Raw genomic sequence first — 243,793 nt, 5'->3', positions numbered from 1 at the left:
GGCATCCCCGCCCGCGGGGCTGAAGGCGCGCGAGGGCGGGGCGGCTGCAGCCTGCTCGAGACGCGCGTCGCACAGCTGCGGGACAGGTTCCGAGCGCTCTGCGCGTTTTCGGACACTTTGGCAAGCTTGGAAGCCGAGACTGAGCGGAAACTGAGACTCGCTCGGGGTTGAGCGTGCTGCAGACAAGAGAAGCAGCGGAACTGGTGCTCTTCTCCGCCTTGGTCTGCAAAAGTGAAATGGAAAACAGCCGACTACCGCAGCCTCCTCCCTCTTCTCCGGCGCCGCAGCCCGGGCTGGGGGTGGGGGGAGTTCCTCTGGGCTGACTGGAGGGGAAGCAGGCGGCCTCAGCCGCACCTCCTCCGCCTTCCTCACCACCCCAGTCCCCCGGGTTCCACGCCGCATTTCTTTGTTTTGAAAGCACCTCCTCCGCCCAGAGGCTTTTCCCCCGGCGGGGCGGCTCTGGCGGGGTGGGGGTGGGGCCTCGACTCAGGGTCCCGCCCCCCACTTACCGGGACCCCTCTCCAGTGCTCACCTCCCATCTACTCTTCCCTCCCCGCAGCGACCCACGAGGCGCGTCCTCACTTGCGGGACATCAAAGGGAAGCAGGGAATTGGAGGGGGAAGTTGAGCAGGCAGGGGGCGCAGAGACCCATGCACCCTAAGCCATGCCGGGCGGCCCGCCCCCTCCCCCGGGAACCCCGCCTGAACCCCGCCCCCCCGCGTCACAGCAGACTGACATTCTCACAACCCATCGGGCACCCAACCCCACCGCCCCCGCTACCCCCGTGTCCGCGGAGTGCTCTATTTATGTTTCAGCCCAGCGATTTGCATAGGCCCCGCCCTTGGCCCTAGGTCCCCCTATCGGTGCCCCGCCTCGGCCGCGACGTCACGGCGAAGGCCCCACCTCTTGTGCCCGTACAAGGAGCGGCGGGCCCTAGATGGCAGCGTGGCGTCGCGGCGGCGTGTGCGTGTCGCGCTTCCTTGTGCCGTTTATAGGGTCCCGGCACTTCCGCTGTCGGGTTAGAAGCGGCGCGGTCATGGCGGAGCGCGGACAGCAGCCTCCTCCCGCGAAACGGCTCTGCTGCCGGCCGGGCGGCGGCGGCGGCGGCGGTGGGGCCAGCAGCGGCGGCGGAGGAGCGGGTGGCGGTTATAGCTCTGCCTGTCGGCCGGGCCCGCGGGCGGGCGGCGCGGCGGCAGCGGCGTGCGGAGGCGGCGCAGCGCTGGGGCTGCTGCCGCCGGGCAAGACCCAGAGCCCCGAGTCGCTGCTGGACATCGCGGCGCGCAAGGTGGCTGAGAAGTGGCCGTTCCAGCGCGTGGAGGAGCGCTTCGAGCGCATCCCGGAGCCGGTGCAGCGCCGCATCGTCTACTGGTCCTTCCCCCGCAGCGAGCGGGAGATCTGCATGTACTCGTCCTTCAACACCGGCGGCGGCGCCGCGGGCGGCCCCGGCGACGACAGCGGCGGCCCCGGCGGCGCGGGCGGCGGCGCGGGCGGCGCGGGCGGCGGCGGCTCCTCGTCCTCGCCGGCCGCCACCTCGGCCGCCGCCGCCGCTGCCGCCGCCGCCGCTGCCGCCGCCTCCGGGGCCGGGGCCCCGTCGGTGGGGGCCGCCGGGCCGGCGGACGGCGGCGACGAGACACGGCTGCCCTTCCGCCGGGGCATCGCGCTGCTGGAGAGCGGCTGCGTAGACAACGTCCTGCAAGTCGGTGAGTCACGGGGCAGTCGCGGGGTCGTCTGTCTATCCGTCAGTCCCTCGGGTGGGGGGAGCCCGCCCCCTCCCCTCTGGGCAGCCCCTCAGCGCAGCGCGCGCCCGCACCCCGCCCGATGCCCTCACTGGCCGGGACAGTCGTCCTGAGCGAAGCGCTCATTTCCTCTCCGCCCCTCCCCGCCCCCTGTCTCCCCGGACGGGCCAGCGCGAGTGGGAAATGAATCAGCAGGACGCGCCCCTCCGCGGGGTCCGCCGGGTGGGTGTCGGGTGCCCCCGGCCCGCTCCATTCCCCGCCCTTCTCCCGGGGAGTACGTCCTGGAGAGCTGCAGACCCGTTTTGGGGGGTGAATGTGGACAAAGGCGCGGGCGGCCGGCCGGGCTCCGGCGGAGGGTGTCTGTGGTGGGGCCGTGCGGGGCGGGGGAGGGGGCGCGGGCCGCACAGACAATGCCGGCCGGGGCCGAGCCGGCGGCCGGGCCGCGTTCTGCGCTCTGCCTCGTCTCTCCCCTTGTCTGTCACTCGCCGGTCTTTCTCCTCTGCACTCCCCCTCCCCGCCCCCTCCATTTGAGGGGAGGGAAATACATTTTAATGCCACTCGGCGGCCGCTCCTCTCAGGGCTTCGACGGGCTGGCGGCCGCGGCGTTCCGGGGGGCGGGGGAGTCGCTGCGGCGTCTGGGCTGGCCCGGGCGAGCTCCGCCGGCCGCCCAGGGATTTAAATGTCCTTCTCTCCGCGCCTCTCCGTCTCGGGGTGCGCGGGCGTCAGGCTGGACCCCTTTCCTGAGGGACCTCTCCTCCCGAGGACGCCCGCGAATCAAAGGGGGCGAGCCGGGCCCGTGGCAGCTGGCTCTTACCCCTTACTGGGGGACTGCGGCGTACTCGGGGCTCCCGCCGGCGGAGTTGGGTTTGCACCGGGGAGTGGGCCGGGGATCGGGCTCCGTGCGAGCTGCGACAGGCTGGGCGCTCGCGGCCGGTGGCGGCCGGAGCGCGAGGCGGAGGGGCTTCGCGTCAGCTCCCGCGTCCCTCCCGGCGCGACCGCCTGGCAGTCGGGCACGACCCCGCACTTTGTTCTTGTTTTCAGGTTTATTTGTGCCCCTTTCAGTTTTCTGTCACCCTCCGAAAAGGAGAAACCAAACAAAAGAGTCTCTTTATTTCTTTTCAGGGCTTGTAAAGTAGAAGATATTTGACAAAGGCGAGAGAAGGACTTAAAGCTGCACAGCCCTTCTTTCTCTGACAGACCATGAGAGTTTTCTCAAATACGGAGTTTTAAAAGCTTTCTCTGTGCTCCCCGCACCCCCCACCCTCCAATGTGTCTTTCTGGTCAGATTTTTTTTTTTCCTCCAGCTGTAGTGCTGGGGATGTTTGAGCTAGACGGAAAAGAACAATGCTGTAGTGAAACTCCCCTTTCCTCGTATTTTTCTCCTGATTGCAAAACGGGCGTATTTTTCTACCCCCCTCTTATAGTGCTGTCTATTTAAATTGTGGTGGTGAACGCGGTTCCTAATGAATGGGGAGAGATTTGGCAGCATCACTGTCTCTTGATTTTTAATTTAATCTTCTCTTTCCGTAGTCAGTTCCTTTTATCCTTCTCTTTGGGAGTCGGGTAGGGGTCTGGGTGGGGCCCCAAGAGAGAATTAAGATTTGTTTTAATCCTGTCTGGTTAATTTGAATTCTAATGCAATCTGGGAACGTGATTTTTCTGCATGGTCATTTATTTCTAAAGGCCGTCCCCAGTGTTGCCTTTTCTAGGTTAGACACCCTTTCCTTATGTCTGGAAGGGGGTTTAACTTCTGAGGCTATCCATCTATCCTTTAAAAAAAAAATCTAATTAACATTCTTTCAAGTTATACTCCTCTTCCCCTTGTTTCCTGCCTGGTTGAAATGGATTGAAGCACATCCATGGTATCTCAGTATAACAAACTAGTTTGTGAGTTTTTATGGCTTGGCTGGCAATGCTGAGTTTTTTTTTTCCCCCTTCTGTGCTTGACTCTGCTTGCAAGCAATGAGGAATGACGGGAGAGCGCACAGGGAGGGTTTCTTGGCTGATTGCATTTAAGCCAGGAATTCACTGTGAAAATAAAGCCAAGGGACGATAAATAAAAGATGCAATCTTCTCTAGGAGACAGACACACAGCGTGGGCCTTGCCTGCTTTCATTGGTGAAGAGGCCTGGGTGAGTTGTAAAAGAAAATAGTAACTTTCTGAATAGTCCCCAGAGGGGAAGGAGGCCACTGAATGGAGTTGGCAGTGGTGGATGTGAAGCAGGATGATGCTTCTCATATAGCTTGAAGAGTTGACCACCCCTTTGGAAACACTTACATGCGTGCTAAACAAGTGCTGTACAAATGGTGGAAAAAATTCTTTTTTCCCCTCTGTGTTCTGCCAATTTCCTTAATTTCCAAGTTGTATTACTTGTTGTGCCAGTCGGTGTAGAGATGGAAGGCTGTTAAATGCCTGGCAGCTGGCACTGTGAGATAGAAAACTTATGACCAGGATTTTTTTTTTTCCCCTTGATGAAGAACAGAGAGTGGCTAGATTAACCATCTAATTTAGCTCTAAGTGGTGGTTTGAATTGGAACTAACATGAAGCTTATTTTATAATTTTGTGATTTGAGGTAGAAGTCTTTTTTGCTTTATAACCTGAAATGGAAAAGAACAAAATATGTGTTGATAGCATCATAAGCAGTTTTCTGGTATTGCAAAATTACAAGTTTGTTTGTACAGGAAGTATTCATTGACTTTTGTAGAGATGACTAAATTATAACTACAATACAGACAGTCTTGTTGCTGGACTTTATTTTGCACTTACAATGTTGAAGATTACTTAAGAATTGAGGGGCAGAGAATTGGGACTTCCCGGTATTTAAACATACTTTCTTGGTTATTTTTCAACCCCTAGATTTTAAGAAGAAGTTTAAAGGAAAAAAATTAAATATTTGAGTAGTAGTTGTAAGTGGTATTTAATCGGTGCAGAGCTGTTCATCAGTTGATTATGGGAAGTTTTAGAGAAAGCATTGTTGGCTTGTTATTGTTAACTAACGATATATTGGAAGGGAGCTAATGCTGAAGGTGCTTGAATGTAAATATAATTGACAGTACTTGCGTAATGATTTATAGGTCACATACGAATTTTCCACAAAAATTTCTGCCTGAAAAGTGAGTAAGTGTTAGTCGCTCAGTCGTGCCCGACTCTTTGCAACTCCATGGACTGCAGCCTACCAGGCTCGTCTGCCATGAGATTTTCCAGGCAAGGGTACTGGAGTGGGTTGCCATTTGCTTCTCCAGGGGATCTTCCTAACCCAGGGATTGAACCCAAGTCTCCTGCATTGCGGGCAGATTCTTTATCGACTGAGCTACAAGGGAAGCGTGGAAAAGAGCGTCCCTAATGGGGTCTGAAACTTGAAATGTAAAGGAAAAGACAGATACAAGTTACTTGATTTAAAAAAATCTCTAAGTTTCTGTAGGATTGAAAACATGAGGGACCAAGTTAAGCAACTAACTGGTGTAGTTGTTTGCAACATGTTTGACCAAAGGCTAGCAGATAATTCCTGAAATTTGGGGAAAAAGATGAAGAACTTGGTAGGAAAAATAGACATTTCACAAAGAAATGCAAATTATTAATAAATGTATTCATCTTCAATTCAAGAGACAAAAATGGAAAGCTGTTTTCATCTACCACACTGACTCACGGGTAGATATTACCCAGAATTGAGTGAGGAGTTGGGAGAATGGGATGCTGCCTCCCCGGATGCTGGGTGCAGTCTTTTTGTGTCATTTCTAGGAATTTATTCTATAGATTTATTGATATCAGCGCGCAGAGATGTTCAGTTCGGTGGGTGATGCTCCTTGCAGTATGGTTTGTAACTGAAAAGCTGAACTCAATCTAAATTTCTATCAGAGGGGAACTGATTAAGAAGTACTCACTGGAATACTATGCAACCATGAAAAAACAAAGTAAATTTTTATATGCTGACATGTAAGGGTGACCACCATATTTCTTTTGAAAGCAGATCAACTGTTCATATAGTATGCTGCAGTATCTGTTGAAAGCAAAGACAGGCTCGCATATTGGTGTTATAAAGATGTCTGGAAAGGCTACACAAGCAACCATTGAATAGTGATTATCTTTGGAGAAGGGGGCACAGTTTTGGGAAGAATTTTACTTTTCATTGTATTAACTTATGATTGGATTTTTCTTAAAATTAGAAGAATATATTTTTGTAATAAATCTTAGAAAATTTATCCTTGTGTTTTTAATGAATGCATATTTTTTGTTTGGGAGTATGTGTTTGTGTGTGTGTCTCCTTTCTGAAGACCTTGTGTATACTTAGTTTTCTTTTTTTGTTTTGAAACACCATTTCCTTATTTGTGACTGAACAATCATTTAAAAGCAAGGAATGTCTAAACAAAACTAGAAACTAGTCTTTTGTAGAAGGAAGGAGCTGAGTTTTAAAAGGAGTTTTTTTTTTTTTTTTTTGGTGGTTACTTTTGGGAGAAAAGTTATGTTAACACTGGTAAGCATTCTCATGGTCTTTTCAGATTTGTTATTTAAATTTCATGATTTAGGGAGTAGCAAGGCAGTAAAAGGGGATCAGTATTAGATACTAGATTTAGGATGGTTAAAATTTTAATCAGCTGACTTACTTGAGGCTAATTAGTTGGCCTTTGAGTATTTTGATTTTCTTTACAGACCAGAGATTATTGTATAAAGATGCGATTTTGAATGCACTTTTAGAGATAGGTGTTTTGTTTATTGATGATGGTATAGCTTATTGAATGTATTCCCAAGTTTAAAGTAATGATATAGAACAAATTTGAATCAGAGCCATGAATCAGAGCCTATACTTGTTAAGTCTTTTGGTTAATGAAGAATTACACAAAAGAAGAAATTTTGAAACTAATGCATATATGTATTTTTCTTTTATTGTCTTCCTCTCTGAGTTGTTTCATTTGCTTATAATTGATTTTTCGAAAGTATTTGAGCATCTCATGTGCTCAGCATTGGTCTGAGGGAGTTTCAGTTTTCAATTTTAAGTGAAGAAACTTTACATTTTTGTAATACTTAGTTCTCTGATGGTTAGTACTGGTCCAATGAAGAAATCTGAAGTGTTCATTCGGGAGACAGAGTACTTTTCATAGCCAGAAAATTTCAACAGTACTGGAAGGTGGGAACTGCAGATTTGAGTTAAGTAAATACTTCTACTCTTGCTGCAGTCTTTAATTTCTTGCCATCTCCCCTCTCCCCATTCTGAGTACACCCTGGAATTGAGGAATAGACCATCTCTCTTATTTTATTTCAACTGTGCATTGAGTTTCATCCTTTCTTCAGATGCGAAACTTGGAATACCTTTCCTTTTAAAAACATCAGGATTTTTTGAGCAGTCGAAGTCAGTATTGTCTTTAAGTATGTCCTGGCCAGTTGTTAAGATGTTTATCCGTTTTCCTTTATCATGGGCTTCTTTTCACAATGGGTAGTCAATAACTATCAATTCAAACTTTAAATGTTTCATCTGGAAAAATAAGAAGCTAGCATGTCTTCTCTACTCAAAATCATATTAAGAGTTTACTTAAGAATGCATGATTTCAACTAGTAATATCTTTAGTGAACAGGATGGCAGTGAGGGAATGATGCTTTTTTTAAAGAAAGTTGTCCCTTTTAGAAATTATACGAATGGGTCTGTACTAATTCCAAATGCTGATGTGTTTTATATTTTTGTGTTAGAAAATCAGTTTTCTTCAGTGATGGAAAGTGAATTTGGTACCTTTATTTTAAGAAACTTACCTATGTGTATGATAAAACAAACCCATGTTGTGTTAGAAATTTTTATAGGGGCAATCATTAAACTTGATCTGCTGTTGACCTTCAACTGTTATATATTTAAGAGAACAAATATCCTACAAAAGAAGTCAGATTATAGGTAAGTATAAACTTCTATGAACAAAGCAGATTATAGGAAACTATTTTTTAAATGGTAGTAAATTAAATAGAGCCCATAAAACCATTTTTAGTCACCTTTCAAATTACTATCACATAGTTTGAAGAATGGTGATTTTTCCCAACAAAAACCTAATTTAATTTTCTCGGTTTATTAATTTTTGATATATAAATATTTGAACATTACTGTAAACTAGAAAACATGAGCCGTTTCTTCCTTTAAGTGAGTGGAAAGACTCATCTCCTGCCGAGAAATCAGTATCGAATGATAATTTGGAGAAATATGTTACATAGTTTAGTCCCATAAGAAGAGGCTCTTGTTTCTCAATCCTAGTCAGAGTCTCAAAAATAAAGTGTATTAGTTAGATTTGTTTGGAAAGATCGAGTATCTTTACACTTTCTGCTTTCAGTGCCGGGTGTTCTGCTGAGAATATGCTTTGTACATAGTTTTCAGTTCTTTAAAAATAGGATGCTTCCTTAATTTTTTTGATCTAGAAAAGGTGGCCAAAACAAGCTTTGGAGAGAATGCAGTGCAAAATCTGCTTTTCATTTTGAACTTAAATGTTGACTTTCAGCTGATAGTAAGTGAACTCTGTTGCTAAGGGTATGCTAACTGAATTTTGCTAGGTATGCTAACTAGTTTTCTGTCAGCATATGTTACAAGTATTTATTTTGTTATTGTTCAGCTAAGTCGTGTCTGACTCTTTGCAATAAATAAATATATTTATGTGTTTATAGCTAATTTGATGTTCCCAAGTGAGCGAAAAGACAAATGAAAGTAGGTGTCATTTGAGTATCGTTACCCTAAGCATATTTCAGTGATCCCTGCGTACAGCTGCATTCTTCTGTTTCTTCTTAAATATACGAACAGGTGAGATGTTGTTTTTATACAAAACTGTTGTGCGATAGTTATTATATGCCTGTAGAGCTCTGGAGGGGAGAAGGAAATGGCAGCCCACTGCAGTGTTCTTGCCTGGAGAATCCCAGGGACGGGGGAGCCTGGTGGGCTGCCGTCTATGGGGTTGCACAGAGTCGAACACGACTGAAGTGACTTAGCAGCAGCAGCAGCAGCAGCAGAGCTTTGGAGATTTGTAAAGATCAGTTCCAGCCTCTTCTGCTTTGCTGATGAGAAAACCACGGCACAGACACGTTGAGTAATTTGTCCTGATAGGTATAGTAAATTGCAAAGTTAAACGTGGAGTCTCTGTTTTTCTACTCACAGATTGCCTCAATTTGCTGGGAACATTTGGTAAATTTCAGAAAATCTCCAAAATCAGGACAAGCATATCTTGAATGTAAATTGTCTTAGATGTTAGATTATTTGGTTAACATTTCATCTAGTGTTATAAAAGTATTTTTTTTCTAGATAGCATTTTAGTTTCAGACCAGATTCTGATGGCTTCAATTAAGCAGTGATTCTAGCGTTCTAGTGCATGCTAGTGTAAAACATTTGTAGACACCTGGACATTGTAGAGATGTTCTGTGATGAGATTAAAGTTCAGAAAAAGTTGGTTGTTATGATTGCTGACTGTATGAAACTCTATTACAGTTGGTGTGAATCTACATCATTGTATGCATACCTCCTTGTAATACAGAATTTACTGAGAGTTGAAAATACACAGAATAATAGAAGTCAGTACCTTGTAGGAAATTTGTTTGCTCTGAATTTAATATGCTTATGAAAACAGACTTTGTGTTTGGCCTGTTTTTGTGCATTTTTCAGTGTCTCTGTCAGTGGCACCCCGCCCTCAGCATCAGTAAACAGCACTGTATCCATCACCCGTAGATGCACTTCTTTCATGTAATTGATGTGGCCTCAAAACTTTATCAACATCTCTTTTAAAGACCTTGTGTGATTTGGGGCTTTTCTTTATTTAACTGCACATAGTTTATGTTGAGCCTCTGAATATTCCTGTAACATTTACTAATAGTAATAATAATAATAATAATAATAATAGCAGTCACTTTCAGCACACTTAACCATGTGCCAGTTACTGCTCCAAGTACATTATATTTCTTAACAGCCCTGTGGAGTTAGGTGCTTTTATTATCCTCATTTTACAGATGAGAAAACTGAAGCACAGGAAAAAAGTGCACGTGACTTTTGCCCAAGGTCACACAGGCTGGTAAATTATGGAGCCAGACACAGCCTCTCTGGCTGGTACTCTTACTCTCTGAGTAATTTCACTCATGGTGTGTCATCATTAACTATTCTAGAAAGTTCATCTTTATGTTTATAATAATCTCTCGCTACTTTCTAGAGTGATTTTTCACAGTAGCCAGAATTTTAAATTGATTTTTAACATGTATTTTTAAAATGTGATTTTAAGATTTGAAAAACTGCATTTTAAAAAGGCCTTTTGTGAGTTAATTTCAGCTTTGGAAGATGGTTGTGTGGGGTGGTTTTGACTATCACTCACCAGACACTTCTCTAACTTTTGAAAAAGGAATATCTTCCATGTTAGATCTAATTGCAATATATATGCCACACATATATGTATCTTTTATAACTTTTTGAATGTTACGACTAAAACTTATACTGTTTCTTGTGCTAATAAAAAGATTTAATTTTCTTTGAAAATTGAAAGGATGTTAATTGGAAGGATGCAGGATAACCTGTCAGTACATTTAAACTCTTACTAACTGAAAAAGCTGATCAGATAAATTGGAAGCTCCTTTAGTGAATTAATGTCCTTAAAATTCAAGTGACTCACTACCTGGTCCTACCGTATTTAACAATCTGTCTGTTAAAGCATTTTTCATTGTTAATTGATGTCAAATCTCTAATGTTAGAAGGTATTATACAGAAACTGTGCGTAAGAAGATAGTACGTTGAATGAATCCACAGAAGCAAGATATAAGTTCTTTTAATTACATTAATACAATTTAGAATGCTATATGTGCCACCTTATAGCTGTTAAATATTTGCTGACTGTGATTAGCATTTTTATAAATGAAGTATAGGTATTTTATTATATCAGTGTAAAGGGCAAAGCCTCTTCTAGTGTCGATATTGATTGGTAAAGGCTAGCAGAAGTTGAAGGCAGTGCTGTAGACTGGTTATGTTGAGCCTTTGTTCCTGCTACAGCTTCTTATTAACTTATTTCTACAAAGAAGATGGTCATGGTTTTTCTAAATAAAATAAATACCTAAAATGCAAATATCATAAGTTTGTAGTCAGATGTATGTGAGAGGACTTTTTTTTTTTTTAAATAAGTTTACCTTATTTCTTTATGGCTTTATTTTTTAATTTAAATTTTTTATTTCTTGGACCATGCAGCGAGATTGAACCTAGGCCCTCAGCAGTGAAATTGCTGAGTCCCAACCACCAGACTTCGAGAGAAGTCCTAGACTTTGTTTTTTTTTTTAAAGCATTCTTCAAGCTTCCTTTAACATTTAGGATTTTGAACTGTGGATACCATATTCTCATTCTTTCTTCCTTCTTTCCCATGATTATCACCTGTGTAGTTTTTGTCTTATCTTTTCTCTGGACCATGGTAAAAAGCTGAGGACTGAAATGACCAATGGCTGCTTTGTGATGATGAGGTGAGACTTGAGGGTAGAAGATGGGGGAACCTCTGCACTCAGCCTGCCTCAGAGTTCCAGTTTCTTTCTTTGTTTCCCTCCTTACCTGTTGCCCATCCTCGTTCTCTTCATTTGCTGGGCATGGGAAATGGAGTCGGGGAGTGAGGAATAGGAGAGCGTGGTAGGGCAAAAGACAAGAAATCCAAAGAGGTGGGACATACCAACCAAGAGAGTGTATTCCATTCCTTCCTTTGCCAGCCGTTGTCCTCTCCCCTTCAACCTCCCTTGATTTAGGGAAATAAAAGTTGAGGTCACAAAGACCTATGTGTTCCAGCTGCTTGGCTGCTATTTTTAGCTTGACCCTACATCAGGCTGGCACTGGGCCATGGTGGCATAGGGCCAGCAGATTGTGGGACTGCTTAACAAACCTCAGAAACTTAGCTTTTCAGTTATCAAACTGAACCAATTTTTGTATCTGTCCTGTGCTATGATATTCTACTTACCTCTACTTTTTTGAAATGGGACATGCTTGTTTTTTAAGATTGATTTTGGATAGTAGTTGATAATACTATGATAATTACTTTAGATAGGAGAAAGATTTAAGAATTGCCTTATCAGGTCAGACTTCTGTCTTGTCCAATAATTATGGTTTTGTGGTGTCACCAAGAGGTATGAAATTTGCCTAATTTAAAATGCCTTGGGCATCTTTAAATTTGCCATTCCTGTTGAAGTTGTGGAGTCTCAATTGGTTTATATAATTATAGATGTCATCAGACACTTAAAAAAAAAACCACGTGCACTGTTTTTTTCTACAGTTGTCAGTGTTCTCTGCTGACACAGTTGTGTGTGTTTAGGTTTGGTTAATGCTGTAAGAACATGTGTAGCAAATAAAAAAGCTTACTATTTATTCTAGTAGGAAGTGTAGGTGGGTTTTGATTGAAATACCAGTATCTGGGTCTAGATTCTATATACCCTAGAGCCAGTATCATGTGGATTATATTTGCAAAGTGAGTCTTAACTTTTGTATGTTAATGTGGATTTAAAATTTATTTGATTATCAGTTGTACTCAAAATGAAAAATACGTTGTATTTGTTCTTGTATAATTTTGGAAAGAAGTGCAAAGAATACCACAGTGTGAACCTGTATCTTTGGAGGGGACTTGGGTAGGAAGAAGAGTATATTCTTTCCCTAGTGGTACATAGAAAACCTGAGGTTATGTTAGGGCTGATTTTCAGTGTACTGTGGACTGCACTGAATATGAGTACAAATAGGGTGATGATTACTCACTCATTCAGTGACTCCTGGTATAATGTACTTAGATTTGTTGGATGGCAGGATAACATTTAGTGCATTGATCTGATGCCCTTCTTAAGGTAACAAAATAATTGACCAAAATAGCTAGAAATAGAATCAAATGGATATTTTCTTCGCTTTGTCTTTAAGGTACTTTATTGGATGAATTTTGCTGAATTCACTGTTTTGAAATAAAGCTTAAGGCGAGAGATTTAGTAGAAGATGACTTGCTACTTTGAGTGAAAAAAAATTTCATTAGGGGATATAATCAGAATGTCTTGGGGATACAGTACCGAGTACATTAAACTGTATCATAGTGTAGTAGTTATGCCGCATGATGTCTTTCTACAGTAAGAGGTTATGGTAGGTGTATTTTCCAAAAGTGGATTGGCGATAGACCCATTGATCCATCTGTGTATGTGTCTAAAGATAGGGGTGTGTGTGCGTGCTTATATATATGCACACATTTATATGTACATATTTATAATTTAATACAATGCTTAGAACACTGTAATCTACTGAATGGTTGTAGGTAAGTGATTATCTTATAGATCCTTAATGTAATTTAGATTTTATTTAGGTGAGTCATGTAAATGATGTCAGCTCCAGTTTAACTAACAAGCTTGATTAAAACCAAAGCCCAGATGGTAGTTTGACTAGTGCCGTTTAAAGTCTTACAAGCAGAGTGCGTAAATGATGTTCTTTATTGGAACTTGTCAGAGCAGTTTCTTTGCAGTTTTTGTGGATCTCTCTTAGCAATTTATTAAAAAGGCATTTTGTCTAAGCTGTTTGATTAAACAGCAGGAAATTCCAAAGTATTGGATAGTATTGCATTTTTGCTTTCAATGAGAGCTATTGCAGTGGGGAAAAATTTTTTTTGAAACTTTAACAATTTGTGGAAAATTTTTATTTTAAAATTGACTTTAAAAACTCTATTTCAGCAGTAATTTAAGTTTCATCCACATCTCATGCTCATCTATTTTCCTTAGTTTGTTTTCAAAGTTTATGATTTTAGATGTGTTAGAAGGAAATTGGTGATATAAGACCCAGTGACTGAATTTATTCAAAATTCAGTGTGATGTATTAGGTCTGAATTTGCATTATGGGGGCTCTGTCAGTAAAGAATCCACCTGCAATGCAGGAGACCTCCTGTAGTGCAGGAGACCCCGGTTTGATGCCTGACTTGGAAAGATCCCCTGGAGAAGGAGATGGCGGCAGATTTCAGTATTTTTGCCTTGGAAATCCCATGGACAGAGGAGCCCAAAGGGCTACAGTACATGGAGTCACAAAGAGTCAGATACAACTAAGCAACCAAAGACCACCACAGCATAGCTTAGCAGTGGTTTTGTCTTTTGATTTTGATAAGTCTTGAGACATCAGAGTTTTTGTACTCTTGTATGAATTTTATTTTTTGAATAAAAGAATATGGTTTGTATTTTTAAAAATTCTTTGTGTAAATGTTGTGTGTGCATGCCTGTTTGTGTGCGTGGGTGCGTGTTGGGGTTTTGGGAAGGAGTGGTGATAAAGATGATTTATGTGGCGATGGGTTAAGGCCAGAGAGGCACGAAAAATTCAAGAAGCCATGTTCAAATACAGAGGGTCCCTTTCCTCCCCTGGTTTCTGGAATAAGCACTGGTCTGCTTATGTAATGTTATAAAAAATGTATTTTTTACTTAATTCTCCCCCCTCCCTCCCATATTCTTCCTGTTAAAAACTTTATTCAGAATGTAATATGTGCAGTGTATAATGGCTGTCTTATGGTGGTTTTATGGATGGATTGGCTAAAAGGTTATTTTTTAAAATTTACTCCTTGAGTTGAGGTTCTTCTCTTTACAGTTGTGGAGTACCTCGTTTTCTCTTTATTTTTGATTTGCCTTTTATCATTTAGAATTGAGCTTTGAATCCGGCTCTTTCAAGAAGTCTTATTTATTAGTAAACCTAGAAAATTCTGTGACTTAACTTTCAAGATTCTATGTCTTGACTTTAATAAGCCTTACCCAGGAAATCCAGAACTGTTGTACTATTTTAAAAAAAGGTGCAATAGTAAATCAAAGGGGTTATTTTGGAGACTGACACTGGCTTGTCTGATTCATGATCTTTTCCAAACTTGAGAATACAGCTGTGGGACTCAGCTCTAATGTAAAAGTTGGGAAAAATGAGGGATAGTTTCTTATGAGAAATTACTGTGTGTAGAATTATAGATCTCTAAGCATCTTTTATAGAGGGGGGTACTAGTTAGGTTTTTAAAAGAACATGAAGTGCTAACAAATGTAAAAGTACTCTGCCATATATTGTTACAGGAGCATTTTGAGTTTGCTATTGTTTAATATATATTTCTAGTCATGTTTTTTGGGGTGAGAATTATAGAGTATTTAAATACAAAGTCCCCTTTGAAAGATAAATCTGCTTGAGTGGAAAAAACACTGGCAAATTTTAAATCAGGACAGCCAACTATTAATAGTGCCAGTGCTGTGTGTATAGTAGACATTGAAATGTCCCTTGAATGAGTGGTAAGCTTAGATTATATGCCAGTATTTTGTGTGTACCTGTATGAAATTCTCTTAAAGAAATATTTCCAAGCTCCAGTTTTTGTTTGACTTTCTGAATCAGAGTTATTAGTCTTTTAGGAGGTATTTTGAATAGAAATAGGACCATAAGATAGGAAAGTTGGTTTTAAAAACTTGATGTATTATCATCAGTACATTTCTACAAAGACCATGTAAGGTTTCTTTCTTCCTTTTCTAATTTGAGGGGATTTTTTTCTCCCAGCTTGTTAACTTAACAGCATCAGCCAAAAACCTATTCTGAAAGCAGCTTATTTATTAGATGATTCCAGCTTCCAAACAGAAGATGATTTGGGCATTCCTGTGTAGAGCAGTACTTTTGGGTTACCAAAGAAAATAACTTAGAATGATTAAGAGATTGCTTTTTCCTTTTATTTGATGTCTCACTTTTTAAAGAAGTTGGCAAAAGTAAATTTAACTGGTTTCTTAAAACTTTTTTCAGATGACTTGTAAAGCACATACAACTTCAAAACATCCCACAAGATCTTACACATTGTAAAACGACATTCACTAATTAGTAGGAGTGTTTATTAAACTAGTCTACAAAATGCTGATGACTTTCTCTTGACATAGAATTTCCTTAAGATTCAATATTGCATAAGATGGGACACACCAGGCAGTTTTCAGAGCAGTAAGGGTGAATTCCCAGTGCTTGGCTTGTGAAAGGGGGATCTAGATAGTGAGAGACCACATGTTCCCATTTGCCCAGTCATTCTTGTGCCTCTTTTGCTAGCATAATCAGGAACAGTGACCTCTTTTACACATTTTCCGGTTCAGCTGATAACATACATGATTACCCTAGCCATATAGGATGAACTGGTTGGATCTCCTTGCAGTCCAAGGGACTCTCAAGAGTCTTCTCCAATACCACAGTTCAAAAGCATCAATTCTTCGGCGCTCAGCCGTCTTTATAGTCCAGCTCTCACATCCATACATGACCAAAGGAAAAACCATAGCCTTGACTAGACGGACCTTTGTTGGCAAAGTAATATCTCTGCTTTTTAATATGCTGTCTAGGTTGGTCATAACTTTCCTTCCAAGGTCTTTTAATTTCATGGCTGCATTCACCATCTGTAGTGATTTTGGAGCCCAGAAAAATAAAGTCTGACACTGTTCCCACTGTTTCTCCATCTATTTGCCATTAAGTGATGGGACCGGATGCCATGATCTTCGTTTTCTGAATGTAGAGCTTTAAGCCAACTTTTTCACTCTCCACTTTCACTTTCATCAAGAGGCTCTTCAGTTCTTCTTCACTTTCTGCCATAAGGGTGGTGGCATTCACCAAAAAGAAGCAGTTAACGAAGAGACTTTCCATCTCCATGGGTTTGATACATATTCTCCCCTCCCCTGCTTTTAGTAACTTAAAGATACGTAAATTTTCTTATTTGATGTTGTAGGGCTCTAGCATATGTTTGTATTAATGGTATAATTCTATTTTGCACATTTTCTTACTTGTGTTTGATGTTTGCAGGTACTACTCATTTTAGGTACTTGCAGTTAGCTACTGCTGTATCATTTGCTGTGAGCTGGAGAAGATGCCTGACCCATCAGAAGACTAGAATCATCTTTGCTGGGTCTTGTCTTACTATCTATATAACCTTAAGCAGATCACATACTGGCTCTGAATTCCCTTGAGCCCTTATAAAATGAAAATAACTGTACCTCTGTCACCTCTGTCATGAGACTGTTAAGAGACCTACGTGGAAATATATGAAAGTACTTGAATTCTGAGTATTTACACAGAAGGGAAATATATTATTTTTGTGCTCAGTTTCCCCCTGATTTTCTCTATTTATTGTTATTTTCCTCAAGTTTTCTGTATTTTTCCCCAAATCTGCAATCATCATATCTTGATTTTGTAATCAGAGAAAGGAAATATTTTTTTAAAACTTTTGTTACCATTGAAACACCAAAATTCACTATCCACAGATTAATGTCTTAATATTTTATTATATTTTCGTTTTGCCTGATCTAGTACAACTAAGCAGAACATATGTTATTCAACAAAGTATGCCTTGGCTTTAATGTCTTAATGCCTCTCTTGTTTTTGACCCCAATGATTGATGAATTTTGTCTTCACTGAAACAGTAGGATTACTCTCCCGAAAGTGTAGAGGGGCATGAGTAAGATCTGTTCAGTTCTATTCCTGAGGATAATGGACAGTTTATGGATTAACCTCATCACTTGTGATTTAGTTTTTAGGCTTCCCTGAATATTTGCAATGGATAAGCAGAGGATGGAAGATAAAGGACACTCAGGTTCAGACGCATTTCTGAGTTTCTCATCATAGGACTGTACATATAAGATCTACATTCCCATGTTTTGGAGACGTGAATCAGTGAAAAGAGTTGATTAATATCCTGATTTAAAGATTTACAAGTAAAGTGTTGAGAAAAATAGTTTCAAGTGAAATTTTAAGAGATTACTGTGAACTAAAATTTTGGTTGTGTATTTTTTCCAATTCTTTTTTTTTTTTTGGGTGATCTCAAAAATTGTTGCCCTTGAGGCTGTGCTGATGTGCCCTGGAAGACCTACCTACTCCACACTTTTTTCTAACTACCCAGTGAAAGACCTGTTAATGGCCTTTGTGTACTTTGAATATGTACCACAGAGCTTTTCTTTTTCTTGTATACGCTCTTACGTGTGTACACGCATGAGTAAGAGTAAACGCTATGCATTTGTTAAGAGTGTCAGACCAGCTTGTAAACTTTGGGCAGGCAGGGATCAGCTCCTCCGATGCGTGTTGCCCCAGGATGATGCCGCCTGTCCTGTCCCTGTGCAGGACCTCAGTGGCTTCCCTTTGTTCAGAGGACCAAAGGCATACCATACTCGCGTGGTCCAGCCTGGACCCTCAGCTGCCTTTTGCACACTGTTCTCACTTACCCTTCACTTCCTTTTCCTGTGTGCTTTTTTCTGTTTGAAATGTTGTTCTTTGCCTGATTCACACCTTAATTGCCAGCTTGGCTTAGAGAAAGCTCCTGGCAAAGAGTTCTCTTCTTTGTAACCCTAATCATGGTTTTCTGTGTGAGTTTTTTGATTGTCTTCCCCGTTAGATTGTATGTGTGTATGTCTATATATGTGTAATTTTGTATTCACAGTCCAGGTAAAAACTTGTGCACATAATTGACTCAGAAAATGTTTGTTGAATAAATGGATGAAGGCAGTGGTGTTATACTTGAGAAAGAAGTAAAACCAGTGCTTTTACTCAGTGGCTCTCTGCACTGCCTGTCTCACATCTATCCCAGAAAGAATGTGGCAGTTTGTGATTTTTATTTATTTATCTACTTTTGGCTGTGCTCGGTCTTCGTTGCTATGTGGGCTTTTCTCTAGTTGTGGCAAGTGGGGGCTACTCTGTCGTTGCAGTGCACAGGCTTCATTGTGCTGGCTTCTCTTGTTGTCTGCATGGGCTCTAGGCACTCAGGCTTCAGAAGTTGTGACTCCCAGGCTCTAGATCAGATCAGATCAGTCGCTCAGTCATGTCCGACTCTTTGCAACCCCATGAATCGCAGCACGCCAGGCCTCCCTGTCCATCACCAACTCCCGGAGTTCACCCAGACTCACATCCATCGAGTCAGTGATGCCATCCAGCCATCTCATCCTCTGTTGTCCCCTTCTCCTCCTGCCCCCAATCCCTCCCAGCATCAGAGTCTTTTCCAATGAGTCAACTTTTCGCATGAGGTGGCCAAAGTACTGGAGTTTCAGCTTTAGCACCATTCCTTCCAAAGAAATCCCAGGGCTGATCTCCTTCAGAATGGACTGGTTGGATCTCCTTGCAGTCCAAGGGACTCTCAAGAGTCTTCTCCAACACCACAGTTCAAAAGCATCAATTCTTCGGCACTCAGCCTTCTTCACAGTCCAACTCTCACATCCATACATGACCACAGGAAAAACCATAGCCTTGACTAGACGGACCTTTGTTGGCAGAGAAATGTCTCTGCTTTTGAATATGCTATCTAGGTTGGTCATAACTTTTCTTCCAAGGAGTAAGGGTCTTTTAACTTCATGGCTGCAGTCACCATCTGTAGTGATTTTGGAGCCCAGAAAAATAAAGTCTGACACTGTTTCCACTGTTTCCCCATCTATTTGCCATGAAGTGGTGGGACCGGATGCCATGATCTTCGTTTTCTGAATGTTGAGCTTTAAGCCAACTCTTTCACTTTCCTCTTTCACTTTCATCAAGAGGCTTTTGAGTTCCTCTTCACTTTCTGCCATAAGGGAGGTGTCATCTGCATATCTGAGGTTATTGATACTTCTCCCGGCAATCTTGATTCCAGCTTGTGTTTCTTCCAGTCCAGCGTTTCTCATGATGTACTCTGCATATAAGTTAAATAAACAGGGTGACAGTACACAGCCTTGACGAACTCCTTTTCCTATTTGGAACCAGTCTGTTGTTCCATGTCCAGTTCTAACTGTTGCTTCCTGATCTGCATACAGATTTCTCAAGAGGCAGACCAGGTGTTCTGGTATTTGCATGTCTTTCAGAATTTTCCACAGTTGATTGTGATCCACACAGTCAAAGGCTTTGGCATAGTCAATAAAGCAGAAACACATGTTTTTCTGGAACTCTCTTGCTTTATCTACGATCCAGCGGATGTTGGCAATTTGATCTCTGGTTCCTCTGCCTTTTCTAAAACCAGCTTGAACATCAGGAAGTTCACGGTTCACATATTGCTGAAGCCTGGCTTGGAGAATTTTGAGCATTACTTTACTAGCGTATGAGATGAGTGCAATTGTGCGGTAGTTTGAGCATTCTTTGGCATTGCCTTTCTTTGGGATTGGAATGAAAACGGACCTTTTCCAGTCCTGTGGCCACTGCTGAGTTTTCCAAATTTGCTGGCATATTGAGTGCAGCACTTTCACAGCATCATCTTTCAGGATTTGAAATAGTTCAACTGGAATTCCATCTCCTCCACTAGCTTTTTTCGTAGTGATGCTTTCTAAGGCCCACTTGATTTCACTTTCCAGGATGTCTAGCTCTAGGTCAGTGATCACACCATTGTGATTATCTGGGTCGTAAGGATCTTTTTTGTACAGTTCTTCTGTGTATTCTTGCCATCTCTTCTTAATATCTTCTGCTTCTGTTAGGTCCATACCATTTCTGTCCTTTATCGAGCTCATCTTGCATGAAATGTTCCTTTGGTATCTCTGATTTTCTTGAAGAGATCCCTAGTCTTTCCCATTCTGTTGTTTTCCTCTATTTCTTTGCATTGATCACTGAAGAAGACTTTCTTATCTCTTCTTGCTATTCTTTGGAACTCTGCATTCAGATGTTTATATCTTTCCTTTTCTCCTTTGCTTTTCGCTTCTCTTCTTTTCACAGCTATTTGTAAGGCCTTCCCAGACAGCCATTTTGCTTTTTTGCATTTCTTTTCTATTGGAATGGTCTTGATCCCTGTCTCCTGTACAATGTCATGAACCTCATTCCATAGCTCATCAGGCACTCTATCTATCAGATCTAGGCCCTTAAATCTATTTCTCACTTCCACTGTATAATCATAAGGGATTAGATTTAGGTCATACCTGAATGGTCTAGTGGTTTTCCCTACTTTCTTCAATTTAAGTCTGAATTTGGCAATAAGGAGTTCATGGTCTGAGCCACAGTCAGCTCCTGGTCTTGTTTTTGCTGACTGTATAGAGCTTCTCCATCTTTGGCTGCAAAGAATATAATCAATCTGATTTATGTGTTGACCATCTGGTGATGTCCATGTATAGAGTCTTCTCTTGTGTTGTTGGAAGAGGGTGTTTGTTATGACCAGTGCATTTTCTTGGCAAAACTCTATTAGTCTTTGCCCTGCACAGGCTAAATAGTTGTGACTCATGGATTTGGTTGCACTGTGGCATGTGGGATCTTCCCAGACCAGGGATCGAACATTGGCAGATTCTTTACCACTGAGCCACCAGGAAAGCCCAATATGTCAGTTTGAAAATGTTGCTCATGGCCTTTTTGGGAGGCAGTGGCACCCCACTCCAGTACTCTTGCCTGGAAAATCCCATGGACAGAGGAGTCTGGTTAGGCTGCAGTCTGTGGGGTCGCTAAGAGTCGGACACAACTGAGCGACTTCACTTTCACTTTTCACTTTCATCCATTGGAGAAGGAAATGGCAACCCACTCCAGTGTTCTTGCCGGGAGAATCCCAGGGATGGGGGAGCCTGGTGGGCTGCCGTCTATGGGGTCGCACAGAGTCGGACATGACTTAGCAGCAGCAGGCTACCTAAAGGTACTTTTTCATTGGTTCTCCTGTTAGAGGAACTTCCTTAGACGAGTTTGAGAAACTCCCTTATCAAGGTCAGTTGTATTGGTATGTGGGTGTATATGACAAGGATTGAGAAATTCAGCTTGTTAGGTGTTACCTGGTAAAAAAACAAATTAGCCAAGTGTTTTGAGAGGATGGTAGGACGTGCAGTTAGAGCAGGAGACTCACCCACGTGTGTAGGTTAGTTCTCGTCTTCAGTCTTTTTCGCAGTTCTCTTGCACAATCAGCCATGTTCCATCGTGGTAGGCAGAGCACAGCCTTGAACTAAGCTCCCATTTAGGGTTGCCATGGGCTACACGACAGGTCTGCATGCAACATCTTTTTCTGTTTGTTACTCTATGCATTCTTGCCTACTCTTGAGCTTTTCTCTCACTTTTTTTTTTTTTTTTGGGGTGATGTTAATCTTTGACTCACATGTTAGTTGAACTCAAAAGGTGCAGACTAGAATGATACATGTAAGAAGTACCAAGTATCTGCCACATGAAGTTATTTCTATTCCATTAAAGTGATGTTGGACAGAACTTGAACTTTTTATCTTGTTTAGGGTTGAGTTGGGAATCATTTCTAATTTGAAACTTCTGTTCATTTGCTCTTTTATGTAGCTGAAGCCCTTACTGTCTTCCACTTTTGGACCCCCAGTTCTGTGCTTCATAAGCATGATCTCCAGCCCTCAGAATGACTTTGGTACGTTCTGTGGTGAAGAAACTGAGACTTGAGATGCTAAGTCAGTGGTCCAGGAGCACCCAGTGGGTCTCTGCTAGATGTCTTCTCTTGTGGGATTTTTTTCAGTGTCCCACCTTCTTTCTAAGCTTTGCTAGGGGCAGCTTCTCTGCCTGCAGGTGCATAATGGAAACCATCCAGAGACCTCCTTGGCGTGTAACACCACTCAAAATCCGACTTTTAAAAAGTGTTCCATGATTTCAGGGATGTGCTGTTTTATTTTTTCCTCCTGGATAGTAGTAATGTATGTCTGATCCATAGTATCTTCTTGCTTCTTGGAGCTGTTACTATACTGAGTTAAATATAAATATGACTTTCTTCTTTGCTGAGATTTAAAAAAAATTTCAGTCACAGTATTTTGTGACATTAATAGTTTGGCCTGAAAGAGGTACCGTTTTCTTTTTCATCAGTTCATTGATTTTAGTGGGAGACTTGGGAGCTATGGATATAGGCGATACTTCAAAGAGAACATTAGTATAATAGAAGCTGTGTGAGGCTGCTGAGGTGCACACAGCTCTTACTGGTGGGCAGTTTCGGGTGCTGGTGGGTTATTGTTAGTAACCCTGTTGATGGAGAGATGCAGTGGTTTGCTGAAGTACTGGGGACATTGTCTTCTTACTACTAAATTACAGCCTTAATACCTGTGTAACTCTTAGGGCAGATCTTAAATTTTTCTTTCCTTTGGTTTTTAGGAAGCACCTCTGTTTGCAGGTGAGGAAAGACTAGATATGTCTTTCCAGGCAACATCCAGGGTCTTTCCCTTCTCCTGTTCCCTCCTGCGTGTAACCATGAGGCTATATAAAGGAACATTTCTGGAGGCTATTTAATCCACTTGCCTGAGATGCCAAGACCTTTATTTTTTCAGTTGAGAGTAGGCAGTTGTAAGGGTATGCAACCTGACTGGCTAATAGAAGATTAGTGATAAAGTCAGGACACTACCCTTCCTTATAAGACATGGATTATTAGGTTTGCCTTCTTCTGATCTCATTCCTGCTGACCCCATACCCTCTCCTTGAGTTAGTGAATTGCATGTGGGTTCAACTCTCATTGTATAGCTGGATGTGTCTGTAGCAATTGTAGCTTACTGTGTAGACCGGTCACAAGTTAAAAGTTTGACAAATCTTAATTTGTCATAGTTTTAGCACTTAAAGTTACTTAATGTATGTGTTTTGATGATCTGATTTATGAATTTATCATATTAAAAGGGGCTTCCCTGGTGGCTCAGACAGTAAAGAATCTGCCTGTAGTGCGGGAGACCTGGGTTCGATCCCTGGTTTGGGAAGAGCCCCTGAAGAAGGGAATGGCTGCCTCATCCAGTATTCTTGCCTGGAGAATTCCATGGACAGAGGAGCCTGGCAGGCTACAGTCCACAGGGTCACAAAAGGTAGAACATGGCTGAGCAACTAACACTAACTAAAATGCTATATAATTGCTGAAATATTGAGTAGCCCTGCTTTTTATGACCAAGTTATAGGATGAGTAATTACTCTCCACAGTGAATAGTTCAAAATGAAATAACTGTGTGCCTGAAGTGTGATGTGACACCAGTTGTATTTAAGCCCCAAAGGTATGTAATTATCTCAGTCTCTTGCACATACCCACAAGTATATTTATGCTTATGGCAAGAGTTTTATTTTTATGTTCAAGAGAAAACACTTTCTGATAAGTGAAGGAAGAGTCCATTATTTTTGAGGGGCTCAGATATTGTTTTACATTAGAGGCACCATTTCAGTTTCCCTGTATTTCTTTAGGATATTATTTAAAGTCGTACATCACTGGATTCTAGAGTAAACTGGTATCAAACTGTAAATTTCAGATATTAAGGATAGTTTAGGGACTTTTCTCAAAGAAGCATGTTTATGATTTATAGTCTGCCTTTGTACTCAGAGACTTGTTATATACGCCGTTCTTAGACTGTTGTTTTGACCATCAGTTGTTTTAATTAAAGGCAGTAAATGTTATACTGTGGCTTCCTATTGAAAATAAAAACTCTTTTGTAGTTTACTTAAAATTTTTAACTTTGTACACAGGTTGTCTGTCTGGTCTCATTCTGTATAGATCATGAAGATTAAAGGTAATATCTCCAGCTCATTTATTCTTTCTATTTTTAATTCAGTATCAAAATAATGTTTTAATACATTAAAAATGTGACTGATATTTTTTTTTTATCACAAGTCTAATGTGAATAAAGACTTGCGAACAAAGTGATGAGGTTATAACAGTTTCTACTTTCAGAGGACCAGATACTTCAGTTTGGTGATTTGGTTGTTAGTTATGGTTAAAACTGCCTGTTCACAGTCCCAGGAGATGAGAATTCCTTAGCTCTGGGACTGGTAGAGGCCCATAGTGGCTGCTTGGGCTTCCCTTGGGCCAGAGAAAGGCGAGTGGAGATGCTGCTGGCTCGGGGACTCCAGGTAAAACAGCAGTGATGGTAGCTTACCTGTTTACAGTGTGAGTCTCTTGAGAGGCTTTTTTTTTTAATACAGTATTAAGTGGCAGGAGCGAAATGTTAACATAGTTTTGTAACTGTCTGAAATCAGTACAAACGTTTATAAAGAGTTTAAAGCTTTAAATTCTTAAAAATATAATTCAAAAGTAATTTGTGAAAACACTATAGTAGAATACTACTACTATGCTAAGTATCAATGTGTCCAAAAAAGAGACTCGGGAGTTTCTGTTCGTCTGTATCTGTGCTGTCTGACGTGGTAGCGTTTGAAATGTGGCTCCCCTGAATTGCCGTGTGCGGGAAGTGTAACACCTGCAACAGAATTTGAAGACTTTGTGCAGTAAAAAGAATGTAAAATATATCATTAATAATTTGTTGAAATGATAATACTTTGGGCATTTTGGATTACATGGAGTGTATTAAAACCAATTTCATTTGTTTCTTTGAACTGTTTTTAATGTGGTTACTAGAAAATTTAAAATTACATATGTGGCTCACATTTTTCAATTAGTGCTGGTCTGTAGACCCTTTGGTCTCATAATTGTGTGTGTGCACACAGTTCTGTTGTTCAGTCTTAAATTTCTAAGGTAGAAAAACTATCTGTCAACTGTTTTCTAGGTTTGAGATTTCATTGGCTAAGTTATTGCCAATAATCTGATTCTAAGTCAGTGTTATCTTTATAGAAAACTTCAATGGCTTGTTTCTGATATTTGAAATTGAGATTTTTATTTCTTGGTAAGGTAAAAAGTAAGTGCTAAAATTACATTAACTTTTAAAAACCATTCCTTAGAAACCTGTTGGCCTCTGTAATAATGTAAGGAAACTGTCTTAAAGGTTTGTTTTTTTGATATGAAGGCAGGAGGTTGTGATTTCCTTGAATTTCAGTGTCTTTTGGATTTTATTGTCCAATAAAAAAGGCAGTGATGGTTACACATATCTGTGAATATAATAAAAACCATTGAATTGTATACTTTAAATGGCTGAATTGTATGGTATGTGAATTATATCTCAATAAAGGTGTTAAAAAAACTAAAATAGCTAAAAAACAAAAGACAGACCAATGCAAGATGGCCAGTTCTTTGTGTTTTGTCTGCTGTAGAAGTTTCCAAAGCGTGGTCCCTAGTTCAATAGTGTCAGCATCACCTGGGAATTTCTTCAAAATGCACATTCTTGGGCTCCACTTCAGACACACTGACTAGGAAACTGAGGTGGGGCCTACCATCTGTGCTTTAGTAAGCTCTTCAGGTGATTCTGATGTTAGTACATGCAGAACCGCTGGCTTGATACACAGGTTAAGAGTTCACCCAGGAAAAAGAAAACCACTCTTTAAGTTTTACTAGGAATTCACTGTGATGACCTAGAGGGGTGTAGGATGAGGGATGTGGGAGGGAGGTTCAAAAGGGAGGGAATATAGATACACATATAGCTGATACAGGCTTCCGAGGTGGCTCAGTGGTAAAGAATCTGCCTGTCAGTGCAGGAGATCCAGGAGATGTGGGTTTGATCCTTGCTTCAAGAAGATCCCCTTGAGGAGGAAATGGCAACCCATTCCACTATTCTTGTCTGAAAATTTCCATGGACAGAGGAGCCTGGCCAGCTACAGTCCATGGTCTCAAAGAGTCGGATGCGACTGAATACGCATAAAAATAAATGGGAATTCAGGTGAAGGGCTTGGTTGTGCAGGTGATGGAGGAGCTGAGACAGCAGGATAGGATGGTGTAGCAGCCTAGAGATTAACAGCAAGGTTGAGAGAACAGTGTCTCTAATGGTAGGGCTGTGGGTGATCAGGAGCCAGAGTTCCTCTGAGGAGGTTGGAATCTCCTGGTAAGGAACTAGAGCCATGAAAGAAATAGCAGCCACTGCTGGAAACACTTCCTAAAGTAGAGAAGAAGGGAGAGAAATATCCTGGCTCCATGGTGCCTCTTGCCCATTCTCCACCATGGTTTCCCAAAGGCTGAACCCAGAGAAAAGCCAGCTGAAGTGGGAGCCTGAGAAATAATGTCTGGAGTGATCAAGTCTCTTGAGGTGAAGAGCTCTCATAGATGTGTGGAGATAGGCCCATGATTGACACATCTAGTATTTACACTTTAAAACAAAATAATGCTTTGATATAATTTTAAAAATGTACAGGCATTTTAATACCAAAAAATAATCTCAGGATAGGGGATAATCTTAATGGAATGAATTTAGCTTTATAAAAACTAAACTGTCTTTTTATAGTTTCAGCGTTGGCCAGGCAAATCTTTTCTTGGACCAGGGACTCACTTTTCATGAGTTTGGGAAGTGCTACCTTAAACATTTAAAAGACTTCTTGTTTGCTCTGGGATCAGTTTTTTTTAATTAATTAATTAATTTTAATTGGAGGCTAATTACTTTACAATATTGTAGTGGTTTTTGCCATACATTGACATGAATCAGCCATGTATTCCCCATCTTGAACCCCCCTCCCACCTCCCTCCTCATCCCATCCCTCAGGGTCATCCCAGTGTACCAGCCCTGAGCACCCTGTCTCATGCATTGAACCTGGACTGGCGATCTGTTTCACATATGGTAATAAACATGTTTCAATGCTGTTCTCTCAAATCATCCCACCCTTGCCTTCTCCCACAGAGTCCAAAACACTGTTCTATACATCTGTGTCTCTTTTGCTGTCTCTCATATAGGGTCACTGTTACCATCTTTCTAAATTCCATATATATGCATTAGTATACTGTATTCGTGTTTTTCTTGCTGGCTTACTTCACTCTATATAATAGGCTCCAGTTTCATCCACCTCATTAGAACTGATTCAAATGTATTCTTTTTAATGGCTGAGTAATGCTCCATTGTGTATATGTACCACAGCTTTCTTATCCATTCATCTGCTGATGGACATCTAGGTTGCTTCCATGTTCTGGCTATTATGAACAGTGCTGTGATGAACATTGGGGTACACGTGTCTCTTTCAATTCTAGTTTCCTCAGTGTGTATGCCCAGCAGTGGGATTTCTGGGTTGTATGGCAGTTCTATTTCCAATTTTTAAAGGAATCTCCACACTGTTTTTCTAGAACACTTTAGAACACTTCCCGGGATCAGTTTTTTTTTTTTTTTTTTTAATTTTATTTTATTTTTAAACTTTACAAAATTGTATTAGTTTTGCCAAATATCCGGGATCAGTTTTAACCGTCTCACTTCCTAGTGGAGGAGTTACCGAGCTGTCCTTGATTGTTAGTGCCCCCTTGTGGCAAGTGTGAAATTCCTCAATTTCTCTGCCAGCTTTTCCAGGAACACTTTCTATGTTCTTCTTTTCATATTTTTCCCTTTCATTTGTTGCCTAAAGCTTAGTTCTACCTTTTTACATCTCCTCTTTGCCTCCAGTGTTTAAGTCTCCCGCTCCTTAGTTTTCCAGTGTTCTTTCTTTTTCCTTTCTTCCTTGTTGTTTTGGTTGTGATTAAACTGTGGCTGCTAAGAGAAGGGTAGTTAGTGATAGGTCTCTAACAAGGAAATTCACGTTGTAGATTTTTTTATTATAGTTAAAAATAGTCTCTTGAACCTTTTGAGCTTTTGAAAGAATCCTGAAGATCCCCTCAGATTGTCTACAGAAAGTCATGCGTTTCCTCATCCTTTTGAATTAATTTTTTCCCAGACACTAGCATTTAACTGCTGTCATTTGAAACAGTGTTGTTTTGTAGTATTTATAACAAATGGAAGCTATGAAGCTAACCATAGTTTTCCCCCTTGAGGGGGACTGTGTTCTGAATTCCAATTGACTGTCTTAGAATTCAATGATGTGTTTAATGGTCCAAAATAAAATCTAATATTTATGAAATCAAATGGGTCTGGAATATGTATTTTCTTATATTTGAAAGATATGTGCTATCATTCACTGATTTCTTTATATTCACATTCCAAAAATTAAGAAAAAAGTTGTAAATAAGTGAGAAAGTGGTATAGTTTTCATTTCACTTGTAAGATTTTATAATAGGGAATGCTGCCAGTGAACACTTGGAAATAGAGGAGTTCTGTTTCATGAAGTTTGATGGGAGACCGGAGTTACTGTTTTGTGTGCAAGGTGCTGAGCTGGATGCTACAGAACAGTGCTTCCAACTTCTTTCACCCCATACCACTCAGAGGAAAATACTCTGTACAGTACACCAGGGTGGGAGATTTCTAACAGTATAGAAGCTGCTCTAGAGGGTTGGTGGGTGAAGACCACTGGCCTGAAGGCTGGCCAGCCCTATCTGCTTGCCCCAAGAGCTGAGATATCAATATCTCACAGTTTTCACCTTTCATACTGGGAAACTCTGCTGTATGGAGAATATGCAAAGGTGTCATGAGTTTTAGTCTCCTGAGGAGCTCAATGCTTGCCGCTTATAACACAAGCATGTAGTATTGGGTGGGTGCAATGCTAGAGAAACTTAGGAGAGGTAATTCTGTTTGAGGTGGAAGGGCTTTAGCAAAGGTGTCCTACCTGGAGGAGTTATTTTGTGCCAGGGTATGGCGGGACCAACGGAGAAGGCAATGGCACCCCACTCCAGTACCCTTGCCTGGAAAATCCCATGGACGGAGGAGCCTGGTAGGCTGCAATCCATGGGGTTGCTAAGAGTCGGACACGACTGAGCGACTTCACTTTCACTTTCATGCATTGGAGAAGGAAATGGCAACCCACTCCAGTGTTCTTCCCTGGAGAATCCCAGGGAGGGGGGGAGCCTAGTGGGCTGCCGTCTATGGGGTTGCACAGAGTTGGACACGACTGAAGTGACTTAGCAGCAGCATGGCGGGACCAAAGAGCAGAGAGAGTTTGGAGGAATGCCTGGGATTTGTGATGTGGTTGGGGTGTGAGATTTGGGAATGTGAATAGGAAACAGTTAATTGAGAGCTACTGTTAAGTAAATAGGCAGGGGTTGACTTCAGGAGGGCCTGTGTGTGATTGAATGGGCTTGTGACCTTGGGCACGTGGTAGTGACAAGATCTGACACCTCCCCTCCTCCCTTTAGGAAAATCCTCCTGGTCCTGTGTAGAATGAACTGGAGCCTGCAAGCAGATAAATCCTTGGGGAGGGAAAGACATTGATCCAGGCACAATAAGGAGTAATAAAGGCTTGTACCTGGGGAATGGAGACTCAGAGGACTCCCTGAAGGGAGAACTGGCAGATTGTGTTTACTGACGTGAAGATGGGCGACTCTGATTCGGAGCTTGGTTGAAGAAAAGGCTTATTGGGACCATTTTCAGAAATCGTCTGTATGCAGGATAAGGAACTTGATTTCACATGTGCATTTAAAGATCCTTGCAGAGTAATAGTTGTTAACATTTATAAAATGCCTTCTAGGGGCCAGTTACTGATTCAAGCCTTTAATGTAAAACAAAAGAAAACAAAAATACCTCATTTTATTCTCACAATAACAGTAAGAATCTATAGATGTTATCAGTTAGTGTCCAATTAGGAAAATAAAAATCACTTGATGTTTTAGGATTTAATGCAGGTAATTAGTTACATGTTAATTGGAAGGGCTGTGTTGTAGGGGTGGGTATTGGAGCAAAAGGAAGAGTGTGTATGTGTGTATGTGCGCGTGGATGTTGTGTCAGTGAGTGTTGAAGGAGCAAAAAGGGGAGGGGATGGTACTCAGACAAAAGCTGCTGCAGAAAGTGCCTGCTTTGCAGATTTGCTGGAGATGCTCATTGGTTCTGTTGCTTTGGAGCCACCACAGAAGCTGCGGTTGTCTGCTGCACTGGAGTAGGGTTACCACTAGAAATAGGAAACAAAAGAACACCTTTTTCTTTCTCTCACCTTGCAGTCTTCTTTCATTGTTTCCCATGGGCAATACCCAGCGGGAATCTAGTTGGCAAGGGAGTTTAGAAGATGTGGTGTGTACAGACTTCTAGCCCTTTTTAATGAAGAGAGGAGGTGAGACGAACAGAAAAACCAGCCCAGTGGGTACTGTTTTCTCCTTACCATCCTTGGTGTGGAAACTGAGGAGAGGGTAAGTCATTCTCCTAAGGTCACACAGCTACAACTTGGCAGAATTGAGATGTGACTGTAGGTAGGCTGGTTTCAGAATCTGTGTTCTTAGCTGCTACTCTTTGATCTTCCCTTCACACATGGGCATTGTTTGTTTTTTCTCTTAATTGGTGAGCATTTCAAATGAGTAGGTGTTTCCATTGATTTTGCTTATCCTGCACTTATTTTCTTTTGGTATCTTTATTAGTTTTAGGTTTTTGTTTCCCCTTCTGGAGCTTCTCCTCGTGATCACCACTGATTTTATAGCCAAGTTCAGTTCATTTCAGTCGCTCAGTCGTGTCCAACTCTTTGCAACCCCATGAATCGCAGCACACCAGGCTCCCTGTCCATCACCGGCTCCTGGAGTTCACTCAGACTCACGTCCATCGAGTCATTGATGCCATCCAGCCATCTCATCCTCTGTCGTCCCCTTCTCCTCCTGCTTCCAATCCCTCCCAGCATCAGAGTCTTTTCCAATGAGTCAACTCTTTGCATGAGGTGGCCAAAGTACTGGAGTTTCAGCTCTAGCATCATTCCTCCCAAAGAAATCCCAGGGCTGATCTCCTTTAGAATGGACTGGCTGGATCTCCCTGCAGTCAGAGGGACTCTCAAGAGTCTTCTCCAACACCACACTTCAAAAGCATCAATTCTTCAGCGCTCAGCCTTCTTCACAGTCCAACTCTCGCATCCTTACATGACCACTGGAAAAACCATAGCCTTGACTAGACGGACCTTAGTTGACAAAGTGATGTCTCTGCTTTTGAATATGCTGTCTAGGTTGGTCATAACTTTTCTTCCAAGGAGTAAGCGTCTTTTAATTTCATGGCTGCAGTCACCATCTGCAGTGATTTAGGAGCCCCCCAAAATAAAGTTTGACACTGTTTCCACTATTTCCCCGTCTATTTCCCGTTCAGTGATGGGACCGGATGCCATGATCTTCGTTTTCTGAATGTTGAGCTTTAAGCCAACTTTTTCACTCTCCACTTTCATTTTCATCAAGAGGCTTTTGAGTTCCTCTTCACTTTCTGCCATAAGGGTGGTGTCATCTGCATATCTGAGGTTATTGATATTTCTCCCGGCAATCTTGATTCCAGCTTGTGTTTCTTCCAGCCCAGCGTTTCTCATGATGTACTCTGCATATAAGTTAAATAAGCAGGGTGACAATATACAGCCTTGACGTACTCCTTTTCCTATTTGGAACCAGTCTGTTGTTCCATGTCCAGTTCTAACTGTTGCTTCCTGACCTGCATACAAATTTCTCAAGAGGCAGATCAGGTGGTCTAGTATTCCCATGTCTTGAAGAATTTTCTACCGTTTATTGTGATCCACACAGTCAAAGGCTTTGGCATAGTCAATAAAGCAGAAACACATGTTTTTCTGGAATTCTCTTCCTTTTTTCTACGATCCAGCGGATGTTGGCAATTTGATCTCTGGTTCCTCTGCCTTTTCTAAAACCAGCTTGAACATCTGGAAGTTCCCAGTTCACATATTGCTGAAGCCTGGCTTGGAGAATTTTGAGCATTACTTTACTAGCGTGTGAAATGAGTGCAATTGTGCGGTAGTTTGAGCATTCTTTGGCATTGCCTTTCTTTGGGATTGGAATGAAAACAGACCTTTTCCAGTCCTGTGGCCACTGCTGAGTTTTCCAAATTTGCTGGCATATTGAGTGCAGCACTTTCACAGCATCATCTTTCAGGATTTATAGCCAAAGCCATGTGTTATTTCAGGTTTTATTTCTCCTTAACCTGTTTCTGGCTTTCGATCCTGATACCCATTTGTGTGGATTTCCAACTTTGACCTCTGTGGTGCTAACTTGTCTTGTTTTACCTCTCTAAGGCTCCTTGGTTTTCTTTTCTTTTTTCTCTTCCCTTTCCTTAAACCAGTGCCATCTCTTGGCTTGCGTATGATTTCAGTGTTTTATAAGAAGCTGCTTAATGTTAATGTCATATTTAAACCAGAACCAGTAGAGGCTTCAGGTACCCAATTCTGTGGCTTTTTTCTTTGTTGTGTTGTGAAGTCACAGAGGAGTCTGAGCATCATCCCAATTTGTCTGCTTTGAACACAGAGGAAAAGAAAATGGGGAGTGAGGGAGAGGGACTCATTTTGAGTACATACTGTGTGCCAGCACTGTGCTAAGTGATTTAAATGCGCTTGTTTCATTTCAATTCACCTGTGTTAGATGGGTTGTTGTTACTCTTATTTTACAAAAGAAGACTGACTCCTTGTGATGAACCAGTAATAGAACTGGAGTTGAAACCTTCATCTGGCTTGCTCTGATGTACTTTCCTCTGGACCACCTGGGACACACCCTGACTCTATCTGCTAAGCGAAGGAATTGGACAAGATAATTGATAAGGTCCATTTCAGTACTGTCCTTTTTTTTTTTAAACAATTTTATCTATTCCAGTTTGGCTGTGCTGGGTCTTCACTGCTGCACTTGGGCTTTCTCTAGTCATGGCAAGCAGGGACTACTGTGTTGTGATGCTTGAGCTGCTCTTGCGGAGCACAGGCTCTAGGCGCACCGGCTTCAGTAGTCACAGCATGCTGACGCAGTAGTTGTGGTGCATGGGCTTAGTTGCTCCGTGGTATGTGGAATCTTCCCAGACTAGACTGAGCTGGTGTCCCCTGCATTGCACGGTGGACTCTTAACCACTGGACCACCAGGGAAGCCCCAGTACCATCATCCTGATTCTGTCACAAACTGCTTGTCCTAGGCAGTAGTTGCTTCTAATAGTAAAAGGGGAAGTTGCCATCCTACTCTAGGAAATGTCCTGTTTTATTAAAACCAAGAATGCTAATGTGATTCATAAATGTTTTGAAGTAGGGCAAAGGCACTTCAAGTAGTCACAATGATAGATCTCTGTGTAAGTTTCTTTTTTTTTTTATTTTTTATCTTTTAATTTGGTAATTGTTTTTAATTTGATTTAAATACAGTGACTTTTTAATTTACATATTTTTTTTTTTGGAGCATAACATATTTTATTTTATTATTTTTTTTTTAATTTTAAATTTTATTTTATTTTTTTTTAATTTTTTTTTAATTTAATTTTATTTTTAAACTTTACATAACTGTATTAGTTTTGCCAAATATCAAAATGAATCCGCCACAGGTATACATGTGTTCCCCATCCTGAACCCTCCTCCCTCCTCCCTCCCCATTCCATCCCTCTGGTCGTCCCAGTGCACCAGCCCCAAGCATCCAGTATCGTACATCGAACCTGGACTGGCAACTCATTTCATACATGATATTTTACATGTTTCAATGCCATTCTCCCAAATCCTCCCACCCTCTCCCTCTCCCACAGAGTCCATAAGACTGTTCTATACATCAGTATCTCTTTTGCTGTCTCGTACACAGGGTTATTGTTACCATCTTTCTAAATTCCATATATATGCGTTAGTATACTGTATTGGTGTTTTTCTTTCTGGCTTACTTCACTCTGTATAATCGGCTCCAGTTTCATCCACCTCATTAGAACTGATTCAAAAGTATTCTTTTTAATGGCTGAACAATACTCCATTGTGTATATGTACCACAGCTTTCTTATCCATTCATCTGCTGATGGACATCTAGGTTGCTTCCATGTCCTGGCTATTATAAACAGTGCTGCGATGAACATTGGGGTACACGTGTCTCTTTCCCTTCTGGTTTCCTCAGTGTGTATGCCCAGCAGTGGGATTGCTGGATCATAAGGCAGGTCTATTTCCAGTTTTTTAAGGAATCTCCACACTGTTCTCCATAGTGGCTGTACTAGTTTGCATTCCCACCAACAGTGTAGGAGGGTTCCCTTTTCTCCACACCCTCTCCAGCATTTATTACTTGTAGACTTTTGGATCGCAGCCATTCTGACTGGTGTGAAATGGTACCTCATAGTGGTTTTGATTTGCATTTCTCTGATAATGAGTGATGTTGAGCATCTTTTCATGTGTTTGTTAGCCATCTGGATGTCTTCTTTGGAGAAATGTCTATTTAGTTCTTTGGCCCATTTTTTGATTGGGTCATTTATTTTTCTGGAGTTGAGCTGTAGGAGTTGCTTGTATATTCTCGAGATTAGTTGTTTGTCAGTTGCTTCATTTGCTATTATCTTCTCCCATTCTGAAGGCTGTCTTTTCACCTTGCTAATAGTTTCCTTTGATGTACAGAAGCTTTTAAGGTTAATTAGGTCCCATTTGTTTATTTTTGCTTTTATTTCCAATATTCTGGGAGGTGGGTTATAGAGGATCCTGCTGTGATGTATGTCAGAGAGTGTTTTGCCTATGTTCTCCTCCAGGAGTTTTATAGTTTCTGGTCTTACGTTGAGATCTTTAATCCATTTTGAGTTTATTTTTGTGTATGGTCTTAGAAAGTGCTCTAGTTTCATTCTTTTACAAGTGGTTGACCAGATTTCCCAGCACCACTTGTTAAAGAGATTGTCTTTAATCCATTGTATATTCTTGCCTCCTTTGTCAAAGATAAGGTGTCCATAGGTGCGTGGATTTATCTCTGGGCTTTCTGTTTTGTTCCATTGATCTATATTTCTGTCTTTGTGCCAGTACCATACTGTCTTGATAACTGTGGCTTTGTAGTAGAGCCTGAAGTCAGGTAGGTTGATTCCTCCAGTTCCATTCTTCTTTCTCAAGATCGCTTTGGCTATTCAAGGTTTTTTGTATTTCCATACAAATTGTGAAATTATTTGTTCTAGCTCTGTAAAGAATGCTGTTGGTAGCTTGATAGGGATTGCATTGAATCTATAGATTGCTTTGGGTAGTATACTCATTTTCACTATATTGATTCTTCCAATCCATGAACATGGTATATTTCTCCATCTGTTAGTGTCCTCTTTGATTTCTTTCACCAGTGTTTTATAGTTTTCTATATATAGGTCTTTAGATTCTTTAGGTAGATATATTCCTAAGTATTTTATTCTTTCCGTTGCAATGGTGAATGGAATTGTTTCCTTAATTTCTCTTTCTGTTTTCTCATTATTAGTGTATAGGAATGCAAGGGATTTCTGGGTGTTGATTTTATATCCTGCAACTTTACTATAGTCATTGATTAGTTCTAGTAATTTTCTGGTGGAGTCTTTAGGGTTTTCTATGTAGAGGATCATGTCACCTGCAAATAGTGCGAGTTTTACTTCTTCTTTTCCAATTTGGATTCCTTTTATTTCTTTTTCTGCTCTGATTGCTGTGGCCAAAACTTCCAAAACGGTGTTGAATAGTAATGGTGAAAGTGGGCACCCTTGTCTTGTTCCTGACTTGAGAGGAAATGCTTTCAATTTTTCACCATTGAGGATAATGTTTGCTGTGGGTTTGTCATATATAGCTTGTATTATGTTGAGGTATGTTCCTTCTATTCCTGCTTTCTGGAGAGTTTTTATCATAAATGGATGTTGAATTTTGTCAAAGGCTTTCTCTGCATCTATTGAGATAATCATATGGTTTTTATTTTTCAGTTTGTTAATGTGGTGTATTACATTGATTGATTTGTGGATATTGAAGAATCCTTGCATCCCTGGGATAAAGCCCACTTGGTCATGGTGTATGATCTTTTTAATGTGTTGTTGGATTCTGATTGCTAGAATTTTGTTAAGGATTTTTGCATCTATGTTCATCAGTGATATTGGCCTGTAGTTTTCTTTTTTTGTGGGATCTTTGTCAGGTTTTGGTATTAGGGTGATGGTGGCCTCATAGAATGAGTTTGGAAGTTTACCATCCTCTGCAATTTTCTGGAAGAGTTTGAGCAGGATAGGTGTTAGCTCTTCTCTAAATTTTTGGTAGAATTCAGCTGTGAAGCCGTCTGGACCTGGGCTTTTGTTTGCTGGAAGATTTTTGATTAAAGTTTCAATTTCCGTGCTTGTGATGGGTCTGTTAAGATTTTCTATTTCTTCCTGGTCGAGTTTTGGAAAGTTGTACTTTTCTAAGAATTTGTCCATTTCTTCCACGTTGTCCATTTTATTGGCATATAATTGTTGATAGTACTCTCTTATGATCCTTTGTATTTCTGTGTTGTCTGTTGTGATCTCTCCATTTTCATTTCTAATTTCAAGAGAGCCACGTACCTCCAAATGAGGCTGCTGCCCAGAACATTAGAGGTTGTGGCTGTTATTGACAGGGGCTCAGGATAATAGCTTTGGAACAATTCTAGTCTAAACAAAGGGTAACCCTGTTATTCCATTTTACTTCCTGCTGAGAGCATTTGCTTCCAGATTATTAAGAATCCCCTTTTTTCCTTGAAGGGAATTTAGTGTGAGATTTGCAAGAGGATAGTGCAAATATATTTTAAGGATAAGATTTATTGTAATGTGGTTTGACATCTTTAGAAAGCCAAGGGACAGCCCTAAAATGATTAACTATCATTTGATTTGTCCATGTGTTGTCTTCAGACATGCAAAGAGGTGATTTAAATGGTTCCCAACATCCTCTCTTGGTTTACAGTACCCACCATAGAATACTTGAGCAAGTGTTCCTAAGTATGTGTATATCAGCAACATAAAGGCATTGCCAAGCTCGGTAGCATCCGTTATCTTTCTTTACTTATAACCATCTTGCAACTTTTCCTCATTCATACCTTATTTTTGAAAAATTGGAAATTGAAAGGGAGATATCTCTTTTTTAACTTTTAGTTTTACTGGCTTTCTCTGCAGAAGAACCCTCAGCTTCTTGGTTTTCCTACTTCCTCTCTGGCCGTGCCTTCATTTGGTTTAGGTAATTTCTTCCTCTGTTGTGCCTCAGTGGTAAAGAATCCATCTGCCGATGCAGAAGACACAGGTTTGATCCCTGGGTTGGAAAGATCCTCTGGAGAAGGAAATGGCAATCCATTCTAATATTCTTGTCTGGAAAATATCATATATGGGGAACCTGGAGGGCTGCAGTCCACAGGGTTGCAAAGAGTCGGACACTGATGGACATGCAGGTACTCCCTCTGTCCAAGCTGTTAACTGTTGAAGCCCCAGGGTTTGAGGTTGGGCCCTTTTCTCCTGCCTCATGCCTTTTTGCTCAATAAGGTCAAGTTAACTCCAAACTTCCTAATCTTTGTTCCCATGTCTGATTACTGACCTGATTGCTTATTTAACTCATATGCCTACTTAGGTTTGGAAGGTATTTCAAGCTATTTTTTAGATCACACTACCCCCTCCCCAAAGTAAGATATTTACATCACAACCCAGTACACACAAACATTACTATAAAAGAAACTAAAGTTTTCAAAACAGTAGTTACCCTTAAAACATACCACGTTTGTGATGTTTTCAAAAGTATTCATTGTTTTAATTGAAAAATGTTGTATGTGACCCACGACATTGGTCTCTGCCCTGTTCAGTTCAGTTCAGTCGCTCAGTCGTGTCTCTTTGCAACCCCATGGACTGCAGCATGCCAGGCCTCCCTGTCCATCACCAACTCCCAGGGTTTACTCCAGCTCATGTCCAGGGAGTCAGTGATGCCATCCAACCATCTCATCCTCTGTCGTCCCCTTTCCCTCCCACCTTCAATCTTTCCTAGCATGTTAGTTGATTGCGAATCACTCTTTGAAAAACATGTTCTTGAGCCACAGTAGATATTTGAGATATTTCATGTTATGGGGAGCCTACCACATATTTGTAGACCATAAATATTTAGAGTGCAATAAATAATTATAAAATGAAAGCAGGCATGGACTGATTTCTTGCTTTTCTCTATATCAGGAAGCCAGCATTTCTTGGGCTGTTTCTGCTCTTATCTAGGTCAGTGATTAATCCAACCACTAGCTGGATGACCTTCTGAAGAAATTGCATTTTTGCCTTTTTTCTGAGTGAGGGCTGGATAAATCGAATTACTAATTACTTTAAAGAATCTTAAAAATGAAACCAGTTAGAATTCCCAAGTCCAAAACAAATGTCTGGCCCTTCCGCGCCTTCCCCTCCCCCCCGAAATGAGATTTTGGTAGTCCTAAACAAAACATGTATGTTCTGAGTGAATCCCTGGTTTTCAAAGAACTGAGGTAAGTCATTCTGGTTTCAGTTTGCTGCTTTTTCCTGAGGTTCAAAATGCTTCTTTATCCTGAGGTTTAAAATGAAAAGCTGTTGTTGTTTTTACTACCTGTCCAGTTAGTACATCTCTTAAGCCTGCTTGAGCAAAGTTGCTAAAATGAGGAAAAGTATTTTCTCCATTTTCAGCAGTGTCCTCCAGTCCCCACACCCACAGGGACACCGTGTATGGAGAAAGTGGCTGATTAGAGCTCTCTGAGGCTGACCAAGTGGCAGAGGCTCATTACGGATAATAGCACTGGTTGAAAAGGCTGTCCCGCATGAGTCACCGCGGAACCAAACCCAACTTTTGGTACTTCAGGATTGTTTTTTAATTTATTATTTAGAGTTGGTAAGGATGCTCTCAGTCATCTTCTGACATGTGGAAATTGTTGGATTAACAGAACTCCCATGTAATAAGATTTTATAGGTACTTAACCTTGCACGCAGACTTCTGCTATAAGCCCATAGAAGGCTGACTAATCCGTTCTCAGTCTCATCTCTGATCTCAAAGTATTCTCATATTTTAGACCCAACACATCATGTATTCTATTGAATCTTCAGGAAATAGTTTTGATGCTACAGAAATTTACATTTGGCACTGTAACTTAAATAATTAGTTGACATGTGGGGAGTGCGGTAGGCCCTAGGATGGACCTAAAAGTACTGTGCTAATAATATGAGCACTAGAGGTTTAAGTCATTCCCAAGGGAAGCTACAGTATGTTTAAAGGTTATTAACAAGATACCCACTTATTTATTAACATTTTGGTATTAACTTTAGAAATTAGTATTTTTAAATAGTCTGTATATAGCACATTTTCTCTTTCAGAATTACAGTAGCACATTGTTTAACTTACGGACTATCCCACAGCCCCCTCCAGATTTGAAGAGAACCGAATCTCAGAATTGCAGTTCATGGGGTTTTTTGTATTTCCTTTTTAAAAAATAATTAGAGTAACCTTTATGAGGGATCAGAAAATTATGACCCATCAGCCAAATCTGGCCTGCCACCAGGTTTTGTATAGCCCACAGTAAGAAAGGTTTGTACATTATTTTAATAGATGCTATAGAAATTTACATTTCTATTATGGGAAAAAAATCAAGGGAATTATGTTTTATGACACGTGAAAATGATATGAAATTCAGATTTCAGAGTCCAGAAATAAAATTTCATTGGAATACATCCATGCTCATTAGTTTACATATTGTCTGTGGCTGCTTTTGTGGTACAAAGGCAGAGTTGAGTAGCTGGGAGAGAGTTTATGGTCTGCAAAGCCTACAGCAGAAAAAGCCCTTAACAGAAAAAATTTGCTCACCCCTGGCTCATATGTTTTGTAGCCCTTTTGAGTGTAGCATATTTCATCAATTATATCAGTGAATTTGATTATTTTAAAAAGTTCCAATGCGGAATATCTTGTTCATAAACATTGGTGATAAAAACAGTTTGGAAGTTAAAAGCATGACTTTGTTCCTATTTATATGTAGTTCGTATACCAGCTTCTTGGTTAGGGAATGAATGACTAGCTGAATGTTTGGAAATGGTAGAAATGCAGCAGTGCTTTATATAGTTGCTGCCCTAAGAGTGGAATAGTTTAAACTTTGTTTCAGATTTGACAGCTTTTCTTTTGTTTTTGAGGCATCTCAAATAGCTTTTGTATGATCACCTTCATTTCACTCTGCCTCTTATCCTTTTATTTTAATCTAGTGGTGACTTGTCACACAGTAAATAGTGTGATTATATTCTAACACTTTAGTGGTTTTTGCTACTTGTTTGTCTGATAGGCTCATCACTGAACGTTGGAGTCACTTCTCTTTGCTGCCTTGCTGGAGAGCTGGAGTGCATGTATGGATAACATTGAGTTGGCAGCATGTGGAATAAAGTTGTTCTTACTGAATCACCACATTTCGCAGTACTTTAGGCGATTGTTAATAAACTGAGGACCTTTGCGTGCTGATACCTTAGTTCCTCCTCTGTCCAGTGTCTCTAACCCTAAACCCTATCTTGTTTTAGCTGTCACTTCTTAACCTCTACTAGCCCTTAGGTAGTGAGCCAGAAGAAAAAGGTTGTTTATGCTTCTATGGACTGTTTGAGCAATTTGGTGTATTAGCCTGCAGCCACTGTCCCTAACTTTGTTTATCTGATTTGACAGAGTAGTAGTAGTGCCTCATTCTAGTATGCTTCAGCAAGACCACATTTATCTATAGATCTGAAATGTGTGGTATCTTCAACACTCTCGAAAAGCCACAAAGAAGCTGAATAAGCATAAAGAACTCTGAGAAGCTAAACCCAGATGTTACAGAGTCCATTCAGTGGAGCTTTCCTCTTAACTAGAGAGACCCTGGCTCCTCCTCCACAATCTGGATATTGGTACTTAGAAATAATTTTGGAAAGTCTAGGGAGTTAGCTTTAAGAACTTACAGCATATTTGAAAGAAGTGTAGAAGAGGCGGAAAGAGAGGGGATGCCTCATACAGATACATCAGCAGCCAGGAATGCCAGCTTGAGAAAGTTAATAACGCTTGAGAAAATAAAACCTTAAGAAAAAGAGGTTTGGCAACTCAGTAAGAGCAGTTTGAAGCCATTTGATGTGGGACCAAAGCCCTAATAAACACCTCACTCTTCTTTGGAGGAACACTGTGTTATTGCTTGCTGACGTTTTTGAGTCCTCATTGTGAGCCAGTTTACTAGGCATTAAATTTTCTCCCTGTAACAGTTCCATGATGCAAAAATTATTATATCACGTCTTACATTCCTTTTGTGGCTGAGAAAAGTAACAGATTTTCTCCAGTTCCTCCAAGACTCATCAGTAAGCACAGGAGCTAGGCTTTGAACTCAGAATCAGATTTCAGAGTCTATGTCTTTTCCTTCTATCTCTAAGCCCTACAAGAGAACACAGAGGCACTGTGGTGATTAAACTCACTGGCTTCAGATCCCAAGCCTGTTACTATCTGATCTGTTAACTAATACTGAGTAGTTCCATTTCCACATTTATAAAATAGATTTTAAAGTTGTTTGTATTTTACATCATAGGGTTGTTGTCAGGATTCAGTGAGACTATGAAAATTGCCCAGTGCACAGCTCATGGTTAAGCACACGTTAGCTACTATATTATATGTAAAGTATGATGTTAATGATTCATAGTAGACACACCAGTAATTCTATATATTTAAGAAGATAGGTGTTTAATAAATTCTAGAAACATTTTACTCAAAATATTTGAGAAGTATTAATGCTTAAGTGCTCATGCTCATTTGTGTCTGACTCTGCCATTGCATGGACTGGAGCTCGCCAGGCTCTCCTGTCGATAAAATTTTCCAGGCAAGAATACTGAAGTGGTTTGCCATGTTCTCCTCTAGGGCGTCTTCTGGACCCAGGGATTGAACCAAAGTCTCCTGCTGTCTCCTGCATTCTCAAGTGGATTCTTTACCACTGAGCCGCCTGGGAAGCCCCACTAATGCTTAGTGGTCATCATTTAAAGTAAGATGATTGGTATTGTCGGGCTCCCCAGGTGGTGCTAGTGGTCAAGAATCCACCTACCAATGCAGGAGACTAAAGAGACTCCCTGGGTCAGGAAGATCCCCTGGAGTAGGAAATAGCATCCACTTTAGTATTATTGCCTGGAAAATCCATGGGCAGAGGAGCTTGGTGGATTACAGTCCATGAAGTGGCAAAGAGTTGGACATCACTGAGTGACTTAAGCACACACACGCATACTCTCACACATGCGTGTGCGCGCACACACAAACACACACACACACACACACACACACACACACACGATTGGCATTGTTATTTTAGATAACGCCGTGTCTTATTTGATGTGAACAGCAGAAAAGAAGGGGAAACAGAACCCTTGAGAAGTCTGCCTTTGATATTCCTTTATGGTGTTTGCCCCTGAACTTTCAAATAAATTCCTAAAAAATAAAAGTCTGGGCTTTGGCTCAGTGAGAAGCTTACCTTTTTAATTATCAGTTTGCCTTTTGGGTAAAGAACTGTGGGTTTTCTATAATGTGTGTCAGTAGATGAAACAACTGTTAACTGTTGGCTGGCTACCAAGAAAGGATGTATGTCTTGGATGTCATCATATAATTTCCCTTTGATCTCATTGCCTGCACAGAATGTAAGTTGGTCAGCTCTCTAATGGAGATCTGGCATGGGGAAGAGAGGCCTTTCGCCCAAAGTGTAGTTTCTGCTTTGCCATTTAACAGCTGTGTTAATTTGGCAAATCTTTTACTCTCTCTGAGCCTTATTTTCATCTCTTTGATGGTATAATTAATATCTGCTTTGCTTATTTAAAAGATTGGTTTGAATATGTGAAGGAATCACCTTGAGAGCTATAAAGGTCTAGTTATATTTTAGCCATCAGAAAATATTAAAGCCATCAGAAAACCATAAAGTACTATATACAAATGTTTGTTGGTGGTTTTAATGATGTAGTATTACTTCCTTTGGTTCTGGATATAGATTCCTGTATTGTTCTAAGACCTGAAGACCCAGTGGTTTTAGTAACTAATGTGGCAGCCCTGGTGAGTGAAATCTCTTATTCCCTATTATAATCTTATATAACAACCAAAAGGATCTTGGATCATAGGTAAGTGCAAGTCCAAGTTACTGTTGCAGAATGAAGCAATTTCTTCATTGAATTAAACTCAAATACATTCTTTTAACGTGTGCTAATAACTGAGCATTTTGTGTTAACACCATTTTAAATAATCACTAAAAAAAAAAAATTCTCAAGCTCTGTTGTAATAAATGTGTGCTTTAGTTGGCTAAAATTAAGTTTATCTGGCATCACACTTAGGTGATTGGGAAGTTTGGCAGAACTTTTTTGTTTTGGTCTTTTGGGCACCCAGTTCTTTTAGAAACATTTTAATATCTTATAAAGACACCTTTGGACTTGCACAGCCCTGTGTATGTCTGCTTACTTGAGTGGAGGTTTGTGATTTTCCTGACTTATGGGACATTAGTTTTTTCCCTTGTATACCTCCTCAAGCACAGATCTATATGCTTGTATAAGAACCAGCCACCTTGCTAAATAAGATGCAGTTCTTCTTTCAGAAACTATTACTCTAGTAAGGGAGACATTATTAAGGTTTAAAATATTATTAAGTATAAATTTTATTTAATAAAGTTATTTTTTAGATTATGCAAGAGTCAAATGGTATAAGTGTTTCTTCTTTTTCCATCAAAGATTTTGCTAAGCATTTAGGATGGCTAAATTTTACCAAAAGACTAGAAAATGGAGGCTCTAGCATAAATGAGGTAATAAAACACTCCAGCTTAAATTTAAAACTCAAATGGCTTTCCAGTTGTGTTTAAAATGAAATAATAATGAAATAACTTCTAAGGCCGGAAATAAGTTGACAGTTGCTTTTTTGGGGGGGAGGACTTTTACCCAGTGGAACCTGGATCATAGAGAAGAAATTACCTGAGATGTCCTTATTGTTGGACCATTATTTTTCACTTTTGGAAAAAAATGTCAACACTCAAGTTTTTGTTCTTATGTTTTAAATTTGCAGATGCTTTGTGAACCACCCAGTTTTCAAAGCTTTATTAAAATATTAGAAATACTTAAACCACATTATGAGAACATTTGTAAGTTAGTGGGAAAAGAACTCATTCTGTACCATCACGTTAACCAGCCATAGTCACATTTTTTTTTCTTTTTGTAATTTTTCTTTACATTCAAAAAGGGCTTTCCAAATCTGTACATTTTTATATCCAGCCCTTTTGGCTTGACATTGTATGCAAAATATTTTTCATGTCCTAAACATTTTATTATTTATAACGTACAGTGGATTTATCCTGTTTTACATGATTTTTCTGTTTTTGGACATGCAGGTTGTTTTCAGGTTTTCACTTTATAAGTAATTGTCTGATAAGGAACTTTGTGCATGTGCAGTGAGCACCCCCGTCTTCTCTGTCGTATTTTAATTTTCTCCGTTAACATAGAACTTCCAGAAGAGGAAACTGTGGGCCAGAGGGCATGTGGATGTTTTCATGGCTTGTTCACATATTGTCAAACCAAACTGCCTACCAGTTTCAGATACCCCTTGCCAGCTCTAGATATTACCATAGTTTTATATTTTTGCCAATTTATTGAGTTACCAAAAGTTTGCCATAAACAGATTACCTATTTTAATGTGAAAAACTTGGGTTACTCAAGAAATTACATATTTTCCCGTATGTTTGCTTGTGTGTTACATTTTCTATTTTATGGATTTTATTCCTGTCCTCCTCTTCACCTGTTGGGGAAGAGCAGACAAAGGAGCACAGTGGTGGAAAGCATGCCCTGGAGACAAGAGGGCCCAGTCCACACCTTACATCTGCCCGAGGAATGCAGAATGTGGGCAGCTGCTGGCACCTAGCTGAGACTTTAACGGCTGTTTTGGGACATTTGAAATTTTTTTTTTTTAATTTTTAGAAATTCAAACTTTGTTTTTTCATTCTGATTTGCAAATTTAATCGACTTACCTAACCTTTCCAGAAATCTAATACTCAATTTTTTCTTTTTTTCCTTCTAGTTTAAAAAATTCTTTTATCTCTTACCTCTGCCTGGATTTTATTTTATATTTTAAGCTTTTAAAAAAATGATGACTTTTCCAAGTCTGTGCTTATTATGAAGACAAAACACTTCTATTGTTCAGGAATGAAATTTCTCATGACTGGGATTTTTAAATTAACAGCATTTAATTGTAGTACAACTAAATGTCTAACCGTTTAGTGGCATATTGATGTTGCTAAATAGTATGTTCATGGCTTTACTTAAATTGCTTTTATTTTAGAGAGAACTAGGTCAGAATGTATTAGGTATATTGTCTAGTGTTTAACATGGTGATTTTTTCAGATTTTGGATATTATAAACAACTTTGTTTAGAAATAGCTGGTGAGATCTTTATCTTTGATTTTTTTTTTTTTTTTTAAAGGTGAGTTTTATATAGGAATCTGCACCTCACAATCACATGGCTTTGTGTGTCCAGGGAGCAATTAGGAGGGCAATCTGTTAAATCTTTGCCTCAAGGCAAAACCATTAGGTGTGCTGTGTATGAACCTCAGGGGTGTAAATAACCAAACCATTCATGTAATAGTCAGTTTCCTTTCATTTCAAGGCATCCGTAGAACCTTTAATCTATGGAAGAATCAGAGTAAGCTGACCTGTTGGATCCAGTTCTTAAAGAGATGGGAATTCCAGACCAACTTACCTGCCTCCTGAGAAACCTGTATGCACGTCAGGAAGCAACAGTAAGAACCGGACATGGAACAACAAACTGGTTCAAAATAGGAAAAGGAGTATGTCAAGGCTGTATATTGTCACCCTGCTTATTTAACTTATATGCAAAGTACATCACGCGAAATTCTGGGCCGGATGAAGCTGAAGCTGGAATCAAGATCGCTAATATGATCAGGTTATATCAATAACCTCAGATATGCAGATGACACCACCCTAATGGTAGAAAGGGAAGAGCCTCTTGATGAAAGTGAAAGAGGAAAGTAAAAAAGCTGTCTTAAAACTCAACATTCAAAAAGCGAAGATCATGGCATCCAGTCCTATCACTTCATGGCACATAGATGGGGAAACAATGTAAACAGTGACAGACTATTTTCTTGGGCTCCAAAATCACTGTGGACAGTGACTGCAGCCATAAAATTCAAAGATGCTTGCTCCTTGGAAGTAAAGCAATGACAAATCTAGGCAGCATATTAAAAAGCAGAGACATTACTTTGCCAACAAATGTCCGTATAGTCAAAGCTATGGTTTTTCCAGTAGTTCGGAAGACTGAGCACCAAAGAATTGATGCTTTCAAACTGTGGTGCTGGAGAGAAGACTCTTGAGAGTCCCTTGGACAGCATGGAAATCAAACCAGTCAATCCTAAAGGAAATCAATCCTGAATATTCATTGGAAGGACTGATGCTGAAGCTCCAATACTTTGGCCACCTGATATGAAGAGCTGACTCACTGGGAAAGACACTAATGCTGGGGAAGATTGGCTGCAGGAGGAGAGGGGGTGACAGAGGGTGAGATGGTTGAATGACATCACTGACTCAATGGACATGAGTTTGAGCAAACTCCGGGAGATAGTGTATGCCAGGGAAGCCTGGAGTACGCTATCCATGGGGTCCCAAAGAGTCTGACACCACTGAGCGACTGAACAACATTATTGAATCCACGGATTATTTGCCCTCTCCTGATTATTTTGAGAAAGTGTACTTCAGGATTTATAAAATACCATTGAACATTAGGCATATGAACTTTGAATTCCATTTTCCATTTTGATGTGAGCATCCTAATGTTCTGTTATGATTTAAATGTAAGCAGATCACTCTTCTGAAATAATTTATGCCTGCATGAGGGATTTTTTTTTTTTAAAGAGAGTTATTGTTAACTTTCTCGTTGCTGATTTATTAGAGATTATCTTGAAGAGCAAATAAATTCCATTTATGGATGGTTGAGTTTTCTCACTGCCGTAAGTCCATCCTCAGAAGGACTTCCCTGGCGGTCCAGTGATTCAGACTCTAAACTTCCAATTCAGAGGGCACAGATTCAATCTCTGGTCAGGGAACTAAGATCCCACATACTGGCAGTGCAGCAAAAAAAAAAAAAAGAAAAAGAAAATTCTCAGAAATGAGCAGTTTTCCAGTTTGTTTCCTGTATTATTTTGAAGTCATTATTGAAAGGAAGGAATTATTCGTTTTCCATACTGCTAGTGTGCACAAATACCATTTAAACGTGGAGAAATCTTTCACACTTAAAGAGAAATTTCTCCTTTGACACAGAGCTTTCCTATTCCATTCTTTTTCTCATATTCAAATTTCTTGAAAGAGTGGCCACACCCTATTTCTTCACTTCCCTCTTCAACCTCTGGCACTCTAGTCTCAGTCCCATCACTCCACTGAGGCTTTCAACTATTAAGGATACTAGTGTTAAATGCAGTGGGGCTCTTCTCATTCTTTATCTTATTTGACAGCTCAACTCAACAAAGACCATTTTTTCTAGTAACACAGTCTTGACTTTCATAAATCCAAGCTCTCCTGGTTTTTTTCTTACCTCTCTTGTAAGTTCAGTCTACTTTGTAGAGTCACTTTCCTCTACCTGTTTTTCTGGGCCATTTTTCTACACTTATTTGCTCTTAAAACTCCACATATTAGCTCTAAATCTTTACTTCATTAACTTCTGAGCTCTAAACTCCTGTTGCCTGTTAACTAGACGTCTTTACTGGCTTGTACGCTTATAACTTGTTCTTTTCCCTCTAAATCTGCCCTTCCTTTATGTCTGCTAGTTCTGTAAGTGGCACCAGCATCCTGTTTAAGCCAGGAAATCATCAGTGTCTTACCCTATTACCTCTTGGACATGTCTTAAATGAATCCTTTATTCTTCTCTGCTGCTACTACCCTAAGTCTAACCGTCATTGGTCTGGTTCACTGCAGTTAACTTTTTCTCTGTACTTTTGCCACATTACAATGAACCCAGCCTCTGTACTGTACATAGATGATTTTTAAAAATCAGTTACAATCTTGTTATTTTCCTGTTTTAAATCCCTTTAAGGCCAAAGCCTAAAATTTTTTCTCTTGTTGCTCATGATCTGGCCTTGCCTCCATCTTTAATCTCAAATCTTACTCCCCCTGCCCTTCAACAGAGAGAACATGTTTCTCTTTTGATACCTAAGATTTGTAGCATTAACATTACAGGATGTAGTAGACATGAATGTTTTTGTTTTAAAATACCGCTTATAAAAATAATTGTTCTTCATTGTTATATATTACTTATTAATATATATGTAGACCAATTTATGCATGTAGTATATGTTAAGGTGTTTGTCAATTGTAAATATTAATGTAAAATATTATTTATCTGTACTTTCTACTCCCATTCATCATTCCTTTTGCTTCCATCTGCATGATGATACAAGATATTGTACATGTGGTAACAATTCTATAGGAATGCTGGGGGTAGAATAGACATGATTTTTCAATTTAGAGTGCCCTTTGAATGGGAAATTAGGAAACAGTCCATAAAATAATCTATTATGATAGAAATGATGTGCTCAGAAAAAAGGTTGCTTCGATTCTGGTCTGGATCATCTGCAGAGGTCTTTTTCAGTTCTTTACTCCTGTGTCTTTAGCTTTCATTTTAAGAAAGCATATGGTGACTGTGGAATTATTTTTTACTTATATTTATGAATAAACTCAGTGAATATGCTATTTTAACAGTACTTATGGCATTCATACATTTTTCATACATCCCTTCTGGCTGTAGGAGGAAAGTTAATGCCAAATGCAACTATTAGCTCTCAGGAAGATCATCATCTTATGATTGGAGATGTACTAATATGAAATATGAGTGCTCTAGCTAAGTCATGAATCATATTCATAGTCAGTGAACATAGTTACCACGTATTAGGGTTATTTCTTAAAGATAAATAAACTCCCTGTTTATCTGTAAATTGGAAATGATCCCAATAAAAATACTGACAGGATTTTTTTCTTTTGGCTTGACAAACCAATGCTAAAATTAATATAGAAACATGCATACAATAATAGAAACATTCTGGAAAAGAAAATTAATGAGACTTGAGAACAGCCCTAAAAGATTAAAAGATATCTTTAAGCCACATTAATTAAAACTGTGATGAAGGCAAATGCATAGATCTACAGATCAATGAAATAAAATATGAAGCCTGGAAAGGGACCCCCAAAACACACAGGCCTTGATAAAATTGGCATTTCAAATCAGTGATGAAATTTATTCAGTAAATGGTGTTGGGATAACCTGGGAGCCATCTGGAAAGAAAAGTTGAATCTATAATTCATACTTCCACAAGACTGAATTATATGTGGATCTGATTTTAACTTTAAAAAGCAAAGTCACAAAAGAACTAAATAGGGAAGAAAAATTTTATAATTTAGAATGAAGACGGTTTTTCTAACTTTGACATAAAATTGTGAAGCAAAAAAAAGAAAAACATTTATAAATTAGACTTAAAAAAAGTAAAAGTTTCTGCATATCAGAAACTAACACAAGCAAAGTCAAGACAAGTTGAAAAACATTTAGAGCTCATCAAAGATTCTGGGCAAATTTCCTTCATGTGTAAAAAAATTTTACAAATCAGTAAGAAAAAGACCAACAATTCATTAAATCTAAATCCAAAGGTGCTGAGTTGCATATATAGTATTGTACACCAACTATACCGCAATAAAAAATTAAAGATACCCAGTTTGTAAGAGAAATACAAATTAAAATTGCACTTGTTGTTGTTGAGTCATTTAGTCGTGTCTGACTCTTTGCAACCCCGCGGACTGCAGCACACTAGGCTTCCCTATCCTTCACTGTCTCCTAGAATTTGCTCAGACTGATGTCCATTGATGATGCCATCTAACCATCTCATCTGTCACCCTCTTCTCCTCCTGCCCTCAATCTTGCCCAGCATCAGGGTCTTATTCCAATGAGTATGAAAAGGTAAAATTGCACTAGGTGCCATTAAAAAAAAAACTGCCACACTGATAAACTAAAAATTTAGCACGTTATTAGCCTGACTGTGAACATAAGTTCCTATTCTTACATTGCTGGTGGGAATATAAGTTGAGACAGTCTTTACGGAGGATAGTTTATCAGCATACACTAGAATTAAAAATGCACAGACCTCTCTGTCCCAAGAGTCCTCATCCAGGAATGTTTATTATGCTAAGTTGAAATACAGTAGTTTATTGAAGCATTGTTTATAGTAGCATAACTCTGGAAGTGACCTCAATGTTCACTGCAGAAGACTGGTTATATTTTGGTCCATTCACATAACAGAATACAGTGCAGTTTTAAAAAAGAATGAGGAAACTATATCAATAGGGAATAATATAGATACTGGTTAAATGGAAAAAAAAAAAGAAGATGTAGAGTAGTGTGTGTTATTTTGCCATTTGAGAATAAACATACAAGCATTTGTAAGTTGTTTGTATATGCATATAACATCTTTGGAAGGATTCACAAGAAAGTCATAATCTTAAACTGCCTTGAGAGAGGCTGGGGCAAGCATATTTTTTCAAATTTTTTTCATTTTTGAGTCAATGAAAATTAAAAATAGAGCGGTAAGTAAAGAACAGTTTGGAAGTTAACATTAAGTCTCTGTCTCAGTTTATCATTCAGAAATGCTTTTTATTCCTTACTGCAATTTCTTGGGCTAGACCCTGTGAGGGGAATTCCTTTTCTATCCTGGGAATGATCTTTTTGATTTGTGAAGTGTGTTTTATTGCCCCTCTTTTCTTTTAAATCTTTGTTGTCTAAACGACTGCACAAAAGTAGACTGTCATCTTAAAATTGTAGGGATTTACTTGTGGTCAAGCAGTCCATTGCCTTTTACAGTTTCATTTTTCCAGAGGGTCCTTTGACTAGTTCTGAGTTGATAACTGTATGGAGACAAAGAATTTGATACCACAAGAAACTAAACCCCCCCCTTTTTTTTTTCTAGTGCATATTGGAGAAATGGCTCTTTTAAGTTTATGCCTTCTGAGAGATATTTTTCACAAGGAATAAATTATATTTGGTTCTACCCTTTGTATTAATAGAATATCAACTGAAAACTGGAACAAAGCAGAATGAACCTTCCTATATATGATATCTTCTGAAGAAAATAAATACTCTCCTCTAAAAATTTTTCTACTGTGGTAATATTCTGCACATGAAAGTATGCTTATGTGCAGCTTGACATTATTAACATCTCCAAGTCCTAGGATAGGTGCTGTTACTGCTGCTGTTTAGTCTCTCATTCGTGTCCAACTCTTTGTGCCCCTGTAGACTGTGGCCCGCCAGGCTCCTCTGTCCATGGGATTTCCCAGGTAAGAACGCTGGAGTGGGTTGCCATTTCCTCCTCCAGGAGATCTTCCCGGCCCAGGGACTGAACCCACCTCTCCTGCATTGGCAGGTGGATTCTTTACCACTAAGGCACTTGGGAAGTCCCTAGGGTAGGTAGGAGATCACTTACTGCTATTCGCAAGGAACTAAAAGTGTGAGTACATTTTGAAAAAGGATTGTTAGCAATGCAAATGCCAAGCTACATCTGATAGACAGTAAACAAAATGTGTTTATGTGATATTTACGATGAGAAAATGGCTTTGCTGACTTTGAATAGCCTCAGACCTGTTTTGTTCTGTTTATCACTTCTCACACTTCTCACACGAGATTTTATATAGCTTTAAGTTATTTATTTAAATAATATTTGATATAACTTTATTCTCAGAATTTGGACCATCAGTAATAGTTAAGTATGCCTTTTAGTACTTTAATAGTGCTCCAGAGAATGTTCTTAACAGTTAGTGTCTGTAGAATATTTATTTTTCCCACTAGGAAATGGCAGCCCACTCCAATATTCTTGCCTGGAAAGTTTCATGGACAGAGGAATCTGGTGGGCTGCAGTCCCTGGAGTCTCAAAGAATTGGATGATCTTGGGCATGCACACAGATGCACACGCACACCCACGTATTTAAATTTAGGTTTTGAAAATACTAGTTCCATAGTATACATTCACAGTTCTTAGGACTTTGGAGCTTGACAAAACTGAGAGGATTGCGTGTATTGCACCAGGGACAGCATCCTCTCTGCAGACTCTGAGAGTCCTTTCGAGGTGTCAAGTCAGGCAGTGGAAAGAGCAGGGAATGTGAACCTGGTGGGGTTGTCTGGGGCCTGGCACACATTTGAGAAACGTTTGTTTATTGGAAAACACTGACTGGAACCCAGGGAGATTATATTGCTGGGCACTGACCATTGAGTTGTCTTTGGTGATGACTTTTGCTGTCTTTGGATTTTGTCTCAGTGATTACCAACCTCTAGTTTAGAATTAGTATTGCTATCATAAACTCCTTCATGTGTTTGTAAAAACTTATTGTTTCTAAATATATCCTGAACAGGATATATTTGTAGAATGGATCAGTCTAAGACTTACGTTTTGTTTTTAAAGAAGACCATTGACAGTTCTTTTTTTACATTGAAAATCATCTCTAATTTTTCTTTTGCAAATGATGATATTGCATTTACTGTTAAAGTAAGGGTATGTCTGTCCTGGACAGAGACTCAAAGTAACTAACATTGTGATGCATGTCATGCCTTTATCTTAAAGTACGAAGGAAAGCATGCACATGCCTTATTGTTGTTCAAAAGTGGTGAGCAGTTGTCTGTAGTTTATTTTGTTCTAGTGTGTGTGACATGTGGCCTCTTGGCTGTGGAAAACCTAAGTACAGTATATGGCCTCTTTAATCATTGGACTGATATATTTTCCCCTGTTGTTGAACTGGGACTCGAGTTAACTTTCTGAATGCCATGAGAAAGGCTTTTTTTCCTTCTTTAGTAATTGAGGTATTCCCGCGGTGTGGAGTGAACAGATCCCTCCATCATAGTGTATTATGTAGTTTACTGTGTGGATAAATGTAATGCAATCTATTCAAAACAAATGTAAAATATACTAGGGCTTTTCCTGTAGAAGTGGGATGTAGGTGTTGATATAATCGATGAAGTTGGTTGTAGTTAACTGTTACATTAGCAAAGGTCCACCTGCTAAACTTTTGGTTCTTTGTTGAGGGATGGGAAGTAGAGTAATATAGATATGCCTGTGAGAGCTGGAATGCAGGCCAAAAGCTGGTCTGTTCCAAATGTATGCTCCCAAGACTTAAGTGGCATCGTGTTCATCTGACAGACAAGCGTGGCTGGTGGTGCTTGGTCTTGCATGCTTTCTTATGGCACATTCTCTTCTCTACTCATAGCTGTCAGTCATTTGGTGATAAAAATAACCAGAATACACATCTTTTATATTTTAGAGCAGAAAGAGATAATCCTTTTCATTTCAACTTTTCTCTGATATTTTTGCAAAGAAATCATGAGTACCCTGCTGCCCTTGGCTTTGGCATTCTTTTCAACATTCCTAATCTCAAGAGGTGTATTTTTGTTTATGATTAGGTACTTGGTCTTTAGTTACATAGCAGTCAGTGACAGAATTAACTGGACTCCAAAGGAGTCAACAGTTCTCTCTATGACAGTTTTTTCCAGTTTCCGCAAAGTGCTACACTTGAAGCGGTGAAGTCATGATGCCTTCAATAGAGAAAGAAATTTGGTATTTGGGGTGAGTGGGGAAAGTAAGGGAGCTAATTTGCACTTGAAATACAAGGTGTCCAAACAGGAAATGTGAGCTAGACTTATTTTCAAATAGTATGTTTTACTTTCAAATAACATGCTTGGTATAATTTTCTTTAACTTTCAAGCACCTTTCCAGGTGAAGGTTCTCTAAATTCAAAGGAATAGATCCAGTTCTTAATCTAAAAGAAATATAGTGAATACAGTGTTTCCACAAAGTCTGGACACGTAGGGAAAATAGTGTGCTTACTGATTGAATGTATTGGAAAATGTAGCTTACATACCGTTTAATTTATTGAGATACACACACTGTATATTTTCTGTTTAGGATTTCTTATCCTTTGAGGTTTCAGGCATAGTATTAAAATAATTGTCCAGTAAACAGACACACTAGGCAACTGACAGTCGCCTCCCATCAGGGTCAAGATCTTCTGGGCAGTTTGAGCCTGTGCCTTAGCTTCAGGATGGTGGGAGAACAGTGAGAGGCCGAGGATGAGAGTAGAGGGCAGTGTGTGACGGGCTTTCTTTTCACTCTACCAGCTGGCTGTAGTCATAATTGAAAGCTTGATCTTGTTTTGAGACAATCAAGCCTGGAAAGGTTGATAACTCTAGCACATAGCAATGCTATTTTACCATTTCTTAATTTGATCTGGTATCTAATGATGTATAAGAACTTTTTCTCATTCATGCTAATGCATTTGTGGTTGGTTTAAGTAATACATCATCATATTTAGAAAAGCAAAAAAAAAAATTGCTGAAGTCAGTAATATTTCTGAGAAAAATGACTACTTCAGTGATAAACTTTTTTTTCTCATTTTAAGGATCAGATTTTCAGTGGTAAAATGTTGTTCTCCTTGCTAAACCAGAGAATATCTGATCTTTATTGATAAAAGTCTTCCACATTCTGATGATAATTTTTTAGAACCAGATTTGTAGTGAAAAGTGTATGTAGCTTTGTGAGTCTAGGCAGGGAGGAAAGAAAATTCAGATGGTGTGAAAGAATACCACCACCCTCACAAAACTTTATGAACAGTTGCTTTCATATAGTACAGTTGAACCTGAATTCCAAAGATTATAGGATTTAGAAAACGTTAAGATTGGTAGGCGACCAGTGTGGCTGTGGTGGATATGAATCTCAAGTATTGGTGGAATGACTTTGAATTTAGATGGGATGTTGGAAACTTTGTGTTCCAAGAGCTGCTTAAAATTTCCATCCATTGAGGCACATGCAAATAGCTTTGTTTTCATATTTTTAACACTTTAGCCTTCGACAAACCTTGTGGGGAACATCCTGTAGTCTTGGGGTTTGACTAGGTGGTCTATGTGGCCCCCTGCATCTCAAAGATGAGTGCAGTCTCTCACCCCAAGTGGTAGAATGCCATGGACATCGCACACACATTTACTGGTTAGTGGTGGTTGGCATGTTCTCTTCAAGAAGGCAGTTTCATATTTTGAGAAAAATTTTCATCAAATATGGTAAAAATAGAAAAATTTTAGTATTTAAAGGAGTTTGCCCAAGCCAGTTTATACGGCTGGGTTGTCAGGAAAATGCTTAGTTCTCTTTTGAGTTTTAAACCACCTTCATAGGTAGCAACAGCAGAGTCCTAACTATTCAGGGAAATGTGATGAATGGAAAAATAATAAAAGGCATTATGATTTGATATAACACTTGTTTTGTAGCTAGGCAGATCTGGGTTTGGATTCTGATTCTAACCCTTACCTTACCACCTTTATGACCTGGGCAAGTTACTTTACTTGTCTAGTCCTCGTTTGCATGATATATCTCTAGTATTTAGGCCAGTACATAGGTGCTTTATCAGGGTTAGTGCTCTTTTCCTGCTTCATTGTGTCATGATGAATGCACATATTCTGTATGGCACGTACTGTATCACATAACCAGGCCCAGTAGTGTACTTTGCTCTGCCATCAACAGTCCACCCAGATCGCAGTTCTTTCAGGAGCCTGCTCTTAGTCCCTGTACCCCAGGGGCAGAGGGCTATATATAACCCTGCTGGTAATGGTGACCATGCCCACTTCACTGGGGTTTTATGGAGCAGCCAACCTGGCTCTCTGTCTTTTGTATAGCACAATAGAGTGGTGGGCACAAGTCAAGGAGATTATGGTAACAGTGACACTGTGACCCAGCAGTTGAACGTTGCTAAAGATGGGGAATATTTCAGGCCTAGTTTGCATTTGGCTTTCATGTATTACATATTAATTGAGAACACGTTCTTGTGCTTTGAAGTTGTAAAAGCTCTCCTGCCTACATTCTAGATTGATGTCTATCTGCCTTGAGTTTGCCATTTGTTTTCAGGTACCACATCAGAGAAACACAGACCTCTGAGAGACCTTTGGTTTATTCCCAGTAGTGGACATTCTCTTCCTGCTTCTGAGTGATTTTGCCTTTGTCTTTGTGCCTTGGTAAGTTTTTTTTCTTTTCCCTCCCTCTGTTTAAACAAAGATTAATACTTCCTTTAGTTGAGCTGGGCTGTTTTACATGGATTGGTGATTATAAAGCTTTTTCTAAGCAGGTGTGGTGCAATGAATAGTCTTTTTAATTTCATTTTTTTGGATTTACATTTTTTATAACCTCTTCTGCAACAAATGGTGAAACTCCATGTCCACGTTCTTTCAGTCAATAGTTAGTAGTTTTGCCATACTTCCCAGCTGCTTATTGTGGGCACAGCTGACAAAACCAGGAGAGCCTTTCTAGTAAGGTGAGCTGAGCCAGCGTTTGAGTAAGACAAAGAACTTTGCTACAGAATGAGGGCTTTGACAAAGTGAACAAATGTAAAGGCAGCTGAAAACTTGAGTGTTGCTAATCAGGAATATATTCCATGATCCTGAAGTTTCCAAAACATGTGTGTACTTAAGAAAAGTAATCCAATGACTTGTGGGCTCATAGATTTTCCTGTTTCAGAATCCCTTTATGTGGATTTAAAAAATGTTTTTCATACCTATGAATATCTTACTCTCTCAAAGGACGTTACTAGTTCTCATTTTCTTGTATTTCTGTGTCACAAAAAACTTACGATTTACTTTTGAGGCTCTGTACCCATTTGCTCTTGCCAAATGCCCTATGTTCGACCCAATTATGGCAGATCCCTTTATCTCTAGTTGCTAAGTCTCTTTAAGGAAGCATTTGCTTTTATTATTTTATTTATGATACTGATAATGAGCACTCCATAGAGTTCAAAGGGGCTTGTTCTGATTATTAAGAATGTCTTTCTCTGCTGATAGTTGCTTGTGTCTGAAACAGCTTTCTACAGTAGATAGGCCATCTGCTTTTGGGAGAAATCTACACTTCCCTCCAAGTCAGCAAGTGGGTTAATATCAACAGTAATCACAGTGAGTCTGCTACCCCTCAAAATAGCATATTTACATAAATTCTCTGAAATTCAGGATTGTGTCCATTCCATATTCTCTTCCATTCCTTATGCTGGAGAAATTTAGGATTATTTTACTTCTCATCACTGCAGTATTCAAAGTAATGAAATATTTTAAATGTAGGAGATAAAGGAAAAGGGTAAAACAGCACTTGTGAGATTTCAAATGTAAAAAGTTATGTGTTGCAAAGTCCTTTTTTAGTTAGTTGGGTGCTTGTAACAGTCTGTACTCTGGGACTGTAATGTAGAAGTGCTTCATGTGTTGAGTACTCTACAGATGTATTTAAGGTTAGTTTGAATTAATGGCCTGTCAAAGTTATTCTTGGAAAAACAAAACAAAGCACCTTCCAAACCATCTCATCCTTTTCTTTTTCTTCTTGAAAAACCCCCTTTGCTGGGGGAGGTGGGGGTGAGTATAACTCCTTGAAAAACCACTCTGAGCTGAAAAGTTCCCCACATACTAACATTTTTTTTCAGCCGTAGAAAACATTTTGCATTTATGTAGTTTTTCAAATTGGGACGTACTTGGAATACTTCAGAAGTGACAGTCTTGTTCTGGGAGAGGTTCAGTTGAGGTGCTTATGGCAAACCTTCTGGATGATGGTGATAATGGCAGTAATAATAGTAGGACTCATTATTATTACAGGATGTGCTTCATATATTAATTTATTTAAATTAAAGATACATAAGGAAATGAGGTGCAGACATTAGGTAACTTGCCTACTGTCATATACCTGGTAAATAAAAGAGTTGGGATTTGAGCCCGCTCAGTAGCTTACAAATGTATGCCCTTCACCACTTCCCTGTGTAGTGACTGAGAGGCTTTAAATTTTAAGTTAGAATTGTGACGTAGGGTATTTTGCTATTAGTAAACTTTAAAATGGAATCCAATACTGTTCTACGTAGAAGTAGGAATAATTGTCGGAGATGGCAATGGCACCCCACTCCAGTACTCTTGACTGGAAAATCCCATGGATGGAGGAGCCTGGTGGGCCGCAGTCCATGGGGTCGCTAAGAGTCAGACAAGACTCAGCGACTTTACTTTCACTTTTCACTTTCTTGCATTGGAGAAGGAAATGGCGACCCACTCCAGTGTTCTTGCCTGGAGAATCCCAGGGACGGGGGAGCCTGGTGGGCTGCCGTCTATGGGGCGCACAGCGTCGAACACGACTGAAGTGACTTAGCAGCAGCAGCAGCAGGAATAATTGTGAATTGAAATTGGGAAATTCTGAATTTGGTTCTGCAGTCAGCAAAAAGACTGCTTTTAACTTATATTTTTGAATCATTCTAGATCAGTGTTTAGTCTTTGTCACTTGAAGATCTGTAAATGCATCTTCAAATACTGGGACACTTGTTCCAAACTCATGTCAGGAGAAGAAATGAGAGAAGAGACAATAGGCATCAAAGTCAGCATCTGTCAGTGAAACTTGGTCTGTTTTCCTGCCTTTGAGGCTTTCTCTGTGGTTGAAGAACTCTTCCCACCTCGTTGGGCTCCTGCCTTGAGGAAGGCCCTCCTCTCCTGAGATTTGTTGTCGTATCACACTTGGATACCGAAGTGCAAGTATGCTTCTCTGCAACTTGACAGAAGTTAGGGAAATGAAAAAGTGATTTAAAGACAGTGATTTAATGCAGTGATTTAAAGACAAAACATATTTGGAAACCACTTGTGGAGGGAAAAAAAACCTAGTCAAAGAGCCTCAGAACACAGTTCTGTGTGTCTGCTTTGTGTCTGTGTTGATCTTCTGTGCAACATGTCGGTGTTGTCATTCGAGGTTATAGGAAGCCACAGATGTATTTTGATGCGGACATGATGGACTGAGAATACTTTCTTAGCCATGTGCCATACTGGAGAAGGCAATGGCACCCAACTCCAGTACTCTTGCCTGGAAAATCCCATGGACGGAGGAGCCTGGTAGGCTACAGTCCATGGGGTCACCAGGAGTTGGACATGACTGAGCGACTTAATTTTCACTTTTCACTTTCATGCAATGGAGGAGGAAATGGCAACCCACTCCAGTATTCTTGCCTTGAGAATCCCAGGGATGGGGGAGCCTGGTGGGCTGCCATCCATGGGGTCGCACAGAGTCAGACATGACTGAAGCTTCTTAGCAGCAGCAACAGCATGTGCTGTACATGCGTTAGTCTTGATGTGCAAAAGGTGTTTGTAGTTTTTGATCTGGAAACAAAAAAAGCAAGTGTTTGGCCAATATGGGGAGCTTCTGTAATGAGAATGAGCCATTAATGACCTTTCCTGATGGCATCTGCAACATGAGGCAGAATTGAAGTTTTCTTTTTCTTCCGTCTTATTTGCTCCAGAGCTCCATTTCTTCTTCACCTTCATTTCCTATCTCCTTTCCTAGACTATGCTTGCCGGCCTGCCTGCCAACCTGTCTTTCCACATATGGTGTGTCCTGCCTTCCCTAAAGATTTCCAGTTCAGCTAGAGAGTATGACAGTTCAGAATTCTTTACCATATTTATTTTTTTTAAGTTTTTTTTTTTTTCTCTAGGGCTATATATTTAGACTAAGAAGTTTACTATAATTAAATATTTCTTTATCCTTATGCCTTTTATAAGGAGGAAAATTACTGGAATTCAGAAATACTGTGACCGGCATTGTGCCAAAGTTACAATTTTTTTAGCTCAGATATTTTCAGATACTTGTTCCTCCTCATTAAATCTGAGCTTATGACAAAGTAATATCTTTTGTGTTTTTCAAAATTTTTTCTAAGTATCAGTGTAAAATTGTATGCCCGGTGTTTCTTTTCCTCCGTTTATCTTTGCCTGGTGCTTTGGAGAGCCCACATGTGATGAAAGTTTTGTGAATGAGCATTGTCAGTTGGGACAACCTCAGAAACTGTATTTTCAAAACAACAACTTTTTTTATGCCATCCAGCAGGCTTTTCTAGGGCCACCTCCATTTTGCATATATTTTCCTTCAGAATATATGTTATTTTCCTCCATGGTTGACATGCCACTTTTTATTTTCATTTTCTTTTAATCCATGTATAATTGATTTATGCCACTGTTTTACCATAGAACTAAGAAGCTGTTTGAGATTGATTGGGTAATTGGAGCTATATGTAAGATATCCTTGGGAATAAGTATTCTAGCTTTCAAAATTGTGTTTTCTGTGAAGTGTTAGCCACTCATTCCTCTCTGATTCTTTGCGACCCCATGGACTGTAGCCCACCAAGCTCTGTCCATGGAATTCTCTAGGCAAGAATACTGGAGTGGGTTGCCATGCCCTCCTCCAGGGGATATTTCCAACCCAGGGATCAAACCCACGTCTCCTGCATTAACAGGCAGATGCTTTGCCATCTGAGCCACCAGGGAAGTGCTTGTATCTTCTAGTAAGTAGTATTGATGAATTTGCAATGATGAATCTATAGCCATTTGCTGATTTCTCTGCTGTAGCAGATAGATGGAGAGCATGGTGGCTGCATCCAGGCTAGCTGTATACATGTACTTACTTGCCTTTTCCTCCCTTTTCTTTTATCCTGTAAAACAGTATTTGAGATGTATGTGTACATGCTGGAGTATGTTTTTCAAAAATAACTTTTGTCTCATATACAAAGTCTGTGTTTCTGTAGAGAATATAGAAAATTGTGAAGAAGTAAGAATCACCATAACAGTTCAGTAATTGGCATGTATGTATGCCCATGTGCATATATATGCAAACATTCATACATGTACACTCTTGTGTAATGTGAGTCAAGTTATATCACACATGCTATTTGCCAGCCTTTTAAAAAATCCTTTGTTTTGGCATCTTTCCATATTAATGAATATGATCTTTTAAAGTGACTAAACTGTGTTAAGTATAGATCATATAGTTACTGTTTTAATAGGTATTTAGTTTTCAGTTTTTCGCTGTTGTGAACAGTGCTACAGTAAGCATACTGACTGGTGTGTTTATCTTGCAAAGTTATATTTTGGGAGCAGATTTCTTTAAGTGGAATTGCTAATATTTCATTTGAAATATAATTATACTTTGGCCATACAAGCGTGTAAAGTCACTTCAGTTGTGTCCAACTCTTTGGGGCCTTATGGACTGTAGCCCACCAGGCTCCTCTGTCTATGGGATTTTCCAGGCAAGAGTACTAGAGTGGGTTGCCATGCCCTCCTCCAGGGGATCTTCTCGACCCAGGGATCGAACCCACGTCACTTATGTCTCCTGCATTGAGCATCCAGAAATATAGGGCCAAATGCTCTATATTGTTGGGCTTTGGGGTTCCTGGTCTTCGTTCTTTTAATAGCTTTTTTGTCTGCTTTTGAACTGTGGTGTTGGAGAAGACTCTTGAGAGTCCCTTGGACAGCAAGGAGATCCAACCAGTCCATCCTAAAGGAAATCAGTCTTGAATATTCACTGGAAGGACTGATGCTGAAGCTGAAGCTCCAATACTTTGGCCACCTGATGTGAAGAACTGACTCATTTGAAAAGACCCTGATGCTGGGAAAGATTGAAGGTGGGAGGAGAAGGGAATAACAGAGGATGAGATGGTTGGATGGCATCACCGACTCAATGGACATAAGTTTGAGCAAGTTCCGGGAGTTGGCGATGGACAGGGAGGCCTGGCGTGCTGCAGTCCATGGGGTTGCAAAGAGTTGGACACGACTGAGCGACTGAACTAAACTGAACTTCTTTATTAAAAACTCTTTTCTCAAATGTGATGCTTTTAATCTATAGGGAGCTTGAAAACAAGATAAACAACCTTATATGATGTATAAAATAAAAGCAAGCAGAGTCAGTTACTATGGAGTGTTCCAGTTACAGAGAGAGGATAGAGAAGTTGTTGATAGGTAAAGAAATTTTTTTTTTTTTTTTTTTAGTTTGAGGCTGTTACTCTATGTCCACTTCCTGCTGGATTAATTTATTTCTGTGACAAAGCAGCAGTTTACTGCTGACTGTAGGAGACAAGGCTATATAAAGTGAGATAAAAGGCAAGCTTATATGATAAGATTCCCCTCCTTCAATTGGTGCAAGGGCCGGTGGAGTGACTGCCCCATCACTCGTGGCTGCCAGACACAACCCACTTGTAGCACTCTTCCTTGAGGGAAGTGTGTCCTTGCCTCTGGGCGTACTCCCTGGGCTGCCGCCTACTCATTGTCTTCTCCAGGGCTGGTGGTGAGGGAGTCAGCCAGGGCCTGACTGCTTGGACCCTGGAAGCCCCTGCATGGGATTAGTTCCTGTCTGAGCCTTGGACTGTTTAGCGATACTGGTCCTCCCTCCATTCTGTTTGTTTTGTGCCCAGCTCTGTTTAGTTGAGTCCTGGGAATGCAAAGCTGAGTCAGACTTCTTCCCTGTCTTCTTGGAGTTCACTGGGTGGAAGTAAGATGACCTCGAGGCAAGTAACTTGATTGACAACACACGAAGTACCCTCTGAGTAGTGTGTATGAGCAGAAGTTATCCGTTCTTCCTGGGTATTTGTGAAGGCTTCCAGAAAAAGGGGGGAACTTGGAACCAGTGGTGGGAAGTCAGAGGAAGTGGCCAGGCAAATACAGTTAGGAGAGGAGGGAGCAGTGGTTGGTCAGAGGAGGAAGGAATGGAAATACTTTCTAGGCAGTAGATAAAGCCCATGCAAAAGTGTGGAGGTAGAAAACAGTTATCTCCCTTTTGTGATTCAGAGTCCACACTGCTTCTGTGACTGACAGCAAGTGTTGGAAGAGTCTGGTGGTGGTGGTGATAGGAGAAGAGATGGTAGAAGCAGATCAGACTATGGAGCACCTTATATGCCCTGATGAAGAGTTGGACTTGATCTTCTAGTGATAGTCGGGTGCCATCACAAGGCTTTAATTAGCCTTGATTCATGGGCGCAGTCATGAGAAGCCAATGAGAAAGCCTGTAATGTTCATTTCATGTAGTCATAAAATCCCGTTTATGAGTTGGGGATGTGCTAAACGTTAGTACCAGAGGGAGTACATTTATAATGTGACTCATCCTTTCGTAAGGCCATCGTGGCCTATAAGGTGACCGGACAGACATCTCTAACGAAGGGGACACCATTTCAGAGAGGTGGTGTAACTGCTCAGTGCTGAGGAAACCATCCTGGCAATCTTACCTGCTGAGAGAATATAGGTATAGGGTAGACACCAAGGATGTCCTTGCTCAGTCCTGACTGACAACCTAGTGCAGGACAGGTGGACGGCTGGGCAGTGCAGAAAAATCCATTTGCTGTGTGTTGGTCCCCACCCCCCACTTCATACCTGCATACAGATATGGATCTGTCAACATGTCATCTTTGAATACTGAGTTAAGCAATATCAGAGTTAAGATGAAAATCATTGGTCTAATTGATTTAATGAGTATAGGGCTAGACACATGGTTATAACTCAGTAAAAATTAATTTTTTAAAACACCTTTAAAACAAAATGGATTTCAAAAATTGAAAAACACTTGGTTAAAAATATTCTTTTTTTTTTTTGTATCTGGAGAGATGAAGATTTAGAACTTCTAATTTATAAGTTAAGACATTTTATTCACTTGACCTTTTAAGCAAAGTTTTATAAGTAAGACACAATAGGCCATGGACTACATTAGTAATCTGATATTAAAGTGTTCTCAGAATTTATTTCTCTATAAATTATTCAATAAAGTAAAGAAAATGGCTTTACTTAATGGAGGGGGTCGCTCAGGGGCTGTCAACTTGAATATCTTTTAAGCTTTACATGTTTTTTTTCAGGGGTAGTTGTTGGTTTAGGCATTCTAAATCAGTGGATTGCTTGGAAAAGAAGAAACTCAGGAAAGTTTGTGTTTGCAAGTCTACTAAATACACTGAGATCAAAAGGTGTTGTCTAGTACTGGAAGGTAGCCATGATCTTGGGCAACGTGGACCAGAAGGCCAAACCCTCCTGCACCGGCTGCCACTTCTGTGTGCCTGGATGTCTTATTTGTCACTTTATCTTCTTTTGCAAAATTATCCTGATACCACTTAATAGTACTGACCTCATAGGTTTATTATGAGAACTGGATGTTTTTGTTCAAATGTGAATGAAGTTTTATTTAGCTTGCAAAAGGCTGCGCACATGTAAGAAGGCAGATTTTTTAGTCTGTTTTAGTGAACTAGCATTTGTTGTTGTTCAGTTGCTGAATTATTTCCAGCTCTTTGCGACCCCATGGATTGCAGCATGACAGGCTTCTCTGCCCTCCACTGTCTTTTGGAATTTGCTCAGATTCTTTAATTGCAGTCAGATTAGTTTAAAGAAGTTTAAAGAAAAGGTTTAGGCTTCCCTGGTGGCTTAGTGGTAAAGAATCCACCTGTAGTGCAGGAGACTCAAGAGCCGTGGGTTCGATCCCATGGTTGGGAGGACCCTGAGGAGGGCATGGCAACTCACTCCAGTATTCTTGCCTGGGAAATCCTATCGATAGAGGAGTCTGGTGGGCTACAGTTCATGGGGTTGTAAGGATCGAACACAACTCAGTGACTAAACCACCACCACTAGAAAAAAGGTTTAAGTGATTTCATTTAAATAAGGAAAAGGAAAAGATCTGCATTCACAAAAACTAACTAGACATTTAAAAATTTTAAGTTTGGGGTTAAAATTTTTTACTTGCTGATGAATAAAAATCAGAAAACAGGATTTTTTGTGTTTGTGTGTGGGGGTAGAGAGGGCTGGGCTTAAATAAATTATCCTACTAATGTCTTCCAAAGATTGCTTATTAAATTTTTGAACTAGAGATTGTTAACCTCCTAGACACACTATAAATATCCATAAATTTGTCCTTCAGAGGTTTAAAAAATTACTGTTTACTGGTTTGGGGACTTCTTCTCAGAGTGGTTAATCTTACTCATGATGGTCCCAATAGTAAGTAGTAAGAGGAGACCTGGAATTTAAACCCAGGTTTTTTGATTTATTACCTTATTGTCAATATCTGAGCTTGTGGTTCAAAATAAGTTATTCAGTTTTGGAGATTGGTTTAGACTTAATCTAAAAAACATTAAAGTGGTTTAGAATGTATTCTTTTCCAGTGAAATACTATCTTATTATGTGTAATATATATCTTAAAATATCCTACAAAAATGTGTTTATATGCAGCAGTAATCAAACTTTTCTTTAACTTAAACATATTTAGATGTATTGAATACACCACTGAAAAATTTGACCTTAATCAAATTCATCTTGAGTGTTATATAGGGGAATCAGTGAAAGCTCTGAGGGTGGCGATTGTGACTAAACCCACATTTCAGGAGAGAAATGGCAGTTTGTTTTGTTGGTCTACACGTGCTGTGAATCCTCAACCTTGCAGCAGGGCCCTCCAGGGACTGTGGCATGCGCAGACGCTCGGTGACAGCCACACTGCCACGAGGTGACTTCTAAAGGAGACAGAGTCCTTGCTCCCTGTTTAGCTCCTTGACTTCAAGTGTGGAGAATGGGGCTCTATGGTCTAAACCCACTTAGTCTACATTGAGAGGGAAAAGAGAAGGAATTTGATCTCCATGCTTAGCATTTCTAGAAAGCAGTAAAAAAAATCCAGCCATTCTTAATGTGACTACTTTACCTTCAGTTTACCTTCCAATAGAAGAAGTTCATTTTCATGTCTACACTTAGTCCCTCTTGCTGCAGTATAAGCCTCTGGTTACAAAATAGCACCTCTGCAATATTTCATGGAATGCATAGTGCCATCTGGTTCGTGTGATACTCTTGAGCAGACTTGGGCCCCACTCCCTTTGCATGGTTCTAGTTGCTCAGAGCCCAGAGAGTCACTCTCATGAGCAAGCAGGCAGGCAGCATTGTATTGGTTAAGACTGTGGGGACCTGAAGTTCTGAGTTTGAAACCTGGTTGTAAGGCTTAGTATCTCTTGACCTTGGGCAGTTAACTTAATCTCCTGGAGTCTTGTTTTCTTCATTTGTAATATGAGGATAATAATATTTACCTTATCAACATACTGTAATGTACTTAGCACAGCATCTGGCACTTGGTCAGTCTCAGTAGAGATGTGTTAAGAGTGTGATTTTTTTGTGAGTAAACTGAATATTGTGTGATTTTAATCTTGAGAATAATTTCTCTGAGTTAGTGAGCAAAACTGAGTTTGTAAACTGGTGTCATTAGCCTGCTTGTTTGTGAGAAAAGAAAGGATGACCTTAGGTTGTAAGGCTGAATGGCAGTTTGGGAGGCTGAAGGAGTGTGAATTGTTTGGCTTTCTAAAAAGACAGTCAACATCTATTATTTGCAAATATGTTTTGATTGAAAACACTGAGTTTGTGGATTAAATCCTTATATGTGACTGGATTGAGAAAATTAGTAATATTGGTATCCCAGTTTCTCTTATACACTGAAATTTACCCTTTTCTCTGCAAATTCAGATTCTATATCTCTCTTTTCAACTGAGGGAAAAAATAAGATCTTCTTTTTGCATTTTCTAGAATCTGTCATCCCTTTTTGAATTGGGTGAAAATTTGCGCAGTGAGGCCCCTCTTTGGGGAATCACCTGAATCTTGTTTCTGTGCCCTGAGAGCCGAATTCTTAGCGGGAAAACAGATACAGGATCGATCCGTACCAATAAAGAATTGGTGCTTTCCGAACTGTTTGAATAACTTTGAACTTTATAGAAAGAAGTGAAAAACAAGCAGAATCACTCATCCCAAACTAAATGGTTGGTTTTTCAAACCCCTCCTTCCCAAGTCTGTATGAACTCTTGAGAATGTTTTCTGTGAGTGAGAGTCAAAGTGGCCTGATACTTAAAGTGAGAAGATGGGACAGAATAAACAGCATGGGTCAGGGAGTCCAGAATACTGGCTCCTGGCCTTGCTATTTTATGATTGTGATACCCTGAGCAAGGTAGTTCCCTTGTCTGGCTTCAGTTTTTTCACCTGTATAATCAGGGGCTGCAGATCTCCAGGGTTATGGGTCAGAAGTAGCTTTGTGTATCCTTCCTTAAGAGAATTGATGGACATCCTTGAACCGTCCTTGGCAGCTTGTCATTCTATCTCTATTTGGCTATTTCATTCCCTGTCCTGGCTTCTGTCCTAGAGATGCAGCATTCTTGATTTTCAAGGCAGTTTTGAACAAGTTAATTAGGTAGCTTTTCATGTTGTTTGGATTCCTAGCCCTCCAGTAGTCCTAGCTCTATCTTGTCTCCATCTTCCACATGACAGATCTTCAGATGTTTTTGAGTTATGTTGGTTCTTTGCCAGGTTATGCTGCCAAAGCTGTTTCTACCATCCCTCTTTGATGTAGTTTCAGACCCTTTGTAATCATGCTAGCTTTCCTGGAATGTTTGTTTTTCATTGCCACTTTAAAATATAATCCTTAGAGTATTTCAAGTAGGATATGACCTGCATGCCCTTGTAGGTCAGTGGTAAAGAATCTGCCTGCCAGTTCAGGAGATGCAAGAGACGCAGATTCGATTCCTAGGTCAGGAAGATCCCCTGGAGAAGGAAATGGCAACCCACTCTTCTTGCCTGGGAAATCTCGTGGACAGACAAGCCTGGTGGACTATAATCCAGGGGGGTGCATCATTGGACATGACGGATCATGAACACAGGCAGCATGCTAAGGTTTAAAAATTGTGATTTCATTAGTTTCGCCCAAGTTGATGTGGGGTTTTTTTTGGTTTATTTTAGACAGGCATGTCCTGTTTTGAACATGTATGTAACTGTCATCCTTGATGTGTTGTTTTTCACATGAATTGTTCATAGTAAGGCCTTATATTATAGATGAGCAACTTTTGTTTTTATATCCAGGGTAGTATTTTATATTTATCTTTCTTCTTATGAGTTATTTTATATCTGTCTCTTGTTCTGGCCTGGTAGATCCTTCTGAATTTTCTATCTACCTTGGGTATTAGGGAGCCCCACAGATCGTTGTCTCCTTGTTCTCACTGATCCTGCCTCTGAGTCCATCCCAAGTCTGTTTGTTGATGAAAACGCTGACCAGGTAAAGTCAAATACAGTCTCTTAAGGCTTCCTGCTAGGGTTATTATACTCTCTACACTGGACTTGCGGGGAACTCTGACTGTGGTTCTGGCTCCAATACATAGTATATTTTTAAGTCATGGTTAGATGTAATTTGTCTTGGTTTGAAGGCTTGAATTTAAACAGCTTTCTCATTAATTTATCATCTATCTTAGAAATTATGTATTTTAAGTTTTAATTTTTTTATATATTTGGACTCCCAAGTGCTAGCTTTTTTTCAGTTGTGTTCGAGTTAGCTTTTATTTTAGTGATTTCTAATAATTGCTTCCCAGCCCCCATTCATTCTTTTCATTCAGTCTGTCCATGGTTTCCTGACCTCTGGAGTGCCCAGTACTGAATGCTGAACAAGGAAGGCTGGTATAACAACGGAAGGAGAAAATCTCATATGTTAGGGTTTCTGTTGCTCTTCTGGAGGTACCACTATAAGTACACACACCACAGTGTTTTGAAAGACTATAACATAAGACAGTTTAAATATATTCTGTGGGGAGATAAGGTTTAAAATGCAGTGACAAGGAGAAATATATTGAAATCTTGTTCTAGACATCTTGAATGTTACTGTATGTTGAAAGGAACTTTTGTAGGAAATAAAAGATGTTATAATAAGTTAAAAATGTAAATGAAATTTATCTGGCAAATAATTGGTAAAAACATTAGTTATGGGTATGTAATGGGATACTACTGTGTCAAAAATGCCATGTAAGTTCTCTCTTTTAATCTGTATGAAGAGAAGTATTGGAGTTTGACATGGAGATAGTTACATAGATTATTACAGATAGTTATACAAATACATAGATCTGCATTTTTTATTTTGTGACTTACACTTCATAATAGAATTTCCTTTGTTGAATCAATTTATTATGACCTTGTCTTAGTTTGATATATTACAAAAGAAAGTTTAGTGTATATGTTTCCAAAATAATACCACTGCCCAAATATTTCTATAAACCAGGCATTTTATGAATCAACAAGACCAGTCTCATCTCTCCTTGCCACCTTCTTTTTGTCTTTCTCCCTTTCTTTCTCCCCTAAGAGAGCACATATTTGTATATATATGATACACTTAGTTATGTATCCACACTGATACCCACTGTCCTTTTTCTAATCCCAGCTCCAGGGGTAAAAGGAGAGATTGGAAAAACTTCTCAAAGGTCTTATAAAGATGGGAGAAAATTTAAGTAATATCCTATTATTCTGTCACTTAAAAAATATTCTTTTATGGAACATGTACATCCCAAGTTATAGTAGTAATTAGTAGCTATTTCTGTGTTTGATATGCTCTTTAATATAAAGTATTAACAGTAATAGAACACATACTCTGTGAGGTAAAGGATCTTTGTAAAGTTAGAAGATGACTATATCAATTTTAAGTACTCTTGGGGAAATGGAGGAGTCACTGAGAATGATTTTGAAGATGTATATATAAATGCTTGAAATTTTAATATAATTATTAAAAGTAGAACTTTAAAAACTACAGTGGATTTGCCATTATATCACTTATTGGAATTTTGCCATGGTTGTATTTGGATCCCAATTTATATAACGCTTTTATCATTTGAAGTATAAACAAACTTGTAATATGAATTTTAGGAGCAGAATATAGATGAATCTCCAGTGATTGTTTTTTATTACAGGAAATACTATGTCCAGAAGCTCTCCAAATGAAGGTGTTTTTAATGATTAACTTTCTGCACAGAACAAGATACTGTGTGGTCTCTAGATTACAGTGTGCTCTAGGGGGTGCATGTGGAAATTGGAACTCTAATAGGATTCACTTTTATTAAACACATAATGTTTTGCACCTTAAAGGTTAAGTATCCAGTTGCATCTAACTTAGGAAATTCAAAGTTATGGTTTTCATAATAACTGTTATGTTGTCCCTATGGGCAGATTTAGAATTTGCATTGCTGGGTGTAATGTATAGTTTTGAGTCTTACATTTAATGAGTGGGAGAAATTAACTTCATTTGACAGTATTCCCTGATCTGTAACGATTTGGACACATACTGTGTGATAGGCCCTGGGATATAGAAATGAAGAAATCAAACAAAAAACCCCTGATCTTGTGTTGTATGCTTAGATAATTGGGGGGAATGCAGGAACTCTGTGATCCTTTGATAAAATTAAGGGGGTAATTGTGCATTGCACTAGGAGTAATGGCCTGCTTACAAATGATGTCACTTGCCAAGTTTGCACATCTGATTTAGAGGAAACAAAGTTTTTAGACTTAATTGAGGACACATGTCTTTGATATCTTTCTTGTGGTAACTCTTATCTAGTCCTTGAAAACTATCATGAAACCATCAGCAGGACTTTAAAAAACCTCCCATTGAGGTAATAAGTTAAGACTGTGTAATTATTCACAGGGGCATGGTTTTCATATTACCAAAAATCTAATAAAAGTTTAAAGGTTCAGACCTCTTTTGGGGCTGTTAAAGCTATGGTATTGTTTATAAAAATTAGAAACTGAAATAAGAAATGGCCTGGGGTTTCTAAACCATGTGCCATGTGGTCAATCTCGTTTTTCTTGATGTAGAGCAAGGAACCATTGTGAACAGGACCATTCTAATCCATATGCAGCTGGCAGCTTCCGTCTTTCACAGACTAACAAGTAAGACCACTGTGAGCCCTATAGCTCCTTTAGTTCTCGCATGGGTGCTTCATCACATGGACGCCAGGGAGGAGGAGCCAGGGAAAAGGAACACTTTGTCTTCAGACTTAGAAAGTATGCTTGGAAAAGAAAAGAGAATCTTTTGAATAAAATCAGAAGGGAAAACACGCATGCAAGCAAGATTCTGGAATCCCACAAAATAATGCATACTCAAACTCTTTGCATGGGAGTTGAAAACGTTTTTTGGCCAGTATAAGAGTTTTGTCATAAAAGGTTTAGTTTTAGTTTCCAATCTTGTGAGCTTCCTGGTATTTGAATAATATTTTTGACCATGAGAACAAATTATGTTGAAATTTAGCCACTAAAATATATTTTCCAGTATCTTTTCCTGGATACTGTTAGCTGTAGTCTTGTCTACTAAGAGATGAATTAAGTGACCTCATAAAGTCATAAAAATCCTGAGAGAGTTTTTTTAAAAATTATTTTTATACCGCAGGATCCCTACCTCCTCGTTTTCTCTATCAGTTTACATTTTTCCTTGTTCCCTGTGATTAAATTTTATTTATTTTGCAGTCCTGAGGCAAAGAATGGCATAAATAAGAGCAAGAGCAGGTGGAAAACCTCAAAGAGCTTCCTGCACTCTCCTGAAGCTGATATTGTGCCCATGACCTCTGTTTCACTGCATAAGGGAAAACTCCCACTCCTGTTTTGCTGTCTTTTGCTCATGTTTGTTGTGGTGCAGCAGACCTTATGGTAGACAAGGGCAAACGGGATTTAAAGAGGAAATTCCCATTTACACTTCTGTTTTAAGAGGAAGTCACCATTCCTGAAATTCTTGCTTTTGCTGTTATTTTCTATCTCTTCTTTTTTTCGAGGGAGACATGGGAGAGAGATACTATATCCAAGAGAGCGGAGGGATTCTCATCTCCTCTTTTATCTGCCTTCATAGCCCTACCCATCTTTTCCTTTTCCAAACTACTTCTTTACAAATCAGATCTAGGGAGTTTTCTTTTTTTTTTTCTTTCACAAAATAGATTCTGTTATCAGTTACTGTACTTCAGGAAGTTTGGGGCTTGAGTCCTAAGAATCTTTATGTTTTTTGAATTATACAGGTTCTTTTGATGCACAATTAGATTTTACTACTGTTGGATACATGTATACCTTAGATACTTTGGGAGTTCTGGGCCCTAAGTCATAGAAGTCAATACCAGTGGGGCTTACAACATGGCAGATAGGTTCACAGGTACCAGGGGTTCCTGGGCTGACAGCCAGTGCTTCAAGGAGTGAGAGTGTAGTTGAACTTAACCAAAACCATCCTGTTATGGAGTTTGGTTTTTATACTGCCATATTTAAAGTACATTGGGAGAGCTATCATGATGGCAGAGAAGTAGGATGTGGAGCACACCTCCTTCCACAATTATATAAAAAAATATCTCTAAATGAAACATTTCACATAGAATATACACTGAATACTGGCAGAAGAGCTCAGATTTCTGAAAGGACAAGGAAATCTCCATGTAATGGGCGGAAAAAAAGAAAAAAAGGGAAGAAAAGGAGGGAAAGAAATCAGGACTGGACCTGTGCCCCCAAGAAGAGAGCTGTAAAGGAGGAAAGGTTCTACACCTAGGAAGTCCCCTCATGGACAGAGAGATCAGCCTGGAGAGGGGGAGCTTTGGAGCCTTGAAGGAGAGCACAGCAACTGGTTTGTGGTGGGCAAAGTGGAGAATGACCTGTACAGATGATCAGGACCACCGCCTTGTGCTCCTCAGCTCCCCACCCTGGCACTCGTCCACTGGTGTGGACAGGGACTGGATGCTGAAGCTTGGGCTTTGGAGGTCAGACCCAGGGAGAGGACTGGGGTTGGCTGTGTGAGATTGAAGAGGTTAGAGTGTGACATCTTAGGGTGTACTTGGAAGACGCCTAGGCCCACCAGAGAGGCAAGGCACCACTGTTTGAGAGGAGGGTGCAAGGAGAGCAATAGCAGCAACATAGGAGCGTCTTTCCCTCTCTGTACTCTCAGGCAACAAAACAGCACCTGCACAAACTCCTGGGGCATGTGTGAGCTGCCACTGTCATCTTGGGCTTCAGAGGCAGGCATGGGCAGCAACCATCAAGAGACCCAGGAGCAGGCTTTACTCACTGCCCACACTGTCCCAGGAGTGCGTGGGCTATCACTGCTGCTGCATGACCCACGAGTGGGCATCAATCGCTGCTCCTACCATCTGAGGAGAGCACAGGGATGTCACATGAACAAGTGCTAGTTGGTGCCTGCATCATCCCGGGAGCATGCACAGGCCGTTGCAACTGTACACCATATATGAAGGGAATAATGGCCAGCTCATGCTGAGGAAAGAGACAGCAAGCATCCAAACTAAAAGCAGCCCCTTGACTCCAGACAAGATGGTGGAGCAGAAAGACTTGAGCTCACCTCTTCTCAGAAAAAAATCAAAGTCAAAACTAACTGTTGAACAACCATTGACAATAAAGAATGGAACCTACCAGAAAAGATATTTTACATTCAAAGACAAAAGAATACAAGATGATAAGAGAGGGGGTTTTATGTTATAAACAAATCCCATATCCACCAGGTAGGTGACCCACAAACTGGAAAATATAATTCAAAGGTCTCCCAATGGAGTGAGAGTTCTGAGCCTATGTTAGTCTCCCCAGCCTGAGGGGTGGAATTAGGGGAAGGAGCCCCCCAGAGCATTTGACTTTTAAGGCCAGTGGAGCTTGAGGGCGGGAGCTCTCCAGGAGCAGGGAAACAAGAGACTCTACTCTTGGAAGGTGCTCACAAGGTTTTGTGTGCACTAGGAACCTAGCAAAAGCAGCGACTCCCTAGGAGTCTGGACCAGACCTTCTGGCGGATCTTCAAGGGTCTCCTAGGGAGATGGGTTGGCTGTGCCTCACAGTGGGAGCAAAGCCACTGATAGGAGAGGCCCCAGGGAATATTGATTGGCACAAGTGCTTCTGGAGGTCACCATTTTGGCACAGAGACCTGGCTGAATCCAGCAGCCTTCAGGCTCCATTGTTGGGATGACACAGGCCAAAGAACCAGGAGGGTGCTGCCCCATCATCAGATAGGCTGCCTGAAGTCTTAATGAGCTCACAGCCACCTCTAAACACAGGTGTTGAGCTGACTTTGCCCACCAGGACAAGACCCAGCTCCACCCACTGGTGGGCAGGCACCAGTCCCTCCCACCAGAAAGCCTACATGAGCCCCTGGACGAACCTCAGCTGGACCAAGAGGAACTAACCCTTGTAATCTGTGGAAAGGAGACCACAAACACAGAAAGTTAGATAAAGTGAGATGGCAGAGAAATAGGGTCTAGATGAAGGAACAAGACAAAAGCCCAGAAGAGCAACTAAGTGGAGATAGGTAACCTACCTGAAAAATAATTCAGAGTAATGAGAGTAAGATAATCCAAGATTTTGGAAAAGTAATGGAGGCACAGACTGAGAAGATACAACAAATGTTTAACAAAGAAGTGAAGGATTTAAAGATCAAATGAACAGAGGTGAACCATACAGTAACAAGTGAAAAATACACTAGAAGGAATAAATAGAATAAATGAGGCTGAAGAACAAATAAGTGAGCTGGAAGACAGAGTGGTAGAAATCACTGCTGCAGAATAGAATAAAGAGAAAAGTTGAAAAGACATGAGGACAGTCACAGAGACCTCTGGGAGAGCATTAAATGCAGCAGCATTTGCATTATAGCTGGTCCCAGAAGAAGAAGAGAGAAAGCACCTGAGAAGATATTTGAAGAGATTATAGACGAAAATTTCCCTAATTTGGGAAAGGAGAAACTCACTCAAGTCCAGGGTATGCAGAGAGTCCCATACAGGATAAGCCCAAGGAGGAACATGCTGAGACACATGTTAATCGAACTGACAAAAAGTAAAGACAGAGTAAAGCAACAAGGGAAAAGCAACAAATAACACACAAGGGAATCCCCACAAGGCCATCAGCTGACTTTCCCATATAGTCAAAGCAGTGGTTTTTCCAGTAATCATGTACGGATGTGAGAGTTGGACCATAAAGGAGGCTGAGTGCTGAAGAATTTATGTTTTGAATTGTGATGCTGGAGAAGCTCTTGAGAGTCTCTTGGACAGCAAGGAGATCAAACCAGTCAGTCCTAAAGGACATCAACCCTGAATATTCATTGGAAGGACTGATGCTAAAGCTGAAGCTCCAATACTTTGGCCACCTGCTGCAAAGAGCCAACTCATTGGAAAAGACACTGATGGCTGGGCAAGATTGAAGGCAAAAGGAGAAGTGGACAACAGAGGGTGAGATGATTAGATAGCATCACTGACTCAATGGACATGAATTTGCGCAAACTCCAGGAGATAGTGAAGGAAAGGGGAGCCTGGTGTGTTATAGTCATGGGGTTGTAAAGAGTTGGACATGACTTAGCAACTGAACAACAGCAAATATATATGCATCCAACATAGAAGCACCCCAATATATCAGAAAAATCCCACCACCCATAAAGGAGAAATCGACAGTAACACAAAAATAGGACTTTTAACAACCCACTTACAGCAATGGACAGATCATCCAGACAAAGTCAATAAGGAAATACAAGCTTTAAATGACACATTAGACCAGATGGATCTAATTGATATTTATAGAGCATTCCATCCAAAAGAAGAGTACACATCCCTTTCAAGTGCACATGGAACGTTCTGCAGGATAGATCACGCACGTGCTGGGCCACAAAACAAGCCTTGGTAAATTTAAAAAAATTGAAATCATATCATGCATCTTTTCCCACCATAATGCCATGAGCTTAGAAATCAATTATAAGAAGAAAACTGTAAAAAAAAAAACCCCACAAACATATGATGGTTAAATAATATGTTACTAAATAACAAATGGATCACTGAAAAAGTTAAAGTTTAAAAAAATACCTGGACATAGATGACAGCAAAAGCATTAACAATCCAAAACCTATGAGATGCATAGGAGACATTAAAACTGACACCACAGAAATACAAAAGATAATGAGACTACTACAAGGAAATATACATGCAATAAAATGAACAAAGAAGGACTAAACAAATTTTTAGAAGGGTACAGCCTTCCAAGGATAAGCCAGGAAGAAATAGAAAATATGAACAGACCAGACACAAGTACTGAAATTGAATATATGATTAAAAGCTTCCAATAAACAAAAGTCCAGGACCAGATGTCTTCACAGGTGAATTCTATCAAATATTTAGAGAAAAGCAAACACCTGTTCTTCTGAAATTCTTTCAAAAAATTGCAGTGAAAGAAACACTCTAAAACTCATTCTATGAGGCCACCATAAACCCATACTAAAACTAATCAAAGATACCACAAAGATAACACATAGATGCCCGACTCTGTATAACTAAATCACTTTGCTGTATACCTGAAACTAGCACAACACTGTGACTCAACTATACGCCAAATATAAAATAAACATTAAAAAAATCCAAATGCCTTTGTATATCTTACAAGAAAAAAAATAGTTTTGTCCTTTTTTATATTCCATTTAATTTGAAGGTTGATGGAAAGCTGTACTTGAGGATGTAATGAGTAAGCTGACTCCCTGCCCCTCCCCCAACAAGATGAGACTAATTAAAAACATATACTTTGTACATATAAATGATATATCTAAGTAGATTTTTTATAAAAAGCATCCTTGGACAGCAAGGAGATCAAACCAGTCAGTCCTAAAGGACATCAACCCTGAATATTCATTGGAAGGACTGATGCTAAAGCTGAAGCTCCAATACTTTGGCCACCTGCTGCAAAAAGCATAATGGTTTTTCTTTTCTCATAATGGTTTTTCTCTCTCATAATGGTCTATCTTTTTAGTGGAATATAGTATTTCCTTAGTTTCTTTCATCTTCATATTAATATGAGAATTGTAAACATGTATTTTAATGATATTTATCTTTAACATTCTTCATCACCATTATCATCTTACTGGCATTCTCACTTGTTGGAAGGATATTCCAGGTACAGGAAAATATGAGCAGAGTCTGTAGATGTGTTTGAGGAACAGTAGACCCTGCTTGCTTGGGGCCAAAGGGTAGGCTCCTTGAAAGAAGTGAGTGGAAGAGTAGACTAGGGACATAGTGTCAGGAGCTTTAAAGTAATTTCTGTTTGGACTTTATTCTGTGTGTCATTTTTTATAGAGAAATGGGCTCAGAGTTTAAAATAGTAACTCCGTAAATAAAATTGTAGCACCACATCTTAGAAGGCTATATAAAATCTTTATTTGAGTTAGATTTCAGAACTTTAAAAACTATATATTATGTGCAGTATGTCTATACCACACGGGGAAAATACCTTTTAAAAACTTTTTCTTGATACACGGTTTGTGATCTTGTGACTCAGTGGCAGACCTGTCTTGAGAGAACTGGAACCTCTGACAACTGTAGAATAAATGATGGCCTCATTATATAGAGGACAGCCTGAGCTGCATTAGGATCATTGTCTCAGGACTGGGGGCTTCTCCCTGCTTTGGCAGATCTTTATTTTCCGCCTCCTCACTACCCCCTGCCTCCTGCCCTCTCTTCCTCCATTAACATACTGGTACTTTGAACCTTAGGTCTGCAGGTCTCTATCATCTGTCATCTTGCTGTCCCTTTAGAGAAGCACATGCCCAACATGTTGAGGTTCTTTTCAAAATAGTGGATTCTGCTGCATTTTCAGCAATTGATGATTATTGCATATTACTGTCTTTTCACATCTCCTTAAAGTTCAAACCATGTGTGTTCTTAATAATATGTTTACTAAGCAATAAGCAATTGTTTATCAATATGATTATATAAATATAAAATATAGAAATTTCATATATATGGTGTAATAATCATTAACAGATATGGAAAGAAGGGCACAAACCAAAGGACTAGTTCATCCTCATTTGTTACTCATTTTTCTTTAAAGATTGTTCTTCAAAGGGAACATTAAAACTCAAAGTTGGACTTCCCTGGCAGTTCAGTGGTTAAGACTCCGTGCTTCCACTGCAGGGGGCACGGGTTCAACCCCTGGTTGTGGAAGATCCTGCATGCTGTGCCACAAGGTCAAAATAAAGTGAAATAATAAAACAACTGCATGAATAGTTAAAAAAAAATCAAAATTGTCTACAGTGTCAGGATTTTGTTTAAATAATGTTTTCAACGTTTTAAATCTTTCTGGTTATTATTTGATGTCTTTATGAAGAGTAAAAGTACTTGCCATAATTAGTCAAGAGTGATGTTTTCTTTTTTTTTTTATCATGAGAAATACTTTACTGCTTTTCTTTGCTTCACATATAATGAGAAACATTTTATAGAGAATAAGTGAAAATCCAAAACAATGTCAGCCATACAATCACATCAAGAGGAATGGAGAGCAACATCAAGAGTAAAATAAAATAAGAACGAGAATTTTTTATCATCACAGTTATACAAAAACACAGTGGAAGAGATATATTAGCAACATCAGATAACATGTTTTTTTTTATTTTATTTTATTTTATTTTTAAACTTTACATAATTGTATTAGTTTTGCCAAATATCAAAATGAATCCGCCACAGGTATACATGTGTGCCCCACCCTGAACCCTCCTCCCTCCTCCCTCCCCATTCCATCCCTCTGGGTCATCCCAGTGCACCAGCCCCAAGCATCCAGTATCGTGCATCGAACCTGGACTGGCAACTCGTTTCATACATGATATTTTACATGTTTCAATGCCATTCTCCCAAATCTTCCCACTCTCTCCCTGTCCCACAGAGTCCATAAGACTGTTCTATACATCAGTGTCTCTTTTGCTGTCTCGTACACAGGGTTATTGTTACCATCTTTCTAAATTCCATTTATATGAGTTAGTATACTGTATTGGTGTTTTTCTTTCTGGCTTACTTCACTCTGTATAATAGGCTCCAGTTTCATCCACCTCATTAGAACTGATTCAAATGTATTCTTTTTAATGGCTGAGTAATACTCCATTGTGTATATGTACCACTGCTTTCTTATCCATTCAGCTGCTGATGGACATCTAGGTTGCTTCCATGTCCTGGCTATTATAAACAGTGCTGCGATGAACATTGGGGTACACGTGTCTCTTTCCCTTCTGGTTTCCTCAGTGTGTATGCCCAGCAGTGGGATTGCTGGATCATAAGGCAGTTCTATTTCCAGTTTTTTAAGGAATCTCCACACTGTTCTCCATAGTGGCTGTACTAGTTTGCATTCCCACCAACAGTGTAAGAGGGTTCCCTTTTCTCCACACCCTCTCCAGCATTTATTACTTGTAGACTTTTGGATCGCAGCCATTCTGACTGGTGTGAAATGGTACCTCATAGTGGTTTTGATTTGCATTTCTCTGATAATGTGTGATGTTGAGCATCTTTTCATGTGTTTGTTAGCCATCTGGATGTCTTCTTTGGAGAAATGTCTATTTAGTTCTTTGGCCCATTTTTTGATTGGGTCATTTCTTTTTCTGGAGTTGAGCTATAGGAGTTGCTTGTATATTCTCGAGATTAGTTTGTCAGTTGCTTCATTTGCTGTTATCTTCTCCCATTCTGAAGGCTGTCTTTTCACCTTGCTAATAGTTTCCTTTGATGTGCAGAAGCTTTTAAGGTTAATTAGATCCCACTTGTTTATTTTTGCTTTTATTTCCAATATTCTGGGAGGTGGGTCATAGAGGATCCTGCTGTGATGTATGTCAGAGAGTGTTTTGCCTATGTTCTCCTCTAGGAGTTTTATAGTTTCTGGTCTTACGTTGAGATCTTTCATCCATTTTGAGTTTATTTTTGTGTATGGTGTTAGAAAGTGTTCTAGTTTCATTCTTTTACAAGTGGTTGACCAGATTTCCCAGCACCACTTGTTAAAGAGATTGTCTTTAATCCATTGTATATTCTTGCCTCCTTTGTCAAAGATAAGGTGTCCATAGGTGCGTGGATTTATCTCTGGGCTTTCTATTTTGTTCCATTGGTCTATATTTCTGTCTTTGTGCCAGTACCATACTGTCTTGATGACTGTGGCTTTGTAGTAGAGCCTGAAGTCAGGTAGGTTGATTCCTCCAGTTCCATTCTTCTTTCTCAAGATCGCTTTGGCTATTCGAGGTTTTTTGTATTTCCATACAAATTGTGAAATTATTTGTTCTAGCTCTGTGAAGAATACCATTGGTAGCTTGATAGGGATTGCATTGAATCTATAAATTGCTTTGGGTAGTATACTCATTTTCACTCTATTGATTCTTCCAATCCATGAACATGGTATATTTCTCCATCTGTTAGTGTCCTCTTTGATTTCTTTCACCAGTGTTTTATAGTTTTCTATATATAGGTCTTTAGTTTCTTTAGGTAGATATATTCCTAAGTATTTTATTCTTTCTGTTGCAATGGTGCATGGAATTGTTTCCTTAATTTCTCTTTGTATAGGAATGCAAGGGATTTCTGGGTGTTGATTTTATGTCCTGCAACTTTACTATAGTCATTGATTAGTTCTGGTAATTTTCTGGTGGAGTCTTTAGGGTTTTCTATGTAGAGGATCATGTCACCTGCAAATAGTGCGAGTTTTACTTCTTCTTTTCCAATTTGGATTCCTTTTATTTCTTTTTCTGCTCTGATTGCTGTGGCCCAAACTTCCAAAACGGTGTTGAATAGTAATGGTGAAAGTGGGCACCCTTGTCTTGTTCCTGACTTGAGAGGAAATGCTTTCAATTTTTCACCATTGAGGATAATGTTTGCTGTGGGTTTGTCATATATAGCTTGTATTATGTTGAGGTATGTTCCTTCTATTCCTGCTTTCTGGAGAGTTTTTATCATAAATGGATGTTGAATTTTGTCAAAGGCTTTCTCTGCATCTATTGAGATAATCATATGGTTTTGTTTCTGAACAGTGATGTTTCTGAATGGATATTTATTTTCAAAATGTCAGTTACTTGAAATAACATTAGATAGAATTTCAGTATAAGTCTTTACATGTAACATAATAATGTTATGCTTTAATTTACCCCAGAATCCCAGAAAAGGATTTAGTTTGGTTTAAAAATAAATAAAACTCAAATCTGAAATCTATTTATTGAAACTGGATCTTGTTGTCTATACAAAACATACCTTACTTTTTTAGATTTAAAAATGATTACTGATGATAAAGACAGCATAAAAATACTGTGAACCTAACTGACATAAAGTAATTTAGTAAATTTAATATATAAGGGTCAGTCAGTTCAGCCACTCAGTCATGTCCGACTCTTTGGGACCCCATGGACTGTAGCAGTCCAGGCTTCCCTGTCCATCACCAACTCCCGGAGCTTACTTAGACTCATGTCCATTGAGTCGGTGATGCCATCCAGCCATCTGTCATCCCCCTCTCCTCCTGCCTTCAGTCTTTCCCAGCATCAGGGTCTTTTCCAGTGAGTCAGTTCTTCACATCAGGTGGCCAAAGTATTTGAATTTCAACTTGAGCATCAGTCCTTCCAATGAATATTCAGGACTGATTTCCTTTAGGATAGACTGGTTGGATCTCCTTGCAGTCCAAGGGAAGGTGATAGCACCCCACTCCAGTACTCTTGCCTGGAAAATCCCATGGATGGAGGAGCCTGGTAGGTTGCAGTCCATGGGATCATAAAGAGTCAGACACGACTAAGCGACTTCACTTTCACTTTTCACTTTCATGCATTGGAGAAGGAAATGGCAACCCACTGCAGTGTTCTTGCCTGGAGAATCCCAGGGACAGGGGAGCCTGGTAGGCTGCTGTCTATGGGGTCACACAGAGTCGGACATGACTGAAGTGACTTAGCAGCAGCAGCAGCGCAACACCACAGCTCAAAAGCATAAAGGTAACATTTCAAAACAGTGAGGAAAGATAGATATTCAGTGGATAATGTTGGGACTAGTGGATATTCATCTAGGAAAAAACAAAGTACAAACTCCAAATATTGTAATGTAAAACAAAACATACAGTATTAGAAACCATAGGATAATTCTTTTATAAACTACATGGGGGGATGACAGTCTATATCTGATACAATAACCAGGAGCCATGAAAGAATAGATTTATAGCCATTCCGCTACATAAAATCCCTAAATTCCTGTATGACAAACCACCAAATTCACCTAGCTGGAAAAAACATTTTTGCAACTCATCACAGACAAATGGCTAATTTCTTTAATATATAAAAGTTCCTTCAAACTCATCATAGACACAAGACTGTTTTTCTAAACATATACATGTATTTCTAATAGTAGAAAAATTGTAAATTGTCTAAATGCTTATATACAGGGTACTGGTATTGATAAATACTGTAAATTGTGGTGGAATTCCTTGCAGTTCTAAAAAAGAAGCAACGGAGAAAGCTGTTGGGTTTACCATTTAGTTAAAAAGGGAAAAAATTAGAATATATTTGTATTTCCTTATATGTAACTAAACTACTCCTGTGTAAAAATACCAGGGTAATAAATGACATTTGTTTTTATGAGACCTGGATGGCAGAGGGTCACAAGGTTGGAGGGAGAGTTTTGTCACTGCAAATACCAGTTTGTTCATTTTGTTTGGATTCTTGAAAGTATCATCTCTTGAAAAAATAAATTCTAAAAAAAAAAAAAAAAAAAAATTCTAAGAGACAAATTATGAAGGAAGGATCTTGAAAAAAATTGAACATTTAAATATATTATTTTAACAAAATGTTTTTGTTTCCTTGCTTGAAAAATAACATTGCTCTAAGCGGTGAAAAGTGAACTGTTCAGAGAGTGTATGTTTAATTAAATTGCCTCTTCAGCAATATAAAAAATCAGTCAGTTGTTATTTGAGACAGAATACATTAAAATCCAGTGGGAGAGCAAGTTTCCGAGTTCGCTTTGAATTTCGACCTGGAGAAGAAGGGGTTAAAGGTGTGAAGCAGGTAAAGGAAGGGTTAAAGGCATTATGCAAGCTGTTAAGTAAAAAGGAAGTGCATTACAAAATGCTGAGCTCAGGAGTCTGGCTGCCAGCCAAGCCTTTGCTTTCTTCACTACAGCTGAGGGCTTTCGAAGCTTCCCACCAGTGGGTTTGTCTGAACTGTTTAGGAATGCGGCCGCGGTCGCCAGCTGACGTCAGCGCCGCCGGTTCAGCCGCGGGCCAGAGCCGGGACTGACAGCCCAGGGGCGGGGCTTGCACGTGACTGACAGCGCAGGGGGCGGGGCGGCGTGTGTGTGACTGACACAGCCGAGGCCGCATGAAAGTGTGCGGTTCCTTAATGAATATTATTAAATTCTGGTGACAGATTTTTCCTTGTAAGGTAAAAGAGTTTCCTTTTCCCATCGTCAGGGTTCTGTATTGCTTCAGTTTAAATAGTAAGTATAAGCATGAAATTAAATATTTATAACATATATCAGACTGTCAAATTTCATGGGCCTTTGCTTTTGTTTCGGAAAGAAACAGTAAAAAATATGGTGGTTTTTAGTAGAGAAGGGGCCAGAGAGATGATTTTTGCTGAATATGAGGTTCTTGATTTGTCATAACGTAGTTTATTTCAGATTTGGTAAGAGAAATACATTGTAAAAACTCTCAAGTAGAATTCTGTAAAACAGAAAATCAAAAAGAAATATTATGTGGAAAACTGCCAGTTGTATTGAATACAACTCTCTTAAAATCACCTATGGGCATGATAGGTTTGAGTTATTGCTGCTGATTCTTCAGCCCTTAAAGAAAAATGTGGGCTCCCCCATCCCCGGGGACATCTTACAAGGATTTAAAGTTGCCTTCCCTCCCTAATCTCTTGTTTTCATATGGTTTCTTTTATTTTTTAAAATTTGTGTTTTTCTTAACTATTTATTAATTAGAACATTTTGCTTAGTCATATCCAAGAGTTTTGTTAATCTTCTGGTTCTTAGTTGATGTGAGTCATAGTCAGAAATGCAAGCTTATTAGCTTTTTGTGTGTGTAGGGGGGAATCTGTGGGGCATGAGGGGTGTGGGTGGTGAACATGGAGTGCAATGCAAGTTTATAAACAAGGGTCTAAAAAAAGCTGTTAAGCTTTTTGGAAAACTTTTTTATTTGGCCAGGCCAATAAAGGAAGACTATTTGGTGTGGCTACTGAAGTTATCTGTTATAGTTAATTGACTGGATTTGAGTAGCTGTTTCAGGGACCTCAAATTTATAAGAATATGCTATTATGACTTTCGATAGAAGAGGTTTTAGTCTTTCATGAAAGGAAGCCTTCTGCTTATTTTTCCATCTTCTTAAAAAATTGTTTCTGCCTGGTCTTGATCATTTCTTTAGACATTGGTAGCACTCACCTTGTGGAGTCGGTCACTGAAATTACACCTATGTGTAGCAGCTCAGCTAAGGTGAAGTCAACCTACAGGAAGAAACAAAGCAACAAAAAATCAGGGCGTTCTTTGGCAAAAGATGACAGATTCAGCCCTAAATTGTCAACCCTATAGAATTTAAGCGTGTTCCGAGTTTATAAATACTAAGGGAATGGCAGCCCACTCCAGTATTCTTGTCTGGAGAATCCTATGGACAGAGGAGCCTGGCAGGCTACAGTCATGGGGTCACAAAGAGTCAGACATGACTGAGAGACTAACACAAAACATCATAATTGATATATTTTCTTTTTAAAGCATTAGGCTAGACTTTAAGAACTTGAATTTTCTACTTAGATAACTGGTAATAATAATAATAATAATAACCAGCAGAATAGTAATAAAAGTATAAAGAACTATGAGTTATTCTGTTATATTGGATCCAGATATTAAGGTTATTTCATTTAACATATGAAATATCCAACAGAAATATTTAGTATATTAAACATTGAATTAGGAAAGAGGTTATGAATTCCTGCTTAGTCAGCAATTATATGACTGTCCACTCACTTTTGACCTCACTGTATCTTGGTTTCTCCAGGGAGAAATGCTTTTAATTAGTTCTCCCACAAAACATGAAAATATTCTGAGTAATGATCCAGTGTGATTGGGCTCCCTAGGGGAGTAATGCAGGCGAAGAAAACACCACCTGGTGTACTCACTGGTCTTTTCACCTACCTGCTTGTGTAGAGCAACCCAGCACCACCGATGTGAAGTCCTCGTGGGCTCTCCGTTGTGCTTTGGGAGTAAAGCTATAAGTGATTTGAGTATGGATTTAAAATTAGAGTTTCCTTTCCTTGTTTTTGCAAAAATAGTTGTCTTTTCTTGTAAGATAAAACCTCTTCAAATACAGAATAAATGCTTAGGTCTTGTTATTTGAGTCTATATGTAGACTATGTAGAAGGAAAGTATGACTTAATGAATCATCTGCTTTTTAAACTCTTTTAATCTCAACTGAGGTGAGAACATTTTAGCTTATAAAGAATGGGAACATGGCAAAATTTTTGCCCAGCAATCTTGATGTTAGTGAAGAAGGAGCTTCTTAATTGGAAGTGTTTACCCAAAACAACGTTTTTGCTGCCCAAATACTATGATATATTTCAGGAAGCTTCAACCTTGTCTTTAATAAGAACTCTTTAAAATTACTTTTGTCTAGTTAATCTATGTTTTAAAAAGTATTATCTACAAATACACTTGAATTTGTAATCATTATGTTATTCAAGTAAAATACATTATAGCAGGGAATATCAGAAAACTGAGAGTAACTAATATAACCCACACCGAGTTGATTTAATTCCAGCTCACATGAAAAAAAAAAAAAAAGGATGTTTATTAGCCTTGTAGCTTACCCTTAGTCAACATTTAATTTCTAGTAGATGGTTTGAAAATTTGGGCAAAACATGTAGATACTTTATTACCATTTCCAGTGAACTGGAATTGAGACTGGGGATTGAGTCTCAAATGGATTGAGACTGAGGCTCCTCCACTTGAAACCTCATGATTAAAAGGAGAAGACCTCACAGGAGGTAGTTGAGCTACCTCAGTATGCAGGAATAGAGCTACTGGGCAGTCAGAATTTCAACTGCCGTTCATTAGATCTAGCATCTTTATTTGGAATGGAGCTGGGGAAAAGCAGCATCCTTGATTTGATCCTGTGAGTGCTGATGGCTCAGGCAGAATATAATGGTTTCAGTATGTTTCAGTATTTAACTTATATGCAGAGTACATCATGCAAAATGCTGGGCTGGATGAAGCACAAGCTGGAATCAAGATTGCTGGGAGAAATATCAATAACCTCAGATATGCAGATGATACCACCCTTATGGCAGAAAGTGAGGAACTAAAGAGCCTTTTGATGAAAGTGAAAGAGGAGAGTGAAAAAGCTGGCCTAAAGCCCAGCATTCAGAAAACTAAGATCATGGCATCCGGTCTCATTACTTCATGGCAAATAGATGGGGAAAAAATGGAAACAGTGAGAGACTAATTTTTTGGGCTCCAAAATCACTGCAGATGGTGACTGCAGACATGAAATTAAAAGATGCTTGCTTCTTGGAAGAAAAACTATGACAAACCTAGGCAGCATGTTAAAAAAGCAGAGACATTACCAGCAAAGGTCCGTCTAGTCAAAGCCATGGTTTTTCCAGCAGTCACGTATGGATGTGAGACTTGGACTATAAGGAAAGCTGAGTGCTGAAGAATTGATGCTTTTGAACTGGGTGTTGGAGAAGATGCTAGAAGAATCCCTTGGACTGCAGGTAGATCCAGCCTGTCCATTATAAAGGAAGTCAGTCCTGAATATTCACTGGAAGGACTGATGCTGAAGCTAAAACTCAATACTTTGGCCACCTGATGGGAAGAACCAACTCACTGGAAAAGGCCCTGATGCTGAGAAAGATTGAAGGCAGGAGGAGAAGGGGATGACAGAGGATGAGATGGTTGGATGGCATCACTGACGCGATGGACATGAGTTTGAGTAGGCTCGGGGCATTGATGATGGAGAGGGAAGCCTGGCGTGCTGCAGTCCATGGGATCACAAAGAGGCAGACACAACTGAGTGACTGAACTGATGTTTCAGAGCTTGAATTTAGAATTTTCCCCTCCTGTTTCCTTGCCTGTCAGGAATTAGTAATGTGAAGGCATTTATTGTTTATGTTATTTGGAGTAGTTGGCAGCGCATTTGTCTCTTAAGCTGTGGTTAGTGTTTTAACTATTTGCATATTCCTTTTATGGGCTACTTCTTGGCTTCTTTTGAGATAGAATTGAAGAGAGTAAGTTCAGCAGTGAAAACAGATTGTCAAAACCAGAAAAGAGGCACATTGTGCTCAGTTTTCAGAACTCTTCTGTTAGTCTCTGTTTTGGTTTCTAAGAGCATTGCTGAAGAATCTGTTTTCTTAGGAGTGTCCATCTTGAATATTAAATTTAAAATGGTTTATTGTGAATTTCTTCTTACTGACGCTGGCTTCTCATATGACTTCTCATTGAAGGGGTTTGACATTAAAATTTATTTTCTGTTCCCGTTCATTTATTCTTTTCTCAGATATCCTTTGAACACATACTGTGTCCCAAACTTTATTTCAGGTACTGGGTACATATTGCTGGAAAAAACAGTTCTCTCACAGTCTAATGGAAATTAGCATCAGCTTGCAGTCTAATGGAAATTGGAGATAATCAAGTGCGGCTGAAGGAAGTTCCTGAGGGCAGAAGGACCTGAATATATATAAAGGGAATTGATGAAGGGAATTGAAAGGAGCCCTGCATGAGTGATGAACCTGGAGGAACATGAGAGGAGAGTGATGCCTGATGGAGTAGGAGAAATGGGCAAGATCCTGTAAGGTGTTTCTAGAACTGGCTTTTATTCTGAGTGTAGTGGCGGGCCACCCACCAGTTGCTGTGTGGAGAATAGGTTGGTAAGGGCAAGAGTGGAAGCACAGTTTCCAGGAACGTGCATAGTTTCTGCAGCTCTGGTAGTATTATCTTGGACTAGTGGGGGTGGAGAAGGCAATGGCACCCTACTCCAGTACTCTTGGCCTGGAAAATCCCATGGGCGGAGGAGCCTGGTAGGCTGCAGTTCATGGGGTCGCAAAGAGTCGGATACGACTGAGTGACTTCCCTTTCACTTTTCACTTTCATGCATTGGAGAAGGACATGGCAACCCACTCCAGTGTTCTTGCCTGGAGAATCCCAGGGACGGGGAGCCTGGTGGGCTGCCGTCTATGGGGTCGCACAGAGTCGGACACGACTGAAGCAACTTAGCAGTGGGGGCAGTGGAGGTGGAGAGCAGGGGACACTTGAGCAGCATTTAATGATGGGATTGGATGGGGTGGGTGAGGAGAGGGAAAGAATCAAATTTGGATGAACTGTTCAAATAGAGAGGTCAGATAGGCAGAGTGGTTGAAATCCTTTTTTTCTTTGTGCTATAGAATTAGTTATGCTTTTCAAATGTGAAGATATGGGATTTTGACTTCTACTTGTAGGATGTCTGATTAAGTCATACTGCATATTTGTTTCCTCTGTGGAAAAGGAAATGCCCTGTGTTAGTTACAAAATGCAACAGAGCCCTAAACTGAAGGACTCAGCATGAAGGAACTCTGCTGTGCTTATTAAATATGATTGGGAGGTAAATCAAGTGTTTCAGAGGAGTGAACACTCAGTATCTCTTGTGATTAATTGGTCTTAAAGTATTTCTTTGCTTATTTTTATATTATTTTTCACTAAGGGATTTTGGGTGATTCAAAGGAAATGACATAGCACAACAGAATAATAAAATGGAAATAGAAAATAGAAAGTGTAGAGATTTGCCATCTGACTAGTTTAAGAAAATTAAAAATAGTGTACAGGTTTGTTTCTGGAATAGTGTTAAAAATTAGGACATTGTTCCAGTCTTAGTACATTTATGTATTAGATGGAAGGTTGTAAAGTGGATGATTTATGAATCTTCACTTTATAGATGAGAAAACTGGGTTGTCGGCAGGTCATTTCTTACTTAAGGGATATAGAACTGCTAACAAATTCCAAAGCTGGGACTTGAACCCAGGTTTGACTGGCTCCAAAGCCCATGCTCTCTTTTTAATGAATGGCACAGGAATACTTAAGATAGAAATACTTACTGATTCCCAGGTAAGGGTATGTTTGTGTGTTGGGTTGGATATGAGGTGAGAACTAGAATTGGCAACATAAACGTTCTGGGCCCCATTTCTCTACAACTCACAAAGGTCACAGCTAGAAGACAGCTTCACTACTCACCTAAAAGCCATCTTTCAGTATATGTTGCTGGATGAGCTCAAGTCAATTAAGCTTATATGCAGGTGTGTGTATATGTATATATATATGTCTGTATACATATGTGTGTGTGTGTGTGTGTGTGTGAAGAAAGCAGTATATTCTGCTTTCTACCTCAGAAGGAGTAGTTATCTCTTTAGAACTTTTGTTTCTTTTCCTTTTTTTCTTTTTCTTTCTTCCTTTCTTTCTCTTTTCTTTCCTTGTTTTGATTTGTTTTGAACAACTGGGAACTTTAAGGACAAAAACCTTCATAAAAAATTTACCAATGACAGGTAATAGAAGCTTAAGTTATTCAAGATAAGCTTATCGGGGCTTGGAATACCAGCAGTCTGATTTTGCTGTAAAACCAAAAGCACAGATCATAATCTATGTCTAACCTTCTTACATGTGGGCTGGGTAGAGAAGAATGCAGATCCTAGGAATCGTTGGGGACAAAAAGGGCAGGTAGAAGTGAGCTGTCTGCACGTGAGCTTGCAGAACAAAAAGCCTTCCTGTGTTGCTCAGTGAGTCCAAATGCTGAGGAGGAAGCGGACAGGCTTGATTCTCACAGCCTTGCTGTCCTACCTGTTGATGTCTCATGGAGTCCTTCTTAAGATGAGCCAATCCTGGCTGCCCTTGAAATTTCCCTGCTAGTGAAACCTCTCTTCATGTAGCCTCATCATCTCTCCCACCCCACTCCCTCAGCCCCCAGCCCAGAAATTCTGAGACTTCTTGAAAATTTTAATAAGAATTTTAGTTATTTTGGAGCCTCAACCTCTGATTATCATGCCACTTTTCATCTTCCTCCTGGCTGATGATATGTCAGAGCTTGTATACCTCTGATTCCTCTCACAGGTGTGATAGCATCCTGTTTCTTGATTCTCTCAGAAGTGCTGAATGACCAGCAGGTAGGCCTTTTAGCTAGGTGGTTATGACCTCATGCCAGTGAGACTGAATCCCTGTACTTCCGTCTCTGTGCGGGTGATTTAGTTTATCTTTACGACCTCCTTTGGCCTCACATAGCCCTTGAGCACTAGCCTGCTACCTTGCCTGCTTCCACTCTTAGATCACAAGACAGAATGAATTGAAATGATGAATTGTGAAAAATAAATTACAGAGACTAGAAAAACACAAAGCCCAATGAAGGAAGCGAATATATGTGAAGAGAATGAATGACAAGGATGGGCAGGAGGAGCCAAAGAGATAGTGCTTACCTTTGTTAGCATGAGCCTGTGGATTAAGTGAAATTATGTTGGAACACAGTTGTAGAAATGAACAGGACTCAGTTCACAAGGAGTTCACTGCTTATCTCTGCTAGAGAGTCCTGTCTTAGTACAAATTGTCTACATTGAACAGGTTTAGAAGATTATTAAACTAAGATTACTCAATTGTGCCAAATAAATGCCACCTAAGATTACTGAAGTTCAGTTTCAAAAGTGAACTTTTGGGGCATAAATAAATCCAATTCCCAATGAAGCCTTCACATAGTTAGAAAAGCAATTTGTTCTTTTCTTATGAATATCTTTTCCAGGTACTGCTAGAGGAGACAGGTTCAGAACTGTAGAACATGAGCTGGAAAGACTCTCTGAGAGAATTGTGACTTCAGTTTGAGTGAGTACAGTTGGAGAGAAATAAGTGAAAATCAAAAACTAATCCAAAAGGTCCATGTTAGCATGTGCTTTTTCCTAATGCTCCAGGTTGTTAATAGTAGAACTAATTAGATCTTTACTTCTTGAGTGTACTTTTTTATTTGCACAGTTAGGAATGGTTTGTGTTTTGAAATACTAGAAATGAATCTTTTTCTATAAGTAAAGAATTGGTATACTCAGAATTTTGGAAATGGATGAATTATTGATCTGTGAATTTTTGAAGTAGATTGTACATATCACAGTAATAATAGGCTCTAAGAAAGACCTTGAACCGAACTGAAGACCATTGAGGATACTGCAGAATGGTGGAGTTTTACAGCTGAAAATTACTTTAGTGGTTGATCTAATTATCCCATCAGTTTACAAGTGAGGCAACTGTGGCAGTAAGAAATGAAGTGGTTTGTGTAGGGCTGAACATCTACTGATCAAAAAGTCAGAACCAAGACCCTAGGCGCTTGACTTGCGGTTCAGTTCTGTTATCAGCCCAGCAAGGTAGAGCTAAAAGAAAAAGAAATGACAGTTGCTGTTGTTCATGGGACTTATAAAACCTATCTAGGAGAAGGCAATGGCAACCCACTCTAGTACTCTTGCCTGGAAAAATCCCATGGGCGGAGGAGTCTGGTAGGCTGCAGTCCATGGGGTCGCTAGGAGTCGGACACGACTGAGCAACTTCACTTTCACTTTTCACTTTTATGCACTGGGGAAGGAAATGGCAACCCACTCCAGTGTTCTTTCCTGGAGAATCCCAGGGACGGGGTAGACTGATGGGCTGCCGTCTATGGGGTTGCACAGAGTCGGACACTATTGAAGCGACTTAGCAGCAGCAGGGGTTTTGAAAGTCTTGATAATTTTAACACAAAGAAGGATTTGATGATGCCAAATAAGTCTATCACTTTTATTTAAATGAAATCTTCTAGTGCCTAGCTAAGTGGTGTGGATGTGATACTTTACTGTAAGGACAGAGGCAAGGATATGGCCTTTGAGATGTTCCTTTGAGTTCTTCGGTAAGTGAATGAAGTGTTATAATTAGAGAAATAATGTACTCAGATGCCTTGCTTTTCATATCCATCTTCTCCTATTTATAATTTATTTGGATTCGTTTTCATGTACAGTCATGACTCTTTTTTTCCCAGGAAAGCCATTGTGACATATAGAATAATGTTAAGTTCTTTGCCGTGCATAGTTTATACTGTTGGTAGGCCTGGACTTACATTAGTCATTCATTAGATTTGACTGACCAGAGAGTTTACACAGATTGAAAGATTATTCTACGGTTATCTTTTGGTTGTATTACTTTTGGTGGTATTGGATCCATTCTAGTTCCCATAAACTAGTGCTGTCCTCTGGGCTCACAATTTAGTTGATACTCTTTTCCATTTGTGCTTAAGGCTACAACATTAAACAGTAAGCTCAGTTGCCAGGATCAAACTGTGCTCCCCTTTAAGGTTGCCATTAGCCACACATAGCTTTTAAATTAATTACATTAAAAGTTCAGTTTCTCAGTTATGCATTTCAAGTGCTCTTTAACTGCATGTAGCTAGTGGCTACTGTATTAAACAGCTCACATGTAGAACATTTCCGTTATTGTAGAAGGTTCAGCACTGGTCTAGGGTATCATTCTGCATCCACTTATACAAGCCTGTCTGAAAGCCCCTCTGATGTATAGCCGCTGCTGTTGGGTTGGGTTCATTACAGAAGAGAACATGGAACAGACAGTGAGTTAATCTAGGCTAGAGTTAGGTGTGCAGCTGAGGTAGTCATGGTTTCATTAATAGGAAGATTCTAGAAATTGCAGTCGGAGGATATGAGTTGAGACCCAAGCAGACCCTTCTGCTTACTGGCTGTAGAGTTGCAGGCTACTCATTTGATGTCTTTGAACTTCACTTTCTTCATTTGTGAAATGAAGATCGTATCTCACAAGACTGTTGTGAGTGTCAAATGAATTGGAAAGTACTGTGTAATTGTGAAGTCTATATAAATATTTTTATGGTCTGTAGGAACTACATGTAGTGGTAGTGTTAATTTACAATAGTAATCTTTCTGTTATCCTTGCTCAGAAGGAATCACACAGAACTGACTGAGAGAGAACTGGTCCATACAAGGAAGCCAGCATGTGTTCTAGAGATCTCCAGATTATCTAATGACAATATAGGATTAAGTTATAAAACAATGCTAAAGACATACAAAATTATACTGGTATCTCAGCTTCTTACAGTCTGTATATCTAAAAGTTCCTACAGTGTTATAGACATTTTGTTTATTTCTGGACCAGTAAGTGACTTACGTAACATCAGATTGAAAGAAAGATCACTTATAAATAAGTTATTAAATATTCTTTAAAAGGCAGCTTCTTCTACTTTATGAAAATACAATTTTTTTTTTCCTGGTATTACAAAGAGTTGTGGCATTAGGCACTATCCATGTTGTTAATAGTGGGTCAAATAAGTTACAGTGAAAAAGAGGCTGCTGGGGGAGTGGGGTGGGTAGTATGGGGAGATGTGTATTAGAGCAGAATAACTTGGCCTCTGATGATTGAAAAGCAGCTACAGAGATTGCAGTTGTACTAATTTCTTACCTTAGTGAATAGAAACGAAGTACTTGAGGCAACCTATTGTTAGTGAAGAATACATGTAAAATCTTCAGCAAGAGATACTGCTTCAAATCAGATGGTACCACACAGATGGTACGTTTCACTTTGTTTATTCCAACCCTACATTCCTCTGTCAGTAGGATGGTTATCTATGCATTCGGCACTGCGCAAATTGTACAAGCCAATGAGCCTTCTGCCCAGAATCATCAAATGAAAGCAAGAATGTTAGAAACCAGAAACATTTCATATGTTTAAAAGTTCAGCTTTTTGTTTTTATAAAAAATTTTCCCTCTGTGTAATACTGAATTTTGACACTGGCTGACAGCATTTTACCCCTCAAAAGCTGCCTCCTCTGTGGACTTGTACGCCTTCCCTCTCTGCCATCCTCTGCCCTCCACAAAGGAGCTGCCGTTCTCTGTGTTTTCTTAGCGCTATGCTTGTGTTTCCACGAGTTCTAGCTGTTTCTGCCTCTGTTACTTCCGGTGATGGCAAGTTTTTGAAGCAGGCAGAGTGCCTATGAATTGCTATCTCAAGACTATAGTTTTCAAATGAAGACAAGAACTGTCATGAAGAAGAGGAGTTAAAATTTGCAGTGCAGGTTCTGAGGGCAGATGTAGGACTGGGGGTGGAAGTTAGGAGATGAAGTTTAATATTAGGAGTATCTTTTTCCATCTTTCTAAAAATAAAAGGAACTGCTTAAGTGTTTGAGCTGAGGCTAGATAACTACTTATCCGAGATGATGTTACAGGGATTAAGATATAAGGCAGAGGGCTTGATTAGGTCATTTTGGTAGTTACTGAGAGAATTATGATTATATTCATTGGGAACTTCAGGGAGAAAATAAAGATGTGGAGACTCTCTCCTGCGCTGGAACTGGACTTAGACCCAGGCCTCCCCGAGAGAGAATAGATGCTGATAAGGATTCTTGGCTCTTTCCCCAGGCTCTTCAAGATCCACTTTTAATACATTGCCTCTAATCTTGAGTTTCATCCTAGCCACTTTCCAGCATCCTGGTACCCTCAAAGAGCAAGCTTTACTTTTAGATTTGTCCTAGCCCCGATGCCAGTAGCCCATCCATGCTACAGAATCACCCTGATTGGGGAGAAGTGGATTAAGAGTATATATTCTGGTGTTCATTTGCCTGGGATTGAATCTTGACTGTTCTGAGCAACTTTTCAGCAAGTTAATTAAATTCTCATTGGTGCCTCAGTTTCCTCATCTGTAAGTATGAGGGGATGTCTGGGAAGAGTACCATATTTTATCAAAACTAAAACCATTGATCATAAGATGCACCATTGCTTTACCACTGAGAAAGAAGAATATAGTGTCCATTTAACAGTATACATTGTATCATTGATATATCCTAGTTACATAGAGGTTCAGCCTTCCTCTTAGGATTGTTGTGAGGAGTAGGTTGATATTTGTAAAGCACTTTTTCTTACAGTATCTGGTAAATAAGCATTCCGAGTGTTAGCTCTTGTTTAATGTTAAACCTGTCCTAGTTTAGAGAAGTTAATTTAGTCATCTAGTCAGCGTTTATGGAGCACCATGCTTGGATAACACTGCCGTCCCTTCTCTGAGAGACCTCATGTTCTAGTTGTGGAGAAACTCAGGGAAAGAGAGACATCCTCATACAATGCAGGAGTAGGGACACAAATTTGGGGGAGCAAAGTAAGATTGACTTTGGTTGGGAGAGTCAGGAAAGGGTTTCCAGAGGCAGTGGCATTTGAGCTTAATCAGGAAGTGTGAGGAAGGGCTCACTGAAAAGACAAGGCCATCAGAGAAGGACTTGCAGGCAGAGGGAACAGCAGGTGCAAAGGCACAGGGCTTCTGACAATCAGCAGGACTGGAATGTTGAGGGTGTGTGTGTGTGTGAGGGTGTGATGGCAACAGATGGTAAATCTGAAGAGGTAAGCTTCCCCAGATTTTGAAGAGTTTTGTATGTTGAGCTTGGTAGGGTGTTCTGTCCAGTAGGAAATGGGTAGATAACCGGGGGTTTTTAACAGGGAGATGATGTGAGCAGAATAGCGCTTCTTTCTTTCTAGTTTGTTTATATATTTAGGCCTTATAGATTTGTTTTTTACATTTAGCTGTGGAAATGTGGAGGCTGCTGGTAAAACCTTTTTTGACACAGGTACCCCTTCTCTTTGACACAGTGAGGCCCTTCAGGCCATTGTGTAATTTGTAAAGTTGTTAGATGATAACATGAAGTCTTGGTTTCACAGTGCTATTTAAATATTAATACAAACACTGCATTTACCAAATTAAATGGCAGAATACTGGAGTGATGCATATAAACTTTTCATATTAAAATTTTCTTAAAATTTTCTGTTTCAAACTTAGAGAAAAATTGTGCAAATAATGATAATCAAAGAATATCTGTAAACTTTTGCCTCTATTCATTTGTTAACAGTTTAGCCAGCTTGCTATATCATTTTAGTGCTTTCTCTCCCTCTCTCCTTTCATCCCTTTCCCTCCTTCCCTTCCATTCTATCTCTGTCTCTCCCACTGCCTGCCTCCTCTCCCTCTAACACACAGTATTTTTTTTCTGAACCATATGAGAGTGGATTTCATGGGGATATTCTCTGGGAAAACACACACACACACACACACACACAGTAGAGACAGTATAGCCTTAATGTTGATAAGAACTTTAATTTACTGTCTATATTCCAGTTTTGTAAATTGATTCAATAATATTCTTTACAGGATTTTTTCCCCCTTAGTAATGGGATTCATCTAGGTCAGGTGTTGTATTTAATTCTCTTGTCTCTCTCAGTTCAGTTCAGTCACTCAGTCGTGTCCGACTGTTTGCGACCCCATGAATCGCAGCACACCAGGCCTCCCTGTCCATCACCAACTCCCGGAGTTCACTCAAACTCATGTCCATCAAGTCGGTGATGCCATCCAGCCATCTCATCCTCTGTCGTCCCCTTCTCTTCCTGCCCCCAATCCCTCCCAGCATCAGAGTCTTTTCCAATGAGTCAACTCTTCGCATGAGGTGGCCAAAGTACTGGAGTTTCAGCTTTAGCATCATTCCTTCCAAAGAACACCCAGGACTAATCTCCTTTAGAATGGACTGGTTGGAGCCTCCTTTAATTTGTAATGTTTACAATGATTTTATCTTTTGTGATAATTGTCAGTTTTAGAGACTACAGACCCCCACTTTTCTTATGGAACATACCTTATTCTAGTGTTTTTCCTATGTTTTCTCCTGATTATATTCAGGTTATAGTCCCTGCCAGAATACTACACAAGTAATGGGTCCTAGACATGTCACATCTGAAGTTACCTATCTGCCCCTCATTGGTAATTTTAATTTTGACCATGACTTGGTCAAAGTGTTCTCCAGTTACTTCGCTATATTTATTAGTAATTTTCCTCCTGAAACTAGTACGCAATCTATGGGGAGGCACTTTAAGGCCATGAAAATATTCTAGTAGACTTGGCATCTATTGATGATACATGCTTGAATTAATCTTTACTTGGAAGTGTTACAAAATATTTTTACTGTTTTTTAAAGTCTGATGTTTGCATTCTAATGTATATATATTTTTTCTAATAATAAACAGCTTTTTATAAAATTATTAAATTGTTAAAATATTTGAATGACTCTTTCTGACTTGGTTCATAAAATTGACTTTTTATTGTTCATACCACCTAGCTAAGGCTCAGATGGTAAGGAATCTGCCTGCAACGCAGGAGACCCAGGTTTGATCCCTGGGTTGGGAAGATCCCTGAAAAAGGGAATGGCAACCCACTCCAGTATTCTTGCCTGGAGAATCCCATAGACTGGGGAGGCTGGTGAGCTATGTAGTTCATGGGGTTGCAAAGAGCCAGACACGACTAGGTGACTAACACACACACCACCTAGCCATGTTGAGAGTTCCTTTTCCAACTACTGAAGATGGCTTCCTTATTAGTTCCTTTGTATATTGACAGTGCTCTTGGAAGGCTAAATGGGAGCCTGTTAGATTTTAGTGATATCAGTGGAGAGGATGCCGCAGGAAGTCTTTACATCTTCAATGGGCAGTATCTACGGGAGCCTTAAAATTAAAGCTTCTAATTTCTGGCAAGGAACTTAAAAAAGACATTTTTTCTGAGTTAAGTATTAAAAATGTCACACCTTTTTTTTTTTGCAAAAAAGTCCTACTGTGAACTAAAGCTCTTGGCCTGGTTTGATTCTCCTAACTGAAATTAGAACTTTAGTCATCTTTCTGAGTTTTTAAAGACATTAGGCTATTTTATTTTTCAAAATTTCAGAGATACCAGAAATATTAACGTTTGAAGGGATGGAGAACGTTGTTCAATTTCATTAGATATCTTCATACTGTTGTAACCTCTGTTGCTCTGGCTTGTAGGTTTTCTGATTTTTTAAAAAATCTGTCTTTCTGATCTGCTCTTAGTGATGGTCTTCACCTATTTATTTTCTGGGTAGCTTTGTGCTTTTCAAAGACTGTGGCCTGTGCTTCTCATTTAGCTGACTGTGTTACTCTTGGTCATGAGGAGAAGAGGCAAAATTGTGAATGACTTAATAACAGGCCCCTTGCTATCATGATAAAACTAATTCTCAAATTTAAAGAAAAAGCTACTTTCGTTTCTTGAGTTTGTTACATCTTTATCATTCATGTTTTGAGACAACTGAGAAACAGTTAAAAACAGCCCCTGTTTGTAAGTGAGAGGGATAGTCAAGTGTTGCTGCAGTTTGAAGTTCAGATCCTGAGACCTTTAAGAATGCCTGCTTCACATGAAGCTCTGTTCATGCAAGGGGGTAGGGTTTGTTACAGAGAGATTAATGATGTACTTTTTGTCTTGATCAAATGGCATAGTTGTCTTGCTCTTTTAATTGAAAGTTATTTCAACATTTTAGGTTTCAAAAGCTAAAAATCAACAGTTCAACTAATCAGCTAATTTTAATTGGAAATGTGTCATTTCCAATTACATGATTAATTAATAGTATACATCAGAGATCTATAAAGATGTGGAGAGACTATAGATCTCTTCAAGAAAATTGGAGGTATCAAGGGAACATTTCATTCAAGGATGGGCATGATAAAGGACAGAAATGGTAAGGACCAAACAAAAGCAGGAGAGATTAAGAAGAGGTGGCAAAAATACACAGAAGAACTGTACAAAAAAGGTCTTAATGACCCAGATAACCATGATGGTGTGGTTACTCACCTAAAGCCAGACATCCTGGAGTGTAAAGTTAAATGGACCTTAGGAAGCTTTACTATGAACAAAGCTAGTAGAGGTGATGGAATTCCAGCCGAGCTGTTTCATATCCTAAAAGATGATGCTGTTAAAGGGCGGCACTCAGTGTGCCAGCAAATTTGGAAAATTTAGCAGTGGCCATAAAGACTCAACAAGGTCAGTTTTCATTCTGATCCCAAAGAAGGTCAGTGCCAAGGAATGTTCAAACTGCTGTACAATTGTGCTCATTTCACATGCCAGCAAGGTAATCCTCAAAATCCTTCAAGCTGGGTTCCAACAGTATGTTAACCAAAAACTTAGAGATGTACCGGCTGAATTTAGAAAAGGCAGAGGAACCAGAGATCAGATTGCCATTGATCATTAGATCATAGAGATCTATGGGAATTCCAGAAAAACACCTACTGCTACTTCATTGACTACGCTAAATCCTTTACTGTGTAGACCACAAGACACTGGAAAATTCTTAAAGAGATGGGACTACCAGACCACCTTACCTGTCTCTTGAGAAACCTGTATGCTGGTCAGGAAACAGCATTTAGAACCAGACATGGACCCAATGGACTGGTTCAGAATTGGGAAAGTAGTACGTCAAGGCTGTATATTGTCACCCTGCTTATTTAACTTATATGCAGACTACATCATGTCAAATGCCATGCTGGACAAATCACAAGCTGGAATCTTGATGGAGAAATATCAGCAACCTCAGATATGCAGATGATACCACTCTAATGGCAGAAAGTGAAGAGGAACTAAAAGAGCCTCTTGATGAGGGTAAGAGAGTGAAAAAGATGGCTTAAAATGCAACATTCAAAAAACTTAGATCATGGCATCCAGCTCCATCACTTCACGGCAAATAGATGGGAAAAAAGTGGAAACAGTGACAGATTTATTTTCTTGGGCTCCCAAACTACTATGCATAGTGACTGCAGCCATGAAATTAAAAGACGCTTGCTCCTTGGAAGAAAAGCTATGACAAACCTAGACAGCGTATTGAAGAGCAGATGACATCCCTTTGCCAAGAAAGGTCCGTATAGTCAAAGCTATGGTTTTTCCAGTGGTCCTTTACGGATGTGAGAGTTGGAACATAAAGAAGGCTGAGCGTCAAAGCATTGATGTTTTCGAATTGTGATGCTGGAGAAGATTCTTGAGAGTCCTTGGACTGCAAGAAGATCAAACTAGTCAATACTAAAGGAAATCAACCCTAAGTATTCATTGAAGGACTAATGCTGAAGCTGAAGCTTCAATACTTTGGCCACCTGATGCAAAGAGCCAGCTCACTGGAAAAGGCCCTGATGCTGGGAAAGATTGAGGGCAAAAGGAGAAAGGGGGTGGCAGAGGATGAGATGATTATTTAGATAGATTCACTGACTCAGTGGACATGAGTGAGCAAGCTCCAGGAGAGGTGAAGGACAGGGAAGCTTGGCGTGCTGCAGTTCATGGGGTTGCAAAGAGTCTAACAGGACAGAGTAACTAAGCAACAACAACATTATTAAATGCATATTAATTTTAAATGTTATATTTCTCATAATATTATGGAAGCTGGTTTGTGGTATTCCCAGTATACATCTGTAGAAAACAAGCTGTAATGAAAATGAATCACTTGTAAGGCTGTACAGGTTTCAGGCTTCATGTCCCTCAGTTTTTCCACTGAATCTGGTAAATTTTCTGATCTTGAATGAATATTTACATAGTTGAAGATTGTAGTTAGTAGTGATAAGCTTGTATTTCAAATGTATAGTAACAGAGACTTGCTTTGGGAAAATAATATAGGAACCTAGGAAAAGAGATGTTATGCTTGAACCAAGATAGTAAATAAATTGGGAGTTTAGTCTGTATGACCCTTTGACCCAGTAGCTCAAATGATAAGGGATCTGCCTGCAGTGCAGTGGACCTGGGTTTGATCCCTGGGTTGGGAAGATCCTCTGGAGAAGGAAATGGCAATCCATTCCAGTGTTCTTGCCTGGAGAATCCCATGGACAGAGAAGCCAACAGGTTATAGTCCATGGGGTCTCAGAGTCGAACACGACTGAGCTGCTAACACATTTTAGTCTGTATGGGCTTCCCTGGTGGCTCACATGATAAAGAATCCGCCTGCAGTGCGGAGGACCAGGTTTGATCCCTCGTTCGGGACAATCCCCTGGAGAAGGGAATGGCTACCCACTCCAGTATTCTTGCCTGAAGAATTCCATGGACAGAGGAGCCTGGCAGACTTAGAGTTCATGAGGTCAGAGAGTCAGGCACGACTAAGCAACTTTCCCTTGCATTTAGTCTATATAGTCATTGCTAGTATTTGGACAGAAGGTTATGGATGAGAGGGAAGAACCTTATGGTTTTCCAAAAAGCCATCTTATGATAATTAGTGATTTTTCTTTCTTATTATTTGAAAGTTTGACTGTTTTAACTACCTTCTTCATTCTGTTAAAGAATGAAGCTTAATTAAGACATAGTCTGCATGTGTTGACGTGGACATAATTATCTGTTTTTTTAAGGAAAGTTTTGTGTTTCCTGTTTCTGTTTTTGTTATTGCTTTTTAGTCTTTTAGGGGGAGTAGGCTAAGACTGTAGTGGTTTTTTTTCTCCTTTCTGTTTTTCTGAACTACATTAGCCATTCACATAACAGAAGATAATAGCCATTTTTAAAATTCATGTCTTCAAATGTTAATTTGATGCTTTGAGGCATAAATGACCTTTCTAGCCAGCCCAGACTTGTCAAACAAAGGAATGATAGGAACAAGCTGCTGTTTGTTCTAATACAACAGGCTGTTTTTCACAGAGAATTTCAAAACAATTTTGCTTCCCTCTTCTCTGAAACATTAAACGTCAGCCTGTGCTAGGTTTGAATTTAGGAAGAATTGTGTACACACAAGTGGTTAAGCGAAATCACAACCACCTGTGCAAAATAAACTGTCGGCTTCAAGCTTGTCGAGTTGTCAGGAGTGTGTAGTGCACTCCTGGCTCTTCAGGCCCATATCGGGGCTCAGAGCTGATCCCGTGAGTTCATAGAGTGTTGGAGGAAAGAGAAAGAGGAAGACCAAGAAGTAGATGAGCTGGGTGAGGTGTTGTGCAGAGCTTCATATTACTTTTGTTGCAGATTAGTTGAAACTAGTGAAGTGAACTGAGGCAGTGTTTTGGAATGATTGCTGGTCTTGGCATCAGAGGATTTGGGTTTTCTCACAGCTTTACCACTTCACAGCTGGCTTACTAGCCTTGGGCCCTGCCCAGGAGGGGCCCTCCCTGCTATGTCCATGAGTTTGTCAGATGGGAATAGTATTGCTTGTCCTACTCCATTTCCAGCTCTATATGAGGATGTTTGAGAGACACCAATGAATGATGGATGTACGAGTGTAAAAACCCTATTGTGTGTGTCTCAGTAATGATGATGTCAACATTGCCAGTTTGTTCTAGATACTGTCCTCTGACACCAGCTCTTCTTTTCCTGGATATGATGTAAAGAAGTAGATGAAAGTTTTAAGTTTGGGTTGGGTTCTTATGTTCTAAAATAAATGACCAGGAATTGGGAAGCCAGGAACATAGAAAAAGTCCACCTATAAATACTACAAGTCACTCCTTCTGTAACCTTACCCTCAAATAATTTAATGTCCACTTCTTTCCCTTGAGAGTTTAATATTTCATGTAAAAGAGCAGAATATGTGCTTTGTTTTGGGGAATTGTTAGTTTATTTTTTCTTCTTAGCTATCATGAAAAAGGAAGAAAGAAGGAAGCAATTCATTTTTGTCAAAGCAAGATAGTGACTCATTAACCCAAATAAGCTTAAAATAGTCACTGTTATGTCCTGAAAATTTGTTTGTCTTAAGTATTATTTAAAGAGATTGCTAGTACTATAACAACAAAAGACTTATATAGAGTACATTTGGCTTATTGCCTTTTTTCTTCCTCTAAGCAAAGCAGAGGAGATTTCTATATTAATTTATATTGGGAATTAGGTTTGTTTCTTAGGGGGAAAAGGATCATTTGGAAGTTTGATAGTTCTAATTAGGAAAGGCTTTCTGTTTATAGGAAAGCATGCAGTGTGGCATATATTAATAGTTACATTTTAATAGAAAGGGGAACATTAGGATGTGTGTAGGAGCTAAGATGTTATCTTGGATATAAAGTAATAGCTTAGTCTCTTGACCAGGGTAATATGATTGGTTTGTAATCATAGGTTTTAATGGGAGAGGTTGAAGGAGGATGTGAAAAAAAAAAGAGAAGAGTTTGTAAAATTAAAATTCTTATAAATTTCACAGGATGCTTTAAGTTCTTACCACAGTTCTGAAACAAATATGTCAGGTTTCATAATTTATGATGACCAGTTATATTTTTTTAAAAATGATTAAAATAATTTTAACTTGCATTTATTAAATGGTATAGTCCCTTGATAAAATTCTGTTTTTAGGGCCTTGGGATTTGGTTGGAATAATTTTGTGAAAAGATTGTTGTATTGGAAACCAAGGGATACCTATGTTGCAGACAGAGCCCAACTTGTTTAACCTTGGGTGCTTCACTTGAGTTCCATGGACGTTTTTTCATATGATAAATGATTGGAAATATAAATAATTTAGTGTTTTAAATGCCTTTTACATTTTTACTGTTTATATCCGTGGGGAATGTTATTAAAACCAGTAATGAAGTTTAAGTATATATATTCAAAATACTGTATTTGTTGTTTTCCTTGAAGAGTTTTCATTTAGCCAAATGGATTGATTTAAAGTTTTTGACCACAGCTGCTACAGAAATGTGTGCATAGCTACTGTTTTGGTAAACACAGACTAGTAACCAGATGGTAGTAATACTTTAAAAAGTTGGACTATATGGGCTGGGAACCATCCAAGTGGAATTTTAAGTGTTTTGCCTAGGTACATTGGATTTAGTGCACACTAAATGAGTTTGAGTATGTTTTATTACTGAAGTGGCTAGAAAGAACAAATAGAGTATTATGTGGAATACAAATAATGCTTATTAAGCTTGCAGTCGATTCCTTCTGATAGATGTTCCAAATTGCTGTCAGACGATATTTACTTACTCATAAACAGATGTGCTTTTGCTTTAACAGGATAACTATTGCAAACTTAGTTATGCAAATTTTAAACAACTGTTAAGGATTACATTTTAAAATCATTGTTGATTAAATAAACTGATTTATTATATTTTGTAAGGTTGTTGGTTTGGTGGTTATTTTCAGTGACAAAGAACTTAATTGTGTGTTTTGAAATGCTGATTAAAGATGGGATATCATCAGTTAAAATTTTTTTTCTGGTCTGCAGTTCGGCATGTGTATATAAGATGAGCAGTTGATTATTATATTAAAAAATTTTAGTCACTTTATCAATAAATAAGGTGTTAGTGCCAATTTGAACATCAGCTGACCTGTGTTTTACATAAACAAGTAGTAGTAGCAGTCTTATTTTATCTTAAAATATATAGGTTGGTAGTATTGGAGAATATTTCCTCCAGTTTTAGTTTTTTTCTCCTACATGTATGTATGGTATTGTTACGGTTACTTAAGAACTTTGCTAGGTAGGTGTTATACTATTTATTGAATATATAAAGTTTCTGTAATTTCAGATTCTGATATTAGACTGTGAGCTAACTAGTTCACAGAAGTCCTGGTAAATGCCAACTTTATTTTGGTCTTGTGATAGGTTCTGTTGACTTCAGTGGGTTTGTATTTGATAGTTCCCACTATTTCTAGCATTTATGTGTGCTTGTATTCACAACAAATATTTGCTGAATCATCATCTTTAGGTATTAGGCATTGTGCTTTAGGCATTGTGCTAGAACAGATAGGTAACACTAGTTCTCTGGAGCATGCTTGAGAGCTGGTAAAAGACAGTGTGTGGGGTGGCTAGTCACATACACACACCGGCAAATTTGTTTTCTTGGAGCATTGGAATCTAAACTTATGCATCTGAGAGAAAAATAGATAATCCTTTAAAGTTGATTAACACTTTTTAGGTTTCATGATTTGGACTTGTGAGTAAAGGCCAAATTATAACGCCTGTCATTTACTGTGGGCACCTCACACGGCCACTGTATCTACATCACACTCTCAAGCTTATATCTAGCATCCAACTACATATAAAAGTGAAATCCACTAGTCACCTTTGGTTACTAAAAGGAGTATTCACCAACAAATGTGAATGATTTATAAAGCTAGAAAATCTTTATTAGTCTGAGCAAGTCATTAATCACAGCGGTACTAATGGTGTAAAGCAATCCAGATTATCGTGCCAGTGTGATACTTGTAGTTCTGCTAACACATGCATTAGTTCGTTATTGTGCATCTAGCAACACTTAGGTTTGATTAGTATGATACTGTCATTCACTGTGGTTCTTAAATATTAAACATTCTAAGCTTCCTGCTGAGTATGAAGGTTAATGAACAAAAGCAATTGTAATTTATGGTATGAGAAATGTATAGCTTCAAGTTTTCCCCCACCCCAACCCCATTCAGAGGTTTAGTCAGTAACATGCATCACCACAATTTACAAAGTTGTGTCTTTAACACAGAATTAATCGCTGATGAGAGAGAGACATGCTAGAAATACGACTTTCAACTAAGTGTACAGATAGTCCCGAAGAACAGTTCTAATATTCTAGGTTTACCAATAGCTGTTAATAATTTAACACTCCCTCACCCCACCTCACAGCCTGCATATAAAACTGCATCAAGGAGTCAGCACCTAGGAGATGAAGTAAATTATTGGTAATTGCCAGCCTTATCATATTTGGTTACCTTACTCTGATTCATTTTCTTTTTTTTTTTGACAAGAAACTTGTCATATTTTGTTACCTTACTCTGATTCATGATTTTGTTTTGTTTTGTTTTTTGTCATCAGTATTCTGTATGCTGTTCATCTGCACCCTGTGTTATAGACAACAGTAGGGAAGAGACCTAATAAAAAGTCCCACATTTTTCAGAGAATAATTTAGAATAATGCTATTGAAGAGTATCTAATATCAGAACAAACAGGCAATGAATAGCATATAATTCTACACATTATTCAGAGACATTAAATATACATATTAGTAAGGTAGCGGATGCTTTAGTTCTGAAATTGACATGTAAAGTGGTAGTCTGTCTCTGCAGGGCTCCGCTCCAGCCAGCGCTCCTTCACATGTAATGAATAGCTAATTTCAGTCCTATGGTCCATAGGAGACTTGACTGGGGAACTGGGAGGAGAAAAGCATTGCAGCTCTGAGAACAGCAGGATGTGCTGAGATGTGCTTTTTAATGGAGAAACATTTTAGAACTCTTGGGGGTAAATTCATAAAGAGGGTTGTGCATGTGTTTTTGTGTTTAAATTAAGGAATTATTAATATAGTTAGGCAACCAGGAGTCTGGCAGCTGTACTGCAAAAGAGGAAAACCAGAATCTGGCTACGAACTAAGCTCAAAAGTAGCTTGTACTTTTGATAAAACTATCTGTGTCCAGTGGAGCCATTTATTAGAAAATAGGCATTTAAGAACTTATTTTAACTCATTGAAATATGGAGCTGACTTTTAAAGCTAGTCTTTGCATGCATACAGAAAAAGGGAAGTGACTTATTCCTCTGCTTCATGGAGACTTCTTTGTCATTTGAGACTTTCTTGTGTTCATAATTCTTCCATCCATCTATCCTGTCAGTATTTGTTGAGCATCTGCTGTGCACCATGATGTTCTGGGAGCCCCAAAATGAATAAAATCAGTCTTTACCCTCAAACGGTTTATAGTCTGGTGGAAAGACAGACTTATAAATGCTGTAACTAAAATAAGAATAAGGATTTTATATGTGGAGGCTAGAGTTCTGAAGCTAAAAGTCTGCTTTTTTTAAACTGTGAAGTATAAAATACATATTGAACAGTGTATAAAGCATATGCCTACAGTTGAACAGAGTGTTAAGGAATTCTGCTTTATGTATTCTTTGTGCTTGCTTCTTTTATTCAACATTATGTAATTCCTCTGTGTGATTGTAGCGTTCTCATTGCTGTGTACTAAACTGTTTTGTATCTGTACCATACTTTGTTTAGTCTTTCTATTGTTGGTGGACATTTGGATTGCTTCCAGTTTGGGGGTATTATTAACAATAATATTAAGAGTGTTCTTGATTATGCATCTTGGTACATATGCTCATGTACTTCTTTAGTTTATATTTGCCTAACAGTAAACAACAGACTGGTTCCAAATAGGTCAAGGCTGTATATTGTCACCCTGCTTATTTAACTTATATGTAGAGTACATCATGAGAAATGCTGGGCTGGAGGAAGCCCAAGCTGGAATCAAGATTGCCAGGAGAAATATCAATAACCTCAGATATGCGGATGACACCATCCTTATGGCAGAAAATGAAGAAGAACTAAAAAGCCTCTTGGTGAAAGTGAAAGAGGAGAGTGAAAAAGTTGGCTTAAAGCTCAACTTTCAGAAAACTAAGATCATGGCATCTGGTTCCATCACTTCATGGCAAATACATGGGGAAACAGTGGCTGACTTTATTTTTTTGGGCTCCAAAATCACTGCAGATGGTGATTGCAGCCATGAAATTAAAAGACGCTTACTCCTTGGAAGGAACGTTAATGACCAACCTAGACAGCATATTCAAAAGCAGAGACATTACTTTGCTAACAAAGGTCCGTCTAGTCAAGGCTATGGTTTTTCTAGTGGTCATGTATGGATATGAGAGTTGGACTCTAAAGAAAGCTGAGCACAGAAGAATTGATGCTTTTGAACTGTGGTGCTGGAGAAGACTCTTGAGAGTCCCCTGGACTGCAAGGAGATCCAACCAGTCCATCCTAAAGGAGACCAGTCCTGGGTGTTCATTGGAGGGACTTATATTGAAGCTGAAACTCCAATACTTTGACCACCTGATGCGAAGAGCTGACTCATTTGAAAAGACCCTGATGCTGGGAAAGATTGAGATCAGGAAGAGAAGGGGACGACAGAGGATGAGATGGTTGGATGACATCACCGACACAATGGACATAGGTTTAGGTGAACTCTGGGAGTTGGTGATGGACAGGGAGGCCTGGCATGCTGCGGTTCATGGGGTCGCAAAGAGTTGGACACGACTGAGTGACTGAACTGAACAGTGAAATTGTTGGGTCATAGAGTATATGTAGCTTCAACTTTGTTAGATAAGGCTAAGCTATTATTTCTAAATGATTTGCTCCAATGTATAAAGACTTGAAGGATTTTTGGCATTGTTGATTTTTAAAAAGTCAAATATTACAGGATTTGGTTTTCTCATGGGAATGTGGTGAGGATAGTTATATGTAGCTAACATGTAGTTCAGAAGACCTTTCAGTCTAACCTGAATTGCAGGAATATGCTTGAAATGCCAAATCATGACTTAGTATTTACTCTGGTAACTGGACAAGTCTTGAATGAATTGGGGAACATGGGGAAGATCTTAGAGACTATAAAGCATGCCACTGTTTTGATTAATGCTAGAAAGAAAAGGGGTGGTGGAAGCTAGATATATATTAAAGGTAAGAGAAGTTTAGTGACTTTAAAATTTGAGCTCACATTTTGAAGTGTAATTCTATTTTAATCTCTTCTCTTGGGAAGGAAGAAAGATGACTGATTTGGTAGGGTAATTTTTGAAAAATTGGCAATTCTTTGGCATGAGACCCAGATCTCTTTTCAGATTTTGTGTGAAATAGGAAAATGGCAGTTTTTTAGGTGCCGTTGGTTGTGGGGGCAAGGGATGTGGGTAGGGAGAAAGCAGTAACTTTTGACCTAGCAGGAGAGCAGATAACCGGGAGTAGTGGATATTTCACATAATCAATCTCTTTTATCTTTCCAGACAGGAGAAAGAATGTCATGAATATTAGAACAATTAGCAAAGCATTGCTTTAGAGATAGGGGACATACAGGTTACTTTTTCTTAGCCTCCAAATCCATAAGAAATAGGAAGGCTTTTTTAAAACTGCTTTTTAAAATATCTTTTCCCCATAGGCTTCTCTGAGAACTGAATTTACAGAGTGCTTGGAGCTTGCTTTTGCCATCTAGTGCAGCAAAACATGTTGGAGCATGAGTGATTGGGATGTTCAGACCCAAAGCTACATTGAGTGAATGGGAAATTTTCTGTTGTATTCAGTTCAGTGACTCTTTAAGGCATGCCAGCCATGTGCCTGGTCCTGGTAGGTACTGAGGACACAAAGATGAATAAAGCAGCTTACAGTCCACAAAGACAGACGGGCATATAAACAATCCAGCATAGCGTTACATGTGATAAGGGGCTCTAATAACAATCTGCAGAAAGTGCTTTAGTGCACAGAAGCGATGACAGACACTTGTGTGCGTGTACGATGAGCGGTAAGGTTCTAGGTAGTGGTGGCCTTTCACTGCGGGGATGAATGGATTTGAAATAGGTCATACAGGTGACTGGGATTTCTAGAGAGAGAAGAGGCATGTTTCACAGAGGAAATCAGGTGAGCTAAAGGCTTTATGTCATTAATTTAGATTATGGATACTCTACATGAGATTATATTATATGGATACTCTACATGAGATTATATTATATGTAAAATTTAAAATTTTGTGGCAGTTTAGTCTGTGATCCCAAATTTGAAATTGTTTGCTTTTCCTGTTTAGTTTTTTTGATCACTAAAATTGACATACTCCTAATATTTTTTTCCTTTCAGTCAGACTTTAGTAATTAGGCAGAGTTACCTTGAAAACACTTCCTGGATGTAAGATAGTTTCATGAGTAGACTAATCAGTTCATCTTTCATCGTCCAGAGCTACTTATTAAATGCTTAAATGCAAGTCTATAAAACACTGACGAAAGAAATCAAAGAGGACACTAACAGATGGAGAAATATACCATGTTCATGGATTGGAAGAATCAATAGAGTGAAAATGAGTATACTACCCAAAGCAATTTATAGATTCAATGCAATCCCTATCAAGCTACCAACGGTATTCTTCACAGAGCTAGAACAAATAATTTCACAATTTGTATGGAAATACAAAAAACCTCGAATAGCCAAAGCGATCTTGAGAAAGAAGAATGGAACTAGAGGAATCAACCTACCTGACTTCAGGCTCTACTACAAAGCCACAGTCATCAAGACAGTATGGTACTGGCACAAAGACAGAAATATAGACCAATGGAACAAAATAGAAAGCCCAGAGATAAATCCACGCACCTATGGACACCTTATCTTTGACAAAGGAGGCAAGAATATACAATGGATTAAAGACAATCTCTTTAACAAGTGGTGCTGGGAAATCTGGTCAACCACTTGTAAAAGAATGAAACTAGAACACTTTCCAACACCATACACAAAAATAAACTCAAAATGGATCAAAGATCTAAACGTAAGACCAGAAACTATAAAACTCCTAGAGGAGAACATAGGCAAAACACTCTCTGACATACATCACAGCAGGATCCTCTATGACCCACCTCCCAGAATATTGGAAATAAAAGCAAAAATAAACAAGTGGGACCTAATTAACCTTAAAAGCTTCTGCACATCAAAGGAAACTATTAGCAAGGTGAAAAGACAGCCTTCAGAATGGGAGAAGATAATAGCAAATGAAGCAACTGACAAACAACTAATCTCGAGAATATACAAGCAACTCCTACAGCTCAACTCCAGAAAAATAAATGACCCAATCAAAAAATGGGCCAAAGAACTAAATAGACATTTCTCCAAAGAAGACATCCAGATGGCTAACAAACACATGAAAAGATGCTCAACATCACTCATTATCAGAGAAATGCAAATCAAAACCACTATGAGGTACCATTTCACACCAGTCAGAATGGCTGCAATCCAAAAGTCTACAAGTAATAAATGCTGGAGAGGGTGTAGAGAAAGGGGAACCCTCTTACACTGTTGGTGGGAATGCAAACTAGTACAGCCACTATGGAGAACAGTGTGGAGATTCCTTAAAAAACTGGAAATAGACCTGCCTTATGATCCAGCAATCCCACTGCTGGGCATACACACTGAGGAAACCAGAAGGGAAAGAGACACGTGTACCCCAGTGTTCATCGCAGCACTGTTTATAATAGCCAGGACATGGAAGCAACCTAGATGTCCATCAGCAGCTGAATGGATAAGAAAGCAGTGGTACATATACACAATGGAGTATTACTCAGCCATTAAAAAGAATACATTTGAATCAGTTCTAATGAGGTGGATGAAACTGGAGCCTATTATATAGAGTGAAGTAAGCCAGAAAGAAAAACACCAATACAGTATACTAACGCATATATATGGAATTTAGAAAGATGGTAACAATAACCCCGTGTACGAGACAGCAAAAGAGACACTGATGTATAGAACAGTCTTATGGACTCTGTGGGAGAGGGAGAGGGTGGGAAGATTTGGGAGAATGGCATTGAAACATGTAAAATATCATGTATGAAACGAGTTGCCAGTCCAGGTTCGATGCACGATACTGGATGCTTGGGGCTGGTGCACTGGGATGACCCAGAGGGATGGAATGGGGAGGGAGGAGGGAGGAGGGTTCAGGGTGGGGCACACATGTATACCTGTGGTGGATTCATTTTGATATTTGGCAAAACTAATACAATTATGTAAAGTTTAAAAATAAAATTAAAAAAAAATAAAATAAAAATAAATAACCAAAAATAAATAAATAAAAATAAATAAATAAATGCAAGTCATCTGTGTTCAGGAATATATAAGAAAAGCTAGTATAGGTGCGCTCAGTCGCTGAGTCATGTCCAACTTTTTGTGACCCTATGGACTGTAGCCCACCAGGCTCCTGTGTCCCTGGGATTTTCTAGGCAAGAATGCTGGAGTGCATTGCCATTTCCTTCTGCAGGAGGTCTTCCTCACCCAGGAATCAAACCCGTGTCTCCTGCATTGCAGGCTGATTATTTACCACTGAGCCACCTGGAAAGCCCAAATAAAGAGAAAAGCTTAGTCCTTGCTTAAACTCAGCCCTTGCTTTATAGGGTAGTGATTTCCAGCCCTCCCCCATATGTTTCATATACTTGTAAAAAAGAAAAATTAATCTATACAATGAATATTCCTTTCAGAAAGGAATAAAAATAGTGGTGGTCATAACCTTAAAATTGTCTAGTTTTCCTCCCACATTTTATATGTGGGGAACTAAGGCCTAATTGGGTAAATGACTCATCTGGGAATGTACAACACAGCCCGTCCATATCCTGAGGCTGGGTGAGGACATTGGGATACGTTAGGATAAGGTTCTCTGACTGCCTCGGCCCGGGCTTTTTCATAGTTTCTGTCTGCCAGGATTTGAATATATGTCACACATCAGTCTTCTCATATTTACTGCAGTTATGGTTTAAAAGTTTATCTGATTAAGCTAGATTGGAGGCACCATGGTGTGGCAAAGTCAGATGAATCGCCACTTAGCACGTCAACATTGTGCGCATCATCAACATCAGCTCTTAGTTTCCTTTTCTTTATCTATAACAAGGGCAGAGATAATATGTATTTTACTGAGTTGTAAAACTTTTAAATATAAAAGTTTCTAATCGTGCTTGGCTATTAATTGCTACCAGTGTTTGTGTGTGTGTGTGTGTGTGTGATCATACAAGATCATAGAACAGAAATTACTTTTCGAAGTATAGTATTCTGAAGGGGGAGGGGCAGGATGGGGTTGGGGATTCAGTTCAGTTCAGTCGCTCAGTTGTGTCTGATTCTTTGTGACCCCTTGTACTGCAGCACGCCAGGTCTCCCTGTCCATCATCCAACTCCCGGAACCTACCCAAACTCATGTTCATTGAGTTTGGTGATGCCATTCAACCATCTCATCCTCTATCGACCCCTTCTCCTCCCACCTTCAATCTTTCCCAGCATCAGGGTCTTTTCAAATGAGTCAGTTGTTTGCATCAGGTGGCCAAAGTATGGAGTTTCAGCTTCAACATCAGTCCTTCCAGTGAACACCCAGGACTGATCTTTAGGATGGACTGGTTGAGGATTAAGAAGTACAAACTATGGATGACTATACTTGTATAAAATTGTAAATCAACTATACTTCAGTAAAAAACCCACATGATAGTATCATGTTCTTTACAAATGAACATAGGCCTGTTAAATTAGTTTCCTTAGAATATATAGTTAGGTAAAACTGAATCAGTTTACTGTCCACCTGAAACTAACACAACATTGTAAATTAATTAGCTTCAATAAAAGGTTAAAAAATAAATTAGTTTCCTTCCTTATTCACTGTTTCATTCTCTGCTCCATAACTAGTTTGTTTAATGGTAATATGACTTCATTAAAGTGGTTACAGAACTTACTGCTTATTTTAGTAAATTCCATGATTCTCTAGTAAATGAGATAGTATATGTGAACAAACAAAAAACAAAAAGCTTCCATTTGGGGGAGGAGAGGTGGTAGAGGTGTTGGTAGGCGCTGTGGAGTTGTGTTCATGGAGTGTCTCACAGAGGCCCCCTGGCTCCGACCCGAGGCACTTGGAGACAGCAGACAGACAGAACAGCAACACTGAGCCAGGGAGGGCGCGAGAGTGTGGTGAGCAGGTCTGTCGTGTGCAAGTAAAACGTAAGTGTGTTTGGGAATAGAGAAGGAATAAGGCCATATGTAGTTGGAAGTGGAAGTGGACCGAGACTGACCTTGACTCGATATTTTGAAGAAGTCTGAGAAAACCACCGTGCCAGGAGGAACAGAGAGTAACAGGCGTAGTTTGGGGCTTCCTGCTGGCCAAGCCTGGATATGGTGAGAGTCATGGGTTTGATCCCTGGGTCAGGAAGATCCCCTGGAGGAGGGCATGGTTATTTACTTGAAATGCCACCTACTAGGGGAATATGTTGGGAAGCCTCATAAAATGGGAACACTGTCACCCTGGCAGTCTTTGTGGAGAAGGAAATGGCAACCCACTCCAGTATTCTTGCCTGGAGAATTCCATGGACAGAGGAGCCTGGCGGGTAGTCTTTGTAATCAGAACATCTTTATTCCCCTTTTGAATCTGTAAAATTTCTCTTTAGCATTTATATCTAAGAATGTTGTTTTATAAAGTCTTAGCTCCATCCTAATATTATAGTAGATCAGTAAATTAGAAAATGGATGGCACCAATACCTATATTGGTATTAGGCCCACTGTTGCTTTTCAGTCACATTGGATTCTCATTTTGGTTCACCCAAGATGATTTTTTAATTTATTTTCTTAATTCTCTAGAAGTTTAATATTTACTTTCTTGTTTGATTGTTTTTAGTAGCCTAGGTTTGAATAAGTCCATTTATACCATCTCATAACTCTCCTCTTGTTAAATTATGCCAGTCTGCACTCCAAAAGTCCTTAACAGCTTGGTTTATAGAAGTATAGCAGTGGTAATAGTTTGCATGAGAGTGTGTTGTCATAATTCCAAGAGTCTCATTCCCAGCATAGCTGGGATGGATGGTGATGCTGGCTGTACAAACCTTGTGGGGGACCCACTCCATCCTTTTCATGCTCTTCTCTCTGTCAGTGTGGACGTTTTAGGACAGTAACAGTTGTGAAGCAGGTGGGAAGGCAGTCTGAGTGAAACACCTGTCCCCTGATTGATGTCCAGGTGTGATTCAGGCAGTAACTAAAAAAGAAGGTTGACTGGAAATATAAATAATTGGTCACCTCACTGCCAGCTTAACCAGCCCAGAGTTGGGCTGGGGTGCCGAGCAGTTTGGACCGATTCTGCTAAGGGCTTCAATGAAATGAAAGACCAGCTTATTTTTTAGAAACATTTTGTGTTCCAAATTAATAAACTCCTATTGCTTCCTAGAAATTCTGAACCTAGTAGCAACTCAAAAGCCTCCTGTCTTCTAACATCCTTAACCACTTCTTTCTCTCCCTTCTTTCTTTCTGCTTCTCTCGTCTCTATTTACTCACCTTTCCCCTCCCAACAATCTGGTAGCAGCAGAAAGGTGAGGGGGAAATTGTGATTTGTTCAAATTCTTCTTTGCCCCAAGTGTGAAATGGTTATTGCTGAAAGCAGTGAAAATGGATGGCTATAGTTTGATTTTAATCCATCAGCCCACCCATTCTTCTGGGAAGGGGATGAGGTGGGACAAAATGGAAACATATCCCCAAGACTCACATACTCTTGTTTTAAGTGACTTATTTGTGTGATTAAAAAAAAATAATTGATATTAAATAAGGGCCGCTAAAAAGTATGCACTCTACTGAACTGCCACATTAGCACATATCCTTTCAGCTTGGTTCAGTTCAGTTCAGTCACTCAGTTGTGTCTGACTCTTTGCGACCCCTTGGACTGCAGCATGCCAGTCCTCCCTGTCCATCACCAACTCCCAGAGTTTACTCAAACTCATGTTCATTGAGTTGGTGATGCCATCCAGTCCCCTTCTCCTCCCACCTTCAATCTTTCCCAGCATCAAGGTCTTTTCAGATAAGTCAGCTCTTCGCATCAGGTGGCCAAAGTAGTGGAGTTTCAACTTCAACATCAGTCCTTCCAATGAACACCCAGTACTGCTCTCATTTAGAATGAACTGGTTGGATCTCCTTGCAGTCCAGGGGACTCTCAAGAGTCTTTTCCAACACCACAGTTCAAAAGCATCAATTCTTTGGTGCTCAACTTTCTTTATAGTCTAACTCTTACATCCATACATGACCACTGGAAAAACCATAACCTTGACTAGATGGACCTTTGTTGGCAAAGTAATGTCTTTGCCTTTTAATATGCTGTCTAGGTTGGTCATAACTTTCCTTCCAAGGAGTGAGCGTCTTTTAATTTCATGGCTGCAGTCACCATCTGCAGTAATTATGGAGCCCCTAAAAATAAAAATCTGCCACTGTTTCCACTATTTCCCCATCTATTTGCCATGAAGTGATGGGACTGGATGCCATGATCTAGTTTTCTGAATGCTGAGCTTTAAGCCAACTTTTTCCCTCTCCTCTTTCACTTTCATCAAGAGGCTCTTTAGTTCCTCTTCACTTTCTGCCATAAGGGTGGTGTCATCTGCATATCTGAGGTTATTGATATTTCTCCTGGCAATGTTGATTCCAGCTTGTGCTTTAACATATCCTTTAAGTGGGTTAATAAATCCCTCTGACAGGTATAGGTTACTGTTGAAGATTTTTTTCACTTTTTGGTGCCCTAACGGTTATACTTCTGTGAACTATGAATGCTTAATCTGCACGATCAGTTTATTATTGTTGTTACTAGATATTTACAGGACTCCAAAGTAGTAAATAGTAAACAAAGAAAATACTGCCTTTACCCATGAACTAAGCAAATGATTCATGAAGGTGAAGCTTGGAGATTGGAAAAAGCCTGCACTTGAGGGAGAAATAAACAAGAGCAGCGAGGAGGAACCTCAGGAACATTTGCCATTGGTCATTTTGGGAACACTTAAATAGTCAAGTTTATTTTTTAGGGCTATTTGTAGTTTTACTTTGTTCAGTTGAGGGTTATTTATCTAAAGATAATGTGGTTCCAAGAAGTCTGTTTGCAGGGACTATAGTTTGAAGCTCCTGTTACCTTAAAAAGTATGTCCTGATTCCTGAAGACTGACCGACTGGCTAGTGTGGTGGTTGTCATTGTGATCCATGAAGACTGCTTTAATTCAGGAGTGATTTATCCTCAGTGTTAACTGCTTACCACTGCACAGAAGAGGCAGTAGTTCAAGTTTTGGCCTTTGTTCAGCTGGGGAAACTTAAGCTACCTTAGTCCTTTCAAAAAGCCTGACTAGGAATCTGGCATCATGGCAGGAATGTTTTAGTTAGATTCAGGAAATCAAGGTACAAATGTCAGAGTAATTTAGATGGACAGAGTAACTAGGTTGTTATTTTTTTAAATCCAGATTGTGCTTTGAGTGATAATCCTATTAAATACATTATTTAAAGTTTTTTATTCGTATATCAGGAGACCTGTAGGAAGTAATGAAATTTCCTATAACTTGTTTTTATTTTAATTTCTCTAGTGATCTTAATTTTTCAGCTTTATAGTTTTTCAAAAGCAGAATTTCACATTGCAATAAAATCCTCCTATGAAAGGAAATGCAGTTTTTCAGCTTTACTTTGGTTACTTTTATACCATCTGGGTGTTTGGGAATTTTTATTTTCTGTCTTTGAAATCAGAACTTGACTGGAAAGTAGTGTTAGGTAAAAGATTATTTTCATGTGGAATCAAGTATTAACTTACATTTAAAAGTCCATTAATAACGACCAAAGTAAGCTCCTTATAAGTATACTTTTGATGTCTTATAGCTCAGTCTTGTCATAATAATGGATTTTGGCCAATTTCCTCCCTTGAGAGCACTATATTTAGGTGGGGGTATTGCGCTTAGGGCCACTTTAGTGTTCTGTATTTAGAATAGACCTGCTGTTTTTATTATTATGTACCACAGATATGATTCACAAAGTGAATCTAGTACCTTTAAATCTAGTACCTTTATCTTGATTTTTTATACTGTATTTTATACCCAAATGTGATAACTAATCTATGTCAGTCTAGGAATCTTTTTTAAAAAAAACTTATTATTTAACTCCAAATTTATTTTGAAGGCCTTTAATTAATAATTTGTAGGTTTTAAAAAATGAGATGCGTAAAGTACTTCAAAATCTGAAGACATTTTAATCAGAGTACTGAGTTAACTTAGATCTTGCCTTAATTAAGGATGACAAGTGTTGAGAGTTATATAGTAACAGTTCAAGTGATTTCTCCTTGTTATCTTCCCAGCATACAAAGGTTTCTTGTTTGTTAAAGGAAAACACTTTATCCCACGATGGCAGAAGAAGAAGGTTCTTTCCTTTTAAACGGAAGGAGGTAGACATCCCAGAGTAACATTGGACTTCATTAGCTAAACTTGCTTTATTTTACGTTGTAGTCCCTGAAAGAGTGACATACTTTCTCAGTGTTTTTAAAAATGGCTGTTTTTTAAATTCAAAAAATATGAAGTTTGAAATTTTATAGAAATTGAAAAGATTTCAGCACCTAATAAATTGTGTTCAGTTGGCAGGACATGGTATCTGTTAAAAGGTAAACTTCCTCCTCACACTTTTTATAAATTAAATATATAATAGATATAAAAGAATACTTACCATACATTTGTGAGTTGCAAAGCAAAAAATACAAGGTATGCTCGTGTACCTACTATCTAACTTAAAAATATAACATTACTGGGACCTTTGGAACAGTTCGTATGCCCTTTCCAGAGACCTTTATTTCATTTCTTTCTTCCCACCACCAGAAGGAATTATCAAGCACCTTGAGTTTTGTATTAAACATTTCCTTGCCTTAAAAAAATTCTTCCCAGTAAATATTCTGCCTCCTTCTTTATATACCATAACTTGCTTTTTTCATTTTTTCCTCTTTAAAGTGTTGTATTTGAGATAAATTAAAACAGATGTGATAGGACTTCCTTGATGGTCCAGTGGTTAAGACTCTGCACTTTCAACGCAGAGGACTCAAGTTTGACTCCTGGTCAGGGAATTAAGATCCCTGTGTACGAGACAGCAAAAGAGACACTGATATATAGAACAATCTTATGGACTCTGTGGGAGAGGGAGAGGGTGGGAAGATTTGGGAGAATGGCATTGAAACATGTAAAATATCATGTATGAAACGAGTTGCCAGTCCAGGTTCAATGCACGATACTGGATGCTTGGGGCTGGTGCACTGGGATGACCCAGAGGGATGGTATGGGGAGGGAGGAGGGAGGAGGGTTCAGGATGGGGGAACACATGTATACCTGTGGTGGATTCATTTTGATATTTGGCAAAACTAATACAATTATGTAAAGTTTAAAAATAAAATTAAAAAAAAAATAAACACAAACTTATCCCACAACAACAACAACAACAACAAAAAAGATCCCACATGCTGTTCAACATAGCCAAAACAAAAAAACAAAACCACACAAAACCCCCCAAAACAGATACGATGACAATTTCAAGATTTGTGTGGAACCACAAAAAACCAAATAGCCACCAGGACTTCCCTGGTGGTACAGTGGTTAAGAATCTGCCTGCCACAGGGGACATGGGTTTGGTCCCTGGTTCAGGAAGATTCTGCATACCGTGGGGCAGTTATGCCCACGTGCCACAACTGCCAAAGACTGCAGGCCCTAGAGCCCATGCTGTGCAATAAGAGAGGCCACTGCAGTGAGAATCCTGTGCACCTCATCTACAGAGTAGCCCCTGCTTGCCACAACTAGAGAAAGGTTAGGCATAACAAAACAAAGACCCAGCACAGTAAAAAATTAAAAGAAAAAAAAAAAAGAAAAAACCGCCAAAGCAATCTTGAGAAATAAAAAACTGTAGCTCTCATGGTCCCTGGTTTTAAACTATATTACAAAGGTATAGTAATCAATGCAGTATGATACTGGCACAAGAATAGACAGACAGATCAATGGAACAGCATAGAGAGCCCCAAAATAAATCCATCTGTGTATGGTCAATTAACTTATGACAAAGGAATCAAGAATATGTAATGAGGAAAGAACGTCTCTGTAATAATTGGTGTTAGAAAAACTGGACAGCCGCATGTGAAAGAATGAAACTGGACCATTCATTCATACATTCATGTCGTTAGTTCCTTGACATCAGTCTTGGCAATGGTTTTTTTTTGGATCTGACTCTAAAAGCAACAGCAAGAAAAGCAAAAGTAAAAAAGTAAGACAGCATTAACTGAAAAGCTGCATAGCAAAGAAATTATCAGCAAAATGAAAAAGCAAGCTACTGAATGGGAGAGAATATTTGCAGATCACATTGCTGATAAGGGATTAGTATGCACAATATAGGAAGAACTCATTCATCTCAATAGCAAAAAAAAAGAAAAAACCAAGTAAACCAATTTAAAAATGATGAGCAGAAACATGTATGGCTGAGTTACTTTACTGTCCACCTGAAACTAGTACATTGTTAATTGGCTGTACTTCATTATAAAATAAAAAGTTGAATGAAAAGGAGGCAGAAAATCTGAATAGAAATTTTTTCAGATAAGACATATAGATGACCAACAGGCACATGAAAAGATGCTCAGTGTCATTAGGGAAATGTAAATCAGAACCACAGTGCCTCCTCACACCTCATATAGTAGTTATCAAAAAGACAAGAAATAACAAATGTTTGTAAGAATGTGGAGAAATGGAGACCTTTATGCATTGTTGATGGGAATTGCTGCAGCAACTATGGAAAAAAGTGTGGAGATTCATCAAAAAATTAAAAATAGAACTGCCATATGGTTCAGCAAGTCCATTTCTGGATATTTATCCAAATAAAACGAAAACAGTAACTTTAAAAGACTTGCATACTCCTATGTTCTTTGCAGCATTGTCTACAACAGTCAGGATATGGAAATGACCTAAGTAAGTGTCCATCAATGGATGAATGGATTAAGAAAACGTGGTATATAACAGAATATTATTCAGCCACAAAATAGAATGAAATCTTTTCGTTTGCACCAACATGATGGACCTTGAAGGCATTTATGCTAAGTGAAGTAAGTCAGAGAAAGACAAATACTATATGATCTCACTTGTATATGGTAAATAAACCAAAAACCAAGTTCATAGATACAGACAACAGATTGGTGTTTGCTGAAATAGTGATTAAAAACTACAAACTTCTAAAAATAAACTAGTCATTGGGATGTAGTATACAGCATGATAACTGGTTAGTAATGCTGTATTGCATATTTGAGAGTTGCTGGGAGAGTGGATGTTAAGATTTCTCATCACAAGAAAGAAAATTGGAACTATGTATGGTGATACATGTTGTGAAATAGACTTGCAGTGATCCTTTCTCAGTGTATACAAATATGGAATAATCACTTTGTACACTGAAACTGATGCATTTTTATGTGTCACTTATACATCAAAAAAGAAAAAGAAACCAAATGTGATGGATTTTCACAGCTCTAAGTGTTTTACCATATGAATATGTCACAACTTAATGTCTGCTGCTGATAGATATTTGGGTTACCTGTTTTATATTACAAAGCTGCTGAATTCTTATAAAGTTGAATTATTTTTTTATCTCCCGGTACGTACATGCAAGTATTTCTCTAAAATCCTCCTATACTTCCTTTTGCTATGAAATATCCTCTTAATCTTTATTTTTTATTTTATTTTTTAATATAAATTTATTTATTTTAATTGGAGGCTAATTACTTTACAATATTGTATTGGTTTTGCCATACAGTGACATGAATCCACCACGGGTGTACATGTGTTCCCCATCCTCAACCCCTCTCCCCCTCTTAATCTTTAAATTGGAACTTTAGAAATTTACCTTAAAGCAGCTGAAAGGATCTTTGTGGTTTAGGTATTTGTGGTCTGTTTGCTAAGATCTAAGTAACCATACTAACTAAGTAACCATGTGCTGTGCTTAGTTGCTCAGTCATGTCTGACTTTTTGTGACCCCATGGACTGCTGCCCGCCAGGCTCCTCTGTCCAAGGGATTCTCCAGGCAAGAACACTGGACTGGGTTGCCATGCCCTCCTCCAGGCAATCTTCCCAACCCAGGGATCGAACCCAGGTCTTCTGCATTGCAGGCGGATTCTTTATCATCTGAGCCACCAGGGAAGCCCTAAGTAATTATACCATATTCTTTTTTAAACAACTTTTTATTTTGAAATAATTTCAGATTTACAGAAGAGTTGAAAGGTGTACAGAATTTTCATCAACCCTTGACACAGCCTCCCCTACTGTTAACATGTTACACAACCTTGGTACTTTTATCAGAACTAAAGAAATTAGCCATTGGTGCAGTACTATTAGCTGCAGGCTTTATTCAGATTTCCCTAGTGTTTCTCCTACTGTCCTTTTTGAGCATCCAATCCAGGATACTCTATTGTATTTAGTCATTATGTTTCCTAGCTCTTCTAATTTGTGACAATGTAGTGGTGTTTATCTCTTTTGACCTTGACACTTTTGAAGAATACTGGGCAGGTATTTTTGTAGTGTGTGTGTGTGTTAGGTGCTCAGTCATGGTTGCCCCTCTGCGACCCCATGGACTGTAGCCAACCAGGCTCCTCCATCCATGGGATTTTCCAGGCAAGAGTACTGGAGTGGGTTGCCATTGCCTTCTCTGATGAGCAACCTAGACATCATATTAAAAAGCAGGGACATTACTTTGTCAACAAAGGTCCGTCTAGTCAAGGCTATGGTTTTTCCAGCAGTCATGTATGGATGTGAGAGTTGGACTATAAAGAAAGCTGAGCACCGAAGAATTGATGCTTTTGAATTGTGGTGTTGGAGAAAGATTGAAGGCAGGAGGAGAAGGGGATGATATAGGATGAGATGGTTGGATAACATCACCAACTCAATGGACGTGAGTTTGGATAAACTCTGGGAGTTGGTGATGGACAGGGAGGCCTGGCATGCTGCGGTTTATGGCGTCGCAAAGAGTCAGACACAACTGAGCCACTGAACTGAACTGATACACTCTTCTCATGATTAGATTGAGGTTGTGCATTATTTTGCTCAAATATCACAGAAGCAGTAATGTTCAACATTCTCATTGCATCATTTCAGAGGGTACCTTTATATCAACTTGACTTACTATTGGTTATGCTAACCATGTTCACCTGCTTAAGTGACAGATTTCTATGAAACTTTTACTTTTCATTAGATAGGGGTTGCTAAAGTCCAATCCACACTCAAGGGGAGGAGAATTAAGCTCCATCTACTGGAATGATGAGCATCAAAGACTTTACGTTACATATCTAGAGGGGAAATTCTTTGAGGCTGTGCAAATATTCTGTTTCTCTTTAAAGCTTTGCCTGCTAATTTTATCATTCATCAGTGTATCTTGGCCTGCAGCAGATATTACTGTGGTGTTCTAATGATGATTTTCATTTTTCTCATCCTCTACATTTTTTAATTGAAATTCTTCTGTAGGGAAAATGTGTCCCTTCTCCATTTATTTGTTTATTTCATTCAATAGTTTGTATCCATATGGACTCACATGTTTATTTTATTCTTGAGTTGTAATCCAGTACTAATGTTATTTTGCTGCTCAAATAGTTGCGTCCTGGCCAAGGGAACTCTTCAGGATGGGACAGTTCCCTCAATTTTTTTGAAAGCACTTCCTTCCGGCATCAGTATTTTCTTCATCTCAGCCCTAGAATCAGCCATTTTCCCAAGAAGCTTTGGTTTCTCTTATTGGAGAATGGTATTTAGAAAGGAAGACCTGGGCACATCTTATTTTTTAAAATAATGTTCTTCTTGAGAAAACATAGAGCCCTCTTATGTTAGACTTCTTACATTAGATGTGTTTATGCTAAAAGTATTTTTTTTTTTATGTCTGAAAGAAAACGGAGATACATATGGTGACAGGTAGAAAAGTTAACTCTTTCTTGTTAATATTGGTTATCTAATCAATAGCGATTAATCAAATATGTTACCACATCACATGTTTCTAGTAGTGAGAAGTAATTTTAGACTTTACCTTTTCAAGTTCAGGGCACAAAACTTGAAAAGTTTATTTTTCTCTAATTATTACTTTCTGCTTGGGATAACAGTAAGTCAAGAAACTGCCAAGCTAAACCCACCAATATCTACCCCAACTCAATAAAGGAAAACCTCAGACCTGTGCTTAGATCTCATTTAGTCTTATTTTTATACAGCTCTAAAAATGATGGTTGTCTAGTTTCCAAAGTCCTAAAAGATGTAAGCCAACATTTTAGAATAACTAGAGGGGATCCAGCTATTATTAAGCAAAATGTCAGCTTGAAAAGGAGGCATTTGACTTCTGCAAGAAAGGAGAGGGAAAAAGAACAGACTGATACTTGACCATGAGAGCAGTGCAGGAGCTCTTCAGCTAAAAGACCAATAACCTGGCTGAGTAATGCTGTTGATAGCATTGCTGGAAGGACATAATATAGTAAGTGTTCATTATGATAACCTTGAGTCATCACAAGCAAGTGTTAAATTAGGTTTTTTGAATACTGTTTAGGAAGTTAAAGTGCTGATATGTTTTTGAAAGATTTTCATGAATCTGTTAAAATGAACATGCTCCTTCCAAGAATAAATCTCTCGGTTTTTCAGTCTGAATCTTTTGTTCTTAAGAATTATTAAGAGGTAAATTTTTTGAGCATACAGCTCTACTGTTTTAGTAAAGTCATGATCATGAAATCAGATCCTCATTTAATCTGATTATACCAGCTTAGTGTTCCCTTAGGGTATCAACCTTTCACTTCTGATTTTCTCCCTTAAAAATTATATCATTAGTATGGCTGTCATTGTTATACCAGGAGAATTCAGTTCTGCAGAAAGATTTGATGTGTCAGAGGCCTTCTCAAAAAGAATGTGTAACAATAATTTTCCTGTATTTATTTAGGAAAAAACAAAACCCAAATGTTTGAGGAAGAATCATCAGAGAGAATGAAGTAGAATTCCTTAGCTTTTTTAGAAATTATTTTAAGGCTGTTATTTCTTTGGCTTGAGATGTTTTTACCCTCTTGTTTAATAAAATGTTGAACTTTGGTATTTTTTTTTTAAACTTATAAACTTAAACATGTGTTTTTAGTAGACCTGTTAAGTTGTCCCCAAAAGAAGAAACTTTATTCTTGGCTCAGAATAGCTGAGATGTCCCCGGTAGTTAGTTAATAAATGGTCAGGGTAGAGTTTGGAGTTCCTGGAGAATATAGCTGCCACAGAAAAAGATTTCCTTTGTCTTTCTCTCCTGCTGTGCATATGTATTTAAAGGTAATTTTGATAGAGGAGTGAAAAATAAGAAAAAGTGAGGCAAGGTATTAACACAAATGTGTTTAATCAAGGTGGAAAGTGTGGAAGGAATTTGAAGGAGCAGAGGGAGGGCGAGAAATGAAAGAGAAGGACCAGTTAGACCAGGTAAAAGGTATCGTGGTAGCTGTCCCTCATCTCGTCTTTTCTTCTCTCTCTACTGTATTTTATAGTCCTAACATTTATAGGTTTCTGAAGCAGGGAAACAACTTTCTGTTAGAAATGAGGCCATTTCCAATTTCTTGACTATCCTTCTAAGTAAAAGAGAATAGGCAAATTTATTACATTTTCAGGTAGCAGGGTTCAATTTCACAGCCAGAGAAATTAGTATGAACAATATGAAATGTTTGTTAAGCTAATGTACTGGATTTACTATGTGTGGCCATATGCTTTTTTCTTCAAAATTCCAAAGCCTGAAAACTAGCCACATAGTTGGTTTCTCAGGTGTTTTGTTTTTGCTTTAAACTGTGAAATTTTCCTTGACTGTAATATTTTATGTTTTAGGCAACTAAAATAGCTTTTTATAAACATAATGATTTTGATTGATTAAAGAAGTTGACTATATATCTTTTGACTGGTCTTATATGTCACTGAATTATTATATTTTTATCTGTGTTTAATATATATGCTTTATGATGAAATATAGTAATCAGTCATTGACTCATCAACATGATGCCAGTTATTTATCATCATTCCATTTTCCTTTAATGGCCATTATAAACTTGTTGTCGAATTATCCTTGTTTTATCATTTCATGCTTGTTATTCTGTGGGCTTTAAGTCCTCTGTTTCTAAGAATGGATAATATAATAAAGTCTCTTGAACTTAGATAAGTATGTTGCCACCAAATAGGTGAGTACTTGCATAGGCATTGCAGGTGCCTTTAAGCATCTTAGAAGTAAAGTGAATATACCTTTTAAAAACTTTAATTTTTTTTTTCCCCCATGCTGCACAGCATGTGGGATCTTAGTTCCCTGACCAGGGATTAAACCTGCACCCCCTACATTGAAAGTGTGGAATCTTAACCACTGGACCACCAGGGAAGACCCCTAAAACATTAAGTATTCTTTTCTGAAAAGCCCTTGAAAGTTCATTATAAGCAGAAGGAAAAAAATACTCTAGGTTTCATCATTTATTTGAATGTGAGTATATATATTTTGCTTGCTTTTGACTTGTTTAGAATCTGAAGTTTTCAAGTGTGGAGGGATCTACAAGGATGCCCTTAATCTAAATAAGTGAATAGATAACAGATGCTGAACTGTGAAATATTCTGCATAATTTTGTGAGTATTTGGGGGGAGCTTTTATTGTCTTTTTTTTTCGGGTCATCAGGGGATCTATGCCTACTTACCCCCTCTTAAAAAAAAGAAAAAAAGAAGGTAAGGGAGTACTGATTAGTCCTTTAGCCTCCTTTTGCAGATATGAAAATGAAGCCCAAGGCTGAAGGTCAAACAGTTAATTAGTAGCAGAGCTAGGATTAAAACACAAGTCTCTCTCCCAGGTCAGTTCTCATCCTATTGACAATCCTTGGCCACATTATTCTGCAACACACGCTAAGCCACTGTATATGTAATTGCTACTTAATTAGCATTTTTTCCATATTTGAAGTCATTTGGGTTTATATTTCTAGTTTAAAATAAACAATAGCCTCAAAATTGGTATAGGAGTTGTCTATTTTATTCAAAATATTTTTTTAAATCCTTAAGTTTGGTAACATCAGATCATCATTGTTCATAAACAGCTTTAATAATTACTTGATATTGAAAGGAAAATTTTGGTTAGAGTCATAGACCAATACCTGCATTTTTCTGATTCTTTCTGTAATGTTAACATCACTACATCTAATAGAAGTGCTCTCCTAAGCTAAAATAGAATAAGTCTGTTCATTTATATTGCTTTGCTTTCTGAAGAAATGAAACAAATTGCCACTTAAGGTAGTGTATGTAATTCTGTATGTGTGTGTGTATAAAATATACTTACCTATTATTAGTGGTACTTTTGTGAGATTTTGAAAAATATCACACTTAACGTTGTTACCTACAATAAAAATTTAATTAATACTACTTAAACGTGTGTGTGTGTGTGTGTGTGTGTGTGTGTGTGCGTGTGTGTGTGCGCGCGCGCGCTCAGTTGTATCCAACTCTTTGCAACTCCATGAACTGTAGCCCATCAGGCTCCTCTGTCCATGCAGTTTTCCAGGCAGAAATACTGGAGTGGGTAGCCATTTTCTTCTCTAGGGGATCTCCACTCAGAGATTTAACCCATGTCTCTTGGGTCTCCTGCATTGGCAGGTGGATTTTTTTACTACTAACACCACCTGGGAAGCTCTCTTAAACATATGCTTCCTGGGTCAGGTATGTAGATCATTTGTTTTCAAACTTTTCTATCTTGTAGCTTCAAATTCATGCTAGAGCAGTTTGGTAGAGTATTCAGATTCTATTTAACCTCTCTACTCCATAAATTTTTTACTTTTTCATTCATTCATTCATTTATTCACTCAGTAAATATTGAGCATGTGTCACATGCCAGGCACTGTCTTAGGTACTTTACAAGTATTACCAGAATCTTAGCAGTCCTTCTTTCATAGGATATCATGTACTGTTTTTCTGTTTGTACTGTTAAATAAACTCTAATGCAAGATTTGCATGTTAGACACTCTCAAGTCCTCTGTTAAAGAGATATGTGAGCTTTGCCATTCATATTTTCAGTATTTGAAGATAAAATATTGTAAGTACTTTACCTGACTATTGTGGGTAAAGAATGTATGGCACTCTGGATTATCAAATATATATTTCGCAATGAATGATTGGTTATTTAATGTTAGATGGGGGATATTGATGATGAGACATCTCCAGCTTTTAAGTCACACATGTCCAGGTGGGCTTAAACTCCTGGAGAGAAGTTCCAACAAGCTTAATCAATTTATCCATTCTGCTTAATGATTTCTAAACTCTCAGTTAAGCTTTTCATTCTGTTTACCAACCCTACTGCTTATCTTGAACAGTATGTTTTCTTTTTCATTTCCTATAGCTATTCTAGACTTTTTATTACCTTTATTCTTCAAAGTTTTAGTAAATAAAGTTCCACAGAAGTCTATTTATTATACGAGTTCTTAGAGCTGTTACCATTCTGATATGTATCTGGAACTTCCAGATGGGTGGCCCTGGATGCAACTTAATCCAGACTTATATAATGCATAGAACACAATTTGGGAAATAAAGGTTTGTACTGGTTCTCTTTCTGGAACCCACCTCTGATATGACTTCTTAGCTATTAGTTGCCCAGTAACCCAGTGACTCCTCAGAACTGAAATCCTTGTGTTATTCATGGATGCTTCCCATAGAGACTTGTATATTACCTATTACCAAGTTAAAAGATTATGAAAGTGGTTGTTCATAATGTTTAATATCTCATAATATTTAATGGATATTAAAGGAAAGAATGCTAATATTTAGGTGGTGAAGGCAGACCCGATAATATGATCCAGTCTTTTCATTTTCATTTTTAATGAGCTTTCTTTTATGTTTTATATTTTTTGGTAATTTATACAAAACTTCACCTATATGTATGCAGTCTGAGACTATAAAGATAGGTTTAGATTCAGATGTTAAAAAAACAACAGAAAATATGTAAGCATCTCAGTTATAGACAGATGGCTGAAGATTATGTAGATAAAAATTAAATATTTACTTTTATATTGAATTTCAGAACTTTAAAAAAATTCTCCCCACATGCCAATGACATGTCTGTGACTGCACCTATAACAGTGTCTATCGTTTTTCTCTCCCCTTCCCTGAGCCATAGCTTCCAAGTCCTTTGAGGTGACCACTGCTTCAATTCTATAGCAGTCAAGGCAGGTCAGAGGTCTTGTGTGAATGACTTTGGTAACTACCATCCTTCCTCTTGTCTTGGGTAGCTCTCCATTACTGCTGCCTACCTATACACAGTTTTTAAAAATCATCTAATGTAATCTATTTCCTTTATTTAATACATGAGGAAAGAAGAGGGGACAAGAAGTAGATGTTAGTAAGTAACTTGCGCATGAGGCTAACACTGGATAATGGCTGAAAGTAGAACCAGAAGCCCAGCCTCTTTCTCCTTGTCTTATTTGAGTGCATAATCCATCTCTGAAGTGGGGCTGACCTGAAAGGGAGCCAAGCATCCACCGGTTAAGGAGAGCCTGGGAGTGTCCTGTTATGAAAGTAGGCTGGGCCAGTCAGGAGGCAAAGCTGCTCTGATGGCATTAATGACCCTCAGTGTTTGAACTTTGTATGTGGTCATTGCCAGGCTCCCAGAATGTGTGCTGGACATCATTTATGTAGCAGATTCTTTACTCAAGAGAACTTTGAGCACTTTTCCAATTTTAGCTTTTTTAGCTAAAATTTTTTTTTCTTATAAGTAATTTGTTTTTGTTGTAGAAATCTTAGAAAAACACTATCTCTACGTCAACAAAAACAAGTTAAATAAAAAAATCATCTGTAATCACACTGCTCTGAGGCATGGGTGGAAATGTCTTAATATTAATGTTTCACCCACATTTTGAACCAAAGTCTCTCTGCTTCTCGTTTATCACTGTGTATTTAAGAAAAAAATGTATCTCTATTAGTACATCTACCTTGCCATTCTCTTTTTTCCTTATTAAAGACATGTTTGTTTGTTTATATTTTTTGGTAATAATTTTTTATTGAAGTGTAGTTGATTTACAATATTGTGTTAGTTTCAGGTATACAACATAGTGATTCAGGAATATATATACACACACATATATATATATCGGTTCTTTTTCAGATTCTTTCCCTTATAGGTTGTTACAAACTATGTAGTTCCCTGTGCTATATAGTAGGTCCTTGTTGGCTGTGGGTGTGTGTGAGTGCACACAGGCCTAGTCACTCAGTTCTCTCTGACTCTTTGCAACCCCAATGGTTGTAGCCTTCCAGGGACAGCCCTCTGTTCATGGAATTCTCCAGGCAAGAATACTGGATTGGGTAGCCATTCCCTTCTCCAGAGGATCTTCCCAACCCAGGTCTCCTGCATTGCAAGCAGATTCTTTGCCATCTGAGCCACCAAGGAAGCCCTATTTTATATATAGTTGTGTGGATATGTTTTACTGTTATTAAAGACATACACATGGAACAGAGGATTTTTTTCAGCTGAATCTCTCTGGACAGGAAGATAACAATACTTACCGCCCGGATACGGCTAGTAGTATTCCTTGGGATTCTTTGTGGAGAGCAGGAGCTCTGACTTCACTTTGCTTGTCAGGCCATAAATTACCAAGACCAAAAGCTGTGCTGTGGTCCCTTTTTCTTCCACAACAAGAACTGCAAGTTGCTTATTATTGCATCCAGTTTTTAGTCTCCAGCTAAGTGAAAAGATGAACTTGAGCTGTAAAAATAATTTACTTACCTTGACATGGAAGGTAAATATTAGGGATAAAAAAAAATGTTTTAGTAGAGAGCTCGTCGAAGTGAGGAGAGAAACATTACTGTTACTTAGGGTAACTGGAAGTTATTTGAGACAAAATTAAGTCTTTTCAGTCCCCTGCTTTTTTCTTCCGTTTGGCGTCAAATCACATTTTAAGACTGCGTTATATAAAATAGCAAGAAATTTTTAGAAGTCATAGCAGTTCTATTAATTTGGAAGTATGAATGTATGAGTAGAATTACTGCAGCAACAGCAAACCCTTGTCCATTATTGTAATAGAAATGCTAGCATGCTCTTGAGAGCTTGACATTTCCAACAGCAGGTGCATGCATGAGCATGTGACATTTCTATTACAATAATGATAATAGGCATTCTGTAGAAAAAATCCTTGTGGTAGTTTATACACATTGTCAGCAGTCCTGCAAGATAGATATCATGAATCCCTTTTTAAAGGTGAGAAAGGGCTTCCCTGGTGGCTCAGGGGTAAAGAATTCACCTGCAGTGCAGGAGACATGGGTTTGATCCCTGGGTCGAGAAGATCCCCTGGAGGAGGAAATGACAACCTACTTCATTATTCTTGCCTGGGAAATACCATGGAAGAGAGGAGCTTGGTGGGCTACAGTCCATGGGGTTGTGGAGTCAGACATGACTAAGCAACTAAGCAGTAACATAGACGAGAAAATCAAGACTGTTACTTGCCTAAGGTTATTTAATAGAACATCTTATTTTAGAAAGGTCTAACCCTAAAATTCTTCCTGTGTTACCCTGCATATTCTGTTGCCTCTGGCTTTCTCACACAGGGTACATTTTGCCTTAGGCAAAAAATGTGTTACTTAAATAGCCAAAAATTTTTTTCCCCTTAATTGGATTGTTTTGAATACACAAAGACCCTTCAATTATGAGGAATCCCATAGGACATTGTAAAACAATCTCTTTGTAAAAGTAAATACTTTCTGATTGACCATTTTAAAATTTTTATATTTTTATTTAGATTTTTAATGAAGGTTTTACTTCAAACAGGATGATGTAACTGTAAATGTTAACAATTATGATACTGATACATTAAAACAAATTTTTTTTTTCATTTATTTATTTATTTTGGTAATGCTCAGGCCAGTTTAAAAATCACAGTTGGAATTGGAAACATTTAGGTTACATGATAGGCTAGAGATTGTATACATTTTTAAATCACAAATTATATATTACTTACTATTCTGTTTACTGTGTTTACTTAAATATATTTTTACTAAGAAAGTCTTGTTTAGTTTAGGCTGAACTGTAATCATCTTAGGTCAGCGATCCCTGGATGAACAGCTTCAGCACCACCTGGGATGATGGGTGGGGCCCAGCATCTGTGTTATAACAAGTCTTGTAGGTGACTCTGACGCACATGCCAGTTTGAGACCCACCAGACAATATGTTGCATCTACCAAGAGTGTAAGAGTTTGTGCTTTCTTTCATCTAAGAGATGCTTCTTGAGTGTTTTGTCCAGGACAGTCCTCTGTGACAAGGGTGCTGCAGAACTCTGCTGCCTCACATGACGTCACTCTGCTTCCGGCTTAATTCAATAGGAGAGAGAGGTGAACTCTTAGAAACAAGCTTTAATTTAAAGTCGAAGGGTGAAGCCAGAGTTCTAGGTTGTGGGTAGAGGAATTGACTACAGAGGCCTGCATTCTCCCTTCTGGGGCCTGAGCACACTTTTCCCCTTACTCTTGGCTCTGTTAAACAGTTCATTTCCAGAGTTTGTACTTCACCTCAGCTCCTAAACCAAGTAGCCAAGCATTTCTAAAGGTTGTTTTGCTGTAAAATACAACAGGAAACAGGTAAAACGATCTTCTGTCCCTTTCCCCCTTTAGGGGGAAGTAAGACAAAATTGTGTAAAAGTGCTTGGAGTAGGTGTTTGAACACCAAAGGACTCTACAAACTTAATGTGCACTTTAGAGGTGGGGGACCCAGGTGAGAGGCCACGGGAGGAGGAGGAAGAGGCGGGGGGGCACTGAGTTGTAGGGGCAGCATTGGCGGCTGTACTGATGGGGCCTGGATGATCTGGTCTTGAAGAAAGCTGCAAGTCTGGAGCTGCTTTGCTTGTATTAGAGAAGACAGGCATTAGAGAAAGTAGAATTTAAAACTTGGGGCAGATGATTTAAATTCCTAAGTACTTTGTAGCTTTATAGTTGTACATATAACTCACATTCTACCTAATTCATTTATCACCCCCCCTCCCCTGGTTGCCCACCCAAAATGTGGGGCTGGGCAGTGGTTGGTTCCCTCAAGTATGCATGTTAAAATACAGAATTATCACTTGATGGTAATGTGGGGCCTTTGTGTACTTCAAGTTTGGGGGTGACATGGAGTGCTCATGACAGATGGCTAAATTAGTGGATAAGTGTCTTTTTTTCAGGAAAAATATTAAATAACTGTGTAATGCCATTCATATCTAATACAGTTTTTCTGATCATATGGATCCTTGTATGAAGTGTTGCAAGACTCTACGTTAACGAGAAAACAAAACCAATATTGAGCAGAATGCCTCTGGGAACTCTTGATTGGGCCCATCTAGTGCATGCTCCGTAAATTTTTATGTTGTTTATATGGTGTGCTGTGGTTTACAGTCTGGTCTTTGCATTAATTTGCCATTGTCTTTCTCAAATATTAATGAAGTGTAGGAGCGATTCTATTCCAAATAGGCATTTTTAAGATGGACTTCAAAATAAAGCTTTTCCTTTAAAAAATATTTTTTTTTTCTGAAAGACGGAAATCACTTCATTAGCAATTGCCGGCAAAATCTCCTAATGTCTTTCCATAAGCTGTTTAAGCTTTAGTATTAGAAATTAAGGCTAGAGGATTTAATTAGCCAGCTCACAGGATGCAGTCTCTTTAATTTAGGATTTCCCTTTGAGAAAATTATGTAGTTAAGAAAGGATATCATATTTTAGACAAGTTGGTTTTGGGCCCTTAATGTGTCTATATTGTGATCTGGAAATTATGCTTCATGTGAATTGATAAAATTGATAACTGCAGCATGGCATGTTGGATTGTGTGCAGTAGTTCTCGGAGTTAGGAAAGTAAAAATTGGGTTTTGTGGGGGCAGTGATTAACTCATATATTTTACTAGGGACACATAATCAGGTATTATTTACTATACATTTAGCCAATGCACTGGGTTTTAGTTAACCAATGAATACTTTGTTATGGGAGTGTTAAATGTTAACACTTGCATTTTTAGATTTAGCTTTAAAAACTTACAAGAAACCTCGTACAACCCTTGCCATCCTTTCAGCCATAACATTAACTTGCTTTGGTTTCTGCCTTTAATTTCCCCGGGGGTTCTTTTTATTTAGGAAAAGGGTGAAAGATGTATTTGTGTAAGTACTACACCAGTGCTTCTGTTAAATTCTTTTTCAACAAAGAATTTGTTACTTGAGCACCTTATGCACAGAGTGCATATTTTTCTGAAAAGAATGTGCCCTGAAAGCAGCAGTTTTTAGTATATATTTATTTCATGTCTACCAGTTTATTTTAGCTTACATATTTTCTAATGCTTTCAGTCTGTAACCATTTTTCAGTTAACCAAGAGCATACACATATATGCACAAAATGGCCAACCTTTAGAAATTATTTTTGTATTTTAAACCAGTTGTCTCTCCAGTCTGTGATATCAGAGGCCTCTCCTTGTCCCTTTTAAAATGCAACTAAAATATTGACTTAAATACAGAAAATCAGCTTTCAGGGAAAGATATTTTTAGAGTATCAATGAAGAATTTAGTATTTACTTTCTAGAAATGTTAATGCTCATTAACGTGAAATTAATGCAGACAGTTTGTGTGTTCATATGTGAGGAATTTGCCCCTTAAGGATTTTTATGTTGTCATATAAACCATTGACCTACAGTAAGGTCATATGCAAAAATGAAGAAGTTTTGGTGTTGTGGACTCCCCTGAAAGCCTCTCGGGTACTTGTGGGTATCCCTGGACTGTGTTTTAAGAATCATTGCATTATAATATTTTTGAAGTATCTATCTATGGTTACTTGAAAGACGTCTCTCCCCTAAAATTCTCTAGTTCTCTGTGTATGAAAGTAAGACTCTTTCATGCTTATTTTCCAAATTACTTCAAGAGTGAGACTCCACCTTCCCCAAAGATTCCAGTAGCTGTGGAGGGAAAAAAGTGTTATGGATGAAGGGAATGTATCCAGTACGCCTCTCCTTTTTTTCTCCAGCTGGGAAGAGAAGGAAAGGGAAATAAAATTTAATGAGCACTTTTACTGTGTGCCAGGTGCTTTACATATGTTATTTCATTTTAATCCCCCAAACAACCCTAGGAGGTATTTCTAGCCACATTTTGTTCAAAATAGACAAGTCTCAGAAAGGTTAAACAGCATGCTCAGATCACACAGCTTTTAAGTGGACAGAACCTGATCCAAATTAGTGTTGGTTTACCAAGGCCTGTACATCACTGTAGTATTCCCAGGTAGAGCTAGTCGTAAAGAACCCACCTGCCAATGCAGGAGACATAAGACATGTAGGTTCGATCCCTGGGTTGGGAAGATTCCCTGAAGGAGGCCATCACAACCCACTCCAATATTCTTGCCTGGAGACTCCCACGGACAGAAGAGCTTGGTGGGCTACAGTCCTTGGGGTCACAAAGAGTCAGATACGACTGAAGCAACTTAGCGCACGCACACACAGCACTGTGCTTTGGTTTAGTTCCTGCAGATTGAGGATGTGAATACTAAAGTTAGATTGGGCTCTGTGGTGGCATGATGACCAGACAGTTTGACTGCCTGTGAGGTTTGCTGTTAATGGGATTAGCTGTCTTTGACAGATTATATTTTATAAAGTCAAATATATTTATTAAAAAAGATTTGCATAATTTCTTCAGTTATAGTTATTTGAAAATAAAAGTTAATTATCCATGGTTTACCATAGAGCACAGGATTACCCCCTTTTGTATCCTCAGTTCTGGCATATAGAACAGCTGACTATCCCAGTAGGAGATTTTCGCATCTACAGTCTTGAGGCAGCTTGTTATCTGGGATTGTCAGAATTCCAGAAAGGCAAAATCCGTTCTCAAGAACATTGCTTTGTTTCAAGTTACCCAGTACCTAACATATAAGACCACTGTGGGGTGCGGTGGAGAGGGTGGGGGAGAATGTCTTAAGGGACATCTCTAAGAATCTCTGAGGGAGGAATATTCTCCTTGCTTCTCCTGTGGGAGCTCTGGTATGATTTAGCACTTGGAGAAAGTGAGTTGGTAGAATTCCCAAGTTTTCTCAAATAGGCGAGGCCAGAATACATGACTGCACAACCCTGAAGTAAGGCTTGATGGAACCTCCTACATATTGGCTCAGTATTATACCTACTGTCCCCTGTGTAATTTTCGTGTATCCATCCCAGCCTCAAAGTGAGGAGGGGAAACCCCAAATAGGCCTCTGAGCATTAAATAATTGCCACAAAGCGAGTCAAATTAGAGGTGCAGCTGACCTGAGGGGAATGAATTTTCTATGAAAGAGAATAGCTGTAGGAGAGAGGAGTCATTGTGATAGCTGATAGTAGAGAAAAAAATGAGAGCTCACTTAAAAGTCCTGCCACCTGCAGTTGTCTGTCCAGGGAGTGCTGTCCCTTTCACGTGGTAACACCCCAAATGGTCAGCTGACTGGGGTGGCGAGGTAAAACCTGTACCATGTAGAAATACTTAAAAAAAATGGTTAGAATTTTGAAAAGGAGTTTGGATACTTGAAAGATAATCTAGAATTACTTAGAAAGTGAACATTCATGAAGCACCTCAATCCTGATGATACTACATTAATGAAGTGTACTTTATAAGACATGAATGTGTTTGTTTGTGTCCTCACACACCTCTTGAATTGTTTTGGAGGTTGCAATATTTTATAGTTTGCTTTTTAAAATATTTTATGAGAGTAGTAAATATTTGACATAATGAAATTGGATAATACGTGGGGTTTTTCTCCTAGCATAATTGTATCAGGGTTCGCTGTACCTCTGACTTATACAGCTACATGAGTACAGAAAAGTTGGTTTTGCAAAACTATTTGAGAGCTTCATCAGTTTTGCTAAGGGCCTTTGATAGTTAAATTAATCTGTTCTGAAGCACCTGTCAAACTATAGCCTTTCAGACTGTTTAAATACTAACTAGTATAACTCGTTTGGATCCTCAGTTGTCTTGGCTTTGCCTGTGGTAGGAGAAGTTCTTCAGTATCACTTTTGCAGAGGGACTAAAGTGCTGACTTGGTGGATAAGGAGAAATAAAGGAGTGTTAAACTGAGAGAACGGAGAAGGCAGTGGCACCCCGCTCCAGTACTCTTGCCTGGAAAATCCCATGGACGGAGGAGCCTGTTGGGCTGCAGTCCATGGGGTCCCTAAGAGTCGGACACGACTGAGCGACTTCACTTTCACTTTTCACTTTTCCTGCATTGGAGAAGGAACTGGCAACCTACTCCATTGTTCTTGCCTGGAGAATCCCAGGGACGGGGAGCCTGGTGGGCTGCTGTCTATGGGGTTGCACAGAGTCGGACATGACTGAAGCAACTTAGCAGCAGCAGTAGCAAACTGAGAGAGATTGACTTTATAAATGGTTAGTTTATGAAAACTATCTTTCTGTAATGACAACTAGTTTCTTTTGTACACATATATATGTGATAGGTGGAAAACAGAGATCCTTTGCACTAGATATACAGAATATACTTGGAAACTTTCTAGACTTTCTTATAATCCGTTGTTTTGGGGTTTTTTTTTCTATTTTTTCTTAATCTATGCCTGTGCCATGCATGATCTTCTAATTATTGTTAAGTTCTTAGTGCACTGATACATAAAAAGGCAAGACTGCTCTTATTATTATTTCTGAAATTTTCCTCAGTGTTTACTTTTTTGTGTGATTATTTTTTCTCATGGGAAAATGCATTAAAATTTTTTAAAAATATGATCACATATGCTCTGTAGCTTTACTTTGTGGTTTTCAAAAAAAACCTTAAATCTTTTTTTGCCTGTGCAGGGCCTTTGTTTTGCGCGGGCTTTCTCTGGTTGCGGCGAGTGGGGGTTACTCTTCCATTATGGTGCCCAGGCTTCTCGTTGTGATGGCTTCTCTTTGCGGAGCACAGACTAGGCACGTGGGCTCAGTAGTTATGGCTCCCAGGCTCTAGAGCATGGGCTCAGTAGTTGTGGCTCTCAGGCTTTCTTCGAGGTATGTGGAATTTTCCCAGATCAGGGATCAAACCTGTGTCTCCCACATTGGCAGGCGGATTCTTTACCACTGAGCCACCAGGGAAGCCCCCACAAAAACTTCTTGACCAAAAGAGTTATAACAGGAAACTGGAATATCCATTTGGAAACAGGGATGAGCTTTGTGGGAAGAAAACCAAAGATTACCATATTACAGTTATCAGATTTCCTTATTACAAAGCAATGATAGTGATTTGATTTTTGGAAATACACCTTTTAAATTGATAATTTGGTTAAAAAAAATTACAGCACTTTTCTCTCTCCACTTTGTTGCTGAATATGAATTATCAAGGTGAAGTTATACTACTCTGAAAGATTTCTTGTAAGTTGAATAATGTTTTTCCCAACTTCCTGGCCTAAAGGAAGCCCTCCCTTGAAGGTGATAAGTAGGGTTCAGATGCCCCACATGTACACTCTAGGTATCATCTGACTGTCATTGCCCTGTCACATCTCTGCAGCTCCAAATGCAGCCCCCCTCCCAGACTTCCCACTGGGAGAGAATGAAGAAATAGTGGCCTGCTAGATAAGTTTAATTCAAGTAGCATAGATAGTGGAAGGCTGAGAGGAGCTTCATTACATTTGTAACATTCAGGTTTCTGTCAAGTACTTAATCCTGAGGTAAATGTGTGGCCTGTGTTTCTAAAGGGATTCCCCTTAAAGTTTATCGTGACTTTCAGAGAGGGTAGATGGAACTGAATGGTGTGCCAAAAAGAATTCAGGATAGCTCCCCATATTTAGGGGAAAGGAGTGAGGGCAGTTTATGCCCTAACCAGACAGGACAGGACTGACTGACTGCGGCCAGTGGCAGCAGGAGACAGTTTTCAGTTGGCTGTGAGCTGTAGCTAAAGCTATCCATGAGGAATTGCTGCTCGTGTGGCTTGAGTGTCTCATTGCTGGATCCTTCGAATCAGTGCTCTGAAGCTGTTGGTCATGAGGTTGTAGAGAATTCCTTTGTGGTTCTAAGTTGAAGCTATACAGCCTGGGTCCCTTGCTGCTTTGTGATTTTGTGCACCCATATGTGCAAATGAGCATGTTTGTACCAGCTTTACTCTGTGTGATGAGCTTTCCTGATGGCTCAGTTGGTAAAGGATCTGCCTGCAATGCAGGAGACCTGGGTTCGATCCCTGGATTGGGAAGATCTCCTGGAGAAGGGAAAGGCTACCCACTCTGGTATTCTTGGCTGGAGAATTCCATGGGCTCTATAGTTCATGGGGTCACAAAGAGTTGGACACAACTGAACGACTTTCACCTTCACTTGCTCTGTGATAGAAAAGAAAATCATCATTGTGAGCTACTTCAGCGATGGTGTTGGCTTCAGGTTTTGGTGTGCTTTGCCGTTCCCCAGAGACACTGCTATACTGGGGCTGCCTAGAATAAAGGTAGAAGGAAGGGGAGGAGTTTGTTGAGAAGAAAGCTGAAATGACCTACTCTATTTTAAAAAATTGTTTAAAAAAGGTGGGATGGTGAGGGAGAAAACTACTTGATTTTGGTCAAGTAGGAAAGTGAAAGTGTTAGTCACTTAGTCGTGGCTGACTCTTTACAACCCCATGGACTGTAGCCCTCCAGGCTCCTCTGTCCATGGGATTTCCCAGGCAAAACTATTGGAGTGGGTAGCCATCCCCTTCTTCAGAGGCTCTTCCCAACTAAGGGATTGAACCGGGATCTCCTGCATTGCACGCAGATTCTTCACCGTCTGAGCCACTATACCACAGATTTAAAATAGTGTAATGATGGCTTGTTGAAGCTGTGATCTAGGTATAGTTTTGATGTGGTATATGTATATACATATATATAGGTGTGATGGTGGTGTACTGCAGTAAGTGTTTTCATATGGCTGGGTAAAATACTTGAGCATGTCTGTTAAATAGCTTTTTTTTTTTTTTTAAACTTGTAAGATGCTGGGGGAGGGAGGTTTGAGTGACCTGAATGTCTTTACTTTAAAATAAAAGCTGTCATATGTTTTTCTTACTGCTGTCAAGTACTACACATTTCAAAGAATTAAAATATTTTGTAGCATCTGAATGCAGAAGCTGAACTCTCTCCTCCCTTTCTTTCATATAGGTTTCCACTTGAGTGGCACAGTGACAGAACCTGCAATACAATCGGAGCCAGAAACTGTTTGCAACGTGGCCATCAGCTTTGATCGTTGCAAGATTACCTCAGTGACCTGCAGCTGTGGAAACAAGGACATATTTTATTGTGCGCATGTTGTGGCACTGTCTTTATACCGCATCCGCAAGCCAGATCAGGTCAAATTGCATCTTCCCATTTCAGAGACTCTCTTTCAAATGAATAGAGACCAACTACAAAAGTTTGTACAGTATTTGATCACAGTGCACCACACAGAAGTTTTGCCAACTGCTCAAAAATTAGCAGATGAAATTCTTTCCCAGAATTCTGAAATCAACCAAGTACATGGTGAGTATAGACAGCCATTCTGTAGCTTGCTTCTTGGGATTATTGTTCATTTATAAGTTTAATTCTTCTATATAAAAGTAAATTAAATATGAATTAGATCATCAGCATTGCCCTTAGGTAGCTGAGGATTTAAATTCAGTTTTGCATCTTAAAACATTTCTTCTGAAGTGTTCATTCTTGAGATACCAAGCCTTTTATGCTCAGAAAGATCTCTCATTTGTTAAAGCTTGGCTCTTAAACATTTATGTTTTATATTAATACAGTTTTATCAAATACTAGATATTGGCTATGGTAAACACAAATTCACCCTTGTCAGCTGTTGTCAGTAAACTGACTTACATGTATGCAGAATTTTTTTCATTTTCTTAAAAGTGTATTTTCCAAGGCATTAAGTTTCTAATATGATACTGCATGTTAAGAAATAATTTATTTTTAGAAAACTACTAAAATTTGTTTAGACAGAGTTTAGGATATGACTATTATTGTGTATAAGAAATCTCAAAAAGTTTCTTTTAAGTCTTTTATACACAGAACTTATCTCACTTATTTGTTAGCATGTGTATCAGCTGTCTACATATAGTTGAGATATGAGACCAGTTCACTCAATCCTTGACATAGAAAGTGTAAATGTTTAAGGAAAGCAATTTGAGCTCACTTCCTAAAAACTTTTTAAAATTGTGAGACGTAACACAGAAAAGTGCATAAAATATATATGTGCATATTAACAAAGTGAACCAACACCCAGGCCACAAAATAGATCACATTTGGTACTTGAGAGGGTTCCATGTGTGCCCCCTTACTTTGAGTCACCAGCTACTTTCTGTTCCTCATGGTAACCATTGCCTGATGTTTTTATGGTAATCACTTCCTTGGTGCTTTGTGTTTTAATGTTAACATCACTAAACACTGGTTTAGTCTTACCTGATTTTAAACTTTAGGTATCTGACGTATTTTTTTTTTTGAATTTTATTTATTTATTAATTTTTGGCTGTGCTGGGTCTTCATTGCTGCATGCAGGCTTCTCATTGCAGTGTCTTCTCTTGTGGAACACAGCCTCTAGGGCTCAGTAGTCGTGGCGCACGGGCTTAGTTGCTCTGCAGCATGTGGGATCTTCCCAGATCAGAGGATCGAACCCATATTCCCTGCATTGGCGGCAGATTTTTTACCATTGAGCCATGAGGGAAGCCCCTATCTGACTTCTTTCATTCAAAATCATGAATGATTTGGATAATCATAAACATCATCTCATGTTTATGAGATTTATTTACATTGTTTCATGTACCTTTTAGTTCATTCATTTTCATTGCTCTTAAGCAGCACTAGAAATACCAATAGAAGTGAACCACATGTATAATTTAAAATATTTAAAAAGAAACAAGTAAAATTGATTTTAATAATGTTTATCTCAATATACTTGAAAAAGCAGTTCATATTCATATTAGTCTAACATTCATAAATTCAACAAAAATATTTATATATTTCACTTCTTATTCACATTATTCTTTGAAAATCTGTTTTACACTTAACCACAAGCACATCTCAGATCAAACTCTAGCCACATTGCAGGTGTTCAGTAGCCACATGGTTAGTAGTGACCTTATTGGAACAGTAGCTCTCTAGAAAGTATTCTGGGTATGAGGACACCATGATTTATTTGTCCATTTCACTGTTGATGAACCTTGTTTTGAATAAAGCTATGAACATTCTTTTGTAAGTCTCCTGGTGTCTTATGATACTTTTAATATGTCTTTTATGTCAGTGGAAAATCCATATAACCATATTTCTTCTAGCGCTCTGCATATCAGTCTCAGCTCTGCATATCAGTCTCAGTCTCAGCTTTATTAAAGTAGCTGTTACAAGGTGTATAAAGCATTTTACTTGGTAGAATCTGCCAGTGTTGAGTAACAGGATGGTAAACAACTCTGCCACAGAAGTACCCTGGATCCACCAAAAGCACATGCACTCAAGGACTCTTTAAGTTTAAGTAGGCTTCTGCTCTGTCATACCGTCTGTCTCCATTGTGTTACTGTGTGAAAATTCAGGCCAGCTAACAGTCATCTCAGAGATTTCTCAGGAGCCTGTTTGTGGCTTCTTATTAAAACATTCACTGAAGGCAGAAGAATAGCATATACCATTTCTTCAAACTTTTATGCACTCCCTTTTTTTCCTTTCTTTAAAATTCATATAATCCACTTGGTCATTTAGTTCTCAAAGTTTTAGTTTAACCAGAGGTCCATACCAAGTCAGTTGTTTGTTCTGCATCTGTCTTCCTTGTTTTAAAGGATAGCAGACCCCCAAATTTCTTATCTAAAAGCTTTTAAAATCCATTTCTGCGTCAAAATAGTGAGATTAATGAAACAATCTAAGGTTGGATGTAAGAAAGTATTCACAAGACATTATATTTCTTTCAGACTTTCTAAAATTAGAAGAAAAAAACTAAGGAAATATCAAGGACAGAATGCAGGTTAGCTTTAAACTGAATGTGATTTTCAGATAACCGTTGTATGAGAACAGCTCCACGAGAGCAGTGAACTTGAGCAGTTTCTCCTGCCAGCTTTCTCCACTTAATTTATCATCACATTTGCTCCTAGCCTGGAAATGGGCCAATTACACAAGCTGCCTTCCTGCTTTCCATTCTAGTGTGACAAGTGGCAAAAAAGAAGATAGTTAGAAAGCAGGCCGTGACCTTAAGTGATGAAATGGGAAATCTGCTCCCTGGAGGGTCTTATTTTAACTGTTAGATTGATGACTTAGTAGGGGGTGGGATTTTTAAATGTTTTGCAGTTATTTGACTACATGGTCCCACCTGCCTCCAGACATCTGCACATTAAGCATCCTCTGACTCATTTTTTAAGCAGTATTTTCATGGTTTTGAGAATGTTTTTTTCTTTGAAAAAAAAAATGTCTTGAACATGAATATTAGGAAGAGTTCATTTTTCTGTAAGGAAAAGCATCACTTTTACCTAACTAGATAAATAGAGTTAGGATAGGATTTAGATTAGATTTTGTTAGTAGGTATCTTAAAGAGAATGAGGTTTATCTTATCTAAATCCTTTTTAAAAGAAAGCCATAATACAATTTTTAAGTAAATGCAAACTATGCTGCTAACAGTAGGTTTTTCCTTTTTCTTATGAACTTGTCCTAAAGCTTCTTAAAATTCTATTAGTTGCTTTACTTACTATTTTGAAATATTTTTTAAAGAACTTTATGCTAAGGAATTAAAAGTTTTTTCAAGTCTATTCCAGGCATATTGTTCCTGATAATTTCCTTGTAAGCTACATATTGCAAATTTATAATTGTAATACTTTGTAGATGAAGAAACCAAGGAGAATGGGTTAGTGACTTATCCAGGATCACAGATTGAGTAAAAGTACTTGAAATACAGACTTAGTTATTGTAATTGTTCAGTCCTTGTCAGTTTTTTACATTTCATTTTGGTTTCATAAAATTTTCCACATAATTTTGATTAGATTAAATCAATTATTGTGTGCTAAAAAGTCGCTGTAAGGTAGTTAATTGATGTTAATGGCCCTCCAGGGAGATTGCCAGTTGCCATTTTGCGTTGATAAGCAAAATTGTTTACCATGGTTTTATATTATAATAAAACTTGCTAGCTTCCATATCCTCCAAAAACAGAAAAGCTATTGTTTTTTCTCAGTGCTTAGAAATTTACTGATTTCTAAATGCTAACCTGCTGTCTTGGTTAATTCATCCTAGCTGTTTTTTGGTCTTTTATGCTTCTTATTAATGTATTATAAATTAGTGAATTGTGGTATCTGGACAGAACATTGAAATCTGGAGACCTAGAGTACATTATTATCTCTGCTGTATATTACCTGTGTGACCCTGGGTAAGACTCATTTCTCTCATCTTTAAAATGCTCATAATCTTCACTAGCAGCATTGGAAAAATCTTGGTCATACTTACATATGTAAAATATTAAAGAAAAGATAAGAGTTTATGTCATGTTGGGGTACCCATAAGTAGTCATAGTTAAAAAGAGAAAAGAAACCTGTTGGGGGATGGATGATAACAGAGTTGGAGGTCAGCTTGCTGTCCTCTGACTCTCTGGCATATATTTCCTCTTCTACTTTTTCCTCTTTTGCACTTCCTTTTGGGGACTTCCCTATGGGATAGTGTGTACTAGGCAGACTACGACAAAAAGGGACAGATGGAGTGTCACCTGTGGCATTGGTCTCTTCTTGGACCAGAGGGAAAGGATGTCATTTCTGTGGCCCTTTTACCCCCAGTGCTTGAGTCAGTTCCCAAAGTAGGCTAGATTCATCCCTCATTTCACTGTCGAGTGTCTAGAGATACCATCTCAGTCAGCCAAATGTAGAAGGCGTGTACAGCTGACCTTTGAGCAATTTGGGTGTTAGAGACATCAACCAACTGTGCAGTTGAAAATCCACATGTAACTTACATAGTTAGTCCTGGGTGCCTGCAGTTCCTCTGCACTCGTGGTTCCTCGTATCCACAGTTCTTCTGTATCTGCAGTTCTGTGTCTGTGGATTCAACTGGGGATTGTGTAGTATTTAATATTTATTAATACTGTTGAAAAAAAATCCTCTGCAAGTGGACCTGTGCAATTCAAATTCAGTTGTTTGAGTCAGTTCTATTTACATGTCAGGTAAGGTTGACACATGACATGTAAGATCTTTTCCACCCCTGATTCTGTGACTGGTGGTAGTATTTTTACACAGACACACACAGAAGGACCAATGTACCTCTTATACCCAAGTGTGCATTTGTGTGTTGTTCTTCCATCAGACATTTAGTTTTGTTTCAGCATGGTTTTGTATAAAACTAGCAGTATAAATTCCATTCATGCCTGCCTGTCTTGCTTAATTTAGCCTTCAAATACTTCCATGTCCCAGCCGTTATATATATCAATCCATTCAGTCTCTCCCAGATATTACCAAACAACCGAATCTATTCAGCCATCCCATGTTTGTTGTGTAGCTTATTTTTACTTGATTGTAAGCTCCATCAGGGCTAGAACTATGACCTGTATCTTTTGGCAGCTTCCCTAAGGACAGTATTTAAGAAGTAATGGACACTCAAAATTAAGTAACAGTGTCCTTTATTATGTAATAAAGGTCATTTATGACACACCCATGCATAGTTAAAAATCATACTCGGTGGTGAAAAGCTAAAGCCTTTCCTCCAAATTCAGGAATAAGACAAGGATTTCCACTCCCACCACTTCTATTTAATGTAGTATTGGAAGATCTCACCACAGCAATTGGACAGAAAAAAGAAGTAAAAGCCATTCAAATTGAAAGAGAAGTTAAATTGTTACTATTCACATAGAAAACCCTAAGATTTCCACCCAAAAGCTAATAAATGAATTCAACAAAGTTGCAGGCTTCAGGTTAATATACAGAAATCTGTTGCACATCTGTACACTAATAATGAAATATCAGAAAAAGAAAGTTAAAAAAATAATGTCATTAAAAATTAAATGGAAAAGAATAAAATACATAGGAATAAATTTAACTGAGTAGGTGAAAGGCCTGTACTCTGAAAACAATAAAACATTGATGAAGGAAAATGAAGATGATACACAGAAATGTAAAGATATTCATGCTCTTGAATTGGAGTGATTAATATTGTTAAAATGGATATACTGCCCCAAACAGCCTACAGATTTGATATAAGCCCTATCAAATAACAATGATATTTTCCACAAAATTAGGACAGAAAATCCTAAAATTCATTGTTGTTGTTGTTGAGTTGCCAAGTTATGTCCGACTCTGTGTGACTCCATGGATTGCAGTATGCCAGGCTTCCGTGTCCCTCACCATGTCCTGGAGTTTGCTTAAGTTCATGTCTATTGAATCAATGCTGCCTTCCAATCATTCCATCCTCTGTTGCCCTCTTCTTCTGCCTTCAATCCTTCCCAGCTTCAGGATCTTTTCCAGTGAGTTGGCTCTTCACATCAGGTGGCCAAAGTGTTGGAGCTTCAACTTCAGCATCAGTCCTTCCAGTGAATATTCAGGACTGATTTCCTTTAGTATTGACTGGTTTGATCTCCTTGCTGTCCAAGGGACTCTCAAGAGTCTTCTCCAGCACCACAGTTCAGAAGCATGAATGCTTTGGTGCTCTGCCTTCTTTATGGTCCAACCCTCACATCCGTACATGACTATTAGAAAGACCATGGTCTTGACTATATGGACCTTTGTTGGCAAAGTGATGTCTTTGCTTTTTAATACACTGTCTAGGTTTGTTGTAGCTTTCCTGCCAAGAAGCAGTTTTCTTCTACTTCCATGGCTGCAGTCACCATCCACAGTAATCTTAGAGCCCAAGAGGAAATCTGTTACTGCTTCCACCTTTGCCCCTTCTGTTTACCAAGAAGTGATGGGACTGGATGCAATGATCTTAGTTTTTTTAATATTGAGTTTTAGGCCAGCTTTTTCACTTTCCTCTATCACCCGCATCAAGAGGCTCTTCAGTTCCTCTTTACTTTCTGCCATTAAAGTGGTATCATCTACATATCTGAGGTGGTTGATATTTCTCATGGCAATCTTGATTCTAGCCTGTAACTCATCCAGCCTGACGTTTCACATGATGTGCTCTGCATATAAGTTAAATAAACAGGGTGACAGTAAACAGCCTTGTTGTACTCCTTTCTCAATTTTGAACCAGTCAATTGTTCAATATAAGATTCTTACTGTTGCTTCTTGACCCACATACAGATTTCCCAGGAGACAGGTAAGATATTCTGATATTCCCTTCTCTTTAAGAATTTTCCACAGTTTGTTATGATGCACACAGTCAGAGGCTTTAGCGTAAAATTGATATGCAGCCACAAAAGACAGAGAATTACCAAAGCAATCTTGAGAGAAAAGAACAAAGCTGGAGCTGTCACCCTCCCACTCATCAAACTATGCTACGAAGCTACAGTAATCAGCACGGTACTGGTACAGAAACCCGACACAGAGGTTAATGAACAGGATAAAGAGCCCAGAAGTAAATTCACACACCTGTGGTCAATTAATCTACAACAAAGCGGGCAAGAATATAAAATGAAGAGAAGGCAGTCTCTTCAACATGTGGTTCTGGGAAAGCTGGACAGCTACATGTGAAACAGAGATTAGAACATTTTCTTCCAACATTAAAAAAAAAATCAAAATGGATTAATGACTTAAATGTAAGACCTGAAACCATAAAACTTCTAGAAGAGAACATAGGCAGAACACTTAAGACGTACATTGTAGCAATATTTTTTGCATCTGTCTCCTAAGGCAAAAAAAAAAAGCAAAAATAAATAGAACCTAATTAAACTTTAAAGCTTTTACACAGTAAAGGAAACCATTGGCAAAACAATAAGCCTATAGAATGGGAGAAAATACCTGCAAATGATATGACTGACATGGGATTAATATCTAAAATATACAAATAGTTCATATAACTCAATATCCAAAAAAAAAAAAAAAAAACCCATTCAAAAAAATGGATGAAGACCTGAATAGACATTTTTCCAAAAGAGAAATATAGATGGCTAATAGACACATGAAAAGATGCTCAAAACCACTAATTGTTAGAGAAATGCAAATTAAAATAGCAGTAAGATATTACCTCATGCCTATCAGGGTGACCATCATCAAAAAGTCTGCAAATAACAGGTCTTCCCTGCTAGCTTAGTGGTTAGGAGTTTGCCTGCCAGTGCAGGAGATATGGATTCGATCATTGATCTGGGGAGATCCCACATGCTGTGGAGCAGCTAAGCCTGTGGCCACAACTGCTGAGACTGCTCTAGAGCTCGAGAACCACAACTCCTGAGCCTACATGCCACAAGTACTGAAGCCCAAGCCCTAGAGTCTGCTCTGCAACAAAAGGAGCCACCACAGTGAAAAGTCTGCACATCGCAACTAGAGAGTAGCCCCTGCTCACTGCAGCTAGAGAAAAGCCTGTGCAGCAACAAAGACCCAGTACAGCCATAAGTAAATAAATAATTTTTTTAAAAAGTCTACAAATAACAAATGTTGGAGAGGATGTGGAGAAAAGGGAACACTTACACTCTGTTGGTGGGAATGTAAACTGGTGCAGCCACTTTACATTAGAGGCATTACATTACAAACAGTACAGAGGCTCCTAAAAAAAAAAAAAAGAAAAACTACAAATAGATTTAACAATGGAGTCACTCCTGGATATATATATGCAGCAAAAAAAATAAAGAGTAATTTGAAAAGGTACATGCACCCCAGTGCTCATAGCAGCACTGTTGATTTAGAATAGCTGAGATTTGGAAACAACCCAGCTTCCCTGGTGGCTCAGCTGCTAAAGAATCCTCCTGCAATGCAGAAGACCTAGGTTCGAACCCTGGGTTGGAAAGATCCCCTGGAGAGGGGAATGGCTACCCACGTCAGTATTCTGGCCTGGGGAATTCCATAGACTACATAGTCCGTGGGATTGCAAAGAGTCAGACACAACTGAGCGACTTTCACTTTAAAGTGTCCATCAGTAGATAATTGGATAAAGAAGAAGGGGTGTATGAATACAAGTGGAATACTACTCTGTTATAGGAAAATAATGAAAGCTTGCCATTTGTAGGAACAAGGATGGACCTAGAGGCCATTATGCTTAGCGAAAGACAAATGCTCTATGATATCAGTGATATGTGGAATCTAAAATATAATAATAACAAATGTATACAGCAAAGTAGAAGGAGACATAAAGATATAGAAAACAAATTAAGTGTTACCAGAGAGGAGAGGAAAGGGAGGAGGGTCAAATTAGGGTTATGAGATTAAGAGATACAAAGCACTGTATATTAAAAAAAAATGTGTACACCTGTGGCGGATTCCTGTTGATGTATGACAAAACCAATACAATAAAGTAATTAGCCTCCAATTAAAATTAATAAAACAAAATGCATAACCTAAAAAAAAATAAAAAATAGATAAACAACAAGGGTATATTGTATAGTATAGGGAATTATAACCATTATCATGTAGTTACTTTTGATGGAGTGTTGTCTATAAAAATACTGAAACCCTAAAACTAATATAATATTGTAAATCAATGATACTTTTAAAAAAGTAAAGATATCATTTTTAAATTCCGTTTTCTTAGAATTTGGAGATTTATTCTTGTACATATGTTCCAAATATGAGTGAGAGACAGTTGGAGTCGTTTGACAGAGGCTTCATGTCACATCTCTCTTCATTTTGTTTCCCTGTGGATGGTCATATTCATGTAATTGGGCTTGCGTTAGCAACCAGTTTTTCAGTTATCCCAGGGAGATAATTTGGTTATTACAAGCATTATCCTTTCTATTGTAGAAGTTCTGGCATTGACAGTTGGTGAAACAAAGGTATGACCTACTAGTGGTGGTCAATTTAATTAGCAAATCTATAGGAGAGAATAAAAGTTGCTTTAAATGTGCTATCTCAAAGTGCAGTAGTGTGAAACGTAAAAGTAAAAAAAAAAAAAGAATACATGTGGAAAAACGTATAGAAGTAAATGAAGATAAAAAGACAAGTAGTCATTGGCTCTCTTAGTCTCCAATAACTCCCTTATTCCCCCAAGGCAGCTGCTGCTGATAGTGTGGTTTATAGTGTGTGAGGCAGTTTTTTGGTGCACACACAAGTATGTAATTTTTTAAAAACAGTTTTAAAAGTTTTTTTGTAGTTTCTTTTTTTTCTTTTTCCATACATCATGAATACTTTATCTTACTAGTACAAAAAGGTCTGTTACTGTGTTAAGTGCTGTGTAGTATTACATATTATGGGTCTGTTGAATCATTAACATACCAAATGATTTCAAAATTGTTTTCATTTTTTTCTACTATGTGCAATTCTACTGTGACCATTCTTTTTGTATGTGTGAATTTGTGCAAGTGCTTTTGAGTAATAGATTCTTTGTTAATAGTAGAAATGCCAGAACAATTGGTATGGGCATTTTAAGTTTTGTAATTACTGCCAAATCTCCCTTCAAAAATGACCAGTTTTACCATTAAGTTTTAATTAGAACTTGATGTTTTCATAATATGATTTAAATTTCTTCTAAAAAATTGTTGAAATATACAGTCATGCACACATGATCATCTTCATATGGAAAAACATCTCGTTTTAGCAGAAGAGAAGTAATCTTTTGGGAGGCGTCACATCTCTGACCCAGCAGGTATACGTGATACGGTAGTACAGAAGCAGCCAAGTTACTTTTAGCTCGATATCCTTTATCCTTTCTGTTTTTACCTCCAAGTCATGCCTTCTCTCATACCCTACAGTCATCTCTGACACTACCCGACTCTCATAATTGTCAGTGGCTTGTTACCAGCTGTGATCAGTTTGCTCACCATCCCTCTCCTGAATGGAGGAGAAGGGAACAACAGAGGATGAGCTGGTTGGCTGGCATTGCCAACTCAATGGATATGAGTTTGAGACACCTCCGGCAGATGGTGAAGGACAGGGAAGCCTGGTGTGCTGCAGTCCGTGGGTCGCAAGTTGTCCGACAGCACTTGGCGACTGACAAGAACAAGTCTCCATGTTGGCTCTGGGGGCTTTTGTCCCCGTGTCCCTCACTGTAGGCTTTTCACCCCTCGCGCTGTAAGAGTACTCAGGGTGTTGAAGAACTTAGAAGTTCGACAGCCTGCATGAGAATTCTAGTCCCTTTGCTTTCCAGCACTTTTAGTGGAGGGAAGGAACTAAATCTCCTCAGGGCTTAGTTTTCTTACGTGTAAAACATAGTCTGTAAAGAGTGCCTATTTCATAAGGTCAGGAGAGTTATAAAGGGGTAAAGTTAAGTTGCGATTATCCATCATTGTGATGTGGCAGTTGACGTGAGTCTTCAGCTGGCGGTGGTATCGTTGAGGAAAATAATTGTGAAGTTTTTTAAAAAAATCTTTGTTTCTTTTTTTTTTTTTTGTGGAAGTGTTGTTCTGTTTTATTTTTTTTTTTATTTTTTATTTTATTTTTAAACTTTACATAATTGTATTAGTTTTGCCAAATATCAAAATGAATCCGCCACAGGTGAAAATAATCTGAGCAAATCATTCTTGAACCTTGCAATCATAGTAGATCTCTTTTAATAAATCAGAAGAGTCAGGTTACGTAAAAATGAGACTTTCTGAGAACTTTGCATTTAATTATTTGTGTACCAAGTAATTGCTAATATATTAATATATCTGTTAGTTAGGTTATGGAAAATGACCTAACTCTTAAGCACTCTATGCTTATATTCTTCATTTTTTAATGAGCATTAGTGAATGTACAAGTGTTTTATTGCTCTTTATCCATATAAAATACATGATTATTTCTGTACATGAATAAGTATATCACTGGAACTTCTGAAGTAAATTAAAAAATAATAAGAGATGAGTAATAAAGTCAGGTGAGAGGAAAAGAGTAGAGGAGCTATAAACCTTGACAGGCCTATTTGAGTTCCCTGAGCTATATCCTGATTACAGTGCTACTTATTTATTTCTTTGGCATTTAGTTGAAGGGAAGGTGGCTTGTTGAGGGAGCAGAGGCTGGCTCATGCCAGGACTCCCTTTGTCATTAGCTTCCAGGCTAAACAGGTTGTCCTCTAACAGCTCTTAGAGAGGATACCACACTGCATCATGGCAGTAGAATTACATGGACTGACCACTGAGAACAGGTGATGAAGGATCTGGCTGTTTCAGCCACCACAAAATTGTATTTGGAAACGAAGACATTAGTTACTGCCTTGAAATGAGGATTTCAGTAAGAATAAAATTTAAAGCTTTTCTCAAGTGTGTATTTATTCAGTACACATTATTACATTATTTTTCAGTGGTCTTCTAGTTCTTATCCTTGCTAAAGAAAGATTTTTTTTTTTTCCTGAACCTGTATCACTGAAGTTTGCTGCGTTGCCTTTTCTCTCTCAGTGCCAATGTTAGATGTCAGGATTTTTGCCTTCAGCTTGTAAGACAGGTGTACCAGTGTCTTTGTAAGCCACAGACTTAATGTTTCCTATCTTTAATAGCAGGCACTAAAACTGTAGGAGATGGCATTCCTTTATAGGTCCTGCAAAAGAGGCTGAATTAATCACCTCTGCAGTGTAAACATCTGCTTCCTGCATTCTTCCTCTGTAGACTGAATTTGACAATTTAATTTTAACAACAACAAAAAAAGAGCACTCTTAAATGTAAATGCTTAAAGCATTATTTGGACAACCATGGTACTGAGGCAGTTAGGTCACAGTTAAGATGAAGATGTAAACTAAAGCCTTTCACTTTTTGTTTGAGTTTGTTTTCCAGCAGTTTTAAGAAAAGAGAAATAATTAAATTCCCCATTAGAATACAAAGCTGTGAATAATTTCACATACCAAACATAGCATAAACCAGTTATTGAATATGTCTTAATATTTCAGTTTAAAATTTGCAGTGTGATTTGGTAGTGTCCAGTGCTTGGAAATGACTGTTTTTGTGATAAGAGACAGATACCTTAGTCAATAGGTCTTAAATTTAGTGTACTTTAGTGAGTACACTGGACCCTGAATACTTTTCAATCCGAAGATCCAGAATATGCCACCATGTTTGAGATTCCCTCCAAATACAGAATTGTGTTTCCCAGCCGTACTTCCCATCTCCACGGCCCCTGCCTTGTTATCGGTGGCAAGGATTCTGGTTCAGTAGGTCTGAAGTGGTGCCTAAGCATCTACTTTTCACAGTGTGCCTCAGGAGTCTTGATACATTCCTGATCTTGAGAACTGCTGGGGTAAGAGTTTTGATACTGGAGTAAATCAAAGCTAAAACAGAACCAAATCAAGTAGCAGACAGGGAAGGCCAGAGACGGACAGTAGTCCTGCACGTTTGTGAACTCTCCTTTGCTCTCCTCCGATGGCATTATGTAACCAAGGTAGGAGAGTGAATCAAATTCATACACTCTGGCTGGGAGCAAGAGCCAATAAAACCGTTGCACTGTGTTCAACAGATAATTTCACTTTCCCTGAAGGCTTGAAACTTTGTAAAATTAAGCTTTAGTCATAAAATGCTCACAAAGATTAATTACACAGTTGTAAAAGTTATTGAGTTTGTAATTATAAATATAAATACGGGTAAAAAATATGATAGTTTTAAAACACTTTAAAGGACCATTTAATTTATATACCTAGATTCTGGTTCCTGCCCAATGTGGGTTATATCTAATAGCAAATGTATAAATGCTTGAATTACGTTTCTCTTTGCCTGCCTTTCTCAAAGCTAAATTCTGAGAGGTTTGTCTTTGATTATAGACAGCCATTAGCGAGTAGAAATAAATCTTGCACATCTACATTTTATGCAAGGCTTAGGCAATACTTTAATGCATATAATCATGACATGTTAGGATTTAAGTGTTTAGACTTTAGCATTAAAGTTTAATAAATAAATATCCTCTTTTGGGAGGGTTGTTGTAAACATGAATTTCCTGGTGTATAATGTAAAGTGTACGTGTCTTTTTTCCTAAAATGTTGAGTTGTGTTTATTTTCCTAAAATGTTGAGTTGTGTTTTATTTATCAACTAATTACCTTTGTGTGCATTCTTATGACTAAATTGTTTTCTGCATAGTCACAGAAAATTTCTAATTTTTATTACTTAATTTTTTATTCCTACATAATAGATTAGGGCTGAGGAAACAGAGGCCTGTCTTTGTGCAGGTGTGTGTCTGTGTCATCTTTCTCTAGAATCAAAGAAGTGAGCTGGATTAGGGGTTGTGTATCCCAATGGGATACAGATATAACCCCAGTAGTTAATTAGCTCTTCACAATATTGTGTGTTCTTAAATTTTCCTGTAAAGATGAAACATATCTGATAACAGATCCCAGTATTCTTCCTTAAATTTTTTTTTGATTTATGGTTGACAACTGCTGCCTTGATGCTTTCAGGGTTCAACTTGAGCTCCAAGGTTCTGGAATATATTCTTCAGCAGGGGAGAGAACTGGGAGACTGCATTTGGCAGTGTGTGCTGTGGACAGACAGGTCATAATCACTCTGGACCTGTGTTTCTCCTTCTATAGAAAGGGGATCATGAGCTATACTCACCTCCAGGGGACATTGAGAGAGAAAATGAAATCTAATTCATGTGAGGATACTTGAGCAGTAGTTTGTTTTTGATAGGATTTCCTTCCTTGGTAGGAGTGGAATATATTTATATCTTTCTCCCTCCTTCTTTTCCTCCCATGCCTCCCTACTTGATTGGCTGATAGTGGCTCTTGCCCAGCCTTTAAATGTTGGCCTTCCATATGGTTCCATCCTAGACAATTTTTTACCCTGTACCGCATCCCATAGTATATCTAGCTCCGTACTTTAAATCCTTTCCCCTCTTCTTGGCTGAGTATCTCAGAGATACTTCAAATTCACCACATCTAAAGCTGAACTCATGGATTTCCCTGGCGGTCCGGTGGTTAAGACTCAGAGCTTCTACTGCAGGGGGTGTAAGTTCTATACCTGGTCAGGGAACTAAGATTCTGCATACTGAGAGGTATGGCCAAAATATTAAAAATAATAATAATCAAATCTGTATTCATGATGCAAACACTGCCCCTCCCCGAAACCTGATCCTGCTCTGGTGGTCTGTGTATCAGGGAGTGAGTTGTCCAGTGTTTTATCTAATTGTATAATCCAGAAAACCGTCTCTCTCTGAGTTCCCTGATCACCCATATCTCAGGTATATCTTTCCATTGCAGTACATAAAGAATCTTCACATTCATTTTTATGGCTGCTTAATACTCCATGGTCAGATCAGATCAGTCACTCAGTCGTGTCCGACTCTTTGTGACCCCATGAATCACAGCACGCCAGGCCTCCCTGTCTATCACCAACTCCCAGAGTTCACCCAGACTCAGGTCCATCGAGTCAGTGATGCCATCCAGCCATCTCATCCTCTGTCGTCCCCTTCTCCTCCTGCCCCCAATCCCTCCCAGCATCAGAGTCTTTTCCAATGAGTAACTCTTCGCATGAGGTGGCCAAAGTACTGGAGTTTCATCTTTAGCATCTTTCCTTCCAGAGAAATCCCAGGGCTGATCTCCTTCAGAATGGACTAGTTGGATCTCCTTGCAGTCCAAGGGACTCCGTAGGACTGTTGAAATTGATGTGTATCAGAGCAGAACATTTTTTACTTTTTAGAGTATTCTTTTCTTCTACTTTTTATGACCTTGTTGTGAATTACCATTCCTTACTTTTAGGGAGAAAAAACAAGCTCCTCCCTTGTCAGTGCTCTCTGGCCCTTCTTCTGTTCTCGAGTTGTCTTGTGTTGCTCTTTGCCCTCATCCTCTACTGTTGAGTTGTGTGGACAGTATCTTTTGTTTCATCTGCATACCATGTTCCTTTCTGCCTGAGACCTCTGCCTAAGCTCTTAGTCTCACATGTAGATTCAGTGCTTCCTATTCCTGCCTTTAGTTATCTTCTAATCTACTTAAGGCAGATCTCAGCTCCATATGCGTATTCTGCCAATCCAAGGCCAGGTCAGAGCTCTCTGATAGTCTCCTGGCTCTTTGTGCTTTTCTATGAATAATTCATTTATTCTTATATATTTGAATGGGTGATTACATTGGTATTTGTTTCACACACTTAAAGCAGTGTTTCAATAATAGTAGATTGCAACCCATTATTCATTATGAAATCAGTTTTTAAAAATCATGACGAGCCTTTAAAAAGTGAAATAGTACAGAAAATATCAGACCTTCTCACTTTTACAGAAAGGATATTTTTTGATCATACTTTTGCTTCAGATTAATAAATAGATGTGTTCATATAAGTGTCCAGATACACAGGTGTATTGGTATGGTATTAATTATGTTTCTTACTGTGGCTCTTAGTCAAAAAAGTTTGAAAGCCATTGAACTAGATAATAAATTCTGTGAGGACAGGAATTCTATTTTGTACCCCATTCCATCCCTGAGTCGAGCAGAGGGCTCTCAGTAAATATGTTTTCTGAATGAATGAATGCACACTTTTTCAGGGAGGTTCACAGACCAATTCTTGCTCCTAGAGACTAATGGAACCTGGTCCCAAGCACATGTTAGTGATTATTTCCTTGGCCAAATGAGTCTGTGTAAGATTATTAAAAGAAGTGTGGAACCATATCTACAGATTTTTTTTAGGGCTTAATAAGCAGATGAACACTGTTAATGAGAGGTTTTAGATTCGTTTTTGTATTACTTAATGAATCTTAGGCCTTTAATACCATTTTATTTTATTAATAAATACAAAACAGTTTTCACTTGCCTAAATATCCAGGTAATTTTAATTTCTAAGGTAGTCTGCAGACTGTTACATAGATGTTATCTTTTGTGTTTACTTCAGCAATAAAATATTTACGCAGTTTGGCAAGGTGATACTATAACCTGGTTTAGTACAACAGCTGCACTGCCTGTTCCCAAGTGGCTTGATTTCCCTTTTCAATCTTTGGTTTTCTGCAACTAAAGACTTATGTCAGCATGCAGTTTATACAGCAGCAAATAATGGTGAGAGCTTCTTGAATTAACAGAGTAAAGAGAAATACTCTGCTGAGTTTACTTGGTTTCATATTTTTCTAGTGTCTTTGAAAAACATTTTACAAATAAGTCTACATAGCAGAGTTTTATAAACACAATATATTTACAATGAGACATTTTTGTGAATTTTTATATTTTTTAGAGAACCTGTAAATTCATCTCCTCATGTACAGTCTCTGATGTTAAAAAAAAGGAAACATCTCAGCTCTTAAGTCATTACCTTTCAGCTTAGCACAGAGCAGCAAAGTTCTGCATATAAAAGAATAATTTCACACTTATTTTCGGTCATACATTTGTATGTATATTGAGATTGGATTAAAAAGTATTTAGGCAAAAAGTATAGAATCTTAATTCTTTTCAAGTTTATTGTCAGAGTCCTGTTAGCACAGAGTTTTTATCTAGCATATGTGTTATTTTTTCTTTCTATTTCTAGGTGCTCCTGATCCAACAGCAGGTGCTAGTATAGATGATGAAAACTGCTGGCACTTAGATGAAGAGCAGGTTCAAGAACAGGTTAAACTGTTCCTTTCCCAGGGCGGGTACCACGGATCAGGGAAGCAGCTTAATTTGCTCTTTGCAAAGGTATGACTTTTTATTTTTAAAGAAATATTCTAAATATATACATTTATAGAAAGTATATACGACCATGTATAGAAAAAGATAAAGGCTTCTTTGTAAATTTTTTTTTTTTAAGAAATGGGAATTACCTGGCAGTCCAGTGGTTAGGACTCCACACGTTTATTGCTGGGGCTCCAGTTCAGTCCCTGGTCAGGGGTGACTAAGATCCTGTCAGCTGAGTGGCATGGCCCAAGGGAAAAAAATAAAGTTGTAATCAACCATTAGAGACTTCTGTGTTGTAATGCAAGCATTAATTTACTTAGATGTCTTTAGGTAAGATATGGGCCATTTTTGTCTTTTTTTAGTTCTTATACAATTTTGAAAAACTGTTCAATACTAAAAATAGCTTGATAGTAATTGAAATGCCATTTTTTTTCAGTTTTTAAAAAACTTTTCTGGTTAATTTTCCCAAATAGAGCATAAATTTGAATATAGTCCTTAAGATATGCTTTGTATAATTAGTTTAATGTTAATATTTTAAAATTAGTTTCAAGAACGTAAACTTTGGAGAAATAGAAACCTGGGTTTAAATCTCAGTTCTAAAATCGTGAGTGTGTATATCTTTGCAAGTTATTTAAGTCAGTTTCCTCATGTATAAATTTAGGTAAATAATAGCATATCCCTTCTAGTTGTTGTGATTATGATGTTATATGATAATGGTGTCTTAACAGTAGTTGGGTCTTGGTAAATGTTAATTTTCATCACAAATATTTGATCGCCTAAGAGACAAAGTTATCTTCAGTTCATTGTGAACAGAAGCTGTGTCTGTTGCTTTACACAGAACTTTAGTACCATGAACACATTTCTAAATACTGGATAAAATGCTTTTTAAATAATGTTAAGGCAATGTCTTTTCAATGGGGGTGCAGCCATCATTATAGATAATGAATTCAGATTGGTTTTAAAGGAACAGATAACTATGTTCATTGATACTTTTGTTAAACAATTTCTCTCATATTCATAGTAATTAAAACCTTTTGTGGGTAAGTTTAGTCACTCAGTCATGTCTGACTCTTTGCAATCCCATGGACTACAGCCCACCAGGCTCCTCTGTCCAATAGGATTTCGTAGGCAAGAATACTGGAGTGGATTGCCATTTCTCAGAAGAATTAAAGTAAACTGTTACTGCTTATGGCCAAAAACTAGTGTATTCTGATTAATGAAAACCCTTTAAATAAAGCTTTAGCCCAGGATTTTCCTGGCAGTCCAGTGGTTAAGACTCCGAGCTCCCACTTTGGTGAGCACAGGTTCCATCCGTGGTCAGGAAGCTAAGATCCCGCATGCCATGCAGTGCAGCCTTTAAAAAAACTTGTATCTCATATACCATGTATACATTGCCAGTTTTTCAAGAATTATAGTAGTGGCTCAAACAGGAAAGAATCTGCCTGCGATTCAAGAGACCCAGTTTAATTCCTGGGTCAGGAAGATCCCCTAGAGAAGCAAGTGGCTATTCACTCCAGCATTCTTGCCTGGAGAATCCCATGGACAGAGGAGGCTGGTGGGCTACAGTCCACAGGGTCGCAAAGAGTCAGACACGACTGAGCGACTTTCATTTTTCACTTTCAAGAATACATCTAACTCTAAAATTATTTCACGTGACTTAATGAATCTTTGGTAATTCATAGCACTTCAAACTCTTGTAATGTGTCAGAGTCAACAGTCTGAAATTAATTACCTTTAGGCTATATAGATGTACTTGAGGGTTGATCAGTAGTTCTGGGTTTATATGCTTAGTAGTAAAGCATTTATTTTCATTGCTGTTGCTAACTGAGTAGTAGGTTAGAAATTCATCAGGGAAATAAATAATAAATTAAATCTATAACGTGAAGAGGTAATATTAAAGGTTTGGTGTATTTAGACACACAGTAAGTATTTCTTAGATTCTTGTATCAGTAGAAAGTACACTGCGGCCTAGTGGAAGAAGAATTAGATGGGCCTGCAATTGCTATTTTTATCTATGTATATATGGTGTACACATTATATATGTTACATGAAGTAACAGCAACATCTAATTTTCAAAATGGCATAATTTCCAGAGTTAAGACAGATCTGGATTCTGATTCCAGTTGTTCCTCTTGTCCTTTGGACAAGTTACTTCACTTCTGAGGCATGGCTTTATAATTTGTAAAATCAGTGTTATAATCTGCCCTACTTATTGTGGATGTTGTGAAGATTAAAAGGAGAAGTATAAATGTAAAACTCTTTAGCAAGATGTCCAACAAATGGCAACTCCATTTCTTTCTGCTTTTTAGTACTTCTTAAGATTATTGAAACAGTGCTTCTGGAAGCACACTCTTGTGATTCAGTGTAGAAGTGCATTTGAGTTCTCTACAAGACTCAAATTCTGAAGCCTGTGGAGAGGTGGTTCCATTACTTCTCAGGGTACAGGCCTGAGGCAGAATATATTGACCTAGAGGTTTAGGCTGCTTTATTAAAGATCTCCTATTTCCTCCTCCATTTGGCTTTCACATAGAAAGAATTTTGAATAAAAGGACTCTTCCCCTCTCAACTACTACTTATGACCTTGGTCTGCTAATTTCCTATTCAGAGAACTGGCGTTCAGCTTAGATTCCTGTTGTTGAACATACAACATTTCACACTTTAGGAATGGATGGATTCATTAGGATTTCCTGTAGAGCAACTTAGCCTTATATTTCCTTCTTTGCTTTCTCATTTATCTGGGAACTATTAACAGAAGGATAATGGACAGAGCTTGATGTTCCAAAACAGAGAAGCAGAGTTAATTTATGAAGTCACTTATGATTCTGCTATAAGGATTGCTCATTTGGAGCAAAAGAGTTCTTGAACTTACACAGCCCTGAACATTCCATTGCAAAAACAGTCCCATCTGAATGAAGAGAAGTATGTGTTGCTCTTTATGTTGAAACCCTTGGTGAGAAAGAATCTAGTGCAATTACTAATTTACCTCAAAAACGAAGGACTTGTACAGCTTGTGCTTGAATATACTAAAAACCACTGAATTGTACAGTTTAAATTGGTGAATTGTATGTATGTGAATAAAGTTTTAAAAAAAATGAAGGATAGATGCTATTACTGTAGACATCATTAGATCAGTTTAGAAGATCTCTAAAAAGTTTTTGGTACACTTCTTTAGACTCCATTACTCTGGTGGTAGTGCAGTCAGTCAGGGAGTTAAGAAGGTACCAAATGATTTGTCTTGTTTGTTTTGGTATTGTTGCTTTGCAGTCTGGCAAAAACATTTTTAGGGGGGAATTGGGAAGTTAAGCAATTTATTTTTTCTTTTGTGGATTCAAAAACACAATTTTAAAACAATTAGTGGTCATTCTTTGATTAAATTGCCATTGAGGACAAAGGCTTATTTTTAACAACTTTTGTTTGCTTAAAAAGGATGGTGTTAAAAGAATCCACCACCACCACCACCCTAACTTCCCTCCCCAAAGAAGTAAGGTGTACTGTCTCTGTATTACTGTTCATTTTTTAACATTTTTCTGAAGGTATTTTTTTCCCCCCACTAGGTGCGGGAGATGTTGAAGATGAGGGACTCAAATGGGGCCCGAATGTTGACTTTGATAACAGAGCAATTCATGGCTGACCCTCGTCTGTCACTTTGGAGGCAACAAGGCACTGCAATGACTGACAAATACAGGCAGCTCTGGGATGAGTTGGGTGAGTGTAAATCTTCTGATGGATTGCCATTGAGTTGTATGTGGCTGAAGCCTGGGATAGAAAGTGGAAAAAGCATGGTCAGAATATTGCAGAAGAGAGAGCTGCTCTTACATGAACTTGTCGCCAGTGTACACTGGCTAGGACAGGGAGAATGAAACATTTGCAGGAATCAGTCTTGGCAGCGTTTGGGGGGAATTGTCTGATGTTGAGGAAAGCAAGCACAGGCTCTGCTTTTAAGTATTTGGGGGGGTGGGGAATGTGTATTTCCAGATAGGTATTTGGTACAATAGAATTGATTATTCGTTTCCAGACTAATATTGTAATCAATTCAGCTGGAATTTGGCCATTTTCCCCTTTTACCTACATTAAAGTTATTGAAAGTAACTTGAGTCATCATTTTTAAAAATTATTCTCAACTTAGATGAACTACTGATTGTCAAAATGGAAAAGTCACAGCAAACTCTATAATTTTTATTGCTTTCCAAATCCATGGTGGTAAAGATGTAAATACAGCAGGTGGTTGAAAAAAATGAGAAATCCACTACTTGTGTTTACTGAGAAATTTGCAGAGATGACTCTTGTTACTCAGTACTCATTGCTAGAGAAATTAATAATGAATTTGTTGTCTATTAAGAAATCTGTATGTGACAAATGGAATTTTTGGCAAATATTTTGTCAGTGCCTGTTTTAATTTTATGTTCTGGATATTTATTAGAAGGTTTGGCTTCCCTTGCGGCTCAACTGGTAAAGAATCCGCCTGCAACGCGGGAGACTTGGGTTTGATCTCTGGGTTGGGAACTTCCCCTGGAGAAGGGAAGGGCTACTCATTCCAGTGTTCTGGCCTAGAGAATTCCATGAACTGTATAGTCCATGGGGTCTCAAAGAGTCAGACACAACTGAGTGACTTTCACTTTCACTTTCTAGTTTCAGTGAAATTGAATAGTAGAAGTCTTCATACCTTCACCTTCTGTCTTCCTCTTGGCTATTGATAGACCACATCATGCTGTTGATCCCATGCCCAGACCAAGAAAGACTTGTCTGTAAAGGTATCAGTTATAATGTTTGGAAGGGACCTTTGAGATGAACTGCTTACAGATAAGGAAACTAAAGTCTGAGGAGGTTAGGAAACTTCCACAAAATGACATAGTGTGACCCTTTAAGGTTATACAACAAGATGGTAAACAGTTGGACATCAAAGTTTCCTTTTTCCCATTAATAGGATGTGTGTTCAGGAACTGGTTTGTGGATGACAGCTCCTGTTTGTTTTTTAACATGTGTCTGCTATTCCCCAGCGTTAAGATACTTGTTGACCTTTTCCCGAAGTATTTTTTACTAAGTGTCTTATAATAATTTCATCTTAGTACTTTCCTTGGGTCACCAGAAGTAATGTTAGTGGCCTTTCCGTCAATCAGGATTTAAATCAGTCTGTAACTATAGTAGATCCTTTTGGTGTCCTGGCAGGAAATGTTTGGGAGCTCAGTGTGGTAGTTGGAGTACACAAGTGTAATGTGTGGTTTAAACAAAAATTTTTATAGAATACTGAGTGATTTATAAGTAAAGACTCCTCAGTTTTGTAACTCTATAGTAAGTGTTGAATTGACTAGTTGGTTTATGGCAGTAAAAAGGATTAACATTTAAAAAAAAAACTATAATGAAGGGAATCATTTCAGGAAAAATTATTGGATTGATATTAGATGAATAAAATTTAAAGAGCTTTGGTACTTAAAGAAGCTTAAAATTACAAATAACTAATTAGAAAGAAAATATCAACTAAATATTTTGGTTACCAAAAAAAAGTACAAGTGATACAGTTAAATACGATTTTCAGTGTTTACATTTAATCCATTAGTTGTATTTCACTTTTGCAAGTTGGCCTTGAAAATTATGTACTTCAGCTCCCAATCAAAAGTATTAATTCTCATTAGGCAGAAGTTTTCACTAGCTGATTCTTATTACACTCTCTGATGGACTACCTTTCTAATTATGGACCAGGCTTTATCCAAGTTCTTTGATTTCAGCCCAAGATGAAGAATACATATTCTTGGCCTGTGTTTTCTTTTTTCACAAATCATGCCCCCCGCCCTGCCATCCAGTCATTACTAGACTGCTGTAAATTCTGCATACTGTGATGGTGAGCAGAGGTCACTTGCCATTTTAATGAAGTCTAAGTTCTGCGAAGAATCTCACGTGGGCGTAACAGTAGCTCTCAAATCTTAACATTCATTCACCAAAAAAATTAACTAAAAGTTGCTTCTGGACTACAAAAGAAAAGGATTTTGCTTCTTCAGAAAATGGGGGAATTTGACTTTGTGCCCCTGCACAGGGCTCACATTGCTTCAAGGCTCTGCTTTGGAATTAAATGCTGAGCACTGCCAGATGCCAGACATTGAGAAGAGGCTGAGTTTTGTCGGCAAATGGGATCTGCAAGTTAATTGGTGTTTTCTGCAGGCTTCTGGCTGTGAAATGAAATTGGAAGCCCTTTAGCCACATGGATAATACAGGACCTGAATACAAATGTCACATGTCACCATCAGGACCCACTGTGAGACAATAGTATTCCCACTCCAACACTGCACCATTACAGATCATTTAAATATGGGGATTACATTTAAACTAAAAGCCCCATTTGCCTTTTACTGCAATTTAAATGTCCTCTTAGCAAAAGCTAAGTGACAAATTAAATGAAAAAAGTGCCCACATTTTTAAAGCTGTAATGCAAAACAACCTTTTATTGCTTCTCATGTGCCACGAATGAATCATTATACTTGTCAACCCTAAACCAAGCCATAATTGGAGCAGCTACTGTTATCAAAGTAGGGCCGCTCTGTGACAGCTTAATAAAGCTGAAACTGTTAAATTAAATCTCAGATGCTTAACTCCTTAGCACCGGTGGATTCGATGGGTCCATTTCTGGCAATGGCCAATACACCAGGAGGAAAAAAATTCCTGGCATGAAAGCCTTAATCTGATGAAAGTGTACAAGTAAGAGTATCTCAGCCAAGTAACTGCTTCTTGGCAGAGAGATTCAGAGGCATCAGTTGTCAGCCAGATTACAAAATTTTATTTTTCTTTCATAGGATCAGATACCCCCCTTCCCCAAGATTTACAGTTTTTTTGAGTATATGTGATTTATTAAAATGCAAGTGCTGATGTTTCAAAGTTAGTTTTAAAAAATAACCTATTCATTTAGTTCTTTCTTTCATTCAAATAAATGCATGCGATCTTATTTGAGGTATCAATAGGCCCAATTTCTTTGCCCCATTCTCTGGCTAACAAAGGGATGATTATGCTCAGTTCTTGTCTAAAATAAATGCCTATGATATTCATTTGGTCTGAGTTAATGTTTTTGATTTATGCTGTGATTTTCATAATGTAGTATGAAATAGATTCAGATGCATACTATTAAGATCCCGTGAATCAGTTTTTCCTATATTAATTTTGCTTTTCTCTACTTGATGTTTTCTTACACATCTGACAGTCTTCTCAAGATGAGTGTTGTATCATGATCAGCTGTGAGAACATGTATATATTAAAATCTTGAGACAGAAATCCCAGTGCAGCGGGAGAAGCTGCATGTTTGGTAGACATGACACATGTCTGGTAGAGCTATAGAACACATACCTTTTCAGTTGTGTTCTTTACTCCAGGCAAATTTTCTGGAAAGCAGATCACAGAAATAACCCTTGGCTTTCAAGGAACAGCCCAGTGCGGATTGGTGGTGAGCACACCTACTGTTAGCCCTAATGGCTGACTGTTTAGCACACTTAATTATTGTGGGGGTCTTTAGGGATGAGGGAATATATTGTAACCTCTTGTCTGTGTTGATGGGTCTCTTGCCTTAAATGTCTTCTTAGGCCGCAAGTTGACTTTGCTTCATAAAACTATAGGTTATGGCTGCCAGTCTATTAAAACTTAATTAAACTGGACGTCATTAGAGGAAACAGTTAAATAAGATTTAATTGCAGTTTTATCACAGGGAAAAATCCTTAAATTTTCACTTTCATAATATGTTGTATGTAATACTTTTCCTCCAGATTTTAAACTTTTCCTCTGAGCTGAGTCATCTGTTTTGCTCTCTGTCATGTAACCTTGTTTCTTTGGGAGAGGTTGGGCTGCCATCACAAGGGTCTTACTGCTCTGAGTTTGCTCACTTGGTTCATAAGAACAAGGTGGTATCTCTGAGTTTTCTTCAAAGCTTTTGATAGAGACACCTAACTGTGTGTGGGTAGAAATAGCCATAGTTAGATTTTTTAGTTTGCATTTCCTTGTATACTGTTATTGTGTTTGTGTGTACTCGGTTGCTCAGTTGTGCCCGATTCTTTGCAACCCCAAGGACTATAGCCTACCAAGCTCCTCTCTGTCCATGGAATTTTCCAGGCAAGAATTCTTTTTTTTTTTTTTTTTTTTTTAATTTTATTTTTAAACTTTACATAATTGTATTAGTTTTGCCAAATATCAAAATGAATCTGCCACAGGTATACATGTGTTCCCCATCCTGAATCCTCCTCCCTCCTCCCTCCCCATTCCATCCCTCTGGGTCGTCCCAGTGCACCAGCCCCAAGCATCCAGTATCGTGCATTGAACCTGGACTGGCGACTCGTTTCATACATGATATTTTACATGTTTCAATGCCATTCTCCCAAATCTTCCCACCCTCTCCCTCTCTCACAGAGTGCATAAGACTGTTCTGTACATCAGTGTCTCTTTTGCTGTCTCGTACACAGGGTTATTGTTACCATCTTTCTAAATTCCATATATATGCGTTAGTATACTGTATTGGTGTTTTTCTTTCTGGCTTACTTCACTCTGTATAATAGGGTCCAGTTTCATCCACCTCATTAGAACTGATTCAAATGTATTCTTTTTAATGGCTGAGTAATACTCCATTGTGTATATGTACCACAGCTTTCTTATCCATTCATCTGCTGATGGACATCTAGGTTGCTTCCATGTCCTGGCTATTATAAACAGTGCTGCGATGAACATTGGGGTACACGTGTCTGTTGTGATCTCTCCATTTTCATTTCTAATTTTATTGATTTGATTTTTCTCCCTTTGTTTCTTGATGAGTCTGGCTAATGGTTTGTCAATTTTATTTATCCTTTCAAAAAACCAGCTTTTGGTTTTGTTGATTTTTGCTATGATCTCCAGGCAAGAATTCTGAAGTGGCTTGCCATTTCCTACTCCAGAGGATTTTCCCAGCCCAGGGATCAAACCCACATCTCTTGTATCTCCTGCATTGGCAGGCAGATTCTTTACTACTGTGCCACCTGTGAAGCCCCATACTGTTATTGAGCAGTAGTTATAATAATATTCCTTGGTAGGGTGCTGGATAGATTGAGTGGGTATAAAGATTCAGTGGACTTTGACATCAGGATAAATCTACATTGAGTAGTAGAGAACTTAGCCCAACCATTGGGACTACATATATTGCAAAATACTAAATATTACCTACTCCATGGGGCTTCCCAGGTGAAGCTAGTGGTAAAGAACCCACCTGCCATTGCAGGAGATGTAAGAGATGTGGCTTTGATCCCTGGGTCAGGAGGATCCCTTGGAGGAGGGCATGGCAACCCACTCCAGTATTCTTGCCTGGAGAAGCACATGGACAGAGGAGCCTGGTGGCCTACGGTCCATAGGGTCACAAAGAGTCAAACACGACTGAAGCAGCTTAGCATGCACACATGCACCTACTCCATGGACCTAGAACCCTGTCCAAGCTATCATCCCAGATATAAATAGTCACTTCTATCAGCCTCTTCTGCACCTACCCACATTATTCTTGAATAAAGAAGAAAACTTATGCTTTAGTCACATATTCAAAACAGTGCTCTAAGTAACTGGAGGACCTTGTGCAGAGCCAGAAGTAAGATTCTAAAGGTTTAGCTTTGAAGGTAATTGTGGAGAAATTTTATGCTATCTTATGTCTCCAGAAACAAAAGTCTTAGTAATTCCCCCACTGTTTTGAGCCCCATACTTAGTTTTTATGGTAAAGGCAAACTCAGGCTTTCTACATTTTAAAGTTGATCGAAAGAAAGTGAAAGTCTCTGAGTCGTGTCTGATTCTTTGCAACCCCATGGGACTGTACAGTTCATGGAATTCTCCAGGCCAGAATACTGGAGTGGGTAGCCTTTCCCTTCTCTGGGGGTTCTTCCCAAACCAGGGATCAAACCCAGGTCTCCTTCATTGCAGACGGATTCTTTATCAGCTGAGCCACCAGGAAAGCAGTGGCTAGTAAATAGGCAGAGGAGTAACGGGTTCTCATTGAAAACTGGAAAGCATTCCAGTATAGCTTGCCATATAAGTTGATATGCTTTTGCTAGTGCCGTGGAGAAAACAGCAATTCCCAGAGTCCCTGTGCAGCAAAAAGATGTCAGTACAGCCTTGGAAACTTCCATGTAGCTGTAAGTGTAGTGTGTAATCCTAATGAACCACATATCAGGGATTGCTCATCACCTGCCAGCTTGTCTTCCTGGGCACAGGAGAATATAATTTTACTACTTAACACCATTTCGATGCCTTCCTGTTAACCCTTCTTTTCAGAGTCTTTTGTGTTTCCTGATCAGAAAGAATAGATGTATTAAGTATTTGATTTTACTGCTGATGATGGTACTGGGAGTACAGAGGGAGTAGAGATGCAACTGGAGAAGGCAATGGCACCCCACTCCAGTACTCTTGCCTGGAAAATCCTATGGACGGATAAGCCTGGTAGGCTGCAGCCCATGGGATCGCTAAGAGTCGATTACGACTGAGCGACTTCACTTTCACTTTTCACCTTCATGCATTGGAGAAGGAAATGGCAACCCACTCCAGTGTTCTTGCCTGGGGAATCCCAGGGATGGTGGAGCCTGGTGGGCTGCCGTCTATGGGGTCACACAGAGTCGGACACGACTGAAGTGACTTAGCAGCAGCAGCAGCAGAGATGCAACCACCAGGAGATAGGAGAAATTAGAATAGGCTTGAATGAACTGTAGAGCACTTTTTATAGAGTAATTTATTCACATATTAGTAAATAAATAGACTGAACTTAGCATGGTTTTACAGGATGTTCATGGAGAAGAGTTATAGGAAAGAAGCAATGCTTCCCTGGTGGCACAGATGGTAAAGAATCTGCCTGCAATGCAGGAGACCCAGGTTTGATCCCTGGGTTTGGAAGATCCCCTGGAGGAGGGCATGGCAACCCACATGGCAACCAACTCCATTATTCTTGCCTGGAAAATCCCATGGACAGAGAAGCCTGGTGGGCTACAGTACATGGGATTGCTGAGTCGGGCATGACTGAGCGACTAACACTTTAATTTTCAATGAGAGTACTACAGAAAAAAGGAATAACATGAGCAAACACAAGGAGAACTCAGTGGAGGATCTCATTATCCGAAATGTTGTCTTTTAAGATTTTCAGTCCAGCCTTGTTGATCTTCATTGTTGCTTAAATTCAAGGGGTGGGGAGGAGGAGGAGAGAGTAGACATTACAGGATCCAAGTTTTTGCTTTTCTCCCCATTGTGGTCCAGCTACTAAACTCAACACAGATGCCAGCACTTATTTATCGGGCTCTATGCTAAGCGCATAAAGCATACATTATTTTATTTAATTCTTAAAACAACCCTGTGAGATAGGAGCAGTTACTGGAAATGAAAGTCACTCTCTGTGACCCCATGGACTATACAGTCCATGCAATAGACTGGCCTATATAGGCCAGAATATTGGAGTGGGTGGCCATTCCATCCTCCAGGGATCTTCCTGACCCAGGGATCGAAACCAGGTCTCCTGCATTGTGGGCAGGTTCTTTACCAGCTGAGCCACCAGGGAAGCCCAAGAATACTGGAGTGGGTAACCTATCCCTTCTCTAGCAGATCTTCCTGACTCAGTAATTGAACCGGTGTCTCCTGCATTGCAGGCGGATTCTTTACCAGCTGAGCTACCGGGGAAACCCAGGGACAATTATTAGCCCCAATTTTATAGCCAAGAAAACTGAGCTATAAGAAGACCAGATAACTTGCCTAACGTCACAACAGCAGAACAGGAATTTGATCCTAGGTGTCAGTGACTTCAAAGACTTAAACCCTAAACTACACACCATCCTCAGCTTATTTTAAAAGACCAATATTCCTCTCTGCCTGGCAGTCTTTCTGCTCAGAGGAGAATAGGGGCAAAGTGAAGCTTACCTCGATGGCAGGAAACACTTTGAAAGCTGCCTGGCCTGGTCTGCCCACCCATGGCCCCACAGTCCTTTTTGCAGTTGTTAGCAGATCTTAACCTAGTCTAGTTACCCACCTGTGTTCTCAGAGGCTCTCTAAGTTCAACCTCTGAAAAAAAAAAAAAACAACCCATTAATGCAGAATAGCCAAATATATGCAATTGATTAAGAACTGTAGTATATAATAAGCATATCGACAGGGAAGCCTGGCGTTCTGCAGTCCATGGGGTCGCAAGGAGTTGAATATGACTTAGTGACTGAACAACAACAACAGCAATCATACAGAAACTGCTTACTGCAGATGGAATAAATGGAACCTTTGCTCTTCTTTTCCAGTCCCTCTTGTTATGGAGCCAGTGAAAACCCTTAGGTCACTCACTGTATCTGTCCTGGCCTGTCCTTACCTCATGTGGTCCACAGGCTCTGCAGACCCTCCTGCCCATGGGCTGGGCTGTCCTGCTCTGAAATGGGGTTTGTGCTCCTGTCTCAGCCTCTGTTTTTCCCCTCATTATTCAGAGCTCCCTCTAAATACAGAAGCTTTGTCCATTGTATTGCTCAGGAGGCTTTGCTTCCCTCCAGCACTGTTCTCAGAATGTCTATCTGCTACTGAGTCCTCATTACTGGGGCCTGGTTTCTTTCTCCGTTGTGTGGTTCTCCTGCTTTCTGTCCCTTAAAACTGAGACCTCTGTGTTTTCGGGTCAGAGGCCTCTGGGTTCTGTTCTGTTGTGGGGATAGGAAAAGGGGTTTATTTTCTGCTTTAAGTAGGCAGAGTAATTTCTAGTTTGGGTCAGAAGTTAACCCAAAAAGAGAATGCATATTTCTATACAGTGGGCAAATCTCTGATAAGTAGCTCCTGTGTAATACTATCAACCATCCTTCTCTTGATGGCAGCTGCTAGGGCTTAATTATCCATTCAGTACCCTGTATGAGAAAGAGTACAAATAAAGAGAAAAATGTAAAAGTGTATACTAATAGAAAGTAGTAGATTCTCGGCATTAAAAGAGATCTTTACAGATGACTTGATTCTATTTAACCAGTTAGAGACTATTAATGATATTCATTGTCTAAATTATTTAGGTGTACAGTTGGATGATTTTAACAACCGTTAGGGATCACCCCCTTGTGTATTTTTGTAAAACTCTTCTAAATATAGACTGCAGAGCTTTTATTCGGAGTTAGATGTAGTACGCTTTTGTTGTTCAGTCCCCCAGTCTTGTCTGACTCTTTGTGAACCCATGGACTGCAGCACACCAGGCTCCCCTGTCCTTCACTGTCTCCCAGAGTTTGCTCAAACTCTAGTTCATTGAGTCGATGATGCCACCCAACTATCTCATCCTCTGTCGCCCCCTTCTTCTCCTGCCCTTAATCTTTCCCAGCATCGGGGTCTCTTCCAGTGAGTTGGCTTTTCGCATCAGGTGGCCAAAGTATTGGAACTTCAGCTTTAGCATTAGTCCTTCCAATGAATATTCAGGGTTAGTTTCCTGTAAGATTGGTTTGATCTCCTTACTGTCCAAGGAACTGTCAAGAGTCCTCTCCAGCATCACAGTTAGAAAGCATCAGTTCTCTGGCGCTCAGCCTTCTTCATGGTTCAGCTCTCTCGTACATGACTACTGGAAAAACCATAGCTTTGACTAGACGGACCTTTGTTGGCAAAATATCTGTGCTTTTTAATATGCTGTCTGTGTTTGTCCTAGCTTTACTTCCAGGGGGCAAGCATCTTTTAATTTCATGGCTGCAGTCACTGTCCACAGTGAATTTGGAGCCCAAGAGACTGAAGTCTGCCTCTGTTTACCTTTTAGTGTTCTATATTATACATGTAGCATTGTTGGGACCAAGAATAAGTTCCAGTTACATTCGTTTAGGCTGTCTTTTCGTTTATAACAGGAGTCCACTGATAGTAGATTTTTTTCTCTCATTCATGGCTAATAGGAATGTCAGAGCATTGGTATAATGTGTCCTCTTCTTCCTCACAACAATTTCAGAAAAATTCTCTCCTTAGTTTTGTCACTTCCTAAAAGTTAGTATTGTGTTTGTCCTCAGGAAACTGCCGCTAAAGGGAAATCTGACTGGGGGAGTCTCCTTGCTAGAATGTGGATCTCTAGAGAGTACCATCTGATAGAACACAGGAGGAGTGAGGGAGTGAAAACTAAGAGAAACAGGCTGGGGATCATTTCCTTTCAACATTTCTTACCATGAAGTAGCAGCATACAAACATTAATGAGGTCTGAGGAGCCTTATATTAAGACATCTGTAATTCTCAGGGGCTTCACGGGGAATCAGTGCTGCCAGGAGCTAGAATGAAAGAAGTGGAAGCCAAGGAAAGACTGCAGCCGACACTAAGGCTGTTTTCTGTGTGTGCCGGCACCTTGCAAGGTGCTTTGCAAATCTTGTCATAGTTCATTTAAACTTAGATGGCCTAATGGGATTGGGAAGAACCCAGGGAAAGGAATAATGGTGGTCCCTTAGAAAGATGTTTCAGACATTGCCTCACAGAACCCCCAGGGTGAGATGGGAGGGAGAAGAGTGTGATGGGAGAAGGCAGGTCCTTCTCAATCCCCATACAGTTACTTTCACCTCTCCATATGCTAGCCTTTCCACTAAGATTTCTCCAGAACAGAGGATTCTAAGATTTAAAATACATGCTTGTTAGTGATTATATATAGTGATATACATATATATATATATATATATATATAGTGATTCAATAGGCTTTTGAATAGCCACTCATTTTAGATGTATACCTAAGAATGACTTATTTATATCAATTTTGTTGTTTGGTCACTAAGTCATGTCTGACTCTTTGCGACCCCATGAACTGCAGCACGCCAGGCTTCTCTGCCCTTCACTGTCTCCCTGAATTTGCTCAAACTCATGTCCATTGAGCCAGTGATGCCACCCAACCATCTCGTCCTCTGTTGCCCTCTTTCCCAGCGTCAGGGTCTTTTCCAGTGACTTGGCTGTTCACATTAGGTGGCCAAAGTATTGGAGCTTCAGCTTCAGCATCAGTCCTTCCAATGAATATTCAGGGTTAAGTTCCTTTAGGATTGACTGGTTTGATCTCCTTGCTGTCCAAGGGACTCTCAAGAGTTTTCAGCACCACAATTGGAAAGTGTCAATTCTCAGAACTCAGCCTTCTTTATGGTCCACCTCTCACATTTGTACATGACTCCAGTAAAGAACCATAGCTTTGACTAGATGGACCTTTGCTTGCAAAATGTTGTCTTCTGCTTTTTAACACACTATCTAGGTTTGTCATAGGTTTTCTTCCAAAAGGCGAGTGTCTTTTAATTTCATGGTTGCACTCACCATCCTCTTATTTTGGAGCCCAAGAAAATAAAGTCTTGCGCTGTTTCCATTGTTTCCCCATTTATTTGCCATGAAGTGGTAGGACCAGATGCCATGATTTTTTGAATGTTGAGTTTTAAGCGAAATTTTTTAAGCTGTTTTAAGCCAACAGTTTTAAGTTCATCAAGAGGCTCTTTAGTTCCTCTTCACTTTCTGCCATTAAAGTGGTATCATCTGCATATCTGAGGTTGTTGATATATCTCCCGGAAATCTTGATTCCAGCTTGTGATTCATCCAGACCGGCATTTTGCATGAGGTGCTCTGCATATAAGTTAAGTAAGGAGGGTGACAATATACAGCCTTGATGTACTGCTTTCCCAATTCTGAACCAGTCCATTGGATCCATGTCTGGTTCTAAATGCTGTTTCCTGACCTGCATACAGGTTTCTCAGGCGGCAAGTAATGTGGTCTGGTATTCCCATCTCATTAAGAATATTCCACAGTTTGTTGTGATCCACAAAGTCAAAGGCTTTAGTGTAGTCAGTGAAGCAGAAGTAGATTTTCTGAGGGTTTCCCTTACTGTTTCTGTGATCCAGCAAATGTTGGCAATTTGATCTCTCGTTCCTCTGCCTTTTCTAAATCCAGCTTATACATCTGAAAGTTCTTGGTTCGTGGACTGCTGAAGCCTAGCTTGAAGGATTTTGAGCATAATCTTGCTGGCATGTGAAATGAATGCAATTGTATGGTAATTTGAACATTCATTGGCATTGCCTTTCTTTGGGATTGGAATGAAAACTGGCCTTTTCCAGTCCTGAGGCCACTGTTGAGTTTACCAAATTTGCTGGCATAATGAGTGCAGCACTTTCACAGCATCATCTTTCAGGATTTGAAATAGCTCAACTGGAATTCCATCACCTCCACTAGTTTTGTTTATAGTGATGCTTCCTGAGGCCCACTTGACGTCACACTCCAGTACATCTGGTTCTAGGTGGGTGATTATACCATCGTGGTTATCTGAGTCATGAAGATCTTTTTTATATAATTCTGTGTATTCTTGCCACCTCTTCTTAATATCTTCTCCTTCTGTTAGGTCCATACTATTTCTGTCCTTTATTGTGCCCATCTTTAACATGAAATAGTCCCTTGGTATCTCTAATTTTCTTGAAGAGATCCCTAGTCTTTCCCATTCTATTGTTTTCCTCTATTTCTTTGCAGTAATTTATTTGAAATTAAAAGATGCTTACTCCTTGGAAGGAAAGTTATGACCAACTTAGATAGCATATTCAAAAGCAGAGACATTACTTTGTCAACAAAGGTCCATCTAGTTAAGGCTATGGTTTTTCCAGTAGTCATGTATGGATGTGAGAGTTGGACTATAAAGAAAGCTGAGCACCGAAGAATTGATGCTTTTGAACTATGGTGTTGGAGAAGACTTGAGAGTCCCTTGGACTGCAAGGAGATCCAACCAGTCCATCCTAAAGGAGACCAGTCCTGGGTATTCATCGGAAGGACTGATGTTGAAGCTGAAACTCCAATACTTTGGCCACCTGTTGCGAAGAGCTGACTCATTTGAAAAGACCCTGATGCTGGGAAAGATTGAAGGCAGGAGGAGAAGGGGACGACAGAGGATAAGGATAAGATGGTTGGATGGCATCACCGACTCAATGGACATGAGTTTGGGTGAACTCTGGGTGTTGGTGATGGACAGGGAGGCCTGGTGTGCTGTGGTTCATGGGGTCACAAAGAGTCAGACAAGACTGAGTGACTGCACTGAACTGATTTATGTGCATTGTTCACTTAGGAAGGCTTTATTATCTCTCCTTGCTATTCTTTGGAACTCTGCATTCAGGTGGATATATCTTTCCTTTTCTCCTTTGCCTTTTGCTTCTCTTCTTTTCTCAACTGTTTGTAAGGCCTCCTCAGACAACCATTTTGCCTTTTTGAATTTCTTCTTCTTGATGGTTTTGATCTCCACCTTCTGTGTAGCGTTAGAACCTCCATCCATAGTTCTTCAGACACTCTATCAAATCTTATCCCTTGAATCTGTTTTTTACTTCCAGTGTATAATCATAAGGGATTTGACTTAAGTCATACCTGAATGGTCTAGTGGATTTGCCTACTTTCTTCAATTTAAGTCTGAATTTGGCAATAAGGAGTTCATGATCTGAGCCACAGTCAGCTCCTGGTTTTGTTTTTGCTGATTGTATAGATCTTCTTCATCTTCGGCTGCAAAGCATATAATCAGTGTGATCTTGGTATTGACCATATGGTGATGTCCATGTGTTGAGCTGTCTCTTGTGTTGTTGGAGGAGGGTGTTTGTTATGACCAGTGCATTCTCTCGGCAAAACTCGTTAGCCTTTGCCCTGCTTCATTTTGTACTCCAAGGCCAAACTTGCCTGTTACTCCAGATATCTCTTGACTTCCTACTTTTGCATTCCAGTCCCCTGTGATGAAAAGGACATCTTTTTTGGGTGTTAGTTCTAGGAGGTCTTGTAGGTATTCATAGAATCGTTCAACTTAAGCTTGTTCAACATTAGTGGTTGGGGCATAGACTTGGATTATTGTGGTGTTGAATGGTTTGCCATTAACTTCCCCTTATATAATTTAGGTGGAAGGCAGACTGGCCAATGATTTGCAGTAGGTGAATTTTTGTGAGGCTGCTGTAAGCTTGTCTGATAATTTTGTAACATTGTTTTTAGTGCTTAAGTTAAAAATTCCAAATTGAAATAAGGATAGGACTCTAAAGTACAGGTGCCGTCTGACTTTAGTTGCTTGAAATCTTAGGGCTATTTCCTCAGGCTCTGATCTAGAGACGAATATCCAGTAGTAGTGATAGTAGTGGTTGTGCAAGTTGTGGCAACTCACTCAACTCTGTGAGCAAAGATACCCTTTGCTGTGGAAACCCACGCATCTGTGGTTTTAGAGCTATGACCAGCTAGACCTTGTTGTCCTCATGTTGTGCTCCCCAGCCCTATTTTGGATGACTTAGTAAATTTCAGAATTTGCTTCAGCAAACCTGGAGGAGAGTGTGAGAATCATTCATAAATTAGGAATCAGACTTCAGTGAAAAACAGTCTTGAAATGACTTAGGCTTAGGAAGCTGCAGTCTTCCTTTTTGGAGAGCAAGGGCTGAGGGGGTTGTAAATAGGACACCTAAATCAAATATAAGCTTGAAACTGAGAGAAAATTCTGTTACAAGGAATGCTTTCAAAATGATGCCAAGAGCACAGAAGTCTTACTTCATTTCTTCCCTACTCTGCTCCCAATACACACACATTTAAAGATGAGATTAATATATCCAGCCACCTGAATGGATACAAAAACAAGACCCCTACATATGTTGTCTACAAGAGACCCACCTCAAAACAGGGGACACATACAGACTGAAAGTGAAGGGCTGGAAAAAGATTTTCCATGCAAAAAGAGACCAAAAGAAAGCAGGGGTAGCAATACTCATATCAGATAAAATAGACTTTAAAACAAAGACTGTGAAAAGAGACAAAAGATGGTCACTACATAATGATCAAAGGATCAATCCAAGAAGAAGATATAACAATTATAAATATATATGCACCCAACACGGGAGCACTGCAGTATGTAAGACAAATGCTAACAAGTATGAAAGGAGAAATTAACAATACCACAATAATAGTGGGAGACTTTAATACCCCACTCACACCTATGGCTAGATCAACTAAACAGAAAATTAACAAGGAAACACAAACTTTAAATGATACAACAGACCAGTTAGACCTAATTGATATCTATAGGACATTTCATCCCAAAACAATGAATTTCACCTTTTTCTCAAGCGCACATGGAACCTTCTCCAGGATAGATCACATCCTGGGCCATAAAGCTAGCCTTGGTAAATTCAAAAAAATAGAAATCATTCCAAGCATCTTTTCTGACCACAATGCAGTAAGATTAGATCTCAATTACAAGAGAAAAACTATTAAAAATTCCAACATATGGAGGCTGAACAACACGTTGCTGAATAACCAACAAATCACAGAAGAAATCAAAAAAGAAATCAAAATTTGCATAGAAACGAATGAAAATGAAAACACAACAACCCAAAACCTGTGGGACACGGTAAAAGCAGTCCTAAGGGGAAAGTTCATAGCAATACAGGCACACCTCAAGAAACAAGAAAAAAGTCAAATAAATAACCTAACTCTACACCTGAAGCAACTAGAAAAGGAAGAAATGAAGAACCCCAGGGTTAGTAGAAGGAAAGAAATCTTAAAACTTAGAGCAGAAATAAATGCAAAAGAAACAAAAGAGACCATAGCAAAAATCAACAAAACCAAAAGCTGGTTTTTTGAAAGCATAAATAAAATTGACAAATCATTAGCCAGACTCATCAAGAAACAAAGGGAGGAAAATCAAATCAATAAAATTAGAAATGAAAATGGAGAGATCACAACAGACAACACAGAAATACAAAGGATCATAAGAGAGTACTATCAACAATTATATGCCAATAAAATGGACAACGTGGAAGAAATGGACAAATTCTTAGAAAAGTACAACTTTCCAAAACTCGATCAGGAAGAAATAGAAAATCTTAACAGACCCATCACAAACACAGAAATTGAAACTGTAATCAAAAATCTTCCAGCAAACAAAAGCCCAGGTCCAGACGGCTTCACAGCTGAATTCTACCAAAAATTTAGAGAAGAGCTAACACCTATCCTGCTCAAACTCTTCCAGAAAATTGCAGAGGATGGTAAACTTCCAAACTCATTCTATGAGGCCACCATCACCCTAATACCAAAACCTGACAAAGATCCCACAAAAAAAGAAAACTACAGGCCAATATCACTGATGAACATAGATGCAAAAATCCTTAACAAAATTCTAGCAATCAGAATCCAACAACACATTAAAAAGATCATACACCATGACCAAGTGGGCTTTATCCCAGGGATGCAAGGATTCTTCAATATCCACAAATCAATCAATGTAATACACCACATTAACAAACTGAAAAATAAAAACCATATGATTATCTCAATAGATGCAGAGAAAGCCTTTGACAAAATTCAACATCCATTTACGATAAAAACTCTCCAGAAAGCAGGAATAGAAGGAACATACCTCAACATAATACAAGCTATATATGATAAACCCACAGCAAACATTATCCTCAATGGTGAAAAATTGAAAGCATTTCCTCTCAAGTCAGGAACAAGACAAGGGTGCCCACTTTCACCATTACTATTCAACATAGTTTTGGAAGTTTTGGCCACAGCAATCAGAGCAGAAAAAGAAATAAAAGGAATCCAAATTGGAAAAGAAGAAGTAAAACTCTCACTATTTGCAGATGACATGATCCTCTACATAGAAAACCCTAAAGACTCCACCAGAAAATTACTAGAACTAATCAATGACTATAGTAAAGTTGCAGGATATAAAATCAACACCCAAAAATCCCTTGCATTCCTATACACTAATAATGAGAAAACAGAAAGAGAAATTAAGGAAACAATTCCATTCACCATTGCAACGGAAAGAATAAAATACTTAGGAATATATCTACCTAAAGAAACTAAAGACCTATATATAGAAAACTATAAAACACTGGTGAAAGAAATCAAAGAGGACACTAACAGATGGAGAAATATACCATGTTCATGGATTGGAAGAATCAATAGAGTGAAAATGAGTATACTACCCAAAGCAATCTATAGATTCAGTGCAATCCCTATCAAGCTACCAATAGCATTCTTCACAGAGCTAGAACAAATAATTTCACAATTTGTATGGAAATACAAAAAAACCTCGAATAGCCAAAGCGATCTTGAGAAAGAAGAATGGAACTGGAGGAATCAACCTACCTGACTTCAGGCTCTACTACAAAGCCACAGTTATCAAGACAGTATGGTACTGGCACAAAGACAGAAATATAGATCAATGGAACAAAACAGAAAGCCCAGAGATAAATCCACACACGTATGGACACCTTATCTTTGACAAAGGAGGCAAGAATATACAATGGATTAAAGACAATCTCTTTAACAAGTGGTGCTGGGAAATCTGGTCAACCACTTGTAAAAGAATGAAACTAGAACACTTTCTAACACCATACACAAAAATAAACTCAAAATGGATTAAAGATCTAAACGTAAGACCAGAAACTATAAAACTCCTAGAAGAGAACATAGGCAAAACACTCTCTGACATACATCACAGCAGGATCCTCTATGACCCACCTCCCAGAATATTGGAAATAAAAGCAAAAATAAACAAGTGGGACCTAATTAACCTTAAAAGCTTCTGCACATCAAAGGAAACTATTAGCAAGGTGAAAAGACAGCCTTCAGAATGGGAGAAGATAATAGCAAATGAAGCAACTGACAAACAACTAATCTCGAGAATATACAAGCAACTCCTACAGCTCAACTCCAGAAAAATAAATGACCCAATCAAAAAATGGGCCAAAGAACTAAATAGACATTTCTCCAAAGAAGACATCCAGATGGCTAACAAACACATGAAAAGATGCTCAACATCACTCATTATCAGAGAAATGCAAATCAAAACCACCATGAGGTACCATTTCACACCAGTCAGAATGGCTGCGATCCAAAAGTCTACAAGTAATAAATGCTGGAGAGGGTGTGGAGAAAGGGGAACCCTCTTACACTGTTGGTGGGAATGCAAACTAGTACAGCCACTATGGAGAACAGTGTGGAGATTCCTTAAAAAACTGGAAATAGAACTGCCTTATGATCCAGCAATCCCACTGCTGGGCATACACACTGAGGAAACCAGAAGGGAAAGAGACACGTGTACCCCAATGTTCATCGCAGCACTGTTTATAATAGCCAGGACATGGAAGCAACCTAGATGTCCATCAGCAGCTGAATGGATAAGAAAGCAGTGGTACATATACACAATGGAGTATTACTCAGCCATTAAAAAGAATACATTTGAATCAGTTCTAATGAGGTGGATGAAACTGGAGCCTATTATACAGAGTGAAGTAAGCCAGAAAGAAAAACACCAATACAGTATACTAACGCATATATATGGAATTTAGAAAGATGGTAACAATAACCCTGTGTACGAGACAGCAAAAGAGACACTGATGTACAGAACAGTCTTATGGACTCTGTGAGAGAGGGAGAGGGTGGGAAGATTTGGGAGAATGGCATTGAAACATGTAAAATATCATGTATGAAACGAGTCGCCAGTCCAGGTTCGATGCACGATACTGGATGCTTGGGGCTGGTGCACTGGGATGACCCAGAGGGATGGAATGGGGAGGGAGGAGGGAGGAGGGTTCAGGATGGGAAACACATGTATACCTGTGGCGGATTCATTTTGATATTTGGGAAAACTAATACAATTATGTAAAGTTTGAAAGTAAAATAAAATTAAAAAAAAAAATATATATATATATATCCAGCCACCTGTTAACCATACGTGTTGATCATACACAGAAAATGCTCTTTGCTAAACATTAGGATCCTGTATAGACCAAATAATCTGAGAGATATTTTGTTTGTTTTGAAGCTATTAAACTACCATCTATATTTAATGTTAGTAGTCCAAGGTCAGTTGCTATTTTTATTTTGGGCCATTTAAACTAATTTCATGGCCATCCTTGTAAATCCTTGTATTAGCATCCATTTAATAATGTCATGTTACGTTTTTCCTTTTTGTCTAGTAATAGAACACTGAAAATGATGCCCTTTTTTTTGTTACTCAGTAAAAATGAGAAGAAAAATATACCTAGAGTTAGTGCTCAGTCAATATTTGTGAATAAAAAGCGAATGAATAATTAAATGTAATGCTAGGCATCTATTTGGAAGCAGTAAGAGGTAAGCGTTTCTGATGTACTGAAAACAGTGACTGAAAGACATTCATCCTCAGTGTGCCCTCAGGTTTCCTTTCCTGCCCTTCTGGTTTTTCTTACCTTCCTGCCCATATACAGAGGAATCTTCCCAGGCACCCATGTACTGAGGAACACACACGCATGCACACTGAAATAGAAACACAGTTTAGGGTACAGAAGGGCAATGATTTCCCCTTGCCATCAGTGCTACAGGTAATCTATTGCATTAATCAGCCAGCCAGTGGGAAATGCATGGGAAGTGATTATACCATCATGCACAATACAATCAGCATGAAGCACTTGTCAAGACCAATACATCAAACTGTAATTCGGTAATAGAATGAATTAGAGAAAAATGAAACATTCTGTTCTTCCAGAAACTCAGTACACATCACAGATTCTTTCTGAACTCTATCGAAAAGTCAGTGTATTAAAAACTTGTTTTTATAAGTAAAATTGCAGTTCTAGTATGACAGAATACAATACCATAAATTCATTTCCCTAGGGTTTTTACACAGCTATAGTGCTGAAGTGTTTACCCATCATCAGTATTCTATAATCAAAGCCATTGATTATTTTTGATAGGGTTTCTGATTATCTCTTGTCCTAAATTGGTTCTCCATGGTAAGTGGAAGGCAGGTTGTTGTGCCAGAGGCTCAGGCACACACTTGTCGGTAAATGTGGCGGACTGTTAAGACAGTGCCTTACCAACCAGTACAGCAGCCGGATGAACGTGAACCTCCTCTTTATAGTTCCCTGTGGGAGGCACTGCCATGTCGGAGCTTAGTTAGAATGAGTAAGTAAAAAATAGAAGGGAGCCCAGGTAAGACAACAGAAGTGAGGTTATATAATGTAGGATGTGTTTCAGAAAATTTTGAGGTTAGATGTAATGTATTTCATATAAGTCATGATCCATATTAGTTTGTAATATATATTCAAAAGTTCAATAAAAATTCAGTGTAAAATTTTCACCACATTTAACAAGGCATGCTTTTTCAAAGGGGCAAATTGAGAAGATTTCTGTCTACAATCAGGATTGTTTCCATTTTTAGAGCCTACAACTAGAATATAAAGAAAAGGGTTCTTGGAGCCAGATGCTCTTTAAGTCTGGATTCTGATCCTCGTATTTATTAATTGTGTAGTCCTGGACAGGTTCCTTATCTTAGATAGAACCTCAGTTTCCTTGTATGTAAAAGGGCATAATGCAGATTTTTGAAGCCTAAGATAAGATAGTTTAGATAATACACAACACTTTCATTCTCATTCCAAAAGGCTTTTGTCTATGTTGAGAAAGTGGGCCCAGTGGGAAGCTTGGGAGAGAAGCATCCTGAAGACCTACAGAGTATTTGCAGCACTCGATTTGTATAGACTTGGAGGCATGGCTGTTGAACGAACCATGCCACTGTTGATGAAGACAGTTCAGTTAAGCAGCCAGTGCAGAGCACATGTCGAATGTTCTTGCAGGTTCCCACGCTTCACATTCCTTCTCCTCACTATTGACTGCCCTTTCATATCCCAAACTAAGATAATTTGTCATTGTGTCCTTTTCTATTTTTTTCTGGCTTTCCTTTTCTCCCTTAAAAAGGAGAAGGGTGGTGAGTGGTGGAGGAGCTGGTCTGGTCATTTCCTATAGAACCAGGTCCTACTGAGGTCAGATGGTATTTGATGAGTTGTGAATATTGGCCCAGTAGCATTGACACATAATACACAGAAGAACTGTACAAAAAAGATCTTCACAACCCAGATAATCACGATGGTGTGATCACTCACCTAGAGCCAGACGTCCTGGAATGTGAAGTCAAATGGGCCTTAGGAAGCATCACTATGAACAAAGTTAGTGGAGGTGATGGAATTCCAATTGAGCTTTTTCACATCCTAAAAGATGATGCTGTGAAAGTGCTGCACTCAATATGCCAGTAAATTTGGAAAACTCAGCAGTGGCCACAGGACTGGAAAAGGTCATTTTTCATTCCAATCCCAAAGAAAGGCAATGCCAAAGAATGCTCAAACTACTGCACACTTAGACTCATCTCACACGCTAGCAAAGTAATGCTCAAAATTCTCCAAGCCAGGCTTCAACAGTACTTGTATCGTGAACTTCCTGATGTTCAAGCTGGTTTTAGAAAAGGCAGAGATCAAATTGCCAACATCTGCTGGATCATCGAAAAAGCAAGAGAATTCCAGAAAAACATCTACTTCTGCTTTGTTGACTATGCTGAATCCTTTGACTGTGTGGATCACAATAAACTGGAAAATTCTAAAAGAGATGGGAATACCAGACCACCTGACTTGCCTCTTGAGAAACCTATATGCAGGTCAGGAAGCAACAGTTAGAACTGGACATGGAACAACAGACTGGTTCCAAATAGGAAAAGGTGTACGTCAAGGCTGTATATTGTCACCCTGCTTATTTAACTTATATGCAGAGTACATGATGAGAAACACTGGGCAGGAAGAAGCACAAGCTGGAATCAAGATTGCCAGGAGAAATATCAATAACCTCAGATATGCAGATGACTCCACCCTTATGGCAGAAAGTGAAGAACTAAAAAGCCTCTTGATGAAAGTGAAAGAGGAGAGTGAAAAAATTGGCTTAAAGCTCAACATTCAGAAAACTATGAACATGGCATCTGGTCCCATCACTTCATAGCAAATAGATGGAGAAACAGTGGAAACAGTGGCTGACTTTATTTTTTTGGGCTCCAGAATCACTGCAGATGGTGGCTGCAGACATGAAACTAAAAGACGCTTACTCCTTGGAAGAAAAGTTAGGACCAACCTAGACAGCATATTAAAAAGCAGAGACATTACTTTGCCAACAAAGGTCTATCTAGTCAAGGCTATGGTTTTTCCATTAGTCATGTATGGATATGAGAGTTGGACTATAAAGAAAGCTGAGCACCGAAGAATTGATACTTTTGAACTGTGGTGTTGGAGAAGACTCTTGAGAGTTCCTTGGACTGCAGGGAGATCCAACCAATGAACAGTCCTGAATGTTCATTGGAAGCACTAGTGTTGAAGCTGAAACTCCAGTACTTTGGCCACCTGATGCGAAGAGCTGACTCATATGAAAAGACCCTGATGCTGGGAAAGATTGAAGGTGAGAGGAGAAGGGAATGACAGAGGATAAGATGGTTGGATGGCATCACTGACTCAATGGACATGGGTTTGGGTGGACTCTGGGAGTTGGTGATGGACAGGGAGGCCTGGCGTGTTGCGGTCTGTAGGGTCGCAAAGAGACAGACATGACTGAGGGACTAAACTGAACTGAGCACTGACAAGTCAGAGGGAATGGGAATGCTACATTGTAATTAGATGAGGGCCCCGGTTATCCAGGAACCTTATCCAGGATACCAGTTAGCTGATTTGAAATGTATGTGTTTTATGTTCTTTCTCCTTCTATCTTCTAAATAAAATGGAGCTGTAACACTGATTTGCCTAAGAGCTGTAACACGGTTTGTCCAAGACCCGAGAGCTGTGATGCGCCGAGGGCTTTAATGTCCGTTGCTCCAAATCTTTGTTGTGACGAGACAAAGAACCGAGGAACATACACTTGGGTGACATTGACTGTTAGGTAGGTAGAATAGGGAAAAGGAGTCCAAAATGATGGTGGCTAAAAGACAAGGACAGTCAAAGAAGGTCTGAGGGCCAGAGTGAAGACTTCAGGCAGAACAAACAGCACTCCTGGCTAAGCCCAATTTGCATAGGGCAGGCCCAGGTGGAGGAAAAAACATATAAAAGGAGGAGCCAAAGCGCTTTCTCACGGACTCTCTCTCCCGCGTGCACGCGCGCATGATTTTTCTCTTTCTCTCTCTCTCTTTCTCCCTCCCCACGCACTCCTCCACTCTCTTCTCTTCGAGTCTTGGATTCTCCTGCTATCTTCTAAATAAAATGGAGCTGTAACACTGAAGAAAAAAAAAAAAAAGAAATATTTGTGTTTTATGTTCTTTCTTGACCACAGAAGAAGTGGTTATTCTACTTCAGTCTTCTCAGAGCCTGGTTAAATGATAACTAGTTGTATGCCCTTATGCTGTTTGACCTAAGTAATCTCAAAAACTCTTTACAATGTCTCGGAGGCTTTATTTTGAAATTTCCCCAGAAGTATTTTAGTGAGTTGGGAACTAGCATACTGCATTTCAAGTAAAGAGAATGTTTTTACCAGTTAAATTTATTTTCCAAACATGGGTTACTAACATATCAAGCCTGAAGTATACTGAGAACGATACCATAATTAGGGTCAACAATTTTTGTGTGGTCTGACCAAAGAAATTTTGTGACTACAGTTTTGCTAGCACAGCTAATTGTGCCAGTGATCTTCTATTTGTGACTGCAATTAGGCATTTCATGGCCCCTAAATAAGTATAATTAGTTAATTGGATCATGCATGAAATTCTATCCTCTTGTAATAGCCTTGAGAACAAAAATAAATATGATAAATATTATGAATTGTTTTATAACTATGGAACCCTGGGAAATACTAAAAGTGATTGTCTTACTTTGCCTACTAGTATTTCATAAGAATAAACATATTAAAAAGTAGAAATAAAATTTTCCATATGAAAGTCTTCATTTTCCACCTTTGAGACAGAGGAAGGGAATCTTCCTTCCTTGCCTTTCTTCTCATCTTTAGAGAAGTGGTGTTGATTGCCCTGCCGCTCTGTCCCCTGCTTCGCACCGCTGCTGCCCCTGTGTTCTAATACCATTATGCGTAATATCTTCTGGAAAATATCTGGAATTCCAAAATGTCTTTTATAGAAAATGTCTAGCTTTCACATTAATTACTAGATTGATTTGCATATTAACAAAAACTCATGAAGTAGAACTTTAAAAACAAGTTTTATTGTCTGTGGGAAATAGCAGGAGATAGAGAATGGCCAGCTGACTTATTCAGTCACATATCATAGTGCTCCACCCAGCAAAACACCAGCAGGCAAAGAGCACACTCAGGTCACGAGTGCATTCTCTCAGAAATGCTGATGTGAGTCCACTCTAAGAGGCCTCGTAATAGTACATCATCATATTTTCAGAGATATGACTTGAATAATCAATCTTGAATTGTAAGTTGAACTCTTGATTGTTTATCTGCTATTTTAATCTGCAGTGAAATTACTTATTTGCTATGCCTGTCAGTCCGGAAAAATGCAGAGTTTTCATTTGTTTAATTAGACCTTTTTAGACGGACCTGTGTAAGTTTTCACTGGGTATGATTCTGTATAGGCAACATGTTGTAAGTTTGTAAGAATATAGTTAAAGTACAGGGTTTATTAGTTGTACATTTAAGACTACCTCATAACTTTCAACAATAGTATACCATTTGTATTATTCTGCTAAAATATTAGGAGTGGATCAATGATTCTGTCAAAAGACTAAAATCATTAATCTTAGAATTCATATATGCTAACTGCACATAGCAAGCCTCGCTTACAGAGGTGCTTTTTGACCATGTGTCTGGGCAGAAGGCTAAACACCATAGTATTTAAGAATGTTAGTTTTAGGGGAATGTGGGCCCTAGTTATAAACCCTGGCTCCTATCTTTAATAGTAGCACTCCATTTCTACTTGTCTCTGAACCTCCATTTAGTTATTTGCAAAGGGACTCTTTCTGTGAGGGTGAAATGTGATAATGTATGTAAAATAGTTCTCACAGGGTTCGTGTGAAGTGTATTCAATACATGGCAGCAGCAAGTGGATAAGTAAAGATGCCGTTCACTTTTAGAAATATGTTAGCTGAACTAGATGAAGTGATCTTTGTACCCTAAAGACAGACATTGTAAAACTAAATGTAGTTTAACATTAATAAATACATTTACATTAATAAATGTAGACTCTATTTAGAAACTTAACATGTGTAACATGATATTGTTAGGATTTTTCTTGAAGGGATAGAAATTAACATACAAATCAGCACTTAATATTGTGTGTTGGGATACCTTTTATGCATAGTGACTTTTTTGTTTTTTGCTTAATTTGCAGCTCTTTTCTTATGTTGAATGGTTTGTTTGGATTTGATAATTGTAACTAACAATATTCTCATACCCACTGGTAAATACTTTTCCATTTTGTAATCTAGCAGAGTTATTTCCTGGTAATTGTGATAGATTACAGTGGCCACAGATGCTTTGCTACTCTCTCATTGAGATATGGGGACTGTGTTTTCTCATTTTTGTAGATGTTTGATCAACAAAATACGACATTAGATGTTTGGGGCAGTTTCTGGGCCCAGTCCTTAAGTGTCTGGCAGTATCTACTTACTGTCTCTTAAAAGGTTCTATCCTAAAGCCCCGAGAAACAAATACAATATTGTAAAGTAAAAAATAATAATAATAAAAATTAAAAAAAAAATCTGGCTATCATGAGGCTGCCGTGCTATGAGAAATCCCATACTGTCCACATAGAGAGGCAGTGTTGGGACACAGGAAAAGTAAGAGAATTTCTGACCTACAGAATCATGAGATATAATGATACATTGTTATATTAAGCCATTAAATTTAGGGTAGTTTTTTTACATAGTAATAGATAACCAGAACAGTGATTCTATATCTTACAATACTTCACGCTGCTTCTTTTGGTTATCCTCCAAATACCAAATATCTCTAGCAGTGTAGAGTAAAATAATGTGTAAAAACAAAGTTCTGTTATTTCAGTTAACTTCATCCCTTGTGTTGGAGTAAGTTGGGTGTTTGTCAAAATTGAATCTATTACTAGTAAATAGTGTAAAACAATCCTAGAGTATTGTACATCTCCATTTTTAATACTTTTAAGGTATTTTTCCCTCACCTTCATGTTCTTCTTACACCAAATTTCACTTGGTTTGGCTTCCAGGTTTTCCCTCTCCAAAAATAAGAATCTGGGTTCTGATAACGTTTGAGTTCCCGTAAAAGACTGGAGCCCTAGCACTGACACTATAAAGGAGGCAGGGTGAGCTGCAAAATGGGCCAAGATGCTGAGGAAAGACGGCGAGGGGAAGGGTGGCTGAGGGAAGAATGCCCAGACTGCACTCCATGCCCATCCTTTGGCATGAAGTTGTCACGGGCAGAGAAAATGTTATAGAACCCTGTAGCGTTGGGAATCGGTTTAAAAAAGGCCTCCTCTGTTCATGTAGTTAAGGATAAAATTACCAAAGCATCTCAGATCTCTAAGTGACTCTGCACAAGAACCTCTTATGATTAGCCTAAATGTTTAATATCACTGGCACCTTGTTTGTTTAATATGCTCTTAATTGTTTTATTTTACTAAATGTAGAAATATTTAAGGGTGTTCAGAGAATCACAAGTGGAGTCCTTCAATCCTGTTTTCATCTTTTGAGTCTCAATTTCCACAACATCAGAGTCGTCTACACTGAGGTTTGCTGGAGTGCACCTTTTGGTGCTGGGTAGAGCTCTGCATTTTCAGAACATTTCTGCACATATTAGTGTAAATAGCTCTACAAGTAGGTAGAAATTATTACCCTGTTGTTTAATCAGGGACTGCCACCACAGAGAGACAGAGTGGTCTTGCCCAAGATCTTGTCGTTGGTAATCCATATCTTGTCCTTTCCAGATCAAAGTTTGTTGATCAAACATTTCTTCTGGTTGGAAATGTAAAACACTGGGTATGTGGGACAAAGTGATGGTTGTACATCGAAAATTTGATGGACAAAACTGGCCTTCAGGTCATTTAGAATTCATTAATTCTTGTTACCCTCTTTTGCTGGGAGCGTGTGTGCTTGTCCATTGACAGTGTGACTGATGAAATACAAAAGTGACTAAAAAGGCCTTTGTGATGATTTGTTGTCTGCCTCTGTGATTTCTGTCCTTGTTATTTGCCTGTTTGGGTCAGTATAGGATGTAAACAGATTTAAGACCACTGAATGGTTTGGAACCATTCACCTTGTGCAAAAAAAAAAGGTTTTGTTTTCCCTCATCTCAAGGGAGCTGCCTTCCTCATTTTGCTTTACTTTGGCTTGTAGATTACAGTGCATCTTTTTGCTGAGATCACCGAGTGCAGATTAGGTGGAGTAGTGGAAAGGAGAGTAAAAGCATGCTGGGTGGTGGAGAAGAAACTGAGCTAGAGCTGAAATGTGCCGTGGGTAATTCAGAAACTGAATGATGCACACACCAGTGATTTGATAATTGCTTTTATATACTTTGAGGCATTGAAGCTAGGAAGGCAATTTAAAAGTATTGAATTTGTTTTCATTGTAATTCATAGCAAATAATTAAGTGTCCTTTGTGAAAGAACCAGCAATACTTTCTAGATGCTGGGTTGTCTGCTAGGTGCTGGAAATGCTAAGTTTCGCTGAGTACTCTGTCCTGTTTTTGGTTGAGTCCTTTAAAAAGGCTTTATATTTCTGAGGGACAGCAGAATGAAGTGTTTAATCATCAAAGAGCTTTATTTTTAAAGCTACAACTGTTTCAGGAGTGTGTTGGAAGGGAAGGAGATAAATGCTCAAAGTGGGACCCTAAATTAATAAAATTTGGCGGATGACTTACTCAATTTGGTTAACTTGGTTATTAAGGCTAATTACAGCTTTTGTAGTGGTGACTGTTCAGATAAAAGACCATATCTATTATAGCTCTGAACCTGAATCTAACATTAAGAACATCCTTTCAAGATGAAACCTCTCTTTAGGGAGGTGAACAATAAAAGAATGTAACTGGCAATTTAATAAAGGCTTGGCTTTAAAATTTTTTTTCTCATTCTGCTCAACGGAAATTTTCTTATTAGAGAACTGTAAGCATGAAAATCTAGTTTTATAGCTATAACTTTTCCTCGAATCATAGAAATCATTGTTGAAAGTTTTCAAGAGTATTTAACATTTTGTTTTTAAGATCTTGTAATCCGTTTGCATTTTAGTTTTCTCATCTTTAATGTAGGTGTATTATTTCTGATCATAAAGGATTATTGTAGTAAGTTAATGAAAAACATTTGTAAAGCCCTTAATATAGGGCCTATAGCACATGATAGGCACCCAAGAATTGGTGACTATTAGTGATAATGATTATTTAATTAAAGTTGTAATTGGTATTCCTACATTTATTGCCTCAAAGGAACTTTTTTTCAAAGTGGAACTGTATGCTTTGTCAGTATTGTGCTAGCTTCTATAAACTCTGAGTTTTCACCAAATGAAAGTGAAGCTCATTGGATCCTTATCACCCTGTCACATCCTTCATAGGCAAGTCAATCAGTCCTTCAGCATTGTATACATTGACTAGTACTTTCTTAATTTTATCTTTGAGTTACTTCAGAAAAACCACACAGTGCTTAGGATAAATTTGGTTTTTGATTCTATTTTTAAAACTTTGTATTGTACTTATATCTTTAAAAAGAAAAAGAAATTGAGTGTGAAAAGCAGTAGATTTGAGATACATATTTATGTTAAGACATATAACTTTTGGATTTAATTCAAAATTAACTCTATCTTCTACTTTTATTTGGCATGTGGGTGCTTTTAAGCAGATTTCCAAAATAAATTACAGTTCACACAGGTGGAAAGAAATACAGAATTCTAAAATTACAAAATAGGCACATTAAAAATAAACTTATTTTGGATAAACATTTACATCATGTTATTTGTCAATATTAATTTACTTGGTTGCCCTTTTACACATGACCTTGATTCTTTACTAACAACCTGATAATGAAATTTCTAGTCTTATAGCACATCTTTCAGAGCAGTTTTTGTTTGTTTATTTGCTTTAATTTCTTCTTTTTTTGATTGGAGGATAATTGCTTTACAATGTTGTGTTGGTTTCGCTATACAACAGTGTGAATCAGCCGTAAGGATACCTATGTCCCCACCCATTTGGACCTCCCTCCCACCCTCCCCATCCTACCCCTCAGGGTTGTCACAGAGCACCAGGTTGAGCTTCCTGTGTTAAACAGCAACTTCCCACTGCTATCTATTTTAGAGCAACTTTTTTACTTTAGTTTTATCTGATGTTCATTTAAGAGTAGTAGAATTATAATATTAAAACATCTTGGCAGAAAGATATGAAAAGTTCTTAATTCTGAAACATTAATTTCATTTTTAAAGATAATTTTATGATTTAGAAAATGAATTCAGTATAGCTTTATAGATAGAAATGCTAAGTTTTGATCCAGTATATAGCATTCATTAGATTTAATTATTACCATGTATCTTTTGTGTTTGTGGTGTTATGTTGTCCATCAGTTCAAAATCTAAAGCCTGGTAAAGTTGTATCTCATTTTCCAGTGGGGTGCCATAGGGAAAGCTGTCACTTACAGGTTCTTTAGATACTACTTTGATTTGTCCCTTGCTTTGTGACAGTGTGTGGTCATGTTTTATGTAGTCATGTTTCATTTGAAGCTGATTTTTCTGGTTCTTAGCACGGGAAATGCATACAGTTAATAAGATACTGATGTCCATTGACTTGTAGAGAAATCCTGCAGAGAGGACACTCATAACTAGGACTTTGCGTACCAAGAGATAAAATTGTTTGATCTGTATATTAATTAGCAATTTAAAAATATTTTTTGTTACATACAGTAAAATTCTTAACTATATTGTAAAATAGATGCTTTAACTGGAGCATGTATTATACCTGAAATTTTTAATGTGCGATTTTGAGTTTAGACAAAAGCATAGAGTCATATGATCAGTGAAGATGTGGAATGCTTATATTGCCTCCCAAAATTCCCTCACACCATTTTTTTTTATAATCAATTCATCACCTGCCCCCTGTCCCCTAGCATTGGTAGTCTACTCTGTTCCTTTAGTTTTGCCTTCTCCAAAGTGTCTTATAAATGGAATAATAAAGTGTGTGTACTTGTGTGTGCACGTATATACACTTTTGATTCTGGCTTCCTTCACTTAGTATAGTGCATTTGAGTTGTTACGTGTATTTCAATAGTCTGTTTCTTGTTGCTAAGTAGTAGTCTGTTATATGAATATACCAAGTTTGTTCTTCCATTCACCAGTTGAACGACATTCAGGTTGTTGACAGTCTTTTGCATTTACAAATAGAACTGCTGTAGACATTCTTGTAAAGTTTTTATGTGAACCTAAGTTTTCGTTTCTCTTGGGCAAATCCTGAGAGGTAGGATTGCTGGGTCGTATGCTAAATGTTTAATTTAATGAGAAACTGCTGAACCATATTCCAGGACACCTATATCATTTTGCACTCACAGCAGCAATTATGAGCATTGTTGGCCATCTGCATGTCTTCTTTGGAGAAATACCTAATCAGTTCTTCTACCCATTTTTTAATCAAGTTGTTTGTTATATTTATGTTGAGTTGTATAAGCTGTTTATATATGCTACCTATTAACCCCTTATTGATCTTATCATTTGTAAATATTCTCTTGCATTCAGTAGGTTGTCTTCTTGTTTTGTCAGTGGTTTCCTTTGCTGTGCAAAAACTTTGAAGTTCAGTTAGGTCCCATTTGTTTATTTTTGCTTTTATATCCTTTGCTTTAGGAGAAAGATCCCCCCAAAATACTGCTATGATTTATGTCAAAGAATGTTCTGCCTGTATTTTCCTCTAGAAGTTTCATGGTTTCCAGTCTTACATTTAGGTTTTTAATCCATTTTGAGTTTATTTTTGTATATAGTGTTAGAGAATGTTCTGATTTCATTCTTTTACATGTAGCTGTCTAGTTTTCCAAGCACCAGTAACTGAAGAGACTGTCTTCTCTACATTTTATATTCTTGCCTCCTCTGTTGTAGAGTGATTGCCCATAAGTGCATAGGTTTTATTTCTGGACTCTCTACTCTGTACCATTGATCTGTGTGTCTGGTTTTTATATCAGTACCATTCTATTTTGATTACTGTAGCTTCATAGTATAGTCTGAAGTCAGGGATTGTGTTGGCTATTTGGGGTCTTTTGTGTTTTTATACTAAAGCCATTGGAATTGTGATAGGGATTGCATTGAATCTGTAGATTGCCTTTGGGAGTATAGTCATTTTAACAATATTAATTCTTCCAATCCAAAAACATGTTCTGTCTTTTCATCAGTTTGTATCATCTTCTATTACTCTTACTAGCCTCTTACAGTTTTCCAAGTACGTGTCCTTTACCTCTTTAGTGAAAGTGGTAGTCGCTCAATCTTGTCCGGCTCTTTGCAACCCCACAGACTATAGCCCGCCAGACTCGTCTGTCCATGAAATTCTCCAAGCAAGAATACTGGAGTGGGTAGCCATTCCCTTCTCCAGGGGAGCTTCTCGACCCAGGGCTAGGGAGACCTCCAATTTTTTTTTCTTTAAATTGCCTGGTTATTCTCTATCTGTTTTTGTCAGTATGTACACAGATGCCTGCTGGGGTTTTGACTAGGGTTATGTTGATTCTTTACCATCTGAGCCATGAGGGAAGTCCTTTTTACATCTTTAGGTAGACTTATTCCTAGATATTTTATTCTTTTTGATGTGACAGTAAATGAGACTGCTTCCTTCATTTCTTTTTCTGATAGTTCATTGCTAGTGTATAGAAATGTAGCAGTTCTGTATAATAATTCTGTATGCTGAAGCTTTTCTGAATTCATTGATGAGCTCTAGTAGTTTTCTGGTGGTATCTTTAGGATTTTTTATGTATAGTATCCTGTCATCTGCAACAGTTTCCGTTCTCATAATGATTAACGATGTTTAGCATGTTTTCATCAGCAGTTTTCCATCTGTGTATCTTTTTAAAAAAATTTACATAAGTATTTTTGCTGGGTCTTCATAGCTGTGTGCGGGCTTTTTCTAGTTGCAGCAAGTAGAGACTGCTCTCTAGTTGCAGTGTGCGGGTTTTTCATTGTGGCGACCTCTGTTCCAGAGCGGGGCTCCAGGGCACATGAGCTTTGGTAGATGTGGCATGTGAGCTCCAGAGCAAGCTTAGTAGTGTGGCACATGGGCATAGTTGCCCCACAGCATGTGGAATCTTCCTGGACCAGGGATTGAACCCATATCCCTTGCATTAGCAGGTGGGTTCCTAACCACTGGACCACCAGGGAAGTCCTCAAACATCTTCTTTAGTGAAGTGTTTTTTTCCAATTTTTTTTGCCCATTTGTACTAGAATTACTTATTTTCTTGATGAGTTTTGAGCAGATTTTACATACTCTAGATACAAGTTCTTTGTCAGATATATGATTTTCACATATTTCTCCCCACCTATGGCTTGTCTTTTCATTCTCTTTGTATTGTTTTTTTGTAACACAAAAAGTTTTAATGTTGTTGAAATCCACTTGATAAATTTTATCTTTCATAAGTATGCTTGATATTTATATAAGATTATCTCTGCCTAGTCCTAAGGTCACAACAGTGTTTTCCAGAAGTTTTATGGTTGTGCTTCCCAGGTGGTGCTAGGGGTAAAGAATCCACCTGCCGTGCAGAAGATACAAAAGATGCAGGTTCAATCCCTGGTCAGGAAGATTCCCCTGGAATAGGAAATGGCAGCCCACTCTAGTATTCTTGCCTGGAAAACTCCATGGACAGAGAAGCCTGATGGGCTGCAGTCCATGATCCATTTTGAGTTAATTTTTAGTAAGTTAATTGAGTTAATTTTTTAACAAACTGTGTATTACAGATTTATTAACAAACTGCGCATTATAGATTTAAGTACATTTTATGTGAATATCCACTTGTTGTAGCACTAGTTATAAAAAGAATTATCTCTTCTTCATTGAATTGACTTTGAACCTTGAATTGATCTTTACAATGATATATGTACTTGTTATTTCACAGTCATGTACTCTCTTGATTACTCTTAATTTTTTAGAAGGTCTCAGAATCAGGTGCTGGGGAGACCTCCAAATTTTTTATTCTTTAAATTGTTTGGTTATTCTCTATTTTTGTATGTACACAGATACCTGCTGGGGTTTTGAGTAGGGTTATGTTGAACATGTATTTCTTAATTAGATTTACTAATATTTTGTTGCAGTGTTTTATTTTATTTATGTAGTAATATTTACTTGGTGTTTTTTTTTGGGGGGGGGTCTGGTAATATCAGGGCAATGCTGAACTCATAAATTGAAAACCATTCCCTTACTTCTGTTTTCTAGAAGATATTTTATAGAATTGGTGTTATTTCTTTCTTTACTGTTTGGTAGAATTTTCCAGGGAAACATCTAGACCTGCATTGTTGGAGTTTTTAATTTAAAGCTATTCTGATTATTATTTTTCTTGAGAGAACTGTGATAGTTTGTGATTTTTCAAGGAATTTGTCCATTTCATCTAATAGAATTTATGGTCATAAAGTTGTTCATAGTATTCCTCTATCAACCTTTTTAAGGTCTCTAGGATCTTCAATGATGTACCCTTTTTTTATTCCTGATACTCATAGTTTGTCTTCTCTGTTTTTTAGTCAGACTGATTACAGCTTCATTAATCTTTTTAAAGAACTAGCTTTTGGTTTCATTAAACAAAATTTAGGGGGTGGTTTTCCATTTATTGATTTCTGATCTGCTGTTTTCTTCCTTCTGCTTGCTTTGGCTTTGATTTATCATTCTATTTCTAGTTTCTTAAGTTTGGATATTTAGATTATTGGTTTGAATCTTCTCTCCTTTTCCAATATAAGCATTTAATACTGTAATTGTCTTTCTAAACTCTTTATAGCCATACATCACAAATTTTGAAATATTTTGTTTGTATTTTCATTCAGAACAATGTATTTTCTGTTTTCTTCAGTGATTTCTTTTACTCATTAATTATTTAGAAGTGTGTTAATTCCCAGATATTTGGGGATTTTTCTGAATATCTTCCTGTTACTGATTTATACTTTGTATAGTTTCATTTCTTTAATATTTGTCAACATTTGTTTTATGGCCCAAAGTATGGACTATGAATGTTCTGTGCATAAATGTTGTAAATATTCTCTGTGCAGTTTAGAAAATATAGGATTTAGTTTTGTTTTTTCTCTACTGATGTTAAGTGGCATGTCTGTAAATGTCAATTAGATTGTTGTTGATAGTGTTATTTTAAGTGTTCTTTATTCTTGCTAATTTTCTATCTATTAATTGTATTAGTTATTGGGAAAGAAGTATTGAGATCTCCAAATACATTTGTGGATTTATTTATTTCTCCTTTCAGCTCTGTCGGTTTTTGCTTCATATACTTGGAGGTCTTAATTAGGTGCAGCATCCTCATTTAGGATTGTTAGGGGAACTGACCCTTCTATCATGCTGTGTTTCACTTTATCTGGTGTAGTACTTCTTGTTCCAGAGTCTACCTTGTCTGATAATAATATGGCACTCCAACTTTATTTTGCAAGTGTTTACATAGTGTATCTTTTTCCATCTAATTTATCTATGTCATTTTATTTGAAGTGGGTTTTCTAGTACACAGCATAGAGTTAGGTCTTATATGTTTGTTTGTTTGTTTTAGGTCTTGTTTTTTTAATCTGATTTTATCATCTCTTTAATTGGTATGCTTAGATGATTTACATTTATTATAATTATTGATGTGGCTGAATTTAGGTCTATCATTTAATCATTTATTTGCTGTAGCTTCTCTGTGTTCCTTTGTTCCCTTTCTCCTTCCTTCTCTCCTTTGGATTATTTTTTAAAGTTTTTTTTATTATTTCATTTAAATTTATCTATCACCTTTTTTGTTTGTATTTCTTTGTATTTTTTAAAACGATTTAATATTACAAGAAAAATACCTAACCTTAAACTGTTTATTTTGAGTTTCTATTTTGCCACTCAGAATAGAATGTAGAAGCTAACACTCACATAGGTCCCTTTGCTTGCCTCCTTCATGTTACAGGTTTCATGTATTTTACATCTGTGCTCAGTCACTTCAGTGGTGTCCGACTCTTTATGGCCCTGTGAACTATAGCCATCCAGGCTCCTCTGCTCATGGAAATTTCCAGGCAAAAATGCTAGAGTGGGTTGCCACTTCCTACTCCAGAGGATCTTCCCGACTCAGGGATCAAACTCCACATCTCTTGTATCTCTTGCATTGGCAGGCAGATTCTTTACCATGCATAGCTCCACCATACATCTACATACATTTAAAACACTGCAAGATAATGTTCATGTTTTTGCTTTCAATAGTCCTACTTATCTTAAAGAACTTAAAAAGGCAAAAATACTCCATTTTATTTACTCAGGTTTTACTGTTTCTGTTGTGATCCCTTTATTCCTATAGTTCCAAGTTTACCCTTTAGTGTTATTTCTCTTCAGCCTGAAGAACTTGCGTTAGCATCAAGTCTCATAAACAATATATGTTGTTAGTTTTTCCTGATCTGACAGTGCCTTCACTTCACCACCATACATGAATGATATTTTGCCAAGTCTGGGTTGATATTTATATTTCTTTTAACACTTTAAAGATACTGTTCCACTGTCTTCTGTCCTGTATAATTTCTAATGAGAAATCACTAATTATTTGAGTCATTCTGCTTTATACAGTATTTCATTTTTCTGTGACTGCTTTCAGTGTTTTATCTTTGGTTTTTAGTGATTTTAATTATCACTGGGCATGGATTTGAGTTTACACATTTTTTTTTGTTAGCTCAGCTTCTTTGATCTGTGAATTCCTAACTTCAGTTTTGGGACATTTTCAGTAATTATTTCTTTTAAGTTTTTCTGTATCTATGTCTCATCTTCTTTGGCTCTCCAGTAATACAAATATATTCAAATGCTTTTGAACGGTGGTGTTGGAGAAGACTCTTGAGTCCCTTGGACTGCAAAGAGATCCAAACAGTCCATTATAAAGGAGATCAGTCCTGGGTGTTCATTGAAAGGACTGATGCTGAAGCTGAAACTCCAATACTTTGGCCACCTCATGCAAAGAGTTGACTCATTGGAAAAGACTGATGCTGGGAGGGATTGGGGGAAGGAGGAGAAGGGGACGACAGAGGATGAAATGGCCGGATGGCATATTCACTTCTGTCAATAGTGTTTACCTTCCTTGGTGGCTCAGATAGTAAAGTCTGCCTGCCGCTCTGGAGACTCATGTTCAATCCCTGGGTCCTGAAGATCACCTGGAGAAGGAAGTGGCAACCCACTCCAGTATTCTTGCCTGGAGATCCCATGGGTGGAGGAGCCTGGCAGGCTGCAGTCCATGGGGTTGCAAAGAGTCGGACGTGACTGAGCCACTTCACTTTCTTTCTTTCTTTTCATCTGATGGACCATAATTATAATGGTTGCATAAAGTCTTTGATAATTCTAACATCTGGTTCATTGTTTTTCCCTTTGGAATTGATCACATTTCCCTTTTTTCTTTGTAAACCAAGTAATTTTGGATCCTGAATATTTTAAATATTATAAGAGTCAAGGTCCTATTATAATCCTCCAGAGAAATTTTTTTTTTTAAAGTGTACAGTCAGTTAGATATATTAAGACCACGAGTTTCACCTTCTTGGAGTGATGTTCTGCTGCATTGGTTCAGTCTCAGGCACATGAGGTATGCGAGTACTTGTGCCTATTTTTGTACCAGATATCCAAGGGTCTCCCTGTCTAGTTTCTGAGTGGCAGGGGGGTTTCCCTTTTCTCAATCAAGTTTTATTTCCATAAACCACTTGCTGTTGTTTATTTTTCAGCTTTTTGTACTTTTTTTATTACTGTTTTTTAAACTTCATCCAGTTTTTAGTTGTAATTATTGGAAGAGATAAGCCATAATGGGCTTTACTTCATCTTGATCCTATCACATTTTGTTTCTGATTGGCATTTTAAAATATAGAAATGTAAATTGTAAACACCTGTGGCTTAGGTTGTAGCCATGTTTATTTTCTGATATAAATATCAAACATTTTGATATAAATATCAGACATTATTTGATACTTAAAATATCAGATTCTCTAAATGAAGAACTTGCTAATTTTAAGTATGAAAGAATGTAAAGTGTCTCTTTTGGACAAGCAAAAAACAAACAGATCATTGTTACCTTTATCATTCACTTGGTTAACACAACTGATTAAAATTAACACAGATTCACTTTTTCAAAGAAAATGTGTTATGAATGGCATTGAAGTACTGGTATCTGTCTTGTTTTGAAATTAATAAAGTAAAATTTGAATTTGGTTTTTTTTGGCTGCACGGTATGGCTTGTAGGATCTTGCCCTTTCCCACTGCACTGAAGTGTGGAGACCTAACCATTGGACCACCAGGGAATTCACAAAACTTAAACTTTTAAAGCTTTTAAAACTGAAATATTTTCTTTTTTTTTTTTAATTTTATTTTTAAACTTTACATAATTGTATTAGTTTTCTTGAATTAGCTACCTTTTTGAAGAATGTAGAAAGCAGTGACAAATTTATCACTTATTCAAATTATGAGATATGCCTTCTAAATTCATTATGGCTTTTCCTTTGAAAAACAAGTGAACATTTTTATTGAAATATAGTTGCTTTAAAATATTGTGTTACTTTCACGTGTATAGCAAAGTGATTTGGTTTTATATATTTATATATGTAATCAAAAATATTCATATTCCATTATTTTCCATTAAGGTATTTATAAGATATTTGACTGTAGTTCCCTGTGCTATACAGTTAAATTCATACTGTGTATCTGTTTTATATATGGTAGTGTATAAATATCAATAACCTCAGATATGCCGATGACACCACCCTTATGGCAGAAAGTGAAGAGGAACTAAAAAGCCTTTTGATGAAAGTGAAAGTGGAGAGTGAAAAAGTTGGCTTAAAGCTCAACATTCAGAAAACGAAGATCATGGCACCCGGTCCCATCACTTCATGGGAAATAGATGGGGAAACAGTGGAAACAGTGTCAGACTTTATTTTGGGGGGCTGCAAAATCACTGCAGATGGTGACTGCAGCCATGAAATTAAAAGATGCTCACTCCTTGGAAGGAAAGTTATGACCAACCTAGATAGCATATTCAAAAGCAGACACATTACTTTGCCAACAAAGGTCCGTCTAGTCAAGGCTATGGTTTTTCCTGTGGTCATGTATGGATGTGAGAGTTGGACTGTGAAGAAGGCTGAGCGCCGAAGAATTGATGCTTTTGAACTGTGGTGTTGGAGACGACTCTTGAGAGTCCCTTGGACTGCAAGGAGATCCAACCAGTCCATTCTGAAGGAGATCAGCCCTGGGATTTCTTTGGAAGGACTGATGCTGGAGCTGAAACTCCAGTACTTTGGCCACCTCATGCGAAGAGTTGACTCATTGGAAAAGACTCGGATGCTGGGAGGGATTGGGGGCAGGAGGAGAAGGGGACGACAGAGGATGAGATGGCTGGATGGCATCACTGACTTGATGGACATGAGTCTGAGTGAACTCCAGGAGTTGGTGATGGACAGGGACGCCTGGTGTGCTGCGATTCATGGGGTTGCAAAGAGTCGGACACGACTGAGTGACTGATCTGATCTGATCTAATGTGTTAGTCCCATACTCCTAATCTATCCCTCCCTCCTCTTCCGTTTGGTAATTAAGTTTTCTATGTCTGTGAATCTGTTTCTATTTTCTAAGTTAAGTTTCTTTGTAATACTTTTTAGATCCCACGTTTAAGTGTTACTATATAACATTTGTCTTTGTCTGACTTACTTCACTTAGTATGATAGACCCTAGGTCCATCCATGTTGCTGCAAACAACAACAATTATTTCATTTTTTTTCAATATTCTTTTGTGTGCATGTATGTATGTATTATGTAACTATGTATAAATACGTGTGTGTGTGTGTGTATCACATCCTCTTTATCCACTCATCTGTTGATGGTTACTTAGGTTAATTCCATGTCTTGTCTATTCTTTGTATCTTTTTCAATTAGGGATTTTGTCTTTTCCAGATATATGCCCAGGAATGGGATTGCTGGATCATATATGTTAACCCTATGTTAGGGAACCTCCATACTGTTCTCCATAGTTAGTCACTCAGTCGTGTCTGATGCTTTGTGACCCCATGGACTGTAGCCCACCAGGCTCCTCTGTCTGGAATTCTCCAGGCAGGAATACTGGAGTGAGTAGCCATTCCCTTCTCCAGGAGATCTTCCCATCCGGGTGATCAAACCCAGGTCTCCTCCACTGCAAGTGGATGCTTTACTTGAGCCTCCAGGGAACATTCTCACCAACAGAGTAGGAGGGTTCCCTTTTCTCCACACCCTCTCTAGCAAGTGTTTTTTTGTAGACCTTTATATGACAGCCATGCTGACCCATGTGAAGTGGTGCTTCGTTATAACTCGGATTTGCATTTCTCCGAGGATTAGCAGTGCTGGAATCTCTTCACGTGCCTGCTGGCCATCTGTATGTTCTCTGTGAGGAAATGTTTACTTAGGTCTTTTGCCCATTTTTTGATTGAGATTTTTTAAAATATTGAGCTCTATGAGATAATTTATATATTTTGGAAATTAAGCCCTTCATTGCATTGTTTGCCAATATTTTATCTGAGGCCATAGGTTGTCTTTTCATTTTAAAGCAAGTGAACTTTTGATAAATGTTGAATGGTTTCATTCACAAAAAGACAAATTTAGTGATTTCATTTATATAAAGATTAGTTACTAGTTAAATCATTTAGGGAAGTATATTTAAGTAAATTTTATTTTTGAAAGATCTGTTGATATATAGATACTCATACTAATGAACGGGCATAATAAAGCTGGAAATGCTTATAAGGAGACTAGGAAATAGTTTATTGGTGTCCATTGTTAAACCTTTATGATTTTATTGTAAAAAGGTAAACTTAGGAATAAATTTACTTTTTGTACAGAAGAACCGTTTAGTTTATTAAAGCACCCATGAATAAGCTCTGCTTGTAAATTAAAGTAAGAAATTGGTCCTTAAGTTTGTATTCTGAATTGACTTTCATCCAAAATGTCACACAAGTAGGAAGGTGATTAAAATCACCTTTGAAATATCTCTCATCTTTATGTGTAACAGTATTTGGCTTCTTTGGTTCAAATTTGGGCTCTGTTGTCCTCTTTACATTGACCTCTCTATGAGATATGTTGCTTGGACTAAGGTAAAAGTGTGTTATAAAAATGCAGACTTGGGTCCATTTTGAAATGACTTATCATTAACTCTTAGGATTGGACATTTGTAAATTTTTAAAAATTTACTTTCCTCTCTACCTTTAAATTAGGTGCTCTGTGGATGTGTATAGTTTTAAATCCCCACTGCAAGTTGGAGCAGAAGGCCAGTTGGCTAAAACAGCTAAAAAAGTGGAATGGTGTTGATGTTTGTCCATGGGAAGATGGAAATCATGGCAGTGAATTACCCAACTTAACCAATGCTCTGCCTCAGGGTGCAAATGCCAACCAAGGTGAGTCCATGGTGATAATCTGCTCATTTTGTACCTACTTAATTGTGCATCTGTGGTTATAACAGTAACTTACAATAAATTTGGGAACATTATTTTACTCACTTAAGAACTTACTATAACTCATGGACTTAATGTTTTAACGTGAGTGTGTGTGTGTGGGTTTTAATTTTTAATCAAGATCTGTGATTTTTTTTTCATATTCTCAGAATACAGATGGATGTAATACTTAACATGTACTAGTATGTGTTAAAATTGCATACTAATTATTTAGTTTGAATTTAAAAAAAAAATCATGTTATGGGTGGTAGTGAATTACTGTGTAAAACAAAATTATTGAGAGACCTGAGGAACTGTTATTCTGTGTGTTGGTCAGTTCTTATTTGGGATACTATGCTATGTAATCAGTTAAAAATTCTTAGTTTTAGAATGCAGCATTTACATTTAACTCCTGGGACTGCAGGGGAATGGGGTGCTGCTGGCATTCAGACCAGGAAAATTCTTTATTGTGAAAGGACTGTCTAGCATACTTACTCCCACCTACTGTAGGCAATAGTACTCTCTAGTCTTTGGCAGCTAATGCTCCCAGGCATTTCCAAATATCCTCTTAAGTACGTCTATCTCTCATTTCTCTACTGTTTTGTGTGTGTGTGTGTATGTTTTTTTTTTTTTTTTAAGTTTCTCTTTCTCTATTGGACCCACCCATTCAGGACAAGTCTTTCTAATCTTAAAAAAAGTCTGTCTTGCCCTCATTGTCCCTGCTAGCTACTGACAGATTTTCTCCTTTCACATCCAATATTTAATTAATTCTTGCAAATAAAAATGTCATTCACTGTCACTGTTTTTGTGTAATTTTGTGCTGCTGCTCCCCCTTTTTTTAGAAAATGTGAAAGACTTTAAGTTTATGATATATGCAAGATGGGAGTTAAATGACATCAGGAGGATTCAGGAATCAAGACTGTCTTTCAGTGTGTGCGGGTTCCATCTGTAGTTGGTACTCCTAGAAAGAGCTGGACAGTGCTGAGTATGAAATGTAATGTTAGCACAGTGTTTTCTGTCTCTACAGAGAGAGAAAATAATATGTATTATTCCATAGGGACTTGTCCAATCAAAAAGAGGTTTCAGGCCTTGGGAAGGATGATTGTCTGGCTCTCCTTTGTCTAGAGATATTTGCCTTGGGAATTCAGTATTTGAAATCTGTCACATCTTTATTGCCCATGATGATTTTATTTAATAATTTCAAAGAAAATAAATCTTCCTCTTATACCCCAAGTTTTTTTGCAGAGGCTCAGAATTTTCAAGTTTAACAATTCAACATTTATTGTCTTCCATTGCTAGGAAAAGGATGCTTACATCTACATAGGCAATATATCATTGATCTCTTCTTGACTTTATTATATTTAGAGGCTTCTTTGTGGCTGCCGTCCTAACATTTTACAGTGTACTTTTACTTTCCATTTGGTTACTTTCCCCTTGGTTAAACTTGACTATTCCATAGGCTTTAGAAAACTTCTTAGGAAGTGGTCCAACCTCCAGATAAAACAGTTTCATTTATGGTTTGACCCAGGGATATGCAGTCAGAACTAGTTTCTAAGGGCAGTATTTATGGTTGCTGGGGCTCCTCCTTTTAGAACACCCATATTCTCCAGAGGGGCTGGCAGAAGAGACAACCCTACAGAGGGGCTCTGGTGCTCAGCCTGCAGTGCTTCTGCTGGAGGGCTGAGCAGACTGGCTAGCGGAGAGCCTTTGGTGGCCCACAGAGCCTAGCAGCCATGCAGGTGGGTGAAGGGCGCACATGGTCAGACCACGGGCAGAATTGCATGTGTTTGCACATCAGAATGAATGTGAAGCGCAAGTCAGTCCGTGTCTTTGCTGAGATTATTTGTTAGAATTAATTGACAACATTAGAATCCATACCCTTAGAGTAGTGTTTATTTTTTAAATATACCTGAATGGGAGCCTTTTTTAATTTTATCTTTTTTGATTGAAAAAACTATTATTTTATATGTGTGTGTGCTTAGTTGCTTAGTTGTGTCCAACTCTTTGAAACCCCATGGACTGTAACCCACCAGGCTCCTCTGTCAATGGGATTCTCCAGGCCAGAATTACTGGAGTGGGTAGCCTTTCTCTTCTCCAGGGGATCTTCCCAATCCAGGGATTGAACCCAGGTCTCCCACATTGCAGGTGGATTCTTTACCCCTCTGAGCCACCAGGGAAGCCTGAGAATACTAGAGTGGGTAGCCTATTCCCTTTTCCAGGGGAACTTCCTGACCCAGGAATCGAACTGGGGTCTCCTGCATTGCAGGTGGATTCTTTACCAGCTGATGATGATGATTTCGTCGCTAAGTTGTTTCCGACTCTTGCGACCCCATGGACTGTAGCTTGCCAGGCTCCTCTGTCCATGGGATTTTCCAGGCAAGAATACTAGAGTGGGTTTCCCTTTACTTCTACTTTGCCACCTGAGCTACCACAAATTTGTGTGTTTATCATTCTAACCATTTAAGATCATGTTTCTCTATTTTCTGTGCTATTACAAAAAATTTTAAAACATAAGATATCTAAGATAAAAATTGACCAGAAGAAAAGAAAAAAAAAAAGAAACTGACCAGGACTTCCCTGGTGGTCCAGTGGTTACAACTCCACATTCCCACTGCAGAGGGTGCAGTTTCTGTCCTTGGCTGGGGAAACGAAGATCCCACGTGCTGTGTGGCAAAAAAAAAAAATTGACCATAATTTTGATACTTAATCAAGTCAGTTTTTTTAAGTCATTGTCTCTGTACATTTTTTTTGTTTCTGTGCTCTTACAAAGCTTTATATTTTCTTTTAAACAGTATTTAGGTTTTTTGTTGTTGTTGTTACAATTGGTATTATTGATCTCTTAAGAGCCAACCACTGTAAAAAGTCTGGTATGTGTCTTCTATGTATGTCTATGATCTTACAGTCACATAAAAACACAAAAAGTTAAGATTTTAATTTTTTTAATGAAATTGATACTACAGTGGATTAAGTAGACAGATAGGACTTTCATTCTCTTAGTGCGTGCATAATACTAAGTTGCTCTTTTAAAGTCTTCTTTTAATTTTAAATTCTGTTTCTGTGATTTGAGTTAAATTAAATTGCACAGCCACTTAACACTTATGTGTGATTTGGATTTTGGAATATTTGATTGACTGACTGTTGTAAGAAGTCATGGAATCAGTTTCTTTATATTTATTCTGCTCTGCAAAAAAGCCCTGGTAGGTTCCAAAGGCTATGAAATACAAGGTCCTTGCTCCCCATCTGCAAAGTGTACACTGTCTGCTCCTAACAGGCAGTCTGGGCAGGGGCCAGAACAGATACATCAATGTTTATGCCTCTCAAATTGTCTGTCATCCATGCATTTTGATATGTCTGCCATTCAAGTACAGCTGTCTAAGTCCACCTGAGACCAAGCTGAAGTAATGTCTCTTTCTGTTAAAGACCATTCAAAAGCTTTTCAGAACAGCTGACATAGCTGAATTTGGAGTGAGGTTATCTGTGTTTTGATCTTGACTGCCATTGCCTGGGTGTGTGACCTTGGCAAGTCACTTTACGTCTCTCGATTTTCGGTTCCATCAGCAGAATAGAGGGTTTGGTCTGGATAAGTTTTCAGAGCTTTTCTTGATTCAGGTGTGTTTTGATTTTTATGATTTCCTTTATGTCTGTGCTTAGCCCAAGCTCCAAGGACAGGAAGATGAAACTTTACCAACTAAGGAAGCTCCAGATTTTACTTCTCATTTAGTTAAGTCTCAGAACAGTGAGGGGTGATACCTGAGTTAAATAAAGCACCCATAAATAAAAATAGTTTGTTACCCTAATTGTCAGTTGAGGCTCTTTCTAAGGTTTGTGCCATAGTTGACGGTAAGTCTGGAGTTCGGGACCCAAGGGCTGGGAGGGCAGGTAGAATTCGAACCATGTTTTCCAGAAGAACTGAATAATCCCAGAAGTTGGGGTAAGAATATCCTTTATTCCGCAAACATTTCTTTTCTCCGTCAGGTCCTGAAACTTGAACCCTCTTCGGAGTGTGTGCTTCTGCTCTTTTGTGATGCCCCAGCATACACTATGCTGGGGACATCACACCAGTCATGGAACCTGCACGGGAGTCAGGAGGCAGCCTGTAGGGCAAGGTAAGTGCGCTGGTTTGTTTTGTAGCTATGTTGTGTGGCTTTGTGAAATGTTAAATATATGCATTTATGCCCTTTGGGATATAAAGTACTATTTCATCATTATATCCCAAGAAGCATAATAATTTTAATTGTGCAAAACCGCACAATATAGTTAAAAAATACAACCAAAAGCACAACCCTTCTGCATATTTTTAAAGGCTGATTGCATCTTCCTGAAAGGTTCCATGGCTGGTGTCTCATCTCTTGCATAGTGTTTGTTGATCCCATCAGGGTAACCCAGCACAGCACCTCAGAAATGGGGAGCAGTGAGTTTTCCTGTGATTTTTGTGCTGAGTGCCTCTTCCGAGTGTATTTGGCATGGAAACTAGACGTGACAATTCTTTTTGCAGGACGCCTTTAACCTTAGCTTTGATGGCTGCAGAGTGTGTGTGTTTGATAAAACAAGAGAATGAATGGTGGCTCTTTGGGCTGATTTGCCTCCTAGTACTTAGGACATGAGACTATTCACCCTCCATCCTTCTGCTTAGGGGGTGCAGGGCAGTCTGTGTGGGTGTGTTCATGAACATCTGGCCACAGAATGCTATGGTATGAAACTGATTTATTGACGTGTGAATCATAGCTGACACAGCTTTCTGAATTGTGGAAAAAACAGATTCATCGAACAGGCCACATCGGACAGTGTTCACCCGAGCCATCGAGGCATGCGATCTCCACTGGCAGGATAGCCACTTGCAGCACATTATCAGCAGTGACCTATACACCAACTACTGTTACCATGACGACACTGAAACCTCCCTCTTTGACTCCCGCGGGTGGCCCCTCTGGCATGGTAAGTGGCCAAACCGGAAAGACGTTTCCATGACTTACTTCTTTGTTTAGTTTCTATAGCATTACTGGAGTGGGAGGTGGAGAGTTGAGGGATTCAATGGGAGATGGATGAATGCTTGGCAGTAGGAGTTTTTCATTCAAATCCAAGTTCAGAAATGGTTTCTTGTGTCTTTTTAATAGTATTTTGGGGGAAACCTCTTACTATTAAATCCTGTTTTTATAGATATATCTGATAATGGCAACTTTCCTCCCTTCACTTTCTGTTTTAGAACATGTTCCTACAGCCTGTGCACGAGTGGATGCATTACGTTCTCATGGGTACCCCAGAGAAGCACTGAGACTAGCAATAGCTATTGTTAACACATTAAGACGACAGCAACAGAAGCAGTTGGAAATGTTCCGAACTCAGAAAAAAGGTGAATGTGTAAAGGAGTTTGTTTCCATTGGAATGGGATTCTTGGTGATAATGTCAGTAGGTTTCATGTTCTTTGGCGGGGAAAGAGCTTTTAAAATTAGAGCCATGGAGATGGCTTCACTCACCACTCTTTTGAAATGTTTAATAGCTAGCTAATCTGTGACAAATTTTAGGCATTTTCCCTCTCTGGTTGAATGTTGTGAAACATAAGTTGTTGTTGTTTTTTTATGTTTCTTAGTTTCCTAAGTTAATTTTTTTTAAGGGGAAAGTTGTTTTTTGGGTTTCTTTTTTTTTTTTTTTTAACTGTTTGAGTTATGTAGTATATCTAAATTACCTAAAATGCAAGTTAACCAGATATATTTCATTATGTGAAGAAACATTTTAATTGTGACAATAAGGGCTCCAGTGGTAGACTGCCTATATTTGAATTCTGGCAAGAGGTCCCGGCTAGAGACCTTAGGCACTGACTTGACCTTATCTGTGGACTGGGCCTCAATTGAGGACTTGTCTCCTGGAGTTGAAAGATTAAACTAGTTATTTCCTATAAAGTGCTGAAAGCAGGCCTCACATAATATAGAAGCACTGTAAAACATTTAATTGTAATAACTTGTACATCAGGACATGATGTGTATTTAAAGTGACCAAAGAGAACTCCTGAATTTTTTAGATTCTGTAAATAACCTTTGATGAGCTGTCAACTGGCAGAACATATTTAACTCCTCTTTGTCTCAGTTTATTAATCTTTTAAATTTTAAATAAGCATTGCTGCTGCTAAGTTGCTTCAGTCATGTCCAACTCTGTGCAATCCCATAGACGGCAGCCCACCAGGCTCCCCTGTCCCTGGGATTCTCCAGGCAAGAACACTGGAGTGGGTTGCCATTTCCTTCTCCAATGCAGGAAAGTGAAAAATGAAAGTGAAGTCGCTCAGTCGTGTCTGACTCTTAGCGACCCACTGGACTGCAGCCTACCAGGCTCCTCTGTCCATGGGATTTTCCAGGCAAGAGTACTGGAGTGGGGTGCCATTGCCTTCTCCATAATAATTGCAACAGAGTTATATTACATGCATAAGGCCCTGATCAGAAGAAAGAAATACGATGCTTTCTCTGATTAATCTATGTGCTTCTTTTTCTTCTGTACATGTAGATCTTTTTTATTTTTCTTTGGTATGATTGTTTTGTTTTTACTCTGGAATTTTATATCTTATTCAGAGAGAAGTAGTTTTAGTTGTGATTTTTGGTATAGCTGAAAATTATCAAAAGTTAAAATGGGCTGGAGATTATTAGACGGTTGTAATATTTTATATCCCCTATATTACAAGTATTAAAAATGTTAACTAACATTTTTTGATGAAAGAAAGTTCCAAAGTTACCACATGAACCAAAAAAGGGGGAGGTCAGATAGGACTGGAATGTCATATCCCTGAAAGTCATTACTTTGTCCATTTCTTCATGTTCATCATAGCATCACTGGTTACCAGATATATTTGCAGAATATGTTGTTTGGCCCTTAGCAAAATTTTCCTGAAGTCTCTCCCTTCACCTAAACACATACAATATATGGCCAAGAGGCGTTTACTTCTGAAAAATAGAAAGGATGAAAATAGGCTAAGAGAGAATGAAGTATTTTTTATACTGCAACAGGACAGCTTGTTCTTGATCATCATTGGAGTTTTGAAACTTTATTGCTCTTTACTAAAAAATGTTTTTAAAATGAATTTAATTTAAATGTTACAATATCTAAGAAATACAAAATGTAAAAATGTTAGTTCATGTAGATTAAGTTGAAACATGTTAAGGTATTAATAGCTGCCTTAGAGGTCTCAGACTCATTTCTCTTTTATCCTTTACATAATAAAATTTTTAAATTCAGACTATTCGTTACTAGTACTACATATCTGTATATCTTTCCCTACTTTATTTTTGTTTGCCCATATTCAAATAATAGGTGTTTTTGTACTGTTACAATTCCAAATTGCTGTAGCAGTTATTTCTTATGGGGCCAAGATTAGTAAATAAAATATTTGGCATATGTCAACTTTAAAAAAAATTGATATAATTGACATACAACATTGGTTTCAGGTATACAACATAATGATTCCATATTTATATATGTTTTTAAATGATTGCCACAGTAAGTCTAATACACACACACGCACACATACAAAGAAATAGAGGAAAACAACAGAATGGGAAAGACTAGGGATCTCTTCAAGAAAATCAGAGATACCAAAGGAACATTTCATGCAAAGATGAGCTCGATAAAGGACAGAAATGGTATGGACCTAACAGAAGCAGAAGAAATTAAGAAGAGATGGCAAGAATACACAGAAGAACTGTACAAAAAAGATCTTCACAACCCAGATTATCTAGGTCAGTGATCACTGACCTAGAACCAGACATCCTGGAATGTGAAGTCAAGTGGGCCTTAGAAAGCATCACTACGAACAAAGCTAGTGGAGGTGATGGAATTCCAGTTGAGCTATTCCAAATCCTGAAAGATGATGCTGTGAAAGTGCTGCACTCAATATGCCAGCAAATTTGGAAAACTCAGCAGTGGCCACAGGACTGGAAAAGGTCAGTTTTCATTCCAATCCCAAAGAAAGGCAATGCCAAAGAATGCTCAAACTACCACACAATTGCACTCATCTCACACGCTAGTAAAGTAATGCTCAAAATTCTCCAAGCCAGGCTTCAGCAATATGTGAACCGTGAACTTCCTGATGTTCAAGCTGGTTTTAGAAAAGGCAGAGGAACCAGAGATCAAATTGCCAACATCCGCTGGATCATGGAAAAAGCAAGAGAATTCCAGAAAAACATCTATTTCTGCTTTATTGACTATGCCACAGCCTTTGACTGTGTGGATCACAATAAACTGTGGAAAATTCTGAAAGAGATGGAATACCAGACCACCTGATCGGCCTCTTGAGAAATTTGTATGCAGATCAGGAAGCAAGTTAGAACTGGACATGGAACAACAGACTGGTTCCAAATAGGAAAAGGAGTTCATCAAGGCTGTATATTGTCACCCTGTTTATTTAATTTATATGCAGAGTACATCATGAGAAACGCTGGACTGGAAGAAACACAAGCTGGAATCAAGATTGCCGGGAGAAATATCAATAACCTCAGATATGCAGATGACACCACCCTTATGGCAGAAAGTGAAGAGGAACTCAAGAGCCTCTTGATGAAAGTGAAAGTGGAGAGTGAAAAAGTTGGCTTAAAGCTCAACATTCAGAAAACGAAGATCATGGCATCTGGTCCCATCACTGCATGGGAAATAGACGGGGAAATAGTGGAAACAGTGTCAGACTTTATTTTGGGGGGCTGCAAAATCACTGCAGATGGTGACTGTGGCCATGAAATTAAAAGACGCTTACTCCTTGGAAGAAAAGTTATGACCGACCTAGACAGCATATTCAAAAGCAGAGACATCACTTTGCCAACTAAGGTCCGTCTAGTCAAGGCTATGGTTTTTCTTGTGGTCATGTATGGATGTGAGAGTTGGACTGTGAAGAAGGTTGAGCGCTGAAGAATTGATGCTTTTGAACTGTGGTGTTGGAGAAGACTCTTGAGTGTCCCTTGGACTGCACTGAGATCCAAGCAGTCCATTCTGAAGGAGATCTGTCCTGGGATTTCTTTGGAAGGAATGGTGCTAAAGCTGAAACTCCAGTACTTTGGCCACCTCATGTGAAGAGTTGACTCATTGGAAAAGACTCTGATGCTGGGAGGGATTGGGGGCAGGAGGAGAAGGGGACGACAGAGGATGAGATGGCTGGATGGCATCACTGACTCGATGGACGTGAGTCTGGGTGAACTCCAGGAGTTGGTGATGAACAGGGAGGCCTGGCATGCTGCCATTCTTGGGGTTGCAAAGGGTTGGACACGACTGAGCGACTGATCTGATCTGATCTGATGCACATACATATGTGTGCGTGTGTGTGTGTATATATATATATGTATATATAGAGAGATAGACAGACAGACTTGTTGCTAAGAGTAATACTCATGTTTCTGTTTTCATCCTGGTTGTGTATATTAAAAATCATTGACAGAAATTGAAGGGAAAGACCCTTCCGAGGAATCTAGTACTCAGTTTTCATAAATTGTAATACATTGTGCCAGGCCATGCTTAATGCTTTATTTTTATGTACTAAGAGTTGGTAGTCCAAAACAGAAGACTTCTAAAGGAATATTGAACTTGGTGGAATAGCTCTTTAGCTATTTACAAGCCAATATTTTTCATGTTTATTTTATATTATTTGTAGTTTTTATTGTACTTTCCTTTAAGAACGAACTACTACTATTTATTATTTTAATAAACACTTACATGTAAAGTACTGCATTGTTTACAATAATGGAGTATATTCTAAAATATTAGCAGTTTTTTCTCAGCACTCTAACTTGAGAATTTTAAAGTTCTAACATTCCATGAAGACAATGAAAAGGAATACATTCCATCCAAATTGTGTTATCTTCTGTTGTAGTTCCCCTTTGTGGAAAAGTTTCTCTCTTAAATGGTTTACATATCCATGATAAGGAAGACTCTTGTAAGGTGATAGGGGAGTTCAAGTCTGACCCAGAGTGTAGCTGCTCTTTAGACTCTTATTTTAGGTGACTCAGTGAGAAGAATATCTTCTTAATAAAGTTGTAGTTAGTTAGCCAATGATAATTACCAGGGGGAATTCTTAGTTCTCTTTAAAGCCACTCCTAGGAGGTAAGCAGAGTTGTCCTTAGCTTCTCAGGTGAAAAGTTGGAATTCATTTTTCCTTATACATTATAATTTAATAGTGTAAACAATAATGTCAACCTAGTACTCTGGACACAGGAATTAAATAGATGTTTGGGAGTTTTCTTGGGCAGTTAACACCATTTATATTGATTCACAGATGACCCTTTAGAACTTAAAATAGTTCACAAGTTCGGGTTTTATGAAACCTTGTTTTTTAATTCAAGAGGAATTTTGAATTGAATGTAGTATTAATTTGTGAGGATGCTGCTATTAAATGGTAAAGCCTTTCTTTCCTCTACTTCTCTTCATATCTCAATTCTCTTTTCTTACACAGAGCTACCCCATAAAAGCATAACCTCAATAACCAATCTGGAGGGCTGGGTTGGACACCCCCTGGATCCCGTGGGCACACTTTTCAGCAGCCTTATGGAAGCCTGCCGCACTGACGACGAAGGCTTCCCTGTGTTCTCAGATTTTACAGGTAAAAATAAAATAATAAAAACATTGACGTTTGTCTCATGTGCTTCCCCGCCTAAACCCTGAATGGCGTTCGTCACTGGTCACGGTTCTTCACTGTTTCTTTTATGAATCCATATAGTTAACAGGACTAGCAGTTAGCAGGAAATGGTACTCCCACTTTTTAGGCAGGCTTCTCAAACTGGGAAAAGTCTTGGCGTTGACAGTTGGCAGCATGTATCAAGAACCTAAAAATACTCATTCCCTTCTATCAGTGATTGTGTATCTAAGAATTTATCTGTGTTTCTTACTATTTTCCAGCATAAAGATATAAAATAAGGATATATATCATATGGCAGGGAAGAAGGTTTGTACCTTTGCTGCTCCCATGACTGGATTAGCTTGGAGAGTTAATTATCTAGCCTGTGGTAGTTGCCCTCATGGATTTTGGTGACCCAAACTCTTATCAGGAGGGTGAGGGTATGACTCTGAATCCACTTTCCTTGGGAGTTTGACAGTTGAAGTTTGTTAAGAATTTCTAAATAGAAGCACCTTAACAGTGATAAGACGATGTTCAGAGAATCATTCTCTTTTGACAACTGATGACTCTGATAACAAAAGGACCATGAAATTGAGTTACATATATGTTGTGTTCTCTACTGTTTTTATTATAAATTACAACACTGTGGTAAAAGTATGAAAAATTTTCAATTCTAGGCTTTAAAAAATTGGTAACTATTACAGTCATCATGTAATTTTACTCTTGGTTAATTAAAATTTTGTTTACTGTTAAGTATTCTTAGTATCTCTTCTTAGATTTATGGTTTTCTTTGGTGGTTCCTTTTTAATGAGAGAAAAATATTTGTACTGTGCTTTCCCCCAGAACGTACACATTTAGTCAATTGATGGTCATTTTTTTTAAAGATATTGGAAAACTATATACTTTAACATGGTTTTCCAGCTTTCTTGGAGCTAAGTCAATAATTCGTTTAAGAGGTCTGGGTAAAATATTAATAGATTGTGCCTGTCAGAGCATCTGCAAAAGTAGTTTCTAAACTCTGATTTCTTCTGTGACAGAGAATATGGGACAGTGCAAGTCTCTGGAATACCAGCATCTACCTGCACACAAATTCCTAGAAGAAGGGGAATCCTACCTAACGCTGGCCGTGGAAGTAGCCCTAATAGGGCTGGGACAGCAGCGGGTCATGCCTGACGGGCTGTACACCCAGGAGAAGGTTTGCCGCAACGAGGAACAGCTCATCTCCAAGCTTCAGGAGATTGAATTGGACGACACACTGGTGAAAATTTTTCGCAAGCAAGCAGTCTTCCTGTTAGAAGGTAACTGATAACTTCTCCACTTGTTTAGCCCATTTTATTTCGGCATTCCGCTTTCTTATGTTGGGAATACTATTTGAGGACATTTCATACAGTAGTTATCCTGATTGGTATGGTCGCTGAGTGTCACAGGCATGTTCATTTTCCAAAAAGTAGTATCACTTAATAAAAAAGTACAGATGTTTAGATGTTTACTATTTATTAGGTGGTCATGGAAGCAATGAGCCTGCTAGAAATGAGCCCTATTTGAATGTCACAAGCTTTAAAAAGGACTGTTTTTTTAAAACTGTTTTTCTTGAGATAAATGTAAATTTTAGATTTAGTGAATTATTGCTGGTAGCCATATTCCTTTATGACTGGTAGCCATATTCCTTGGATCTATTAAGTAATAAAATGGAAATTGGTTGGCATTCCTCCAAATTATTGGCTGTTACATGACTTCTGGATTTTGAACCTGTCATTTGCACATCCTGATAAAGGACCAACAACTGTAGAAGTGAATTTTCACTGTGCTAATTATTTCAGAAAATTCATTAGGTGTAGATTCATCAAGGTAAAAGTTTCATAGAATCTCTAAGGCAAAGTCAAGTTTTTTTCTTTCTTGTAAGGTCAAGAAAAAAGTGAAAATGTTAGTTGCTCAATCATGTCCAACTTCCTGTGACCCCATGGACTGTACCTGCCAGGCTCCTCTGTTCATGGAATTCTCCAGGCAAGAATACTGGACTGGGTAGCCATTCCTTTCTCCCGGATCTTCCTGACCCAGGGATTGAACCCCAGTCTCCTGCATTGCAAGCAGATTTTTTTACCATCTGAGCCAAACAGACAAATCCCCAAATTTTGACTGATATTTTTTTAAATGTTTTTTCCTTGTCAACAATAAGTGTACTTAATGTGGTAGCCTACTCTTTTACTGGAGAAGGAAATGGCAGCCCACTCCAGTATTCTTGCCTGGAGAATCCCATGGACAGAGCAGCCTGGTGGGCTACAATCCATGGGGTCACACAGAGTCAGACAAGACTGAGGCAACTTAGCATTAGCGATCTTTTACACAGATTTGGGAGATAGTCAGAACTTTTTAATTGCTTCCATCTCTCAAGTACATGTGTGTTATTTTTGTGGGATTCTCTGTGATTGATAAGCTCATAGAATATGGTTTCTTTGTCTTGTATTTGGAATGACTATACTTAGGGAAGGGATTTAGAGAAAATAGCATTTCAAAACCTCTCTTATATGTCCAAAGCTAAAGATCTAGTTGAAAAAAATTTTTTTCATTAAATGCACTTTACATTTATATATTTTATTTTTTTATTTTTTATTTTTTTTTTAATTTTATTTTTAGACTTTACATAACTGTATTAGTTTTGCCAAATATCAAAATGAATCCACCACAGGTATACATGTGTTCCCCATCCTGAACCCTCCTCCCTCCTCCCTCCCCATTCCATCCAGTGCAGTTACTTTTATGCTGGCTCTTAGTAACTCTTGGTAAACTGCCTTTTGATTTTTATTATTCTGAAGGAATAGAAGAGGATGCGTGCTTTTCAAAGTTGATAGTGTCTGATACTGTTCATCACTTACTTATCTACATGTCCTCATGTTCATTACTTACGAATATTTTTAAACTTTGTTTTACTCTTTGATTAGTCCATACTTTCTTGTTAAACATTTTAATTAGAACTATGCCCGATAAGGAGTGCTGATGACTTATCCCAGCCTCCGCTCCTTTCCCAGCCTTGCTCAGCCCACAAAGAGTGGGTGGTGCAGGACAGGAAGAAGTCCAAGGGGAAGCCAAGGGACCATTTCTATAAACTCCAAAAGATAAGTGCTCCATGATAGAATCAACTGCACTGGGCACCAGGTTCTTCATGCATTTATACTCTGGATTTCAGGGGCAAATTAGTTAGCTGACTTAAGTATCTGAAAAAGAGGAAGCAGTAACCTTGTATTGTTGCTGAGTGTTAGTCACTCCTGGACATACTGTGGGCATATTGGATCATACTGGACATACTGGAAAAACACTTCTGGGGAACTTAGATTCCAAATTTCAGTTTTTCACTTTTCAGTACACTGGAGCTCAGGGACACTGATTATTCATTGACAAATAATTCTATGATACCTGACTGAAAGTTTTGCTTGTTGGGAAGTGCTGTTATATTGATTATGCATCCTGGCTTTCCCTGCGTAGTACAGAAAGGGAACTTGATGGTTTAAGGGAAATGCTGAAGGGAAATGGAGGAGAGATACAGAAGAAAAATAGATGTTTGCTATAATTAGTCCTTAATAAAGTAGAGTTAATGTCTTACTCTGCTCAAGCTGCCATAAAAAAAAATACTACAGGTTAGATGCTTAAACAACAGAAGTTTATTTCTCACACTTCTGGAGGCCAAGAAGTCCAAGGTCGAGGCGCTCGCTAATTCAGTTTCTGGTGAGGGCCCTCCTCCTGCCTCGCACAGGGCTGCCTTCTCTCTGAGTTCTCACAAGGCAGAGGCAGAGCATTCACTCTGTCCCTTCTGACGGGACACCAATTCTGTTGGACCAGGCCAGGGCCCCTGTGACCTCACTTAACCTTAATTACTTCCATAAAGGCCCTGTCTTCAACTACACTCACGTTGGGAGATAGAGCTTTAACATAGGAATTTGAGAGGAGGGCAAGCATTCAGTCTATCATAGTAACAAATAATTTGGCCTCATATGAACTAAGAGTAAAAACTGTAATGCTATATCAACTTTTTACTAATACCAGATCACTAAAACATTTTTAAATATCTTTAGTTTGTCTTGGTAAAAAAGTAGTCTACATGACTTTTAAAGTACTTAAATAAGGAACAGTTCAAAACTGCTAACCCAAGAATGAAACAATGACATTTAAAAACAACTTCTGTTAGTTTAAAATGATCTAAAATATATCATGTTCTTACCAGAGTGCCCAGTTCAATAACTCCTCTCACCGTTTCCTCTAAACTGCATTTCTTGCATTCTAAACCCTTCACCAGACTTAGTTTTCTCATGGAAATCAAGTGTATTATGTCCTTTGAGCAGTAATGTGATGGTTCATAATTCTAGAGTCATGAAACCAATGTTACCCAAAGGTGACATGGAAACTAATTTACAAAACACTTTACAGTAACTAAACCTCAAAGTACCTAAGCGGAAAGTAGTTGAACTAACCACCGTGGTTTCCTTTCAAAATTTGTTTTAAAAGTTGGTATTGCCCTTCGTAAGGTAGCATTTAGAGAACACAAAGGGGGAGTCAGCTCTGCCACGATGCCTATCATAACTTCTGAGAAATGAATTTTGATAGCTTCAATATAAATTTGCTTTTGAAATTGATCTTTTGAAGCCCAAATGGTGGCAGACTCAGTTACTTTTTTTCTTTTGCCTACGGTGAGTATTATTCTATTTTTTATTATTAATCACTTTCTGAGAATTAACATCTCTTTCTCCTTATTAAAAGCAGCAATACTTAAAAGTCTTTGTATTGGAATTTGTGGTTCAGAATCTCTATCCCTCCCCCTGAAGCAGAGCACTCTTTTCTGGAAACCTGGCTTATGTGTGCCCCTACAGCTGAGTCTGGGGCAGGTTCCAAAGTGAAGCTGTAGAGTCATCTGTGTATTTGAAAATCTGGGCGCTTAGATATCACACATTGAGAGAGGGCCTGTCCTGAGTTCAGTGAGGTCTCCTGCTTCCTTGTTTCTGAAGCAGTTGTAGTGGGAACAAGCTCCGCCCCCTGGTTGTGTGATTCACCTTTCAGCTGTGCTGCAGGGAGTTGTTCCTGAAGTGAATTTGATGTCCTCTGCTCTACCCTGTCGCATCATTTCTGACTTAAGAATTGTACTCATTTCAATCATGTCACTTAGATTATATTCTTCATTAGATTAACGCTGTTTATAACTTTACATAAGAAATTTATACTTTACAAGAAGTCTTAGTTCCTTGTTTAAGAATGTAAAATGTATATGCTCTCTTCCTACAGCCGGCCCATATAGTGGTTTAGGCGAAATAATCCATCGGGAGAGTGTTCCAATGCACACATTTGCCAAGTATCTCTTCACCTCTCTCCTACCTCACGATGCTGAACTGGCATACAAGATTGCACTGAGAGCAATGCGGTACGTATTCTGCCCCGTGGGCAGCAGCATCCAAATCCCCACCGGGGAAAATGGCTGTTAACTGACTTCTCGCTCATCCATGCTTCTTGTAGGCAGCAGGAATCTGAAGAAGCTATCGTGCTTCTGCAGTTGTGGTGGTGGTAGTTTGTTGCCTTGTTTGGCTTTTGTTTTATTTAAAGTAAAGGAAAGAGGGTATTTTTGTCCGCCGTCACACTCACGTTCATGGTGGCTTTATCCTACTCTGTCTTGAAGCTAGAATTGGAGACTAGAGAACAATTTCAGGTTGGGTTTAGTCACAAGGCAGCAACAGTTGAAACCTTCCTAAATAACTCATTATTTTGAAAACATTAGATTTTGAAACAGTGGTAAATAATACATACACTTGGCTGAATATAATTGAGGGAGCCCTTCGCACCTGCTGCAGTTACACGTCCCTGGCAGTGGTGCAGGAGAGCCGTCCTGGCACGGAAGCACGTTTGCGCTCAACTGGAGAGGGAGAGAAGCTGGGGCTCTGTCCAGCGTGGACGGCATCGCTGTCCAGGGGTCGTCCAGGATTTGCTGCCTCAGCTCTGCTCCCGTCACCCTCCGTCCCTCTTTCAGTAATAATAATTAGAACACGTTGTCCTCTGCTGCTGACTTTTCTGTTTTCTCCTCCTTTATAAAGTCATTTCACAAAGTAATTATTTTCATCATGAATTTGTGGTAGCTGAATATTTTTTAATGCATTCAAGATTATATTTTTCAATCTTAGATATAGCCTTTTAAACTTTAAGGACCTGAAAGAAATAATCTACTTTCTTAAAATGTGAGCTTTTTCCTTTTGTCTTTTTTTTTTTAAATCAACACACTTGTTAAAGTGCAGATCAGACCCTGTTATTGCCACCTAAAGACACACCTCCAACTTGAGATGTTGGAAAATAGTTTGATTCCACAGAAACTTTTTAGCCAGTGTAGTGGATTAAAAAACAATGCCTTTCCTGTATGAGTATAACTTATAAATCATAGGAGGCCTCTTTTTTATGCAGCAATAGAGTGTGTATTCCAGAGAAGGCAATGGCACCCCACTCCAGTATTCTTGCCTGGAAAATCCCACGGATGGAGGAGCCTGGTAGGCTGCAGTCCATGGGGTCGCTCAGAGTCAGACACGACTGAGCGACTTCACTTTCACTTTTCACTTTCATGCATTGGAGGAAGAAATGGCAACCCACTCCAGTGTTCTTGCCTGGAGAATCCCAGGGATGGGGGAGCCTGGTGGGCTGCCGTCTATGGGGTCGCACAGAGTCGGACACGACTGAAGCGACTTAGCAGCAGCAGCAAAGTGTGTATTCATGTATGTGTTTATATGTACCTGTGTGTCATTGTGTATGGAGGCTGACATCTTTTAATTTGACATGCTTTCCTTGGCAACATGAAATCTCATTAACATATCAGGAAAACTTTAAAAGTCTCTCGTCTATTTTTTAAATATCAAAAAAAAATAATAACTAACATAAGCAAAAGTCCCCCACCAAATTACTTTACACCACTTGGTTTGTATTTTAGAGAACAATTTTATAAGTACGTTCCTATTCCCATTTTTGGAAGCTGAAATGGAAGTTGTCAGATGAAGACAGGTGCTCTACTCTGTACTAAGATTTGTGCTTCTGTGCAAAGGGAAGGATGCTAATGCTGTGATGCCACCAGATGCTATTGCCTCAAATCCTGTTAAGTTTAAGGGTAAAGGCGATGGCACCCCACTCCAGTACTCTTGCCTGGAAAATCCCATGGACGGAGAAGCCTGGTAGGCTGCAGTCCATGGGGTCGCTAAGAGTCGGACACAACTGAGCGAGTTCACTTTCACTTTTCACTTTCATGCATTGGAGAAGGAAATGGCAAGCCACTCCAGTGTTCTTGCCTGGAGAATCCCAGGGACGGGGGAGCCTGGTGGGCTGCCGTCTATGGGGTCGCACAGAGTCGGACACGACTGAAGCGACTTAGCAGCAGTATGCTAGGAATGAATGTTCTTCTGGATGGATTCTGATACTGTTTCCAGCCTCTGGGAACAGCCAGGGGAACAGGAAGGAAAAGAGACCTGTGGCTTACTTGCTTCTTAGTCTTTCTAGAAAGAGAGGGGAAGTCCTGAAGAAAGGTGCTTTCACAATCATTTTCCCATCTTTCCAGGAATGTTGACTAGTTTCCTCTACGGCAACTCTGGAAAGATCTGTCTGTGAATATAAGGATATTCTGAATTTTTAAAAAGCTAACTAGCAACCTCACCAAAATTCTTACTACTAAATTGCCACCGTCTAATGCTAACATCTCTGTGTCCCTACATAAAAGGAAAAGGGAGGGAGGCATTTGACCTGTCAGAGCAGTAACTGCTGTTGGGCGAGGCCCAAGCCCAGCATCACAGCCTGAGCCCACCGACCTCTCCTGGCCCCCAGCTCTTACTCCACAGTCCCTGTCACTGGTGTACTTGAGTGAAGGTCAGTATTTTTGATGGTTGTAAAAAAAAAACTATTGCAGTTACAGCTACTTTGCTAATCTCGTTGGTGCTTGTATTTGGAAGAGACCACTAAGCATGTGCTTTGTTTCAGTAGTTGTTCTTTGTAAGTCAACATTCTTAAAGACAGATTGATTAAAATAAGAAATGGTGCTGAGTTTGTGTAAGACTGTCAAGGGACAAATACTCAGATCATTTGCACTCATCATCTGTATGTAATGTGATTGACAGAACATTTTTAAACTACAAATTTCTGAAGTATAAGGAACTAATTCTGCAGAAAGTATGAATATGTGGAAAGGAAGTCATTTTTCTTTTGCTTTCCCTCCCATTTTACTAAGTTAAGCTTATTTGTTTCAACTATACAGTGATCCCTAACTCTTTATCGTCTCAGTCTTAAATATCCACTTCACTATTAATTTCTTTCGATTTTTATTTTTTAGTGAATTATAAGGTTCAGAAATTTTACAGTAGGTAAACACTAAGACTTGTGTTTCAAAGCTCTCTATTGTAACATATCTTCATTTCCTTGAATATTGCCATTTTCTGAATGATGCTAAAGAAAGGAAACTCTTAGGTTTAGGTAGTGAGCCATTAATGAGGTAACTTTAGCATCCGGACAGCAGAGCATAGCGTACCAGCTCTCCCCTCACCAAGGACCTGAGCAGTCTCTCCCAGCGTGTCCCCACTCCTCTGGCTTCTGGCCACTCCCTGTGGCCCAGGTGATGGACAGGTGATAACTGAGCGCTGTCTGCCTTGTCTTATCATTACAGGTTGCTAGTATTGGAATCTACTGCTCCAACGGGAGACCTCACCCGCCCACACCACATTGCATCAGTTGTTCCCAACCGATACCCTCGCTGGTTCACTCTAAGCCACATAGAATCCCAGCAGTGTGAGCTGGCGTCCACCATGCTAACTGCAGCCAAAGGTACTGGGTCGTCCTGAGGTCTTGTGATTATTTCATGAATTTGACTGTTTAAGGGTCATGTTTTCCATCACATTCTCAGTGGTGGAGCTTATGTTGTAAAGGATTCTTTTCTTTAGATGTTAGCTTAGGAAGCAAAACAGGTGCTACTCATTTGAGGCAACATTTTCCTCATTTAACTGCATCGTTAAACTGGCTCCTGGCAGAGTTTGGGTTTAGTCACCATGCCATGTAAATGGTGGGTGAGCTCCAGAAGCAGATTAAAAAGTTGGGTTCCATTTTTTTCTCCCTCAAATACTCACCAGAAATACATCAGTAGGAACCTGAGAGAACTATTTGCTATCTCTTATTGGTTCTGGTTCACATGCTTTTAGTCACTGAGGGTATGTCTCAGTGTTATCTTTTTTTGAAGCTGGGATGCACAGATATTGCAATAACCTTGAGACACTAAGTTGGGCCATCTGTGAACATTACATGTAAATTAACTTGTGCTTTGTGTTTTGTTCCTTTTTTAACTCCCTTTGGGTGTGTGTGTATGGTTTTTTTGTTTGTTTTGCTCTGCCTTGATTTTGTTTCCCCCTGTTCATTGCAGGTGATGTTCGGAGGCTGGAAACAGTATTAGAATCCATCCAGAAAAACATTCACTCCTCATCTCACATCTTCAAGCTTGCCCAGGATGCATTTAAAATAGCAACTCTCATGGACAGTTTGCCAGACATCACTCTTTTGAAAGTGTCTCTGGAGCTGGGCCTGCAGGTACGTGACTGTGGTTTTTCCCGGGGTGCCAAGGGCTGCTAATAAAAGCATCATCCTCAGACTGTGTCTGCTGCTTTGCGTGTTTCAGTGCAGGCCCATGACTCTTTGGTGCACAGGCCTGCTAGACCTGAGGAGAGCCCTGCGCTTCACAGACGCAGTCGCTCCCAGCCGCGCCGCACTGCAGCTGCACGTGTAGGGCTGTGCCACTCAGAAGCCCGCTTGTGTCTTTCAACAAAAAAATCATCTTCTGTGTTAGAGCCTTAACCTCACTGTTTCTCCTTTAATGAGTGAAGAAGAGTTATTCCTGTGCATGACTTAAGCTCTCATGTGTAATAAAGATTCAGTTGTTAGGATTCTATTTTTAGAGGAAGTATGGATATTTATTGATGTTTTTTCATTTTCATAACAGATGGACAGTTCTGTCTCCTTTTTATAACCCTGAGAAAATTAGGTAAAGGAAGAGGGATTGGGTCTGGTTTCAGCTTCAGCAGGCATGCTTAGACATATTATCAAGGACACTACGAGTTAGTTATTTAAGTAGATGTTGCTTCCTTAGAGTATCTGAAAAGATTACTGTATAAATCAGGAACTCAAAAGTTTATGTTTCTACTTTGCTCAGGGAATCCCTATTAACATTTGTGTTTTCCCCTCCATAAAAAGCAGTAAAAGAAATTGCCACCTTCTAATTTTCTAAAGTATGGGGATTAGAATGCCCCAGTTAGATGATTCATACAGTTTTCTAGTTATAGCTTCTCCTTACAGTGATTAATAAGGTTAAAGAATTAGATGACAGGAAAATGCCCTTGCCATATATATAGTACTCTACAAGTAGAGGGCATGGGAAATTATACTTAAAGCTATATGATGACATTTTAGAAGTTTCTTTTTAAAAATAACTTCATATTGTTTGGCTTATTTTTGTTATCATTTGCCTCAGAGATATGATGCAGAAAAAGCCATTAACATGAGTTTTCTGGTTATTTGGAATTCTGGCAGATTATTTTGGTAAATGGTAGATTACTAGGAGCTTGCTCCCTGCCTTATTCTTCCTGGGACCCAGGAAGGAATCCCATAGACCTTTCCAAGAGAGTATTATGTTCCTAGAGGTTCTGAATCTTAAAAAATGAGGGAAGCAGGAAGATATGGTTGATTTTATCTAGGAATCCATTAGAAAGTAAAAAACAAAATTAGATTGCTAATGGTGCCAAAGGTGATTTCCTTGTATAGACTTGTGCTTATCTTCTTAATCACCAGGAAGGAACAACCAGAGGTTGAAGAAATAACTAAAACAATTATTATTTTTTTTAATGGAGGGTTCCCAGTCAGAATCGATTCAAGAGGTGGCTCAGAGATTCAAAAGCATGGAATGTTAAGGACGGGGAGGAGAAGAGCACATGGGCCATGTTTAATGTACCAGTCCAGCCTTTGAGTTTTGCAGAGGAGAAAAGTGGTTGATTGGGTGGCTTGCCCAGGATGCCACATCTAGCCAGTCGGTCCACCAGGAGTAGAACACAAACCTCCTGTCTCCCAGGCTGGGACGAGACCAGCGAGGGAAGCCATAGACAAATCCAAGTTCATTTGCAGAGTTTTGCTCCAAATAAGGTTCTCCACCTTCCTGGTAGTAGGGAGTGTGCCTAGTATTAATAATTTATACCTTGGGGTGAACTGTTTTCTTTTTCATTGACTTGGTATAACCTTCCAAAGCATTCTGTTATCCTGTCTTTATAGGTTATGCGAATGACACTGTCAACCTTAAACTGGCGGCGACGGGAGATGGTGAGGTGGCTGGTAACGTGTGCTACTGAAGTGGGTAGGTAGAATCAGGAGGGGGAGCTTCCCCAGGTGCCTTGTGGTCAGGTTCAACTTGTCATTTCCAGATACACACAAGAACATTTTCACTCTGTTACTTTGACGTCTCCAAGGCTCCTGCACCTTCCAGCAACCTACAGGAGCTCCCTTCCCCCAACCCTCACCTTCCACCTCCAGTTCTGCCCACTTGCATTGTTCCTGTCACATTCGTGGGGCTCCAGTGTCTTATCTAAAATGGAATAGGCTAGGGAGTAAACCCTTTTTATTCAGTTGTTCTGTCACACTTAAGGTGCCTTTAGTAGCTTCTTGTGATAATCAGATTTACAGTTTTCATATTCCAGAAATGGAATGAATATGAAACTTTGGTAGGAGGGAAACCATCTTTGAAAATACCTTCAGACTGTGGGTTAGGGGTTCATAGCACTTTAATGAAAATAATATACAGTTATCTAGTTGCTCTGAGTTTTTCCTTCATTATCTGAGGGCATTTCTCAAGGTACCCAGCAGAGAAGTGACCACTGGGTGTGGTTTAGGTGAGCTTTCAGATGGATGAGAATTTTTAGTAGCCACAAGAAGATCTGGGCTGCACATACAGGTGTAGTTTGTGAAACCCTGCAGCCAGCTAGCTCGCCTCTGCAGCAGTGAGTCGGAACAAAAAGCCCAGACATTCCTGGTGAGAATGCCAACACAAACCAAATAGTGGCTGTTTAAAATAAACGTTGCTTAAACAGCCAGCATTTCTTTCCGTTTGCATCAGAAAAGGATACACACCTCTTGCTGAGAATACCAGCCACCTCATTGTGTATCTAAAGACTGACACAGCAGATACCGTAAAAGCATTTTCCTTGTTGTTTTTCTTTTGTTAATCTATAATGGTATGTTATCTTGGAAAGCAGGAAATTGGTCTCAATATAAAAGTTATATTATCGATGTGATGCGTTAGTACATCAATACAAAGATAATACCAGTTCAAAAACTGCCACACCATTACCCTACCCTGCACCAAGACAGAGGCCTCATTTCTCTTAGATTTAGTGCCGCTGTTTAATGGCTCATGTTCAGGATTTTCCTACAGCTGAGGCACATTGATCTGTGTGCTTAGAATGACGGTTAAACCTTGTCATCCATTCAGACATTTGAGTCATCTGTATGTCTGCTTCTGTTGACTTTTTTCTCTCTGATTACAGGTCACATTTCCTTGCTTCTTTGTGTGTTTAATTATTTTGTATTGTGTGTACTTGGGCAAATACACACACATCACATAAAGACTCCCTATTCTGGTGAGGGTTGTACTTTTTTGACTCACATTCTGTAGTGGGTAACTGACAGGAGGCCCCAGTGAACTGGAGCTCATTAGCAGGAAGCCGTTGTCTGAACGACAGGCAGGCAGCAGCACAGCGCAAATACCAGCCACCGAGAGGATGCGCTCTTTATTACGGGAAGTTCATGTTCCTTAGGCATTTCACTGAATAACAGTCTATCATAACCTTATTCTAAAAGGTTGCTCCAGGCACATTACCTTACAGGATTTTCTGGCCGGGCTCATGTTCTGTGATAGTTAACAGTGTAAGCATTGATTAAAGGGTGGAAGTAAGGCAAGCCCCCTGGGCAGCCAGTCAGTAATGCGGCTTCTCTGTGTTCCTGGCAGGTGTCTATGCCCTGGACAGCATCATGCAGAGCTGGTTTACACTCTTTACTCCCACCGAAGCCACAAGTATTGTTGCCACCACGGTGATGTCCAACAGCACCATCGTCCGCCTCCACCTGGACTGCCACCAGCAGGAAAAGCTGGCCAGCAGCGCCCGGACACTCGCACTGCAGTGCGCCATGAAGGACCCTCAGAACTGTGCCCTCTCCGCGCTGACCCTGTGTGAAAAGGATCACATAGCTTTTGAGACGGCGTACCAAATCGTTCTTGACGCTGCTACAACCGGCATGAGCTACACCCAGCTCTTCACAATAGCACGGTACATGGAGCACCGCGGGTACCCCATGAGGGCCTACAAGCTGGCCACCCTGGCCATGACCCATCTCAACCTGAGCTACAATCAGGACACGCACCCTGCCATTAACGACGTTTTGTGGGCCTGTGCGCTCAGCCACTCCCTTGGTAAAAACGAGCTTGCAGCTATAATACCTCTGGTGGTCAAGAGTGTCAAGTGTGCAACGGTACTGTCAGACATTTTGCGCAGGTGCACTCTGACCACTCCTGGCGTGGTGGGACTTCACGGGAGGAGGAACTCTGGTAAGCTCATGTCACTGGACAAAGCCCCCCTGAGGCAACTCTTGGATGCCACGATTGGGGCCTACATCAACACGACACACTCACGGCTCACACACATCAGTCCTCGGCACTATAGTGAGTTCATAGAGTTCCTCAGCAAGGCCCGAGAGACCTTCTTAATGGCGCATGATGGACACATTCAGTTTACACAGTTTATCGACAACCTGAAACAAATCTACAAAGGCAAAAAGAAACTGATGATGTTGGTTCGGGAGAGGTTTGGTTGATAGAACTTGTATGAATGAGGGTGGGGGTGGGGTTGGGAGGGTGGTTTGTTTTTACTTGAGCCTGCCTTTGTACCCTTTTTAACTTAAAGAACAGAGCCACACCGGTATTATATGTGTGTAGTTATATTGCGTTTGCAGACTAAATTGTCATGTTGTGAAAGTTCGTGTGTTTTTAATTTTTTTCCCTTTTTCTTTCTCTTTTGTTTTATTTTTTTTTTAACTCTTCTTTTTTTTTTGTATGAGAGAGAGGTTAAAAAGGTTTGGTTTACACTGAGTATATGTTGTCAAGTGGCAAAAGTCCACATAGCTCTCCTGTTTTCTGTATACGTTCACAGCCTCAAAAAAAAAAAAAATAATTGAAATGGCTTTAAAAACCAAACAAAACACCTCCATCCTGTGATAAGTACCTCGAATGGATTCAGCTTTACTCCTTTGTAACTCATCTTTACATTTGCAGCATATTTAAACAAACCAACAAAACGAAATATTAATAGTTAAAAGGCTGACCCACGTGGCTTTGCAGTGCTGTTCGTCCAGAAGCATGGCACACGATGCTTGTGCATGTGGAAACTTAGCGACTGTCAACATACATTCTCAGGGATTTATCAAAAAAAAAATTAAAAAAAGAATGAGAGCATTTATTGTACTGTATATATATTATAGTATATGTCTGAATATTGAAAATATAACATTAACTAATTTATAAAAAATATTCTATGTAATGCAAAATACTTGAAGCTGCAGTAGCTTGGTTTTAAACAAAAACAACAAAAAAAAACTGAGAGAAAACCTATCAGAAGGACTAAAAGTGCGCCTTGCTTCAGGGTTGGCTCAGGCGGTGAACTTCATGCTGGGCATCTATGCAGAGCCACCTTTTGGATTGCATGGTTGGACTGAGATCTATTGGGAGAAATTATATATGTATATATATTTATACAACTTATGTATACATATATATATGTATACACACAGACACAAGACACACACACACCACCAACCACTACACCACACATGCTTGTAACAGGCACTAGAACGAAGAGGGACAACAAGATACACAGCAGAGCAGCAAGCCTTAGCATTAAGAATATACAGTATGCCGGAACCGGGCTTCGTGCCTCCTAGCCTAGGAAACTCAAAAGAAATATCCTTTTGACACAAAACGCAAAATGTTTTCCAAAACAATTGACTTATGATACATTACGCCTTTGCAGTGAGCTAATAATAAGCTAACCTTTGTGCACAAATAACATTATATATATTATATATCTATTCTGCATAGGTATTTTGACTTTGTGCAGGACAGAAAGTTGTGTAGGTATGACTGTTCTACTTTTCCGTTTTCTTTCTTTTTTTTAAAATATATTTTATTTTCTCTAGAATTACTCAAAACAAAAGCAGCCTTCTATCTTGCCTTGTCTTAATGCTTTAAAATAACCAAACTGGAGATCTAACTACCAAACTGTTCATTATATTATTAAATACCAACTTTGGTTACAGTATAGTGTCTTTACTTTAGCTGATGGTTCTGTAACCTTGTGCTTTTTAAAGCAATTTTTATGTTTTGGTGCAAAAGTTGTCCAGTGTCTCTTGTTCCCTTCATTAGAGAACATGGCTAGAGGTATGTTTGTAGGTATTTTTGTTTAGAGGAACTATTTCATGCGCTCCATTTTATTTATTATAATAGGTAAAAAGAAAAAAAAAAAGGTTGTACTTCATCACCCATGTAAACATGCTCATGAAGTTGAAAGTAATTAAGATTTGATACACTGATATCAATTTATTTATGTAACTAAATCACTGTTTTATAAACTTGTTAATGATCAACAATTTTTGTTTTGATTAAAATTAGTTTTTTGAAAGTTGATTCTGCCTCCTTTATGGTATATCTCTAATTACGCTTGAATTTTGTGATTATGGACCTGGGTGTTACCACATCTCCCAAGTGTTTAATACCATATTTGTTCATTGAATAAATATTTGTATACTGTTTTCTAGGCCCTGGAGATACAATGGTGAATAAAGCTAGACACTGGAGCTTACTTTCTGCTTAGCGGAAAAGACAGACATAAATGAGATAATCACAAAGAGACAGCCTAGTCAGTTTTCTTCAGTCTGTACACTTGGCATTTCTCCCTAATAAACTATTATTTAAGATGCTCAGTACTTAATATATTTAATAAATGCTAAGTTGTGAGAGGTTTTTTTGCATGTGTGGTTTAAAGGAAATTACAATATAAAGGTTACATACTACATATACATTATAAACATCTGCCCTGCCCCATCTCCATCAAAAGCCCATATGTAAAATGGTGCAATGCATTTTGTGTGTGTGTACGTGGTAAAACTGCATCATAAAATGTACCTCCTTAACCATTTTTAAGTGTACAGTTCAGTAGTGTTGAGTGTATTTGCTTTGTTTGAAACAGATCAGAACTTACCCATCTTACACAACTTAACTCTATACCCACTGAACAACGGCTTTCCCACCCCCACCCCCAACTCCACTCAATACTCATTGAACAGCTTTCCCCTGACTGGTAACTACCATTCTGCTTTCCACTTCTATGAATTTGATTGCCTTAGAGACATAAATGGAATTATTACAGTACTTGACCTCTTATGACTGGCTATTTATTTCACTTAGTATGGTGTCCTCAAGGTTCATGCATATTGTAGTATATGAGAGGATTTTCTTCCTTTTAAAAGCTATATAGTATTCCATTGTATATATATACCACAGTTTGTTTACTCATCTGTCCTGGACATTTGTGTTACTTCCACCTGTAGGCGGTTGTGAATAGTGTTGCTGTGAACACAGATGTACAAATATGTCACTGATAGTCTGCTTTCAATTCTTGTGGATATATACCCAGAAGTTACACTGACAGATATGCTTTTTAAAGCTACAATTATTCAGTTATTCAATCCCTTGAAATATTTTAAGTTTCTCTTTGACATCCAGTCTTAAATGTGAAGAAGTCAATAGGTGGAAGTTAGATAAGCCCATGATGACATAAATCACATTAGTGCTAAGTAGGAATAAAAATATAAACTATAAAGTGGTATGAGGATTGGTTCTTTTTTGTAAGTTTATTCTTAGTTTTTTGAAAGCTGATTTTGCCTAAGGGTCAATGTAAATTCATATGTCTATTAAAACACTGGGACATTTCATAATAAAGTGGACTAATTAAAGTCGAGAGTGGCATCACAGGAAGAATAAAGGTGACTTGTATTAAAGGTGACTTGACCAACATTCTTGAACCGCCATGAGTTCAATTCCTCAATGAAGACTGTGGTCCAGCAGACAAACTTGATGTGATATGTATGTGTTTTCCTACCTTCCAATGGGCCAGTGCTGGAAAAAAATCTTAAAAAATTTTAGTATTGTTAAAACTTGAATAGCAGGAAGGAAAAATGGAAGAAGTGACAAGCTTAGATAATGTAAAGGTGACAGAATGTGTTCCTAATTGAAGTCTGGGCTGTAGAATTCTCCATTTCACTGTTCTCAATTTCTGCTTTCATTTAAGAACAGAGGCTCCAGTTTCAGGGGGAAATAAATGTTTCATGACTTTCAAATACTAAGTTAGTTGGATAAAAAATTATTATTGTCAAAATATTTTTTCAATATAGTAGCAAAGGAGAACTGAGCTTTTTCCAAATTGCTGAAAAAAATTGGTAATGGCAGCTATTTCAGGACTTAATGAATGGTCAGTGACAAGATGGGAAGATACAGGAAAAAAAAAATACCATGTAATCTGAACATCTTAGTGAAGGAAATAAGAGTGAGGTAAAATTTAAGATGAACTGTTATACACCACTATGAGGATGGATTCAAGCTAGCGGGGGTAAGAGATTGAAATATGAAATGTATTAGAAGGATTCTGAATGGTTCACTCAGAAAGCCTCTTTTGTGTACCTACCATGTGATAGGCTTGGTTCCAGGTGCTAAGACAAGTCATGGACCAAAAAATGTCCATTCTTGTGGAGCGTATATTCTAAGTTGAAGGAAGACATACATAATGTGTTAGTGATATGTATTATAAGGAAAAGCAGAGGAAGGGGTACTTTAGGTGGAGTGATCAGAGGAGATTCCAGTGTGGTGAAATATGCAGAGACATACCTGAAGGAAGTGAGGGAGGGAGCTGACCATGCTAACATCTGACAGACGTGTGTTTGAGGCAGAAGGAACAGCAAGTGCCAATCCCTGAGGTGGAAGTGTGGGGTATGCTTGCCGTGTCTGAGATCAGCAAAGAAAAGGGACCTTGGCTGAGGTAGAATGCGGTAGGGAGACTGTGAGGTAGGCAGAGAGAGGAGATAAGGCTAAAGACTAAGTTAGATTGAATACGATTTTTTTTTCTTTCATTTTTATTGGTATGAGGACTTACAGGTCGTCATGAGGATTTTTACTCTGTTTGAAGGATCCAAAGTAGAGGAATCTTATGACCTGACTTGTGAGATGAGACGCCATGTAGTTAGGAGGGCAAGAGGGAAGCAAGGAGACCAATCAGGAGGCTTACTCAAGTAAATCCAGGCAAGAAACAGTGGAGCCTGGGCCCTATGGCATCAGTGGACATGGTGACAAGTGGTTAGAGTCTCCACATCTGGCAGGGATCAGCCATCACTTGATAGTTGATATGGCGTGTGAGAAAGAGAGGCAGCAAAAATGACTTCAAATGTTTGAACTTGAGTAACTGGAAAGAAGTTGCCAGTAACAAAGGGAGAATATGCCAGGGAACAAGTTTTTGAGAGGAGGACCAGGAGTATAGTTTTGAACACATTAAATTCAAGATGCTTCTCAGAACTCAAGACATCTAAGTGGAACTTTCAAGTAGGAGTTAGTTCACTAGAAAGATTGGGGAGTAAATGAAGATAATTTGACCCCAAACATAGAGTCCTAACAGTGCTCATCTCTCTGTGACTGTGACTCAGGCCTTTGCCCAGCCTTTCTTATCTTCCTGGTCTCTAACTGGTGGCTTTTCTTTAGCCCTCAGTCCTTTGAGTATGTCTTATTTTTGTTCTCTATATTGATTTCATGCTCTTAAAATACTTTCATCACAGCTAGGACACAGGCTTCTGGTTCTCACAACTCACAGCTCTCCATTAGAGGAGGACTGTCTTCTCTTAGTTCCAGTCTGGAAAATCCCGAGGAGGACCCCCTCAGGACACAGCCCCTGACATAATGGGGAAACTCAAAGGCACAGATGTGGCCAAGGAGGGGGTCCTGTTTACTGGGGTGTGGGATTCCATAGAAGGGACATTTATTTTCAACTCTGTAAGCATTAACTTTGGTGTTTTCTATGTTAGGAACTGGGCTTCCCTGGTGGCTCAGATGGTAAAGAATCTGCCTGCAATGAGGGAGACCTGGGTTCTATCCCTGGGTCAGGAAGATTCCCTGGAGGAAAGCATGGCAACCCACTCCAGTCCAGTATTCTGGTCTGGAGAATCCCGTGGACAGAGGGGCCTGGCGGGCTGCAGTTCATGGGGTCGCAGAGAGTCAGACATGACTGAGCGACTAAGCACATGTCAGGAACCATAATAGCCCACTGACGGGCAGCCGTATGAGTATGACTGCCTTATGAACGTTTTGACTTGCTCCTGCCCTGTGCTGTCCTTGGTAAGAATATGATGCTTCCAACATTTTAGAGAATCTTGAATTGCTTAAAAGTCAGATAAGGGATTTATGGTCCCTATTCCTCCCTACTTTTATTTTTATTTTTCTTGTTTTTTTCTCCCCCTCAACTTTTTATTCTGAAATTCTCATACAGACAGAAAAGTTGAAAGAACAGTGAAAAATGTTACTTCCTAAATGTCCGCATGAGCTGTAAAACTTGAAGTATGTTTTGTGTTTGTAGATTTTGTGACTCAGCATGATATGGTATGATATGAATTGCCCCCATGCAGGGAATCCATTTCTAAATAGAAAAGGAAGAAAAGAGCCTCGTTCCTCTTCTCTTCACATCAGAGCCAAACCGGAAACAGCTTCCTATTGTACGCAGGGAAACATATGAAGAAGAAAACAAATTTGCTTTTCAAAACAAACTGCCTAATTTCAAACTGTGTGAACAGTTAGGATACACCTCCGGCTCTACTGATAAATCCTAATTTAAAGCACGTGGAACATTCTAACATAAGTATATACTAAGGAATTTAGTTTTTCCTCCTTGGATGGTTGTAAAAGGGTTGCTGCCTTATAAACGTGATCCTTTAAGTAATACAAAATGTAAGAGAAGATGAAATATATTTCAGGACGGTTTGAACGCTGCATTTTAGAATAGGGCAATGTGCATATTACACAGTGCAAAGACGCTTTGGTCCTATTATATAGTTTTGGTTACCAGCATCATAACTGCAATCATGATGGTAACCAGAAGAGATCTTCTACAACTGAAAACACAAAAAAGGAATCACAGCAAGACGGGTAGGAGGTGCAGACTTGCAATATATACTCAAATCCCATGCCCTCCTGGGGCGGGATACCCACAAACCAGAAGCTAGTTATACTGCAGAGCTTCTCCCACAGGAGCAAGAGTTCTGAGCCCCACATCACGCTCTCCAGCCAAGGGGTCCAGAACAGGGAAGCGGAACCTCCAGAGCACTTGGCTTTGAAGGCCAGCGGAGCTTATTAATTGTAGGAGCTCCACAGGACTGGGGCAATACAGACTTCACTCTTAGGGCACACACAAAGTCTCATGCACATGGGGACTCAGGGCAAAGGCAGTAATTTGATAGGATCCTGGGTCAGACCAACCTGTTGGTCTTGGAGAGTCTCCTGGAGACGTGCGGGTGATTGTGGCTCACCCAGGGGACACAGACACTGGTGTTGCACACACTGGGCAGCATTCAACCATATGAACACAAGGGCTGCCATCTGGGCAGCATTCAACCATATGAACACAAGGGCTGCCATCTTGGCTCCTTGGCACCAAGGCCCAGCCCCACCCAGCAGCTTGTAAGTGTCAGTGTGGGGATGCCTCAAGCCAATTAACCGAGAAGGGCCACAGCCCCATCCATCAGCTGCCTAAAGAGCCCACTGCCACTGCTAGTTGCAGCTTTGCCCACCAGAGGGCCAAGACCTAGCTCCCGTCCCCATCCCCCCCACAACAGTGGATGGAAACTGAACCCTCCCACCAGAAGAACTGCACAAGTCTCACTCACCAGGGAGCAGACACCAGAAGCAAGAAAACTATGACCCAACAACACAGGCCAGACCCTACCCTGGGGCCAGCTGGGCCCCAGCCGCAAACAACTAGGAGGAAAATGCAAACTTTGGGGCACCCCAGGCCTCACACACAACATCCAAAGTTTGCCAGAAACCACTACTCTCCCCAACCCCTCCTCTGGACAATCTGCAACAAGCTCTGGATCTCTGGGCCCTGCAACCACAATTCCAGGAGTCAGCTCTGCCTGTGAGTAATCCAGCCAGGATCTGGCTTCACAGGCCACAGTGTGGGCAGCCGGCCCAGAATCTTCAGGAACCTGACTCCACCCACAAGTAAGCCAGCACTAGACCCAGGGTCCCCCAGGAGTCCACAACCAGCCACCTTATGACCAGACCCCACTAGAGAGCAGCTGGCAGCGTCTGCACAAGGCAGGGCCTGGTAACCTACTGGATTAGGGGCCAACCAATCTACCAGAGCACCCATCCACACAGTCAGCCCACTGCAACTGAAGGACCCACCCAGAACTCTGAGGGGGAAACCCTAGAGCATATAGCTTGGGCGATGAGAGGAGAATGCACTGTTGAGACACACAGGATGCCTCCTACGGAGGGTCAGTTCTCCAAGGTCAAAAAACAAAACTAACCTACCACATACCTAAAAAGAGAAATAGCAACTTAGACAAAGGAGATGGCGGAGGAATATGCTCCAGAAAAAGAAACCAAGAAAAAAAAATAATAATAATAAAGCTCTTCTTCCAGAAGAACTAAATGAAGATAGGCAATCTACCGAAGAAAGAGCTCCGAGTAATGATAATAAAGATGTTCAAAGAACTCAGAAGGAGAATGGATGCACAGAAGTTACAAGTTTTTTTAAAAAAAAGAGAAAGCATGAAGAACAATCAGATGAAAAATATAATAACTTATATAAAAAATACACTAGAAGGAATCAATACTAGAGACTGAATGATTCAGAAGACTGGATCAGTGAGCTGGAAGAAAGAATAGTGGAAATCACTGCCACTAAACAGAACAAAGAATGAAAAGAAATGAAAACAGTTTAAGAGACCTCTGGGACAACTTCAAGGGTACTAATATTCAAAGTAAGGGGTGCCAGAATGAGAAGAGACAGAGAAAGTATTTGAAGAGATAATAGCTGAAAACTTCCCTAACCTGGGAAAGAAAAGAGTTGTCCAAGTCCAGAAAGCACCGAGTCCAAAACAGGATTGACTCAAAGAGGAAAACACCAAGACACATTGTAATCAAAATGACCAAAATTAAAGATAAAGAGAGAATACTAAAAGCAGCAAGGGGAAAGCAACAAATAACACACAAGGGAATTCCCATAAGGCTAGCAACTAATTTTTCAGCAGATTTTCTTCTGGCCAGAAGGGAGTGGCATGATACATTTAAAATCATAAAAGGGAAACCTACAACCAAGAATAATCTACTCAGCCAGCCTCTGATTCAAATTTTATGGAGAACTCAGAAGCTTTACAGACAAGCAAAAGCTAAAAGAACCCAGCACCACCAAACTAGCTTTACATATAATAAGGAACTTGTCTAGGCAAAAGAGAAAAGGCCACAACTAGAAACAAGAAAACTGCAGAATGAAAAAATCTCACCAGTAGAGGCCCTGGTGGCTCAGATAGTAAAGAATCTGCCTGCAACACTGGAGACCCAGGTTCAGTCCCTGGGTTGGAAAGATCCCCTGGAGGAGGATGTGGCTACCTATCCAGTATTCTTGCCTGGAGAATCCCATGGACAGAGGAGCCTGGCAGGCTACAGTCCACAGGATCACAAAGAGTCAGACAGGACTGAGCATGGGAGGGGACACAGGAATACGGATAAGGAAGCCCAGTTTTAAAGATCATTTTTATTTTGCCTTCACATTCTACATTCTCAGGTCTCCATGGAGGGTTGATTAGGAAGCAAGGTGGACTAGGAGCAGGTTTGGAGGATGGGCTGCCGGCTAAGCTGGACATGTCCCAGCCATCAGAACCCTGCCTCTTTCTCTTGGCAGGATCACTTCTCTCTCTGTGATTCCCGTGTAGCAGCAGGAAAAATGCCTTTTTCATCACAGTCAGGGAAGAGCTGCCACACACAGATGTGACACACAGCAGTTAGAGAATACCTATGGGCTCGACGCTGGGTAAGCTCTCTCTGGGTGAGAACCAGTAGAGACAGAAAACACTCAACCAAAGGGCTCTCGGACAAAATTAGGGACACTACTTCCTATGACAATCAATACATTAACCCATACATACAGCACTTAAAAACAAACAAACGAAAAAGTGAGCCTGAAGAAAATCAGGCAGTAAACCTGGAAGACATGAGCCCTTCCTAACATCACCCTGAGTGGCCCAGATGGTTTCAGCGGGTGCTGCCAACCATGGTTCCCAGAGCTGAAAGGGCAGCCGCGTCTACGTTTAAACCATTCAGTTGTGCCAGATGATCAGATGCTTTCTGTCTTTTACGTGTCATACCTCAAACCCTCAGACCCCCTCCATGGCCGTGAGACAAAGCCACTGAGTTTTCATATTGGGAACCAGTGAATTGCATTTGTGGATGAAATTCGCCAAATCAACTTTGACTGCTGTCATTTTAGGAGACTTGGAACCGGTGACGCTGTGTGAAAACTCTAAACGGCTGAGCAGAGAATTCATGCACAAGGTCTGCTGGCCCTTCACGTCCCCTGGGTCTTCGTGCCGGTCCTGCCAGCGGTTCAGGTGGAGCTCAAGCGGGGGCAGGGGAGTTTCTCTTTATCTTGATGACCTTCTCAAGGGTCTCTTTCTCTGAGCCGCTGGTCTGACAGCTCTGAAGTTCCACCACATGCTTTATAAAGACTGGGTCTTTGAGGCAGCGGTTTGTCTCCTCTGAGGCCTTCCTGGTGGGACTTGGTCATGCTGTGCACAAGAACGTCTGCGGAGAAACTGGCTTCCTTTATTTGCAAGGTGTTTCCAACCAGCTGTTCTCAGGGCAGGTCACAGATGACGTCTGCCTCGCTGACTTGGTGACTCAGGAGTCCCTGCCTGACCCTGTTCAAGTGCAGTAAAGAGGAAACCAGACACCCTCTCAGATGTTTTTTTTGTTTGTTTCCTTTTAATTAAGGAGACATTTAAACATAACTGACTGTTACCCTCCAGTTGGTGCTTGTGGTTTCAGTAACTCCAGAGGGAGAAGGCTTGGTGCCTCCTGGACAGTGGGCAGACACAACCCTTTTACAACAAATCACCAAACAGAAGTGCTTGGCTCATCTTGCTCCTCCAGTTAAAGCCACGATGGTTGTGAAGTGTGTAAGCCTAACAGAGATTGTGTGATGTGCAAAAAGCTTTATTTCACCAAGAGCAAGACTCGAATTCTCTGCAGCCTCGTAAAGCTGAGGGGAGGGGGCCTTTGTCCTCGGGGCAGGTGGATGTGCCAACAATACGAGGCCCTCCCCTGGCCCACTGAATCCTCACCGCCTGCCTCCCTCTGTGAGGCTGCACTGTGGAGTCTGAACTGCTCCTGAACACTGTTGGAGTGAAAGGCATTGCTAGGGTTCTGCCCTTTCCTCTGACAAGCCAGGAAAGCCACAGCCCCACCAGAGGCAGAGACGGAAATAGAGACAGAAACTCATACTCCATCTTGGATGATGCTGCGAGGCATCCTGTGACCCTGACCAGGGCTGTAAATGCAGCAGGAATGTTTGAGGAGGAAGTGTCCACCTGCAGGTCCCAGACAAGCCTGGAAGAGCAGAATCCTCTCACACACCTCAAAGGGCTCAACTGCCTGTCCTTTGTTGGAATCAGAGGCATTAGGATACATCAACAGGGGGTGGGAGCTTCCGTGGCACCTTCCTGGAATCAGGAAGTGGCAGAGACGTGAGGCCAATGGAAGAGCACTCAAGAATCATCTCTGAAGGGGATAATCTGTCTGAGAGGATGGGAAAGAGAGACTCTGACAGTACATCGCCTTGTGTACTGTTGATTTCACATATACACAACTCTGTGATCACACTATTTCTGCAGGTCTGAAACCCAGGCTGGGCTGCCCATGGGAATCTCCTTTGAAGGGCTGGTCCAATAAGAACTAGCCTCACTGAAAAATAAGGAGTAGTTTAAAAAAGAATGAGTATAGGATCTATACAAGCACATTACAAACAAAACACAAGGAAAGGAGCAAGGGAAACAAATGATCAGAAACAGGCACCAGAAACATGTGGCCAAAAAGTAGGTGAAATTTATGACATCCCAGTGAATTCAAAAAATGTTACAGGTTGATTTAAGAGCTCAAAGCAGCAACATAAGAGCTCAGGGAAGAACCAGCTCTTATTATTGTTGTTATTACCACCACCATCACCATCTCCTTATGCTGATTTATTGACAGTAAACCTTAAAAGGTGCCCATTGTGCTTTAGAGGGCTTCTATGTATTAACTGACCAATTGTCCCAACAGCCCTATAAGGGAGATACTCTTCCTTTACTCAATTTAAATATGAGGTAACCAAAAGGGCATGGCAGAGGATGATAATGGTTGGATGGCATCACCAACCCAATGGACATGAGTTTGAGCAAGCTCCAGGAGTTGGTGATGGACAGGGAAGCCTGGTATGCTACAGTCCATGGGGTGGCAAAGAGTGAGACATGGCTGAGCAACTTAACTGACTGAAAAGTATTGAACCAGTTACTGTTAAGTAGAATGAAACCCTGACTTAAGAACCCTAACTTTTAACCACTAGACAGATCCTAGGAACTGGAAGAGTCCAGGGAGGACACAAAGAGAAATGAAACCTGTATTGGAGTAAGCACAAAAAGGAATAAACACTGATGAAAATATAAGAAAGACACAAAGGCTTGAAAAGCAGGCAAAATGAATTGGAAATGAAGAGTTGGACAAGAATAATATGAAAACAACAGAGACGTCTGTTCAAAGAGACTTGCAAGCAACAGTTAGAACTGGACATGGAACAGACTGGTTCCAAATAGGAAAAGGAGTACGTCAAGGCTGTATATTGTCACCCTGCTCATTTAACTTACATGCAGAGTACATCATGAGAAATGCTGGGCAGGATAAAGCACAAGCTGGAATCAAGATTGCTGGGAGAAATATCAATAACCTCAGACATGCAGATGACACCACCCTTATGGCAGAAAGGGAAGAGGAACTTAAAAAAGCCTCTTGATGAAAGTGAAAAGGGGAGTGAAAAAGCTGGCTTAAAACTCAACATTCAGAAAACTAAGATCATGGCATCTGGTCCTATCACTTCATGGCAAATAGATGGGGAAACAGTGGAAACAGTGGCAGACTTTATTCTGGGGGGCTCCAAAATCACTCCAGATGGTGACTGCAGCCATGAAATTAAAAAAGACTTACTCCTTGGAAGGAAAGTTATGACCAACCTAGATAGCATATTAAAGAGCAGAGACATTACTTTGCCAACAAAGGTCTGTCTAGTCAAGGCTATGGTTTTTCCTGTGGTCATGTATGGATGTGAGAGTTGGACTGTGAAGAAGGCTGAGCGCCGAAGAATTGATGCTTTTGAACTGTGGTGTTGGAGAAGACTCTTGAGAGTCCCTCGGACTGCAAGGAGATCCAACCAGTCCATCTTAAAGGAGATCAGTTCTGGGTGTTCATTGGAAGGACTGATTTTGAAGCTGAAGCTCCAGTACTTTGGCCACCTGATTCGAAGAGCTGACTCATTTGAGAAGACCCTGATGCTGGGAAAGATTGAAAGTGGGAGAAGAAGGGGATGACAGAGGATGAGATGGTTAGATGGCATCACCAACTCAATGGATATGAGTTTGGGTAAACTCTGGGAGTTGGTGACGGACAAGGAGGCCTGGCATACTGCAGTCTATGGGGTCACAAAGAGTCAGACACAACTGAGTGACTAAACTGAACTGATCCCCATTGAAAAGAACCAAGCAAATAGAAGAAAATACTCCAAGATATTATCTGAAAATATTTCCAGAAGTAAAAAAGACTTGAATGTCTATTATGAAAGGGCATATCATGTGCCAAGATAAAATGATACACTAAGCATCAAATCATAGTAAAGTAACTAGACTTCAAAGATAAAGAATCCTGTGAGCATTCTAATCAAGAGGAAAAGTCACCTACACAGGGAAAAGCATCAGGCTAATTAGTATTTAACTTCTCCACGGGAATAGTTAACACTGTTTCAAAGTCATGGAAAGAAAATGTGAGGAATCCAAGAATTTTATACCCAGCAAACATGTTGAACAAGTATAAAAGCAGAAGACAAACATTTTCAAATATGTAAGACCAGTAAAATGTTGACCACTTTTTAAAGACACTGCTGCTGCTGCTGCTAAGTCGCTTCAGTCGTGTCCGACTCTGTGCAACCCCAGAGATGGCAGCCCAGCAGGCTTCCCCATCCCTGGGATTCTCAGGCAAGAATACTGGAGTGGGTTGCCATTTCCTTCTCCAATGCATGAAAGTGAAAAGTGAAAGTGAAGTCACTCAGTTGTGTCCGACTCTTAGCGACCCCATGGACTGCAGCCTACCAGGCTCCTCCGTCCATGGGATGTCCCAGGCAAGAGTACTGGAGTTAAAGACACTATAGGTAGGCAAATTTTTATCAACCAAGGGGTCAGGGGAGAAACCTTAACAAAAAGGATGATGGTAAGCATGGAATCCACACAGCTGTAGGACTAAGAATTAAAGCACTCATGGAAATTAAGGTTGTAATACATAATGCAAGTGTTATACACTATTTAAATGTAGAAATAATATACTTCACCAAGTTTCTGGAAGGAAAAAAGAAAGCAAACACACTGATTTCCAAACATTTTATAGATGGAAGTTAAATGATGTTTTTTAAAGAAGGTAGGTGATAACAGTATAAAATAATTAGAGAAAACTATCAAATAGTTTTCAAGATGTATAAAGTATTGAAAAAGCAAATCAGAACAATATATACAGTATACTACCACTTAGGGGGTAGGGAATATTTGATATATATAAACATGCTTATAGCTACAAAGATTATCTCACAAAGAATATACACAAAATTGTTAATAATGTTTATTCCCAGGGAGGGGATCAGCTTGGTTAGGATGTAGGGTAGGAGGGAGACTAACTTTTCACTCTTCAGAATTTCATACCATGTGCTTACATTAGCTAATCAGTAAGTAATTTTAAAATTTGAAATTAAAAGACACTTACTCCTTGGAAGGAAAGTTATGACCAACCTAGACAGCATATTAAAAAGCAGAGACATTACTTTGCCAACAAAGGTCCATCTAGTCAAGGCTATGGTTTTTCCAGTGGTCATGTACAATGTGAGAGTTGGACTATAAAGAAAGCTGAGCGCCAAAGAATTGATGCTTTTGAACTGTGGTGTTGGAGAAGACTCTTGAGAGTCCCTTGGACTGCAAGGAGATCCAACCAGTCCATCCTAAAGGAGATCAGTCCTGGGTGTTCATTGGAAGGACTGATTTTGAAGCTGAAACTCCAATACTTTGGCCACCTCATGCAAAGAGTTGACTCATTGGAAAAGACCTTGATGCTGGGAGGGATTGGGGGCAAGAGGAGAAGGGGACAACAGAGGATGAGATGGCTGGATGGCATCACCGACTTGATGGACATGAGTTTGGGTAAACTCCAGGAGTTGGTGATGGACAGGGAGGCCTGGTGTGCCGCGATTCATGGGTCGCAAAGAGTTGGACACAACTGAGCAACTGAACTGAACTGAAGTAATTTTAAAGCCAGGCTTGGATACAGCCTCATGAGCTTGAAGTTCACGCCACTTTTTTCTTTAACTATTTTTTTGGGTCATTCCATTTTGGCATATTTAGCTTGGCTCTGAGCTCCCTTTGCTAGTCTCCAGGTTGTCACGCTGAGTCTGTCTGAAGAGTCACTTGCCATTTTTTCTCATCATGGAACTTTTAAGGCCCTGATGAGAATCACCTTTTGTTAAAAAGATGTCTTCCTTGGTCCTCATCCCTACTTCACCCTGCCTCACCTCTTGCCTCTCACCAGGAATCATTTGCCTCCTTATAGAAGTCTCTCCTCTCTGACTTCTGAGGTGAAATGTGCATGACTAGAGGGAGAAAAGCTTGTCATCAAAGAAGGGTGGGCAACTGCTGAGGTCCACAAAGAGGGTGAATAAAAGTGGCTGTCTTTTTTCTCTGCAGATAACCTGCAACCCACTGAGGCAGGAACAACCTCCACAAAGGACTTGGGATGTAAATAATGGCCTCTTTATTATTGAATCTAAGAGCTCAATAGGAGCCTTAGACTGAGACAGGAGAACAGTTGGCTGGTGAATCCTTCCAAACCACTGCATTGCTATGTGCCTTGCAGAATTCTGGACTTTCTGAATAGGCTGGATGGGTTAGCTGCTGTGAAATGAGGTCAAATATTGGTGATCAGTATTGGGTCTTTAGTCCCTTCTCATATCTGTGAATGTGTGCCTTGGTGTGAATCCATGCAATCTCCTGCCAGGTTGACCATTCCCCCAGCAGAGCATCTGGCTTCCTGCTGAAGACAAGCTGGGGGTAGTGTTTTCTCCCTCTAGAAGGTTCCACTCAGAACAGAACCTATCTCAGTTCTGTTGTTCTGGAGCCAAAGTTGCCATCTGGCTTGAGGTTGCCAGATGAAGCCACCTCCCTATCCAATAGCTCTCCTCTGGCTTCTTCTACACTGAGTCTTCTGGTCCCTTCCATGGCCTGGCATGCACCTGCCCTCGTTCTCAATCACATCTTGTCTATCTGATGCCACCTCGCCCTGAGAGACAATGTGGGGCAGCATCTGTGACTGTGCCAATCACTATGTAAAGGCTTCATTTGTCCTATCGATTAGTAGTCTATTATTGAGGACCACTAATACCAAACACAGCACTAGGCATTTTACAAGTAACAATTCATGACAGCCTTTTGAAGTTGGTGTTTGAGGTTTAAAGAAGTTTCAGGTATAAGCATATTTCTACCTGACTCCAAATCTATAATTTGTTCAACTGGGTCACCATCTTATTCTATCTGCATAGTGATTCTGCTGCTGCTGCTAAGTCACTTCGGTCATGTCCGACTCCTAGCGACCCCATAGACAGCAGCCCACCAGGCTCTGCCGTCCCTGGGATTCTCCAGGCAAGAACACTGGAGTGGGTTGCCATTTCCTTCTCCAATGCATGAAAGTGAAAAGTCAAAGTGAAGTTGCTCAGTCGTGTCCAACTCTTCACGGCCCCATGGACTGCAGCCCACCAGGCTCCTCCGCCCATGGGATTTTCCAGGGAAGAGTACTGGAGTGGGGTGCCATTGCCTTCTCCATAGTGATTCTATGAGGTACTTATTACTATCTATCTTTTTCCTACATCACTAAGCATGGTACTATTTCTGAATCTCAAGTGGACTGCCTGAGTTGAAAATCAGGAACTTAGGTTTTAACTATACACCTATATATTTTTTCTTCCTTCTCCTTTGTCTCTCTTTCAAACAATACAAGTGCTAAAGACACAGTAGAAGATAGGATTGGCAGAGTTGTTGACTGAATGTGGTGGTACTGCTTCCTCTTTTGCCCTCTAAGATCTGAGGGACACAGTGTTCTGGGGCCCTTGGCCTAGATACTGCATGTGGGAGTGGGAATCTTTGGGCACAGATGAGACAAATAAAAAGTCATGAAGCTGTAGATACTCTAAGTAAGGTCACTTTCTTCCATTCACATGGCATTTTTTGAACCATTTCACAAAAATAAAATAGGTCTTCCTAGATTCATGTCATCACTAGTGACGTGGACAGTCTTTAAAGGTCTGGGATTTCTCAGGTCTCTCTGTCTTGCTTTGAAAAGATTCCACCTTGCAGTCCTGCTTCTGATGTCCCCCACTCCCTACAGCTAGAACCTCCACAACCTCCTCAGGTGTCCCATAAATTGCGGACCCAGGCATGACCAGGGCAAAGAGGTGTTGACTATTTCAAGGTCCCCCAGCCTGAGGCTCAGCATCATTGCTTAGTTGTTGATTGGACCTACATCTTGAATTTCAGAGTTGTTACTGAGCCAGAATCCTCACTCTGAGCCATAGGAGTCACGCCAGGCTTCAGTTTTATCCATATCCCCCAATTCCTGTTGTGGTCTTATGACTCATACCTTCATCCCTTTCCAGGGCTGAGCCCTGGTGGTTCTTTTAGGACCTTCTTCTAAGAAATGGGAGGATATAATTAACATATACTCAACCACAAGTCTGTACAGGGACTTTTAACAGATGTTACTTCATTTTATCTTCATAGAAGTCTTAGCAATTGGCACAGCAGGACTGAATAAGTGGCTCAAGGTTACACAAGTCCAGATCTTCCCATTACCAGAGGTCTGTGCTTTCTACCACAACATGGAGATAACCCTGGTTTTGCTCTTTTTGGTAAAGCAGCCCTAAGCACTGAATTCAAAAGTTACTTTACAGGCAGAAGTATCCCCTAGGGTTCAAGCAGCCATGATATTTTTTAAAGACAGTTTTAGTGAAATGTAATTTACATGCTGGGACTTTCCTGATGGCTCAGCGGTAAAGAATCTGCTTGCAATGCAGGAGCCGCAGGAGACCTGGGTTCAATCCCTGGGTCAGGAAGATCTCCTGAAGGAGGAAATGGCAAGCCACTCTAGTATTCTTGCCTGAAAAATCCCACAGATCCCGAAGAGGATCTTGGCAGGCTACAGTCCATGGGGTTTCAAAGAGTTGGACATGACTGAGCACACACACACACAATTTATATGCCATAAAATTTATCCATTTAGAGTATACCATGCAATGATTTTAGGGTATTTTACAAAGCTGTGAACTATCACCATAATCTTAAAATATTTTGAATCACTCCAATAAGTAACCCCACACCCACATATAGCTACTTCCAATTATCCCCACCCTCTGCCTGAGGTAATCACTAATCTTTCTCCATATACAGATGTGCTTATTCTGGACATTTCATATAAATGGAATTGAAAGTGGTCATTTATGCCTGGTTTTCTCTCACTTAGCCCTGTATTTTCTAGGTTCATCCAAGTTGTATGTACCAGAATTCCATTCCTTCTTTATTGCTGAATAATATTCCATTGCATGGGTATATCACATGTTTTTACCGTTCTTCACTTGGATTGCTTCTACTTTGAGTTATGGTGAATGATGCTGCTCTGAACATTATGTGTGAGTGTTTGTGTAGATATGTGTTTTCATCCCGGGTGTATGCCTGTGAGTAGACTTGCTGGGTTGTATGGTAGCTATGTTTGACATTTTGAGAAGCTGTCACACTCTTTTCAAGTGGCTGCACCGTTTGACATTCCTGCTCATATAAGGATGCTAGCCATGGGTTTTTTTTTTTTTCTTTTTAAATTTTATTTTTTAACTTTATAATATTGTATTGGTTTTGCCATATATCAAAATGAATCCGCCACAGGTATACATGTGTTCCCCATCCTGAACTCAGTCATTTTGATAATGTTTCTTCATCCATGGCAAGGAGCTAATAATATCTACCCCACCTCGTTCTGGTGAGGCCTGAAGAACATCATATATAAAGAGGGACTCTCTCAGGCTCTGGGTAGAGGAGGTATCACCGAAGGGAGGCATTTGATTCCCAGCAAAGGGGACACACAGCTCATGGGCTGCAGCCACAAGAAACTTTGTATGTTCAGGGCTTTCTTCAGCTTCATTTTTTTCTCTGGTTAAAGGTGTCTTAATGAAATCTCCATCATAGCAAGAAATGGAGACACCTCAGTCACCTGAGAAGTGTTGATTGTGGGGGTCCACCCAGACTGGACCCAGATTGTCAGGACCTGAGGTAGCTCACAGGCCAGTTTCCTTCTCTAATGTCATTGGGCAGCTGGGCTTCTTGGTCTTTCTCTGTCACTGAGGCTCTGCATGAGCCCCAGGGGTGTGGCCTGAGTGGGTTCTGGGGTTACAGTGAGCTTCCTGTTGGTTTTATTCATTGGTAACAATTCAGAAGTGAGTTCTAGAGCTCTCAACTGTCTGGGGATGCCATGCATCTTCACACTTGATCTGCCACCACCGGGCCTGGAGACCCACACCCACCAGAACGGAAACCTGGGTGGGTGCAGTTCCCTGGACCCGGCACCAAAGCTTGTTATCCGCTGGGGTTGGGGGTGGGGGGGTGGCGCCCAGCAGGAGTCAGGTCTGGTAGTTGGAATTTCTACCCATGGACTCCAGATTTAAAAACGAAGGCTGAAAACATCTTGTGGCACAGAGTTTGAGTAGTGTTGCAACTTGGTAAGATGCGTATTTCATTCCCAGCAGCGCCGCTCAGCCAGACAACCCAGCACCGAGTGTGAGCCTCTCCCCATCTGAGCAGCCTCACTCTCAACT

The 243,793-nt window shown here is 39.2% G+C and overlaps 2 protein-coding genes across 2 annotated transcripts; both read left to right on the top strand.

Moving 5' to 3' along the window:
* The first annotated feature begins 906 nt into the window (after positions 1–906).
* Positions 907–226,156, top strand: ZSWIM6 (zinc finger SWIM-type containing 6). Its single transcript, XM_055554821.1, has 14 exons — positions 907–1,700; positions 138,294–138,650; positions 155,528–155,676; positions 159,210–159,360; positions 199,649–199,828; positions 204,623–204,799; positions 205,068–205,214; positions 210,279–210,425; positions 211,478–211,738; positions 215,709–215,844; positions 219,100–219,257; positions 219,847–220,010; positions 221,739–221,820; positions 223,468–226,156. Exons 1-14 carry the CDS (start codon positions 938–940, stop codon positions 224,328–224,330), a joined length of 3,735 nt encoding a protein of 1,244 aa, XP_055410796.1. The 5' UTR covers positions 907–937; the 3' UTR covers positions 224,331–226,156.
* On the top strand, positions 1,743–6,092 carry LOC129633030 (uncharacterized). Its single transcript, XM_055554822.1, has 2 exons — positions 1,743–3,868; positions 5,706–6,092. Exon 1 carries the CDS (start codon positions 2,147–2,149, stop codon positions 2,870–2,872), a length of 726 nt encoding a protein of 241 aa, XP_055410797.1. The 5' UTR covers positions 1,743–2,146; the 3' UTR covers positions 2,873–3,868; positions 5,706–6,092.
* Positions 226,157–243,793: the final 17,637 nt, after the last annotated feature.

This window comes from Bubalus kerabau, chromosome 18, assembly GCF_029407905.1.
Source record: "Bubalus kerabau isolate K-KA32 ecotype Philippines breed swamp buffalo chromosome 18, PCC_UOA_SB_1v2, whole genome shotgun sequence".
NCBI lineage: Eukaryota > Metazoa > Chordata > Mammalia > Artiodactyla > Bovidae > Bubalus > Bubalus kerabau.
The sequence above is the reverse complement of the archived record's forward strand: the minus strand, read 5'-3'. Positions and strand labels throughout refer to the sequence as shown.

Bases quoted from the DNA above. Each gene is read 5' to 3' on its own strand.
- ZSWIM6 (XM_055554821.1), top strand. From the start codon at position 938: ATGGCAGCGTGGCGTCGCGGCGGCGTGTGCGTGTCGCGCTTCCTTGTG. The intron at 211,739-215,708 runs GTAACTGATAAC...CTCTTCCTACAG, and splicing joins AGCAGTCTTCCTGTTAGAAG to CCGGCCCATATAGTGGTTTA. The intron at 219,258-219,846 runs GTACTGGGTCGT...TGTTCATTGCAG, and splicing joins CATGCTAACTGCAGCCAAAG to GTGATGTTCGGAGGCTGGAA.
- LOC129633030 (XM_055554822.1), top strand. From the start codon at position 2,147: ATGCCGGCCGGGGCCGAGCCGGCGGCCGGGCCGCGTTCTGCGCTCTGC.